Genomic DNA, 288,358 nt, shown 5'->3' with positions numbered 1-288,358 from the left:
CCTAAATATTTTGTGTTTTCCTGAGAGGAAAAACATTTTTTCTAATGATTTGAAATTTTCTGGATTATAAGATCCAGATTGTATGTGTGGAATATGGAGAATTTTATATTGGGGAGACAGGGAGACTCCTGATAAAAAGGAATAAATTGCATTTAGCAGATATTCAAAGTAATAAGACCATTTGAAACCCTGGGCTAAACTTCTGAAAGAGAAACGTGAAGGAAGAGCTGGACAAACAAAGATGTTTATTCTGACTAATGAAGGAAATGTAGTGAAGCGCAAGATTAGGGAAGCTATTGAACAGTTACAGCTAACTATTAATGTAAAGGAGGAAATGAGAGAGGCAGTGAGATTTATTGGCCTATAAAAGGGTTAATTTTGTTAAGAGCTACTCGTCCTCCTCTGCCCCCACCCATCCCACCCCAGCACTGCCTTTCTCCTGCCCATGGATTGATTTTTTCGTTTCAATCACTGTACTTAATCTTGAGTGTTTCCAGTTACCTGAAATAGAGCATTGATAATGATGTATGGACATTGAAACATGTTGGTTAAGGTTGGAAGATCTTTTATTTGTTTTGATATGCATTAAAGAGGTCTAAAATTTTCACCTGGAGTACATGTGTATGTGTATATAGTTACCGTTATATCAACTTAATTGCAATTTCTGGCAATTTTTACATCTCTACCTCAGACACTCAATCTTCATATTGTTATTCATGTTGAAATCATTGCTGTAAAATGAGCCTTTCTATTTCTAGAAAAGGACTTTCAGATACTTCCTTATCAGAGCCAGATCACCCTCTTTCAAGAGTTTCTGTTAAGAGCAAACAAATATACCAAGCTTCAGATGGTTGGAGAATCCATGGAAACTGACAAGAGACTTATTCTTGTGGAAGTAAGTAGAAATAGCTGGCTACTTTGGTCACAAACACTTTTTTAAAAAAATGAACTACTTAAAATTAAACTCTATTCCCTGATTTTTTAATAAAGTGAATAAACTGATGAACTATGCTGCTGCCTAAAAAAGCTTACATACCTGTATCTGAGTTAGATGCTGGTAAAGTAAATCGACTCCAGGCGATCACAGAGCCCTGTGGTTGTCTTTGTTAGAATACAGGAGGGATTTACCATTGGCATCTCCCATGCAGTTTGAGATGATGCCTTTCAGCATCTTCCTATATCGCTGCTGCCCAATACAGGTGTTTCCCATAGTCTGGGAAACATACCAGTGGGGATTCGAACTGGCAACCTCTGGCTTGCTAGTCATTTCCCCACTGCACCATTAGGTGCTGATAGCTCACTATAAAACAAATACCCCCCCCCCCCGAAAAGAGAATAGACAATAGAAGTCATCCATAAAAATAAAGCACATTCACAGAATGGGAGTGATTATTTGAAATTTTGCTAACTCTTACTTCCTAGTCCTAGTTTTTTCATTGGTTCCTCACCTTTCCATTTTCAAATATTGCCAATCCTGGTTTTAATGGGTTGTGTTAAAAATTGTGTTTATGTTTCTTTGTGCATAAGCTGACTCTGCTACAGGACACTTGAATTATTATGATCAGTGTTATTTGACTGACACTTTCCTACACTATAGGGTGGATTTATCTTTTAGTAACAATGGCTTGGCTAGGGCTAGAGCATCAAACTGCCCACTCGTGAGCCAGATCAGGCCCACTGAGCTCATCTGACCAGTCCACATGAAGCCAGCAGCCCTGGTACAAGCTACTGCCACTTTTCACCCCTGCCCCACCACACACTGAATAGGCAGCACATCTATGATTTGCTGGCTGGCCAGCTTCCTTCTTCATCCTGCTGCCAGCCTCTCACATTCTCTCTCCCCAGAGGAGAAGCTTTGTTTCCTCCCTCCCTTGTGGTTGGCTTTTTAGTGCATGAAGCACTGAAGAGGGGAAATAAAGAGGGAGGAGGAGGAAAGAAGGCAAGTCAGAAGATGTTTTTTCTCTGGAAAGGGAGGAGTGGGGAGAGGAGGGAAGTGAGAGAAAGAGGGAGTAGGAGGAAAAAAGAAATAAGTGGAAGATAAGGGAATCATTTGGACAATGGTTTTTCCTGTGACACTTTATGGATGCGAAAGCTGGACTAGCAAGATAGAAAAAGCATTGATGCTTTTGAACTTTGGTGCTGGAGAAGACTTCTGAGGATACCATGGACATCCAGGAAAACAAACAAATGGATCCTAGAACAAATCAATCCAGAATTTTCACTCGATGCACAAATGACCAGGTTCAAACTATCATACTTTGGACACATTATGCGAAAACCCAGCTCCCTTGAGAAGTCCATAATGCTGGGGAAAGCTGAAGAAAGAGAAGAAGAGGATGACCAGCAGCAAGGTGGATGGACTCAATTACAACAGCAATGAATGCACCACTGATAGACTGTAAAGGCCAAGCTGAAGACAGATCATCCTGGAGAGAATCTATCTATGTGGTCGCTAAGATTCAACACTGACTTGACTGCACTTAATCAATCAGTTAATAAATCAAGGGAAGAGAGGTTCTTCTTTTCTTGGGGCATGATGTTGTTTTGACATTATTGATCATTATATTGAGTGCTATAAAATCTATTGAGATCAATAACATTTAAAATATTATGGTTATGTTCAGAATTTCTTCTAAAAATGCAAACATTTTCCTTGAACACATTCTGGTGTAAAATGTAGTTCCTTCAGCTAAGTTGAGTGGCAGGATTGTATATGCAAAATTTAGTATCTGAATATCATCAGGAAGTATGAGATTCAGAATTTCTTTTAAAAACTACCAAGAATTATTTTAATTTTCCCTGAGCATATTCTGCTGTAAAAGCAGTGCATTCACCTAATTAAAGTGCCAAGGCAAGGGAGGGCAGAAGAAAGTGAGAGAAAGGTGGAGGAAGACAGAAGGCGGCACAAGGCAACAGAAGGCGCAAGGCTATGTGCGGCTCCCCGGAGGTGTATCCGGATCAAATCTGGCCCATCACCCAATTGAGTTTGACACCCCTGGACTAGGGGGGTTGTTACACACATACAGCATTTTTCAGTTAGTCTAGATGCCAGCTGTTAATGTAAAGTAGCATGAGTACATGGCTATGTGTATGTGGTAATTTTACTGGTCCTTGAAGACTGAGGGCCATCTGCAATACTGGTGCAACAAGCATGCTGAAATAATATTGTGTTTGTTTTTTAATAGGATATTCCAAACCATTTTTATCGTGATCCTAGCAGCTTACATGAAATTTTGAGGTGAGTTTAAAGTCTAATCAATGACTAGCTTTGCCAAAGGATCATTTTTAGTGACGGGCCAAGTCACCAATTTCCCATACCCCAAGTGGCCTGCTAACAGATCTCACACAAATGTTACTCTTCCACATTCTTCATTTGCATTTGAACTGGTGGTAACTGAGGGAGGGTGGGTGTATGACTGCCCAGATTGGCAGATTTAGCCCAGGGGCTTCAAGTTGCTGATCCCTAGTATAATGTTTGATGGCTGGTATTAAAATTCTTAGGTTTAAGCTTATGAATCTCCTTCATTTTGCATCCTAGGAGGTTTTTGCGGACAGGCAGATGCCCTCTTGTGTTTATAATATCGGATGGCTTCAGCGGAGCCAGCAACCAGAGGTCCTTATTCCCTAAGGAGATTCAGGAAGAGCTCCATATAGCTACAGTTAGGTAAATAAATCAGTAATTGCATTGGTTATAATACAAAAATTTTCTATGAAACTAACTTTGAAATCTTTTTCTTGTTCTCAGTTTTAACCCAGTGGCTCCAACAATAATGATGAAAGTTCTAAATCGAATAGCTGCAGCAGAGGCTGATACGGTAGGACATATTTGAAAACTGTCCATATTAAAGCAGCCTTTGGGATAAATGTACCATGTTTGTGTTGTATACATTAGGAAAACCTATTTTGAAGGGCGGAAAGTTATGATTCCACTTTTAAAAAAAAGAAGTTAAAATGAGTTGGGTGGTGTATTGGCTGTGATGCTGGATTTAGCTGGGGAGACTTGGGTTCAGATTTCTTTTTGGCCACAAAACCTATTGGGTGATAATGGGCCCAGTCACTATCTTTAAGCATAAGTTGTTCAGAGAATAAAAAAGAGAGACGGATCATATACAAGGCATGGGATACAAATATAATAAGTATGCTATGATGTCTATGCACAGTTTTCATATGTGCAGCCTCCCCTACTTATTTTACCTTAGGTGAGCTCTACATGCTTGATAGAGGTTGTATATTTATTTTTGCAGCCCTTATGTACAATGGATCTCTGTCTGATACCACAGAGTGCTGTGACTTGATCAGTGTGCCATCTGATGCCATAGAGTGGAGTTCTAGATCTGAAGACTAGCAGAAGTCTAATTTTGGGGTCACTTGAGAGAAGCAGTTAGGCTGCAAAACTGCAGGGCAATAAATCACACGAAGGCATGTAGCACAGGTGGCGGCAAAATATTGATTCCCACAATCTAGCAGCAGTCAAACCTGTGCCAGTTGTAATGTCACTTTCACTTTTCCTTCTAGAGTGGAGAAAAGAGTGGTGTCCCTGACAAAGCCTCATTAGAACTGATTTGCAAAGGATGCTCAGGTGACGTTAGGAGTGCAATAAATAGTCTTCAGTTTTCTTCTTGGAAAGGTAAATATAGAACTCTTTCAGTGGCAATATGTCTGGTTCAGACTAATAAAAAAGACTAATAAAAGAGCAATGAGTTTATCACAGCAAAATATATTAATGTGCAAGCGTGTTCAGATTGTCATTCAGACAAGAAAATAGGAGTAACTTGAGCACTTTTATTGCTATAGTTTCAGCACTTAATTTTTGACAAAATACCAATCTAGACAAGTCAGTTGGAATAAACTCATGATGTAGGATTTTTGAATTATCAATAATTTGGAAAAAAATAGCAAATGACTGAACACTTGACATAAACTGTCATAGAAATTATAAGCTATTTGTATATTAAGCTCAGTGTGACTTGCATGTCTGGTTCCCACTCCCAAAGATTTTTATCTTGTCATACTAACTTACCTGCAGATTCTCATAGCAACTAACAATATAAACTGGTTACCATAATAATAAGGCTGTACATTGGGGATGTGGGCATAGCTCAGTGGAAGAGCAGCTGCTTTGGAAGCAGGTTTGGTCTCTGGCATCTGCGGGTAGGGCTGAGAAAGGCCTGAAACATGGAAGAGCTCTTGCTAGTCAGTGTCGGCCATTCTGAGTTATGTGGAGCAATGGTCTCACTCAACGTAAGGCAGCTTCCTATGTTCTGGTGATAACCATCAGACATCAAGTGAATAATTGCACAGTATATTTAAGAATTTATTTAAAAGCTCTTTTTAGATATTGTATATGAAATGAAGAATAATCCAAATGGGAAAAGGACTGTGAAGGTCTGTAAAGTCGGAGCTCTGATTTTACTGACCTGCACAGTCCTAAATGGCAATATTTAATAAATACTCAGGTCTGAGTTAGTTCACCTTTCTGGAGATCTTCATATCAACACTTAACCCAATATTATTCCAAGTAATTTCCAGTGACTTGCGACTCTTATATCATTATGGGCTCATGTTTAATATGGGGAGAAATGGGTATAATAGAATATAAAACTTAAACACAAATTAGAGGATTCATATTCTTTGTAGATAGATAGTTCTTGGCTTAATAAAGTGTCATATTTTTCTATTTAAGTTCTGGAGCTTGTGTTTCTAATTCTACCACTTTGCTGATGCTCTTGGTTTTGATTTCCAGAGTATTCGTCAGAGAACAACTTGTGGTCACACAGAAAGGGGAATTCTACATTAAAATGTGATACATTATCTAAAGTGAAAAAGAAAAAGAAATATGGTATTCCTTTGGAAAGCCAGGCAGTACAAGCTGTTGGTGGCAAAGATGCTTCTATCTTTCTTTTCCATGCTTTGGGGAAAATACTTTACTGCAAAAGTAAGAAAACTTTTGATTTATTTTTAGATGTCAGGGGAAAAAATAACCTCACATAATCCTATATTTGCTTCCAATGTAATTAACTTGTTTGTCTGATTTGTTTTAAGAAAATATGCAGTTAGTAGGGATTGTTTCTACCCACTTGGACTATCACTCCTTTTTTCATATGATAAGGATGCATATGAAAAGATTTTGTTTCTCTGAAGTTGTAGTGAGCCATTTCATTTCCTCTAATCTCAGACCAGCTTATAACATAAGGTACATTCCACTCATTTCCGCCATTAAGAGGTTATCTCTGCCCTTTCCATATATATTTATTTTTAAAGGAAGGAAATTCTTGGTCTGTTTTTCTGCTTACACTTGAACTGCCATCATGTAGCCCAAGAACTCTTTGCTCTCTTTTTACCAACTGAGAATAATTATACTAGCTAGCAGGAAATCCATCCTATTTCCACTACTATATGAAGTCTTACTGTACATGCAGTTCATTTTACTAATCTATGCATGGCTAAACCAGATGTGAAACAATTTCATTTCTCATACTCTGGAATTGCAACCCTTCTAGGCACCTGTTCTCCACCTGTTTGAAGACAGTATTCATGGAATGAGGAGTGTTTGATGAGGGGACTGCAAACCAATTTTATCTAGGAGGGGTTATGTTAACATCAATGAATAGGCTTCAGCTGCATTAAGCAATGCATGATCTACTGTTGACAAGCACTTAACACTAAATCCTCTTTGAGTGGCCTTGGGCTTGTCTAATGTATTAATAGATCATAGGATACTATTGAGTCAGTCTTACTAGTAGCAGACATGAAACACCTACTAAAAATCTCTTGGAATCCATATTAGTACCACTAGATATGTGAAGACAGAAAGCTTTAGCCTAATTTTCTGCTTCACCCTTGTGCTAGTCTTTAGTGCCTCCTTTGCCTCCCACAAAAAGTAGCTGTTATCTAATGGATTTTATTGGGTTTCCATTTTGTTTGTGTGGAAAATACAGTAAAGCGACAGCATTTACATGCTTTTCCACAGAAATATCAGAATATGCAATGGCTCATTTCTCTGAAGTTAAATATATATAAAATAATCTTCTACAAAGTCGATGGAAAAGCAAAACTTCTGCATATTGTATTGCTGAAAAACTCACTAATAAAAATTGGAAACTTCCTATTTGACATCGGCCATCCCACTGTTATGTGAACACAATATTATTTACTAGCTTAACCCGTGCAGAACATCTGCATGCTAGTACTTGATTGTCCCTTACCCCCTGCCACAGCCCCCCTCACCTTAGAGATCTCTCCACCCTCCCCTGAGCTGCACTCCTGTGTCTCCTCCATCAGGTTGTTTCCATTCCCCTCACCCCTCTTAGTCACTCCTCCATCCTTTTACTCCACCCCCCTCACCCCTCTTGGTCACACCAGCATTGCTGGTGCCTATTGGCCAAGCTGCAGCCCCTATCCCCAGAGACCTTCCCACCCTCACCCGAGCCCCACTCCTGCTCCTCTCCGCAGGAGCAGCAGTTAATTGGGCCCTTCCTCGCTGCTGCCACAGCCATGACTGTTCGTTCCCCTCAGGCCACTGACAGTCCCGGTCCCATCCCTTGCCTGCCTGCCTCCCTCTGCCAATGTTCTTGGTAAACCCAAACAGCAGCAGTGGTTGACTGGGCCCTTCCTTGTGGCGGCCGCCGCCACCACCATAGCCACACATTCTCCTCATGTCGCTGACAGGCCTGGGCCCGTGCCTCACCTTTCTCTCTTCTCCTCCTTTCTTTTTCTCTCTTTCTCTCTCCTACACTTGCTCTTTGCCTCTGTCTTTCTTTCCCTCCATTCTCTCTCTCTCTCTCTCTCTCTCTCCCTTCCTGAGTTAACAGATCCTGTTCATCTTGTTTCCTCATCCAATTCACACAACAGCAGTCTCCTTCTCCTGAAGGGGCTCATCCCTCCCTCACGACCCCTCTCTTCGCAGACCCCTGCTGTCTGTCTGTCCCTCTCCTCTACAAACAAGTTGCATTCCAACTGACCTTAACCATCACAGGCTTCTCCTCCTCCCTATCTGGACTGCATATGGAATCCCCACTGCCCAATCACCATGGTGCTTTTGCTATCACAGGCTCCTCCTTTCTATCTGCATATGGAATCCCCACTGCCCAGTCAGGTGCTTCTGCTTGCGAACTCACGCAAGAGCTGCCACACATGGGATTAGCCTTGGGTATGCCTTAGAGAATTAGCAAGATAGATATATACATAGATACATACATACTTCAGGTAGAAAAGATGGCAAAAGAAATCAAGCCATATTCACCAATAGTAGCAAAGTGTGAATGCTAAACAAACCTCTAGTCTCTTGCCCTTCATATGATCATATAAGCCAAGAATCCTAACTAATTTAAACTAATTATTTAGCTCACCTTACATGCCTGCTAACTAAGCAAAGAGGCATCTTTCAAAGTGGTGATTTTCTTTATATTTAGCAGGGGGAGAGCAACTGGCACCATCCAGTCTCAGCACAGCATTCCTCCAGTGGCCATATCTGGAATCTGCCTTATGTTTCTTTCTATATTGTGAGCCCTTTGGGGACAGGGGACCCATCTTCTTGATGTCTTACTAATTTTTCTATGTAAACCGCTTTGAGAACTTTGGTTGACGAGCGGTATATAAATGTAGTAGTAGTAGTAGTAGTAACTAATTAAAATAAGTGTTCAATACAAACTGATCATATATAACTGTAGTGTGTTATAAATTTCTTTATAGGAGAACCAGCAACAGAATTGGACTTTCCTCGCCTACCTGTTCATTTATCAGAATATGAACGAGATCCCTTGCTTGTTCAACCTGAGGTAAACACCTTTACTGCTTGCTATTAATTTAGTAAAAATGTACTTCTAGTGCCATATGCAAGTGCTGGATAAAAACAATGATCTTAATTCAATGCACTTCTAAATGTTGGTTTTTGTGTTGTATAACATTAATTGTATGTATTCTTCTTTATCAGGACGTCATAGAAAAGTCACACATGCTTGGAGACTTATTTAATTTATACCTTCACCAAAACTATGTAGACTTTTTCTCAGATATAGATGATCTTGTGAGAGCCAGTGAATACTTGAGTGCTGCTGATTTCCTTTGCAGTAACTGGGATGTAAGGTTTCATTTTTATTTTTTTATATTTGAATTCTGTATTATACTTTTAAATTGTGAAAGCAATTCAGTAAATATTCTGTGTTTACTCAGAATATAAATATTAAGTAAATATTCTGAGTAAATCTCAGGACAGAAACAAATATTTTGAACCAAATAACGTAGAAAGTGACTGGATTCAGCGCTTGTCAGTGTGTGTCAGCTTTATTGTATATATTTATCCAGTTCAGCTTGTACTTTTTCAGGTTTGCATAGTCTTGTAATTTACATAACTTAGACAGAAGCCCTTTTCAGACATTAGACTCATTCACATGATGAGAAATAGGGCAGGACAAGTATCCTACCCAAGTTTGGCAGATAGCCTTCTGCTGGGGTAGGATTGCTCTGTCCTAGCCAGCTGCTGAATATGGTAGCTGTACCCAGCTGCTGAAAACCCTTAAAACCCAGCAGGAGGCTAGAAGATTATCAGTGCCTGTTCCTCCTACATTTTTCTTTCTTTCTAATTAGCACACAGTCAGAAAATGGGAGTGTGCACAGCTCCCAAACTTGAGCAGGACTATTTTTCATTGCATAAATAATTCTTCTATGTTTTACCTGCATTCAAATATCTGCACACTTGTGTGTTGGTGTTAATGACTGTATCTGCATTCGTTTTAAAAGTGAATCTGGCCTCCTCAAATGCAGGATACATGAACTGCTGTACCTGCATTTAACATAACATGTGAATTGTATCTGAATTCAGATCTGTACCTGTGTATACTGTATACAGATTGTTCAAATACTGAACATAATGTGTGAATAGGGTTTTAATCGATTAAGCACAATAGGGCTATTGATTCAATTTTTTAAAATTTCCTAAATCAACTTAGAGCCTACCTATCTATCGTCTGACTCCCATTTTCATTTATTGACATGAGAATATTGTCCTATATTGAATATTTCTTATGAGTATGTCACATCGGGTAACACTTAGGAAAGTGCTTGAACCAACAGGCTCCCTAGCACAGTATAACAAATCCCACAAATGTGGGAGTACATTTGTTAATATTCCCCACATGAAACTGATGAGGTAAAATTATCTCATGACCATACCATGTCCAGATGAACAGGTGACTGTGATACTACTTACCTCCAAGAAATGCCCAGTTTCTCATTGGTTAAAAGTACACATTTTTAAATTTGCACATAAGATTAAACCTATTTATGGGTCCAGACCTTTCCCTGCTTTTCAGGCTGTAGTACTTCATGCTTTAATAAGCTTTAATAAGACACTGGCCAGTGCTTAAATGAGCTTAAAGCAGCTGCAAGTTTGCATCCCCCACCCCCCCACCCCTCCTCATATACAAGAGAAAGAGAGTGAAAGGTTTTTCTTTCACTTTAAAACAACAAGCCACAGTTTCTCTTTTGTATTGGCTAAGTACTAGGAACGGCTGTAGTCAATAGTTGCTGAGCAGAGGGTCAGAGCTGGACCAAGGACAGGACAGGGTCAAATGCGACAGTCTAGCAGAGGGCCAGCATCTGAAGGTACAGTCAGGGTCAGGCAGGAGTTGAGAACTTAGAGAAATGAGCCAAGGGCCTGAAGCAGGGCCTTTGTGTCGCCACTTGAGTTACACAGATTGCTAGGTTGGCTTGGAAATGAGTAATTTGTAGGGCCTAGTGGTCAACGGAGTGCATTAGTTGTAAATATTTGTTGTATCCATATCTAGCCTGGCAGTACACTTAGAGGTGTCCTTTCTCTGAGGTCTACTTGGCCTAGTATGCTGAAGAGTCAGGGCATGAGTGGCACAGGAAAGAAGGTGACTGACCACTGACATACAGTGTTCAAGACACACACACACCCAGTGCCTTCCAGTTCCACATTTCATGTTAATTCTGGAATAAACCAGGATGTCCTATGTCTGTTTTATAGCCTGGTTTGTTCTAATGTTTATAAACTGAGCTGCATTTCTTTGATTTTGTATATAAAGTGGGTGGGTGGGAAACTTGCATTCTCCTCTTGTGAAAGAGTAATGCAGCTCCCTAATGCTCATTTATAAGCATCTAAACCATGCCACTATGTGGCGCACTTGAATAGTTTAATTTTAATCTTGGTTTCAGGTCCCATAAGTAACTCTACAGCTTCAGTTTTATTACCTTCTGTAGGCACGACCTATACTTCGAGAATATAGCGCGTCTGTGGCCACAAGGGGCATGATGCATTCAAACAGAGCCAGAACCTCTGCACAGAACAAAGGAGGAATGGGCTTTCGGCCCCTCCATAAACCACAGTGGTTCCTAATTAATAAAAAGGTAGTTTATCTATTTTGAGAAAATGTGTGTTAAAAGTCTGTTTACTTTATTCTGTATTCGAGTAATGACCTAAAATAGAATCAAATAAACTCAGTTTGCATAATGTGATTTTCTTCTGACACAGTGCTGGCTATTGCAACATTGCCTTGCCTTGCATATTTGTGATAAACATCTCAATTACAAGATTAGAGCATTAGTAGTAAGATTTAGGTTTCAGTTAGAATGTGTTGCCCCATCTAGCAAAGGAAAATATTCTGGATGAGTCATCGACACAGTGTCATTTAGAGCTAATCTGGCTGCACAAACAACCCAAGAGGCAATATATTTACAGGCTACTTTCAAGTAACCTTTGATCAGGTACATCCCAGCATCCTTTGTGGCTCTGCAAGGAATCTTGATGCATAGAATGAATGGGGTATAACTGCTTGATGTTAAAACTGACTTGGACTACCCTTAGAGCAATCCATTTATATAATCTATAGGAAAACTAAAATGCGGTGGGTGGGGGGACACTTGGATTTAATCCCCTTGAAATTGCTGAGTATATATTTCATAAATCTCAATAGCTATTTTACAGAGCAATTCAATAGGATAGTGTTGAAACCTTATTTAAAAATCAGTTTTCAAAGGACTGGGAAGCTTAGCTAAACTCTTAATTGATGTACAGTAGTTATGTACTAGTAGAGAAGCAGAACAGAGATTCTGCAGTTTTACTGATAAAATTGGTTATAACTACTGTACTTGTCTGTCCTGCCTCCTTTATAGTATCAAGAAAACTGTGCTGCTGCAAAATTCCTCTTTTCAGGGTTCTGTTTACCACCACTCTGTCTTCAGACCCAGCTATTACCTTACCTTGCTATGCTGACAAATCCTATGAGAAACCAAGGTATGTCAAACTTTTTAACGTTTGTCCAGAATATGCATTCACAGTTCTTACAAGCCCAAACCTGTCATGCCATACTAATCTCATATCCTCTTTCAGCCAAGATACTAGTTTTGTAGAGCTAGGCAATGCTGTGGGCATAGTGTATCTTGATTTCAGCAAAGCATCTGAGGAAGTCTCACATAATATATTTGTTGAGAAGTTAGTAAAATGTAAAATTTGTTGAGAATTTAGTAAAATGCCAAAACAATTACACACAGGCCATCACCAACGTTGCTTTGCCATTGGAAACTAGAATAGGTTCATAGGAGAGGAGAGAAACAAAGATGTCTGACAGACTCCTACGAGGAATGTTTGAAAGATCTGGGTAGGTTTAGCCTGGAGAAGGGAAGTCCAAGAGGGGATAGGATAGCAGTCTTCAAATATCTGAAGGGCTGTCACAGAGCAGACTTGTTTTCTGTTGATCCTGAGGGTAGAACTAGAATGAATGTGTTGAAATGACAAGGAAGCAGCTTTAGATTTAAGCTAGAAGTTAGGAAGAATTTCCTACCTGTGAAAGCTGTTCAACAGTGTAGCAGTCTGCCAGTGCAGTGACGCTAATTATGCTTTTGTGATTTAAACCGTGTGCTACCCTAAGTCAGTCTTTTATTGTTTTCAAAATGAAATTTTAGATCTTAAATTATAAACCAGTTCCTATAATTTATGGATACTTGTACAGTTGTACTTCTGGCTTTGTTATATACAGTTTCCAGATTGAATTGGGCAGGTGGTAGGTAAGAAAATGCCCAATAAATAAATAAAATGGGTGTAAGGTGCATTTTGGATATACAGTTTTGAGTGCAATCTAAGAAATATTTTCATGTATATCTCTTCAGCTCAGATTACTTTTATTCAAGATGTTGGAAGGCTTCCTTTAAAGAAACACTTTCGAAGGTACACTTCTTAATACTGTTTCCTAAAAAGCTTTTATAAAAGGCAAGGGTCTGCTATGTTTATTTTGTATGTTGAAAAGCTGAATACTCTTTCATGCAATCATCATCGCTTTTCCCACCTCACTGACTATACTGAAGGTTGTACAGTGGGTATTGAAAATAATCACCCCCTTCGATAGACCTTAAATTCTGGTTCCCTTACATCCTTAAATGAAAACACAAAGAAAATTCCCTTCACCAGCTGTACTTATCCAATGCAACCTATAATATCCAACTGAAAAACATCACAATTACAGTCCAGAAAAAGTGTCAGAAATAAAAAACAAGAATTACTGAGATTGAAAAAGGATCACCCCCCCAATGTCAATATTTTGTTGAACCACCTTTTGCTTTAATAACAGCCTTGAGTCTGTTGGGATACTTCTCTATCAACCTTGCACATCTAGACGGAGCAATATTTGCCCACTCCTCCATACAGAACTGTTCAAGTTTGGTCACATTGGATGGTAGGTGTTGGTGGACTGCTATCTTCAATTCTCCCCACAGATTTTCTATGGGATTTAGGTCTGGGCTCTGACTGGGCCACATGAGGACGTTCACTTTTTTTACAGTGAAGCATGGAGGTGGCAGCATCCTGTTGTGGGGGTGTTTCTCTGCCTCAGGGACTGGGGCTCTCGTTAGGGTAGAAGGAAAAATTGATGGGGCAAAATACCGTCAGATTCTGGAAGAAAACCTGCTACCCTCTGCCAGACAGTTGAGGATGGGCAGAAGATTCACCTTTCAATATGACAACGATCCGAAGCACACAGCAAAATTGACCACACAGTGGCTGAAGGAGAAAAAAGTGAACTTCCTCATGTGGCCCAGTCAGAGCCCAGACCTAAATCCCATAGAAAATCTGTGGGGAGATTTGAAGATAGCAGTCCACCAACACCTACCATCCAATGTGACCAAACTTGAACAGTTCTGTATGGAGGACTGGGCAAATATTGCTCCGTCTAGATGTGCAAGGTTGATAGAGAAGTATCCCAACAGACTCAAGGCTGTTATTAAAGCAAAAGGTGGTTCAACAAAATATTGACATTGGGGGGTGATCCTTTTTCAATCTCAGTAATTCTTGTTTTTTATTTCTGACACTTTTTCTGGACTGTAATTGTGATGTTTTTCAGTTGGGTGTTATAGGTTGCATTGGATAAGTACAGCTGGTGAAAGGAATTTTCTTTGTGTTTTCATTTCAGGATGTAAGGGAACCAGAATTTAAGGTCTATCAAAGGGGGTGATTCTTTTCAATACCCACTGTATGTAGGCTAAATCTATATGGAATCACTGAACAAATGCAAGATCTTATTTTAGTTTTTATTTACATTGTCACATTTTGAAGGCTTGAGGCATTCAATTGCATTTAAATGTAAATATAAAATACTCTTATTTTGTCAAACTGCAATTCAGCATAAGATATTTCAACGCTCCACCATATTCAGAGTTTAAGAAATTGCATGTACCCTTTGTCCACTCCAGATCCTCAACCTAGAAACATCATTGGGAACATGATGCTTGTTGCATCATTGCACACATCCCACACTCTGTGCTGTGTACACCACTTTCCTTCATGCTGCCTATCTCCTGTTATCTCCAGCTGCCCGCAGCTGGTTTTGCAATTAAACTCAGCAGTTCTAGAGGATCACAATCAGTGGTGAAATTGGGCAGGAACACACCAGTACAGATTTAAGCAAAACATCCACTGAGCAGTAGGGATGTGCATGAACCGTCGGTCAGATGGTTTAGTGGTGGCGGGGGGTGCCCACACACACACACACACACACCGCATTTCCCCTGCCAGCACTGCCACCAAAACCACTGGCACAGGGCTGTTGCGTATCTCCTTGCAGCCCCGGACAGTGTTTGTTGTAAACTGCCCAGAGACTTGCGATCTAGGCAGTATACACATGTATAGAATAAAATAAACAAATAAATAAAATCCAGAAGTGCCCCGACGTGCGTGTGCATGCCTAACTGCTGGACCTCTGAACTGGTTTAGTGGTCTGGAAAAGGACTGCCAAACTTGTTCATGCACATCCCTACTGAGCAGGGGGTTTGAGTGGAGGACTCCAGTGTACCTTCCAACTCTAAATTATTTGTAATCCACTTTAATCACCAACAATGGCTCTCACTAGGCCTATTTAAAAACTAGGCAAACAAAATGCTTTCCTTTCACTGTAGTGACTTTTGCTCATCTACAAAGAGTCTGCTTGATCCGTGTTTGAGAAATTCTGCTCAATTAGCTTAACTCCAGAAGTCAATGAGACAGAAGAGGAGAGTTTTATGAATGACCAACTTGATCTCAGTCTTAAATGGGGAAAGAGAGTGGATGTTTATTCTTCCCCTTCAAATTAAAAAAATAAAAAAGAACAGGCATATCTAAACCATGTCTTGGGTGTCCCGTCCCCGTCAGTACCTCCATCTTATTTGGATTCAACCTCAGGTTGTTATTCCTCATCCAGCCCATTACTGCCTCCAGGCAGGCATTTAGGGAAGATATGCCATTTCCTGATTAGGTCTGCATGCAGAAGTAGCTCTGGGTGTTATCAGCATATTGATAACACCCAGCACCAAACCTCCTGATGATCTCTCTCCCAGTGGTTTCATGTAGATGTTAAAAAGCATTGGAGACATTATGGAGCCTTGTGGAATTTATTATGCTTTTGAAATCTTACAACTGCTAATGTTTTCATAGGTTGAAGCTTGAAACTCTTACTGATAAAGATTCTGCAATACAAGTTCTGGATAGTGATGATGAAAGGGATTTTGCTGACATGCAACCCACAGATGTGTTCATCCAAATGAAGAAAAACAAAACTGGTGAAGATAATGAACTAGATGAATTCCCTCTTTCCTCCAGTCAGTCTAATGCAAATGAACTGCCCAGCAGCCAACCTCAGCCAATAGCAGCCCAAGCAATCATGGAGGAAGACGAGCTAAACATTGAGGAATATTATAGTGACTGAATGTTGGAAAATGGCAACCCCAAAGCTGTGATAGTTCTTAACATTATTATTTTTGTTCTAATATTTTTATAAGAATGCTTTTCAAAACAGACTACAAATGCTGTTGATAATGTCACTTATCACAACTTCACACCGTTACTGATTTGTCATGAGTTCACATTAATTATTTCACAGGGTTACAACTAATATGGAGGATAACAGGATGTTGGGCTTCTCCAGTTCTCTTTAATTTTACATCATAGAACCATAACTTATGTATAATTCAAAATTTTTCCTCCCTGCCCATAAAGTGGTGTGGAAATAAATATTATGGGCAAATGCATTTATTTAGGGTTTGTATACCACTTATTTTATCATATACAATGTCAAAAGTTAGCATTTCACATGTTAAGTCCAAACCTGAGACTTTCACATGTTAAGACAAAACATCTAAGTTGTGAATTGTGTACTATTTAATATGTAAATAAACCTATGAATGCCGTGTTATTAAATAGTATTCTTAGATGTGTTTAAACAAAGCCATGTACAGTATATTTTAATTTGACTGAGATATATTTTGTTAATTTATCCAAGAGAATTAAAGTATTTTAGTCTTTGTACAATATCAATGAATTGAACTGTTTAAGAACTTTCTTATGTAAAATTCAAACTATCAGTGCTGCTGTTGCTTCTAACTTGTTAGATTGATTGGTTCTATATTTTTACTAGCTTTAATATCAGCTTGGTATGATCAAGTATTTAGCAGGAAAATAGGCACTTCAGAGTTCCATGTCTTTGCTAAACATTGTAGCAAGCTATTCATACTCAAACACTTGTTTTCATCCTCTTGCTAAGATCACCTCACTCAAGCAAGGCATGACCCAGTGCAGTTCTTGTAAGTACGCACAGTGTAATAGTCTCTTCCGATGCAACGCAGGTTGGGTGAGTCTTGCTATTACTAATACTACGAATATTTATGTATGTAATAACCGGCTGGCTGGCTGCCCAGCAGTGGAGAACCACTCTCTTCAGAGGGGACGGGAGAGTTGCCAGACGCAGTCCGACAGTAATGGAGACAGAGTGTAGTCCCAAAATGTTGCCAGAAATCTGCACTGGGAGTTCCACAGACATCAAGATCAGGGGTGAACACAATCGTCATCGGTCTCTATTCCGAGGTCAAGGTTGCTCACGGTCAGGGCTGGTCACCACGGACGTTGTTTCCAGCACAGATCCAGCTCTCAAGCCCCTCTAAATAGGCTGTGACCTGAGAGTCCCACCCATCACTGCAGCTGTGCCTGTCAGGGAGATGCAGCCGGGTCAGAGCTGGAACACCTGTTCCTTCTGGCCAGCCTTTCCGACCTGCGGTGTCCCTCCCTTTGAGCCTGTACTCTAGCCAAACGTTGCTTCCAGAGGTCTGGGACAGACACTTCGGAGGCTTTATCAGGAGGAGAAAGGGAAGGAAGTGGAGGAGCCTGCAAGTCTGTCAGCTCCGGCTCTACTATGTTAACCGAAGTCTCGACCTGCTTCCCCTGCTCTGAGTCTTCATCAGGAATCCTCCTCCATGATCCTCGTGGGTGTCCTCACTATATACCGCTTTTCAACCAAGGTTCCCAAAGCAGTCTACATAGAGAATTATAAATACAAAGATAGATTCCTATCCTCCATGGGCTCACAATCTAAAAAGAAACATAAGGTAGACACCAGCAACAGGATGGAGGGATGCTGTGCTGGGGTTGGAGAGGGCCAGTTGCTCTGCCTACTGCTCAGTAAATAAAATCATCACTTTAAAAAGGTGCCTCTTGGTTCAGTTAGCAGAGGAACTACCTATGTATTCAAGGACCTTTGGTGATGAGTATATGTTGTTGAGGGTTGCATAATGTGTGCTCCTGGTACAGGAAGGGAAAAGCTGTCTCTTCACACTTGGAAGTCTGTGGTAGGCGAGCTAAAATTTGAGAGCCTTTCCTTAAGATTTCCCTAATCTTATCTGGAAGCAAGTTTCAAGAAGCTTGGTAGCTTCAGCTGAATGAGCCTGTCACTTTCGCCACTGCAATGTATGCAACCTTCAACTTTTTAAAATATGTTTTAAGTATAACTTACAAATTACTTTTAAAAGTCTACATGGAAATGGCACAGGTAGGCACCAGCAGCCATATCATCTGTTGTGTGTGTCCTCCCTCCCCCCGCACCCACATGGTATTAGTGATTTGTAACACTTCCACGGTCAATTTACAACAATCTGGGACCAATTCACTTCTTTTCCAGTGAAGAACATATTGCAGTGCCCGTGGAACAGGTGAAGATTGGTTTCTCCTTTTGTTGAACACAGTGTGCTTTGCATTACAGATTGGTTGTACTGAAGGTCTGTTATTTTATTTGACTTGCACAGCACAATTACTTGATATTTCTGTATGACAAATTTGATGGGCAGCACCCTGACTAATTCAGTTATGACTAAGTTCCTTGGAAGTTAATGACTAATATTAGTCATGAAAAACTTCTATATTTCAATGGTGCTTAGCTTTCGATTCCAAATTTGTTACACTTCATAATACTTTGTAGAATCTACATAATAATGTTTGTAAGCTAAAGTTCCATCTGAACAAAATCAATTCATCCTTTATTACTGCAAAAAAATACAGGCTTGGCTCTATTAAAGCTAGTTTGCTGGTAGCATAGTTAGGCTTCTGAATGAATCAATTAAATTATTCAGTGTGCATGCGCGCAAGCTACTTCCACCTACTTCCCTTCCGAAGAAAGGACGGGGCAGCAGGGAGGTACGCTGCCACCCTGCCAGACCGGTTTTGAAGCATGCGCCGGTGGGGGAAAAGTGGAGGGAAGGGTAAGTGCACTCTTCCCTGCCCTTAAAGTTGTCCCACCCCTGCTGGTTCCGTGTACGTCCCTACCCACTGGCTGGCCATGGCACACACTTTAAAAATAATTTACTATTGTTGAATCATTTGGCATCAAAAGTCATTGCTGATCTACTGCAAATCACTCAGATATATGCCCATCAGTGTCACAGAACACTCAAAATGACTGAAACACTCCCTTTGGTGTCTACTGGCTTCATTTATTCTGTTCTGTAGAAGCAGTGGCTGACATCCTGACTAAATTACTCATTAATCGTCTTTTGAAATTAATGGGACAAGTTAGTTATGACTAGTCCCATGAATTTCAATGGGCTTACTCATTAGTAACTTGAGATGCCAGCCAGTATGGTTTGGCCTATGTAGATGGCAGCAGGTGTTACGTAATGTATAGCTGATGTTTTGGGGTCTCATTATTTATTTGAGTAACATCTTAGCCCGATTCAGACATTATGCTGTATAAATGTTCAGATGTCTATACACTCTTTTGTGTGTGTGTTTGTGTGAATGACTGTACCTGTATTCATTTTAAAAGTGAACCTGGATACAGGCCCTTCAAATGCATGATACAGATAGGAAGTGTAATTCTGTACCTGTGTTCAACATAATCTGTGAATGACCATATCTGTGTACAGATCTGTACCTGTATATTCTGTACATGTGTATGTGTGTTGAACGTAATGTATGAATGGGCCTTATATGGATCCAGCATTAGCACCGTGGTATTTACATTTTTTGTTTATATATTACATTTATATCTCATCTTTTTCCCACCATCTCAATGCAACTTACATTCCAAGCAGATCAATGTGGACTCTTCCTCTGCATGTGGAATGTAACTAGTTGGGCTTGCAAATCTAAATATCTCTTTTACAGAATACCTGTCTAAATTCGATATTCTTTTCCTGCAGGAGACTAGGACCATGGTTAAGATTGAGGTGGATGGTTTCTTTATACAATATGTCAACACCCTGCCCAGTGTAAAGGGGGGTAGATCCAAAGGAGGATTGGCCTTATTAATAGCAAGAGGACTTCATGTGAAGATTACCCCCATGTCTTTTCATACCCAGTGGGTGACTGCAGTTTTACTGCAATTTAATCATGTTCAATTGGTTCTGATTAACATATACTTAACCTCTCTATCTAAGCATTCCCAGGCAGGGAAGCAATGGCAAAGCCTAGGTAGATATCTAGAGGAAAGCATTGAAGCCAACCCCCTAGCTTACATCCTAGTGGGAGGTGTCTTGCAAGGATGGGGCAGGATGACACAGCTTTATATACCTACTACCATGCTGTCTCACCAGAAGATATGGGAGAGTCTCTTCTCCCCGACCCCCTGATGCCAAGGATCAGAGATACAATTTTGCAGGCCTGTGTTTGGCCCAGTTGGCCAATCTATTTGATTTGTGTATTCTGAATGGAACAGTGAATGGCGGCCGCCCAGCAGAATTTACTTGCTGGTCTGAGAACACAATGTCAACTGTGGATTACTGGCTTGCATCTTGTAACCTGGTTAGTAGTGTTGTTCAAATGCAGGTTGACTCTCGCCCTGATAGCAACCATCTCCCTTTGATTCTAAGGACAAACCTGCCAGCATTCTAAGGATAAATTCAATTTTGCTTTTGAAGTGGGGGCTGGGGAAGTACGGATTAAATGGGATGAGAGATGGGCTCAAGTTATGGAGATTTTGTTAAATTCAGACGACAATGGGACTTCGTGATGAGTTAATAAGGGGAGAGATTGGGCTCGCATATGATCATTATGGGACACTCATGATTCATATGACATGAGATCATCATGTAGACGAACGAACTAATTATAACTGTTGGCCAACAGGTAGGGCTAGAGGTTGGTACAACCAAGAGTGTGTAACTGCCAAGAAGGAACTAGTGGCAAACTATAAATTGTACCGACAAGACCCTCAGCGTGCAACTCCTTCAACCCTACTAGTCTTGAAAAGACAATATACATCCTTGATCAAAGTGAAGAAAAGAGAGGCTCAAAGGTTGGCCTTGCAGCGGCTGATTGCTTCAGTTAGAGAGAAGAACTCCTCTCTCTTCTGGCATATTACAGCTGGTTGCTTGGAGCATTATTCTTCCCATTTGACAAGTCAAGTCCCTATGAAGACATGGAAATTACATTTTAGAGCTCTCCATTCGGCCCAGGAGGCGTAGCTCCAGTAGATTTAAAAAATGATCCGCTCTCTGAATGGCCACCTGTTACAGTAACTGAAGTTAAGAAGCTTACTGATTCCTTTAAAGGTGGCAAGGCCTCGGGCTATGACTGTATCTCTTCTGAAATTATTAAGTTTAACATGAATTGGTAGGCTCCTTTACTGGCAGCCCTCTTTACATGCATAGATCGATCTGGGCTCATACCTGAAGAGTGGGGCATAGCCATGATAGAACCCATATGTAAAAAGGGGATAGACGTGATCCTACCAGCTACCACCCAATTAGCCTGCTGAGTATTGTGAGTAAGCTTTACGTGAGGCATTTAGATTGGCAGTTGCAAGACTGAATGGAGACTGAAGGTATACTGGGTGATGAAAAGGCTGGTTTTAGAACAGGGCGGTCAACCATGGACCATGCCCTGGTATTATGCCATCTGATTGAGAAATGCAGCAACAAACCTAATTCCTCCTTGTATGTGGCCTTTGTAGATTTCAAAGCAGCCTTTTATTCAATCTCGAGGATAAGCCTCAGGGGAAAACTAAGAGACACTGATATTGATAGGTGCTTACTCTTTCTTATTCAGAAGCTCTACAATAACACCAGTGTGAGAGTGAGATGTAACCCTCAAGGCTCACTTTCACATTTAATAACCACTAGTAAAGGAGTTAAACAAGGGTGCATTTTGGCACCCTCCCTGTTCAATCTTTACATAAATGCCCTAGCGAATAATCTCCGGTCCAGCGCTACATTCCCCAACTATTGTGGGTGCAGCTATCCCAATCCTGCTGTATGCAGATGTCGCTGCTATCTTTTCACAAACTCCTGTGGGGCTTAGGAGAGCGCTTAGGCTCTTGACCACTTATTGCAAGGACAACCACTTGGTAATTAACTTCCAGAAATCCAAAGTGATGGTCATTGCCAAGAGGCCTAAAATAGTTTAAAATATCTGGGTGTGGTTTTTCATGCCACTGGGTCATGGAAGGCCCATGTGGACGACATTGCCCAACAGGCACAAAGATGTGCTTCACCAATGTTAAGATTCTTTCGCTCCAAAGGTGGAGAGGTTATCACTGCAGTGTTAAAGTTATTTGTTGCTAAATCATTGGCCCAACTTTTGTATGGTGCACAACTGGGCCCCTACCCTAACTATAGGTCGCTGGAGATAATCCAATCCAAGTTTATTAGAGCAGTATTCAGGGCCCCTCTATGTATCTCCAACACAGCATTGAGGTTAGAAACAGGCCTCCAGAGGGTGGAAACAAAAGCATGGATTTTAATCCTGTTATTGGCTTAGGATACATTTCTTCCCTCTGAGACTGATCCCTCTTATGTTGGCCAATAGGTTTCAATCCACCTGGACACAAGCACTGATGGGTAAATTGTCATCACTCGGCCTCTCTGCTGAACATCTGTCAGTGGAGTTCCTTTGCTGATGGAGCTTCACTGGCTGCCAGTTGGTTTCCAGGCAAAATACAAAGTGCTAGTTATGACTTATAAAGCCCTAAACAGCTTCGGACCTGGGTATTTAAGAAAGCGTCTTCTTCACTATGAGCCCATTGAGGTCATCTGAGGAGGTCTGTCTCCAGTTACCGCCAACTTGTTTGGTGGCTACACAGAGACAGGCCTTCTCTATTACTGCCCCGAGATTGTGGAATGTGCTCCCTGTTGAGATACGATACTCCCCATCTCTTGAATTTTTTTACAAAAATCTGAAAACCAATTTTTTCACCCAAGCTTTCCCAGCTTTTTAAAATTGTCTGTTTTAATTTTATGGTTGATTTTAAACTGTTGAATTATAAACTTTTTATATATGTTTTATGTTAACCGCCCAGAGACGAAGGTTTGGCCAGTATAGAAGTTTGATAGATAAATAAATAAAATAAATACAATATTAGATTATAGTCAAGCCAAGGAGATCCTCAAACGGAGGGTCTTGGACACTGAAGATCAGAATGATTTAAACTCCATCCTGGAGACCATAAGAGGGTGCCTTAGTGACTTCAACCAGGAATAAATAATAATAATAATAATAATAATAATAATAATAATAATTCAATTTCTATACCGCCCTTCCAAAAATGGTTCAGGGTGGTTTACAAAGAGAAATAACAAATAAGATGGCTCCCTGTCCCCAAAGGGCTCACATTCTAAAAAGAAACATAAGACACACACCAGCAACAGTCACTGGAAGTACTGTGCTGGGGGGTGGATAGGGCCAGTTACTCTCCCCCTGCTAAATAAAGAGAATCACCACGGTAAAAGGTGCCTCTTTGCCATCTAAAGGAACTTGCTATCTATCATCCCTCTCTTTACCAAGCCATCACAGGGTTTTCCTCAGAGCAAGATATGATGGCTTACCATCAGTGGTTTTATCTGGAAGGTCTCTGAAAACCCGTCTGGCCAGTCGGTTATGCCCCTGTTGCTCAAGTGAGGTCGAACCTATCCACCATATACTGCTGTTTTGTCCTTTTTATAATGATAGCCAGTGCAGTCTTATTTCTCCCTTGCTATCACACTTTCCCAGCTGGACTGCTGAATTTTATGCCACACTCCTCCTTGCAGACAAGAAACCTTCTACTCCCTACAAGGTTGCCAAATTTTGTGCAGGTGCTCTTAAGATCTGTCAACAGCTAACCTCCAGCCCTTCTTTTTAGATGTTGTTACATGAGGCTTCTATGTTTGTGTATTCTCTATGATTTACTTCTTATCTGAATGTAGTATCTGTGTATGTGTGTGTGTGTGTGTGTGTGTGTATATAAACAAACAGATTCTGTTATACACAGATCACTGATCATAACAAAGCTGTTCATTCATACATTCCAAGCAGCTGCCCATCCAGGCACTGACCAGCCTTAAACCAGCTTAGCTTCAGAAAGGTAGCTGTATCATACACCCCCAAACCAAAAGAGTTTGATAGCACTTTATTCGAAGCAACTTAGAAAGCACAATGTCACATTATAGATTACTAGATAAGAATAGCCCTGCTGGATCAGGCCCAAGGCCTATCTAGTCCAGCATCTTGTTTCACCCAATGGCCCACCAGATGCCTCTGGGAAGCCCACAGAGTTCAGGGCATGCCCTCTCTCCTGCTGTTATTCTCCTGCAACTGTTATTTAGAGGCATCTCTTGCCTCAGAGGTTGGAGGTGGCCTATAGCCCTCAGACTAGTAGTCATTGATAGACCTCTTCTCCATGAATTCATCTAAACCTCTCTTAAAGCCATTCAGGCCATTGGTTGTCACCACATCTTGTGGCAGAGAATTCCATAGGTTGATTATATATTGTATGAAAAAGTACTTTTCTCAGTCCTAAATTTCTTGGAAATGTTTCATGGGATGACCCCTGGTTCTAGTGTTATGCGAGAGGGATTTCTCATATTTTCCCATTCTTGCGTTTTGTGCCATTTCAGCTCTAAGCACTAAATTATTCACTTTGTCATTTGTGTATACCTGTTTCTCCAATCAAAGTCAAATTGATACATCTGACAAACTAGATTGAGAAATATCTGAAATGTTCAATAGACTGATCAGTTAGAAACAGATTAAAACAGTGCCCTGATCAGACAGAATATTTAAGCAGTGATATTTTTAATGCAAGTACAGTACTTACAAAAATTGCAGCTGGCAAAACAATCTTAGAAGTGGCATTTCCCTTTCCTTTCCCACATAAGAAAATAACTTTTCTAAGAGACCTGTAACCATAGTAGGGGCATAACTACCATTAGGCAAGGGGAGGCAGTTGTCTTGGGGCCCCACTGCCTCAAGGGGCCCCCCAGAGGCACATCACATGACTCCCCACCCGCCCATGTTGCACCCCCTATGAATTATGTTGAGTCTCTTGGAGAATGGCAGGAGCAGAGAGTAAAAAAACTAGATTCAATGTGAACTAGATATTCACCGTATTCATAATGGGGATGTGAGTGTGAGTGCACTATATATTGTGAAGTGTGTTTGTGTGTGTATATCAGCGAGGGGCCCATTCTAAAATCTTATCTCTGGGCCCCCTCCAACCTTGCTATGCCCCTGAACCATAGACTAGTACATTGTTTAAAAACAAAGTATGTTTTGCATCCAAACTATTTTATTTATGGATATGGAAATTTAATCAATTAATTAATGAGTCTTGTGGCACATAAAAAACTAACAAGGTTGCTTTAAGTTTAGCATAAGCTTTGGTGGACTGGGGCAACGTCATCAGACATAAATTTACAAAAGCATATGCTCTATGAGTTAGTCCAGGAAACTGCTACAACCAGGAGTGTAGCTATAACTGAGCAGATGGGTTCAAAGAACCCACGCCCCTCAGCTCCACCTCTTCCTATTTTCTTCATTATCTCCGGACCCTCACTCCAAGGGGCCACTGGGAAGAGGCGCAAACACAGGGGCCCTCCTCGGCTAGTTACAATACACGCCAGGGCGGCCGCGGGAGGTATTAAGGGGGCAATTGTTCTCCTGATTGCATGGCCTTTTATGCCTTTAGATTTCTCGTACATGTACGTACTTGCCCACTCGCCCGGAAAAATCCTTGCAAAAGCCCATTCTCAGACAGCTACACCTAAGGTGAGCAAACTAGGCTAGAGTGGAGCTAAAGGCGAATAATCGACTAAGGTTTACTAAATCAGCCTCAAGCCAGCTACTTGTCACCACACCAGCAGGGGAGGCCACATACACCCCATGGAGGCGAGACGAAACTCCAAGCGGAGAAAGTCCCTTTCAAGCGGAAGCAACAGACCCATCAGCAAAGAGGGGCGGTCCGACAGGTGAGTCTCTCTCCCTGGGGCGGGTTGCGCCTAGCTCGGGAGAACAACCAAGCGCATAAGGGTGGGAGGGAACATTTGCCTTCGGCCGAGCCGAACCATTCAGGAAACAAAGCCCGCCGGGAAGGGGAGACGGAAGCGGCTGCCTGTAGCCGATCTCCTCCTGCAGTTCCAAGATAGTTTTGTCCGCCGCTGGGAAGTTACCGCCGCCGGCACCAGAAGGCTCGTCCGGAGGGCGGCTGCTCCGCTGGGCAAGGAAAGGAAAAAACAGGCAGGCGTCTCTTTGTCTTTCCCGAGTGTTGCAAGCGGGGGCGGCAGGGCTGATCGGCATGTGTACTCCTGAGTCCTCGCGTGAGGTGTGGTTGTGCGTACTGAGGTGGCGACATTGCTTGCGCTTTACGAGGGGAGGGAAGGAGAAGCGGGAAGTAAGTCAGAGTTGGAAACAGGATGGGTTGAGCGGACGGGCTCAAAGAACCCGGGCCCCCAAACTCCTGAGGGTCCTCCTCCCTCACCCTGCTGCATTCCTCCCTATTTTCATTATTGGCTCCCTGTCCCCTAGCCACGTGAAATTACGGTCCCGAGAGTACAGTTTCTACTAGGCAGTGAGTGGCTCCAATAAGTATTTCACGATGTCATATTCCTTGGGTGACCTGCTCCACAGCGACGTTCGTCTGTTCCAGAGCTAAACTCCTGCGTGAATGGAATGCAGGGCAAGGGGCGGGGAATGAGGGTGAGGCGAGCATTGATTTTCCTTCCTTCCTATGTTTTGTGGTTTAAGTGCTGCTGTTTTGGTTAGCTCTGCTCCCACCTTATTTTTGCATCTGTGTCGAAAGGTGGCTAAGAGACGACAATTAAGATTTTGAGCCTTGCTGCAAGAAAGACACGGCCTCTGCTTTGGAAACCCCAACTCCTTAATCCTACATGTGGGATTAGCTGCATGTCTGAGGTGGTGAGGGAAAGACATTCTTCACATGCTCCAAGGTACCCCTCTTATCTCTGTTACAGTTCCACCTGCCCTAGCATTGATTTAGGAGTTAAGGCATGGTTCATCTATTCTTAAACTCAAAGCAATCAAAACTGCTTGAGAGTATTGTAGTTCTTTGTTTTAAATCTGGAATGGCGAAACACCCACTTGTTTTTTGTTAAAGTTGTTAAAACTTTGAGTTCTGAGAATAGGAAATGATGTTTTTTTTCCTATTGTGTGTAAAGCACAGCACCCCAACTCCACCATCTTACAGAAACCAGGAAAGGAATTATAATTTTTAACTCTTATTTTCTTTTGGTTCTAGAAACGGGGAGAAAGGTCACAAATGTCTTCAAAGAACACATTGTCAGAGCGTAGGCCGGGGCACCATGGTCGATCTGTCCATTATGATGAAGTGTACCTAGATTCTCCTTCACAAGATACTGAAAGGGATTTTCAAGATGCTGAACAGATACTGAATGCAGATCCCTTGCCGCCACCACCTCTTCCTTTGCAACCACCCTTTGGGCCTGAATTTTATCCAAGTGACAGTGAAGAACCAGCTGGAATCTCTGATCTCAAGCCGGTAAGAAAATTCATTCCTGATTCATGGAAGAACTTCTTCAAAGGGAAAACAGAATGGAGTAAGCCAGTGTCGGCAATTTCTGATGGAACGGAATGTTCTCCACCATCATCTCCAACACTTACCCCAGTGCAAGCAGAACATACTTCAGCTCAAAGTTCTTATCAGGATCCGTATGGAGGGTCGGGAGGAACCTACAATTCACGCAAAGAAGCTGAAGCCATGCTTCCTCAGGATCCCTACAGCTCTCTGGAACGGCATACTCAAATAGCTCTGACTTACAGTGAGAAAGTAGAAGCTTTTAATCTGAGATACTCTTACATGAAATCGTGGGCAGGGCTGCTCAGGATTCTGGGTGTTGCTGAACTTCTCTTGGGTGCCGCTGTGTTTGCCTGTGTCACAGCTTACATTCACAAGGACAATGAATGGTATAACACATATGGCTACTCACAGCCATATAGTTATGGGGCAAGCAGCATGTATGGAGGCTATTACTACAGTGGGCCTAAAACCCCATTTGTTCTCGTTGTAGCGGCACTTGCTTGGATAGTGACTATTATACTTCTTGCACTTGGCATGTCAATGTATTACAGGACTATTCTCCTCGATTCTAACTGGTGGCCTTTAACTGAATTTGGAATCAATGTTGCATTGTTTATTCTATACATGTCAGCTGCTATAGTCTACGTAAATGATGCTAACAAAGGAGGACTCTGCTACTACCGGTTATTTAATACACCATTGAATGCATCATTTTGTCGTATAGAAGGGGGACAGACAGCTGCAATGATCTTCTTGTTTGTCACAATGATTATATATCTAATTGGTGCAATGGTATGTCTAAAATTGTGGAGGCATGAAAGTGCACGAAGGATGAGAGAATTCATGGAACAGGAGGTAAGGGTTTTTTTGGTGGATGGGGGAGAATCAATATATTGGTTACTTATATATATTTTTGTAAAGTCTTCAGTGTCATTCATCCATTCAGCTTTAGGACTTTCCCCCAGTTTGACTTGGACCAGGTCCTTATTGGAGTAATCTGACCATTACAGAAGAAGATGCTCCCAGGAGCACCTTCTTCTGTAACGGTCAGATCACTCAAAGGTCAGATCACTGGTCCAAGTCCCCTGGAGCTGAATAATTTTTTAAAATGTTAAGTGTCCTCTTGCCTCAAGCTCTGAAGTGAAAAAAGTGCTTATGCAAGTATGCCTTTCGTTCTCAATTGATAGGCTGATTGCTTCTACTTATACATAGAAATTCGTTTGGTATATGGGACCTAGATTACTAGCATATATCTTCCCAATTAACACTGGTGTAACTGGTGCTGTTTGCTTGTAATTGTGTATATATACTGTAGTGGTTAGAGTGCTGGACTAGGACTGGGGAGACCCAAGTTCAAATCCCCATTCAGCCATGAAACTAGTTGGGTGACTCTGGGCCAGTCACTTCTCTCTCAGCCTAACCTACTTCACAGGGTTGTTGTGAAAGAGAAACTCAAGTATGTAGTACACTGCTCTGGGCTCCTTGGAGGAAGAGCGGGATATAAATGTAATAATAATAATAATACCTGCAGCATTAGGTAATGACATACTTCCATTAGGTAAGCAGTATTAACTGTACCCATACTCCTCCTTTCTATAGGTATATCCCTGTGCTGTCTGAATGTGTTCCTTTCTAGCATTCTAGGATCAGAGATTTCATCTTTGGTTATCTCTGCCTCCTATGTTCAGTAGGAAGGCAGGATATACTCCTCCTTTTTTCTGATATCTTAGGACACATGGCATCTCTTGGTGCTTTTCTTGTCTCTTGTTTTCTCAAGGAAGGAAAATAATCAGTTTCCATCCCTTCATCTTCCCTGAAGATCCAGAAAGTGCTAAGTCTCTTTCCAAGGGGAGAAACGAAGAAGTCTCTCATCTTTTCAAAAGCTTCATCCACCTACACCACCAGTGGAGCTTAAGGAAAGTAATAGAAAAATATCTGTACTACTTAGGGGCGTAGCCACCATCGAGCGAACAGGTTCGAAGAACCTGGGCCACCACCAATCAGGGGCCGCAAGCATGGCCCCAGACATGCCCCCTGTGTCTGACATCAGATGCGGGGGCGTTATTTCAGTCCCAAACGGGGCCGTGCAGCCCTGTTTGGAGCCGAAATTGGCCTGGACTGCATTGGCCTGGACTGCATTGGCAGTGTGCTCAGAGTGACTCTCTCTGCCTTAAAGGTAGGGAGAGCTGCCCCTGGTCTCGCTGCCAATGCAGCGGGGCCAGAACAGCTCACCCTGCCTTTAAGGCAGGGAGAGTTGTTTCGGCCCACATTGCCCAACACAGCACAGGCTGATCTCACTTCCGAACGGGGCCGCAGAGACCATGTCCCATGTGTTTGATGTCAGACGCGGGGGCGTGGCTAGCCGGGCCCTTGTGTCTGATGTCAGATGCAGGGGGCGGGGCCAGGGGGCCACAATGGCAGCCACACACAGGCCGCTGCAAGCCTCCTTATGCTCCTGGTACTACTCACTGGTGGGCTTGCTTTCTCCTCCTTTGGTCTTTGCCCAAAACCTGTTCCATAAGAAACTGCAAAGAGGGAGGAAGTTGCTGTACTACTTTCCTCTCTTGGCTGACTAGAGGACAGCAAAGCATATAGGGATGTGTCAAAACTCCATAGGAGTCAGAAGCTGTCACAGAAACTAGTCTTCAGATACAAACTTTACAAGTACAAACTGTTCCCAAACGCTGAGATAATAAATCATCATCGTCCCCAGTACATCTGAGCTTGCTTCCTCTTTTTCTTTTCTTTTCTTTTTTGGAGAATTAGTTACCTAGGTAAATGGTGATATGTGGTGACTCACCATGCAACAACTTTGGTCCACTAAACGCTACCATCTCCATGTAGGGAATTTTAAATGTTTTATGTTTTCATGTTACCAAGCACTTACCTTATGGATAAAGAGCTGCTGAACTTACTAAATTCTACTACATAAAGAAAAAGAGGGATCCAAATTCCTTAGCGTCCTGTAGACCAAGGTATAAGTCACCCAATCATACATTTATATTCCACTCTTCCTCCAAGGAGCCCAGAACGGTGTACTACATACTTAAGTATCACTTTTACAACAACCCTGTGAAGTAGGCTAGGCTGAGAGAGAAGTGACTGGCCCAGAGTCACCCAGCAAGTCTCATGGCTGAATGGGGATTTGAACTCGGGTCTCCCCAGTCCTAGTCCAGCACTCTAACCACTACACCACACTGGCTCTAGTTCCCTTCCTTGCCACTTTCCCCCCTGCCAGTGCTTTGCCCAAAACTGCTGCGGTGGGGGTGCAGCATAGCTTTCTTCAGCCCCGGTCAGCATCATACTGGAAGTGGCCAACGCACCTGTGTGCCGTGTAAGATAAGGGCACCCTCCCTGCCCCTGAAAGGCCTCCCTCCCCCACCTCCCAGGAGTGCCTGAAGCCAGTCATGCATATCCCTACACTACACCACACTGCTATAGGTTATGACATTTGACTGGTCAGCAGTTGTGGCTTACTATTCTAAATATTTCTAGAGCACAACAGATGAACTGTTGCCAATGCCATGGTGTTGGAATATGCACATTTTGTAGTTTTGCTGAAGCACCCTATATGTAAGAGCTAAGGAATCCTTTTAGGGGAGGTAAAGTGAATGTTGATAGTCAGGGTTTTGAAAGATGTTAAACTCTTTTGCAATACCAAATTCCACGCTTGTGTGGTGTGATCATAAAATCACAGTGACAACGTGCTGATTTACACTAACTCATGCATGAGTACTTCCTACTGCCATTTTATACGAACACTGCAATTTAACATTTTTTGCTTTTGCAGTTTAGATTTGTACACTTAATGTGGATATGTTCCTCTTTCTATTTACTAGATGAAGACACAATCTTTTCCATCAAAAAGAACGGTAAGAACCACAAGTATTTCTGCTTCTAGTCAGGATCTGGGCTGCTTTAATTTCAAAATTGAAACTTGGGGAAACAGAGAAGATTGACATCTTGTAGGATTAAAATCTTCTTCAGCAAGGTCACATCAGTTTTGACTTGGCTTATTAACCAGCCATGGTTTGTGGTGGTCATCGACCCTTCTGTCTGGATAGTTTCTCTCACTATTGTTGGACTTTGGTAGGGGGTGCCTCCTGCAAAAACCCAAAGGGAAGAGGATTTCTGTGCTGGCATTTAGGATAAAAGCAGGGGTATTCTCCTGAGGAGGAAGCGATGCTTGCTACTGGCAAGTGGATTTATGGAATTCTGCCTCGCAGTGTATTGGTGGGCTGATTGCTGTTAATGTTAATTAATGGCAATTCTCTTTATATAGTTTTACATGTGCATGTGTCACAGTGATGTACATGTGCAATGTGTCACAGTGATGAGCAGTGTTTGTGGAAGGTTGTAAAATAACTTGTGCCATTATTCAGGTTAGTGTTCATGAATCCTTTTGTTGTAACTAGAAGAGTGATTCTTTTCTGAAGGGGGAGTGTTTTCAGTTTTAATTCTGAGCATTGGACTTTGTCATTTTTGCAGCTGTTAGTGATTCAGTTGTAGCACTACAAATGTTGTTCAGAATCTGACAGCAGTTTGGAGTATTGCCTGATAATGTCCTTTTGATGACTGTATGAATCGGGTTCTGTATTTTTGTGGGACTAGCATCATGGTATTCATAGCTTTTGACATTTGGAAATATCCCAGGGTGCATCTGCATGATCTATTAACTATGTCCCTTCCTTGTGCTATCCTTGCATTTTTCAATATGCCTGTTACTTGTAAAGCCCTCTGTGTAGGGGCTATATCATTTCTGTGTCCTGCATGAGATAAAGGACATGTTTAAACATGCCAATAAGATTCTCATTGTGATTGGTCTGGCATGCTTTATTAGTCTTTATTAGTATGTAATTAGCAATCTTGGCTTAACTATGGAACTCTGATAATATGATACTGTACAAACTAATCAGAGTTCTATAGTCTTTAATCAGAGTGTTCTGTAGTCTTGTATGTGTTAGCCATATAGATGAAAACAATAAGGGACATCTGAAATGCCTCATATAAACCATGCAAGGTAAATATTCTTATTCTGCAAGGAGCTGATATTCTTGTCTTCATGGAAAAGAGAAAAGAAATTACGTTGCTTAATTTCTTAATCCTAAAATAGGATTTTTAATGTATTTGGAGAGTGAGTCATTGTTTGGCAACTTAGAAGATGCACTTATTTCTGGATACTTCATTCTACATCAAACAAAAAACTTCTCTTGTTTTAAAATAGATTGTGTTAAGATTTACTGTTCTATCCTTTGCTATTAGTATGAAAATGAAGATGACAGTCCCCAAATAGCAATAAATACAAAGAAACTCAAGCCTGTGGAAATGAAACCTGAACTACTCAATGGCTATATACCAGCAGGTCATATTCCTAAGCCTATAGTAATGCCAGACTACTTAGCGTGAGTATCTCCACAGTGTTCCTTATGAAGCTTGCTCTTAGAATGATCTAGTCCTTCATTGTCTCTCCAGTTTAGTATATATTAAGGCTGCAGTCTTTTCTACACTTCCCAGAGTTAAAACCTAACTCTGCACACTGGGAATTCTTCTGAATAAATATGCATAGAATTGTGCTGAAAGATACTATTGTCTTACACAGTAGGAATTCCATTAACTGTCCGGGAATCATGTTCATTCACATAGCCCACAGTGAAATATTATTTTGAGTCACAGTCGGCTTCAGAGTGAAGGGGAGATTGCTGAAATCATTCCTCCCCTGAAGTGTGTGCTGCTTGTTTGCTGCATAGGCACTTAATCTGGATGTCAGTCATTATTTTTAATTTTGCAAGTGTTTGTTTTTAGCATGTATGTTCAATATAATTTATCAAGGTGGCAAAGCTTAAGTTTTGTATCTGCACTTTTTGGAGAGTTTTATATAATTCGATGCTAAAAGGTGTGCAAGGTAACTTCTGCACGTGCTTCCTAGCATCCAACCCATAACCTGTTAAAACAAACAAACCTCAAATTACATCATACAAAGGACTTCCTATGTGATGGAAGTGTGTGTTGTTTAAATAAATAAAATAAACTCATTTTTAGACTCTAATCAGTGGCATCAAGCACATAGGAAATTTCAAATTCCTAGGGATAAACTGCAGTCAAATGGCATCTGTTCTTCCATTTTAAGGCAGAGTCCTGTGTGCCATAGCCCACAACTGAAGTTATAACAAGTGCACAAAACAATTGCTTTGAAAACAGTCCAGGTGACTCAATGAAATGAGCCCAGTTGTGCTCTACTGCTGCTGGCAAAAATAGCCCAGGACCCCAACTGATGAAGTTTCTGTGTATTTTTTCTTAATACAGTACCATATGTAAACTTACTTTCAAAAACTTATTTTCTAGAATAGTATACCCTGGCAGCGTGCTAAGACACTTGATACTGTAGCACTGATTATAGTCTTTTTTTGCAGAAAATACCCCGTAATTCAGACAGACGAGGCAAGAGACCGCTATAAAGCTGTATTTAATGATCAGTTTGCTGAATATAAAGAGCTCTCTGCTGAGGTACAGGCAGTCTTAAAGAAATTTGATGAGCTAGATGCACTGATGAGGAAGCTTCCTCAGCATCCTGGAAACAATCTTGTAAGTATCTAACTGAGCATGGATTTAAGAACTTGCATTTATTAGCAGATTTGGCTATAGGTATAGGGGAACTTGGGCAGTGGCCTACCATTTCTGACTTCTCATTGAAGTCATTTACTACTTGAGAGCTACTGAGATTCATTTTGGCAAATCATAACTTGCTTGGGGAGGGACAAAAATGTGTGGCCATTTACCTAGCAGCTGCTTAATACAGAAGATGTTGGAGCTAGGAACCTCCACTTGCTTCCTCTCCTACTTCTCATGCTTTCAGAAACAGGACAACCAGTTGGTATTAAAATGCAATTGGGCTCTGTTAGTGCTCAGTCCTTGCCATATTCAGTTTGGCAACCAGGTGATCTCTCTGGCTCTTATTCCAAAATTTTGTACTTATTGTCAAACTAAAAAATTTAGAAGCAACAAATTGTACCCACCCACCTTTTACAACATGGCATATAAACATGAAATTTGAAAATTCATTTTTTTTGGGTTTTTTTTAATAGGAACATGACAGAATCGCAAATGTTTTGCAAGAATATAAAAAGAAAAAGAATGTGAGTAATGTTGGATTTCTTCTTGATTTATTGTACTGCACATTATTAACATGCCTGATAATTTACAAAACAAAAGCAGAAAGATTCCTGACCAGGTAGCTTTCAGTCTTAAGCTTTGATACAATGGAAACAAGAATAAATGGGGAGAATATGCATTTAGTTCAGCTACGTGTTCTGAGATTTAGCTTAGTTTTGATGATGGCTGTTAAATCAAGACTTGATAGAAAAGGAAGGTTTTGCAGAAGGATTTGAAGCCAGAGAGAGGAAGGTGGTATTGCAGGAGGTTTTTTAACCAGAGGTTTCAGGTATAAAGGTGGCAAGGATTGAAGTGTGAATTTCCCTTTTCATTCACAATGTGAAGTTACACAGAAGGATATAAATCAAATCTATTGGAATGTGGTATACCAAATCCAGTTGGCACACAAATTGCTTTTGATCATGTCAAGAATATTGAATGTGTTGTACCTCATGGTGTGACCTAAGCTACTATTTATTTCTATACTGCCCCAAACACACATTACAATTTACACAGTAAAATATAACATACAAGCTAAAGGAAAAATTAAAACATTTAAAAAGAGTTTGAGTCTAATTAAAAGCTTGGTTGAAGTGTGTCTTTCATTTTGAAAGCTATCAGAGTTGGGGGGGCTCTTATAGCGTTCACTACAATGGAATTCTTGTAGAGTAATTTTTATCTGAAGCACCTAGTCTGTATTCTGTAGACACCATTTTGGGTGTATGTAATTTGATCTTGGTTTTTCATCTATTTGCCTCTTGAAGTGGTCATTCTATAGTACAATTTGGAGTGTTCAGTAATAGTCCAATGCCATACAACAGGGCCAGCCCAAGTCTCCCCTGCCTGACCCCCGCCAGCTCCAGTGGACTGCAAAGTGTGTTGCCTCCCTAGCAGGTCTCCTTCCTTCCCTTCCCCTACTTCACTTGGTGGCATACCAGTTCTGCCACTCTCCTCCTCCCACTTCTGGCATCTTCAGATCCACAGGGCAAGAGAGCAAAAGGAAGTGTGGTGGGAGGAGTGTAGAGTGCTGTGCCGGGCTAAAGGCTCTCCACTTTAGCTCAGCAGTCTACTCTCCTCCATATTCTTTCTACTCCTTCTCCTCTGGCTTTGGGAAATGCTAGAGGCAGCAGGAGAGAAGTGGTTGATGCACCATTGGCAGACAAGATTAGGAGAGAAGGCAAGGTGGGCAGAGGGCAATTAGCAGCCTGAGGCAGCTGCCCCACCTGGTCTCATTAGCAGGCTGGCCCTACCATGTAGCTGTCAATAATATTTTTTTTATAAAGCTCTAATTTTTAGATCTCTCAAGTGAATATGTTCCTACCTCTTAGAGAGTTTTACTCATATGTATTTCACATATTATGTGTTTGCATTAATGAACTTCTTATAGTTAACACAAAGGATAGTGCATAATCTTGAAAATGTAAAACCGTCTAACTTTTCCTGGTGACTAAATAGTTAAAAGGAGAACGATATAGGAATAAACATAAGAAATGTGTCATTTCAGGGAAAGGATTTGCCTAGATCTTATCAAAGATGCAGTTTGGAAATTTTTCTGGGAAAATTTCCCATACTTTCTCTTTCATTGGAAAATTTTCAAGGTCTAAAATGTAATTGGTTGATAGCCAGACTAGCCTTGCTCATGTGCAGCAATGTGACTACTGCTGCGGTGTCACTTGAGCAGAGGAAGGGGCAAATTTAATCAATCTCCCCTTTTCTCTTAGCAAGTGTGTAGTGTGTGTGGGGGGGGTGCACAGGGGCGGAGCGCGGGTACTTCTCTGGCTGTTGGGATGGGCATGGCCATTGGGGCTGTCACAGAGAGTGCCTGCACTTCTGAATTTGCAACTACATCACTGCCTCTCAGACTATCTGTGTATCACCAAAATGTGTGTATCAAGGTCCTGTACCTGAAAAAGGATGTGGATGAGGTAACTGCTATTCTGAGGAAGTACAGAACAAAACCGTGCTATTGTGCCAAATTTGCATGACTTCAGAATTTGGCTTTGACCGCATTCTGGGGTTGTTTGCCCAGCTTCTTGGTGTCTCTTTAACCTTAAAGACTCCCTTGGTTGGTTTGGAACTCTGGCTTCACTAAGAATGCATGGAATTCAGGGTGAGTATGTGTTCACCATCTTCTAGGCATCTTTTGCACTAGTTCAGTATTGGTATGATACTGCTGTTTGAGTCAAATGAGAGGCCAGGTTTTCCCTCCTGACACCAAATGTTTGTCAATGCTCTTCTTCCTTGCTTCTGTAGGAAGCCAAAGTTTCCCAAAAAGCAGTGAGGGAAACTACGCTTCCCCATATAAGCTTGAGCTACAGAGGCTAGCAGAAAAGTAGATTGACTTATTTGAGTTTTTGTTCTACAGGATCCTTCATTTCTAGAGAAAAAAGAACGATGTGAATACCTAAAGAACAAACTTTCTCACATAAAACAAAGAATTCAAGAATATGACAAAATCATGAATTGGAAGACTTAAGATAACCTTAACTGTCTGCTGTGGGTTTTGTCCATCTTTAAAATTTATTTATTGCCATTACTGTATAAACATTCTTCTGTGAAATCGGTTACTTATTGATTTGATGTCTTCTAAAACCTTGTGAACTTTCAAAAGCCTTACATATTGACTGATTCTGAACACAATATAAAGGGTGGGTTTTAGGGTTTTTTCTATTTTATTTCACTCCTGTACATTTTATAATTATTTGACTCTTAGTCTTTCATCATGTATAGATAACATTTAATGTGTGTGCCTTCAGTCTGTTTAAATTGTCATTTTTATCATTTAGATGTAGTATTGTGTTTTTGGGGGCGTATGTGTAAATATTATTATAAAAATGACTTTGATGTGAAAGGACTATCATGTGAACCCACTGGCCCAAGGACTCCTTCAGAGGTATAGAAGTGCAATGGTGGACTGTTATACACACAACACACTTAGCCATCCAAGAGATGTTCAATACTGTCAGCTTTGATAAGGCTCCTTGGAGGGGTGGTGAGCCAAAATCAACCACCATTTCCTCCTCTGGAAATGCGGGTCCTCAGTTCAGGCTTATCATCCCCCAAATCAGATAATCAAACTCAAGTGACAGAGAAATCAAACTTTGTTGCTTTTCTGGTTCTCTGTGAATAGGGTTTCCAGTTAAATTCAAGCAAATGAATGTTCAACATCAGATAATGGACACAGATATCCCACACCTGGAATCTTGTGTACAGCACTGTTTTGCACAAGAGGGATCAAAATGGAAACCTGCTTCTACACACAAGATGACCCTTGGTGTGTCAGACACTAGGGAATTATATACAAGTTTTCAGTTCAATAATATATTTCACCAGGTTCAGCACTTTAGCAACTTAACCTTTTTTCCTGCCAATTTATATCCTGCATCATGTGAGAACCATTAAATTGCTGATTGGTGCTGTTACTGCTGATAGGACCAAAAATGTCTGATAGGAAAGAGGGCTGAATCCATGCTTTCTTCCCCCATGTAACAGATTGCTGCCAGCCTTAATAGATTCATGTGCAGAAGATAGTTTCTGTGTGTGTGTTGCAATTGCTGGATGAGGGTGACCAAACAACTTTCTGTTTCTACTGGAAATAAGTTTTTGTCTGTTAGAAAATCTTGGTGATTAATAGTATTTGCCTGACTATATTCTGTCGTACTTTTATAAATGAAAATGTTTATCATATTGTGCCCCACTTTTTCTAAAAGAAAATGATAATGTGCCTATGACAAACTTGTACCATTTGTAGTGCTTTTAAAATGCAGGAAACTCGACTGCATAAATGCACTGGAACTGCTTGTCTTTTGTTAATTACATTGGAGAAATCATGAATGCTGTACTCTGAAATATGCTTTTAGATTTCATAAAATGGCCTGTAATGGAACATTTTAAATAATATATACTTCAGAATATTTATGGGGCAATTATTTAGAAATGAACTGAAGCCTCTTCTTTTTCACGTTTCAATTTAACTTTTCATCAAAACATTTATAGTCTCTAGAATTCAGAGCTGTTAGATCACTTATATTCTGTAATTAAAAGGATTGAAGCTGCCAAGACTAAAGGACAATGATTGTTCCATAAATTAAATGTAAATTGCTGAGAGAAAACAAGTATGTAGCCAATTGACCTTATTCCTGCACTGATATGGCAATAAGATTGGATGAGATTTCTAGTAAATAATTTCAGAAACATTAATATTAAATCCTCTTCTCTGTCTCTCATTTTATTTATTCATGGTTAAATTTGTATACTGCCTTTCATTAAAACAGTCTCTTATGAGTGAAGACAGATAAAATGGGGGAGGGAGATTTGTGGGGGGCACTTCTTATCCTGTCAGCTATCTAGAGATTTCCACCCTTTAACTTTTGAGACACAACTGTCTTCCCTGTTGCCAATCCTCTCCCTAAGCCAGTGGTGATAACTATTTTTCAAGCTGGGATAAAAATATATTTAAAAAATGAAATCCTTTCCCCCTGTGCTGACTTCTACACAGTACTACAGTTTTCTCAGTGCTAGGAGGGCCCTTTAAGAGAGATGACTGAGTCCTACGGGGAAAGCACTGGGGAAGGCTACACTTCCTAGCACGCTGTGTAGATCTTCCAAGATGGTGTAGAGGCTCAAGAGGGCTCAGCGAGTCAATTTCCCTTAAAGGATGCAGCAGCACTGGGCAAAGTGCAGCACGGCACAGTGAGAATGGTTGTCTGTGCAGAACATTGAGCTTTGACCAAAGCTTTGCACAGGCCCAACAAATAATTAGTCATGGAGCCACACTTAAGACTGATGGGAGTTGCCAGTCCTAAGTAATCCATGTCACACCGAGTTGACTCTTCCTGTTTTTAAGATTTGTGACTTATGAACTGTACATCACTTTGCTGATCTAAGAGCAGGGCCTGTGTATTGGTTCCATGCATCTTCAAGTCCTGCCCATGCTGCTACCAAGCACAGAGGTGTTATGTGGTAATCAGGAATTGCAGCACTGTAAGAACATCTAGAAATGTTGCTAGAGTGCTAAAACAATTGGCTGCCACAGAGCCTCTCTGCATTTGGTAACAGTGTAGAATTGAGCTTGGAGATGCACAGAACCAGCACATGTGCCTGGTTCTTGGATCAGCAGGTTGCTGAGCAGTATTATAAGCTAGTGTCAACATGCAAATACTCTCTGATCAATATGCCTCATTGGTACAAATTCTGGAATGATGTTGGCTCCCCTGTATTTCTTCCTTGCTTCTCTATTGCAGGGTTGCAAATAGGCTAAAGATTCTATTGCCCTGAGTAGTTCCTGATGAACAGAAGTGAAGCAGGGGCTAGAACTACTGCCTTGGGTTACTCTTACATAAGGAGTATGTGCCAATTAGGTTTACTCGAGTGTGTCACTGGGGAAAACAAATGCAAACACTTATGCAGAACCAGAGTGGTGAAGTGATAATAGTGCAGCCTGAGCCCTGGACTACAGCGACTTTGGAGAAGTTATACATTAAGGGAAATAAAATGAGATTTCTATGCTATTTGTGTATATATTTATATATTTAACACATTTGTATACTGCCCAAAACACAAGTCTCTGGATGGTTTACAATATAACAATAAAAACAGATAAAAATATTAAAACATTACAACAATTAAAATTTAAAAAGTTAAAACTATTACAAACACAATTAATAACTAATTAAAAGCCTGGGTGAACATATGTGTCTTGACTGCCTTTTTAGAACTTGCAAGAGATGGGGAGGCTCTTATTTCAGCAGGACGTGTGTTCCAAAGCCTTGGGGCAGCAATGGAGAAGGCCCGTCCCTGAGTAGCCAGCCGATGAGCCGGTAGCAACTGCAGACGAACCTTTCCAAGTGATCTCAACAGGCAGTGTGGTTCATAGCGAAGAAGATGTTTTCTTAAATACCCAGGGTTCAAGCTGTTAGGGCTTTATAGGTTATAACCAAAACCTTGTATTTTGCCTGTAAACAAAACTTAAATGAAATATGTCTAAAAACTTGCCATATTTTGTAATTGGTATCTAATTTAAATTGCAGAATGTTGGTAGAAAATAAACTTGGAGCAACAAGTGACTCAGAATTCATAACTACTCTCTATTGCATCTGAATTTAATCTACTTTGGTCTGGCTCACATTTCTTATCGGCTTTACAAGTTAAATATAAGAAGCAAGTGATCTTGTTATATGAACATAAACAAATTATTAACTGCCAGTTTTATGAAAGAGTGAATTGGTATGTGTGCTATAAAATTGCCAAGCCATTTTTATTGTTACAGTTGATCAAAGTATTAGTCTGCTCACCCTATTATCTTTATGGCATGCATAACAATTGGCCACATAGTAGTATGGAGCAACAAAGTCACAACAGGACCCCACACAAGTAAATAGGGCAGGTCTCGCTTATTGTGTATCAGCTGCAGTTGCATGCTTAAATGCTTTCTTTCAAATGTTAGAAATTCAGGCTTGTACTGTTTAAACTGGTTGAATTGTATACAAAATGCCTTTAGAATATATGTATGTATGTATGTAAGCTGAATGCTACTGCTGGCCATTTAGAAAATTCTGATTGAAAAAGGTTTTTCCTACCTCTTTGGAATCTGAGGCTAAGAGTTTTGCTTCAGTCTAGGCATGTGGAACAATTTTTTAAAAATGAAGTTTGGAAGAGTCCCTTCATAATTGCTAAACCAAGTCTTGAGATCAGACTACAATTGCCCCTCAAGAAATTCTAGAATGTTTTAATTGTTGTAAGCTGGGTTTAAAACAAAGCATAGTTCTCCATTCTTATAATGCCTGAAAATAAAAACTTCTGAGTGCAATCTGAATAAAGGGACAGATGCACTGATTATCTTTTATTTTAAAGTGTTTATGAGCAGGAAAATTATGAAAGGTCAATCTAAAAGATTGTGCTGTAAGAAACCTAAAGGGAGTTAGATTTAGTAACCTGACTCCCATGGCTGTATGGAGTTATGTTTTGAATACAGGATACAAATGTTTTCCAATATTTACAGAGGTCTTTGCCTCAAGCAGCAAATAACTGGAGTAGCAAGATGGCACCCTGCAGCTCCCTAGTGCCTCAAACCAAAAAAGGAGAGGCAGGATTTGCTGCCCTGCCTCCGGCATGGTGAGGTTTCGGGCTGCTACTGAATACTAATTTACAGTAGGAAAAAATAGCAGTAAGCAGAACAACAAACTGCAAGGTGGCAAATGCTGTAGATTCAATTGCCAAAGAAGAGGTACCATGTGGTGGCTCTGCCAAGTGATGAATCATCTTTTTAAAATGTTAAGCTAGAGCAGTGTTTCTCAACCTTTTTGGAGTTAAGGACTACTAAATTCTTCGTGCAGAGTTTCAAGGACCGCTACATTCTTCATGTGCAGTTTCCCAGACCAGCAGTTAGTAAAGGGGTTTCAAGTCTATCTGTCTGTCTGTCTGTCTGTCTGTCTAACTAACAGACTTCTATACTGCCCAAAACTTGCATCTCTGGGCAGTTTACAATTAAAATAATATAAGCATTAAAATAATTAAATTTGGAATCCTTTGCAAACATGGAATATTAGGGGTTCTCAACCTTGGGTCCCTAATGGCATTTGGCCATTATGGCTGGGGATTATGGGAGTTGAAGTCCACCAGCATCTGGGTACCCAAGGTTGAGAACCCCTGAATCTAAAAGCCTGGGTGAACAAATTTGTCTCCAGTATGCCTTCAGTATGTGCGGGGTGGTGGGGGTGCTTGTGATTACTCAGTGGAGATGGATGGATAGCCCAATGGATGTTGGGCCATTAGAAAAATTCAAAAGATTGGAGGTGGAGATTTAGCAGGAGTTGTGTAGTCACAGGGCCGGATCCAGACGACGTTAGTCAGGACCACCCACGGAAATTAATTTAGTTATCTCTCATTTCTGTCAATGCTGCTTGGTCATGATCACCTGGCTTGATCTGGATCCTGCTCTTAGATGTGCACTTTGTGAGGTGGACCTAATGAAGCCCGTGCAGCTCCTCCAAAACTCCCTAAAAACGGTTACATGGCAGGTGCTGGCAGTGGGTTTTTTTTAACGGTAAAAGAAAATGTGAAGAAGAGCGGTGGGGACCTGGCATTAAAGGGAAGAGGGTGATTCTGAGATGGAGGATGGCGTGGGGCATTGTAGTGGTGGATGCCTCATCTTCCTCGCTGGAGAGATAAGGCACTGTTCAGGGTGGGTGAGGCAATGGTACACCGGACTGCGCTCGGTAGGTTGCCTGGGTCCAAGAGCTGCCGCCACTGTGCTTGCGCACCAGAGTGTAGCAGGTGTTGCCCCACCCTCTCTCTCACAACACGCGCTTCTGTGCCCCCCTCCCAACTCCCCTACATGTGCCAATCACACCAGCCTGCCTTTGGGGCCACGCAGCTCACATGGTCCCACATGCTGCCCGTGCATACCTGCGAGGTGAGCCAAGGCAGTCCTCCTCCCTCCCTCCCTCTTCTGCTTAGCCCTCACCGCGGCATGATCCCGGCCAGAGGTTGTCCCCCACACCCGGCGAGGTCATAAAGGGGACTGCTGTCTTCCACCGGCGGTGCAGACCAGGGGGTTATAGGGGGCCGAGGGACCACAACACCCCACCAATGCAAGAGGGAAACAGCGTTTCCTCTCAAGGTGCATTGGCCACAACAGGCAGCTGGTTTTAAATTGGTTTGGATCAGACACGAACCGTGCTGGGCATCAAATACCCAGGATCACTTCATTCCAGTGCCATTCATCCAATGACCCTTTTGCATGAACGCACAAAATGGTATCTTGCCTCTTCCCCGTACCACACCGCCTCCCTCCTCCACTTAGCCCTCCTTGGTACGCGTGCTTGCTCCTTCTCCCCTGAGGAAGGTCCACCTGCACTCCCTTTCTGCAAAGCCCGAGCCAAGGCGGCCCTCCTCCCTCCCTCCACCACTTAGCCCTCACTGCGGCATGATCCCGGCCAGAGGTTCCACCCCCTGGCGAGGTCACAAAGGGGACCGCCGTCTTCCACCAGCAGTACAGACCAGGGGGCTACAGGGCACCGAGGGACCACAACACCCCACCGATGCAAGAGGGAAACAGCGTTCCCTCTCAAGACGCCTTGGCCGCAACAGGCAGCTGGGTTTCAATCAATCAACCTTTGGCTGCAAACAATGAGCATGCAAGAACCAGCAGCCCTTCAAGTGGCACCCAATGCCATACCTTTTCCTTGATGCCCCCATGCTGCATACAGTTTGAAGCTGTAAAGATAGGGAATAAGATAGCTGTAGGAAGATCTCAGTAGCAGGTGGAGGCAAGGCACAAGAAGGGTCCCACACCTCCGTGATACTCTTCCTCTTCCGTGCCATGTGCAAAATTGAGGAAGTGAGTGCCTTGATTGCAGTTGTGGGGGGGGGGGTTGACTCCCAGCCAGGGACGGGCACTCAACCCTTCGGGGACCGGCAGCAGTCCAGGGACCGGTGGTTGAGAAACTGTGAGCTAGAGGACTGGTATGGTGTAGTGACTAAGAGAGTGAGGTATGAATCAGGACTTCTCTGGTTTGAACTTTTTCTCTACTCTGAACTCATTAGGTTGCCTTAGGCAATCTCTCAGCCTCACCTGCAATATGGCGATAATTCTTCCATGCCTTACAGTGTTGTTGTATGGGCTTTGGATCAAGATACTGAGGCTGTTCTCACAAGCAGCCAGGACAAGGCTTCGGCACGTGGCTGACGGTGATGCCACAGTGCCAAACCCAGTGCCGAAACCTGGCTTAGGATGCAAGCACACCCTTAACCCAGCTGCCAAGATTGTGTGTCAGTGTGGGCTGCTTGCAGCTCATGCTGACACAGAGATGAGGGCCTAGAACGTCTGATCCCTGGGGAAACCCCCCCTTGTACTGCACTCAGTGCATGGTGCACTGTGGGATACCCGGAGGCTGGGACAATCAATCCTAGCTTCAGAGTGATCCACGTTGCACAGAGCAGCACTAACTATGTGGAAGCGTGCTGCGCACTCCCACCAAGCACAGCATAATTGTCAGGGGCGCAGAGGCACACTTACCATGGACCCATGGCCAAAGTCCAGGGCCTCCACAGCCCCTAGGGCCCCCCCAAATCCTCTTTAGTCTGTCTCAGGTGGTGTGGTCACCTGGCTGAGCATGATGATGCTGAATTTGCAGGGGGGGCCCTCCAAAGACCTTTAGGTCCAGGCTCCAAAATTACCTAGATGTACCTCTGCTGGGTAGGAAGGCAAGGTTTGCGAAGCCTCCCCCTGCCCGCTCGCTCTGTAGGTCGTGTGAATGGCCCCATTACGTATGAAACTTTTTAAACACTCAAAAATTGCATACAATGTTAACTATTATTAATAGTAAAGATATATTGCAAACTCTATCACCTCATGACTTCATAACAGTTATTTCAGAAAACTGATAGTGTTGTTTAGAAATATTGAATTGATTTGTTTATCTGTCTGCAGGAAAAATACAGGTGAAACTCGGAAAATTAGAATATCGTGCAAAAGTCCATTAATTTCAGTAACGCAAATTAAAAGGTGAAACTGATATATGAGACAGACGCATTACATGCAAAGCGAGATAAGTCAAGCCTTAATTTGTTATAATTGTGATGATCATGGCGTACAGCTCATGAAAACCCCAAATCCACAATCCCAGAAAATTAGAATATTACATGGAACCAAGAAGACAAGGATTGTAGAATAGAACAATATCGGACCTCTGAAAAGTATAAGCATGCATATGTATTCAGTACTTGGTTTGGGCCCCTTTTGCAGCAATTACTGCCTCAATGCGGCGTGGCATGGATGCTATCAGCCTGTGGCACTGCTGAGGTGTTATGGAAGACCAGGATGCTTCATTAGCGGCCTTCAGCTCTTCTGCATTGTTTGGTCTCATGTCTCTCATCCTTCTCTTGGCAATGCCCCATAGATCCTCTATGGGGTCAGGTCAGGCGAGTTTGCTGGCCAATCAAGCACAGTACACTGTATACTTTTCGGAGGTCCGATATTGTTCTATTCTACAATCCTTGTCTTCTTGGTTCCATGTAATATTCTAATTTTCTGGGATTGTGGATTTGGGGTTTTCATGAGCTGTACACCATGATCATCACAATTATAACAAATTAACGCTTGACTTATCTCACTTTGCATGTAATGCGTCTGTCTCATATATCAGTTTCACCTTTTAATTTGCATTACTGAAATTAATGGACTTTTGCACGATATTCTAATTTTCCGAGTTTCACCTGTACATACAGCTAAATAAGGTATAGGAGATTCTAATTATTTTGAAACTAATGTTTATATTGCTTTTAACTATTTTGTTTTAATCTTCGTGTTTTTTATTTTAAATAATGTGAACTGCTTTGACACAGGTTTGTCAGGAGATGGCTGTTTGTTTTAGCTGAAATTAAGCTGCAGGCTTTTTCACATTTGTTTGTAACCTTGACTTTAAATAAATCTTTGTAGTTCTTCAATACTAAAGAACTGTCTCAAGACTTCTTGCTTTGCTGCTTTCTCACCAAACTGGTTTTGCTTTCCTACTTGGGGATTGAACTGCCATTCTTCCCCTACAGGCAAAGCGGGGCCCTTGGGGATGAAAAGAAAGGTAGAAATGTGTTCTAAATAAAATGTTTTAAAAGCTTTAAAAACACTGCAGAGTTTCAAAATCAGTTTTGAATGGTGGGGTCTAGTAGTAATCAAAGAAAAACAGTCAAAGATTCCACTGGACATGTGGAGTTCTTTGGTAATTCTAAAATAGCCCTTTAGATTCTGCTCAATAATTGGGGCCATGATTTCATAATGTTAATTGTTTGTTATGCAAGGAAGTATTTAATGTGCTGCCTTTCATTCATATAATATGAGCAGTATCTGTTTAGGGGACTGATCCTTTGCTGCTTTTAAAGTTGAGAAGCTTCAGATATTTAGAAATTATTTCCTAACCATTCCTGCTTATTTCAGTATTATTTCATTTCTAATTCCACCGCTTGTTGTGAATGCTTGAGGTTTGTATCCTGCAGCAGCAAGTAATTTTGTTTGGGTTCCACATCTGCCAAATACGAATATTGGTTTAGCAGCTCACTTACATGCTTTTTTAAGGTAATTATTTTGGTGAAGGATGTCAGGGAAATTGTCATGATTCAAAAGATTATGAGAAAAAGAAGGAGAAGACCCTGGGGTACAGTGAAAAAGAGTGATCCAATCCATGCACAATCACTAGGATGCATCATCTTTTTTAATTGCTTGTTTTTAAACATATCATGAGACCGATGAAAGAGCAATGTAATTGCTGAATGTACACAACTGTTACGCATTTGTGTAGGAAGACTGCTCATTCATAAGCCAATGGGAGTTTGTAAAACATTTTAAACAGGTAATCTTTTGGCATGTATTGCAGGTCAGGGTAGTAGTTGAGTAATCCCTTATCCAATATTAGAGGACAAAATTCTTGAGTTGAGTCACAGCATGACTACCCAATTTTAGTCTAAAACAGACAGAAGTGTATTGATTGATTCCCTAGTACAAAACAAATCAATCTCTGTTTCCATTATCTTTTTAATCCCACTGGTGCAACTTGCGAAGGCAAGGAGGCTCTTTTAATAACAATTAAAAACTAAGGAGTGCATTCTCACACTCACACTACTATTTTCATTGGGAGTAATGGAAGTAGCAGCAGGAGTGTAAGGATGTCCTCCTTAGTAGCCATGGGGATTTCCTGCCTTCTCAAGCCACACCAGTGGAGTTTAAAGGGGCGCGGAAGCAGCACACTCACTTGTTGCTTAGATAGGTGGCTCACTGCACTGTATGTAAGCCACTAATTCAGTTTATTAGGTGTGACTTTAAATATTCATGAAAGAATTCTCCTGGCAGGTTGTGGAAATGTAAGGGTAGGAATGCATGTGAATATAGCTATCTTTATATGGGGGCCATGTTTGACTGGGGATATTTGTTTGTTTTAAAAATGTATACCCTGCCTCCAGAAGGGATCTGAGATGGATTACAGCACAAAAATTAAAAACAACCATAAAATAAGAACAATCAAGCATTGCCCAGGCCGGGGTGGGCGGGGGACCCACCACACAATAACAAGGAAAAGCATTAAAACCAGATTACTTTAAGATCAAAGAGAAATCTAGTCAATGGTGGTTGGAGAAGACATGCTGAAAACAACCACAACCACCACAACTACAACTACAACCACCACAACAGATAGGAAGCCAATTCTACTTTACATAGCAGGGAGTTCCACAGAGTGAAGGCCACCACAAAGAATTCCCTCTGTCTGCCATGTCACCACCAACCCACTGCAACATTGGCAGGTGATGGCACAAGCATCCCTACAGGGTCTTATGGGAGTGCACACACCTGTGGGGGGAGGAAGCATTAAGGTACCCCAGTCCCAAGTCATTGAGGGCTTTAAACGTAATTGCACAAACACCTTTTATTGCTCCCAGAAACAAGATGGCAACGAGTGCAACTGATGTAGTAAGGCTTCTTGTATAATTTAGCACCCATAAAGACGTTAGTAGCTATTCTAAATTCACTGGAGTAACATTGCTCTAGTATAACTTTGGAGATACTGGAGTATCTCAGTACATATTGGTGCAGGGAACTTATACTAAACTATCTACTGTTCCAGATTAGCTTTTTAAAGCATGAGACTGCATCCTATGTCTTCCAAAAACTTTTGATTTAAATCACTGTTGAAAGTGTGATCCTGTTAATTCCTATATACTGTTCCATATATACTGAAGCTGCTGTTAAAGAGAGTTAAACATGTGCATAAGGCTCTGCAAAGCTAGTTAGTCTTAAGGAAATAATAAGAAATGTACATGTGTGATCTTTAAAACATGAGAAATTGAAAATGCCACACCTTAAAAAATTTAGTTTGACCAATAGTTACACGTAAAGCCTATACTGTATGTACCAAGGACTGTTTGTTTTTTTGCAGTATTAATTCAGCTTCAGGCTCTTATTTGCTGAGCTGATGTGATTTCTTAGAATGTTAATATAAGAACTAGGTGTATGAAACAGGCAGCATGCCTTTTCAGACATTCTTCTATGTCAGAGGTCATGTCAGGCATTAGAAATTAGAAAATATCTGTGATGACAGTTTCATGAAAGCAGTTGGATATTGCAATAACTGAGTGTCAAGCACTAATTAGAGGATTTGATTCTTCTGATTTTGTGGAAGAATTATCACTTGACATTATTTTTCAACATAATGCTTATGTTGGAGAATACTTTCTGGACTGAAAAAGATACTGATGGCATAATCTGATATAGAACTAAGATCTGGAAGTAAGTCCTTGAGTTTGGGGCCTATGTGTTATACTCCTGCATGGAGCCCCACAGTTATAATATTGGTTCTTGTTATATTCTGTATTAAAAGAAGAAGATACAATGTGCTGTGAAGCTACTTGCTTCGTAAGAACTACTTGGCTCACAACTTCAGATTTAAGAGAAGCATGAAGCACACTTACCTATATTGAATTATTAGCTATTTTTTTAATACATTCTAGATTTACCATATATAACATCTATCCTTGAATCCACTGTTTGTTTGGATTGCTAATCAGAATACTTTGAGCACTGTGTGTTCACACACACCCCGGTAAATATTAGAGTTTTTTGGATATGTAACACATTCCACTGGCAGATGGGATATTTCCTAACTGGTTATTATCTAGTGTTTAGAGGTGATAAAGAGTTATGATACCCATGCACTTCCTCACCTTGATCTTATTTAATCTTCCTCTCAAATTGAAGTCATGAATTATCTTGTCAGAATTATTCCATGATGTCCCCAATTCCATATTTTATCTTCTACACCCATGGGTGCCTAGTATAATATTGGAAGCTCACCAAATGCAAACTGATTCTGTAGCAATCCCTGTCAGCCTTCTGTGACACCAATACAGGCAAGTAAGTGGTATTTCCACTCACTATTGGGCAGCAGCGATAGGAAGATGCTGAAAGGCATCATCTCATACTGCAGGGGAGATGGCAATGGTAAACCCCTCCTGTATTCTACCAAAGAAAACCACATGGCTCTGTGGTCACCAAGAATCGACATTGACTCTATGGCACAACTTTATCTTTGCTGGGAAACTGAGGAAGAGAGGCTTATCAAAGGCCCCTTCTTTCATACCTGTAGCTGAGCAGAGATTTGAACTCTATATAGAATCTATGGTGGTGAGGCAGTGCTCAAATTACAGGGAAGCCAACTCCCTGCTTTGCAGCACACCCTGCTCTTCGCTATTGTTTTCAGAATATGATAGAGGGCCCACGATTTGCCTAAAAATGGAGGTGTGGTTTGTGTATTTCATTAAAAACTACCTCCCGTCTTTTCTCACACACTTATTGCTCCCAGGTCTGACACCGTCGTTGTGTCAACTGATTTGTAAATAATCAATTAATGTAAACATTTTGATAAAAAATACCTACCATTTCCCCCCTGCTGAATTAATTTAAAAAACACATAATTTTTGCCGCAAGAATGGTAGCATGCAAAAAAACACCTTCTAGTCATGGTATGTGTGTCAGGTAAGTCGAGCAGAGGGCAGCTGCCACAGGGATAAGAAAAGCAGCAGCTTTTAAGTGCGTGGTGATTCTGTATCCTGCCCCTGTACTGAGCCAACTGGTTTTCCATTGCCTCCTCCCACGCAGTATGAGATGATGCCTTTCAGCATCTTCCTATATCACTGCTGCCTGATATAGGTGTTTCCCATAGTCTGGGAAACCATTCCTTCAGCTTAACCTAACTGGGTAGTGTCTGGTAGGGTTGTTGTGAGGATCAAAGAGAGGGAAAGAAGATGATGCTCCACCTAATGGCGCAGTGGGGAAATGACTTGATTAGAAAGCGGGGATTCGAACCAAGGTTGCCAGTTTGAATCCCCGCTGGTATGGAAACATACCAGCGGGGATTCAAACCAGCAACCTTGGTTCGAATCCCCGCTTTCTAATCAAGTCATTTCCCCGCTGCGCCATTAGGTGGAGGGGCCATGAATTGTCTAGAACAGGGGGTGTGGCTTGTGGATTTCATTGTATGTGGAATGACTCCACATCTGTTTGTGGGGAGTCGTTTATTTGCTCTTTGGGTGTTTTCTCATCCCTTCTCTAAGGAGCTCAGGGTGGCATCTATGATTCCCTTCTTTCCCTCTCTTTGATCCTCACAACAACCCTACCAGACACTACCCAGTTAGGTTAAGCTGAAGGAATGGTGACTGGAAACGGCCACAGGTAGCAAGCTTTAAGCCTACCTGAGGATTTGAACCGCCTCTCTATCCTAGTCAGACCCACACAACCCTTGGCTAATGGAACAAAGTTCAATTTCAGAAAATTTATCATCAAAGACTCTTGAGAAAACTTATCAGTCATGGGATAAGGGGACAGGTTCATGTTTGGACTGGTAAGGTTGAAGGACGGGAAACAGGAGGTTGGTATAAATGGACAGTTCTCTAAATGGAGGAGAATAAGAAGTCGGGTCCCCCAGGGATCTGTACTGAGACCAATGTGTTTTAATTTATTCATAAATTATTTAAAAGTTGAGGTAAGCAATGAGGTGGCCAAATTTTCAGATGATACCAAACTATTTAGGGTAGTGAAATCCAAAACAGATTGTATGGAGCTCCAAAAGGATGCCTCCAAACTGGGGGAGTGGGCAACAAAAGGGCAAATGCAGTTCAGTGTTAGCAAGTGTACAGTGATGCATATAGGGGCAAAAAAAAAAACAAACCAATTTCACATATGCACCGATGGGAAGAGGGATCTCAGGGTCTTTGTGGATAGCTTGTTGAAAGTGTTGATTCAATGTGCAGCAGCTGTGAAAAGGACCAATTCCATCTTGGAAGGGGACTGAAAAAAGTAAAACTGCTAATATTATAATGCCCTTATACAAATCTATGGTGTGGCCATATTTGGAGTACTGCGTACAGTTCTGTTCACCACACCTCAAAAAGGAAATTATAGAACTGGAGGAGGTGCAGAATTGGGCAACCAAGTTTATCAGGCCAGAGGCCTATAGCACCTTCCTTATGAGGCAAGGCTACAATACCTGGGGCTTTTTTGTTTAGAAAAGAGATGACTAAGGGGAGACATGATAGAGGTCTATAAAATCATGCATGGTGTAGAGAGAGAAATTTTTCTCCCTCTCACATAACACTAGAATGAGAGGTCATCCCATTAAATTGATTGCCAAGAAATTTAGGACCGACAAAAGAAAGTACTTTTTCACACAGTGCATAATTAACCTATGGAATTCTCTGCCACAAGATGTGGTGTCAGCCACCAGACTGGATGGCTTTAAGAAGGGTTTAGATAAATTTATGGAGGACAGGTCTATCAATGGCTACTAGTCTGAGGGCTATAGGCCGCCTCCAGCCTCAAAGGCAGGATGCCTCTGAGTACCAGTTGCAGGGGAGTAACAGCAGGAGAGAGGGCATGCCCTCAGCTCCTGCTTGTGGCTTCCAGTGGCATCTGGTGGGCCACTGTGTGAAACAGGATGCTGGACTAGATGGGCCTTGAGCCTGATCAAGAAGGGCTGTTCTTATGTTTAACATTAAAAAGATGTGGGTCATAATAAATAATGGTTGACATTTAGATTAAATTACTCAGATTAGTTCTACTGAAAGTAATGGGACAAGTTAAGAATGATCTAGAAGCTGGGCTAAGCAGCGAGGTAGCCAGATTTGCAGATAATACAAAACTATTCAAGGTAATGAAATACTAAACAGATTCGGAACTCCAAAAGGATCTCTCCCAAGTGGGCAAATGGGCAACAAAATGTCAAATCTCCTTATGACTAGCTTGTCCCATTAACTTGAATTGGACTACTCATGAGTAACTTAATCTGTATGTCAGCTGATATATTCAACAAAACACCTGATGGGCACTTTCAGAGGCAACCCTAGGCTGTGTGGTGATGAAAAGACACCTTGCCCATGCTCAGAGATGGTTATGGCTTCATGCAGAGGTGCACCTAGTTAATTTTGGAGCCTGGACCTAAGGGCTTTTGGAGGCCCCCACCCATCCACCCACACTAATGTTTAATGTGACCACACCACCCGGGACAGACTAAAAAGGATTTCGGGGTCCCCAGGGGGTGTGGAGGCTCTGGACTTTGGCCCGGAAGTCCAGGGGTAAGGGTATTTCTGGCTTCACGTACTGTAGAGCCGAACACTGCTTTTGTGTGTGACTGTGGAAGGGTTACGTTGTGGGTGCTCCCCTTTGAATCCTGCTTGCTTCCTTCCAAACGAAGTGTTTAGAATCGAGCTATTACTGAAAAAATGATTTTGCTGAAACAAACATTAAGATATTTAATAAGCCTACTCGAGAAATTAAGCCATTAAAAATGTAAGGACATATATGAAACCTGGGGTTGGGGAGAGGCTGAGGGCCCACCCAGCGCCTTTCAGTTGTTGAGATTCTTGAGACTGTTTTCGTTTTGTTTTTTGGTCGAATCGAACCAAGGAGACGAGGGCCCAGCGGGACACCCGTGCTGCTTCCCTGCAAACAAGTCCTTGTAACTTTAAAGGCGCGCTCTCGCCCTGGAGAAACTGCCGGAACAACCTGTTTGTTTCCTCCGGGCGAGTTTCAGGTGAATGGGTGGTCACACGCGCACAAGCTCTCGCTCGCGGCTTGGGCTGGGCACTCTGCCAATGGAGCAGCAGCAGCAGCCGCCTCAGTGTGCCTCCCGTTGCGCGCTTCCGAAAAGAGGCGCTCGCTTGTTCGCGCCAAGCTCGGGCTGGTTTCGAGCAGAGGCAGGGAGAGGCTGGCTCAGCTCTTAACTCCACTCTCGTTCCCCTCCTTCTTCCCAGGTATGCAGCTAGTGCGCATGCCCCGTATTTGGGTGTGGTGAGTGTGTGGGCTCCTTGACTGCGGGAGGAGGAAAGAGAGAGATAATTCTTTAGGAGCGAGAAGAGAGAGAGAGAAACTCATCAGGTGCGTTGTTTGGTGAGCCAAGGTAAGCTGGATGAAGCTGGTTTGGGAAATTCTAGTCTCTATAAACTGTTAAGAAAAGTGTGTTTTTAGTTGGACATCTTAACTAGAGGGTGGGAAGAGAAGGTATTCTTCCTATTGGCTTCCTTAGTCCTCTTTCTCGGTTTAGCCGTAGTTCTTCTAGGCGAGGTGGTCTTCTTTATGATCCTCAAGCCACTTGTTGGGTTAGAGCTGGTATTTGAGTAAATCATTTCTGTCCCGTTGCTTAGGTGGTTAACACTAACCTTGCCTGGTGGAAACTGGTTTGTTCAGGCTTCCCCTCTTATCTGAGGTTGGCTGTGATTGACCACTGGCTCTGCATGGTTGCGAGGCGGAGGGGAGGAAGAAGGAAAAGAGGCCGCCGTTTGGGTCTCCCCTTCCCATTTCACTTAAACTCGGTAGCAGCTTATTCTCGTTAAATTTCTATTTCTCATGTCTGATGCTTAATCTGTCGCTATATATGTTTGTTAATAGCTTTCTTACACAAATGTCCTCTGATATATCTTGATGATATCTTGAAGTAAACAGGTTGATATGGAAAAATTGTCTTTGGTGTTGGTCCATCTTCCTGTGGTTTTAAAGTCATTTAACTGGTTAAGTCCAGTTCAAGTAGAGTTTTTTTTTCTCTACTAGCTGTTCTCTCCTATCTTTTAAGGAGCAGTTTTCTCCTTTCTGGATGCTGATCTCTGAGTGTGGTTGTCAGCAAGGCTGCTCACTCTCTTCAGTGGAATCTGGCAGATAATTAGAATTCTTAGTACTCTGATATCTTGACAGTTTCATTCTTAACTTAAAAATCTCACTCTCCCCCCCCCATTCAGGAGTGAGATTCCTTTAACAAGCTTACACCCCAGTGCCACTTGCAAAAGACTACAACTGTTTACATTGGGTCATATTGAATAACCACTTTCTTGACTCATTGTTTAGTAACTGCTAAAATTGATTCTGTGATGAGATTTTTGTTGTGTTTGTCTGTAATGCAGTATTATCTCAAGCGTGAAAGAGGATAATCTTAATGAAAGGTGTCCTCTGGACAGTTTATGAAGGACTTTGCTTTAGTGCATTAAGTTACTTTTCTCCTGCCCCGCCCCACATTTCCTAAGGCAGTGATCTTCATTATTTTTAAAGTGAGGGCCACTTTGGCAAAAACAAAACACAGCAAAACAAACAAACAAACAGACAGACAAAAACCCCTTCAATGTGAGAGCCATTTCTTCTGGGAGAACCTTTAAGAGAGAGAGAGAGAGAGAGAGAGAGAGAGAGAGCCCTTTCTTATAGCTCTTGGAGGAAAGCACTGGGAAAGGCTACACTTCCCAGCACACTGTGCGCAGGGGTTCGAGGGCTCCGTTTCCTTTAAAGGAGCCTCCTTATGCTGGGGGCAGTGCATGGTGAGAATGGTTGCCTCGGCATGGTTCTGGGGAGGGGTTTTTGCGGAGTATTCTCCTTTGGCCGAAGCTTCACACAGGCCCAATAAACAATTAGGCAGGATGGAAGGCACTCTTAGGGTGGATGGAGGGCTGTCGCTGCCTTCCCTTACAATGAAGAATACTGTCTTAAGACAATTACAAATTACTTATAGTAAAGCCTATTGACTCTATTTAAGCAGCAAGTTGAAACACACTAGTGAGTTGGAAGAAAATAGATATGTTATAAAGCACAGCATATTGTGAAAAATGTGGTAGAAGGAACTTTCCCATTTTGACCCTTGGCCCAGAAGTAAAGTATATCAAAAACAAACAACATGGTATATTTTAAAATGTTTAGGGACTAGTTCCACAGGTGTAGATAAGCTACAGAATTTACAAGTATGTTTAAGTGCAACCTGGTAGAATGGATTAAAACTGCAAGCAGTATCAGTGGTATCGCCTACTTTTTCCTTTGTACTTGAGTGTTTTATTTGCAAGAACATATGTTCTAAAGGGGAATTATTTTTTGCTCTACTTGTGTGTGAATGTCCAGCAAACTGGTAAGTTTTGGGATGGTAATTAGTTCAGAATGTAGGGCTGTAATTAGTCTATGTATTTTAGTTACATCTACATAGGAAGATGGCTTATACCAAGTCAGACCAATGGTCCATCTAGCTCGGTATTGTCCACACAGACTGGCAGCGGCTTCACCAAGGTTGCAGGCAGGAATCTCTCTCAGCTCTATCTTGGAGAAGCCAGGGAGGGAACTTGGAACCTTTTGCTCTTCCAAGAGCGGGTCCATCCCCTGAGGGGAATATTTAACTCACAAATGTCTCCCATTCAAATGCAAACTGGGGTGGACCTTGCTTTGCAAAGGGAGCAATTCATGCTTACGGGGGGGGGGGGGGGGGGAGAGGGGAGGGGGGGAGAGATGACTAGCAAGCTAGAGGTTGCCAGTTCGAATCCCCACTGATATGTTTCCCAGACTATGGGAAACACCTATATCAGGCAACAGCGATATAGGAAGATGCTGGAATGCATCACCTCAGACTGTGCGGGAGGAGGCAATGGCAAACCTCTCCTGTATTCTACCAAAGACAACCACAAGGCTCTGTGGTTGCCAGGAGTCGACACTGACTCACAAGATGAGCTCTCCTCGCTCAATGGGGAGGAGATTGTTTTTTGCCATTGGCAAAAAATGATGGATCTTTTTGCAAGTGGCCTTAATATAATAGTTGCCAAAACATATAACTGGTTGACGTACTGCCAGTCCATGCAGACAATACTGAACTAGATGGACCAATGATCTGACTCGGTATAAGGTATCTTCCTACTCAGTGATATTTTGGCACTGTTAAACCAAATGTGAAAAGTTGTTAGTCCATCAGAACTCCTAAAGCAGGCCTATAAATGATGAAATGTAGGGTGTGTTTGTGTTGTCACTACATTTTTCAACTCTACATCTTAATTCCAAAGGTTATAAACATATACTTAAAGATGTGGGAGCGCCGAGTCCTGAATTTTAATATATTGACGTAGAGGGCTGTGTGTATGTGTAGAGGACCTTTTTTTAATACAAAAGAGAATGCATGTGGTGTTGCGTCTAGCAGTATTTGGAGAGCTCAAGGGCCCCTTGATGAAATATTTGTGTACACACAAATGAACACATGTGACAGGAACAGAGTGCTCATACAGCTGAAGGAGGCAGCTGTGTTTTGTCCACAGCAGGATTCTAAAAATGGGAACATTAGAAAACAAAAGGTGGTCCAAGGGACTGGTTTTGGACAGGGGTGTGGCTGTAACCATTCAGTGGCAGCACCGAACATAAGGGACACTTGTGCTTAATCTACATAACTGGTTTGGGATCCTGCCCTTGATTACATTCAGGGGTGTCTGAATAGCTTAGGCTACTCCAGCTTCACATGCTTTTCAGCATTTCTTTAGTTGTGCATCCTTGAGTGGACATGATTTGGTGGGGTGCCTCCCAGTTTGTAAGGTGGCTTTTCCACTGGTCCAGCTTTGGTTTTCATGACACTGCTGCTAGGATCCCATGGATCCTAGCTGGAGGCCAGCTTCCTCCATGACATTGAATGCCAGTTTCTGTATAGAGTCCTGTGTCTGGGTAAAGCTGGAGTTTCCAACAAGATTGGGATGGGGTGGAGGGCAAGGTTCGTGTGCTAACAATATGGAATATGAATGATTCAGTCTCTTCTGTTAATGTCTTCTCTCAGGCAACAAGAATTTACAGTGTTGTGCATGAGCAGTACAGGGGACCCTTGAATATTGCAGGGGTAACATTCAAGGAAGCACTACAAACATTAAATGTGTAATATTAAGGGCTTAAAACTGAGTAGCAGTGTGGGCTCAAAGAGTTTTAAATTTAACCCCCCCCCTTAAGCACATTTCTGGGGATCCCTGGCCATGGCTCAAGGCTCCCCTCCCAGCATCTTGGGCAGCACCATATTGTGCAGTTCCAGATTCTTGCCTTCAGGGTGTGGGCTAAAGGCAAGAGGAAGTGGCTGGCCCAGTAGAATCCGGATCTGCGCTATGCTGTGTAAGGGGAGCCAGAAGGGCAACTTGCCTGTAAAGTAATTTAGTTTTATAGGGAAATGTTTGTCATTTCCAGGGATGGGAATTGGAAAGTTAAAGCAGAAAGTCCCGTGAAAGACCAAAACTACCTCCATAATAACTAAATTGATATACAAGGAAGCTGCCCATGAAAGGACAAAATCTGAGAAGATAAACATGCAAAATTCATGGGTCACCTGTATCTAGAGAGCTACCATTTCATATCTGTATATAAACATTGATGTTCAGTTTCTGTTTCTTTCCTGATGGAATATCTTCCTGTTTTTCTTTCTTTGTAGGTATAAAGGCTTTCAGTCGAGCAGTCCGGAGCTTCCACCATGTCAGCCAGACCTTTTGAAAGTCCTCCGCCTTATCGACCTGACGAATTGTAAATATCTCCTTTCCTGTTTGTTTTTTCTTGCCAACTCAAATTATTGCAGATAAGCAGTGTACACTGCTGAAGATATCAATTCTACTACTTCCTAACATTAGTTGTATAAACTGTAGGTGCAGCTACTGTTAATATGCTAGATACTGGATCACTAAAGCAGGACACTTCCGCAGCCCCCCCGTACCCCAAAACAGGCTTTTCTGCCGATCCTAAACAGATTAATAAGATACAATCTTACAGATGTGGATGTAAGATGTTTACTGTGCGGGAGAAAGCCTATAATTTGGTCTCTGAGATCCAAAGGTGTTGGGGAGTGGGCTGTTCTGCTCCAGTGACTCACTGCCCTATTTTAGCTGTTGAGTCCATGTTCCCAATGCTGTTTTAAACCTACTGTCTATATCAGGGATGCACAACTTTGGTCTTCCAGCTGTTGTTGTTGGACTAAAACTCGCATCACCCTGACTATTGGCCACTGTGGCTGGAGTGGATGGGAATTGTATTCCAGCAGCTGGAGGACCACGGCATCTGTATGTAGTGATGGCAGGAGTGCAGGCTAGCCACTTTGGGAGGGAATTTGAATTTGCTTAGTGAGAAAGTTTGGGGATTTGTATTTGAGCCCAGACTAAAGTCGGATCAGAAACAGAGTTGAAAGCACAAATATTTCCACCCTTATTTAGGATGATCCTGGCAGAGGCAGGATTCCCCTGCTAATTTGGCAAAGAGGCACCTTTTAATGTGGTGATTCTCTTTATTTAGCAGGGGGAGAGTAACTGGCCCTATCCACCCACAGCACAGTACTTCCAGTTACTGTTGCTGGTGTCTCTCTTATTTTTCTTTTTAGATTGTGAGCCCTTTGGGGACAGGTATCCATTTTGTTTCTTATTTATTTGCTTATAATTTTTCTGTGTAAACCGCCCTGAGCCATTTTTGGAAGGGCGGCATAGAAATTGAATGAATACATGCATGAATGTGCAGCAGGGTGACTTTTTGAAAACAAACACTAACTCCAGAATCGACATCCACATGCACAACATAATTTTGCCCTGCTTTGTAGTTTGGTAAAATCCTCCTGGGGTGAAAGTGTAACTCTTGGAGTCTGTGCTTATATTGCTGTTGGCTGCAGTACCCTAGCAAGTTGGGGGTATTTCTAAATAAGGCACAGATTCCATTTTAGAATAAAGACTCCCATGTAATGTGCTTAGGATCCTGGTGCGGAGGCTTAATGTAATAAGCCAGTTGTTAATCTTTACTATTCATATGGGCTGTGAATAGGGAAGATTAACATCCCTCTACTTGGATTAGAATTCCTGCTCTCTTCACAGTTAAAACTTGTATTTTAACCATGAAGACAAGGTGGTATTTGCTGAGTAACCAAATATTTAATAATGCATAGCAATTGCCTGGTTTCCAAGCTGCTGAGCTGAAGGCTTGAGTTGAGATGCATCCAGACTGCTTCCCCAGGAAGTTGAATGCCACACTGGAAGTGGCTAGTGGCTTGTTAACATGGGCAGATGGGGGGTTGCTGCTGTGGTGGTTGGATGGTCGTCTTCCACTGATTCTGCTAGTCCTCGTGTGGATTCCAGGTGTCTTTGTGCAGGGTTCCCATTGTGCACAAAGTACTTCCTCTCAAGGTAGATTCTCTTCATCCATAAAGGTACCTTGCATCTCGTGGAACTAATTCCATATAGGAGTGTAAGTAGGCTGGGAAATGATTTGTGCCTGATCCTGGTGGTTGTGGACTGAGGAGGTTCACAATGAGGGGCTGCTTTCTCAAGGCAGTGCAGGGTGCTCATTAGGCAAGGCAATAATTCAGACTAGCTCCACGTTGACTGGCATGGGAAGAAATGACCAATTGTCCTATGGCTAGCATGGCCAATCTCAGGCTCTATAGCTGCTGTTGGACTACAGCTCCCTTTATCTCCAGCTACAGTAACCGACAGGACTATGGAATCAACAATAGCTGAAAGGCCTCTTGTTGAGCAATCCTGTCCTATGGGCTTGCTTTCTGGACAGAACAGTCCAAAATGGAAACTTCTGGTGTCATTTCTGTAAAAGTAAATGTAGTTCAAGCTGGGTGTTGGGCACTGATCTGGCGGGTCACTTGATTTCTACATCTTCTGGGATGCATGCAGCCTCGCAACTCCTCTACCTCCAAGACTGCTTTATAGTTGTGAGAATATATGGGCTGAGATTTATAAGGGTTTATGTGATCGTGATAGGTTGCAGTGTTTTTCATGCACTTCTTACAAGTTTATAGTATTTTAATAAATAACCCACACAGAGCATCTGTGCGCTAGTACTTGATTGCCCCCCCTCACTTCCTGCCACAGCCCCCATCACCTGCACTCCTGCTGCTCCTCGTCCATCTAGTTGCTTGCATCCCCTTCACCCCTCTTGGTCATGGCTGCAGCGTCGCTGGCGCCTATTGGCCAAGCTGCAGACCCCTATCCTCAGATACCTCTCCACCTTCACCTGAGCCCCTCTCCTGCTCCTCCCCACAGGAGCAGCAGAAGTGGTTGACAGGGCCCTTTCTCATGCCACCTCCATGGGCACTCATTCCCCTCAGGCTGCTGACAGGTCCGGGCCTGTCCCTTGCTTGCCTCCCTTCGCCAGTGTCCTTGGTAGCCCCAAACAGCAGAAGTGGTTGACTGGGCCGTTCCTTGCTGCCAATAGGCACTGCCATGGCCACTTGTTCTCCTCAGGCCACTGACAGGCTTGGGCCCCTCCCTCCCTCCCTCCCTCCCTCTTTCTTTCTTTCTTTCTTTCTTTCTTTCTTTCTTTCTTTCTTCCCCTCCCTTCTCTCCCTCCCTTCCTGAGTTAACAGATCTTGTTCATCTTGTTTTGTCATCTAATTAACACAACTAGCCGACCCGCATAGAGCATCTGTGCGCTTTGGGGCCGGCTGTTTTCCACTCCCTCTCCCTCTTGCCCCGGTCTCTCCCCCGCTCCTTCCAGGCCTGCACTCTCTTGCCCTCCCTCCCTTCCGTTCCTCCCCCCTCCCCCCACACAGAGCCTCACCGGGCTGCAGGCGGCCAAAAATGGCCCCGCCCCCGTTCCTCCTCTCTGGCGAACAGGGAAGCCCCGCTGCCCGATTCCTTCATGCCGCAGGCTGCAACAGGTGAGGAGGCTGCGCCCCACCTCCCGTTCCCTACTCACCCCTGCAGGCGCCGCCAGGGCCAGTCTGTCCTACTGCCTCCCGCCTCCTTCCAGCCCAGGCCGCGGCTGCGATGGTTGGGCTAGGGCTGTGGCCGCTGCCACCTCACGGCGGCCTGCGGTGGCCACCACCACCTCACCACAGCCTCCTCACTGAGGCTGCCACTATTTCCCCCCACAGCTGCAGCTCAACTCAATGGCCTCCTGCCGCTCACTCAGCCAGTCCCAATGGCTCCCGCCACCCAGCCAATCTGCTGGGTTGCCGGAATGCATCCCCACAGAGGCACGTCTACAGGGATTAAATATATGGATGGCAGCCTCCTCCTAAAGGGGCTCTTTCCTCTCTCATGACCCCTCTCTTCGCAGACCCCTGCCCACTATCCTTTATAGATACATTCTTTTCCTCTGCAATCAAGAACGTCTTCTGACCAGTAACAGTTGCATTCAAACTGCATTGCATTCAAACTGCAGTTGCATTCCTTAACCATCACAGGATCCTCCTCCCTATTTGCATATGGAATCCCCACTGCCCAGTCACCAAGGTGCCATAGGCTCTGCCCCCATCTCTATATGGAATCCCCATTGCCCAATCACCCTGGTGCTTCTGCTGTCATAGGCTCATCCTCCCTATCTGCATATGGAATCACCATGCCTGCTTCTGCTCGTGAACTCTTGTGAGAGCTGTCATGCACAGGATTAGCCATGGGGTGTGCCTTGGGAAATTATATATAGAGATACTATACCCCACCATTCCTCTTCAAAATGGAGGCATCCAAGGCAGCTACCAATAAAATGACAAATAAGACATAAACCTGCAGCCAAAATCTAATCAAAAGCCAGGAATCACAGAATAAATGCTTTAAAAACTTAGTGGAAAAGCTATGTTTTTAACCATCAGTGGAATACTGGCAGTGAGGGACCTATTCTTGCTTTCGGTTTGAGGGAGTTACACATTCTGGGTGCCACCACACACAAGGCCTCTTTGTGTGTTGCTGCCAGATGAACTTCTGAGGTGGCATATAAAAAGACCTCACCAGCTGATACTGGGTGGGAAACTTCACATTCTTCTTGTTGCTATTATTTATATACCATTTCCCAGCAAAAGAGTTCTCAAAGTGGTTTACACAGAAAAGGACTAATGCGGAGAAGGTGGTTCCTGTCCACAAAGGGCTTAGTCTAAAAAGAAACATAAAGGAGATACCAGCAGCTACCAGAAGGTTGCTGTGCTGGAGTTAAATAGGGCCAACTGCTCTCCCCCTGCTTAATAAAAAGAGAACTGCCACTTTGAAAGGTACCTCTTTGCCATCTTAAAAGCATTTTATCAGTGATATCTTCATTTGCTGCAGTAACAACAATTTAAGGGCTTTTGCAGTTATATATGTATATTCAGGGGCATAATTATAATAGGGCAAGGGGAGACAGTTGTCTGGGGGCCCACTGCCTTGCCCCCCCCCCAGAGGCAAGTCAAATGACTGACTCCCCCAGCTGCGCACCCGCCTGGGCTTCCTTCAGTTGTATTCGTCCTCCGAAATTGATGTGAGTGTTAAGAACTGGAGCTACCAGAACAGCATGTCTTTCTCTAGTACCATTCAATGACTTGCATCGTCCACAATTTACAAAACCTTAAAAAAAAAAAATTTAGGATGATGTTCTATTGTGGCACATACTATTCAGCCTCATTTAAGATTTCTTTGCTTCATGAGCTGAGGTTCAGTGAGGCGGGGGGCATTTTAAAATCTTATCTCTGGGTCCACTCCAACCTTGCTACACCCCTGTGTATATTTTGTATATTTCTTAAGAATGCTGTTTTGTGTTCTTCAAAGGGCCACCTATCATGCAAGTTAGAAATACTAAAAAAAAATGACTTGCCAGAACTTTTTGGAACTAGTGTGGTCTTAGGGCCATTTATGAGATAGGGGGAAACAAAACAAAACCATGCTTAGTATATCATTGTTGAATGTGCAGATGTACATGAAAGTGATGAACGGGAAAAGGTTGTGCATCTTCGATGTATATTAAAGTGCTAAGCCACACTTCCAGTTTTTTCCTAAAGGACTCTAATATGAAAGCAAGCTACAATGAGGAAGTAGTGTTCTTCTGCTTTAACTTGTGGTGTTATAGTGATGAAAGTTTCTTCTTTCGGAGTTCCCTTGCTTGTAGTCATCTTATAGGCAATAATAACCACGTTTCATGTTTTCTCTTTAAGTTTGGAAAAGACATATGTACCATATTTTGTATTGCAAATGTAGCAGATTATTTGGGTGCATATTATAGCTGATAAAGTGTGGGTTTCGGAGGAATCCTAGGAAACGAACAAAACATTGATGTATTTCTCTGTGTGTGTGTGTGTTTGTGTGTTTAGTTGCTGTACCCAACTGATGGAATCTTTTTTTTCTTTGTAGCAAACCTTCACACTATGCACCAAGCAATAATACATATGGTGGTGAATTCCATTCTCCACCAATGTTCTCTCAGCCAGCATATTCCTACTATCCAGAAGATGAAGTGCAACACTTCTACAAATGGACCTCCCCTCCAGGAATAATCAAGATCATGTCCATTCTCATCATAGTGATGTGCGTTGGCATCTTTGCATGTGTTGCTTCCACATTGGCTTGGGACCTAGAGATGTATGGAGGCACCCTGGGAACTGGTATGGGATATCCTGGCTATGGAGGAAGTGGTTTTAATGGCGGCTATGGTTATGGCTATGGTTCCAACTCTGGTGCCTACGGAGGTTATGGCTATGGTAGTGGTTATGGCGGGGCTTATATTGATCAACGGGCAGGAAAAGGCTTCTTACTTGCAATGGCAGCTATTTGCTTTATTGCTGCATTGGTAATTTTTGTAACAAGTGTTACCAGGACTGGCATGTCAAGGACAAGAAGGTATTACCTACTTCTGATAATAGGAAGTTCCATCTTGCTTTTCTTGGTGTTCATTGCTACCATAGTATACGTACTTGCAGTCAACCCAACTGCACAAGCTTCAGGATCGGTGTTCTACAATCAGATTTATTTGATGTGCAGCCAATTCTATTCACCTACAAGCACTGGACTCTTTGTGAATCAGTACTTGTATCACTACTGTGTGGTAGAACCACAGGAGGTATGTATACACAGTAACAGCTGTATTTTGCATTTTGAATATTATTAGCTGTGTTTGAACCTGATTGAAAGCACTATTAGGTTGCAATCCTGTGCACACTTACCTGAGAGTAAGCACCATTGAACACAGTGGAACTCTCTTCTGAATAAACATGCACCAAATTGTGCATGTTTTGTCTAATTGTGTAAAAAGCCATGCAAAAACAACTCAAGTTAGTATTGCAACTAAACATTTAATGGGCTTCTATCAAGTGCTGGATGTTTACCAGCTTTTGCAACAATGTGATTATTCTTTTTATATTGTGGTATAAAGGCCTTGAATCTTCCACAAATTATGTTCCCAAACAAATTGCCACAACTGTATTGCTTTCGAGATAGATAAATCTAAATGGGTGAGCTCAGACTTGATCAACATAATAACTTCTGTACACTCCAAGAGTCCAGCATTTAAGACAGCATCTATTCACCTTGAATTGGTGTGTGACCACAAATTTTTTCAGTCCATGCCAGTTTTCTCTGGTTAAAGCTCTATTTGAACTCCTTGCTAGGAAGCACCTGGAGCCAACAAACCTGCTAATTCTCTTAGTGGCTTGCCTGTATTAGTCCTTTAATTGTATAAACCATGTTAGCTGTCTTGGACAATTATGTGTTGGACAATAACTCTAGACATGTTGAATGGTCTTGGGCAAGCTTAAATTCTCCATCTGTATGTAAAAGGCATGTTAATAATTAATCTCCTAGAATTGTTATGAGGATCAAGGAGAGAGGACTTATAAAATCCTCTGGAAAAGCTATGGGAATGCTAAGAAATGACCATATTTTTATGGCTGCAAGAATATGCGCTGCTGCCCAAAGGAGGAGCCAAGCATGAAAAATTATGCTTAAATTAGACTTTTTTAAAAATAGAAAGCGTAATCAAACATCTTGATCTTAAACATGTTTACCGTCCCAGAAGAAGGTTCCACTCTGTCTATTGAGATGTGCTTCCTGGTTAAATGTTTGAAATTGCTACCGTAGTTGCCTTTCAGTAAAATACAAAAATGACTTTTGAAGCCTGAGGTTTATTGAGCAAGATCTGCAAAGGTGAGTGAGGTAAATGGCTCTTTTTTTATTGGCTGCTTTTCTGCCTTCTCTATTATGTGCAAAGGTTGTCTGAAAGTTAGAGGTGCAGTCTCTCAGGAGAATTATTCCATTGGTGATATCGCCTAGTGGCTATGAGCAAGCTATGAATGAGATTAACTTGGGCTCCCTGGAGCAAGCAGATTAGGATATGCCAAGATAGGTGGGTTCTGATATCGTGACCAATCTCGGCATATCCTAACATACAAAGGAAGTAGGCTTTTGACCAGGATTGAGAGGGGGAGCATGAGTTCATGTAGCTGAGCGAAGTCATGCGTCTCTTGTGTTCTTGTTTAAGTGTAAACTTTGCCTCGGCCCTGCTTCTACGATACGGGAATAATACCTTACAGAGTGTTAAGAATCACAGCAAGATAATACATTTGAACAGGGCCAGTTCTGCTGCTTCAGCTAGTAGATTATTGGAGCTCCAGCAGGTAGCAAGATAGCCCCACCACTGTTCCCTCTAAGGTGTGTGCAAATGAGCACGCTCACAAGTGTTTTGATGTCCGCTCAGTTAATTTTAGATCCTGCTCAGGTTGAATCAGGAAGGCCCCACTCCGAATATACGTGCACACACACAGCACTCAGAACAAAACTCATTCTTTACCCAGATAAGAGAAATTAGAACCATGAGCCCTGCTGCCACTACTATTGGAGAAGCTCTTCAAGGCTAATCTGAGTCGTGTAAGCTTTGCAAAGAGCCCCTCTCCTTGAAACATAAGGAGAAGCTGCTGACAACCTTCCTTCCTCCACACACTTTCAGAGCTCTCAAGGGTTGGTTTTGACATGAGGCTGGACCCAGCATTGCTATACGTTAGGCCACTCCCTGCATGTGCAGTGCTTTGAATGTTTGGAGGTGCAATACAAATACTAAGTATTGCTAGATTTGAGGATGGAGCTGAGCAAGCAAAAATTAAGTGAAGTGCTAACCTTCCCTCAAACATCCAATAACTTTCTGGTGTTGCTGTTGGTCCTTGAAAACCTATTCTTGACTACAAAGTGTACCAAAACATCATCACTTTTAATACGCACTCATGTACAAATTGTTACTCTTGCTAGTGAAAACATCTGCTGAGTCAGAAAGTTCCCAAGTCCATAAAATGGCCCTGGGACACCTTTATTTTTAAGCACTTGTTTGAATTTATGGCTAATTGATACAAAGGATTAAACAAACGTTTGTTAATTGTAGGCACAATGCCTCTGTTTCAGCCTTTCACATTATTTCTCCTTCAACATTATTTCAGCTTGAACTTCTGAAAATTCCAACTGATCAGTTTGAAGGATATGACTGAATATGTATTAAAAAGTGCTACTTGCATTGCGATGCCAATTGATTTGTATAGCACTTTGTGTACAAAGTGCACTATTAGTTTATTAATCCTTACAACAGTTCGGTGAGGCAGGACACCTTTAGTGCTGTTGGTTAATAGACATTTGTAGTGCTAAGAGTAGGTTGCTCAGGCTTTGCCATTACTAGTGAACTGCCCAGGGACTTGTTTGTATAGGGCAGTATATAAATGTACTAAATAAATGTGCATCGAATGGGATTTGCTTTCCATTCCGAGTGCAGAACGGAATGCAAATGCCTGCAATGTTTTGTTGGAACGGTCGGCTGAGCTGGTGGTTCCAACGGAACAAGCTCTGAATGTTTTGAGTGTTCCAAGCACCATTTTGGAGCCCCTGCGGGCAGCAGTGCCCCACCAGGCACCTCACACAGATGCTACATGTGCACAGAAGCCAGAAGAGTGCTATAAGGTGGGCAGCCTTGGTGTGGCATGCCTGGTGGAACACCACTGCTCACAGGGGGCTTGCAGGTGCGAGCAGTAAATAGGTAATGATTTTTAATCTCCTGCCACCCCTCACTGGGAGTCCAAAATGGTGCTCAGAACACTTAAAACATTCTGACTAGAAATGGGTTGTTTTGTTCTGAGTTTGAAACAGGACCTTCATTTGAAGGGCATTCTGTTTCGAGCTTGAAACACTGCAAACAGCCCGTTTTGAGTTGGGACATTCTGAGTTGGAAAGGTTCTGCATATCCCTAGCCATTGGGCCTGTGTGTGTTTTTAAAATTAGAATTCCGATGTCAGAATTCCCTGTCCCCACCCCACCAGGAGGCATTAGACTGTGAGGCAAGTGCCCTGAGTAGCATCCTGGTGGGGGCCCCCTTTAATTCACCACCCAGCACTGGTGCAGGGGTGGTTGGGTTGTGCAGAGTTACTTGGGAGTCAGTGGGGTGGACAGGGAGTGTGGAATTGCTCCCTGGAAAGTCTGTGCTGAACTCCCATCCCCCAAAGCCTGTGTGTTTGTCCCAGCAGTGTGCAGACTTCTCAGGGAGCAGTTCTATGCTCCCTGCCCCCCCACAAACTCAGAGTAACTCTGTATCACCCAGGCCTCTCCCCCACCATTGCTAGGCAGTGAATTGAAGGGCCCCCTCCACCAGGCCACTGCCTAATGGTTTAAAGCCTCCTTGTGGTGGGGACAAGGAATTCTGATACTGGAATTCCAGTTTAACCGCCACACACAGGCCTAATTGCCGTAACTGATGTTTAACATACCCTTTACTGGTTCTCTCCGTTATCCATATTTAGGGAGGAGGGGCTTTCTGTCCCAGAATCTTGTTTGTATATTCTGATCTATGGCTGTAAGAAAGACTAACTGATTTGTGTACATCGATTTTTCCCCCCTTTTCTAGGCTATTGCCATTGTATTAGGTTTCCTGGTGATTATAGCTCTTGCCATAATAATATTCTTTGCGGTAAAGACCCGAAGTAAAATGAATCACTATGGTAAAATGAATATCCTGTGGGATAAGACAAAAGATTATGAAGAAGCTCCCAATGTAGAAGAATGGGTAAGTTAACTATGTAACTTTTTTTTAAACTCTATCTTTAATTATCATGTAGCTTGTTTTTGTTTGTGGTGACTGCAATGCTCAAGGATCATTATGGTTTGTGATCTTGTGCAGGCAGAGCTGTTGCTTAAACCTCTGCTAAGCAATACTTGTGCAGCAAGTTTTAGGATTAATTGGTGATATGAAGTCAGGGCAGGTACACTCTTCCCTGCCTGATTGCACCATGCTTGTGGTACATAGGTTGTGTGAGTGCAGTGGAATGTAGACTACAACCTTATATGCAAACTGAATATGTAAGGTGAAATACTCTGTATAGACAATGAGGAAACATGCCTCAGGCTATATACAGAGCAGCTGAGTAAATTGGCGCTTGAATTATGTCACCACCGACAAAGATTAGAATCCTTCGGACAATGGTTTTTTCCATGACGTGCTATGGATGTGAAAGCTGGACTTTGAAGACAGAAAAAGCATTGACGTTTTTGAATTTGGTGCTGGATAAGACTTCTGGGGATACCATGGACAGCCAGGAAAACAAACAAATGGATCATAGAACAAATCAATCCAGAATTTTCACTTGAGGCACAAATGTCCAGGCTCAAACTATCCTACTTTGGACACATTATGTGAAGATCCAGCTCCCTTGAGAAGTCCATAATGCTGGGGAAAGTGGAAGGAAAGAGAAGAAGAGGACGACAAGCAGCAAGGTGGATGGACTCAATTACGTCAGCAGTGAATGCACCACTTAAAGGCCAAGTTGAAGACAGATCATCATGGAGAGAATCTATCTATGTGGTCGCTAAGATTCGACACTGACTTGATGGCACTTAATCAATCAATCAATCAATCAATCACTCAGTCACAAAGCCTAAGAGCCCCCTAATGGCGCAGCAGGGAAGTAACTTGCCTAGGGAACAAGTGGTTGATGGTTTGAATCCCCACTAGTATGTTTCCCAGACTATGGGAAACACTGTATGGGGCAGCAGTGATATAGGAAGATGCTAAAAGGCATAATCTCATAGTGCGCAGGAGATGGCAATGGTAAACTCCTCCTATGTTCTACCAAAGTCAACCACAGGGCTCTGTGATCGCCAGGAGTCGAAACCGACTCGACGGCACAACTTTACCTTTACAAAGCCTAAATGCTATCTTGAACATTCTTTTCAAATAATAATAGTACATCATCTGAAATGCAATGTAGACATGCGGGGCAGATCCGGGGGGTGGTGGTGCAAGGGTACGGTTGCACCCCCTGTGAATTTGGATCCAGATCGCCAGCTTGGCGGCAGCAGCAGCTTCATATAAAAAGGTTAGCTTCACTTTCTGGTGCGATTCCTGCTCTTTCCCAGCACGGTGAGCAGCAGCAAGCAGCAGCCTGATTTGTTCTGTGGTCTTGTGCTTCTTTCCTATTCTGACCCGCCTCTGAATGTACTGCAATTTGTCATGAGGACAATGGAGTTGCTGGCTGTTGGGCTTGTCTCCCCTCAGGAAAGTAAAACATTCAAAAATCCAACTGTTATCTGTTTGTTTTGTGTGTGAGAGAGAGATTAAGCAACCAATCCCTTGCATAAGCCTGTCGAGAGTGCGCACACACACACGGGGGGGGGGCAGAGAAGTAATCTCAATTTGTAGGCATGTGTTTCTTTTGTGTGAGAGTTTTACACTTTAAAAAAATCATTTTCGGTTCTAATGCAAACTTGTAAGAACAACCCTCTCCACCCCAACAATATATCTTCTTGTGGGAAATTAGTCAGTTCAAATGTATTAAAAACTTGTAAAAGAATGAGAAGAAATGCCCTTAACAAAATGGATCTTTTGTTCCTGAAGGGATGCTAAACTCTGGCCTCTGTATGTGGGTTTCTCCCTCTTTCCACACACACACTATATTTATATGCTGCTTTCTCAACACGTTTCCCCTTATAATCATTACTATTTCGTTTTGTGTTAGAAACAGTAGCACATATACAAATAACACATATGGTCGTAATGGACTAAAATACCCCAACTTTTTGAAAGTAACTTCACAAATTACTAAAATGAACTTTAAGCCTCCTCCACCACCAAAAGTCCATTTTATACACTTTCTTCAAAATAAGGCTTTGCAAATCAGATCACAAGAAACTCATTTTAAAAACTGTCTTGCCAATGAAATGCTTGGTTGTCTTTAAATCCTAAGAAACTGGGGTAACCATATATGACATTCTGTTGTCCTGTTTGAAATCAAATTCCTATGCCTTTCCTTCTGTAGTGCATAGACAAATGCTATACATGCTATATATATACTGTAGTGTATATAAATACTGTAGTTTATGCTTTTTGCTTAAACAAAATGCAAACTGGGCTGCTTGCTGCTGTGATAGGTGTAAAAGAGCTGTTTGAGTTTGCGTCTGAGTTCACATGTTGAGGACTGGAGTGCATGTGGCTAAAAGTTAATATAAATATGTATATGTTATAGACATATATATTTTATTATGTCACATCCTGTTCTTCCTCCAAAGAGTTCAGGGTAGTGTATATGATCTTCCTCCCCACTTTTACCTCACAACAATCCTGTGAGGCAGGTTTGGAGAAGAGAGAGAGAGTGTGTGTCTCTAAAGTCCTGCAGAGGGTTTCCTGACTAATTTGGGAATGCCCAGACCCCCAGTCCTAGTCTTAACACTCAAATCACTACACTACACTGGTTGTAAACAGTGTGTGGGTATTGACTGCAGGAGAAAAATTAGATTAATTCTTAGCGGTGAAGTAAACTAGTGGGGAGGAGAATGCTGGATACCTTTAGAGAGCATGAAAGGGTTTAATTATCAAAAAGTGGGGAGGTTGTGGGCCCCAGGTAGGCCCTGTCAGCCCAAGCCCTGGATCTTCTAAGTACCTAGCAACACCTCTGTAAGGGAGAGGGGAAGAGGAGAGAGTGGCAGGATTATGCATGCAAAATCTGGTATCGGCAGGTTTGTTCAGAATTTCTTCTAAAAATACTTTTTTTAAAGATTCAATATTCCTCTGAGTGTGTTTGGGTGTAAAAAGTTGTGCATTCAGCGAATTTATGTTGGGGGTTGTAATTTTTACCTTGATTAATTAGCATTGCACTAAAGAAGCTATCCACTCCAGTTACAGAGTAGAATGCAGAGTTCAGCTGTTGCAGATATTTAGAGAAGATTCTTGTAGAACTAAATATTAAGTAGATTTATTGGTGAAGTACACTTTGGATAGGAAAGACCTAACCCTAATCTATAGAACTACATAATGAATAGGTAGGGGGCGAGAGAGATGTTTTCATCTGCTCTCTAAGAGGAAAGAAAGGGAATCTGACTCTCACAAGAAATGCCTGAGGAGTCCTATCAAGGGTCACAGAGTAGAGATAAGGCAGGGACTGCTTTCCACCATGTCCATATAGTTCTTCACTTGCAAATGGGGATGGGGCAAGAGGGGAGGAGGCGAGAAGTCCAGGGGCCCATCTTCACCTCTTGCTACGCCCTAGTGTTACGCCAAAGTAAAAATCCCATTTGCCTGCCTTAACCTGGGGTGTGTTGTTCACTGGCCGAGTTGAAAATTGAACCCCTACTTAACTGCTATATCAGGTATAGTATTCACACTTGGCTATTTTATGACTCGTATGTGACATTGCCTGGCTTTGCCCTTTGCAATGGCTTAGACGTAAAGAGGCTGGCCAGCTACTTCTTAACAGTGCTCTGCATGATACGAGGTGAATGTTTCGGTGAGACAGTTTCGGGGCGTGTTCTTTACTAGCTAATGAACTTGTTTACTCATGTTTCACTCTGGTAAGGAGGGAACAAGCAGGAAACTCACGGTCAAACAGTGAATCCCAGTGAATAACTATACCTGTTGCTTTTTGGGTTGTCATGGATCAGCAGTCTCAATTACGCACCTTGTGTAGAAAATTGCACTTGACTTCTGATAGCTGGACTGGCTTTGTGTGAAGAAATGTGTGTTTAATGCTTTGGAAGAGAACTCTGCTATTAAAGTGAAGAGGGAGTTTGGTAGCTTGCTTCTGAGTGATTATGTTGCTTTTCATCTTTATGTCTTGGATGCATCTAAAAGTATCCCAGCAAGCCCAGAGCTATCCTGGATGGAGCCCTGTGTGGTGAGGGAGCCATTTAGAGTTCATATCCCCATTCAGCCATGAAACTAGCTGGGTGATGCTGGGCCAGTCACTTCTCTCTCAGCCTAACCTACTTCACAGGGTTGTTGTGAAAAAGAAACTCAACAACAACAACAACAACAACAACAACAATAATAATAATAATAATTCAATTTCTATACTGCCCTTCCAAAAATGGCTCAGGGCGGTTTACAAAGAGAAATAACAAATAAGATGGCTCTCTGTCCCCAAAGGGCTCACATTCTAAAAAGAAACATAAGACACACACCAGCAACAGTCACTGGAAGTACTGTGCTGGGGGTGGATAGGGCCAGTTACTCTCCCCCTGCTAAATAAAGAGAATCACCACGGTAAAAGGTGCCTCTTTGCCCAGTTAGCAGGGGTAACTCAAGTATGTAGTACACCGCTCTGGGCTCCTTGGAAGAAGAGCGGGATATAAATGTAATAATAATAATAATAACAACAGCAGCAGCAGCAGCAGCAACAACAACAACAGTGACAATAAAATTCAGCCATCCCAGGTCCTTGGGAAGGACTCGATGTCTGGATAAAAACAAACCAGTCAATAACACCTGTCTGACTGTGTAAACAAGAGATAAATAATAATAATAGAGTCTACCAGGCTCATCTGCTTGTTGCAGCCCATGGCTGACCAGAGCAATTTGAGGATAAAGTAGAAGGGTTGTAGGGCAAGACGACTCTTGCCTTCAGGATGCCTGGGTGACCCAGAATGACTGAGTCATTCATGACCATAGAGCAATGCACAGTTGTGGTATGAGCAGTGTATTGGGGATGATGGCAGTTGTAGTCCAATGTCATCCAGGGATCTAATGTTGAGAATCCCTGACTTAAGGGTTGGTATGCCCTCAGTCACCACAAATTGTACAAGTGCAGAAATACATGGTAACTCAGACTCCATGGACTTGCATCTGCATTTTTCATGACCTGGTTGTATCTGGTTCTAAGGCTGGTGGAATAGTGGGCCAATTGCCTGAAGGAGGCATTTCTGATTGATTCCTCTTTGCCATGCATAATTTAAAAAACTGTTTTTTAAATGATGCATGGCAAAGAGGAATCAATCAAATGTCTCCTTCCCACCCCCACCCCTGGCTTGCAGGAAAATAGAAATATTTTTTAAAGTTCTTATTCAAAGTGGAAATCTTGATCTGCTTCATTTGCTGCTGCTGCTACCTCCAGGCTGGCCTAAAACAATCACAAGCAGTTGGAATATTTTGCACTCTGCTCTCAAGCAGAGTGCAGAAGTATGTGCCTCTGAGAGCTCTCGCTGGTTTTGAACAATACAGTGAAGATGTGCCAAGATCTCCTAGTTCGTTGGGAATTCATCTTGGGACTTCTGATACCGCAAGCTTATTCTCGCATACTGCACGATCAGACTCCCCTGGTCAATGCACAAAGCATGTTCTTGGGGAATCCTAAATTCACACACTCTGTGCAACTGCCATGTGCTTTCCTTGAGTCTATTGAGCATTCTGGGCTACTCTTCCTAGAACAAGCCTTGGATCCAATATGGTAGGGTGACCAGTGTTTGGTCTATATAGGGCATATTGGGTTTCACTTCCCAATTCCCAGTGTGCTCCAGAGATCCTATAGAACAATAGCCAGAGTTTCTCACTCAGTAAAAACATTAAAGAAATATACCTTTTGTCTCTCCCTCCCCAAACTGTGAGGATTTGCTCTTCAAACTACAGCTTTGTTGTGTTTTGCATCCACCATGATGGCTTAATTTTTCAAGAGACCGTTCTGACCATCTTGGAATACATAGTTATGCTCTGGTACTCAGTTCAGAATCTGCTACACTAAGACTTGAAACATCTGTATGAGCAGTGTTGTGGAATTTTCATTCCACAGAAAAATTCAGGCTGGAGCTCTGAATAAGGATCTCCTCCTCCCTTGAGTATCTTTATCTCTTGCTGTGTTCTTGGAAACTAAACTGATAAGCTGTACTATACCTGCAGAAAGCTGCAGGCTATAAATATCTGTTTATCAGACTTGAACCTCTGAGGGACTTTGTCCTCAAGACTTTGTCTTTTTAAGGCATAGTGCTGCATGGAATAAACTGCAGAAGAATTGCAACTTTTTTTTTAACCTTTGTCCCTTTTTCCTCTCCTTGGAAAACACTTCTGCAAATTTACAAAAGCTTGAAAAACCAGTTAAGCTGCCCTGTATCCCCTCCTCCCCTCCTCTGTGAAAGAAATCCCAAGGTGAAGACACACAGGTATGAAGTCAAGTGCTAAGACCATAACACTGGAGATTGCATCTGATCTTAGAATAAAGCCGTCCTTTGTGGTGATAGTTATACCAAATTCTTGGCCAGTGTATCCATCATAAAAATGTATTATATATTACAAAACTTATAATGCTTCAGTCTGATAACCATACTGTTCTAAGAAGGTATTCATGCTAGTCAAATTACTGAGCAGTCTACCATGAAAACTATCACTGCCAGATAAGGCTTTGCTTCATGCTCAGTGTTGGGACACAGTGAAAACTGTGATTAACTACCATGGGGAAATCAGTGCTAATTCAAAGCCAGCACCGAGATTTCTTTTATTGATTTAATATATTTATACCCCGCTCCTCCAGTACAATACTGTGCAGGATGGCTCACAACTTTAATAAAACAGATACAATGTAAAATAATAGACCAATAAAATTAAACAAGTTAAACAGCTTAAAAGCTCAGGCTAAAACAATTAAAATTAGATTTTATTTTAAGTTTCAAATTAAAAGTTATAAATCAGATCTAATAGTTGAGACAGTCTTATAAATAAATGCTTATTTCTCTTTGGAAAGAACTTTCCTATTTATACCCCATTACCTGCAGGGGTTCTGTTCCACAGGTAACGAAAACTCAGATCATGAGGGAATGGGAGCGGGGGGGGGGGGGAGTCAGAAAAACTGAGAAAATAATGGTAAGAAACTGCTGTACCATGCTCCATGGATCTCCATTCTCCAGCAATGGCCCCCCAAACAGTAAGTTGGGCCGATTTTCCATGAAAAATATTGGGGGGGAAATCCTTTTTTCCCAACAGAAGAACTACAAAATGGCTCCTTTAAACAAAATGGTGGCCAGAAAGGTCCTCGGAGGTCACTTCCGACTGCCTAGGAACTGTGGATATGTGGGTATTAACTGTTTCTCTACCTGCGTGTGCTGAGGATGGGTTCCTGTTTATGGACCTCAGAGATGCGGTACTGTGAATAGCAAGGTCCACCTGTACAAACAGGATTCTGCCTGTGGAGTGTCTTTTAAATTGTATGGGAGTGTCTTTTAGAAGTGTGTTCTACTGAAGTATTCTGTGGTAGAGGAGAGAAACCTATGGTCTGCAACCTTAAACCATAGGTTCTAAGGTCTCTTAATACAATTCTTGGTCCAGACTCTGCTTCACCCCCAAATTTGCCGCTTTACTAGAGGACACAGGAAGAGAATGGCCCCCTTATATGCCATTCTTATGACATCTTGCAGTGTCAACCTTTCCATGATTCTGACACCTTAGACTGAGGCATGTGAATGGATTGCTTCTTCATCTGCTTGCGACAGCCCTGGCAAGCTGTGGAATATGGTATGCTTGCCATCTGCCTGTGTTGTTTCCTCTTAGAGACTCTTCTGAGAGCTAACCTGATGTGGAAGTTGTTGCTCAACTGAGAGATGCCTAATCATGCTCCGGTCAGGCTGTCTCATCAGTATGGTAGGTGGCTGGGAGACCAACAGGTGCACAAGTATCTGGCAGATCATGGCAGCCACTTCTGGTGTGTGGATCCTCTTTTGTAGGGGTGTGGAAAATGTGCTTGCATTTATTTACTGCACTTGTGTGCAGGGCTGCAGATATGTTTGTCACCACATGACTACTTGTACTCGAACAGCTTGAATCTATGTACTAGTGGCAAAAGTAGTTGGGCTAGATTATATTTTCTACGGTTCTGGTAATCAGTCAAGTGGGTACTATTTTGTACAGCTGGCAATCTTATATTTGTGAAGCACTTCAACTAGGCAGTGGCTGACTCATGTTGCATGCTGAAAAACATTTTGTACATGCAGCAGGGAAGATATGTTTCCCCATCTTTCTTGCCTTTCCTCTGCAGCCCAAAAACTGTGCTTCCCAAAAAACATGTCCTTAACTATGTGTGTTCTACTTTTTTTCATCCCTGTGTGAAGTGAGTTTTGTTCTGGGTGGGAGTATCAAGGTAGTGTGTGCGCATATGCATTCAGAGTGGGAGCTTCTTTATTAAACTTGAGCGGGCTCTAAAATTAACTGAGCAGACATTAAAAATACTTGTGTGCGCAGGCATATGCACACGCCTTAGAGGGAACACTGGTCCATGAGGATCTTTTTGACAGGCCCAATGAGCTTATGATCCAATTCAGAATTCTTTACCCAGTCGAAATAAAATGCTAAAAAACAGAGGAGAAGGCAACTAAAAACCATTATACATGGGCAAACTGAAATAAATGAGTCTTTTTCTTAGGGAGAGGGAGAGAAAATCAGCTGGTAGTGTTGCATAAATAAGGAGCAATAAAAGCTTAAAAACATGAAGATATGAAATGGAGATACAGAATTAACAGGCAATAACAAACAAAACAAATCAGAACAATAAAGAGAAAGATGAAAGAGAAGCGCGAGAGAATGAATCCACTTGAAAGTTACAAATGAAAAAAGCTGACAAATGAGATCTCAAAAGCAAAGAAATAGTCAACTTTGAGTGCAGGAACAAATGCAAATAAGGCTATAGATGGGGAAAGGAAAGACTGAAAGCTTATTCAAACAGCACCAAACATGAGGCTGAACCAAATATGGACAAAAAAGATTCTATATCACAATGCCTACCATTATTGGACAAGGCTGTTTATTGGTAGCAACATATTGCATTTTAGTGTAGGATGGTAGGGCTACCAAAAAAGATCCCTGAATTACAGCCAGCATAGTTTGGATTTCAAATATAAGGGTACCCCCCCACAACCAAATCTCTTTTGTATTTTAATGCATTTAATTCCTTCTCCAGTTTACCATGGTTGGGCAAGGTGATTGAGTGGGTTGTGGCATCTCCATTCCAGGCAGGTTTGGATGATACAGGTTATCTGTATCTACCACTTGCAGGGGAGTAACAGCAGGAGAGAGGGCATGCCCTCAACTCCTGCCTGTGGCTTCCAGTGGCACCTGGTGGGCCATTGTGCGAAACAGGATGCTGGACTAGATAGGCCTTGGGCCAGATCCAGCAGGGCTGTTCTTATGTTCTTATGCTTAGAGATGCACATATCAGGCAGCATATAAAAACGATAAACAAATATTTACTGAAGATAAACAGCAGTGCACATGTCTGGTTTGAAGCACGGCTTAGAAACTCTGGTTGCTTTTAAAGTGCATGTATGATACATATTGGTCTGAATTGGCACTCGTGTACGTTTTCAGTCATTTACATGCTTTGGTACACTAACATTTTAAAGTTGGAAAGTTACTTTTAGATACGGAAAGCTAATGCAAAGTTGTGGTACTTCCATGAAGCAGCAGTTCTCAGTCTGTAGGTTCATGCTGTGTTGCTCTTAACATGGGAATCCATTCTCCTGCAGCTTCCTGAGTAGGATGCTCTGCAATGGATGCCAATCAAGTGTGCCTCCTTAAATCAATGCTGCTCCACACATAAGAGCATCTGTAAGTGAATGCTCCTCTCTACTGCTTTCTATGCAAAGCTGAGGCACTGATCTGATTGATTGGTGTTGGCCCACGTTTGCATGTGTGTTTGTCGCATCATCTTTCTCAGCTGCAGAATTGTTGATCTGAAGTCCAGAGATGTTGACTGTCTTGTCAAACATGTCAGTCACCTCCCATTTAGACGACTACAATGCACTCTTTGTGGAACTGCCTTTGGAAGGCTTTTTGAGAGCTCCAAGCAGGACATGCAATGCTGTGTCGCATCTCCTCATGTCAAGAAATGCATAGTTTCTATCTTGGCTCAACTGCATTGGTTGCCTCTGTGCTTTTAAGCTCACTAGAAAGTGCTGGCACTGACATTTAAAGCCTTAAATGTTCTGGGCCCTGCATACCTTAGAGCTGTGGTTCCCAACCTGGGTTCCTCCAGATGTTGAACTAGATTTCCCATCATCCCCTGCTACAGTTTATTGTAGCAACATCTGGAGGAACCCAGGTTGGGAGCCACTGCTTTGGAGAGAGATTTCACCTATATATTCCTTGTCGTCCTTTTTTCAGTCGGTTGAAGTAGCTGAAGATGAGAAGCTGAGCCACTTTGTCAAGCACCTGCTATGGAATGCACTTCCAGGTGACCTGCTTGGCTTTTCCTGTGATTGTTTTTTACTAAAACATAGTGGCTCTTGAAGGAATTTTCTTCTGGCTAAGATGGCCTGTGTGTTTGAGTTTGCTTAAGTAGGGCTGGTTGACTTATGTGACTGGGTGAAACAGCTGCCATCAGATTGATGGATTGTCCATCAAGCAGTGGAGCATTGCCCACTGGCGTGCTGCCTCCCAGTGTCCTCAAACTAGGCCCAGTGGCAGTGCACCAGCCATTACTGCTCTCCTGGTTGTTCGCATTTTCAAAAGCAGATGGAAACGGAGCAATAGGAAATCCAGAGGAGGAGGGTAGAGTGCCGGGCTAGAGCGTCTTCGGTCCAGCACTCTGCTCTCTTGCTCCACTCTCCTTCCCCTCTGACTTTTGAAAATGCCAGAGGCAGAAGCAAACAGCAGAACTGCCCTTGGTTCTTCTGAGTAAGGTGGAGGGATAATCCATGGATGGAGGAGAAAGGAAAAAGAACCTTGGGTGTGGGGCAAAAGTGGTATGTTTGGAGCATTGTTAGGGCAATGGGAGGAAAGACTGAGAGCAATGCAGTGTGCCTCCACTGGGGAGAAGGGTCTAAAGATGGTTTCCCTTTAGACCACGGCTGCGCAACTTCGGCCTCCTGCAGATGTTGGCCTACAACTCCCATAGTTCCTGACTATTGGCCACTGTGTCTGGAGATTATGGGTGTTGTAGTCTAAAAACAGCTGGGGGGCCTGTTGAGCAATCCTGCTTTAGATCCTCACCCCATTGGGGAGGGTGATTTGGACCAGCTCTGTCCCAGAGCTTTTAAGTGATTCTTGTGTAATAATTTAGACTGATGAGATAGATAGATCTATCTATCTATCTATCTATCTATCTATCTATCTATCTATCTATCTATCTATCTATCTATCTATCTATCTATCTATCTATGTTGCTTCATATGCCCTCTTATGACAGTGTACATAACTAAACAAATAAATACAATCCTGTTGCTCCTGTCAACAGAACAGGTCAAAAAGGAAATTTCCTTGTGGGAGCCTTCTCCTAGGTATGAGGCACTAGAATTCCTAGGTCATCAAAATAAATGCAAGAATGACTGTGATATGGCTTTCTTGTGGGGTAGCATTTTTCTGGTTATGTCCTCATGAAAAGCTCTGAAGTAACCGCAGGAAAATGTTGTCCCTTCTCCTCTCTTCACATGGGGTTGGACCAAGAAGAATGGCTTGCAGTACAGAAGTAGTAAGATAACAGTTGCATTGTACTGTGGCTATACCAAAACGTGCATGGAGAATAGGACTGACTTAGGTGCAAAATACTTGTAGCTGAAACAGTTCATCCAGGGCACAGTTGCATATTATGCTTCCTCTGGGCAGGTAGCTGGCAGGTGACCTGTTTGTCAGTGTTGTGCTTTTAGCCATCTACTGCAGAGATTAATACTTCCTCAAAATAGTGACAGGGATAATCTTTTTCTGGCAGTGTTTTTGTGGGATTTAAGAATCTGAAATCCCTTCAAGTTAAATGCTGAAGGAAGTGTTCAGTCCTGGAATGGTGATATCCTGTTCAGTGTTATGCATTTTAACTTGGCACATGTATGTTCTTCCAGGTGAAAAATGTAAATGCAGAGCCAGCAGCACCCACACCAGTAATGGACTATCCAGATCGAGTTGCCAGTCCTATGAATTATTCTGTTTCGGATGCTACAACACGCCAGAACTATAATAATAGCTACAGAGCTACTCCGTAAGTATGCTGTTCCTGTTCTCCAGTTGGGTGGACACAATGCATTAGAGGGCTAGCTCAGTATCATCATTAAACAATTTGGAGGAAGCTATGAAATTGTGTTCTTCCTCTCTCTCAAAATATGAATTCTCCTCTCCTTTGCTAAGCATTACCCTTATTAAGACTGCTGTTGACTTAAGTGTGTTCTTCCATCCCATCAAGGTTCTGCTTAACCCAGCATCTGTACTGAAGTTGGCTTCAAATACTGGTTTTATCTGGGAACCTCAGGCCTTTTAAGTCTGAAGCTTCATTAACTGTGATCAGGCCTGCCAGTGAAGCCTGGCAGTGAAGCTAGAGTTTGCATTCCAGAAAGGGAGGGTGGATTTGGCTGCATTGTGTGTGCACCAGCCCAGAGAGTAAGCACAGTAACACTCTTGAAATGTTGATGTTAACACAGGTTATAGTTAGCTGCTCATGTTTTTCCTCATGTGTTAGTGCAGGAATTTTTCCCATTCTGACAGTTTATCTTCATCAGATATGTGGCTGGTCCTGTTTTGATATTTATCCTTGGGTGGGGAAATCATGAACTATCTGCTGTGTGCTTTCTAAGGTATTGTGTAATCACATAAGTGTTAAAAATGTAGAACAATCTTGGTGACAAACACAGACACTGTGGCCCTGTTCAGATGTAATGCTATATTATACTTTAGTGCTTTTATGAAAGAAGCATAAGGAAGTTATGAGTTCGTACACACAATCCTCGTCTGGCATGCAAGAGAGAAGGGCAAAAGCTCTTTATTCAACTTTGAGCCAGTTCAAACAAACTCCAGCCCCAACACACAATCATGTTGGGGCTGCTGCGAGAACACACCCACTCGGACATCATTAAAGGACATGTTGATGCATTCTTGATGTGTCCTTTATTCTCTTTTAAGGGGTGACAATCCAAATCACATCTCAATATGCACCGTAAAACACTGTTGGTCTAATGTTTTCCAGCATGAGTAGAGAGGCGATTTGGATGATCGCCTCTTACATGCGAGTAAAGGGTATGTTGTGAATGCATCAGCATGTCTTTTAATGATGTCAGAGTAGGCAAGTTCTCACAGCAGCCCCAACCTGATCATGTGTTGGGGCTGCTGTTGGTTTGAACCAGCTCTTTGAGAACAACGTAGTATTCATTTAGTTACATACTCAGGGAACTATGGTTTGTTAACTAAAATAGAGTTGGAACAAGCCAGGATATCAAACAAGACAGGTTAGTTAACCACAGCTGTCCAAGTTCATACATAATGGGAGTTGCAGTTAATTAAAGTGAAAGCAAAAGTGTGTGTGTGTGCGTGCGTATGCCTTCTCTCCTGTTCTAGAGAAGGGGGTGGGGAGTGCGAGAATCCCATAGCTCTTTTAGGCTGAGCATGATATCTGAACCACGCTGTGGCTTCCAGGTTACGTTATTGTTTTCTATTGATGTAATGTTACCCAGTATTTGAATAAGGATAGCCAATCAGCATTTTGATAACCTAAGTGGGCCGCTTGATAACATAATAGCCTCTCGATTGTATTGTTCTTTACCTGTGGCTGTTTGACTAAGCTGGTCAACAGCACCTTGTGTTTCATAGACAGGATAGTGAAAACTGTGGTGGTGTGTTGTGGTGCCTTAGACTGAGCTGCAAACCGGGACTTCCTGGTTCAAATCTAGCCTCCCCTCTCCTTAGCTCAGCTCTCAAGCTGCAATTTTGGGGTAATAATGTTTTACTTACCCTACAAGGTGGTTGCAAGCAATGTTACCTCTAAGGCGTGCATGTGCGTGATCACATGTTTTTTGATGTCGGCTCAGTTAACTTTAGATCCTCCTCAGGTTAAATCAGGAAGGTCCCACTCTGAATCACATGTGCACACACATTGCCTTGATACTGCCACTCAGAACAAAACTCATCCCACACACAAATTAAAAAAATTAGAGGGAACACTGGTTGCAAGCTAAACACAATAATTCATATGAAGCATTTTAACACTTGAATGTGCTGTAAAACTGCCCTGTTTGGGATTGACTGTTGTGAAATTTGAGATGGAACTAAAAGTCCAAACAGTAAGTATTTTTAAAGGATGGGCAGTAATGGAACTTTGTCTCCCATTATGCATTCTGTATATACTGAGCTACTTGAGATTTTGCTCAGTTTCCCCCCAGGTTCTTGGGTGTGTATTAGAATTCTTGAAGGAGCTTTAAAATGAGAGCCAAAATCAGCTTAGGTGTGTTGGGGATTTTATACGTAGTGATCTAGTTAACTAGCATTATGTTATGCTTCAGGCATGCATTTCAAACAGGCCTCTCTTGTGATGAAAGGGGCTAAATGTGAAGGATCCCAATTGAAAATCAGGTCTGCTATTTGCCCCAGTGGACTACCAGTGAGAGAACTTGTGGCTGGAAAGGCACACATACTAATTCACAGAACACTAACTCCCTGGCTTAACTGAAATGAATTCAAGTGGTTTATTCAGGCATTAAATGTTTTGCAGAGAAAATAAGGAAAATTAAACTAAGTAACTTAAAGGCATGCATGGAAAAGAAACATTTTCAGTGCAATATAAGCTTGATGCAACTATGCCATTAAATCAGACTCCTTTTTTCCTCCTGCTCAGATCACTTAAAACCTCTTTGTTCCCAGCAATACTCAGTACTGAAGAAAATTCATGGTCAAAATACAAAGAAATTTTGATATCGACCAATCTTCAAGTTGAAGAGTCTTTGGAAGCCTCAGAAGTTAGAGGCACTCAAATAATTACAGCAAAAATAAGTTTGGCTACAAAGGGAAAAGCAAGGAAAGGTGGGAGGAAAGCCTCTTGAAGAAGCTTTCCTTTATATTGAAAACTACTAGTCAAATAAAAGCCCCCCAAAAGCCCAGAGGGGCCTTTTATCAGCTTGGACTGATACAACAGCTGTGTCCATTTCTTGAGATGAACGACCACAAAACAGTGGTACATGTGCTGGTAACCTCTAGACTTGACTTATGTAGTGCACTCTATGTGGGGCTACCTTTTTACGTAGTCTGGAAACTCCAGTTGGTCAGAATGCAGTGGCCTGGTTTGTCTCTGGGTCATCTCAGAGAGACCACATTATTCCTTTGCTGATAGAGCTACACTGGCTGCCAATAGGTTTCCGGGCAAAATACGAAGTGCTGGTTATAACCTATAAAGCCCTAAACGGCTTGGGCCCTGGGTATTTAAGAGAACATCTTCTTCACTGTCAGCCCCACCATCCATTAAGGTCATCTGAAGAGGTCCGTCTCCAGTTGCTGCCAGCTCAGCTCATGGCCACTCAGAGGTGGGACTTCTTGGTTGCTGCCCCTAGATTGTGGAATGAACTCCCTACTGAAATACGATCCTCTCCATCTCTGGCAATTTTGAAAAAGCATTTGAAAACCCACCTCTTCACCAAAGCTTTTTCAGCTTTTTAAATTTTTAGGTTTTAATCTGCTTTGACTTTTAAATTGTTTAAATTGTTTTTTGGTTTTATGTACGTGTTAACTTGTTTTATGCTATTGCTAACTGCCCGGAGAGGAAAGTTTGGGGCGGTGTACACATTTGATAGATCGATAAATAAAAGGGCCCTAAAAGGAATCTCTACCCAAACCAGGCCTCCAGCCTTTATACCTCAGCCAAATTACCCCAACTCTTCAAGCTTTCCATTGTTTGCCTTCTCTTGGCAACCTAGCAGTATTCATATTAATTAATAAAATAAGTTCTGTATTGAGGAATGAAGACTCAGGACATTTTCAAATTCTGTGCTTTTTTGTTGTGGTTATATGAACACGCTCAGACTGATACAAATGTATCAAGGTTTGTTATCTAGACCCTGTAATCCTCGGATTGTAGCTTATGTTCAGGCATTAATGAGACAGTCAAGGTCTTCCCACTGGATTCCACTGAAACTTCCATACACAAGTGTTAACCAATCCAAAGGGCAGCCTTGTTCTCACTCCATCAAACTACTGACTTAGCTTAAAAGCAAATAATGGCTCAGAATTGTCAAGCTACCTAAGATGGATCCTTGAAGGTCAAGTCTTCTTTCAGTTCATGACATCTTGGTAAAATTGTCACCTTAACCTGGCCCATTTCTTCTCAAGGCACCCTTTGTCAGTTAGTTTTATTTAAACCCAGTTGGAGTACTTGTCAGTTGATTTGGCCACCTTCATGTGTGAGGCCCAGGTAATCCATCCCCCCTGCAAAGAGTCCAGATTTTGAGTACTTCTCTTTGTAAAGCTGGCCTGCCTTCCATTATTGGATTTCTAGTGTAGTCCTTGGGTATGTTATGTATATCCACCTTGTAATAAAACCTTAATTTACCTCCGTGCAAAATGTGTTACTCATTTGATTATAGTTGGAAGGAATTTATTATTATTACTTGATTACACAGTCAGACAGGTGTTATTGACTGGTTTGTTTTATCCAGACATCGAGTCCTTCCCAAGGACCTGGGATGCCAGAATGTAATTGTCAATGGTTATAGATATCGTCGCAGAATATAGGCTGTTCCCAGTAAAGCTGCTTTTTGTAATTGGCTGATGGCGATTTCTGTGGCCCCTATGGTGTTGAGGTGCTCTTCAGGGTCTTTTGGAACTGCACCCAGGGCGCCAATTACCACTGGGATTACTTTGGTCTTTTTCTGCCACAGCCTTTCAATTTCAATTTGTAGATCTTTGTATTTGGTGATTTTTTCTGTTTCTATTTTTCTTCTATTCTGCTATCCCCTGGTATTGCTATGTCGATTATTTTCACTTGTTTTTCTTTCTTCTCGACTACAGTGATATCTGGTGTATTGTGTGGCAGATGTTTGTCTGTTTGTAGTCGGAAGTCCCATAATATTTTTACATCTTCATTTTCTTCAACTTTTTAAATTTTATGGTCTCACCAATTCTTGGCTACAGGTAGCTTGTATTTTTTGCAGATGTTCCAGTGTATCATCCCTGCTACCTTGTCATGTCTTTGTTTGTAGTCAGTCTGTGCGATCTTCTTACAACAGCTGATCAGGCGGTCCACTGTTTCATCTGCTTCTTTACAAATCTGCTTCTTTACAAAGGCAGCACTTGCTGTTTGTTGTGGATTTTTCTACTTTTGCTCTTATTGCATTTGTTCTTGTGCAGCCAGTATTAAACCCTCTGTTTCTTTCTTCAAGTTGCCATTCTTAAGCCATTGCCAGGTCTTGGTGATGTCTGATTTTCCACTTATATTGTGTAAATATTGACCATGCAGGGGCTTATTTCTCCATTTTTCTGCTCGGTTCTTGACTTGTTCGTTCTTGTAGGCCTGCTTTGTTTCATTGGTGTTGAATAGTTTTGTGTTCTTGACCATTTGAAGTGCATCTTCTTCACTGTCAAGGGACAGTGAAGAAGATGCACTTCAAATGGTCAAGAACGCGAAACTATTCAACACCAATGAATATATTTTTCAAGGCCTCTTTTCTCCTCCTCTACTGTTTGATGGACTTGCAGCATTCCTCTTCCACCTGAGCTGCGAGGGAGGTAGAGCCTATCTACATCACTGCGGGGGTGCAGAGCATGATTGATGATCATGATTTTCCTGGTCTTACGATCTAGCGTCTCTAGCTCTGCCTGGGTCCAGTCTATTATTCCTGCAGTGTATCTAATAACGGGTATAGCCCAGGTGTTTATGGCTTGTATGGTGTTCCCGCCATTGAGTTTGGACTTGAGGATTTTTCTGACTCTCCTGATGTATTCACTTCCAATTTTTCTTTTAACTTCAGTGTGTGCGATTTTATCAGCCTGGAGAATGCCCAAGTATTTGTGAGGTTCTTTCTCTTCCAGGTTCTTGATCTTGCTTCCATTGGGCAGTTCTATTCCTTCTGTTTTTGTTATTTCCCCTCTGTTCATTATTAATGCAGCACACTTGTCTAGTCCAAACTCCATTGCTATATCGCTACTGAATATACGGACAGTGTGTAGCAGTGATTCGATTTCTGACTGGGACTTTCCATACAACTTCAGATCGTCCATGTACAGCAGATGGTTGATTTTACTGGATGTTTTAGATGTTTGTAATCGCCATGACCCCACTTTCACAAATACTAAACAAAACAAGCCTCGGATACCAAACAATAGAAGGGACAGTGAGTCCCCTTGGAAAATGCCTCTTCTAATGCTAACCTGTTCAAGTGCCTCGCCATTGATTGTTAACTGTGTACTCCACATGCTCATTGCTTTTTAAATAAATATCTGAATGTTTTTGCTGATACCAGTTATTTCTAAACATTTTAGTATCCATGTGTGAGGCAATGAATCGAAGGCTTTCTTGTAGTCTATCCATGCAACGCTTAATTGGTTTTTCTTCTCTTGCAATTTTCTAAAATCATTTTGTCAATCAGCAGCTGGTCTTTTGTGCTTCTGGTGTTCGGGCAATTTCCTTTCTGTTCAACTGGAAGCTGTTTGTTAGTTAATAAGTGTTGCATTACTTCATCTGCTATTATTCCAGTTAATAATTTGAACATGGTTGGCAGGCAGGTTATTGGTCTATAATTACTTGGAACTGCACCTTTTGCTGGGTCTTTCATTATGAGATGAGTTTTGCCAGTTGTTAGCCATTGTTCAATATCACCTCCTTGCAAAATGTGATTAAGCTGTTTTGATAGTTGTTTATGAAGGCTTGTTAGGTGTTTAAGCCAGAAGCCATGCAGTTCATCATCGCCTGGCGCAGTCCAATTTTTAATTTTCTTTGCTCTTTCACTTATTAATTCTGGTGTTATTATTAGATCTTACATTGGTTGGTTACATTTTTTGACCTCTTTCATCCAGCCTGCTTTTTTATTATAATCTATTGGATTGTCCCATAATTTCCCCCAGAATTGCACTGTTTCTTCTTTATTTGGTGTTTCTACATTTCTTGCAGTTTCTCCTTCTATGCTTTGGTAGAAACGTCTCTGATTCGACTGGAATTGGAGATTCTGCCTGTGTTGAGTAATTCTGGCTTCATATCTGCTAATCTTCTTTGACACTGCTGTTATTTGCTGCTTTATTATTTCCAGGACTTCTCTAATTTTCCTTGAATCTAGGTGGTATTTTTGGATCAGATACTGTTTGGTGTTTTCATTCTTCAGCTTCTTGTCTTTCATATCTTTCAATTTACTAGCATCTGATCTAAGCCTGGAGATCTTATTTTCTAATCGAATCTTCCATTTAGGTGATGCACTGCTTTCTTTTTTTACAGGTCCACTGATCTTATATCCGAGCTCTTGTGTTGTTGTTGTTGCTGCACTGTACATTAGTTGGTTTGTATCTTGCAAATTCTTGTTCGTTATTTCTGCAAGTGCAGCATTGACATCTTTTAATGCCTGAGCAAGTTGTTTTTTGGCAACTGTTTTTAGAGCGGGAAGTCGAACCCTGGTGGTTGTTTGGTTCATGTGCTCAGTTATTTTTTGCTTTAGTTCTTGTTGCTCTTCTGTTAAACGGCATTTGGGTTTTTGAGATGAAGGCAAAGGGGAGGTTGCCTGGTTTTGATTTTGAAACAGTTCAGCAACGGTGGTATTCTCTATTTCCAACACCTCCTCTATCTGCGCCTGAGCAACTGCTTCAGTTGGTGGTAATTCTTCTTCCATATCTTGAGCCTGTGTTGCTCTTTGCAGTTCTTCCAGCTCAACTCCTGTGAATACTTGATTTCTTATTATGACTCTTCTCTGGTCTGCTAGCCTTTGTTCTGTTATTTCTGTATCTGGATGCTTCTCTTTCAAAATTTGGTACATTCTTTTAAAATAACCTCTTCTAGTTGGACTAGACTTGTAATAGCAGATCATTATTTCCTTGTTGGCATTTTTTGTATATTTTTTTCGGTTAAGCGACATTTCTTCCAGTAGCTTTGCTGTCTCCAGCCCTGGTTGCTCAACTGAAGATCCTGAGTCCTATAGCCCACTTGCCACCAGATGTCCAGGGACTATAGCACCTGGCGCGGTCCTTGTTGAGCCGGGCGACGACCGATCCAGTATAGATTTATTAAAGTTACGTCTCACCATATTGTTGATGGGAGAGGCACTCTTTGTCTGGCTCCTCTGGTGAGACCTGTCCAGTATGGTTGGACCTCTGGCATAGCTCTCACCTTCATCAGAGCACACAAGCCCCACAACCACGTCAAGGTAGTGCCTCACTGGGGGTATTATTATTATTATTATTATTATTATTATTATTATTATTTGCTGCACCTCTGTGGGTAGCAGTGGCTTCAGCCACACTCTATGCTTTAATAGCATTTCTGGCAGCTTGCTTGTGCTCATCACCACTTGTTTTCTCTAGAATGCACAAAGAAACGAACCTACAATGTGACACAGGGTCATTGGATCACTTCCTGGTGCATTTTAGAGAAGAACAAGGCAAACTGGCTTTTGGAAACGTTATCACAAATTATTGCTAAATATGCCGCTGCCCATATGGGCACAGATAATTAAAAAAAAAAAAAAAGAATTAACCTTATTCCATGCCACTTGTCCCAACAAATTTCAGGTCACCAATGCAACCAGGTGAGTGGTTAAAGACAAGATAGACTGTTGTGTTTCATTAGACTGTTCTCTTAACCCTATACAGAATTTGTTATCGTCTGAGTTAAAGATGAGTTCTGTAAAGTCTTGGCAAAGTTGGAGATGCATGTGTATGTTCATACAGAAAGTATGTGGATCTTCCATTGCGTAGCTTTGATACTTCTCTATGGTTGAATTCCATACAAAACTAAACTTGACACATGCTAATTATGTTATAAATAAAAATAGAACAGGTGAGCTCCTGAAATGCACATTATATAAAATTGACGAGGGAGGGGAAAATTGGGGGTGGAGTAGCATTGTATGTTAAAGAAGAGATAGAACCTAACAAGCTAGAAAAACCTAGGAAGACCAGAGTCCTCCAAACAAACACTGTGGGTGACAATGCAAGGCCTGAAAGGAAATGTGTTACTAGGAATCTGCTATCACGCCCCCCCCCAATCAAAATGCTGCCAGTGACTGGGAGTTGCAGAAGGAAATTAGGGAGGCGCCAGAGATAGAGCTGTAGTAATGGGTGACTTCAATTACCCACACGGAGACTAAGTAAATTAACATTCAGCTAATGAGAGGCCAGATTTTTAGATACACTGAATGATTGTACCCTAGAACAGTTGGTCATGGAACCAACCAGAGAGAAAGTGCCCTTGGTCTCAATCCTTAGTTGTGCACAGGATCTGGTATGAGATGTCAGTGTTGTGGAACCTTTAGGGAACAGTGATCATAGTATGATCAAATTCAGCATATATGCAAGTAGAGAATCGCCAAGGAAGTCTAACACAGACACTTTGAATTTCAGAAGAGGAAACTTCTCCAAAACGAGAAGTTAGTTGAAAAGAAAACGGAAAGGGAAAATCAAGAGAGTTACTTCATTCTAGAATGCATGGAGTTTATTTGAAACCACAATATTAGAAGCCCAGTTAGAAAATATACCAAAAAGGAGGAAAGGTATCACCAAGTCCGTGGGATGCCAGCATGGCTAACAAGGAAAATCAAGAAAGGTATAAAGGGGAAGAAGACTTCCTTTAGAAATTGAAAGTCCTGCCCAAATGAAGAGAACAGAAAGGAACACACAGGCTGGCAAAATAAATGCAGGGAGACAACAAGGGAAGAGAAAAGAGAGTTTGAGGAACATTTAGCTAAAAGCATAAAGGGGAATAACAAAACTTGTTTAAATACATCAGAAGCAGGAAACTTACTAGGGAGGCAGTTGGACTGTTGGATGAAGAGGGAGTGAAAGTGATTATTAAGGAGGATATGGAGATTGTAGAGAAGCTGAACAAGTTCTTTGCATTTGTCTTCATGGCAGAGGATACTGAGCATATACCTGCACCTGAACTGAACTGTTCAGGGACAGAGGCTAAAAAACTGAGTCAGAGGTGACAAGTGGTGGTGTTCTAAACTGTCTGGAAAAATTAACAAATTGCCAGGGCCAGATGGCATCGACCCAAGAGCTCTTAAAAGACTCAAATGTGAAATTGTGGGCCTCTTGCAAAAATACCTAACTTATCCCTACATTCAGTACCAGAGGACTGAAAGGTAGCCAATTGAACACCAATTTTCAAAATGGAATCCAGGGGGATGTGGGAAACTAGACAGGTTAGCTTAATGTCTCTTCTGGGCAGATTGATAGAAAGCATTCTCAAGGATAAAATTGTTAAGGATATAGAAGAATAGGCTCTGCTGAAAAAGAACCAGCATGGCTTCTGCAAAGGTAAATCTTGGCTCACCAACCTTTTGTAGCTCTTTGAGTGGCACGTGGATAAAGGTGATCCAGTTGACATAGTATACTTGGACGTTAGTATGGAGCCATTTTTGGAAGGGCGGTCTATAAATCAAATAAATAAATTACATACAAAAGATTTCAACCAAGTTCCTCATTAAAGACTCTTGAGAAAACTTAGCAGTCATGGGATAAAGGGACAGGTTCAAGTGTGGATTGGTAACCAGTTGAAGGACAGGAAACAGAGGGTAGTAATAAATTGATACTTCTCACATTGGAGGGGAGTAAGAAGTGGAGTCCCCCAGGAATAAGCAAAAAGGTGGCCAAATTTGCAGGTGACACAAAACTACTTAGGGTAGTGAAATCCAGAACAGACTGTGAGGAGCTCCAGAAGGATCTCTCCAAATTGGGGGAGTGGGCAACAAAATGGTAAATGCGGTTCAGTGTTAGCAAGTGTACAGTGATGCATATTGGGGCAAAAGACTCCCAACTTCATATATGCTCTGATGAAGTCTGAGCTGTCGGTGACGAACCAGGAGAGGGATCTTGGGGTCATGGTGGACAGCTTGTTGAAAGTGTCGACTCAGTGTGCAGCCGCAGGAATATTCTGCTGATGGAACGTTAGTATGGATGTTGGCCAGTGTGCAGAAGTGATGCATTTTTATTTGTGAATGTCCTTTTAGCCACCTGAAAGTGTCCTCAGTCACCTGAGTGTGTGCCCAGTTTGAGAAAGATTTGCCACTCTTAACTCGAGCTTGCAAGAAAAAACAACTTTTAATAGTGGCCACTCCTTGTCTTGGAAGTGGGGGAGGGATGGGGATAGCAGGTGCAAGTGGTGCTAATCAACTTCATTTGTAAACATTATTCTCAACAACTGAATAAAGGCGTTGTACATAGTTCAAATAGTTTTGGCTTCACTGGAGGTTTTAGGAGTGCCAGACCAATTCGCTTGACAAAATGCTGGAATCCTATACTCATTTATGCTGCTTTCTTCTCAAGACAGTGCTAGTGTGGGGGAGTGAGCACCTCCCCCCCCAAAATAACGTGTCCCCCTGCTGCCTCACCACCTCTGTGGTAATTTGGAGAGGCAGTTCTTATGTGCCTGGAGTGCTTTTCTTTGTTGATGATGATGATGATAAAAATAAAGAGCAATTCTGCAAGTGCTCACTTCCATTTAAGTTTAATTTGGGAGCATTTGAAATGAAATACATCATTTTTCTTTCAGAAATTAAAAATGAGGCAGTTTGCACATGCACACACCAAAATGCACTGTGCCCCTTCTCTGACATCCTGGTTTTGTGTTTTTCTTGTGTTGCTACTATAGACACCAATTAAAGATAAAGTAATCATTTAGTTTGTTCACAGTGCACACTTAACTTTCTAAATCTTAAATTGCCAGATTCTGGAATAAAATGTGTGTTGTGTTTACATGTCAGAAGTATTGAACTTGTAGATGCTACTAGGCATCTGGGATTTTTCTGCTCCTAATTGGTGGCTGATTGCCTTCTCCAGTGAGTTTAGTATATGTGCAACAATCCTTTTAAATCCTTATTTAATTCATCACAACCATTTTAGCAGATGGTGTTGATTCAATTTTATCAGTAGGAAACCAGGGCTGAGGAATTATTTTCTAAAGGAGGCTATTGACTGAAGTAGTAGTGAAATTCCAGAATACTAGGTATGAATTTAGGAATCTGTTTATAGGCCTCTCTGTGTAACTTCTGAGTGATATGGGGAAATCTGTTAGACTACATGTGGTAAAGTTGCAAGAGAAAAGCAAGCACTGACAAATCAAGATGCTTTATGTTGTCTGTTTTAGTAAATTGCTCCACATATTGCCAATGCTTTGGTTTGAAATTGGGAACTAATGGTTCTTATTTTTGTAACAGGGTGCCTGAAACGGTTCCCTTGACCAGTGAGCCAAATCAGTATGCCAACACCAGCAGTTACAACGGATCAGCAAAGGAACCGTCACAAAAGAAAAGAGCCGGGAGACAAAAAAGAGTCAACACGGACAACTATGATGCAGATTATACCACTGGAGGGGAATCTTGTGATGAACTAGAGGAGGACTGGGACAGGTGAGGGCAACTCCATGGACTTGAACTGGTGTAGCATTAATGGGCAACCTGATTTATAAAATTAGTGCAGAGCCCTGCTGTTTACTCCGATTGATGCCTAGGTTTTGAAGAGAGGAAGGAGTAGGGAAGAAACCAGCAGCACACAGACATTGGGGTCCATTCCCTGGCCTGGAGCACCTTCCTTATGAGGCAAGGCTACAACATCTGTGGCTTTTTAGTTTGGAAAAGAGGTGACTATGGGGAGATGTGATAGAGGTGTATCAAATTATGCATGGAATATAGAAAGAGTGGACAGAGAAATTTTTTACCCACCCTCACAACACTAGAACAAGGGTCAGCCCATGAAACTGAAGGTAGAGAAATTTAGGACCAACGAAAGGAACTACTTTTTCACACAGCGCTTAATTAACCTATGAGATTCTCCACCATAGGATGTAGTGATGGCCACTAGCTTGGATGGCTTAAAAAGGGGCGTAGACAAAGTCATGGAGAACAGGTCGATCAATGGCTACTAGTCTGGTGGCTATAGGCCACCTCCAGCCTCAGAGGCAAGATGCCACTAAATACCAGTTGCAGGGGAGCAGGCAAGCCCTTATCCCTTGCCTGTGGGCTCCTTGGAGGCATCTGATGGGCCACTGAGTGAAACCGCCCTGAGCCATTTTGGAAGGGTGGTATACAAATCAAATAAATAAATAAATAAATAAATAAACAGTGCCTTTGGCCTGATCCCGCAGGGCTGCTGTTAAGTTCTAAACCAATTTCCTTAGCTTTTTACTGGCATAATTATGGCTGGAGATCAGCTTTAGAAACATATGCTTAGTGAAAAGCTAGCATTTTGGCAGGGGAACTGGATGCAATGCTTCCCTAATACTGAGAGATGCACCAGTGCCTCTTGACAGCACTAGAGTATGAGTCTTTGCATTGGCTTGTACATATCACAAAAATATAGGTAATTTAGGTGCAGTGGAGATGAAAAATTAGTTGCTGTACTTCATGTGCTACCTGGCTGCTAATGTGTCACTGCAAGAACATTTCTTTTTTTAGACAGAACAGGGGAGTAGAGGTAGGTGCTAGCAATTGTTCTGTTTGGGAGCACAACCTACAAATACTATTTGCAGAAGCATCTTATTCAACATCTTGAGATGCTGCTGACTTGCATATTTTTGAAGGTCGTAAACATACTAAAGATTGCAGAAATGACACAACCTATGTTTCAGATATATGATCCAATTGGTTAGAAATTTGTGGATCAGTGTTTAAATAGGTTTAACTGAGCAACGATGAAGGTAAATATATGCATACTAATCATAATTAGAATAAATCTATGATTTCTCCTTTGCAGCATGGTAGTCAAATACACAACTTCTTTGTCTGTCCCTTATTCACATACTTTGTGAGCCACACTCCTAGAATTTTATGATGTGCAAATAAAACACACTTCAGGTATCCTTTCCATAAGTTGAGGGAGAAGTTCAATTAAGTGTGTTAGATTGCTAAGGTAACGTGGTGCAGCGAGCCAAGCTACAGCAGTTTGAATTTTGCATTGCTTATTAACTAAACAGTGGCAGTCTCAATGCAATGTCTGACTAACCTTGTGAAATGCAGAACAAGGTACTTTTTCCACAAGGTACCTTTTTGAGCAGCCATCCACTCAGCTACACAACTGCGTGTGCGTGTGCGTGTGTGTATGTAGCAACCATGTTGTGCTAGCAGAAGGTAGTCTGGGGCAGTTTGGGGGTTTATTTCCCCCCCACACACACACTTGATTTTTGTGTGAAACTAACCCTCAGTCTGCCAGTAACTCCCTCTCACCTAAAAGTGTTTCGGTTACGTGTTCATAAGGATCATAACATTTCTAGGTCTTTTGGAAATGGTTATATTTAGATTACCCATACAAGTGTTTCCAACTATGTGACTGTGCAAAAGAGAACTAGTATTAGTGAAGTACTTGTTCAATCCATTTGGCCAAGTCAGCTTATGCAAACAATCAGCATTAATTTCAAATGTATACTATAATATAGTATAGACAGTCTTGGAGGAAACTGATTATCTTGACCCATTTCAAACTGGCTTTCAGGGTGGCTATGGGATGGAGACTGCCTTGGTCAGCCTGATGGATGATCTCCAGTTGGGAATTGACAGAGGACGTGTGACTCTGTTGGTCTTTTTGGACCTCTTGGTGGCTTTCAATATGATCAACCATAGCATCCTTCTGGAGCATCTGAGGGGGTTGGGAGTTGGAGGCACTGCTTTGCGGTGGTTCTGCTCCTACCTCTCAGGCAGGTTCCAGATGGTGTCCCTTGGAGACGGCTGTTCTTCAAGATCTGAACTTTTGTATGGTGTCCCTCAGGGCTCTCTCCAATGTTGTTTAACATCTACATGAAACCTCTGGGAGAGATCATCAGGAGATTTGGTGCAGGGTGCTATCAATATGCTGATGACACCCAAATCTATTTCTCTATGTCGGCATCATCAGGAGAGGGCATAACCTCCCTAAATGTCTGCCTGGAGTTGGGGATGGGCTGGATGAGGGATAACAAACTGAGACTGAATCCAGATAAGACGGAGGTACTCATTGTGTGGGGTCGGAACTCAAGAGACTATTTTGATCTGCCTGTTCTGGATGGGGTCACACTTACCCAGAAGGAACAGGTACAGAGTCTAGGGGTGCTTCTGAATCCGAGCCTCTCCCTGGTCTCCCAGGTTGAGGCGTTGACCAGAAGTGCCTTCTATCAGCTTCGGCTAATACGCCAGCTGCGTCCGTTTCTTGAGATGAACGACCTCAAAACAGCGGTAACCTCTGGTTATCTGCTAGTAACCTCCAGACTGGATTACTGTAATGCGCTCTATGTGGGGCTGCCCTTGTATTTAGTCTGAAAACTACAGTTGGTCCAGAACGCGGCAGCCAGGTTGGTCTCTGGGTCATGTTGGAGAGACCATATAACTCCTGTATTGAAGGAACTACACTGGCTGCCGATATGTTTCTGGGCAAAATACAAGGTGTTGGTTATAAACTATAAAGCTCTAAACAGCTTGGGCCCTGGGTATTTAAGAGAACATCTTCTTCGTCATGAACCCCACCGCCCACTGAGATCATCTGGAGAGGTCTGTCTGCATTTGCCACCGGTTTGTCCAGGGATGGGCCTTCTCTGCTGCTGCCCCAAGGCTTTAGAGTGCACTCCGTAGTGAAATAAGAGCCTCCCCATCTCTGAGAGCTTTTTAAAAGTCTTTAAGGACACATCTGTTCACCCAGGCTTTTAATTAATATTGTTTTAATGATTTTAATGCTGTTTTAAAATATTGTTTAAAAATTTTTAAATTGTTGTAATAAACTTTGTTTTTCAACTAAAGTTTTACTTTCTGTTTTTATTTTGTTGTAAACCACCCAGAGACGTAAGTTTTGGGTGGAATAAAAATGTTTGATAGATAGATAGAATAATGCCTCTTAGAAAGCACAGCTGGAGAGTAAAGCAGTGTGATACTATTTTACTGAGACTACTGTTGGCATCAAATACATTCTAGAAATAAAGAATGTGTTCCTAAAGACATCCAAAATACATATTGATATTTGGGCTGGGTATTGCTATTTGAACAGTAAGTTGCTTCAGTTGCAGTGAAGGTATATCACACGACCTCAATAATTATTGTTAATACTACTTGATCTTTGCACAAGATTACTCAAAGGCCGCAAGTTTTGGGTGATATAGAAATGTAATAAATAAATTCTGGTGAAAAGTGTTTATTTAGATACTACATAGATTAGAGAAAAGTGAATTTGGTTCCCAGTTTGATAGATACAATTTCTCTATAAACAAGTGCTAAATCACCAAGCTATATTAAAGCTGAACCTCTCTGGTATTATGAATCTCCCATGACTTTTATATAAAATGACACTCTAAATTATCTTCATCCAGGGAATATCCACCTGTATCATCAGACCAGCAAAGACAAGCATACAAGCGAGACTTTGATGCAGGACTACAAGAATACAAGAGGTTACAAGCAGAGATCGATGAGATCAGCAAAGAACTTGCTCACCTTGATAAAGAACTGGATGACTATGTTGAAGATAGCGAAGAATATAAGGTAATTGCATTGATTTAAACATTCTGCGCAGGAAGTATAGGAATATCATTTACTAAACACTACCTGAATCTCTGTTAGATGCTATATTTTGGTTTTTAAAGGCTGTCTTGTTTGTCTCAAGGTTTGCCTTATTGAATATTTGGCAAGTGAAAATTTGGCAGCTATAAACAATTATACCCATGCCAAATGAATCTGAAGAGCAGGCTCAGTGGTAGAGCACATGCTTTTCAAGTAGAAGGTCCCATGTTTGATTCTCCACTTAAAAAGCTTCAAGATGTCGGGCAGGAAATGATCTCTGCCTTGGAGAACCATTAATAGAGCAGAAAATGCTGTATGGCTTGATATGAGGCAGCTTCATATTTTTGAGGACTCAATTGGACTTTTGAGGTAAGGAGGGAAATATTGCAGAGTACTGACTCCATACAAGTACATAATCAATTGCAGCAGGAGGGAAGATGATTATGAATAGCATAACACATATACACTGATGGCGTCTGAGCTGTTGGTGACTGACCAGGAGAGAGATGGGGTTGTAGTGGACAGCTCATTCAAAGTATTGACTTGGTGTGTGGCATCTGTGAAAATAGTCATCGTACTTCAAAAGGACATTATAGAACTGGAGAAGGTGCAGAGGAGGGCAACCAAGATGATAAGGTACCTGGAGCACCTTGCTTTCAAGGCAAGGTTACAGCATCTGGGGCTTTTTAGTTTGGAAAAGAGGCGACTATGGGGAGACATGATTGAGCTGTATTAAAATTATGCATGTGATAGAGAGAATAGACAGAGAAATTTTTCTCCCTTACAACAGTAGAGCCAAGAGTCATCTCATGAAACCGAAGGCCAGGAAACTTAGGACTGACAAAAGGAAGTATTTTTTCACATAGTGCAGAATTAATCTGTGAAATTCTCTGCCAAGGGATGTGGTGATGGCCACTCACATGTATGGCTTTAAAAAGAGCTTTGGCAAGTTAATGGAGGACAGGTCTATCAATGGCTATTTGTTTAGGGGCTATAGGCCACCAGCCTCAGAGGCAAGATGCCTCTAAATACAAGTTGCATGGGATCAACAGCAAGAAAGAGGACGTTCTTGCTTGTAGGCTTCTCAGAGACATCTGGTGGACCACTGTGTGAAACAGGATGTTGGACTAGATAGGTCTTAGGCCTATCTAGCAGGGCTGTTCTTGTGTTCATGTACAGATCTGGAGACATGTACAGTTGTTTACATTATGTTCAACGCTTCCTAGCTATGTAGTACATTTCTTTACTATATAGCCTGCATTTGAAGGTTCACTTTCAAAGTGAGTCCATGTACTTTACACAAATATGTACAATTCTACAGATACCTGTATCCACATACAATGTAATATTGGAATAGTGCTATACTCTGGCCTTGCCAGGCAGAAGCAGTCGAGACACTGGCAAGTCGTCACTGCATTTTTATTCCTTCAAAATGCCAATTTCCCTTAGGCTGCCTACCAGCTAATCCAATGTTGCTTGTTTTCCATGGCTGCCAGTGGGTAACATATGGTTGGCCACATCTCTTCAAGATCTCAGGCAGTGTCTTTTTCTATCCCCGTTACCTCGAGCATCTTTTACTTGGAGGAGGTTGAACCCAGCTGTGCTTTACTACTGAGCTGTGTCCCCCCACAACAGTGTGTGGATTCAAATCCATGTTTGTGAGAAGTCCAGGCTGATAGGGCTTCTTTTACATTGGTCCTTGTTTATAAACAATGCATTCTTTATAGTAAGTGTAATAGAACGAAAATACACATTTTTAAAATTTTAGCTGATGTATGTGGTCTAATTTGAGCATTTGTCCTTTGTAGGCTGCTGCTGAAGAATATAACAGACTGAAGGATCTAAAAGCAGTAAGTTTCTGCTTTACAAATGAAGATCTCTCCTTCTATTCAGTCATGTGCTGAGCAACCCACCCTGGAAGGAGCATGAATTCCTGATATCCATGCATTTCCCCCTTGTATTATTTTAAACTGCTGTCCTTTACTACTTGAAAAAATGAAACCCTGAGAAATACCCTTTGTAACTTGTAATTCCCCTTTGTTCTGACTTCCTAACATCTAACAATTGTATTCTTAGGTGATCTTTGTTCATCAGGCCAAACGTTTGCAATGTAGATGCATTGGATAGGTATATTAATCAGGAATACACATATGCAGTGGAATGAGGCTATAGTGCCTCGGACACTGTACATAGACCATTATACAACAATGTTAACATTAGGCCTTAACATGGATTAACTCATTCAGCTAGAACTAATCTTGTCTAGACAAGCTGGTAATGTCTTTGAAGTCTTTTGTTAATTGGTGTTACTTAGACCTGCACATGGCCCAAACTATTGGGTTCTGCTCAGAGTGGACAGTGAGACTGTCAGAGGGGACATATTGCCCTTCCCAACTAATGTGTCATTTTGTTGCAAATGTACATAAAGCCACACCATTGAGTTGGTTTGACAGCTCTCCACAAGCTTGCTTGCTTATTTTATTTTACTTTACCTTTACCTTTACTTTTCATACATACATACATACATACATACATACCCCATGCTTCCAGTACACTACTGCTCGGGATGGTTCACAACATGAATAAAATAGATACAATGTAAAATAAGACTAATAAAGTTAAATAAGTTAAGTTAAAATACCAGGCTATTATTAAGGTAAGATGCCACTGAGTTAAAATACTACTATTAAATTAAAATATCAGGCTTTTCAGTCAGAGCATTTTAAGGGGGAGTCGCTGGAAGACACACCACCACTACTACTCCCCCTTATGTTGCAATTTTTCTTCCAGTTAGTTTTGAGATCTTAAGGGTTGCTTGCTGTGTCAGTTGCTTAGTGATAGGGTGGTGGTGCACTGCAGATACTGAACTCCTCTGTACACTACCTTAAGCCCGAGTTGATGCACCTTCTTTATTGCTGGCATCACTACAATATGTGCACAATGTGCAACAAAGAATTTTCATCCATGTTTGGGATCATGGTCATTGTACCTGGCTCAGCTTCATCTCCAGCAGGGTGCACGGCTGGGGGTGAATCAGCATGTGCAGTGCGCAGCAGGGGGCCGTAACATTTCATATGATTACAAATTCATACTGACTGATGACATACTGTGTAAATAGTGTTAGTGATGTTTTTGGTCATGTCCAACCAGCTTGGACATATAGTATAATTTGTAAGGAAAAAGTTAAAAGAACATGCCCCTTTCTTCAGTTATTACTCAAACATTTTGGATTGCAAATGAACTTGAGCATAGTGCATTTACAAAAAATAAAGTAGATAAATATAGTCCATATGTTTACAGTTAACCACACTTTCACTAGGTATGAAATACTGTATAGATAGAGCAAACTCTTTCTGGCAGCTTTACTGCAATAGGGGAAAAATTATTTTAAAAATCAACCATTTCTCCAATCCATTTCAAATTGAATTTCCAGACCCTCCCACCCTGCCCTACATCTGTGCCCGATATCAAAGCCCTATAGCAAGCCATTCCATAAACATACAAGTTGGGGAGGGGGGATAATAAAAAAGGGAAACCCCATAAATTCCATTGCTGACTTTGAGGAGAAGGAAAGCACAGGCTCTCGACACAACCCAGGCCTGCAGGGCAGGGAGGCTGAGGGTGTGCACAGGGCTGTGGTGGGCAGCCACAGCTGGCCACTCTGCCTCCCGTCCAGGCTAGAGGCTTCAGGCAGGGTGCTGCTGAAGAGGCAAACTGCCTTTCAGACAGTACTGCAGTTTGTCTCTTTGGCAATGAGAATTCCTCTAACATAAAGTCTGGTTGTTCCTGTAGGTTGTGTGTGTGTCTGTGTCCCCTTGCTTAGTTCATGGCCCTTGAGTGAGGGTGTGTGTGTGCTCTACATATTCACCCTTTAAGTACTTTTAAATTATAAATAGGTTCAGAAAGTCTGGTTCCGTAAATTTCACACTAGAACTCACCTATCTTTACGAATATGGATCAGTTGGGCTAATATAATGTCTAATGTAGTGTTTATTTGGTATTTAGTTTTTCTTTCCCTTGTGTACTAACATGGTTGTGTCTTGTGTTTAGTCAGCAGACTACAAGAACCGAAAAGCACACTGCAAGATGCTAAAGAGCAAACTGTCACACATCAAAAGGATGGTCAGCTATTATGACAGTCGGAAGTCATAACAAGAGAGAAGAAAATTGGTCTGTTTGAATACATTCACTTAAATATGGGACAGTTGTGTTGGACCACAGGTAATACAACAGATGGTATTCGTTTTACTTCATTATAATTGTGCCATGTTTACTATGACATGAACTTTGGCACTCGGTTTGGAGCTTCTTATAGTTTCATTTAGTCAGTAAATTTCATCATGCCTTGTCTGTGGTGACTCACACTCGGTTTCCTTCAATAGGGGAATTGCAATCTTATTCTTAAAAGGAGTTGGCGTGTCATCTTCAGGCACCCAGATCTATCTAGTCCCTTTCTAAAGTTTTCTTGAACATATTGTATCTGTTCAATGCCATTCATAGTGTGGGCTGAGTGGTGGTTTTTTTTTAAATGTTCATTTTCTTCCTTCCTATGTTTGTAAAACATAAACAGCTTTCTGTAACTAGGCAATTTGTAAATGTCAAAGGACCGTAATTTGGGGTAGAAACGCCATGATGCATACGTTTAAAAAAGTTGTTGAAAGGTACCTGCGGTGTTTAGGCCGATGTGGCATTTACTTGCAAACGGAGGCAAATGAGGCTGCCGAAGAAAAAGAGAAGGTGGTGGCCACCGACTACACTTCGGCAGGCCGGGCTTAGCTGTCTGTTTTAGGGTTGCACCTCAGGCCATGGAGGAGGAGGGGTGGAAGGGGGAGCAAGCTGGGGGAGGAGGAAGGGGTGGCAGCAGCAGCAAACTAGCCGGCCTGGCCTTCCCCACTGAGGAGGAGGTGTGGCGGCAGCACAGTAGGGTCCTCCGATGAGAGGGCTTGAAGCAACAGAGTTCCTCCCCTGCTTTTTGGGCTGTATTTAATTGGTTTAGTTGCGGCATTTATGGTGATGTGGCACTTCTGATGTGTGTTTGAAAAATTCTGTCTTTTCCCCTCAGTGCAACGTATATGCTAATGTGGCGTTTCTACCCAAAATTATAGTAATAGGGATTCTGTTTTTAAGCTGCATAAAGTACGTAAATGTAGCGCATGTTGATTGTCCAGTATGATGGAACACCAATGACAATGTGAAACTAAATGTAAATATATCTACTCTTTAAAAAATACTTTGTATATTTAGATAATATTTTTATTGTACAAATGTAGCTTTCAAGTAGCCGACTTTTATGACTTGACTGTCATATGTGGATTGAATCTGGATGTTCCTCTGAAATGTTTGTGTGTGTAAATGATCAAACACAGTTAGCTTGATTATTCTAAATGGCCAAAGAATTCCAAACCACCTCAAGTGAAACAGATTCGCCATGGCCAAAGAAGAATGGAACCAAAGCAGAAACATGTTTTTGGGTTTTTCGGGTGGGGCAGGGAACTCCAGTGCTCCTTCTCAATTTTGTGATTGCTAACAAAAGCACAAAATGTCTTTGCTAAAAAAGAAAAATCAAAAACTTGCTTATACTCATTAAGACTGTACTCTGCTCATGCTTAGAATTGACTTAACACCAGCTCCAGTGCTAATGCAGTAGTCATCAATGCTGCTAGGCTGGGTGTTGTCCTCTTCCACCAATGTATGAAATGCTGTCTCCTGTACCATGTGCCTGGAGGTGGAACAACTCTTGACTGACTTGTGTGTAATCCCGGTTCTGCACTGCAGAGGTCTTCCAGTCTACCATACCTGGTTTGCCAGGGCATACAGTGCTGTGCTATCTTCTTGAGCCATTGTGTATGGGATCTGTCTTTAAAGCAATATGAAAGTCAGGATTCAAACATCTGATTGCATTAGGCATCATGCTGTTGGAAATTATTTCTGTCAAGTTATCATAATTTACCTTTGAATTGTTACACTGTCACTATACCTCATGTTCTTTAAATTTGTATTCTTTGATTTTCAATCTTGGAGATATTTATTGTTGTGTACAAGCCACAGCTGTGGCTCTTTTTATGACATAGGCTGTGTTGTAGTTAAGCAGCCCCATGGGTGCAAGCAATGTTTAGCTTATTGCAGTTGGAAGAGCATGGTAACAGGGCACTCCATCCACACTTGGGGCTCTGGATTTTCACTATGTTCGTAAGGATTTCAATAGACTGTGTTTTTTAAAAAGCTCATATTTACTAAATGTAACCTACTAGAATCCCAGATGGGTGGAACTTGTGCTTTTAATATATCTTAACCTGAACATAACTGTGTATTTTTTCCCCATTTTTATATGGTATCAATAAAGTATTTCAGTTTTGCATATGCTTAAGGGAACATTAAAATGAATTCAAATTATATATGATAGGAGTGTTTGGATTTATCTACATTTTCAGCTTGCTCTATTTAAGTCGTGGAATAGGTGATCAATCTTCCTGTACTTTAAAAACTTGGATCCAAAAGTGGCATTGTGTGAGCAGGAAGCACTTTATGCTCATGCGAAATCAAATTGGTGGCTTACATACTGTGCAGCACCCCACTGCTGGAAGAGTGAGGTGCTCCTAAGAGTTGCCACCATTGTAGCCAGGCTGCTCCAATTCCCCATGGGAGCAGTGTCACTGCAGTGAGGAGGCAATTCTTGGGAGCCATGGATGCGCTAAGCTGTGAGGACATGGTTTGGAACTGCATGGAGCCAGCATGCACGTCCTGGTCTTCCATTGGTGAGGTATTGCACGGTAGGTAAGCTGGTAACATCTTGCAGGCTGACAACTGTGCAATTTAGTTGACAGCTCTTGAGGGTTAGAAGGCCGTTGAACAGCATGGAATGTGCAGGAGGCTGTAGCAAGTAGGTGGAGCTGGCAAAAATTGGGATCCCTTTCTTGCATGAGCATAAGTGCTTTTTGCTTCCGTGGTGCCACATTTGGATCCAGCCCAAAGTATTGCATTGATGTCCTTAATGCAATAAGCCTGTGCTTGGATGCAGTCCGGAAACAGATCATGAGCTTACTCATTGGGCTTCCGGGATAAAAGTCCATGATCTTTTTGCTCAGCTGTGTGCTAGAAGGAGCAGCAGGCCTTGGTGTTGCAAGAAGCGCCTCTGGTTACTGTGCTTCTCTGGTCACCGGATGTGGTACCATACTAGTCATCTTCAGGCTAGGGAATGAGCAAGGCCACGTATAACACAGTATCTCATCGCTCTGGGAGCTGCCTCATCCCCCTGCCACAGCCAGGATATGTAGCAATGCTTAAAGTACATATTTATAAAGAACTATAACTGCATATTCCTGGTGAACCTTATCGTAATCTAGATGTCAACAGGGGAATGTGGGTACTGGGACTTAAATTGTCATTTTTGGAATGTCAGTGTTTGGCTAAAATAAATTTTAAGAGACTATACAAATCCCTGGGGCATAACCACTGATCTGTGAGCTGTGATAGCTCAATGGAACTTCTCAGATTCAGGGCAGTATACCTCTGCATGCTGCCTTTCTCTGCTTGTGGGATTCTAGAAGTTCCTGTCTGACACTGCTGACTGATCTAATACAAGAAGATGGCTCTTACTTTTTTTAAAAAAGCAGCTTCACACCTTCATTGTTGCTGGTTCCAGCCCACATGGCATCCTGATAACTTACCCCAACCAGAAGCAAGTGAGTTTCCCCCTAGATAGGTAAAGGAGCTAAGGATAAGTGCTCTTGTAGAAGTAAAAAAAAAAAATGGACTGTGGAAAGGTGAACTTGAAACCCATCTTTAAGCCAGTTACATCATAATGTGCAGGTTACATGGATATACTGGCTATATTTCCTACTTGGGCACAAACCTTAAATCTGATTTCTCTCTCTCTCTCTCTCTCTCTCTCTCTCTCTCTCTCTCTTCAGCAGGGAGAGGTTGGGTGTCGGGGAGGATAAATGGATGATGCTAAAATACTTGTGGAAGTTGAGTTTTAAAAATCTTGATTATAATCTCCCTGGAAAGGATACACGAGATAGGTATTCTATACCCACATAAAACACTTTCTGTCTCTACTGCCATGAAGGTGTATGAAAATTTAGTTTGTGTTTGGTCACATATAGCATATATTGTAGGTAGATATATGTATAGGTTTACTTTAAAGGATGTGTCTTAGTAACATAAACAAGTTATGTGTAAGCAAAATCAAGCAGGACACTAGGGTGTGTCCTGCAGTCATCAGCATTTGAATGATAGGAGTTTTCCAAGCCCTGACCTTAGGTCTAATAATAATTTTTAAAAATCCAGTGCATAGAATGTTTTGTCAAGAGTGATAAGTACACTGGAAGATTCTAATAACTTCTGTAACCACTTGAATTTGTCTTTCTTTTGAGCAACGTTTTGTTATGATCACATATTAGGAACATGTAAACATTCAGTGTGCCCTACCCTGTGGGGAAAGCATTTCAGTAACAGAAAATAGGCAATGCAAACAGATCTTGCTCAGTTTCAAACAGAGTTCAGAAAAGGGGGCAATAGATGTTGAGGCATGCGCCTACGCTCAAAGATTTTATACGTTATGGTCAGCATCCACTAGATCCTGTTTTCTCTAATTATCCAAAAATGTTTCTCCTTTTTGCTGGGAGGAATATGGTCTCTGAAAGACTGCAGCAAGAGCTAGGCAAATAAACTGCAGGGTGCAGATCTTAAAAGCTATCTTGAATACACATACTTGTAGCATAGGGATATGTCATACCTGCAAATATACTGATTTACAGAACTGTTGCTTCTGTGTGAATTGGCTAATATAGGTAACAGAAACACTTCAGTCATAACATGTTCACTTGGGGTCCTGTTAAAATGAAAACATTGTTTGAGATAATTTAAATGGTCCCAACATTTTATGATGTGTACTTAGGATTGATTACTCTCTACTTTTTATAGAACAGTTACTTTATACCTGGAAGTCCTTAAGGAAATGTAGGGAATTTTTATTTTAAAAACAATGTTGATTAATGGGGGTCTGGCAGCAATTGCTTGACTGGTTCCACAAACCTCCAGTATTCAAACCAATTTCTTATGCAGTCATCCCCCTGATTTCCTTGGGATAAATGGTTCAAAGCTGGCATGCTTTAGGGATGTACACAGAATGAGGGTGGGTGGGTGATACAAATGTGGGGGGACACCTTTTAAGGATAGGGAGGGTTCCCCCGCCCAGGCGTGGGCCCCCCCGCCCAGGCGTGGGCCCCCCCGCCCAGGCGTGGGCCCCCCCGCCCAGGCGTGGGCCCCCCCGCCCAGGCGTGGGCCCCCCCGCCCAGGCGTGGGCCGTGAACGTTCCTCCGGGGGGGCGGGCAGCAGGCGGCTTCTTTAAGTGTAAACGGAGCTGCTACTCCATGCCGCCCAGCAGCCCTCACGGCAGGGAATCATCTCCGCCACTCACCTGGCCGCTGGTGGGGGCTCTACTCCGTAGGAGCCAGGTAAGTGGCGGAAGTGATTCCCCACCGCGGGGGCTGCTGGGTGGCACAGAGCACTGGCTCAGTTTACACTTAAAGAAGCCCCCCACCGCCCCCCGGAGGCGCATTCATGGCCCACGCCTGCCCCCAGCCCCCCAAACAGTGGCACACCTAGACAATCTGGGTGCCCAGACCACCTTGTGAGTCCAAACTGCCAATATTCTAGCCATGTGCATGGCCAGTGGGTAGGGGGTGAGGGGTGAGACACAAAGGTCTCCCTCTCCCGTGGCGGTGGGTAGAGCAGAAGCGGTCACTGAGCCTGACTGCCCAACTCAGCAGACCTCTGAGAACTCTGAGGTGCACCTGCGCCGTTCTCTGGTGCGCCTGAGCAGTTCTCAGAGGCTGCTGAGCCAGATAGTCATGCTCAGCAGCCACTCCCACTGGGGGAAAGTTGTGTTCCCCGCACCCACCTACCCCATCCATGCACATGTTGGCTAGAATATTGGTGGTTTGGCCTTGCGCTAGCAGGGGGGAAATTGCAGTGGCAGCAGGAGGGCCCCCATGGACCTTGGAGGCCACGTGCCGAGGCCCCAAGGCCCAGGAGTAAAATTGCCTCTGAATGGGAGGCCAACAGTGGGTGGGCAGTAAGGGAAAAGCTGACTGCAGTGGTGACTGAGGGTGCCACAGATGTGTGCGGTTCTTTCACCCTATATAGGTCCTCTGCAGAGAACATGGTCACTCAAACATAGATCTGCCCCTTTGGGGGGCTCATTTATCTGCCCATTCTTCAGTGTGATATTTTTATTTACTCTATTTACCTGAATCCAAGACTAGCTGTTTTTCCAAGACATTTGATGTTAAAAATTGGGGGTTGGGTTTTTTTTTGTTTTTTGTTTTGTCAAATTCATAGTGTTGTTTCTTTTGGGTAAATACAGGTATGACTTGTCTCTTTAAAGGGGAAGTCCTTAAGTCTTTAAAGGGTTTTTTTCTTAAATTCAGGGTCATCTTGTATTCAGGTAATTTGTGTATTTATATACTGCTCCAAATCTGTGTTTCTGGGCAGTTTACAACAAATACAACATAATAAAGCAAACATGAAAACAATTTTAAAAACACAATTTTTATTTTTATTTTTTTATTTAAAACATTTCTATGCTGCCCAAAACTTGCCTTTCTGCGTGGTTTACAATTAAAAACATTTAAAACATCAAATCAGTTTACAATTAAAAACATTTAAAACCCAATATTAAAAATTTTAAAACTATAAATTTAATCTAAAGCCTGGGTGAATAAATGTGCCTTCAGGACCTTTTAAAAAGTTGCCAGAGATGGAGAGGCTCTTATTTCAACAGGGAGTACATTCCAGGGTCCAGGGGCAGCAATGGAGAAGGCCCGTTCCAGAGTAGCCACCAGATGAGCTGGCAGCAACCACAGACGAACCTCTTCAGATGATCTTTAAAAGCTTGATGGCAGTGGGGCTCATGCCGAAGAAGACGTTCTCTTAAATACCCAAGGCCTAAGTTGTTTAGGGCTTTATAGGTAATAACCAGCACCTTGTATTTTGCCCAGAAACGTATTGGCAGCCAGTGTAGTTCATTCAACACAGGAGTAACATGGTCTCTTCTAGATGACCCAGAGACCAACCTGGCCATCGCATTCTGGACCAACTGTAGTTTCTGGACTATGTACAAAGGCAGCCCCACATAGAGTGAAACTGCAGTAATCTAGCTTAGAGGTTACCAGCATATGTACCACTGTTTTGAAGTCATTCATCTTAAGAAACGGATGCAGCTGGCATATCGGCCAAAACTGATAAAAAGCACCTCTGGCCACTGCCTCAACCTGGGACACCAGGGAGAGGTTTGAATCCAGACACACCCCAATCTGCGCACAATTAACATCTGATTAAAAGCTTGGGTGAATAGATGAGTTTGAAGCAACTTCTTTAAAACAGCCAGAGATGGGGAAACTCTTACTTCAACAGGGAGTGCATATAACCTGCCAACAATGCCCTTCTGCTGCCTACATAGGACAAACAAGTTAGTGTCAATGCAAAATAATGAATAGATACACATCCGACACAAAAAAGGACTATGTTCAGAAACCAGCAGGGGGACATTCCAGTCTCCCAAGACAATTTGCTGCTGAACTGCAGGCTGTTATTCCAGAAAGCATCTTCAAAGGGACACCAATATTTCCTGTTAAATTATATCTGTTTTGGTTTAGCTTTGCTGCAAAAGACAAACACAGCTACCCTGTGCTTGATTTTGATATGGAAACCATTTTTATGCATGCAGGACCTGTGGCGGGGGTGGGGGGGAGAATGGGAGAGTAGGCGGCAGGGGAAGAAGGTATCAAATAGGGGAAATGGGCTGAATGGAACTGAATGGAATGCAGAATATGCATTTAACAAAATGCCCGCAGAACAGCATGGTATGTGAGTCATGGAAAAGTAAAGTTGTGCTATCGAGTCGGTGTCAACTCCTGGAGACCACAAAGACGTGCAGTTTTCTTTGGTAGAATACAGGAGGAGTTTACCATTGCCTTTCTCCCACGCAGTATGAGATGATGCCTTTCAGCATCTTCCTATCTCTCTGCTGCCCAATATAGGTGCTTCCCATAGTCTGGGAAACATACCAGTGGGGATTTGAACCAGCAACCAATTGCTGATACTTTTTTTTTTAAAACAACTTCAAAAAAGCAAGCAATTTTTACTTCTCCCTTCCTTACATTGTCTAGAGTAGGTACAGTAGGCATTTTGCTCTTCGTCTTTGATAAATAAAATGGTGATATCAGTGTTATGACCATGGATTTCTTTCATGCAGTTAGAGAATGTTTTTGTTGGGACATGCAAGTTGATGGACACTGTTAGAAGTGATTGTTCGGCAATCAAATTTATCAATAAATTGTTTATAGTTGCTATGCAAGATTCTACTTGAAAGTTATATTCATATGCCTCAAGTGCCACCTTCGGGTGTGGTGAGTTTGGGAAAGGCAAGTTTTGAATGTTTGTTGCTTAAAGCCAGTAGGCATGGGAAAGGGAATCCAGTGGAGGCTTCTAGGGCCTACAGTTCAGTATCTCATAGGAACATAGAAACCTGCCTTATACCGAGTCAGATCCAGTGGTGAAGCCAGGGAGTGGAGGCCTGGGTTTTTTCCCATCCCCGGCGGCCCCGCTATTGTGTGTGCTGCACGCACCAATGATACCCTTTGTGCATGACTTCATGCACATGCGGGTGTAGTCAGATCGTTTGCTGGCTGGGTGCATTTATTTCCCTTTCTCTTTCTCCAGCGAAGGAGAGAAAGGGAAATAAATGCATCCAGCCAGCAAACACTGGCTGGGAACGAACTCTGAAGGGCTCACATGGCCCTTCCGTGGCTCTTTGAACCCATCCACTCAATGGTGGCTCCGCCCCTGGTCAGACCATTGGTCCATCTAGCTCAGTCTATCCAGACAGGCAGTGGCTTCTTCAAGGTTGCAGTCAGGAGTCTCTCTCAGCCCTATCTTGGAGATGCCAGGGAGGGAACTTGGAACCTTCTGCATGCAAGCATGCAGATGCTCTTCCCAGAGTGGCCCCATCCCCTAAGGGGAGTATCTTATTGTGCTCACACATGTAGTCTCCCATTCCAATGCAAAACAGGGCAGAGGCTGCTTAGCAAAGGGCACAATTCACGCTTGCTACCACAAGACCAGATCTCCTCCCTCTTTAGCCATATCTGCTCAGTCAGCATATAAATAAGGAAAGACACTACAAAGGAAACTGTAGTGCCTCTCCTGCAAAGGAAATTTAGTGCCAGTGGGGGCTTCTGTGTGTATGTGTGTGTTGGGGGGGGGATGTGGGGAAGAAAGAATTAAGTTGCCTCTCCCCCACACAAAGGTCCCAGTTCCCGATTAATGCCGCATCCTTTGGATACTATTTAAGGTTGAAAGATGCAGGGCCAAACTACACATGTTTTTCTTATACGTGACTAAAATTGCATTTAACAACTACATGTTTAATGCAATATGTAATTTGGCCTTGACTCTGCAAAAGCTACACTGAATTTCCTTCTGCTCAGCAACGGGGGGGGGGGAGGTATAACAAGGCCAAACTTTTTTTCTCAATCAGGAGACCTAAAAAGACCAAAAACCAGAAGAGAAGTTCTCACTTGGGATTTCCTTGCATGCAGTGGCCATCTGAGATATTTACACCAAAACTGGGTGTTCCGAAACCCAAATTAAAACTAATAATTACTACTGTTGCCTAGCATTGATATTTTTTTTTGTATAACATATACTTGTGCAATGTTGGTTACACCCAGCAGAGGGAAGTGCTGCTTAATAAATTACCCTATAAATCAACTGAAGACAGGAAGTAAAAATACAAACAAAATCCACCCTGCTTCTAGGAATGTTTAGGCAAGTTAGGGTCAGGGAGATTGTCTAGTATGCTGGAAAATGGAGAGGATTCCTTTGGCATATCCCTCCAGGAGATCCAGGTTGTCTGTGTGCGATAGCTTTCTTCCTCTGTCTCCAAGTGCAGCAAATGTGTGTTCGAACCATTTCTACTACACTTTAGAATGTTTGTCTTCAGCCTTACATTGTTTCTGAAAAGGCTGTGTCTTGAAGTTTTGCAGAGCCACAAGATGGGATGAGCTTAGGACCAAATTAGATGAGACACTACTTTTTAAAAAATTGCAAAGCAGTCATGGAGTTTGTGAGGTGGGGGGATACAATGGATCAGAGGAGCAAACCTGAGGAGTTAGCAGCTTTGGGAGGGTGATTTAGATTAGGAAAATGTGAGGGGACCAAAGCTATTTGCCCTGTAGGGAAAACATACACATATCTGTTTGATGCTTGTATCTTTCCCCCTGCAGGGCAAAGATCTGCTTTAAAAGGGCTAGTTAGATTAGGGAAATGGTTGATGATGGGGGGTCTTAAACATACCCTCCCAGCATTGCTTCCTTGATCTCAAGCTCCCTCTTGAACTACCAAAACAAAACAAAACCCCAGAAGGTGGGGAATCCATCTAATCGAGTTTTACATAATACTAGCTGGGCCAGGCACAGGGCATCTGCACCTTTGGCTGGCCTACCCACCACCGCTGTTTTCCCCCTCACTACCACACCGGTGATGTGTTTTAGAAAACCAAAATAACTCCATTTTACTTAGAAATCCTCAGTTTGACTTAAAGTAACCCCAGCTCAGCTTAGAGCCATCACGGCCTCACATGATCAACGTCATTATCGCTCTCCACTAAAATGTATCTAAGGAAACTTGGTTCTCACAGGATTCTCACTGTTCTTTGCTGACAGTTAAGAAAACAGGATGTAACCAAATAAGGAGTGATCACCAGATGAACAAGGAATCATTCGCATGCGTACTAGATACTTAGTCCACCATTTTGTTGCCACGTATACTATGTCTAGGGTATCAGCATAATTCAGATTGTTTGTATAAATGTAAGATGCACCTATAACCAATTTGTATTCAGTTTGAGAGCGTAAAGCCCTCTGATTACCTGTTGCAACTGCAGTGCAATAAATTGCCTCTAATTGATTCCCATTGAGTCTGTTTGATTGGCTAAAAAGCGGACCCAATGACGAACCGGAATTCACATCACTGGCATGCCGAGCTTTCTGGCTGGTTGGATGGCCGCCCACTCCCCCCCGCTTCTCACCCCCCCGCACTTTCTGGCGGGCCAGCTGGCCGGCCCGCTTCCACTTCTCCCCACCCCACACTTTCTGGCTTGTGAGCCGGCCGGTAAGCCGGCCCACCACCTCCTCCCATTTCTCCTCCTGGTGGCGAGGCCAGGCCGGCACGCCACCTCCTCCCGCTTCCTTCTTCCAGCACGTGGCCGGGTCCAGCTGACCTGACACCGCTTTCTCCAGCTGACCAATGGCCGGGCCAGGGCCAGGCCGACCCGCCACCTCCTCCTCTAGATGTGTGGCCGGCCTGCACTGGCCCACCGCCTCCTGCAGCTGACCGGACCAGGACCAGGCTGGTCCACCTCCTCCTCCTGGCGGGCAGCCGGGCCACGCTGGCCCGCCGCTGCCTCCTTTGGCCGACCAACGGCTGGGTCAGGCTGGCCCACCGCCGCCATTGTCTCCTGTCCCCGTCGCTATCTCTGCTCTCGCGAGAGCTGCCACACATGAGATTAGTGCCGGGTACGATGGCTTTAAAGGAAGATTCACTAAATGAATGGAGGATAGGTCTATCAATTACTATCAATGGCAGTTAGCTATGGTAGTAAAAGTGAATGTCTCTGGGAGGTTTCCAACAAAACAATAAAAAGTTTAAAATATTACAACAATTTAAAATGTAAAAGGTTAAAACTATTCAAAATTAAACAATTAAAACAGTATCTAATTAAAAGCCTGGGTGAAGAAACAAGTCTTGACTGCCTTTTAAAAATTTGTACGATATAGGGAGGCTCTTATTTCAGCAGGAAGCGTGTTCCAAAGCCTTGGTGGTAACTGCAGACGAACCTCTTCTGATGATCTCAACAGGCGGTGTGCTTCATAGCAAAAAAGCTGTTTAGGGCTTTATAGGTTATAACCAAGACCTTGTATTTTGCCCAGAAACCAATTGGCAGACAGTGTAGATCTTTTAAGATAGGAGTGATACGGTCTCTCCGAGATGACCCAGAGACCAACCTGGCTGCCGCATTCTGGACCAACTGCAGTTTCCAGACCACATACAAAGGCAGCCCCACATAGAGCACATTGTAGTAATCAAGTCTATATACTAGTTTTTGGAGGGCAAACTGGTGAAGGCAATTTTAGATTTTCTTGGTCTGGTTTCTGGTTCATGGATGCTGGATTTGATGGACCTTTGATCTAATCCAGAGATTCCCAACTGTGGGATACCAGCTGTTAAGACTACAGTCCCCATCACCCACTGGCCACAATAACCTTTGGCCATTGTGACTGGGAATGATGAGACCTGTAGCCAGGGGCGTAACTAGTGGAGAGGGGGCCCGTGTTTGCCCCTCTCCCCAGCGGTCCCTCAGAGTGAAGGAGCTAATGAAGAAAATAGTGAGGAGGGGAGCAGGAGGGCCCTCAGGAGCTCGGGGAGGGGGAGTTCTTTGAACCCATCCACTCAATTATAGCTACGTCCCTGCCTGTAGCCCAGCAACACCTGAGGAATGAAGGTTGGGAACTCCTGGTCTAATCAAACAATGCTTTTGTCATGTTCGTAGTCTTCATGCAGAGAGCTTGACAATTATGGGTAGCTACCATAAATGCTTCTTAATATGGCTTTCCTCGATTAATTTGGCATATAGATGGTTTAGAGGACTGCAGTTGCAAAACAACTCAGCAGAATGTTTCTTCTCTGTAAATTTGTTTGTGAATGGGTTGATCTAAGAGATTATGATGAGACACAAGGAAGAAGGTGGTCTCTGCATTGTGAAAGATAACTGCCTAAAGGCTTCATAGGTACATAAAACTTGAATTTTGGTGGGGACATAAATCAAAATGTTGGAGTCTGAGTCATTTGCTAAGGGGCTTACACTCAAACGGATGAATCTAGCAACTGCAAGATTACTCTGTCCCTTTCTTATAAGCATCCAACCATCACAACTATGCAGTCGGATAAAGCAACGTTTAATTTGAGTCAGATCTTATCTTATTAGGGCTTGCCAGGCCAGATTATGATATGCTGAGGCCCTAAACTATACCAAGATTAAAAGATCCCTTAGCATTACAAAAAGAAAAGAAAAGAAAAACAAAAGGATACTAACAAAAATGAAAATGAAAACAAGAAATAAAGCTTTATTTTTATTTTGCAACAATGCAATGAAAAACTAATAATCTAACAAAAACAGTTGCTTTGCAATAAATCTCTTTGCGTTAGAATTCTACGTTTCTTAAGAAAGGTGGGGGGACAAAACTAATGGAGACAAATAGGAACAACAAGGCCCCAAAGGACCTTAGAAATGCCTAAAGGCTTAAAACATTAATGAGGAGGAGAGCTGGTCTTGTGGTAGCAAGCATGATTTGTCCCCTTAGCTAAGCAGGGTCTGCTCTGGTTGTATATGAATGGGAGACTAGAAGTGTGAGCACTGTCAGATATTCCCCTCAGGGGATGGAGCCACTCTGGGAAGAGCAGGAGGTTCCAAGTTCCCTCCCTGGCTTCTCCAAGATAGGGCGGAGAGAGATTCCTGCCTGCAACCTTGGAGAAGCCGCTGCCTGTCTGTGTAGACAATACTGAGCTAGATGGACCAATGGTCTGACTTGGTATATGGCAGCTTCCTATGTTCCTATGAAATTTTAGTATGATAGAGTGCATCTTACATTTATACAAACAATTCTAAAAAGAAACATCAGAAACACCAGAAACCTGTTGCTGGCGTCTATCTTGACACCAGCAACAGTCACTGGAGGTACTGTGCTGGGGGTGAATAGGGCCAGTTACTCTCCCTCTGCTAAATAAAGAGAATCACCATGTTAAAAGTTGCCTCTTTGCCCAGTTAGCAGGGGTTAGGGTTAGGATTCACTCTTTAGAGGGAAGGGAGGCTGGTCACTATAGTCAGCTACGTCCATTTCTGGAGGTAAATGACCTTAAAACAGTGGGACATATGCTGGTAACCTCCAGGCTTGACTACTGTAATGCACTCTACGTGGGGCTGCCTTTATACGTACTCAGGAAACTACAATTGGTACAGAATGTGGCAGCCATTGGTCTCCGGGACAACATGAAGGGACCATATAACCCCGATTTTAAAAGAGCTGCATTGGTTGCTGATATGGCTGCAGGCAAAATGCAAAGTGTTGGTTATTACCGAAAAAGCCTTTAACTGCTTGGGTCCAGGGTTTTTAAGAGAGCGCCTTCTTTGTCATGAACCCTGCTGCCTGTTACGATCTTCTGGAGAGGTCCGGTAACTGTCCCCGCTGGCTTGTCTGGTGGCAACCTGGGACCGGGCTCTCTGTGTGGCTGCCCCGGAGATTTGGAATATGCTCCCCACTGAAATAAGAGCATCTTCTTCTCTATTTGTTTTCAGGAAGACCCTCAAGACGCATCTGTTCTCACAGGCTTTTAATGTTAATAATTAATTTTAATAATTTGTTTCAATAAAGGTTTTAATAATTTGTTTTTATGCTATTGTTTTTATTGTGTTTCGTGGATTTTAATCTGTGACTTTTATATTGTTTTAAATTTTGTGCACCACCTAGAGATGTATATGGAGTCAAGACCATTGCATGCGGCAGCTGTGAGCCCACCATGGTTCAGCCTGAAATGCGGATGGTACACAGCGGGATCATGCCAAAGGCTGACAAGGACTAGCAAAAGCCCCTCCCTGTATTTACCAACGGGGATATGCAAATTTGATCTATGACGAACATCCCCCCCCCTTCTATAAAATGTATGTACTATGGGGATTAAAATCCCATAGGATAATTTTTAAAAGAGCCAGAGATTACACCTAGTTTCTTGCTTAAGTCAGTGTTCTTCACTGTAAGCCCTGGGAACCAGTGGCCATTCCCACTGACCATAAATAAGGATCCTTGACTAATTGTTTATTAAAACTAAAGGTAAAGTGTGCCGTCAAGTCGATTTTGACTTCTGGTGCCCACAGAGCCCTGTAGTTTTCTTTGGTAGAATACAGAAGGGGTTTACCATTGCCTCCTCCCACACAGTATGAGATGAAGCTTTCAGCATCTTCCTATATCGCTGCTGCCCGATATAGGGATTTTCCACAGTCTGGGAAACATACCAGCGGGAATTCAAACTGGCAACCTTCTGCTTGTTAGTCAAGCATTTCCCCGCTGCATCACTTAGGGCTGTACAAATCTTATGCTAAAGCCTCTTGCCTGGCACCATGCAGAAGTGACCATGCCCACTGCACAGTGCTGCGTGTTTCCCAGCACTGGTAGGACTCTTTAGAGAGAAACAGAGCCCTCTTGAGCCCCAGTACCCTCTTGGAAGTTATGCATGGAGCACTGGGAAGTGTAGTCCTTCCCAGAGCTTTCCCCATAGAGCTCTGTGGAGAAAACACTGTGTTGTGAACCAAGCCTGATTTGTATACTAGGTATGCTCCAGAGCTAGCATATGAGATTAGGCTGGCTTCACCAGTGTCACAGAGTGACCAGTTCTTTTATACGGTGACCATGTATAGTCTGGGTGCAAAGGTAGAAAGAAGATTTTAAAAAAACACTCCTAAATGATTCAATGGGCTTTATTATAGAAAGTTGCTCATCAGGATAAAATTCAAAACAGGTCATCTAAGTTAAACATGCCTCTGATTCAGGGTGCCTAACTGTCATATGTGTGTGCAATCAATAATTGCAGCTGTCTAATAAATCCTAATAAAGCATTTAGAGAGAAACAGAGAGAGAAGGAGGAGGAGGAAGGGAGGGCTCAGGAAGGGAATGGCTATGATTAGTAGGGAAGAGGGAAAGGGGAAGCCGGCTGGGCTGTGTGTTGGATAGGCATCTCACCAGGTTCACGAAGAAGGCTTCAAGGGATTTGTTCACTGCTGGAGTTTGAGAGCAATGCAGGCTTCAGCTGCAAGAAGGCTGGTGCTGGATTTCAGGAGCTTGGAAGAGATGCAGTCTTCAAGTGGTCAAGCAGGCTAGTGGTAGATTGCTCAGAGCAAGGTAGAGAGTGAGAGCACCCTGGCTGGGGAAATCTTGACCTCTCTACGCAGCAGAGGTTACCGACAGTTCCTGTCCATTTAAAGTTCCTGCTTTTAGCCCCGCGGCTTTAGCAGCAAACTCTGGGATAGCTCTTGAGCACAGATCTACTTGTTAGGCAAAGCTTGCCGGGAGTATCATGGCTGGGGAGTCTTGACTTCTCACTGTGCAGCAGAGGTCAACAGACAGTCCCTTCTCCCTGGAAAGAGTTCCTGCTTTTAGCCCTGTGGCTTGGGCAGCAAACTCTGGGATGGCTCTTGAGCACAGATCTGCTGGTTAGGCAAAGCTTGCTGATTTGCCATGTCCAGAGACTCCCTCCTTATAGTGGTTTCATCCTTTGATGTCCATTGAGTCTCCTGGATCACAAAAGGTGTCCATTCCTGATATCCTCTGGATCAGGGATTCTCAAACTTGGGTCCTCAGGTGTTATTGGACTTCAACTCCCATAATCCCCAGCCTCAGTGGCCTTTGGTTGGGGATTATGGGAGTTGAAGTCCAATAACAGCTGAGGACCCAAGTTTGAGAATCACTGCTCTGGATATTGTCTTTTAATTATCAATATTAGTTCAGAATATTTGGTCAGTCAAGAGAACACAGGATCTGAGTTCTATCTTCTGTTGGCTGTTTGTTTGGGAAGGATAAAACAACAGAACAACATTGTTCTGTTGACATTCTGCAAAACAAATCTGCATCTTCTGCCGCCTTGTCCCCAAGAATGTTACAAGTCAAAGATGTTAGGAAAGAAGGAAGAAGCCAAACTATATGTGGTAGAGAGCAATTACATTACTTCTTGTGTACATCTATGTGATTCTAAGAATAATAATGTTAAAGTCACAGCAAAAGGGGTGCATGTTTGAGGCTAGTTAATCAATACATTTGACTAAGGCAGAACAATAGGTGACATCATGATGAGCATCCTGTCAGGTAAGGGATTACCTGAGAGCAAGTTAATTGTATCTTCACAAAACACTGAGAGACAATGCTACCTTAACAATTCAATTAACAGAGGCAGACAAAAGAGTTAATCATTTCACTCAGGGTTGGGTGAGGCCTCGCATCAGTGTTTCTCTGAGCTGAAAATTGCTATTGGAAATAGGCCTGAGTTGTGAACCAAATTCTGGGTCCAATCCATTAACTTTGGCCATGCTGGCTATAACATCTGGGAAAGACTACGCTTTCCAGCATTCCATGCACACAGTAGTGTAGTCGCAAATTTAGAAGTGCAGGTGCTCTCTATGACAGCCTCCATAGCCACATCTACCCCGACAGCTGTGCCCCATGGTCATGCCTATCCGGCAGCCATACTCCTAAATTGGAACTTTAATGCCAAATCTTATATCCAGAGACTTCATGCAAAGTACTTCAAAATCATTTACAACCAAAACAACTAGTTCTGTATTCAGAATCACTAATGTGGACTGGAATTCCCCTCATGAGCATCCACTGAAGACATGGGTAGAAGAAACCCTCTTTATTTATGTTTATTAGCCTACTTTCCAGTAGGCTTATGAGATCACCTGGCATTCCGAGTATGTCTGTGTGTCCATCCATGTGTGTGTCCCCCCCTGTCAGTTTCACAATGCCTGAATCAATATGAACCAAATCGGGTACAGTGGTAGGGACACCTCAATGGCATTATTTGTGATGATGTCATCTACCCCAATTCAAGATGGCAAATGCGTAAACATTTGAGGCACAAGTGGGTTAACTTGTGGATCATCTAACTCATGTGAAACAAATTTGGTACAGTTGTAGTGAGTGACAAAAAGGGACACCTCAGTGGTGTAGTTTGCAATGACGTCATCCACTCTGATCAAGATGGTGGATGCGTGAATGTTTGAAGCGCAAGGGGGCTAATTGCCTAACCGATTTGGACTAAATTTGGTACAGTTGTAGGGACACCTCAAATGCATAGCTTGTGATGATGTCATCCACCACAATTTAAGATGGCAGATGAATGAATGTTTGAGGTGCAAGTGGGCTAACTTGTGAACTGTCTAACCAATTTGGACCAAATTTAGTCTAGTTGTAGGGATAGTGAAAGGAAAGTAGACTGATTAGTCTTACTAGAACAACATTTAATTTTATTTATTAATATCTATGTAAACCACTCAGGGAACTTTTATTTATTTATTTATTTGTGTGTTTATTTATGTTTTTATTAAACTTCTATACTGCCCAAACCTTCGTCTCTGGGCGGTTAACATAAAACAATTAAAACACATATAAAAAGTTAAAACAATGCAACAATTTAAAATCAACAATAAATATTAAAAACAGACAGTTATAAAAAGCTGGGAAAGCTTGGGTGAAAAGATGGGTTTTTAGATGTTTTTAGATGGGGAGGATCATATCTCAGCAGGGAGCGCATTCCACAATCTCGGGGCAGCAACCGAGAAGCCCCGTCTCTGTGTAGCCACCAGACGAGTTGGCGGTAACTGGAGACGGACTTCCTCAGATGACCTCAATGAGCGGTGTGGCTCATAGTGAAGAAGACGCTCTCTTAAATAGCCAGGGCCTAAGCCGTTTAGGGCTTTATAAGTTATAACTAGCACTTTGTATTTTGCCCGGAAACCCATTGGCAGCCAGTGACGCTCTATCAGCAAAGGAATAATGTGGTCTCTCCGAGATGACCCAGAGACCAGCCTGGCTGCCGCATTCTGAACCAAATGAAGTTTACAGACTACATACAAAGGCAACCCTACGTAGAACGCATTACAAAAGTCAAGTCCGGAGGTTACCAACAAATGTACCACTGTTTTGAGGTCACTGATCTCGAGAAACAGGCGCAGCTGGCGTATCAGCTGAAGCTGATAGAAAGCACCTCTGGCCACCACCTCAACCTGAGAAACCAAGGAGAGGTGTGGATCCAGAAGTACTCCCAGACTGTGAACCTGTTCCTTTTGGGGAAGTGTGACCCCATCTAGAACAGGCAGATCAAGATCGTCTCTGGAGTTCTGACCCCACACAATAAGTACCTCTGTCTTATCTGGATTCAGCTTCAGTTTATTCTCTCTCATTCAGCCCATTACTGCTTCCAGGCAGGCATTTAGAAAGGATATACCAGATCCTGAAGAAGTTGACATGGAGAAGTAGATTTGGTTGTCATCAGCGTACTGGTAACACCCAGCTCCAAATCCCCTGATGATCTCTCCCAGCAGTTTCATGTAGATGTTAAAAAGCATTGGAGAAAGTATGGAGCCTTAAGGAAAACCATACTTAAGAAACAGCATGATGTAGTGGTTAGAGTGCTGGACTAGGACGGGGGAAACCTGAGTTCAAATCCCCATTCAGCCATGCTACTTGCTGGGTGACTCTTGGCCAGTCACTTCTCTCTCAGCCTAACCTACTTCACAGGGTTGTTGTGAGGAGAAACTTCAGTGTGTAGTACATCGCTCTGGGCTCCTTGGAGGAAAAGCAGGATATTAAATGTAGAAAATAAATAATAAATAAATAGTTAAGCTCAGATCTTGAAGAGCGACAGTCTCCAATTGACACCATCTGGAATCTGTCTGAGAGGCAGGAGCGGAACCACTGTAATATAACTGGTAATTAACAGTTGTAATATACTGTTGAAAAGCAGTATATAACTATTAGTTGTATTAATATTCATATTTCTAATGATAATAGAGTGGTTAACTAATCACATGAACTGCAAGATTATGCACTGCAGTTTTATCAAGCTGAAGTGGAGTATGAAAGAAGAGACGAGTATCAGGAAGGGAAGAAAGGACCAGGTGGCTCTCTTACTAGAAAACAAGTTCCATTGAACTAACTTTGCCAACCTCTGATTGTACCTCAGAAGCACACTGGGCGAACCGCAACAGACAATGGGAGTGATCAGAGGAGGGAGGGGACAGGGCAGGATTAAGACTTTGGGGATCTTGGGGTATTTAAGGCAAGAGGGCCCTGGTGCATGGCCAGCTGCTAAGGTCATATATACGAGACACAGAAAACATAGAAACACACACACAGAGACCCTTCTCATTCACACACTCCCCCATTTTCACTCGCTGACAGGGCATAGCCACCCTGCCACCCTGTTTAGGAAAGAAGGGGACCTATGAAGGTATGAGAGATTGATCCCACTCACTCCCTGCCCCCCTTGGGAAGAGATACAAGATTTACTAAGTTGAGGAAGAAAGGGAAGGGGGGAAAGGGACACACAGAAACTGTCCCCCCACCAGTCTTTGCTTATTTCCCCTCCCCTATTGCTCACCATTTCTACTCCAATTACAGGCAGAGCAGAAATGGCAGGTGCAAGTTTAAAAGTCAAAACTTGCTATTTGAAGGAGTTTGAAAAGTGCCCCAGTACATTGTAGCAGATTTATTTTACCTGTTCCACCATCTCCGAAGGACAACAAAATCTTGTCAGGAATGGTGAGGAGACAGACATGGGGGCAAGATACCTAGTTTCTTTTGTCCCCCTGGTGTGTTTAGAAAACCAAAGAAACTCAATTTTTGCCTAGAAAACCTCATTTTAACTTAAAGTAACCTAGCCCAAACTCAGGGACATTACTGCCTCTCATGATTAACGTCATTATCTCTCTCTAGCTAAATTGTATCCATGAAACTTGCTAACACAGATAACATTCCCACTGCTAGAAAACAGGATCTAACCAAATAAGGAGTAATCACCCGATGAACAATGAATCAGGCATTCGCATGTGTACTAGATACTTGGACCACCATACTGTGTCTAGGGTGTCAGCACCTGTTTGTATAAATGTAAGGTGTGCCTGTTACCAAACTGAAATCGGTTTGAGAGCATGAGCCTACTGATTTCCTATTGCTATCTGCAGAAGTAATAAAACCTCAATAATTCCCAATCTTTGTGTCTGACTGATTGGTTAAGCGGACTCAGGAACGAGCCCCATCTACATCAACCCCGCCCGCCTCTCTTGGTTGTGCTGCTTGGACTAGCTGCTGCTGTCATGCTACTGCTTCCTCATGCACCACATTATTAAAATATATAAAAATAAATGATTTATTGAAATTTTCAACATGGCGATGCAGCATGCAGTGTGGAAGGGAGAGAGGCAGTGGGCAGAGCAGAATGGGCCTTGGGATTTGGAAGATGAACAGCAGCGTGGTGCAAGCAAGCATGCTCCTCAGTTTCCCCTTCCTTCAGAGTGGTGGCTGCCGAACAATTGAGCAGCTCCACCAGACTCAGAGAAGAGCTGGTATATTGGGCTCTGGTTGACTTCAGGCTCAGGAAAAGATTTGAATCACAGAAATGTAGAGTTGGAAGGGACCTTGGAGCTCTTCTCTAGTCTAGTCCCTGCCCAGTGACAGATGACTGGCCGACATCTGTTTGAAAACCTATGAAATGTAGTACTGAAGTTGTGATGTTGCCTGCTTGACTCTGTTCCATGAGAGCCAAGGCACAGGCCAAGGGGATCTTGAACCCCAGTAACTGTTGGGAATTCTCTGTGGTAAGAGAATTCCTTTCTCATTATAGCAGAGAGCACAGAGGCACAACACAGCGGAATTTACTTAGGCATGTGTGTATGCTGAGAGTAAAGTAACTTGGAGCCAATTCATAGTTTCAAATCAATATATAAGGCATTTATTAAGGAACTCCATTCTAGATAGGAAAGTGAGGAGTTAGGATCTCTAATCTATCTATCTAGCTGGATGCAGATGGATTCTGCATCTTCTCTGCACACATGGTGCAGGGAGAGGAGCTTGCCATGTTGCAAGGTAGAAGGACAGGAAGAGAAGAGAGGGAGGAAGTTAATCCCTAAGAGTACCAATCTACATTTCAAAAGGATAGTGTCAGAGCAGTAGAGAAGGGATGACCAATGTCTTGACCCTCTAGCCCTCTGACTCACTTGTCTGTCCTCCACTGTCTGAGACAAGAGACAGCGCAAAGTCCTTAACTTCCAACAGTAACTACCCCCGGTATAAACAGAAGCTGTGGCAGAACCCGCCTCTCTTCTGCACCTCAGCTGCCCAATTATTATCAGTCTCATGTACAACAAAATAGCCTTGGTGGGTCAGAGCAAAACTGTCAGTCTAATCTGCATCTTCCTTCCATCCATGGACAGGGATTCCTCAGTGGGAATCCACAAACAAAGGGTGAAGGCAGCAGCCCTTTCTTGTCTCTCTTTCCTTCCCTCAGCAACATGAACTCATCAGGGCTGCATCTGAACATGTAGGTTCCATTTTGCTATCAGTTACTGTGCTGGTGTGCTTCCCAGACTGTGCCTAGTAAATATATATTTGTAGTCACCTATATTGGGCAGCAGCGATACAGGAAGGAGCTGGAGGTGGATGGTCACTTCAGTGACAACGGCAAAGGCATCATCTCAGACTGCACAGGAGGAAGGCAATGGTAAACCACTTCTGTATTCTACCAAGAAAACCACATGGCTCTGTGGTCGCCAGGAATCGACACCGACAGGACAGCACAATCTTTCCTTTCCTTTCCTTACTGTGACTAATAGCCATTTGAGAACCCCCTATTCCCCCATGAGTTTCCACAATCCTTTACAAAGCCATTTAAGCAAATGCTACAACTTACAGCAGTGCACTCACAGCCAAGTTGCTGAAGGGAAGAATTCTGCTGCTCACACTGAGCAGGTGTAGGGTGTGTATTTATTTTTTCTGCAGTTATGGGGGTACAGGGAGAGCAAGCACACACACACACACACACACACGTGTCTTTGGATCAAGTACTGTTCTGTAGGCAGAGAGGAACATGCTGCTCTCTCCCCTATGGCCAGACTCTCAGTCCCCTTTGCTAGTTTCAAACACATTTGAGAGCATCCAATTCTGAATTTTATGCAATTACTAAAAAGAGAGACAGACAGACTACAAAATCATGTATTTTTGGTGGGGGGGTGGGTGGGCAGGGAGGAAATGTTTAAGTCTCGGTTTTGCACTTTGTACCTCCTTCCAAAGAGTAAAGCTGCTTCCAAGAACTTGGGGCGATATTATTCCACTGCAAGTTTCTAAAAACACATACAATATGTAAATGATTTATGTATGAGCTATTATTATAATAAGCACTGAGCAAAATTTAAAAAGCCAATTAACTCTTGTGAGGGAAATGTAGGGTGTATATCAAGCATAGAGTTTGGCAATTTTTTCTACCGTGGGCCCTTTTTCAATGCGGAACTTTTATTGTATGTTCTAGTGCCGTGATCGGAGAGGGTTAAAGCGCAGAACCTAACCAGAGAGGCTGACTTCCTAGCGGGGTTCGGAAGCTTCTGTTGGTTAGTTTTCAGCTCTATGGGAACGTGTGTGTGGTGCTTCTTATTTTTCTTCCCCGCCTCGCTCTTCACCATTCTGAAAATATTAGAAGGAGTGACAATCTTCCTCTATCTGGCCTGAGTCCTGTGTACCAGCAACCAACCCTGCCCCTCGACGAGCCCTGCCCGGTGCATCTGAGCATGCTCATAAGCCTAGGAGCATGCTCAGTACGGTCAAACGAGGCTCCATTTTTTTCAGTTGAAGCCAGTGCCCTTACCCTTAAGGTCAATCTGTTGACAGGGGCAGGGAAAACTGACTGCCTCGTGCATCAGAAATACACACCCCTTTAAAAAGCACTTCAGGGTGGTACTATCTAACAGGGACAGGGGTAGTGGGATCTGCTGGGGCTGGGTCCCAGCCCAGGAGTAGAAGCATGGTCCCTGCAAACTGATTGGAGCCTTGTTGAGGACTGGAACTCAGGACAGCCTTGTGCGTTCGAGATGAGGACCCCTTTAAAAAGCCCACCTGGTTGGTCCAATCAGACAGGGACATGGATGAGAGGGACAGGGAAAACATACAGCCTAGTGCATCAGAGATGCGGACCCATCAGAGAAGCGTACACGGTTAGGGCAATCTGACAAGGACAGGGAAAACTGACAGCCTAGTGCATCAGAGATGCAGACCCATCAGAAAAGCCTTCCTGGTTGAATTCTGTGGGGTAGGTGGAACCACACCTTTAATAGCTAAACCTGTGTCCCCGAAAAATATGTTGGGACCAGTACAATCTGTACTCCTGTCCAGGACTGGAACTCAGGACCTGTTCGTGAAAAAACAGTGGCCCTGCTGCAACCCAACGCAGTGAGAGCTTCTGACCTGCTCATAGAGGATGTGGCAGATGCAGCTAGCAAAACTGCAAAATTGATTAGGCTTGCCCATGCTCCCAAAGCACAAGACGATTTTAATATTTTGAAGATAACGAATGACCTTGTACCAAAAAAAATTGCAAATATCTTGTACATAATTTTTAAAAATGTAGTTTAATTTCTCATTTAATAACCAAACCTCTAACAGCTGAATCTGTATCCAGGATAAAACATCTTAAACATAATTTTCAAAAAAGTAATTTTTAATGATTTGAAGAAAAAATAAAATTAAAACATCATAAACATTTTCAACAATCTTAAACATCAGTTTTGAAAAACTGAGTGGTAAAACATGTTCAACATTATTTTTAATAATCTTAAACATTTAAAAAATAATAAACATTAAACATCACATTGCTGCAAAAGTCTCTTCAAGGTATGGGCAACTGAGTGGCTACAAATGGGGACTGAGCATGAGCAACGACACGGAAGCAGTAGCAAGATCTGCCGGAAATCCTGCTGAGCAGGGCTCGTCGAGGGGCAGGGTTGGTTGCCTGCTACACCTGATCCTTAAACCGTTAACAGCCAGGGGACGCTCTAGGACTAAGACGCTTTCCTTCCAGCCCGTTCCGGGTTCCTGGGAAAGAACCTTACGCTGCTTAGCGTGGTCATCTGCAGGTGACTTCAGCGCTCTCAGATTGAGAGGTTCTGAAATTGTGACGCTTGCTTTTAATCTCAGTTTTCGATATTGCAAGTATCAAATTTTAAATCTCCGTGTCTTCACAAAGCCTCATCGCAACTTAATGTTTAGCGCTTAGTATGCCAAGTTACAAAGACCCTACTTAAGCATTCATTTAGGTTCATTTTAAAAAGTTTTATGGGTGAGGGGATGTGTTGAGAAGTGCTGGATATACATTTGTGTTGTTCTTTTAATTGAGTTTAATTGCAGGAAGATGTTTGGGCGGGGTGGGGAATGCAGCCTCCTAAATTGCACAGTTTGAGTGGGGGAAGTGGAAGCTGAGGATGAAAAATCACTTGGATTTCTTTGTATCCAGGAATTTCTACACCCCAACCCTGCAGGTTACCTTAAGCTGCTGTAGTGGAAGTAGTGACTATGCAGCTGAAACAGGATAATCCAATCCACTTTCCATCAAATATATTTGTATTTGTTTACTTCTGAAGTTCAATCATAAGCAGTCACAAAACCCCACTGAATGTAATATAAGTAGACTTGTGTGTTTAGGATTGTAGCCAGTATCTCTTAGTTCTGGCCAGTGCAATTTTATGGCCACTGTGGCACCTACAAGTCACAAAGCTCTTTTGGCCTTTGTAAAAAGTGCTACTCCTGCCAGATAAGTTTGATTAATGGTTTTACTGAATCTAGTGACTAGTGATATGCAGCAATTTGTAGGATCTGGCTTTAAGTAACAAAACTGTGTTTCAGTTAGATATCTTTTGTGGCATAGTATACTTCAAGGTGTAGTGTCTTGAAATGTTTTTAATTAAAATGTAATTGTTGTGTATCAGTGACTTAACAAGGAAAACTTGGACACGCAGAAATGGATGATGAACCAGAAAGAACCAAACGGTGGGAAGGGGGCTATGAAAGAACATGGTAAGCTTGCCTGTACAAATCTGTGTTTTTAAGGTATGTAAGAACTGCAGTTTCTTTGCTGAGTGTGTTATTTAATGTGTATTTCTCTCTCTTTATTGTTTCTAGGGAGGTTCTTAAAGAAGATGAGTCTGGATCATTGAAAGCCAGTATTGAGGATATTCTTTTTAAGGCCAAGAGAAAACGGTGAGCACTAAGCTGTACAATATAGCTAAGAGTACACTAAGTAGCTAAATGCAACAAAAATGACACTTTGGGATAAACTGTGTTTTGGTATAATTTTACAAGGGATCATTGAAAACTTCTCAGCCTAAATAAACTTTGGCCTTCCTGCAGATGTTGGACTACAACTCGCATCACCCCTGACTTGTGGCCACTTTGACTGGGGATATTGAGAGCTGTAGGTCAGCAACAGCTGGGGGACCAAAGTTGTGCAGCCATGGCCTATATCCAAACCCAACTTCACTCTGTTTAATTTGATAATGTTCTTAGCCCTTCCCTTGTATAGTCAATCAGATGATTGCAATGGCTGGTTTGGATAATACTTCATCTGCTGGCTAACCACATATGGTAAGGATGTGTGCATAAGAATATAGGAAGCTGCCATACTGAGTCTATCTAGCTCAGTATTGTCTACTCTACACAGACTGGCAGCGGCTTCTCCAAGGTTGCAGGCAGGAGTCTCTCTCAACCCTGTCTTGGAGTATCCAAGGAGGGAACTTGAAACCTTCTGCTCTTCCCAGATTGGCTCTATCCCCTAAGGGGAATATCTTACAGTGCTCACATGTGGTCTCCCATTCAAATGCAACCAGGGCAGACCCCGCTTAGCTAAGGGCAAAAGTCATGCTTGCTACCACAAGACCAGCTCTCCTCTCCAGAAAAACCTGACATAGGAAACTGCCACATACTGAGTCAGACCATAGGTCCATCTAGCTCAGTATCATCTACACAGACTGACAGTGGCTTGTTCAAGGTTGCAGGCAGGAATCTCTCTCAGCCCTATCTTGGAGATGCTAGGGAGGAACTTGCAACCTTCTGCTGTTCCCAGAGCAGCTCCATCCCCTAAGAGGAATGTCTTGCAGTGCTCACACATCAAGTCTCCCATTCATATGCAACCAGGGTGGACCCTGCTTAGCTAAGGGGACAAGCCATTCTTACTGCCACAAGACCAGCTCTCCCTCCTGCTATGTTATGAATGTTATGCACATGCACATTCTTACCCAGTGTATTGGGGCTTCTTTCTGTAATAACATGGGGATGGTTCATCTACACCAGTCCCCACATACTAGTTTGAATTAGTATTGTGCTGCATGTAGTGAAGTAGTTTGGATGAACCACGCAATTGGAGAAAGTCGTTCTGGGTCAGGGCAGGAAGGACACACAGATTCGCTGTGCATACATCCTTATTGCATATCGTTGCTTGGCAGACAAGAATATTGTCCAAATTTGCCCAGTATGTCTGTGAAGTCCAGTTTTACAGCATCATTTTAAAGCTCTGTATAAAGTATATCCTATGGTAGTATGTGGGAAATAGCAAATAATGCCAGTGGCCTAAGGATATGTAATGCAAAAAGTAAAAGTTTTAGGTGTGTATTTATGTATTGCGTCACCTTGGAGAAGCATGTAGGTGTTGTTTCTAAATTGTGTTTTTCCCCTCCCCACACAGAACAGTCATTTGTATATCTATGTATGTTTGTATCTATTTGCTTTGATCAGAAAAACAATTTGTAAACGTCATTGTTTGAATTTCTGATGTTGCAGGTTGATAGTTTAATCTTTATTACATGACCATTGGTTGTTACACAAAAACAGGTTTACAGTAACTAAAACAGGAAATGTATAGTAAATTTAATTCAATTAAATCCAAATACTTATTTTTAACTCATTTGTAAAATCCTATCAGTTGACTTTATCTGAAACCTAGTTTTACTTTTCAAATCTTTGCCTAATATGCTTCCATGTTAAACTTGTTTCTCATATTTAAAAAATGTAGGTAATGTAAGTAGATTATAACTTTGTATATGCTAAAGCAAATGACATTGTCTTATAACTTCCACTTCTTTTTTTGCAGCATCTTTGAACATCATGGGCAAGTTAGACTTGGGATGGTAGGCTTGCATTTTCTATATGGCTCTGCATTTGATTTTGCTTAGGCTGAAACTGCTTGCATTGGAGTGATTTGTCAAATAGGACAGGTTCAGATGACTTTTAAGGGCATGATCAGCCACTTGTATTTATTTGGTTGCCTGGGTTGTAGTTTGCTTTTGTCAGTTGGTTGTGTAAGGGGTCACCTTTAGAGATGTGCATGAACCGATTTGGCGCTCCTTTTATGGAGTGGCAAACCGGTTCGAAAGTCCGGCATTTGAGCCGGTTCTCAAGCAGGGGGTGGTTTCCTTTAAGGGGCAGGGAGGGTGCCCTTACCTGACCTGGTGCTTTCCCCCCACGAGCGTTCTCCCCAAAACTGCTGGTGCAGGGCTGCAGTGTATCTCCTTGCAGCCCCAATCAGCATCTTACCATAAGTGTCCAACGCACTTGTGCACAGTACAGACGCGCTTTGGCCACTTCTGGTATGACACTGATCGGGGCTACAAGGAGGTGTGCTGCAGCTCTGCGCCAGTGGTTTTAGGAAGAGCACTGGTGGGGGAAAAGCGGTGGTGCAGGTAAGTGTACCCTCCCTGCCTCTTAAAGGAAAACACACAAACACCCCGCCTCCCAGGAGTGCATGAAGCAGTTCGTTAACATCCCTTAGTCACTGTCACTTAACAGGGCTATTCACACGACGGTGGGAGGAAGGCTGCACAAAACCTACCTCCCCTCCACCCCCGATGACCCTGTGGCAGTGGTAGGAAGTGTGAACGGTGCTCCCACATGATCTCTAGAGGCTGGGACGATGAGTCCTGAGTGCAGTGCATTGAGGGATACCCCCATGCTATGGGTGCTCTAGGTGCCCGTTTCTGTGTCTGCTTGGGCTACACGATACTGACGCTGGTGCACTCGCACCCTTAACCTCAGCTGCAGGCCACAGTAAAAAACTGGGTCAGGTGGGCTTGACATGCGCAGCCTATCCCAGGCTGGGCTGCTCTCACCTGGGTTAGGCTGCACATGTGAATACCCTTTTCATGTTCATTAAAGAACTGCAGTGCAGTGTTCCCTCTAACAGGAATTACCAGATGTTGTTGACTACACCTCCCAGAATCCCCAGCTACAGTGGTTTTAGCTTGGGGATTATGGGAGTTGTTCATCAGGGAATCCCTGTTAGAGGGATCACTGCTGCAGTGGTACATCCAGTTATGCTCTGTTTAGGTCCAGATTATCTCTATGAGTCTTTGGTGAATAGATTTTTGAGGACTTCCATATGGGGAGTCCTCACACACAGACTTGTTGGCCATGAGCAAATTGCACTTATGCATAGCAAAAAAACCCTAGCCAGCCAGTTGCATAGTGGTGGTTTGAACTGGCCCTAAGCAGAAGGCGACCATTGCCTTTCATAATTTGATAGTGACCAGAAGTTAAAGTAATTTCCCTTCTCTGCTTTCAGGAAGTACTATGTGGTAGTGACTGCAATTGATGGCCTTTCAGAGTAAATGAATGAGTTTCTGTGTTAGTCTATTATACTAAAATGCTTTATGCCACTACCAAAGACCATAATGAAAGGGTCAATTCTCCTCTGATGTTTAAGGCTGTGTGTAGATCTTTACATCAGCTGGGCCTTGTGTGTTTACTCAGAAGTTAGTCCCACTAATTTCAGTGGGTGTGAATAGGTTGTGAATAGGTCTTCAGTTGTAGTTTCAGAAAGAAATTTGAAACCATGAAAGGAGGAATGATGGCAAAAGAAAGAGGCCCAAATATCCTACCATTCCTGAAACCTGTATGTTTATATGAGTTTGTGGCTCCTAGCTTAAACTTTAGACGCTGTGTTGAATACTGACTTAATATTTACTATAGTTTGCTAGTATAATTATATAACTATTGAAGTTAACTTTAATTCCATCATTTTAAAAACCTTATACAGATGCGCCACTTGTATGTAGTGGTTGATGGATCAAGAACAATGGAAGACCAAGACTTAAAGCCTAACAGACTGACTTGTACCTTAAAGGTATTCATTTTTTGTTGAAAAATTTATTTCCTATAGGGTAGCTCCAAATTGGTGCCAGCATAGCAGACAGTATCGGACTTTTGAGAAACCCAGATTCAGTTCCCTCTTAAACTATTAAGCTCACCAGGTGACCTTGATTCAGTCAGTGAGCCCTTTCTCATGATCAGTGAGAAGGGCTTGAGGGCATGCAGGCAGGAAGGCTAGAAAAGCTTCCTTCCCCCTCTGTTGCTGGGTGCGCAAATTACTTCCCCAGATGTTCTGTTGGTGGCTCTGGCACTGTGGAGGGTTGGGGGCCAGGAAACATTGTCCCGGCTCCTGGAAATCCTATAATTTCTGCAGGATCCCTGCAGCGACGGGTGGGTGCCTGGCATTGCCGCAGCAATGGGTGGAGTGCTTGCTCCCTTAACCCCGTTTAAGAGGCTGGCTCCACAGGTGGGTTTGCCACCAAAGCGCTGCTGGGATCGGGTGCGATCCAGGTGGTTCTTATTTGCTTGGCTGGTTTAGCCTAATCTTGGCTGTACGTGAGAACAGCCTCACTGTGTCTTATTCTAAAAACACATGATCCTGGAGCCAGGATTAGGGGTGCATTTGCTCCCTTAACCTTGGCTAAGAGTTGAGTTGTGGCACTGGGTTTGCTGCCACAGCACCAGTGGGGTCCACGTGGATCCTGGCTGTTCTCACGGGGAGCCAAGCCCAGGCTTGACTGCTCATGAGAACAGCCTCAGTAAATACTTTATTTCCACTGACTTCCTTCTGTGAAAGCAGAAGCCATCGAGGTTATTTTATGTGAAGGTGTATCGTATTATTTCAGTTTTCCATTATATCATTTGTCAGTGTGTCTTTATCTGCTTTGAACCAACATGCAGCCTGATCCTAGGCATATTTATGCAGTTCTACTGAGCAGTGGGACTTGCTTCTCACAAAGGGTGCATTGAAAGATGCCAAGGATCGAACCTGGGACCCCCTGCATGTTGGTGGAATTATTTATTCCCAATATTCCCTATTAGCCTTGCCTGGCTAGAGCTTTGCTATGGGGCTCAGGTTTGTGTTCAGCTATTTGCCAACGGCTTAGAAAATCAAGCACACACTCAAATAACAAAAGATAAAAATTGTTATTTAAGTTAAAAGTTTTAACTTAAAAAATTTAAAACAAAGAGTTCAATAGAGATCTTGCCAGTCCAATTAATCTTTGATCAATGTCCAGCCACACAGGAAAACACACACACACACACACACAATTGCGTGGTCAGTCCCTGAACTGTAAACTCGATGTGATGTCCAAGTGTAATGATGAAATATAATGATAGCTCTTAATGACAATGATAGTTTCCAATGATAGTTCTCAGCTCAATTCAGACTTTTATTGTCTTTTTTTTCTCCAAGGGAGTCTTGATGTACTTCTTGTTTTTTTAATTGACTATTACAGATTGGTTACCACCCATCTAAGTTTCAAATATGTCATTTCTTCTAACTGCTGAAATGATGCTTATATTTCGAGTTCTGAGGTATTGCTGAGAAAAAGGTTACCTCAGAGTTTTAATAATAAACTTCCAGTAAATCTTACTGGAAACTAATAAACAAAGACTTTTAAATATTAAGTTGTCTGTTCCCTTTAGCTATTTTAGATTGTTAGGAAGAAAGTGGAAATTCCCCACTATATCTGTTTCCTAACCATCTTGTAAGAGTTGGACTGCACTCCACCCCCCACCCAGTGCCTGGAGATGTTCTGATGGCAGTTGGTTTCACTTTTCCTTTCTTCCTAGCTACAGTACAAGATTAAAATAACTGATGCTGGATGTAAACTTCTGAAGAGACTTTTGTGAATAGATTTGAAACAGTATCTGGGCATAGATCCTTGGAATAAAAGTATAGGAATCTTTTATGTGATTATGTGATTGAAAAAAAGAGAGCCCCTTTCTCCTACAATGGAAAGCATGTGCCCTGCCTCTGAGCTATGGTATGGCCCTGACCCCTCCTCAAATTAATTTTTTGAAATAAGCTTCCTGATCACCTGGTTTCATTTGTAGGTTAGACGCAACTATTCCTGGTTTAGATTAATGAGAATTAGCTTGCATTAACTTTTGCTCCTGAAATAATGCTAACTACCAATACCTTGTGGTGGTTTTGCTAATAGTTCCCAGATGCATTTTTTAGACAGTAATAGCTAAGCTTTTAAAATCCGTTTTTGAAGAATGGTTCTAAGAAGTGGTTATGAAGATACTTTATATTGCATAGATTTATTAATAACACTACTGTAAACACTTTTCTTTTCATAGCTGTTGGAACATTTTGTTGAAGAATATTTTGACCAAAATCCTATCAGTCAGGTATGTATACTATGCTGGGGAAAAAGGAAACTCAAAGAAGCTGTTGCATCTGAAGATAATGAATTTTCATCTGCTTAAACCTGAAATTTCCATGAAATACGACAAGAATGGAGACTTATCAAAAATATGTTGTCATAACAGTGACTACCAAAGCCTGATGGCTTGGAAAAAGATTCTAGAGACAAAAAATAGATGGAATGTGTACTTTTTTGAAAATTATTCAACATGTTGCATTTCATTTCTGTGTCAAGAAAAGACAAATTCTGCAACCTGTGTAAATGGGCATATGTTTGCTAATCATGTGTCATTTATTCTGTTTCTGCTAGCCACAGGGAGGGCAACGAGGTATGCAGTGCACTGAAGCCCTGAGAATGGAAAACCCTGTTGTTCCCTCTCTTCCTTCATTGGGCTTCTAGTTTCATCAGACATAGCTCGTTTTATACCCATCTTTGCAGCCATGATTGGGGATAGAAACATTCTCTTTACGAAATGAAAGTAAACAGGATGCTGGAACTTGCAAAATTGATTTCAAACTCCATGGTTGGACAGCTTCATTGTAAAATGAGTACAGCCCTGACTATAAAGGAGCTATTTTTCATAGTTATTGCTCAGGATACCAGCAACAGTGGCCTTGGTATGCAAGGCAGGTGGGATAGAGCTCTCTAGATCAGACACATCTGCTTCTCAGAATCCCCTGCAGTATATCTTTTACTATACCTTTTGCTGGCACAATGTTTTGAGGACCACTACTCAGTGGCCCTTAGTAAGCCTCAATAGAGCCTGCTGGTGGCCCTAGCCCTTCTCACCCTGAAGAATGCCTGTACATGGCATGGCAGTCAAACATCAGGACAAGATCTACTGGTGCTAGAAGCCATGCACATGTGCCTTCTGTTTGCTGTCACCCGTGTTGTTTGACTTCAGATCTTATGAGACTGTTGTTCTGTGAATCCTAATGGCAGACATCTTTCTTGCAGATTGGCATTATTGTAACTAAGGGTAAAAGAGCTGAGAAACTGACTGAGCTTTCGGGTATGAAAACTTTATTTCTTTTTTACGGAGTTACTCTTATATGAATAACCCTGATTTGTTAAAGCGGTGGTCTGTCTTTAATCTCACACACTCAGGTTTGAGTCCCTGTCCTGAAGGAAAGTTCTGTGTTCAATTAAAAATATCAGTGTGTCGGTGGTGATCAGTTTGGGGATGCCTTGGAGATGAGCTCAGTAGTAGAGCTTGCCTGCAGAAGGTCTCTGGTTCAGTCCCTGAAGTCTCCAGGTAAGCCTGGGAAAGAGTCCTGCCTGAAGTCTTGGAGAGCTGCTGCCAGTCGGTGTAGGCCATACTGAGTTAGGTGGACCGATGATCTGACATGTGTGTTCCTATGCCTTACACCAAGATAGATCATTGGTCCCTCTAGCTCTTTATGTTGAGTGGCATGGGGCTCTCTAGAATTTCAAAATGGCATCTTTCCCTCTCTTATCTGCAGGTGCTAGGAGCTGAACCTGGGACTACTTGCATACCAGCAGGTGTTCTACCACTGAGCTGTGGTCTCTTCCTTTTGCATCGGGACTACTAATGGGATGTTGGGCAGAGGAAGGAGAGATCACAAGCTGGGAAGAGAGTAGGACTGAATTTAGAGGGGAGAGTTCGTATCGAGAGCAAGGAGTGACATTGGATATGTGGATGTGAAATACATTGAAACTCCTTTTAAATTTTGAATCTTGGACATGGATCTGATCCTTCTCCCTCCTCTGTTCATGTAAAACAAAACTCATAATTAAATCACCCGGTCTTTGAAATGGAATAGGTCATAAAGGTAAAATAACTGTGTTCAGCATTATTTTTATTTTGGGATTGATGTTAATGTCCAGTTTCTTGTGCTCCGAAACCATTCCACTGAATCTTGTATATGCATGGCTTCTTGCTTATTTTTACAACTCTCTTCCTCCTTTAAACATTAAACTTTAAATTTGAGAGGGAAGCTGAAGTAGCCATGATGCTAAAACCATTAACAACATATGTTTGATTCTGGTTTAATGTCTTTATTTCATGTTTAATTTCGAAGCTTTTGGTGTATAAATTATCCTTCTAGGAAATCCAAGAAAACACACAGCAGCTCTGAAGAAAGCTATTGATATGACCTGCCTTGGGGAGCCATCGCTATATAATGCCTTAAATTTGGCCACACAGACATTAAAGTGAGTATTTCTAGGGTGCTTTAATTCTTTACAACAGTAGAAAGAGGAAGAGTCCATTCCAATTATAATCATTCTAAAGCAAGGGTTTTCACTCCCCCGCCCCCAAACCTCTTCTCAGGTACCCTGTATAAGCATGCAGGAGTTGTGCCCTTCAGAAGTAAAGCTGGTGGGAAATAAAATACAGGCTAAGCAAATTTGCCTTGGTTACAGGCAAAAAACTAAACCAAGAAACCCTTGCTGCTGAGCCTGTCAGTTAAGTTGAACGAGGAGTAGGCTGAACCTGAGCCAGACAGTCAAATGGAAAGGAGAAGGGAGGGATGCTTCTTGGCACTCCTCTCCCTACCTTCATGGAGGAGGAGCCAATGGTGTAGTAGGTAGAGCTTGGAGGTTCTGTGTACTCCATCTACCACCTTCAAGGCCTTAAATTCTCCCCAGGGGTTCAGGTACCCCTGGCTGAAAATCCCTGTTGTATAGAAAAGTCAAACATGGCAGGGTGATTCATTTATTAGCAATAGCAATAGCACTTACATTTCTCTACCGCTCTATAGCCGGAGCTCTCTAAGCGGTTTACAATGATTTAGCATATTGCCCCCAACATTCTGGGTACTCATTTTACCGACCTCGGAAGGATGGAAGGCTGAGTCAACCTTGAGCCCCTGGTCAGGATTGAACTTGTAACCTTCTGGTTACAGGGCGGCAGTTTTACCACTGCGTCACCAGGGGCTCATTATTAAGTGTTACTTTTGATCATTAGTATTTCACTAGCTGAACCCGCACAGAGCATCAGTGCGGTAGTTCACTTCCTTTTTTGGGGTTAGTTGGGAGAATTTGTTTGGCTGGTCCTCCCACAGCTCTCTCACTCGCTCTGTCCCCCCCACAACAGCTCTCTCGCTCGCTCTGTCTCTCCCCCCACCGTGCCTCTCTCGCTCTGTCTCTCCCCCTGCCTCTCTCGCTCTCTCTCTCCCCCCTGCGCCTGTCTCGCTCGCCCTCTCTCTCTCTCCCCCCTGCGCCTCTCTCGCTCGCCCTCTCTCCCTCTCCCCCCTGCGCCTCTCTCGCTCGCCCTCTCTCCCTCCCCCTGCGCCTCTCTCGCTCGCCCTCTCTCCCTCCCCCTGCGCCTCTCTCGCTCGCCCTCTCTCCCTCCCCCTGCGCCTCTCTCGCTCGCCCTCTCTCCCTCCCCCTGCGCCTCTCTCGCTCGCCCTCTCTCCCTCCCCCTGCGCCTCTCTCGCTCGCCCTCTCTCCCTCCCCCTGCGCCTCTCTCGCTCGCCCTCTCTCCCTCCCCCTGCGCCTCTCTCGCTCGCCCTCTCTCCCTCCCCCTGCGCCTCTCTCGCTCGCCCTCTCTCTCTCCCCCCTGCGCCTCTCTCGCTCGCCCTCTCTCTCTCCCCCCTGCGCCTCTCTCGCTCGCCCTCTCTCTCTCCCCCCTGCGCCTCTCTCGCTCGCCCTCTCTCTCTCCCCCCTGCGCCTCTCTCGCTCGCCCTCTCTCCCTCCCCCCTGCGCCTCTCTCGCTCGCCCTCTCTCTCTCCCCCCTGCGCCTCTCTCGCTCGCCCTCTCTCTCTCCCCCCTGCGCCTCTCTCGCTCGCCCTCTCTCTCTCCCCCCTGCGCCTCTCTCGCTCGCCCTCTCTCTCTCCCCCCTGCGCCTCTCTCGCTCGCCCTCTCTCTCTCCCCCCGCGCCTCTCTCGCTCGCCCTCTCTCTCTCCCCCCGCGCCTCTCTCGCTCGCCCTCTCTCTCTCCCCCCGCGCCTCTCTCGCTCGCCCTCTCTCTCTCCCCCCGCGCCTCTCTCGCTCGCCCTCTCTCTCTCCCCCCGCGCCTCTCTCGCTCGCCCTCTCTCTCTCCCCCCGCGCCTCTCTCGCTCGCCCTCTCTCTCTCCCCCCGCGCCTCTCTCGCTCGCCCTCTCTCTCTCCCCCCGCGCCTCTCTCGCTCGCCCTCTCTCTCTCCCCCCGCGCCTCTCTCGCTCGCCCTCTCTCTCTCCCCCCGCGCCTCTCTCGCTCGCCCTCTCTCTCTCCCCCCGCGCCTCTCTCGCTCGCCCTCTCTCTCTCCCCCCGCGCCTCTCTCGCTCGCCCTCTCTCTCTCCCCCCGCGCCTCTCTCGCTCGCCCTCTCTCTCTCCCCCCGCGCCTCTCTCGCTCGCCCTCTCTCTCTCCCCCCGCGCCTCTCTCGCTCGCCCTCTCTCTCTCCCCCCGCGCCTCTCTCGCTCGCCCTCTCTCTCTCCCCCCGCGCCTCTCTCGCTCGCCCTCTCTCTCTCCCCCGCGCCTCTCTCGCTCGCCCTCTCTCTCTCCCCCGCGCCTCTCTCGCTCGCCCTCTCTCTCTCCCCCGCGCCTCTCTCGCTCGCCCTCTCTCTCTCCCCCGCGCCTCTCTCGCTCGCCCTCTCTCTCTCCCCCGCGCCTCTCTCGCTCGCCCTCTCTCTCCCCCCCGCGCCTCTCTCGCTCGCCCTCTCTCTCCCCCCCCCGCGCCTCTCTCGCTCGCCCTCTCTCTCTCTCCCCCCGCGCCTCTCTCGCTCGCCCTCTCTCTCTCTCCCCCCGCGCCTCTCTCGCTCGCCCTCTCTCTCTCTCCCCCCGCGCCTCTCTCGCTCGCCCTCTCTCTCTCTCCCCCCGCGCCTCTCTCGCTCGCTGCGGCCACCACCAGGCCCGCCAGCGTGGGTCAGCCAATTCTCCTTCTCCTGGGTGTGCCTGCCAATCAGGCGCCTCTGCTGTCCAGCCAATCAGCTGGGCTGCCGGGACGCATTTTCCCCAGGCCCACCTAGGAGCAATATATATATAGATTCTCTTGTGCAAGAGATGTTCCTGGTGGGTTACAAACTTAAAAGATGCTAGAACAATCCAAAACCAAGCTGCAGATATATTCTGTTTGCTAACATGTACTGTGTGAATACTCCAGGTTTAGCACTCATAAATGCAGGGTGATTTATTTCTTTTCTTTTTCTTTTTCTTTTAGCAGCCTTGGACTGTGCTTTAAGCTTCTCTGAGGTTAATTAGTGCTTTGGAGGCCCTATTCAAGTGACATGAAAATGATTTCACACACACACACACACATGTGAATGTGTTACTTTGAAGAGTTTGGGTCTGCTTCTTCTATCTAAGAAGGAAACTTAAATAATCGTGTGTAGTCCATGTGTAAAAAGTAGATTTCTCACTTCTTTTTAGTTTTAAAAAAAGGCTTTGCCTTGAGTTCATATATATGTATGTATGTATTTATTTATTGTTAAATTTATATACCGCCTTTCATTAAAGCAATCCCAAGGTGGTATTAGTGCCAGTTATTGTTTTTGTAACAAGCATAAATTAATACTTTTTATCCTCTGTAGGCATATGCCAGGACATACAAGCAGAGAGGTTTTAGTAATATTCAGCAGCCTGACAACATGTGATCCTTCCAATATATATGATCTAATTAAGGTAGGGAAATTATTATTATTTTTAAAATGCTAAATGAATGTAGACGTTTCTTAACAATGAGATCAATCCAGAAAGACCAGCTTGCTTGGGGTGAATATTTGTCCCAAAGCATTGCACCTTTTACAATATTCTGTTCTCTTAATATATTTATTTCTCTCTTTTGTGTAAAGTGTTTAAAAGCACTCAAGATCAGAGTGTCTATTATTGGCCTTTCTGCTGAAGTTCGTGTTTGCACTGTACTTGCCCGGGAAACTGGAGGTATATATATGTGTGTCTGTGTGTATGAATGAGAATGAGTTTGTACATAATACTTACATGTGAAAAACATGGGATGATCATATAGAAGGAGCAGTTTTTCATATTTGCAATTGTTCTATTTCTCTTGTCACATGATTTTTCAAATTCTGATTAGCAGCCATATTATAATGAAATTTATTTTAGTGGTCTGCATCAAATAATATGCCACTTGTCTGGAAATCAAGTAATCAGAAATTCATATGGTTATTCTTGTTATGTTTAGTAACACTAAATAGATCTAATACATTTTGACAATAAAAAATACTACTTGAAGGCTACCACTTGAAATGGTAACAAATCTGTAGAAGTTAAAGAGAAGCAGAAGATAAATTGCATCGGTTGTTAACATCTTAAGAAATGTAGGCAATCTGTAGCTTATACATTTCATAGTCTGGATTTATCCAAATGTGTATTTTATTTCAAAACAATTTCTCTCTTCTGGGTTGTGATGGAGTTTGTGTAAACCCTTCATACTTCAAACAAAGATTGCACCTCGAATACTGACATCTTCTCATCAGACTTGCAAACAGGACCACAAGTTGCTAGTTGGTGTTTTATTCCCTTTTTATCAGCCCATTACCACAGAGTAGTATATACATTTTCACTGTAGTACTTGCCACAGTCAACCATGTGAATGGCTGTTGGCAAGCTTGTTTTCAATACAATTCTATGCTGATTAATTTTCCTTTTCTTTCTTGTGCGGCAGGAACCTATCATGTCATTTTGGATGAAGCCCATTATAGAGAGCTCCTGAGGCATCATGTTAGTCCACCACCAGCCAGTTCAGGTTCTGAAAGTTCTCTTATTCGAATGGGTAAGAAATAAGTATACATGACCTGCAACAAAATGTTGTGGTATATCCCTGCATGTGTTACTTGAGGCTATGCCTGAGCATGGTGAAAGTTTTAGGCACCCTTCCCCCCTCAGAAGCAGAAGGGGTTGAGACTGTCTTGAGGACATATTCTTCAAGCTTAGAAATTTCCCACTCTTCTTGTTCAAGCCCTCCTCCCCCATCTTGTCCAATGAGTGCCATTAGCTCCGTCCACCTGATTGTCTAACTACCTTTTAAGTCCATGAACATTCTGCTCCACTGAGTTACAGGGGGGTGTTTTGGTCCCCTTAGGTTTTTTATCCTTCAGTTTTTGTGAAACCAACGCATCTGTGGGTTACTCAGAGTCTGCAGGTACTCTGCTTATGTGTCCATAAGGATAATAACATTTCCAGCTCTTTCAGAAATATATATATATAAGATGTGCCTACAGCATCTTTTTTAAATAAATGATTCATATAGCATTGTAAAATCTGTCTTTTTAAGATCCAGGAGATGGGCAACTTGCATAATGCTAAAGATCAGAGTGGAAAATTGGTCTCGAGCTAGAGGATTGCAGTTGCGTGTTATGCTTGCAAAAATGGACATAATGTGTCTATTGCAGTACTCAGTGAACAAATGGAGTTAGCATTAGATGTTACTTTGCCAGAGTGCAGCTCATCACACAGGAGGGAGAGGGGGAGAGAGCGAGAGCATACTTGCCCTTCCCATCTACTTAGTTTGCCAAACCTGCTGCCTATATCCTTGGCATGTTCACACAGGGGTGTCTCATTTCAATATGGTCTAAGTCCCTAGGCCAGAACTGATTATTGGAGGGTTTTCTGGGTGTCAACCACACAATTATGGCATATGTGCATTGGCTGTATTTTAATGTTCCATCTCCACAAGGATGCTTGATATGAAGCTGGCATGCCGTGCCTCTCTCCCCAATACTTTCCCCCTCCAAACTGGCCTGTTGTGTGAAGAAGAGTGGGAGTGTACCTATGTTTACCTCCATGTGGGTGGCAAAGGTAGATACACTCTCGCTCCCCTCTGTGTGATGGGCCAGTTTGTAGGGGAAGGTATTGAGGAGAGCGGCATTATGCTTGGCATACTCTGGACAACTATTGTGTATCTGCAGAATACGTTTACTACAAATCAGCCCTGATAGCTGTTATCTGTGAAGTGCATCCTTACAGATGCACTTAGTAAAGGACTTCTGCTTAGAATGGTCCATACGGATAATATGGAAGAATTGGTGCAGGCATGGTAAAGGGCAGGGTTATGGTGCTTTCTCGTACGTCGAGCTAAAGAGGGATGTGAGGAGTTCTGTTTCCTGCTCCAAGTCATGATCTTTGCCTGGCTCTATGCTTAATAGGGAATGAACTAGTAAAGAGCAGAGACACGGGTGGATGCCCAAGCCCCAAAGTTGTGGGTACAAAAACAAGAGGCAGGTCAAGCAGCAGACTATATTAAAATTAGCCACATAGTTCTGATCATTACAGGTTCTCAGACTATGAATTATCATGTAGGTTTTTAAGCACAGGATTATTGCACTCCCAAATAGTAATATAAGAATGCAGACTCAAAGGTGCTATTGAAACTCAATCTTTTTAAGTAATTCAAAATAATGCTTAGGTGTCTGTCTTCTTTTCTAGGCTTTCCTCAGCACACAATCGCATCCTTGGCTGATCAGGATGCAAAGCCATCTTTTAGCATGGCGTAAGTAATGTGTGACTGTGTTAGACCTTGCATGGACCACAACTGAAAAATGCTTTGTGAGCCCATTGGGCAGCCAGAGTTTTGTTTGAAGTCTTAGCTTCAGCTGCTCCAGGAGCATAAGAAGCTTGCTTTTTTAACCTGGACAGCTGCTTATCTTTGCATTAGTCAGAACTGCTATGGTACAAAACTTCAGACACCTTTTACTGGGTGGAAGTTCTCTACCCCCACATGTCTACAGCTTTATTAGATTTTGGTCTTGGATTCTGTCTAATTGAAGTGAGGTTTTGCTCCTTGTAAAGTAATGCATTTTAGAATTTCAGTTCAAATTTTTACATATTACAAAGAGCTCTAAGGACATGGTAACTGACTGCAAGGGCCTTTGTAGATGGTTTTATTGCACAGTACATGCACAGTTATCAATGTTTTACCATTGAAGGTGATTGAGATACATTTCCAGTAAGATTATCATCTTTTGCAGGGAAATTACATTTCCCCAGGAAACTAATAATTTGTAGCTGGGAAAATGCAATTCTCCTTGTTGCTTGACCAAAGTATTGTAACTTCCTTAACTTAGTAGTTTCTCCAAAAACATTACCATTATCATGCTTGGGGAGGTCTAGCCCTATCTAACCATTACAAACAACCCTGTGCAAACTATTTGAAATGTTCCTGTGTAAGTTTTTCATGAAAAAAAATGTGTTCTTTATAGACACCTGGAAAATAGCAATGATCCGGGTCTTACACTGGGAGGATATTTCTGCCCCCAGTGTAGAGCCAAATACTGTGAGCTTCCTGTGGAATGCAAAGTTTGTGGTGAGTAATGTTTTATCTTTGTCGACTAGAATTGGGAGTACCAAAAAGCCCCCTTAATTGTTGGTGCAGAAAGGTCATCCATAGAACTGGAGTGTACCTCCATTTGTTGCCACACCTTCCAGAATCAGATAGTTGGAGCTTGCCTATGAGAACAAGCCCTCGGACTTTGCTACAGATGTACATGTCTAGAATATCTTGGAACACTTGTCCTGATATTAGCACTTCCTAGGAGGCAAGATGTCGCTGAGTCCTAGTTTCAGGGCAGCAATGGCAGGAGAGGGGGCAAGCCCTCTTCCCCTGCCTGTGAGCTTCTTGAAGGCATCTGGTGGGCCACTGTGTGAAACAGGATGCTGGACAAGATGGGCCTTGAGTCTGTTCTTATGTCCTCTGTCCCTCACAAATGAGTGGAATCTAGATCTAAAGTGTATGATCTTTACAAGAGTACATTCAAATCTCGGATTGTTCCAGAGATTCTCCAGTACATGCATGTGGCTAGTCTTCTGTTCTCTCCACCTTCTACTTAGCTGATACTTCCTTGCTTGTCATAATAAAATCCCATTCAGATGGAGCTAATGTGCTAGAATATGGATTGAGGTCAGAGTACTGGTCTGTTACACATAAGGATCTTGTTTACCCAGTGAATGCAGGATAGCGTTGAGTGTGTGTTACCTGGAAGGAATAGTTAACAAAATATCAAAGCATTGCCAGCATGAGTCTGGTACAAAACTTAGTATTCAGAGCTCTGTGAAGTTTGTTGGAGGTTGAGATCGAGGCCTGTGATAGGTTTAGAGTGCCTTATGCACAGGGCAGTGTGAAATTCAGCTGAACAGAGCAGGTCTTCAAGCTCACTGTTGTTTTGACGGTCATTGATTTGGGAGATCTGAGTACAAATGAGAGCTGTTTGGGATGTTTTTGGGCAAGTCACTATAATGTATTGGGTTTTTGTTGGTTTTTAAAATTACACTTGTAATTATTGTGTAGTGTGCTTTGTGGAGAGCTGGTCTTGAGATAGTGAGCATGAATTTTCCTTTTGGCTAAGTATAGTCTGCCCCGGTTTGCATTTGGGTGGGTCTACATGTGAGTGCTGTCTTCTATAAGATATTCTCCTTAGGGGATGGGGTTCTGGCATAGTGGTAGAGCATCTGCTTGGCATGCAGAAGGTCCCAGGTTCAATCCCTAGCATCTCCAGGTAGGGTTGGGAGAGTCAGTGAAAACAATAATGAGCTAGATGTACCAATGGCCTGACTCCTATATTCCCATGAGGATGAGATGGTACCAATTTGAATGAATTAAGGCATGTTTAAAATGAGAAACTTGAGTGAGGATATCTCAAAGTCTGCAGATCTCACTTTTCTGTTGGAATGAAAGTCTAACCACTGTTATGATGCAGCAATGCATATCAATAACCCAACATACTAGTCCCCATCATCAGTGTTCAGAGCAAGCCTGCCTAGCAGTTGCACTGAGACCTAGAAGCCCAGTATGTTAGCCGCTGATAATGGGGTAGGCTGTGGTACTCAGTTACTTAATCAGTAAGTGGAGTGTACTCTGCACATGCTCTGAAACACACACCTATTCAGTGCGTCCATGCCTTCCTATAATTCAGAATATGATCCAAAGAGAGCAGTCCACAATTGTTGACTGGCTTTGGTCACCAAGCCACAATTGTGGTTGCCTGCCCACTGCTGGCAGGATACCTCCTCCAAGCACAGCCATGCCCCTCCATCCCCTAGTTCCTCCTCCTGTTTCAGAGAAGGAGTATAAAGCACAGGACTTGACTGTACAGCTACTTGCTTGGCAGAGGCATCCTGGACGTCCGGCCAGATCGGGGCCACAGAAGTCCCCCCCCTCCCCCCCCCCCGCTGCCTTTTCCTGCTTCAAAGCAGGAAAAGGTGATGCAGGGTTGCTGGTTTGGCACTATGTGGCCATCCTTGGAGCTGGGAAGAAGATGGGGATTGCTGTGCAATTGCTTGCACAATCCCCATCTGAAGTTGGAAAGAAGGCTGGACTCGCTGACCACCAGGGTGGATTTGATTTAAATCAAACTGATTTAAATCACGATTTAAATCAAACTGATTTAAATCACGATTTAAATCACTAGCAGGGTGGATAAAAATCAATGATTTTAAAAAAAAAATCGAATTTTTTTGATTTAAATCGGATTTTTTTTATTTAAATCGGATTTTTTTGATTTTTTAAAAAAAATCATTGATCTTTATCCACCCTGCTAGTGATTTAAATCAAATCCACCCTGCTGACCACCCTCGCTAGAGGGCAGCATTCCACTCACCATGACAAAGGTGGTGAGGAAATTGAAACTGAGGAAGCCTGTCTGGGGCTGAGCCCTCCAGTGTTCCCTCTTAACAGGGATTCCCGGATGTTGTTGACTACAACTCCCAGAATCACTAGCTGCAGTGGCTTTTGCTTGGGGATTCTGGGAGTTGTAGTTAACAACATCTGGGAATCCCTGTTAGAGGGAACACTGGAGGCCTAGTAAGCCGTGGTAATTTCTAAAGTTACATGGAGAAGAATAGAGTGTTTACTATCTTTATAAGTTTGTGAGCTAGCTGCTGGGAGCGGGAGAGGAAAGCAGCAGAAGTAGCACTGGCCAGCCAGCCAGTGGGCAGACGAGCAGGGAGAAAACGGCAGCAGCTGGGGGAAGAAAGTGGTGGGCAGAAGAAAGCAGCGGTAGATGGGTCTGTGGGCGGCAGGTGGGGCTATCCGGGGGAAAGCTGGGAGGGAGGGAGAACTAGAGGCGCAGATGCTCTGCGCCTGGCCCAGCTAGTTTTGGTACTATTAACATATCAAATTTTGTGAAGGCTTTTATGGAGGATAGCAAACCTGAGTACTAGGTCTGAATAGGTAAAAGCTGTTTCAGAGACAGCTAATACATAAGAGCATTCTGAATTATCTCCAGGTGTCCTTTATAATACCTTGTTACATTCTGTAGGTCTTACGCTTGTGTCTGCACCTCATCTGGCTCGATCTTATCATCACTTGTTTCCTTTGGATGCCTTTCAGGAAGTCTCACTACAACAGTACAGAGGAGAACGGTAATTCTGCACATTCCCATTTTCTAGTGTGCCCTTATGATCCTTTTGCACTAGTGCAACTTTGCTCATTATGCAAGTGCTTCATTAGTCAGAATGTCAGCCAATGTTTCCACCTTGTAACTCAATAACTATATACTGACTGCAACCTTTGGTCAGCATATAGCAGATAAGTGTACGTGTGCAGATTTCTCTCTCTTGGTATCAACAGTCATAACCCCAGATTGCAACAATTCTTTTGATAATTCCAGAGTGTCTGTTTAGAAGAGGCTAATGCAGCGCTGGCACTCTGGTTTTTCCCTGCTCTCCCCTTCTCTCTGAGGTCCACTGTGCTTCCTAAAAATATGTCCCTGAGGGTCATACAACCCTCAGAAATCTATTTTGAGGAGAGACAGTAGGCTTCAGAGGGGAATGGAGAATGATGACAATCACGACTCCCCCATATCGCCACTGCTGCGTTAGTCTGAATGTCAGTCATGATACACTAGGTTTTCCTGGTTGGAATAAAGAATTGTAATTTAAAAGTATTTTTATCAAGTTTTCTTTCTGTCAAAAATCAGCCCTTTTGAAAACAGGAATCTTACAGAGTTAAGTATCCATTTTGGTGAGCAAATTGGGGACTGTTGTACTGTTCTGATCATTTATCTTCAAGAAAGATAAATGATGCTGATTTTTTCCCCTGAAAGCAATCTGTGTTTACTAGCATTTGCAATATTTACAATCCTTTACCATTACAGTGGCTGGCATTCTGCACGGTGCAATGTCAGCATTAAAGAGTCACTGGGCCTGCTGCAGAATTGAAAGGCAGCCCTGACAGTGTAGTGTGGTAGGGTAGCTGCAGAATGACTTAGAACCTTTTCCTGGCAGGAGTGCAGCAGAAATGGTTTTAAACTGCAGTTGCCCTGTCACACTACAATGTTGGGGCTGCCTTTCTGTTCTACCGTGGCCCTGGTGGGTCCCTAGTGTTGACATTCCACCATGTAGAATGCCAGTCAGTTTCTGTTACCACAAAGATCTTGGATATTTTGTGAGATGGAATCACTACATAATGCAATATTTTATATTAGCACAAGTGGGAAGAACTGTGGGAACCTGTAAACAACCTATTGATGGGTATGGGTTGCTCATACCTATTGGCTGGACTGTTCATTTAAACAGTCTGTACAATAGGTATGGACTGTTTGGGCATACCTATTGGCTGGACTGTTGAATCTTTCTCTGTGCATGGTGAAAAACTTTTTATCCAAAAGGTTGATAATTGCATTTGAAACATATATTTCATTTTTGAGTAACTTGTTCTGATTATCCTGTGATTAAAGTAGTTACTTCTATAATATAGTGGTGTGCACGTCAAATGGCACGTGCGTCACGTCCGTGCGTCGCACACGTGCACGCCCGTGACGCAGGATGTGACGTGCATGCGCAGTAAGGCTTTTGAAGCGATTTGACAAGGAATGGGGGTAGGGGCAGCAGGAAGGTACCCTGCCACCCCAAATGCTTACAAAACAGGGAGCGCTGGAGGGAGAAAAGCAGCAGAAGTGGCAAGTACACCCTCCCCCGCCTTTAAAGATCCACCCTCCTATAATATCTATGTTGAAAAAACATAATGTTATGTATTTAAAATCAGCCTGTCAACATTTATTTTTAAACAGTTATTGTCAAGGATGCCAAGGAGAAATCGAAGATCAGCATGTAAGTTCTGAGTATTCAAGGTATTGCATTTTAGATGAGGCTTTATTGCAGCTTTTATGTGCCAGTCAAAGACACTTCTGTTCCATAAAACATTTCAGTTTGTTTTCAACACTGAAACAATGTCTCTGTTTACCTTTTAATATTCATATGTTTTCATATTCTTAGCAGCTTTGTGCTGGTTTCAGTTGGGAAAGGTGGGGTATACGTCCTTATAACAGATTAACAATTTATATAAAGAGAGACTCACACAGGTTTCGAAAGGTACTTCCACAACAGAGAGCAAGCTGACATTTGGTATATTTGTATACCAACGCAACCTGATGACTAGAAGAGTCTGAAAGTGGGAAACCTTTGCATCTGATTGACACATGCAATGTAGAGTTGACCTCAAAATAGCTGCTAGACCTTCATCAGTGAGCAAGCCAAGCCACATGTCACGGCTTCACGGGCTTGCGACATTCTATTCCAACTGCGCAGGTGTACTGGAGCATCTCACAGTTCTCAACGGATGTTTGGCCGAATGATCAGGCCCAGCGGCCACTCCTGCTCTACCCGTTGCCACCACCACGGGGGTGGGGGAGGTCTGCTTGGCTCACCCACACACACATGGCGGCTAGAGTTATTGAAGTTTTTGGCATGGTGGGGCGAGCACAGGGTGGGCACAGACCTTTGGAGGCCGCGGACTGGGGCCCCAAGGTTCGGGGGTAAGATCACCTCTGAATGTGATCTTTTCGCTCACAATATGCTGCTCTGCTGTCCAGGCTGCATTCATAAGCATCTTACTCCTCTCTGAGTATAATCCAATCAGTGATCAGCAATACTCTCTGAATAGATTTCAAACATTTGTTTCCCCATAGGTCTATATTTGTAAAGTCTGCCAGAGTGTGTTTTGTGTGGAATGTGATCTTTTCGCTCATGATACTCTGCACTGCTGTCCAGGCTGCATTCACAAGCATCCTACTCCTCTCTGAGTATAATCCAATCAGTGATCAGCAATACTTACTACATTCCTGTCCATAGAATGAAGGTATTTGGCAAAAGAGTTTCAACTTGAAGACCAACATCTAGTTCTACTTGTGTAAGACCTGCGTGCTTATGCAAACAGACTTTTTATTTTACACCAACACGGTAATATAGAAGTTTGTATGTATACATTTATATGTACCTGAAAATTGTAACACTTGTACCTGAAATTTGTCCTTGAAGTGTCTTTTAATTTTCTTTTAATTAGTCTAAATTATATGCCAGTTTGTATCCCTGAAAGGGAATGTATACTAGAATTATGTGTTTTTTAAAATCCAGATTTGTGCAAGGGAAACTACACGTGCACCGGGGATCTTTCCTGCTGCTCCTCTGTGTCAGGGAGCAAACATGAATGGTGTGAGATGTGGTGCAGGCTGCAGTGTCAGCACCTTCTGTGAACAGACTTCTTTTTTAAAAAGAGAGAGTTCTAGGAAGAGCAAGTCTCTAATGTGTTTTTTACAAGCAGAAATAAAAGTTGACTTTAAAAGCAGACTTTTTTTGGTCACTAGGCAGCATTCCATCCCTCCCATCTTGATCTGTGTCTCAATGACCAAGGGAAAGTGTGTGTGCATGGAGGGTCAGGTGGAAGTGAGCACAGTTTGTGACATAACACAACATCATTACTGATCATGTGGCCCTCTGTTGAGGCATTGGCCTTAGGTTCTAATTTCCCAGCTTTGTGGAGCCGGAGCTGGATTGAGACACAACACACAAATGTACAAATGCAACACCTGCTAACTTGGCAAAGAGGCACCTTTTTAACATGGTGATTCTCTTTATTTAGCAGGGGGAGAGTAACTGCCCTATCCACCCCCAGCACAGTACCTCCACTTACTGTTGCTGGTGTCTATCTTATGTTTCTTTTTAGATTGTGAGCCCTTTGGGGACAGGGAGCCATTTTATTTATTTGTTATTTCTCTGTGTAAACCGCCCTGAGCCATTTTTGGAAGGGCGGTATAGAAATAGAATTATTATTATTAATAATAATAACAACAACACAGACACAGCACACAAACACAGTGCCTAATGCAAAACACACAGCAGATGCACACATACTTTTAAATGGTGGGACTTTTTTTTTTTTTTTTTGCTGCTCACCTTAACTAAAGGAGGCACCTTTTAAAGTGACTAATATTTTATATTTTGCAGGAGGAGATTAACAGTCCTTATCCAGTCTCAGCCCAGCATTTTCACATGCATAGATTCTTCCCATAACAAGAATGCCAGTGCAATGTGGAAGAATATGTCCAGAAGTTCAGTGCCTATGCAAACACTGTAACCATGGACAGAGGGAAGTGGAGCTTCAGAGCACATCAGTGCAAGGAAGAAGCTTCAAGGGATGTTGAAGTGTTGCTACTTTTTACTTAAACTAGAACGGGGTTAATGTATGACTGGTCATCTGAGTTTCAGATATCAGAAAGAAAGGTTGTTAACATGACTGTGCAAAACTGGGTAGAAGCAGGAAGCTCAGGCTAGAGAAGCTTGTGTGGAGCCTCAGGACCTGTTCCTACCCAGCTGCTCTGAAGCAGGGCTACCCTATATGTTTACTATGCTTTTAACCAAGGTAAAAGGTGAACACCCCCTTCCTACCTCAACAGCCCTGATTGTGTGTGTGATCAGGGCTGTTTACAGCAGCTCCCGAAAGCCTGGTTGGCTCTCCACCAGTGCCGCCTATAGAGTGGGCAGGGAGCCAGAAGCTGCTGCATTAATGCAGGCAGCCTCTGCACTGCTTGCACAATACATTGTGGGATACTGGAGGACTTCCTCCTCCAGATTCCTTCTGAAGATCTATCTGCTGCACTGATCATGTGGGCATACAGTGCAGTTGCCACCGACTCGTTTGGTGGCTACTCAGGGATGGGCCTTTGTTACTGCTCCAGAGCTTTGGAACGTGCTCCCTGCTGAAATAAGAGCCTCCCCATCTCTGACAACTTTTAAAAAATCTTTAAAGATGCACCTTTTCACCCAAGCTTTTAATTAAATATTTTTTAACAGTTTTAGCATTGTTTTAAAATGTTTTTAAAATTTAAATTGTAATGTGTTAACTTTACTATGTAATGTGTTAACTTACTATGTCATTTATTTTGTTTTAACTACTGTTTTTGTTTGTTGTTTTTTGTTTAAGTTTTTTGTTATTGTTTTTGTTTTTGTTTAAGTTGTTGTTGTTATTGTTTTTGTTTAAGTTTTTTGTTATTGTTTTTTGTTTAAGTTTTTTGTTTATTTTAACTAATGTTTTATCTTTTTGTTTGTTATTGTTAACTGCCCAGAGATGTGATTTTGGTGCGGTATAGAAGTATATTAAATAAATAAGAGAGAGCTGGAGAGGCTTTACTCCCTCTAGCCAAGGGAAGGTAGGTATACTCCTGCCTTCTCCCCAGCCCTCCCTAACCCCAGGGATTTCGGTTGTGTGAATGACCTTAGAATCTAATAGCAGCTCTAGTTGTCAGGTGGTATGGCTGGTGTGCCCTGGCTTCTGCTCTTCCACCTTTCAATCCATGGTTTCAATCTTCCTTCCCTCATCTTTGACATACCAGTTGCTATTCTGAGAATAGTACTATGCACATTACAATGCATATTTATATACCATTTTCCGACAAAAAGTTCTCAAAGCAGTTTTCAGAGAAAATAAGATGATACAATCTAAAGAAAGAAGGTTCACAATCATGGATTGGTGGTGGGAATTTCTGAGTATCAGGGCTTGAGGATACAGTGTGTGAGTTCAGTGTCCCCACTTTTTGTAACAAATCAAACACGGCTATTGTGTAAGAAGACTAGAGACTTGCACTTTTTCTACAATGAAAAATGTGGGGCAGATTCACACAATCATTTTAATTTCAGTTAAATTCAGGGGGAAATAGGATCTTCAAAAACTACAAATCTAAAAACATCCTCCTGATAATATTTTATTATGTTTATTTACTACATTTATAAACTGCCCTATCCAAAGGCTCTGGGCAGTGTACAACAAATTAAAAGACACAAAAACACACACCATTTAAGACATAGTGCTAAAAACCAATTAAAATACTTTTTAAAAAACCAGTTAAAAACCTTGGAAGGCCAGGCCAAACAAGTAAGTTTTTTAGGGCTCTTAAAGGCCAACAGCGAGCCTAAACTGCACTCATCTGCTGTGAGTGCATTCCATAGGCCCGGAGTAGCTACAGCAAAGGCCCTTTTCAAGTCGCCACCAGATGTACCGGTGGTAACTGGAGACAGACCTCTCCAGATGACCTCAATGTGGGATGGAGATCATACAGAAGAAGGTGCTCTCTAAGGTAGCCCAAGCCTTTCAGGGCTTTAAAGGTAATAACCAGCACTTTGTATTTTGCCTGGAAACATATCGGCAGCTAGTGCAACTGTTTCAAAACAGGCATAATATGGTCTCTCTGGGTTACCCGAGAGACCAGTCTGGCTTCCACATTTTGAACTATATATCTGCATGACTTCTTGAGAGTCTTAAGGGCAAGCTCACACAATCATTGCAACATCAGTTGAGAGGTTCTAGGGCTTACTGATGTGCGCATGTGCCTGCCAAGCATGTCATATGCAACATCTACTTCACAGCACACAAAACCAACATAGAGCTGAGATTGGTAATCTTGACAGAAGTTGATTTGCCAGTCTCAGCTCCATGTTTTTTGTGTTTTACGAAGCCAACAGCATTCCTGTCCCCCCCGCCTCAGAGATCACATGACACACTTCAGTAAGCCTTAGATCCCCTTTCTGCTGACATTAAAATGATCATGTAAACCTGACCTTAGACTCTTTAAAAGCCATGCAGACAAAATCAGGATGTTTTTTGACTTGGAGTTCTCAGAGTTCATGCTCTTCCCCCCCGCCCCCACCCAGGGATGCTTTGTGGTAAAGTGTGCCGTTGAATTGGTGTTGACTCCTGGCAACCACAGAGCCCTGTGGTTGTCTTTGGTAGATTACAGGAGTGGTTTACCACTGCAATCTCCCGCGCAGTTTGAGATGATGCCTTTCAGCATCTTCCTATATTGCTGCTGCTCAGTATAGGTGTTTCCCATAGTCTGGGAAACATACCAGCGGGGTTTCGAACCGGCAATCTCTGGCTTGCTAGTCAAGTCATTTCCCTGCTGTGCCCTTGGGTGGCTATATCGATGCTTTGTGGCTTTTGTGCAAATTGATGTGAAACGGATTAAATGACAATTGTGTGATACCAAAGCTAGCGTGACTGGTGAAAACATACCCTAACGGTTGGCTACTTCTATTAATAGGCAAACCAATCCTTTTCAAAACAGGACCACCCGGGATCAGAAGCAGAACTGGAAAGTCAAGTTAGATGCAGAGATGCCATTACCAACGGACTTTGGGGCAAAAAGCTGGGCTGTGAGCATGACTTTCCAAAAGCCATTGTAGATGGCTTGCCAGCTGCAGCCCTAGCAGATGCACCCAGTCTCCCTACAGAGGCCAAGCTGAACACCATGTGACCCTATCCTCCCAGCATGCTGTCCAGCTCTCCCCAACACACCTGTGTGTGCCTCATATTGTTGTTGCCCCTTCCTGTTTGCTGCTGCTTCCTGTTCAGCCTCCGGTGACCTTAGCAACAGCAGTGATGAGGGCGTGATGCATGCCTCGCTCCCTGTTGCCCCCACTGGGGCCTCCCCAGCCTTTCCCAATCAGCAGCAGCACTCTGGACTCCACAGGCATAATATAGGAGGATCTTCTCCAAGGCCAAGCATGCAACCCATGTGAGTGAACGACTCTCATGGAGATCAGAGGCATTGACTTTTCAGTTTTCAAAACAACTCAGAAACGAAGTGGAAAGGCGCCCACAATTGCAGTGTCCCCCTCCCCACTGTAAATTCTAACCCTTGTTTCCCAACAAAAACAGCCCGTAGCAGCAGAATCTTAGTCCTTGCACTGTTATGACAATTTCATTAAGTGCTTCTGATACAACAGTTTGTCAAAGGTATTGTGCAGCCATTCATCATAAACAAAAACCTTTTTTTATTAAAAAAATTGCTTTTATTTTGTATGATATGAAACAGGATCTAACGCTTTTTTCTAATATCCCCATCTGGTAGCCATGTAATTTTACAAATGCTGCACTTACTGTACCCATTAATATAGTACACCTAAGAGGTTTTAGAGCTGTTAACCCTGTGCTTACCATTCAAATGGATTGAATTAGTGGCACATGTTCTGAACACCAGACAATTTCATGCAGTATTACTCAAACAAGATCATATCCAAGAAGGTTAAATTATTTTTATTGTCTAACATGCAAAGTATTACTCATATATGATGCTGTTTCCTCACTTTGTTGGTGAGATCATTCAGATTGATGATGCTTGTACATTAAAACCATTGTACATTAAAACCATTAATTTTCAGCTAGGTTCAGGTGAAGATCAAAGGTCTCTTTCCCAGAGAGGGTATTCTCCTTGCTGCTAGTAGGATCAGGAGACAGAACAGAAGGCAAAAGACAAAGGCAAAAGAGGAGCCAGTGCTTTCATTGGCTTTCAGACTGAGTCAGCCTTACTAAGCTTTTCCCTATACATTGATTCTAAATAGGTTGTACTAGTTGTTCGCTGCTTACATGAGCAGCATGGCTTCTAGTTCATCTAATAACATGGACTAAGCCATTCTTCTAGACTCTGTAGAGTGACATTCACTAGCAGGAAATCTGGCTTGCCACTTGCTTGCATAGTAAACCCGTGATGTTGTTGAGGCAGCACAGCACAGGTTAACTATATTGTTTCCCCTTTTGTCTACTGTGCTTTGTACAAAACCATCTATTGTGGTTTTTCAGTTTGCAACTTAACATTTATTGTCTGTTTTCTGGGCTTTTTTTTTTTTTTTTGGCGGGGTGGTGGTGTGGGGGCTTTTCAAACCCATTCCCCTTCAAAAACACAAAGCTGTGAAATGGCTGGTGAGGAAACAAAATAATTTTACATGTCTGGACATGTTTTGTGCAATAATAGGAAAAGATTTTGTGCAGAACAAGGTTTTTGTGCATTTTGAAATATGAGAATTTAATAAAGAGCAGAATTGTAAAAATAAATGAGAGAAGAAAATGTCTCAGCTATAGTTTGGGAAGGAAAATAATCTCACTCATTATTTGCAAGCCACCTTTTTCTTCCTTCACTGATTTTCGTATGCTCTTTTTAAAAAAAATGTATCGTTAAATTTCTATAACACCTTTCATTAAAACAATCTCAAAGCAGTTCACACAAAACTTAAAACAGGACTACAAAAAATACACAATTAAAATATTAGCTAGAATATAAAAATGTAGATCTAATTAAAAGATTAAAAAACAGCACAATGTAACCACAAAAGAAACAAAGCAGCAGCCATAGAAACAATCATGTAAAGCCTGGGTAAAAAGCCAAGATTTCACATGCTTTCTAAAAACTGTGATGGAGACTGAGGAGCAGATGGACACCAGGGCGCTTTCCAGACTAGACCCTGCAACGGGGTCGCGTCAGATCTTGGAAGTGTGCTTCCACACTTCCTGCGTTGTGACATCACAGTCCCTATGTGGACAGCAGGGTGCCATTCTCATTGCCAATGCCTTGTTTTGAATTTAATCACTGCGATATAGATCTAGGACACCATATATAAGGAAGTTATATACATAAGGAAGTTGCTGTTTTTTCGGTTTGTTAGTTGCTACAAGACAGCTCCCCCATTGTCTACATTTTCAGTGTGACTTGCCTGAACGGAGGCATTTTGTTGCTGTTGAGCAGCTAGTCTGGAAAGCGCTGAGGAGAGCATTCCAGAGTCTGGAGGCAACAACTGGGGGTATCCTTCCTTCCCTCCTCCCTCCCTCTTTGTTTCTTTCTCTTACATTTTCTATTCAATCACATTTTCTCCTCCCTCTTACATTTTTGTCTTTCTTTTTCAATTAGAAATAATTTGAGAGGTGCTCACAGATTGGAAATGGGGGTGGGGTCAGAGGCATCTTAAGCTTTTTGCTGTCCATAGGCAAAAAGGCTTTTGCCACCCTTTTACCTTAAAAAAAACACCTGCTTCTGTGTGATAGCATGGGGCGTGGCAGTGGCTTCAGGGAGGGGGGAGAGAAAGGTTTCCCCTTTTGTCTTCTAAAAATGTCACTGGGATGGGGGGGGCTACTGCATGGAAGGTTGGGGGGTGAGGGGAAAGTTCCCTCTTTTACCTTTTTAAATGCCACTGCACTGCAGGATGTGGGCAGTGAGCTCCTTCCAGCTCCCCTCCTCCCAAATGATTGCACGGGCTTCTCTGCGGCCCATTTTTGGCCTTCCTCCACATGCGTGTGGACTTTCCCGCTGCTCAAATTTGTCACCATAGGCAAGTGTCTCCTATGCCTATGTGTTACTCTGCTCCTGATTGGGGGTGGGGCTGCACTTCTGTGTTTTGATGAAGGTTCAGAATAAACCCTGCTGGGTACTCTGTGTTGGATTGTGCTGCTGCCTGGGTGCCCTTGGAAAAATAAGTTTCTTGGTATCACTAGACTCTCTTATGTGTTATGCAAACATTCAATAACGCATGATGCTGAGATGCATTTGTGGTGGTAGTTTAGTGAGTCTTCAACATCCCATGTGCCACCTGATTACTTCAGTGCTGGTTTGGCAGTATTGTTACTTTCAGGGTTCCTGTATCTTTCATAGGTAGAAACTGATGAACATTTTCCTGCTGAAGAGCTTAAATAATGGGAATTACTCCACTTGTTGAATTTCTGTCTTCTAACCACCTAATGACTTGACTAGCGAGCCAGAGGTTGCCGGTTCGAATCCCCGCTGGTATGTTTTCCAGACTATGGGAAACAGCTTTATCGGACAGCAGCGATACAGGAAGATGCTGAAAGGCATCATCTCATACAGCATGGGAGATGGCAATTGTAAATCCCTCTGGTATTCTACCAAAGACAACCACAGGGCTCTGTGGTCACCAACATGATAGCACACTTTACCTTTTAAGCAGTTGCTGAAAGCAGAGAAGACTTGCCACAAATGCAGGTGTCTTACATGACAAATAAGGTTGCAAATAAGGGATTTTCTATACTCGGTTCAGAAAGGTGTGTCTCTTGGTTGATTCTGTATTTCGGAGGTTTTCTGTTTCAGTCCATTTCCCATTACTGAGCCAAGAGAACGTTTTGTGAAAACTGCAGTGATGCCAGTGGCAGGAGGATTGTTCATGCAGATGTTACCTGCAGGTGGTGTGGGTTAGAGTTATGTACCTTTTTAGATGGGATCAGTGGTTTTAAAACATGACTTGGAAGAGTTCTATCTGTTTGAACTAATTCTGCTTAGTCAAAGAGAAGGTGCCCATTGCTTAGTTTTCATCATAGGGGAAGTGCATTTGTGTTTGTCACTGCTATTTAAACATTGGCAAGGTGAATACCTCTGTGTTCTCTGTAAATCCACGGGAATCCTATTCCTCCTTTGAGATCTTGCTTGCTACTTCTTGTTTGTTCTGCGAGTGCTTTCATAATATCTAAACATGCATATCCAAGCAGGTCTTCAAAAAGAAATTAACCAGATTCTGGGGCAGGGGTGGGGAAGAATGTTTCTCTTGGAAGCCTGCAAATATGTGAGAGTAGAAGAAAAGCATGTTGACACAGGGTGGGTCAGCGTTTAGTGTGCAAAGAAATATCACAGACAGACAAGGCAGTGAAATGGCAGTGAAACAATATTTCCACAATGCTTAGTGGATACCGTGTTTCCCCGAAAATAAGACAGTGTTTTATATTAATTTTAGCCCCAAAAAATGCACTAAGGCAATTAGCGGTACATCTGAAATTACTGCTAGGTCTTACTTTCGGGGAAACAGGGTAGCAAAGGTTGGTAAATGTATCATACAAAGTGTAAAAAGCTGTTAGTGCTGCACATATGAGTGCGCGCACACACACACACGCACGCACACACACACACACACGTCAGCAGGTTCCGTTTTCTTCACTTCCCGTTTTCTTCCACTTTCTGGAAATGGTTAGACTCTCCTCTTCTGTGTTCTTGCCAAGAAAACTGGCTTGTTTCTTATACAACTCATTTTGCTAAGATGCTGTCATTGAATTAGAAAAAAAATCTGGAAATAGGTAAGACCTATTCCTAAATGGAATATATTTAACTAACTATTTTATAACTCTATATTTAGCTCCTAGTCTGAATAACTTCTGCATTCTCAGTCAGTTGCATGGGTTCTCAGTTACTGTCTATAACTAATAGTATTTCTGCAGCTTTGCATTCTTAGATTTCTTCCATTCTGAAAGCTATTTATGGACCAAACAAATGTGTCATAGATCTTTTTGCTGCTTGTTTAAAGTTCCCTAATTGTCACATTCCCAATCAGTTCAAAGTTACAGTAAACATAATAGTAGACGAATGGGAGTTCACAATGTTTAAAATCCTCTCTCTCTCAGCCCCAGCCACTGTATGCTATCCGTTTATTCCTCTCTCAATCTTTCTTGGGACCAAATTACGTTAAATGTATAGTTCTGGCCTCGTGTTCGTGATTTTAATAATTAAAATAGTAGCTGCTAGGCTGCAAAAGAGAATCAGAATTGGGACCATATTTTAGAGCAACGTATATTAAGCGGAATTACTGTCCTCCTAGAGTTCACCCAGTGAGTTTCAACTTTCAGGGCTGAATGGGGATTTGAACTCTGGTATCCCTGGTCCTAGTCCCACTCTAACTACAACACCACGCTGGCAAGCACATGGATCAGTCCAATGGATTAAATATGTTATTGCTTGTGGGGGATGGATCAGACTAGAAAATGAAAGCAATGCTGGAGGGAGGTGTTTGGTTTTTAAACCTGTTCCCATGTGCCATCTGCTCACTGAAGTCTGCCCTCCACTGCCAAAACAGCCATTTGCCCTGCTATTTGCAGAACCAGAGTAATGAAGGGGGACAGGGGAAGCTGTCCCTTGGGTTCCTTTTAGACCTACCCCATTTCAGGATCAGGATAGCCAATTGGATTTCTACCTGATTTGGAGCAAGTGGGATGAAAATGCTCTGCAAATTTGCCCCACACCATATTTGATATGGCCACTTCACCTTGATTAAGCAAAAATGTTTGGTGGTGGACAAAAAGCCATCTGACAAGGATAGGAGTGTGTTGGGTCTTTCTCACTGCTTTGCATGGGTCTGTAAGCCTGGTGGCATCCATGGTTACAGTGAACCAATCCCCAAGATCCTTTGCTCACCTTAATATACATATCCCTTCTAGGAAGTCAATAAGATCTGTTCCTAGTGCACGGTGTAGCAGTATTTTATCATGCCCCTCAATGAGCCCTGCCCGGCAGGGTTTTATGACATGCTAGTGCGTCCTTATCCCCTGCCACTCAGATTTTGCTACTACTTCCATGCCGTTGCTCATGCTCAGTCCCCATTTGTAGCCACTCAGTGGCCCACACCTTGAAGAGACTTTTGCAGCAATGTAATGTTTAATGTTTAAGATGTTTTAAATGTTTTTTTCTGAACAAAACATTAAAATATTTTGGTGCTTTGGGACAATGCATTATCTTTTAAAAACCAGATGTTTAAGATTGTTACAAATTATGTTTAAGATAGAAAATGAAATGGAGCTTCATTTGAGCTTTGTTTGACCATACTGAGCATGCACGCATGCTTGTGAGCATGCTCAGATGCACCGGGCAGGACTCGTTGAGGGTCAGGGGAAAGTACTGCTACACCCTGTTGCTGTCTGTGCTGCTCCTGCTGCCGTGGCAATAGGGGTGGGGTCTGAGGGAGGCCTCGCCAGCCAGTGTGTGCGTGGCCTGCTGCCAAGCTACCTGTCAGCAAGGAGGGAAACTTGGTCCTGGAAATTTTATTCGCCAGCCAGCAGGCAAGACAAATGAGCCCGCCTTCTTGGTTTCAGGATTCACAGATAAATAGCATAGCACAGAAGGAAAGACAAAAGCAAGGTGGAAATATCAGAGATTTGACAGAATTTGAAATATTAATAACAAAAAATGATGAACACTTCCTGGGTTTGCTATACAAGTTGTCAGTGAAATCATGACTCAGAAAGACTGTGATTCAATGGTAGGGATGTGCACGGAAGCACGGCTGAGCGGTTCGAAGGCGGCAGCAGCAGTTGCTATATGAAACCGCTGGGAGAGATCATCAGGGGACTTGGCGCAGAGTGTTATCAGTACATTGATGACACCCAAATCTATTTCTCCATGCCAGCTTCATCAGGCAGTGGCATAACTTCTCTAAATGCCTGCCTCGAGGCAGCAATGGGCTGGATGAGAGATAACAAACAGACTGAATCCAATAAGATGGAAGTGCTCATTGTAGGAAACCGTAGTTCAGGAAATGGGATAGATCTGCCGGTTCTCGATGGGATTAGGCCCGCCCCCAGAAGGAACAGGTCCACAGTTTGGGAGTACTTCTGGACCCAACCCTCTCTCAGTTACCTCAGCTGGAGGAGGAGGCCAGGAGTGCTTTCTATCAGCTTCAGCTGGTTCGCCAACTGTGCCCTTTCCTGGAAGTGAGTGACCTTAAGTGGTGTACATGCTGGTACTGTAACTTCCAGGTTTGACTACTACAATGCACTCTACATGGGACTGCCTTTGTACGTAGTCCTGAAACGGCAGTTGGTGCAGAATGCTGCTGCGAGATTGGTCTTCATGACGCCCTGAAGAGACCATATTACTCTGGTTTTAAAAAATACACTGGCTACCAGTAGGTTTCTGGGCAATATAAAAAGTGCTGGTTATCCTCTCTAATAAAACGCTTGGTGTCCGTCCGTGGACGGACACCAAGCGTGCGTTCATGCCTGGCCTGTTCTGGGCATGCCCAGAACAGGGCAAGGGAGGCACGAACGGCAGGACCTGGCGGCCATGTTGGGGCCGGGAGAAGGAGAAGTGGCCGCCGCCTACGCCAGGAGGAGAGTGCGGGAGAGGCGGCGGCGCAACCGTGGCCACGTCCAGAGGTGGCGGTGGCCGCGACGGGGCAACTGGTGGCGGGAGTGCGGGTGAGGCGGCGGCGGGGCCAGAAGCGGCCGCCGCAAATAAAGGAGAGAGGCGCCGGGGGAAGAGGCGGCGGGGAAGCTGGCCGAGGTGGTGGCGGAGCCGCCGCCGAGGCCTGGCGCCGCCAGTAAAGCCGGGCGGGGGGGGGGAAACCTTGGGGCCCGATCCCACCATTTCCATCCCCCCGCCAAATTACTAAGGGCCAAATTGGCCCTGAAAAATGCCGCCGCCGAACCGCCCTCCCAGCTGCCCGATCCCACCATTTGTACAGGAAAGAGGAACTCGCTAGCAGAGCTCCTCTTTCTGCAAAGGCTCTTCTCAAACTGGCGCTTTGAGCGGAAAGGGCGTCCTTTCCGCTCAAAGCGCCAGTTTGAGAAGAGCCTTTGCAGAAAGAGGGGCTCTGCTGGCGAGCTCCTCTTTCCTGTACAAATGGTGGGATCGGGCAGCTGGGAGGGCGGTTCGGCGGCGGGGGCCGAAAGCATTACTAGCGCCCGTTTTTCAACGGGCTAAAATTCACTTGTTACCTATAAAGCCCTTAATGGCTTGGACCCAGGGTATTTAAGGGAACATTATGAATTTTGCCACCTATTAATATCTTCAGGGGAGGTTCCTCTGAGAGTGCTGCCAGCTCATCTCATGACAACTCAAAAGGCGAGCATTCTCTGCAGTTGCATCAGAGCTGTGGAAAGCACATGCTGCTGACATTAGAGCTGCTCCATCCTTGTTGGCTTTTAGGGAACAATTAAAGACACATCTCTTCAGCCAAGCTTTTGAGCTAGTTAGTAGTTTTTATGGATAGTTATTTTAATTTGAACATTATGTGTTGTAATTGTTTTTAAAATCTCTTGGTTTGTTTTATTGTTGTAAACCACCTAGGGACTTCAGTAGTGGGCAGTATACAAATATGTCAAATAAAAAATAATACCAATACCAATGGAGTGTGGTTTCTTTGGCCTTAGTTTTCACAAAGGTGTGAAGGGAACTAGACTAAGGGACAGGGCCATCCTTAGGGCAGGGCAACCAGGGCGATCACCTTGGGCCTCGCACTGGGGCAGGACCCATTCTGGACTGCCCTCCAAAATTTAGATTCCTCCCCCCAGCTGGCTGACCCATAGCTGCAGGAGTAACACACAGGCTTGCCTGCTAGGAAAGGCTCCCTGCACTATGCTACTTCAGTTCCCTCTCCGCTGACCCTCAGCTGTTTGCTGGGTGGGTGGGGCCTCTGGAGGCCTCTTTGCCAGTGCAGGCCTCCTCATGGCCCAGTCCCTGAACCTGTCTGAAGCTCTCTGAATGGGAGGCAGAGTGGCCAGTGCTGGCTGCCTACCAGAGCACTGTGCACACCCTCTGCCCTCCCTGCCCTGCAGCCCTAGGCTGTGCTGAGAGTCTGTTCCTTCCTCCTCCTCTGAGCCAGCAATGGAAGGTATGAGATTTCCCTTTTTTCATCACCCCCCACCCCTTGTATATTTATGGAATGAGTTGTTATAAGGCTTTGATATTGGGCACAAATGTAGGGCAGGGTGGGAGGGTTCTGAATATTGAATTTGAAACTGATTAGACAAATTGTTGATTTTTAATAATTTTTTGAATTTTGTCTAAAAACATCAACAACAACAAAAGTCCTATAAGTGGCTTGTTTCGTGGCAGAAAATTTACAAAAACTTCTGGAACTTAAGCCCCCAGTTGGAACATCATTCCAGCCCCATGTGGAGGAATCTGCCCTTTGGCTTCATGAAAAAGGGTGAAGCACCCAACTTTGCCCCACCCTTTAGATCACCTGGAATGACTGGGCATAAGGCTTTGATATTGAGTCTAGATGTAGGGAAAAGTGGGAAGGCTCTGAATATTGAATGTAAAATGGATTGGACAAATTATTGATTTTTAATAATTTCCCCTACTGTAATAAAGCTGAAGAAAGAGTTCTCTCTATTCATAGAGTGCTCGACACCTAGTGAAAGTGGGGATAACTGTAAACAGCTGAATAAACTATATCTTTATTTATTTTATTTGTAAATGCACTATGCTCAAGTTGGTTTGCAATCCAGAATGTCGGGGTGAGAACTGTGAAGCTAGGGGCATGCGTTGAGCTTTTAACTTTTTCTCATAAATGCGTTATATGTCGAAGCTGGTTGGACATGTCCAAAACCCTCACTCACTCACACTATTTACACAGTATGACACCAGCCAGTATGATTTTGTAATCATATGAAATGTTAAGGTGGCCCCACACATGCTGATTCACTCCCAGCCCTGCACGCCCCCCCCCCCCCCGCCAAGGGACAGCCCTGCTGAGGGACATGCCTGAGCATCCCGGGGGAAGACACCAGTTGCTGGACCACAGAAGGGCCGGGGCCACTTGTCCGTTGTAGCAGTACTTTCCTCTGCCCCTCAACGAGTCCTGCCCGGTGCATCTGAGCATGCTCATAAGCATGTGTGCATGCTCAGTATGGTCAAATGAAGCTCCAATGAAGCTCCATTTCATTTTCTGCCCAAAGCCCCTCTCAGATTTTCAATCCTGCTTAAAATATCAAAGAAAGGGAACCCAGGTTCTGCAGAAAACATCAGATGTGGTTGTGTGTGTAATTTTGTAACAAATTATTCTGAAACATTAAAAAAGAATGACTCTAATAGTGCATCCAAAGGACAAATGTGAATTTCTGTGAAATTCCTGGGGAACTGGCAAGAAGAGAGCATGCTCAGTCTCTCCAGTTGAAACCAGTGGCCTTACCCTGAAGGTCAATCTAATAGAAACTCTTACATCTTGAGTGCTGGCAAGAATGCTCATTCTCTCTAAAACCTGTCAGAAGCTCTTACCCTTGTTCAGAACTTCAGAACTAGTAAAGAGACTTGTGTGCTCCACAGTCTTGCAACTAGTTAACATCAGCATTATTAAATAGACTTGTGTATTCCACAAGCTTGCAAGTGATTGCTTGTGAACCAAGCAGAACTTATTGGACACATTTTCAGCAATTGGAGGTTTTGTTATTAACACTGGTAACATTTAGTAATCTGGACATTATCTGAGAATGTTTTGTGCTGCAGGAACATGGGCAAAGTTAATCAATTGTGCAGCTTTGCTAATGCACCAATCAGTTTCCAGGGATCATGCTTCCACTCCTAGGCTGAGACCAGCGTATCTCACTCCCCCCGTCCCTTTACATCTCCAGTGGGTGCTATTTTCTGGAGGACTGTCTGTGTTCCACCAACCCCACAGATTGCAACAGATTGCACTGCCCCAAACATATTTTTTGGACACAGGTCCAGCTATTAGAGGTGTAGTTCCAACTACCCCACAGTTTTCAACCAGGCAGGCTTTTCTGATGGGTCTGCATCTCTGACGCAATAGGCTGTCAGTTTTCCCTGTCCCTGTCGGATTGTTCCACCCAGGCAGGCTTTTTGAAGGGTTCCTCATCTTGGATGCACAAAGCTATCCTGCGTTCAAGTCCTCCACTAGGCTCCAATCAGTTTCCAGGGACCATGCTTCCACTCCTGGGCTGCGACCCAGCAGATCCCACTAAACCTCCCTTCCCTGTCAGATTGTGCCACCTAGGCGGGCTTTTCGGATGGGTTGACATCTCTGATGGACTAGGCTGTCAGTTTTCCCTGTCCCTGTCAGATTGCACCAACCAGGTGGGCTCTTCTTATGCGTCCGCATCTCTGATGCGGTAGGCTGTCCTGAGTTCCAGTCCTGCACTGGGATCAAGTTAGTTTCCAGGGATCATACTTCCACTCCTGGGCTGGGACCAAGCAGATCCCACTACCCCTGTCCCTGTCAGATTGTACCACCCAGGCGGCCTTTTTGAAGGGGTCCTCATCTCGGATGCACTAGGATGTCAGTTTTCCCTGTCCCTGTCAGATTGCACCAACCAGGTGGGCTCTTCTGATACGTCTGCATCTCTGATGTGGTAATGACAGGGAAAACTTACAGCCTAGTGCAGGCATCCCCAAACTGCGGCCCTCCAGATGTTGCTGAACTACAACTTCCAGCATTCCCAGCCACAAAAAATTGTGTCTAGGGATGCTGGGAGTTGTAGTTCAGCAACATCTGGAGGGCCGCAGTTTGGGGATCCCTGGCCTAGTGCATCAATGATGTTGACCCATCAGAAAAGCCCGCCGGGGTGGCACAATCTGCCAGGGAAGATTTGGTGGGTAGTGGGATCTGCTGGGTCCCAGCTCAGGAGTGTCAGATTGTGCCACCCAGGTGGCCTTTTCTGATGGGTCTACATCTCTGATGCACTAGGCTGTCAGTTTTCCCTGTCCCTGTCAGATTGCACCAACCAGGCAGGCTTTTCTGATGGGTTCACATTTCTGATGCACTAGGCTGTCAGTTTTCCCTGTCCCTGTCAGATTGCACCAACCGGGCACGCTTTTCTGTTGGGTCCACATCTCTGATGCACTAGACTGTCAGTTTTCCCTGTCCCTGGGAAACTCAGCCTAACGCTTCTAAATCACTTTTCATCTGCAGCCCTTCCACCCAACACTTCTTTACCCTAGAAGCTTATCAAATGCTGCACACATCCCCCCAAACTGCATGTTATTTATTGATTTATTTAGCATATCTTTATACTACCACAGACTTACATCTCTGGGAGGTTGTATTCTGAATCACAGGTTGCATCTTTCCTTCCAGACCCAATACTGCATCCTAGCTACGTGCAAGTAACTGACAAAGGCCAAATTGAAATACTGCATCCTAGCTATGTGCAAGGAACTGGCCTGGCCAGATGTTTTCAAATCAAAACAAGATCCGAACCAACATATCCTGGTTAGGGGCCAAGCACAGCACTCTGCTGAAGATTCAGGAATGGTTTGAACACTTGGTTGCTCTTTGTTTTTAATCTCCTATCGATCTCACAATAATTCCAGCTACAAATAGAAAAATGAAGCGATGGGTGGGTTTGCTGAAATATGTTGACCTCCACCCGAATGATCACCTGACAGTGCAAACTCATAATTAGCAATGACAGGGGTGGGGTGCCTTCAAAATCAGATTTGCAGGAATGGTAGCAATATCTCTAGACTTCTGTATTTGCAGAATCATCCTGAGGGCTGAGCAGATTGAAGAAACGATAGGGTGGCAGACCCATTATTTGAGTGACAGTGTTCATTCAGAAGGATGATCACAACTGTGGTCCCCGGATTCTAAAGGTAAACAAAACATGGCAGGAGAAATAGTATCAAGAGGACCCATAATGTGGGCACAACACGGTAACCTTTCCTCTGTCTGAAATATTTGCTTAGTTTGCAGAAACTTACCTTCAGAGTGAGGAAAGAGGACGCTTAGGAGCAATTGAGTCTTCCACCCTAGTGAACCCATTATTCTAAGTTTCCACCAGGATGTCAATAGTATCACTTACTTTTTGATGTTGCTCTACTGTACTGCCTTATGCTGGTCTTGGACTGTAATAAAGTTGATTTGATTTGATATATGAATGGAGAAATATCTAGGGTGAAAAAAAAGCTAAAAACAAACTTCAAACACACTGGTCTCAGCTCCCAATCGTCACACCCTGTAACTGATGATACTCTTGCAATTCTTGTTCTGGACAGAAACACTAGGCAACCAATGTAGCACATAAAAAGGATATGATACAGAGAAAGCTGAGTTCAGCTCGCTCTTTGGTCATCAGGGGCGTAACGATTGGGGGGGCAGGCAGGGCACGTGCCCTGGGCACCACTTTGTTGAGTCACGTGGGGGGGTGACGGCCACGGCCCCCCCATCCCCCCCTGGATCGCGTGGCGGTGGTGGGCGGCGGCGGATCACGCAGCGGTGGCGGGCAGTGGCGGATCGTGTGCCCCATGGCTTGTGGCGCACAGTGGCGGTGTGGGAGTGACTGAGTGAGCGCGGCGGTGGCAGGTGGTGGCGGATCGCGCAGCGGTGGCGGGCGGCGGTGGGAGTGAGCGCGGCGGTGGCAGGCGGGGCGGCGGCGGTTCATAGAATGAACTGCACAGGCACGCCTCGCAGTTGGGAAGCGACGCCGGGCCAGACGGCAGGCCTCGGTGTCACTCTGCGCACTCGGCGATCCGCCGCCACCCACCACCGCCACGTTCACTCGGTCACTCCCACACCGCCACTGTGTTCCACAAGCCATGGGGCACACGATCCACCGCCGCCCGCCACCGCCCACCACCGCCGCGCTCACTCGGTCACTCCCACACCGCCACTGTGCTCCACAAGCCATGGGGCACACGATCCGCCACCACCCGCCACCGCCCACCACCGCCGCGCTCACTCAGTCACTCCCATGCCACCACTGTGCGCCACAAGCCATGGGGCACACGATCCGCCACCGCCCGCCACCGCCCACCACCGCCACGCTCACTCGGTCACTCCCACACCACCACTGTGCTCCACAAGCCATGGGGCACACGATCTGCCGCCGCCCACCACCGCCACACGATCTGCCGCCACCCGCCACCGCCGTGGAGTCTGGCCAGGTCGCAGGTATGTGGGGGGGCGGGGGGCGCAATTTCAGAGGCAGAGCTTGCCCTGGGCGCCGTTTCTCCCCGTTATGCCTCTGTTGGTCATGAACTTCATTTGATGATCTTGATCAATGACTGTCAATCAGACATATACCTCATAGAGTGGTTGGGAGGACAAAATGAATGAAACCCATATAATAGCCCTTGGCCGGTCTCCAAGGAAGGCTGGAACTAGGGCCCAATTATGGAGCAGTCAGATGAGGTAAGAAACAGCAATGTGGTCAAGTCAGGCTGGGATCCAGTGGTGGATCAGAAAGACTAGATGAAGAAGATGTAGTTGGGGGTGGGTTTTGCTGCTCAGACTAAGGAACCAAGCCTGGAGGAACACTTATATGAGCCCAGTTAGGTGGCCCCCCCATTGGTTCTTCAGATAACCTGGGCAGAAGATATGCAGCACCAGTTCCAGCATTACATAATGCAGCAGAGAAGAGGCCAACAACTCCCTCTACCATGGAGCTTCGGTGGTGGTTCAGAGAGTAAGCGTTTCATCCCTGCTGTCATGGTCCCTGACTCAGTACTTCCAGAGCTTTAAATATACGTTGTCTTCCGTTTTTGGAGAAAGACTGGAAATAAATGTAGTAAATAGTAACACTGTTGGATATTCTCTGTGGTGAGAGAATTCCTTTCTCATTATAGCAGAGTGCACAGAGGCACGACACAGTGGTTTAGTTTAGTTAAGCATGCGTGTATCCTGAGAGTAAAGTAACTTGGAGCCAATTCATAGTTTCAAATCAATATAAAAGGCATTTATTAAGGAACTCCATTCTAGATAGGAAAGTGAGGATTTAGGATCTCTAATCTATCTATCTATCTGGATGCAGATGGATTCTGCATCCTCTCTGCACATATGGTGCAGGGAGAGAAACCTGCCATGTTGCAAGGTAGACGGCCAGGTAGGAAGAGAGAGAGGAAGGAGGAAGTTTGAATCCCCTAAGAGTAGCAATTTACATTTCAAAGGGATAGCATCAGAGCAGTGGAGAAGGGATGACCAATGTCTTGACCCTCTAGCCCTCTGACTCACTAGTCTGTCTTCCACTGTCTGAGGCAAAGAGACAGCGCAAAGTCCTTTAACGTCCAACAAACACTACATGCAGGTGTGTAAACTGAGAGTGCAGATTGTCTGTTATTGATGTATGATCACACTCCTTTGCTTCAGTTTTGAACGGAATGGCTACCCAGGAGACTTCTGCAGAAGACTGTTCTGTTTCGGAGCTGGACCTTTCTTACCTAGAAGCTCGCTACCCTAATTGGAATTATGATTTTAAAAAGCATGCAGAAGAACTAGAAGAGGAATTTCAGCAAATTCGTAAACAACTGCAAAGAGGGTTTAATCCTACAATGAGAAGTGAAACCCAAAGGTTAAAAACCTTCCTGAACCAACCTGGTAATTTTCGGTCAGCATGGTGTCCCTCAGAGATGGCTGCAGCTGGCTTCTCTCATACAGGGGTCAAGTCAGCAATACAGTGTTTTTGCTGTGGGCTGGTGTTGCTTGCAAGAGGTATCAAAACGCCCCCTTCTGTGGAACATAAGAAACATCGGCCTGAATGCGAATTCATTTTAGGAAAAGAGGTTGGAAATATCTCCATGTATGAAGTGCGTGTTCAGAATCCAGAGACAAGCTCGGCAGAAATACGGAGAGGAGCTCTGCAGAAACCACTAAACTACGCAGAGGTGGAAGCAAGACTGGAGTCCTTCGGTGGCTGGCCATTCTATGCCAGTGAGACAATGCCTGCTCTTCTAGCTAGTGCTGGATTTTTCTTCACAGGTAAATTCAAAGTATGTTTTCCTAAACTGATAGAATTGCCTGTAGGAGCTCTTGAGACCCACATTTCAATTGGTATAGTCTTTTTGAATGTTAATTTCCCTTTGCTGTATTAGGCTATATCTGCTTGACAAGTAAAAAGCTTCTGGGGTGGTACCAGTTCACTACATATGGTTCAATGTGGGCGTTACATGTGCTGGATAATCAGCTCTATCCTGTGTATCCACCGGTGAGCCAAGCCATTTTGGTACCATATGCTGATTCACAGGATGTGGCCGCATTTGGAATACTGACAACACAATGCTACCACAGTTATTCCCATTGTGGCAAATGGGAATAACTGCAGTAACACTGTGTGTGCAACCCCACATTCTCAGCTCTATTGGGACGACTGCCAGTGCCTTATGAGTCCATAGCAGCCTCATCATCCAGAATGCTGCGCCTCATGTCAGCCACTGTGTACAGTTCTGGTTGTCTCATCTCAGAAATGATATTGTATAGATGGCAACAATGTAAACAAACAAGTGTGGGGGGGGCACTCCAAATGATCAGGTGAGATAGCTTTCCTATGAGCTTAGTTCATAGCAAATAAAATAAAATCAATAAAATAAATAGCTAAAGCTACAATGTTTGAGGCTTTGTTACTCAGGGGAAAAAACAGTGAACGAGGGGTTTATAAAAATTACGCATGATGTGGAGAAAATGGAGAGTGAGATGTTTTTAATGTCACTGTCTCAGCACTTGGGACAGAAGTCACCCAATGAAACTGATTCCCAGGAGATTTAGGATGGACAAACGGAAGTACTTCCCACACAGCATAATTAATTTATGAAATGTACTGCCACAAGATGTGGTGATGGCCATAGCTGATGGCTTTCAAAGGGGATTAGACAAATTCAGGGAGGATAAGTCTACTGATATCTATCTTTTAATCATCATTAATATGATGATATTCTTCCTCCAGATTAAGAGTCATTAATGCAATTTTCTTATTTTAGTGTGGAGAATGAAGTGTGTTCTTTTTTATAGTCGTGAGAGTGGCTCTTGCAGTAGTGAGCACTAATTGTCCCCTTTGCTAAGCAGGGTTTGACTTGGTTTACATTTAAATGGGAAACTACATGTGAGCACTATCTACTGCAAGACATTTCCCCTAGGGGATGGACTGTTGTTCAGTGGTGGAGCATCTGCTTGCATGAAGAAGGTCCCAGGTTCTATCTGTGGCATCTCCAGGTAGGGCTGGGGAAATTCCTGCATGCAACTCCAGTCAGTGTAAAACTGAGCTAGATGTGCCAATGGTCTGATTCAGGATAATGCAGCTTCCTATGTTCCTATGCTTCTTATGGTCCAAGTGTTATCTGGGAAGATGCCATATACATAAAATAACTTTGGGTTGTATCCAGACTTCTAGCACCACGATGCACTGGTGGTGGAAGTTCCTGCCACTGGTGTAAGTACAACCCGCCTTCCAGTCACAGAAGAAGCTTTTGCCACAAGTGCAGTGCTATAAGTCTGGATGCTATTCAATACGTTCTTCTTATATGATAAATATTGTGACTTATATTCATATAGGTTGCTGAAGTGACATCCCTCCCCCACATTCCTATTGTATAGCTTTGCCTGGAAAACTAGGTGTAAACCATGCCAAGTACGGAGGCACATTGGAGAATATAATTGTTTACATACAGGTATAAAGGATACAGTTCGATGCTTTGCCTGTGATGGATGTTTGGGAAATTGGGAAGAAGGAGATGATCCTTGGAAAGAGCATGCAAAGTGGTTTCCTGAGTAAGTAACTTACAGGGCAATTCTATGGTTCCATTATGATGACAGCCGGTACTGGCTAATGCCAGCATTATGTGGTCACAATCCTATCCACTCACAGCTGCAGAGGCAACACCATTAAGGACAAAGCCAAATGTAGCAGCACTAACCAACATGCCCATGGCGTTCCTGTTAACCCCAATACCACCACTACCCACACAAATGCTCCTTCAATAACTATGCATGGACCAAGTGCCCCACCAGTAACTATGGATGGGGCCATAGAATAACTATGGATGGCCATAGCTCAGTGGTAGTGCATCGGCTTTGCATGCAGAAGATCACAGGTTCAATCCCTGGCATCTCCAGGCAGGGCTGGGAAAGACTCTTGCCTGAAACACAACGTACTTCCTGTGTTCCTATAGAACTATGCACTGACTGGACTGATTGGCATTCAGCAACAGCCAATGGATGCTACGACCTCACTCTACACATGGAACACACAATCCAGACAGGCAGAAAGACACAGACCACCATGGTGCAATTATGAGGCTAATAATCAAGTCCTATTGATTCCAGAGCTTTCTGTAGACAGTGGTTCAAATCCCTTGGCAGCACAAACACAGGCAGCTATCAAACAGCCACCCTTTGGCCAAATACAGGGAAGGAAGGAGTGTCATTTGCATCTCAGTGCGTGGATAGCTCCAGAATCCATTGGGGTAGGAATCATGTATTAACTATCTTTCCCTTTTTAAAAGCCATGCCTATCTTGAGTAAAATTGCATCTATTTCTCCTCAAGGCTACGGATCTTATGAGATATGAATTAATATTCCTGCAGGCCAACAGTGATTTAAAGTCACTCTTTATAAGCACTTCATTAATTAAGACTCATATTGAAATATAATAAATTTTTAACATTAAAAATGAACTGGATGTCAGTCTGTGGATTTTTTAAATTTCAGATTGAGACCCAGTTAATTTTTAATGTTAGAAATCTTCATAACTGTTTAAAAATATATGAAGCCATTGATTATAATTGTCTATTATTTTTTAGATGTGAGTTTCTTCAAAAGGAGAAGTCCAGAGAGGAAATTAAGGAGTATATTCAAAATTATTATAGATTTTTTGGCATTATGGTATGCTTCTTTTGTCTTTATATGAAATGTTAGCCTCTGCAAATCACAGTTAGACTTCTAAAATTACCCGATAGTGCTCTTATTCTGCAAATGCTGCCAAATGAATATTTGGTTGTGGAATTCTCTGCCACAAGGTGTGGTGATAGCCAACAACCTGGATGGCTTTAAGAAGGGTTTGGATAACTTCATGGAGGAGAGGTCTATCAACGGCTACTAGTCAGAGGGCTTTGGGTCACCTCCAGCCTCAAAGGCAGGATGCCTCTGAGTACCAGTTGCACGAGAGTAACAGCAGGAGTGAGGGCATGCCCTCAACTCCTGCCTGTGGCTTCCAGCGGCATCTGGTTGGCCACTGTGCAAAACAGGATGCTTCATCTGTTCCGATGAAACTAGATGGGCCTTGGGCTTGATTCAGCAAGGCTGTTCTTATGTTCTTATGGTTGTAAAATTAAATATGTTCATTTCAGGAATCGCCCTACCACCTCTGAAATTTGAATGTGGATGTGGTACTGAATATTCAAAGCAGACATCCCTTCTAGAAGGAGAATGCTCTGAATTTAAGTCTTTAAAAAGACTTAAAAATGCTGCCAATTGAATGTATAAAACTACTTTATTGGAATAAGATTTGTCAACATGAATGCATGAATATCACTGCCATCCATGAAGCTGCCCACTGTAGACAGAGATTAGAGATTTATAGACCCATTTTCATACATGAACTATATTTTCTTAATCTGTAATTGAACTATAAAACCTACATTTGAATTAAATTGAATGTATGTTCAATTCAATTTAAATGGACTGTTCTGTTTTCTATCCCACCCACACAAACAGTATAAAAGCAAGGCAAGTGTTACGTATGAAAATCCTTTGAAATCTAGTTGTGGTTAAACTAAAACATTGGCCACTGTTTTCTACTTAAACAGTCTGGGACAAATTGTTCTCACTATGCAGACCTGTGGAAGGTTAAGCAATGGTAACTTCGATCAAACCTTTTCAGAGCAGTCTTCATTGCCATTTCTGCATCTGTAGATTTAATTTCATACATGCAGTGGGATTGCTGCATGGGCTTGCAGTTCATAGAGACTGCTGAAAAAGTAAAGACATGGAACAAACAGAGACATAAACAGAAAACTATGCTAATTTTAGCTTTATATTTTGTTTAGGGAAAGCATTTTGAAGCATCATTTGGGACATTATTACCTTCAAATACAGGTACATCATGGCCATTTCTGTTTATTTGTTTGCTTTAAAGATGTCTATCCAGGCTTTCAGGACCAAATTCTTTCAATAGCAATAGCACTTAGCACTTACATTTATATACCGCTCTATAGCTGGAAGCTCAAGGCAGCTAATAACAATAATAAAACTTAGAAAATGCAGAGCATATTTTGTATCCACTGTGATGATCATGGCATGAATTTCAGTGGTGGCCATGCTCTGTAATGTTGTGCAACACTAGAGGAAGAAGAACAGCTTGTGAAAGAGGTAATGCAAGGTTGTAAATCCTGCTCTAGTGCAAGAAATACTCTGAAACGAGGTTACTTTTTTCTTTGACCTTGCACAATGTGCTTCTGTGTGTGCAAGAGTGTGTTGCTAGACACTGGGCCTGTGCATTTTCGGATATCACATTTCAGTAGTGGTCCAGTATTGGCCATTTTGGAAGGTATCAGATATTATTTATTTATCACATTTATATACCGCCTGATATGTGCATCGCGAGGAAGTGTACTTAACTTATAACACAACAAATGTGAAACTGAGGAAAAGCAGTTAAAACAAATCTCATGAGATAAATACAAATTAAACAATTTAAAATTAATTTCAGTTAAAAGCTTGAGGAAAAAATATGTGTCTTGAGGGTCTTCCTAAAAACAAACAGAGCAGGAGATACAGGGAACACAGTGCAAGCCTGGTCCCAAGTTAGCACCAAATGAGCCAGTGGCCACCATAACTGGACCTCTCCGGATGAGCTTCATGGGTGGCAGGATTTATGACAGAGAAGGTGCTTTCTTAAGTACCCTGGACCCAATCCATTGAGGGCTTTATAGGTATTAGCCAGCACTTTCAGACGGAAACGCATTGGCAGACAGTACAGTTCTTTTAAAATCAATTTTATATGGTCGCTTCGGGTTGTCCCAGAGACCAGTCTGGCTGCTGCATTCTGTACCAGTTGTAGTTTCTGGACTACATACAAAGTGCACAGAGTGCATTACAGTAGTTGAATTTGGAGGTACCAGCATACATACCATTGTTTTAAAGTCATGTACCTCCAGAAATGGGCGTAGCTGAGGTATCAGCCGAAGATGATAAAAAACGTTCCTGGCCACTGCCTGAACCTGAGAAATCAGAGTGAGTTTTAGATCCAGGAGCACTCCCAAATTACATTCCTGATCTTTTGGGGGAGTGTAACCTTATCTAGAACAGGCAGATCTAAAGCATCTCTCGGGTCCCGACTCCCACAGTCAGTACCTCTGTCTTATTTCAATTCAACTCCAGTTTGTTCTCCCTCATCCAGCCCATTACCACCACCAGGCAGGTGTTTAGAGAAATTATGCCATTTTCTGATGAGGTCAATATGGAGAAATAGATCTGGGTGTCATCAGCATATTGATAACACCCTGCACCAAACCCCCTGATGATCTTTCCTAGCAGTTTCATGTAGATGTTAAAGAGCCTTGGAGCCTTGTGTTTCTCCACACTTCAGTTCTTGCTTTGTAGAACAACAATCTCCAAGTGACACCTCTCCCAGCAGTTTCATGTAGATGTTAAAGAGCATTGGAGCCTTCTGGAACTCCATATTTTAGTTCTTGCTTTGCAGAGCAGCAGTCTACAAGAGACACCATCTGGAATCTACCAGAGAGGTAGGAAAACAGTGCCACCCAATCCCACCTGTCTCAGGCAACTCAGAACGATATCATGGTAAATGCTATTGAAAACCGCCGAGAGATACAAAAGGATCAGCAGAGTCACACTCCCTTTGCCGATAGCCAATTGGAGATCATCCATCAGGCAGACCAAGAAAATCTCAACCCCATAACCTATTCAAAAGTTGGTTTGAAATGGGTCTAGAATAATCTATATTATCCAAAACTGCTTGGAGCTGAGAGGCCAGCACTCTCTCAATCACTTTGCCCAACCATGGAAGATTGGAAACTGGTCTGTAATTAGCTAACTCTGAGAGATCAAATGCAGGTTTCTTCAAATAAGGTCTAATAATAATCTCCTTAAGACAAGGAGGCATCCTGCCCTCCCTTGAGAAGCATTTATAGTATTTACCAGACCCTCTCTAATAATACGGTTACCAGTTGAGATAAGCCAAGTAATCTGCCCTGAGCGATTTCGGAAGGGCGGTATATAAATCAAATAAATAAATAAATAAATAAATAAATAAATAAATAAATAAATAATAAGTTGGGCAAGGGTCAAGCGATCCGAACCGAAGTAGGGTAGCCTATTGGATTGGAATTTCAGGAAAGTTTTTGATTGCCTGCCTGCCCACCTGGTATTTATTTCTTTATTTAGGTGATTATTTACTTACAAATTTAAAAATAAAGTGCTAGACTTTCAGATATTACATCACTTTGCCTGTGATTAAGGCTGTAACTAGCACAAGAACTAGTTCGGAAAGGAAGTTCCCTCATTTGTGCATGCCTGATTGTGTTACATGGTGTTAGCATATCATTAGTCTGGATGTAGCTCATCATCATTATTATTATCTGTTTCTAGATGGAAAAATCAGCTGCCCTGCCATGCACTTAGAAGCACTTTGTATAGCTCACAGATGTCTTTAAATTTTTATCATTATCGTTGTTCTTGTTGATATTATTATTAGAATGATTATTCATAGCTTGATTTCACCCTACAAAGATTTGAAAACTTTAAAAGGCTGCCCTGTTCCAGGATGTGGGAGTTAAGTAGTGTCAACAGAAATAAACATTATTTTCTTCTGGTACTTGATCCAATGCAGATGCGGATGCGGATTTGCAAATTGCCGTTTGGGCTGAAAATTGCCCTTTTGGAAATGAATTGATACTTTTTTCTTCTTTTTTTAGCCTTTGGGGACAGGGATCCATTTTTAAAATTTATGTATGTATGTATGTATGTATGTATGTAAACCGCTTGGGGAATTTTTGTTGAAAAGCGGTATATAAATATTCGCTGTCATATTGGTAGTATTTGCGGAGTGTGATTTGGGGGGCAAAAATGGCAGAGGGGGGAAAGGATCACCCATCCCATCAGTTTGCATCACATTCCTGACCCTGTTGAGACCATGCTGGGGACCCTGTTCAGCTTATTTTAAAAGATAAAATGATCATTTCTGTTCCACTTCTGAGTTAAGCAGATTTCCCAAAGACACATTTAGTACCTGGTATACTTAAGCACACTGAATTAATGACCCTAAGCAAATCTAACTTTGCCTAAGCTTACACTGTTAGGTAATATTCATTTTAAAAGCCTTTTGTAGGCATATGATTAAAAGGACATTTTTGTAATACTTTACAACTTTTACCTATGAAAATATGACATTTTCCCCTGTATAAAAGAAATGAAAATAGTGATTATTTACCATTGCTTGCACTAGACCACTTATCTCTTATAAAGCTGGAGAGACTTGAATATGCCATTGTTTTGCTTAACATTGTGGCTAATTGACAATGTTCAGATAACATGTGGAGTGCAAGTTGGCTCTGCCCATATGAGGTCAGGGATGTGCATGACCATGTGCCACACACCCCTCCCAGCATGCTGTGCCTCTTCTCCTAATCACGTGGGAAGTGATACTTCTTCCTAAATGCAATTAAAGGTTGTTGCGCTGGAGGGGAAGGGGGATGTTCCCAATTAAATGTGGGAGGGATTGGCTTGTATTTATCATCCAAACCAGCCCGATATCTCAGGTCTTTCTAACTTTTGTGATTTTTTTTTAAATTGCAAAAGGAGATTCAGAACCTAATATCAATATCTATGAGGATGAAGATGTTCGGCTGGATTCATTTAAAACTTGGCCACAAGATGCACTTGCTGATGCTACAGCTCTGGCCAAAGTAGGATTTTTCTTCACAGGTTAGTCGCCTGTCCCTCTTGTTGGAACTGTAGTCTTCATAGATCAGTGGATTCCAGTGGGTCTTAAACATGCTCATGACCAGTGGCCCTGGCTAGAACTCAGCTGACTTCTCCATTGACCTCAGTGGTGTAGGCAGTTCAGTACACACATGTTTTTGTGCATGAAGAACTGGCCCTTTGATTGAGATGATTGGGGAAGTGTTTGTGGGTGGAGGAACTTGGTAAGACTCTGAGTCCGGCAGCACATTGCTTGATTTCGATGAATGTTTTGTCATGTACATTCAAACTTTGCTTTGGATGTAATAAGAAATTAGTCTTTTAACTTATTAGAATAATCAGATACGTATCCTTGGAGAAGATGCATATTCTATTTTCCATTATATGTTTACAACTGATGGTTATATTTAGTTTCATTTATGTGTGCATACATTTAAGGCAGGGATCACCAAATCTGGGTCCCCAAATGTCATTGGATTTATTATTATTATTTTTTATTTAACACATTTGTATACCGCCCAAAACACACATCTCTGGGTGGTTTATGGCAAAACAATAAAAACAACGAATAAAATGTTAATACATTGCAACAATTTAAAATGTTAAAGCTATTAAAAACACAATTAAAACAATATCTAATTAAAAGCCTGGGTGAACAAATGCGTCCTGACTGCCTTTTTAAATGTTGTCAGAGATGGGGAGGCTCTTATTTCAGCAGGAAGTGTGTTCCAAAGCCTCGGGGCAGCAACGGAGAAGGCCCGTCCCTGAGTAGCCACCAGACAAGCCAGTGACAACTGCAGATGAAATTCCATCATCCCCTGCCACAATGATCCTTGGTGGATCTAGGTCTGTGTGTCTGTTTAAGGAAACGGTTTGCTTTTACTGTGCTGTGCTTGTACAAAACAGATATTTATAATAAAGACATGAGTCTCCTGTGCAGGTTTGTCCGAAGGAAGCTAAATCTTGTAGCAAATCCACGAGCCTCTCACTATATGTAAGGTTGGGAAGCACTTAATAAAAAGCTGAAGCCATCATTTTGGGGTTCACCTATAGCATTCTGGTAAGAAAATGCAGATATGCAAGAGAATAACAATTAGTGTTGTTTTATTGTTTTCCTGCAGGGAGCAAGGACATTGTGCAGTGTTTTGCCTGTGGTGGCCGCCTGGTAGAATGGAAGGAAGATGACGATCCTTGGAAAGAACACGCCAGATGTTTTCCTGAGTAAGCAACTACTTTGTTCAAAGTTGCTGACAACAATATAAAATGTAGCAATGCCACAATAAATCAATACATCTATAAATATGCCAGGAACCCATGAAAACCAACTCTAGTAAAAACTATATAGGACTGTGTCATGGAGGCTGAACATCTGTTTTGCATGCAGAAGGTCTTGGGTTCAATCTCTGGCATCTCCAGGGAAAGACTCCTGCCTGAAATCTCGGAGACCCACTGCCAGTCAGCATAGAAAACATTGAGCTAGATGGACCAAGGCTGACTTGGTATAAGGCAGCTTCCTGTGTTCCTATGACCAGCAATGGAATCATGGTAATGAGATGAAATTAATCCACCTCTCTTGCTCAGCAGAGAGCAGCTTCATGCAGCTGTGGTCAAGGTGGACCTTCTGCTCACAGCTATTCTCTTCTCCCCAATGGAAGGGGGTTTGAACAGGGTTTCTCCCATAAAACCTTGCAGGGGATGGTAGCAGCTTGTATGGAGAGAGATGTCCTGGGCTTGTTCACATGACTTCTGGCAGGGCAGGAAAAGCACCCAGCCTGTGTAGGAGAGCTGGACACAGTCCTGATTTGTGTGTGCTTGCAAACATTAAGATAGGAGGTGAGGAGGTTGCACCTGGGTAGGATGAGTGCCCCCTATCCAGATTCCACCCATAGCATTTTACCAAGGTAGGAGGAAAAGCTGTCCTCCTCAGCTACTGCCTCATACGTGATCATCCTGCCTGCCTTCTACCTTAATGTTTGCAAGCAAACCACCAAAGATTAGGGGTATGTGCTGCTCTCCTGCCCAGGCTGGGTGCTTCCCCTACCCAGGCAACAATGATGTGAACAGGCCTTCTCTGAGAGATGAAGGCCATGAAAGGTTTTAAAGGGCAACATCAGCACCTTGATGAGGATCCAGAAACTGATGCAGTAGCACAGCCCCAGTCTTGCTAGCACCTGTGGTGGTCTGGTGAGCAGCCACCTCCATCCAGATATCCATAGTGTGCAAAGTACGCCATGGAAGAATTTCCCTCCCTCTACTCACTCCATCACCCCCTCCAGGCTTCCCACAACCTGGACCTTTGTCATCGTCCCCCGCCCCACACACAACCCCTTCCCTCTGCCCCTTCTCCTGAGGCTGCTGCCTCACCATGACTCACTGGTGGGCCAACCCTGACTGTCATTATTGTATATGCTCCAGTCTCCCTGCAACAGGGGTGGTCCAAGTAATTTTACTTCATGAAGCAAAGGACAATATGACACCTCCTCCATCTGCAGGTGGATGTTCAGTGCCAAGAGAGTGACATGAAAACACTCCCAGACTATGCCACAAACTAGGCAGTGGTGGTAGAGGTAGTTCTAACTCAAGTTGGGCAGTGGGGGATAGAAGAGGAGGGGGAAGGAGGGGAACAGCAGGACAAGGAGGGGGGGATGAAGAGTGGGGTGGCTCCCATGCTGGCAGGGCCCAGCACTTGCCACACGCTGTGTCCCTCCTTGTACCTGCTCCTGAAGTGACCGCCTCACCCTGCCTCACGGAGGGGCTGCCCTTGCCCCAAAATCCACCTCCACGAGGAACTGACTTGTCATGCTTCTCTGTATCACCTGTTGTTTCTGAACTGTCTTTAGGACAGCTCCTATAAAGCACATTATAGTAATCATTATTCAGGGTTTGAATGGATGATGGTAGCAAGACCCCTCTTCAAAAAACAGCAACATAGGAACTGATACAAAGCATTCATAGCCACAACTTCAACTTGTCCCTAAGAAGCCAAGGCTCTGTTCTGAAGCATCCTTCAGCTGTGATCCTGCTTTGATTAGAAAAACACAACCTATCCATCCCAGGCAAACTCACATCCCTAAGAGCACTTGGGTTCCCTGCTATTATTATACCACCTTCCTCCTCCTCCTCCTCCTCCTCCTCCTCCTCCTCCTTCTTCTTCTTCTTCTTCTTCTTCTTCTTCTTCTTCTTCTTCTCCTCCTCCTCCTCCTCCTCCTCCTCCTCCTCCTCCTCCTCCTCCTCCTCCTCCTCCTCGTTCATGGCCTACTGATTTGAGTCATACTCCTGGATGCTTCCTTAATGCAATCTAGAGCTGGGTGTCATGGGTACCTCACTCCAAAGCTCCCAGAAATCTCCTTCAGTGGCTTCAAATAAATGTTAAATAACACAGGTATTAAAAGTGAACTGCATGCCAACACTGTATTGCATGCCACAACCAACTGGCTTCTAAGTGCCATAGCAGTTGTGGAGATCCTGTAGAGAATATGAGGGGTGGAGTGGAGTCAGAAAGAAAAAGGAGGGGAAGGAGAAAATGGAGTTGGTCCTGCAATAAAGTTTTAGTTAAACTTTATTATTTAAATAAGATTATTTTGTACTTATGAGGGAAGCAGCTATAAACCCAGTTCCAACAAAAATCATTGCCCCTGCCCCCCAACAGATGCTGTTTGCCTTGAAAGGGAAGCTGCCAACACAAGACACAAAATTCACTTCCCTGTTCTTCTGTCTGCCCCTGTCTCCCCACAAATCAACATGGAGTGCCAGATTATGCACTTAACATATCATATAGTTTGGCCCAAAGAGCCATCCACTGGGTCTGACCTGCAAGGGAAAAAAGAACCAACTGATGGCAAACCCATTGATGCCTGCCAAATGCTACAGGCCATATGGTAGGATATTGTAGTCCAGTGCCATGCCATGTGAGCAGCATTTATATTGTTGTTGTTTGTTTTAAATATTTGTTTAGGGTGGCTTTCGGCCAAGGCTCCCCAAGCAGTTTATCAAAGGATTTAATACAATTAATATGTCTACTTTCCTGGAATTTATTACAGCTGTAAGCAATCAGATATGGGAAGGAATGTATCACTAGAACAACCTCTGAGGCAGTCACTGCATGACCAGGTAAATAATGTAGAGCTGGAGCATCTTACATTACTTTGCTCATGAGGCAAAATAACTTCCGTTTGAGGTGGGAGGAGAGAAACACCTTTGTATACCCCAGCAGATACCATTTTCCAGATTCTGCATTCCCAATCCTACAAAGAAGTGACCCTAATTCTGTGACCAAATTTTGTTTGTTTATTGATTGATTGTTGAATTTGTATATTCAACTCCCTATTCCCTGGTGGCGCAGTGGTAAAACTGCTGCCCTGTAACAAGAAGGTTACAAGTTCGATCCTGACCAGGGGCTCAAGGTTGACTCAGCCTTCCATCCTTCCGAGGTTGGTAAAATGAGTACCCAGAATGTTGGGGGCAATATGCTAAATCATTGTAAACCGCTTAGAGAGCTCCGGCTATAGAGCGGTATATAAATGTAAGTGCTATTGCTATTGCTATTGCTATATCACCTTTCATTAAAACAATCTCAAGGCGGTTCACACCAAAACATTAAACAGACTATAAAAATTACAGAAAGCAAAATTCATTAGGAAAATGATAGAATTGTGATAGTTGCCTCGTAAAGGAATCTGGAAGAGTAGTGACTAGCACAAATCAACTTCAGATGTCTCAGAAAATGGCACCCAAAGAAACAGATCTAATGAAAGATACTGCCTTTCCTATGTATTCATTATAATTAATTGACATGTCACTTGTTTTTCTAGCAAACTGACTGTAAAGACAATTTGGAACAGACAGAAGCTCTCTGTTCAGCAGTGACTAGTAAGTATTTTGCCAAACAGGCCTCACTGGAAAAATATACTTAAATCTTATTTCAAAGGTCAAATCCAGCTTTTCCCTGAACTGACTTTTAAAAGCCAATAGATGTAAAGCCTGGATTTGGCTAGATTAATATCTGTTGGAAATTCTCTGTGGTGAGAGAATCCATTTCTCATTATAGCAGAGTGCACAGAGGCACAACACAGTGGAAATTTAGTTAGGCATGCGTGTATGCTGAGAGTAAAGTAACTTGGAGCCAATTCATAGTTTCAAATCAATATATAAGGCATTTATTAAGGAACGCCATTCTAGATAGGAAAGTGAGGAGTTAGGATCTCTAATCTATCTATCTAGCTGGATGCAGATGAATTCTGCATCTTCTCTGCACACATGGTGCAGGGAGAGGAGCTTGCCATGTTGCAAGGTAGAAGGACAGGAAGAGAAGAGAGGGAGGAAATTAATCCCTAAGAGTACCAATCTACATTTCAAAAGGATAGTGTCAGAGCAGTAGAGAAGGGATGACCAATGTCTTGACCCTCTAGCCCTCTGACTTACTAGTCTGTCCTCCACTGTCTGAGACAAGAGACAGCGCAAAGTCCTTTAACTTCCAACAATATCTAGGTTTTACCAATGCAGGCAAAACCGAGATATTTCACGCAACAGATTTGAGCCAGATGTGCAAAATATCTGCTACACACAGTCTTGCATTGCACCCTAAACTGACTTAAATGTGTGTTCTGTAGAGATGAGCAAAACAAATCAGTTTCACATTTAATCGTTTCACAGATCTGGCTCTGCAGAGGAGGAGCCAAGAACAGAACCATGTTATGTTTATTTGATGTACTCTTTGAGAGTTAGATAATGTTATAAACCCAGAAAGAAGGATCCAAAATTATTGGCCGGGAAGCATGTGCTGAATAGGTAATAAGGTGTGAGACCAAATCCATGATGTGTGATTTTTTCCCCAAAGTTGTAGAAATGTGCGTTGTTCAGACTTTCATTTCACTGATGACCTCACTCTAAAGGCTCAATCAGCAACAGTAGTTTCCTGCATATTAATGTCAGTTTTGTGAATTTGACTAGCAATGTCTGAAAATGTCCAGGCCATTATGTTTCCCCCTCCCTTGTGTCCAAAACCAATATTTCGCACTTATGCCTCTTTCGAGTTCCCTTCCTGTCTATGCTCCTCTTACTCAGTGATGTGCTTATTTTACTGAGTTTTTTCTAATTTTATTATTTTTCTTCCTTTATTTCAACTAAGCAAACAAAAATGATGATGATCTGTATACATAATTATGTAATCAAATAATCATTTACATAGTATGTCTATAACCCCTGCTAGCAAAGAGTCACCTTTTAAAGTGGTGATTCTCTTTATTTAGCAGGGGGAGAGTAACTGGCCCTATCCACTCCCAGCACAGTAGCTCCAGTGACTGTTGCTGGTGTCTATCATATGTTTCTTTTTGGATTGTGAGCCCTTTGGGGACAGGGTTCCATCTTATTTATTATTTCTCTGTGTAAACCGCCCTGAGCCATTTTTGGAAGGGCGGTATAGAAATCATATTATTATTATTATTATTATTATTATTATTATTAATAATAATTGAAAAAGTTGTAGAAAATGAAGATGCAAAAATATTATGGGACTTCCGACTACAAACAGGTAAACATCTGCCACACAATACACCAGATATAACTGTAGTCGAGAAGAAAGAAAAACAAGTTAAAATAATCGACATAGCCATACCAGGGGATAGCAGAATAGAAGAGAAAGAAATAGAAAAAATAACAAAATACAAAGATCTACAAATTGAAATTGAAAGGTTGTGGCAGAAGAAGACCAAAATAATCCCAGTGGTAATTGGCACCCTAGGTGCAATTCCAAAAGACCTTGAAGAGCACCTCAACACCATAAGGGCCACAGAAATCACCATCAGCCAGTTACAAAAAGCAACATTACTGGGAACAGCCTATATTCTGCGACAATATCTATAATAATAACAGCAACAACACTGATAATAAAATCCAGCCATCCCAGGTCCTTGGGAAGGACTCGATGTCTTGATAAAACAAAGCAGTCAATAACAACAGTCTGACTGTGTAAATAATAATAATAATAATATTTGCGGAGGGAGAAAACCTTACATTTCTCATTAAACTGCAAGCAACTTATTAAATTAGACCAGATGGTTAGAAACTCCTCTTCTTTGCTATTAAGTTCAAATGTCATCAAGGTAAGTATCAGATATCCACAACTGAAGGTCAAGGGTGGCCTCCCATTGTTGAATAACAATCCTCTTTGCAACTCCCCATGCTAGAAGGATCCATAATTCTTAATTTAGGGATAAATTCCATACACTAGGAATGTACCCCAATAGCACATATAGATAACTGCAAAATCATATTAACAGTCTTATGCCTATCCAACCAAAATGAAGCAATAATAGGACAAAATGTATATATTCTGTATTCAAGTCCAAAATTGAAGACAAAATAAATGCTTGGAAAAGTGGAAGGTTAAGCTTACATTCTTTATAGGTAGTTGAAGTTGTTGAAGAAATAATTTAGATGCATCATTTCTCCATAATAATGCATTGATTATTTTATGCACCTGCTTAAAATATGATGGGTATAAAAACAAGCAAACTCCTTGGAATATATATAGGTCTTGATGTTAAATTCATATATATATATATATATATATATATATATATATATATATATATATATATAGTCCCAAAGACTTAAGGGAATGTTATTAAGTTAATTTGAAGTCTGAGTAGAGGAAAGTGTGCATTTATTTGTATTATTCCTTATCCAGCTGTAGATATATTCAAGATAGATTTGGACTACAGGCCAAACTACACAATACCTTAACAATGTGCTTGATCGTGACATGCCCTAATTTTCCTTGATAAACAGTAATTTCTGGGAGGGGAGCGGTTCTGATCATGACCACAGCATGGTGGTTTTAAGCCTTTGTCCGGTCACAGTCCTGCCCTGGATTACCCAGCGCATGATTCCTTTTTGCCCTGGAAGAGAGATTCCAGTTGTTGCCAATAGAAGACTCCAATTGAGGCCAATAAGCGTTTTCCTCATAAGGAAAATAGAAGCCATGGGGTATGTGTGTCCAATCTGGATTGTGACCATGGCATTGACAAAGGGTTAGCCTTCCACTGACCTGGATCTGGTCTGCCTGCAGCTGATATAAAGCACTAAGTGAACTGTTGCCTTAGTATGCAAGACTTAAAATGGGTGTACCAAACTCTACATCTATTAAGATATTGCAGCCCTATTCAGACATTACATTGCACATATACAGACATCTGTAACACCTACATGTTTTTGTGTGAATGGCTATACATGTGTTCATTTTAAAACCTGGGTACAACTTAACCCCCTCAAATTCAGGCAACAGACGGGTACTGCTGCACAATCACTGAATATAATCTGTGAATAACTGTATATGTGTACAGATATGTACATACATACACTACACATAGATTGTGCAGCGTATACAGGTGCAGTGTTCTGAACACAGATTCAGCATACTGTGTAAGAACATAACATAAGGACAGCCCTGATGGATCAAGCCCAAGGCCTATCTAGTCCAGAATGTGGCCCTATTCACCATCCTAGTAGCACAGTGCTAAGAGGGCTCCTGAAATGATGTCCACCTAGCAAGTCTGCATAGGGATCTGGCACTTATTTCTCCTTTCTGTTTCCACAGATGTGGCCTTTGATGAACACAAATGGCTTCGAGAACAGCTCTCAAGTGCATACAATGATATGAATTTCAGGAAAATGTTTTCTTTTGGGGAGTCTTCACATTTTGCTATTGATTTGAAATTGCTGCATGGAGACCTCTCCATTGTCTCCAAGGACATCAGTAACCAGCCGTTGCAGCAGCTCTTACTGCCCGAGGTCCTTGAAAGCTTTCATTCAGTCACAGTCCTAGAAGGGGAAGCTGGAAGCGGGAAGACGGCATTGCTCCGGAAGATAGCGATCCTGTGGGCATCTGGATGCTGTCCCATACTCAGCAGATTCAAGTTTGTTTTCTATCTCTCCTTGAGTTCTGCAGGACGGGACCAGAGCCTGGCGGGTATTATTGGCAACCAGCTGGTAAAGTGTAAAGGGCCATTTACAGAAGATTCTCTGAAGAATATATGCCAGCTTTTCAAAAACCAAGTCCTGTTCCTTTTGGATGACTATGACGAAGAAAATACAGTCCCCCAAGTGATCGGAGACCTGATTCAAAAGAACCATTTCAGCAAACACTGTCTGGTAATTGCAGTTCGCACCAACAGGATTAGTGGAATCCGCCATTATGCAAACATGATTCTCAGTATTGCGGAGTTTCCACTATCCAGCACCCTCTATCTGTTAAGGAAGCTGTTTTCACATAACATTGAGCTTGTAGAAAAGTTTTTCATTCAGATGGTACAAGAGGAAGCAATGCAGTCCATGTTCAAGACTCCCCTTTTTGTTGTGGCTCTTGGCACATATTGGGTTCAATATCCCAGTGGCAACATGTTCACAGATATGGTCATTTTAAAAGCCTACCTGCTGTACAGCTCATTGAAATATCCACGGGAGAGTGATCGTCTGAAAGCCATGGTGTCCGCCTGTGGTGAACTTGCCTTGCGAGGTCTCTTCAATTCCCACTTTGATTTCAATGACGAAGACCTTTGTGAATCTGGGGTTAACGGAGATGATGCTGTCTGGTTTGGCCTGCTGAGCAAGTTCACTGCCCAAAGGCTTCGACCACTCTACAAATTCTTCCACCTTTCCTTCCAAGAATTTCTTGCAGGTCTGAGACTGAGTGAGCTGCTGGGTTCAGATGTGCAAGAAGATGTGGAGAAAGGGCTACAGTACTTGCAGCAAATTGACACCTTTGTGAAAATCAGTGGCCGATACCAGTACATTTTGAGATATGCCTGCAGTGAAACTTTCAAAGCAGTGCCAAAAATAATTTCCCACCTACTCAATTTACTCAGTTGTGAAAGGTCATTTGAAAGCTCATCAGAAAATGATGTTTATCTACAGCAAACTCCAAAGCTTCAACTAATGCAGCTGCAGCTTTTCATTATTGCTGTTCGATTATGTCCAGAGTCACAACATTCAGAATGCATCAGAATTGTATTGGATCTTACGACAGAGCTGGCCTACCAAAGCAATATGGTTCCTGCGTGTGCCCCTCTGATCTTTCAGTTCCTTACTGGAAAAGAGTTTCCCTTAAGTCTGTTTGCTTCAGAAAGTGGGTTCATAACTCGTTTCTTTCTGGATTATCCAGAAAGTTTATTCTTACCAAGCAAATTCAAGGCATGTCTTACTGGAAAACAGGAAAACATTGATTTGTCTCTAGCTGAAAGTTGTTATGCCAAAATGGGGACTCCAGTTGTTAACCAGGAATATGCTCCTGCTTTTACACTCTTCAGTGATATGACACGGCAGTTAAAGGAAGATGAAGACCTTGTCAATAACTTTAGGATGCTTATCCCCAGACATGTTCCAGACTCCAAAATAGTTCCATTTCTTCATATCAAAGGCAATGAGAAGATCCCACATTTGAAATTTGAAGTCAGCAATATAAATTCACTCCAAGCTCCCGACCTTCAGAATGTAGTGAAACTCTTTTCAGTTTTTGATCATATCGAACTCAACCTGCGGAATTGCCATGGCCTGATTGAAAGTATCAAACCAGCTATAGAACAGAATGTGGAGTCATTCAAAATTTGCAGCATACATAATGGTGACTTGAATGTAGTAGAAGAAAACCTGCTTCTTTCAATGTCTTCACTGCAGTCTCTTGAAATTAAGGGGAAAACCTTGAGACCAGGTAGAGTTCCATCACCCTGAACTTGCTATTCTACTCTCTGTGTTTTCATCAGGGCAGTATGCTAAAGAAAAGAGTTATTTAAGGGTATATACAGTAAAAGCAAACAATGAAATGGCTACCATATTTTTATTGTAACCATAAAAATATTTTATTTATTTATTTATTTATTTATTTATTTTTACATTTATATACCGCCTTTCGTTAAAAAGATAACCCCAAGGCGGTTTACAAAAGTTAAAAACATACAATAAAAACACAATAAAAACATCATGTTAAAAGTACAAAAACATATAAAAACAGGCATAAAAACAATACAACAAAATACAACAAATAAAAACACAGAGAAGCCGCAGTAGAAAACAATCATGTAAAAGCCTGGGTAAAAAGCCAAGTCTTTAAAAGCTTTCTAAAAGCCGTGATGGAGTCCGAGGAACGAATGGCCACTGGGAGAGCATTCCAGAGTCTGGGGGCAGCAACAGAGAAGGCCCTGTCCCGAGTGCACGACAGCCGGGCCTCCCTCATTGTCGGCACCCGGAGCAGGCCCCCCTCAGATGTCCTCGTCAAGCGGGCAGCAACCCTTGGGAGCAGGCAGTCCCTCAAATACCCTGGGCCCAAACCGTTTAGGGCTTTAAAGGTCAAAACCAGCACCTTGAATTGGACCCGGAAACGAACCGGCAGCCAGTGCAGCTCTTTCAAAATGGGGGTGATATGTTCCCAACGGGCAGCTCTGGATAAAACCCTCGCTGCCACGTTTTGCACTAGCTGCAGTTTCCGGATATTCTTCAAGGGCAGCCCCTCGTAGAGCGCGTTACAGTAATCCAGCCGCGACGTGACTAAGGCGTGGGTAACCGTGGCCAGATCTGCCTTCTCGAGAAAGGGACGCAGCTGGCACACCAGCCGAAGCCGTGCAAAGGCACCCCTGGCCACCGCCTCTACCTGAGCCTCCAAAAGCAGAGCCGGGTCCAGTAGTACCCCCAAGCTGCGTACTTGCTCTGCGTACTTGGTAGCAGCTCTATGATTTAGTTTCATAGCCTACTCTTTTATTCTAAGCCCTCATTCTAGCTGAATTTGTGGTCTTTTAATTGGAGTAAATACATGTAGGGCCGGGCTGAGGCCCTTAATTATGACATGCTGAGGCCCTTAATTATGTTATCCTCAAAAGTGGGTTCATAACATCACAAAAAAGTAGTATTCTAATAAAAAACAATGGAAATAGAAATAGTAATAAAGCTTTATTTTTACTTGGCAAAGATGCAACAAAAACGAATATGTCAAAAACATTTATCTTGCAATAAGCCTATTTGCATTAGAAGTACCTTTAAATGAAAATACATGACGTGAAATTTAGTCTTTTTAAAGTTCAGAGGCCTGTTATAATGTGAGGCCCTAAATTGTAGCTTACTTCACTTGTGCCTAAATCTGGCACTGAATACATATTTCAATTGCTATATTTACAGCCCAATTCTATCTGTGCTTATCCAAAGAAAGTCCCAGAGTATTTACCCAAAGGAAGAAGATTGAGTGGAATTTATGCCCAGTTAAGAATAGATGGAATTACAGCCTTAAACTTGAGGTAGAATTGTTTTTGAGGCTTATGAAGTCAAAAATGAAGAAAGGTTTTTATTTAAGTAATACACTTTTGCTTTACATAACAGTATACATTTGTATTTGTTTTATAGCTCTTTATCTGTCATGGTTTCAACCAAAAACACTGTAGCTTGACAATGTGCCAGTCTTTTAGAGATCCTTCTCCCGCTCCCATGTTCTTTTGGAACATGTATATATTGTACTAGGTTTCTCTTGGATATATAGTTCAGCTGGCTCTAAATGTCTAGCCTTTTATGAATTATGCTCTGGTATTTGAAATGTAAGGGGTTGAGAAATCATGAACAATTAATATAGAAATATGATGAGAACTTTTAAGTGAAGGGCCATTAGCTAGAAAAGATATAGACTCTTCACTTACACTGGATCACAAAGAAGAGGGTTGATTCCCTGTTTGTCTTGCATGTCTTTCAGAAACTCTCCTTGTAAATTTGGATAAATATGCCTGCTTGAAGGAATTATCAGTGGATCTACCTGATAGTCAAAATATTTTTGATATAATCCCAGAAGGCTTCAAAAATCTTCAGAACATGGAGAAACTGTTAATTGACGATGTTCAGTTTGAAAGCAGTTCTTCCAGACTAGGTAAGATAGATATGTGTGTACGCACACACACACACACACACACACACCCTTTGTTAGGGATGTACACAAAACTGGTTTGTCCTGTTTGGTTCAAATCTGAACTGGATTTGGACTGGATAGGGCATGTTCAATTTTGCCCCTTCAAATGCCTCCCCCCGCCCCAGGCTTGGCTCAAATTTGAGCTGGTTTTGGCCCGGATCAAGTGTGGTGGTGGGGCATTTAAATACTGGAAAATAATGAATTACTCACTGCCAGTGGTGGCTGTGGAAGCTGCAGGGGGGTCTTGGTGGCTCCCCTCTCCTGCTGGCCTTACCCCGTCTCCCAGGGCCAGTTCGGCTTATTTTGGGGCCATTTCAGCCCTCTCTGTACATGGCAGCCATTTCTTTGGCTGTCGCACATGCACATGGACCATTTGCATGACAAGTGGTCCCCACCACCCTTGAACTGGGTGAAAACAGGCCCGAGAGGTTCGGTTTGACCTTGAACCGGTTTTGGTTCAAGGCTAAGCATCCGACCCTGCCTGGTTCGAGTGTGAACTGGTTCTACATCAAACCGGTTTGTACATCCCTACTTTGTGTATGTATTCAGCATATAGGATACAATCCTGAGAAATTTAAGTGTTTAATGCATGCTTAAGTCCCACTGATTTTAATAGGCTCTAAAACATCCTTAATTTTTTCAGGTTTACACCCTTGGCCACAACCCAGCCAAATGTACCTAAATTCAAGTGAAAGCAAAGGTAGCTAAATCCCAGTGAAAACAACTGGACGTAAGACAGTCATGACAAACATGTCCCACTGCATTTTATGGATTTAGTTGTGATGATCAAAGCTCCTGTCTTTAATCTGAATTCCCATGCAAACTGCCCCCTTGCAACCGCTTTTTGCTAGGGATGTGCACTAACTGAGATTTGTGCACTGGTTCGGTGCTGTGGGAAAAGGAGTGGAGAGTGGGAGTGGGCTCTTTAAAAAAGAGGAGAGCAGGTCCTTACCTGCTCTCTGCCACCACATGCAGCTTCCTGCCGTGACAGCAGCACCCCAAAGAACCTGAGCATGCCAGAGGAGATGGAGACTGAAGCTTCCCCTTGATAGATCTCTGTTCAAAACAATTCATGACTGAATTTTCACACAATCACTTTCTGAGGCTTCATTTAGAAAAAAAAGGTTACTGACACCTGTAATGTATCGTGTTTTACACAGTATTATTTGAGAGAGCATTAAGGTAATCCATTCTGCTTCACTTTACAATCCTGTTCTGCCACCACTATGTAGTTTAGATTTCCACTTTACTAGTGAGGCCAGGGAGCTGCCAGAAGTTGAAGAGCACAGGTTTCAGAACTGCAGAGGAGGTGCCCACCAATGGAGCCACCTGGAACTGCAGATGTTGCACCAGCAGATGTTACATCAGCAACTGCTAGGCACCAACTGAGCAGTTTTTATACCCTGCTTAGATATTCCACCCATTACTGAAGCATCAGCAGAGCACTGATGTGGAACATATATATTGGTTCTGGCATTCTCCTCCTGAGTTGGGCTCAGGAATGGGAGGCCTTGTGCTGCCAGATGCCTTTGGGTCTGGCCTTCTGCTTGGACTCACTGCTGCCTTTGCTTCTGGGGAGTATTTTGAAGGGTCTGGAAATGGAGATTGGAAACAGCCAGGGTGTGTCAAGTCCCCTGAATCTGCAGCCTCTCCAAATGGAGCACCCTCCTAAGCTGAGATTCTGGAGATGTTGCCCATGCCTGTCGACTTCCCCCAATCTCCATATGTGATAGGGCTGTGTTCTCTTCCTCCAATGAGGTCTTGTCCAGTTTTGGGCTGGCCCTCCAGGAAAGTGCCATATTTTTACATGTATATCCCACTCTTCCTCTATGGAGCCCTGAATGGTGTATATGGTTATGTACCTGGTGTACCATGGTTATGTTTATCCTCACAAAAACCCTGTGAAGTAGATTAGGCTGAGAGAGAAGTAACTGACCCAGAGTCTGACTCAAAGTGACTCCAGAGTGAGTTTCATGACTAAATAGGGATTTGAACTCGGATCTCCCCAGCCCTAGTCCAACATTCCACTCCACTCACATGATGTTTATGCATCCCTTTAATCTGTTACAACCATTAAAGTTCATTTGTGAGAATCAAGGAGTGATCAAGATAATTATTAGTTGTGCAATGATTTTTTTTTTAATGATTCTGTCCCTGCAGTTATTGGTCAGGTATGACCTCAGGCTTGCTGGTTGGAAAGATGAATCCTTCTGAGTTAGCTTCAGTAGAATTTGCTTGCTGGGTTGGAAGTTGGGAGAGAGGAGGCAGGCATAAAAAAAATTTCTTAAAGCTACATGCAGGCGTTCAATTTGTTACTTTAATCCAGGCATCCCAAAACTGCGGCCCTCCAGATGTTGCTGAACTACAACTCCCAACATCTCTAGCCAAAATTTATTGTGGCTGGGTGTGCTGGGAGTTGTAGTTCAGCAACATCTGGAGGGCCGCTGTTTGGGGATGCCTGCTTTAAATGTTGACATTAGTCTACTATGTTTGGCAATTAATTTGCTGTGATTCATGAAGCTAGGCTACTTTTCTGGACAGACAGGTGGGATACCAACAGAGGTCATAGAAAATCCTTTTAGAGATCTGGCTGTTACCTCTTGCTGCTGCTGCCCACTGAAGTAATCGTTGCACACAGTAGATCTTTCTCTGTACATTTAATCAAGGCAAATCCCTGAAGACAAATTCTGTTCAAATTCTGTTCAGAAGCTGAAGCCTCTGTATGTTTCATTTCTTCACTCACTATGTTCAGAGGAAGTGATGGGGCAATTCTCTGATTGCATTAAAAAGAAGGCCCTTCTCACTATCATGCCAATGACTGACACATACACATTCAAAGTTCGTGGAAATTTCAGTATTTGGTCAGAATACAATCTATAAAGCAGCTTATTGTTCAAAATGCATGCAAGCGAATCAGATTTATATAATTTGCTCTGTAAGCAAAATTAAGGTTTTAGTACAGAATCTAGATTTCTTTTCAGGAAAGGGATGCAGAATATTTATGGCCAGGCTTACACGACATGGACCCTTTCTTCACTTTCTTTGAAGTTAATTTCCAAGTGGTATCACTAAATTTTATATTATCTTAACTTTCTTTACATTACAAATAAACTTTTCCCCCTTACAGTTGAATGTATACGGAACTTTCCCAAGCTCTCCGTTTTTCATCTGAAACATTCAGACTTTTCTGATTTGGGGGCTCTCGTGGATGCAATGTCTTCCTGCAAGATCTTAACAGAAATACAGTTAACAGAATTGCCCTTTAGAGATACAGACCTGATCTCTCTTGGTAAGGACATTTTACTGAGTAACTGTTGCAAATTCAATCATAGTTATATTCTTATTAAATGTTTCCTGTCTGCATTAAATATGCTTTATAACAGGATAGTATGTTAAATCAGAATTGTAAGGTATACCACAGTAATAAGAAGTTTCTCTTGAAGTGAAACACCTCTAGATGTTTTACACATTTATTCTTCTTCTTTACTTACAATTGCACTTTAGAAAAGACCAGGATGTTAGGAGTTATAAGGCCATTCACACAACCATAAACTGGGTAGGAAACAAGTCTTACTCAGTTGTAGGAGATGGGTGCACTCCCATTTGTAATAATGTGTTAGAGAAAAACCAGTTAGGAGGCAGGAAGCTTGAATATTTGTCAAACCCCAGCGGGGTAGAATGAGTACACCCTAGCTAGATCCCACCCCCAGCTTCTGAACAAGAGTGGTGGAAAACTGTCCAACCCAAAAGGGGCTTGACAGATGATCAGGCTTCCTGCCTCTGACCTTTGTTTTTATCTCACACACAATCGCAAAACGAGTGCGTCCAGCCCCCTCAAATGGGTAGGACTCATCTCCTATCAGTTTATGCTTGTGTGAACCGCCTACTGTATATGCTTTGATTTTGCTGCAGGATTTTAGACTAGATCAGTGGCATAGGGAGGGCATAGGCGGCCCATGTTCATAAGGGCAGAGGCCTCTCCCCTGTGGCGGCGGCTGTAGAGCTGTGCTCTCTGTCTCTTACTGGTGGTGGTGGCAGCAGCGGGGACTTCTCCCCATGGCTCCCCCAAGTGAAGGAGGCCTCCATGCAGCATGCCACTGGGGATGAGCAGCTCGTGGGAACCTTGTGGGGGAACCTTGTGGCGCTGCTGGAAACTTCAGTGCTCCTGCCATTTACTTCAGGTCATGAGGGCTCCCTCTCTCTCTCTGCCTCCCCATGCCACACATATGGGGCAGCCCCAGTGCTGGCTAGCTAGTGGGGTGGGGGAAAGGAGTGAGGAAGCCCTGGAGGCAGGAGCCCATGGGTTCTTGGAACCCGTGGGCTCAATTATAGCCCCGCCCCTGGACTAGAAAATCTCCAGGCATACTCCGATCATTGGTGGTGGGAGAGCTCTGGCCTCACACTTATGATGTTCTTTATCAGACTCAAGATGATCTCAGACTGATAACACGGCATGTATATTAAACAATGAGCACTTCCAGTGACCATGATTTGGTGTCAAAAATTAGAAACCTAAAACAGACTTCTAAATAAGCAACTGATCATGCAAAATATGTGGAACTGCCATTAACATTAAGGGGATTTTCAGAGAGCTCATGTTCCTAATTTCCCTCCCAGAAATATTATTATTTATTATTTAAAATATTTATACCCCGCCCATCCAGTTCACTACTGCTCGGGGCGGCTCACAACAAGAAGATAGACACAAGATACAATAAAAGTAATAAAATTAACTAAATTAAACAAGAAAAAAGAAGAAGAAAAAAGTTGTCAGATTAAAAACCACAATCATTAGGTTCAAATTAAAACTGAAAATTATAAAAAGCTAAAGAACCTACCAGATATAACAAAATAATAATGGAGCATTAAAAAGCCTCCTTAAAAAGGTGCATTTTAAGATGTTTTTTAAAAAACACTGAGGGAGGGAGCATGGCAAAGCTCTTTAGGGAGGGTGTTCCAAAGCCGAGGGGCCACAACCGAAAAGGCCCTGTCTCTAGTCTCCAGCTTTCTTTGGATTTTGTTTTGGACTTGAGACTCCACAGAAACAAAGTGGATGACTATGAGGAGGAGACAGAGCAGGGAAAAAACCACTTGGATCCAGCCTAGCATGTAGTTCTGTCTTGGAGGACTCCCCCCCACCCGATCTCATGTGCTTCACATACTGAAGATTAGTATGTGATTTCCAAACTGGGGCAAGTTATGGGGGGATATGTTGTTCCCAGTAATATCTGTTCTCCCACTGCCATACGCAAAGGGTGGCTTGGGATAGGCAGGCAAGCAGGGGCAGAGGAAGCAGAGGGGAGTTCTTCTTCAAAGGCCCCCTAATTTGCACATTGCACTTTCAGGCGTCCATCTAAACAAACATGTAAAATGTGTGAATGCGGCAAACATGAAGCATGTGTGTCAAAAGGGTACATTTTGACACATATGGACGCTGGAGGACGAGTCATGCCGAATCCGATCGAACACGGGCTAGAGCCCATTTTAGGGACTACTCCGTGGCAGTGGGGGCGGCAAAGAAATCTTTTTTCTCCGCCTGCATTACATCTGCTCAGTGCAGACAAACAGAGCTGTTTTGTATGGCAAAAACATTGCTCCACACATCCCCCCAGGTAATGGGGGAGGAATCATCTACAGCCCATTGTGATCAGTTTGCTTGCCACTTTGCAGATAAAGTAGCTCGCATCCGTGTTGACCTGGACTCCAGAGTTTTGGCAGTTCTGGCAGACATGCCTTTGGTCCCATCTGGTCCCATTGTGTTGGATTCTTTTCAGTTGGTGCAGCCTGAGGATGTGGACAAGATCCTATGCTCTTGACCCTTGCCCTTCATGGCTAATAAAAGCTGCCAGGGAGGGTTCAGGCAGATGGCTGGAGGTGATCATTAATGCTTCATTAAGGGAGGGCAGGATGCCATCGTCCCTCAAGGAGGCGGTGGTAAGACCACTATTTAAAAAGCCCTCCCTTGATCCCTCCAACCTGGACAACTATAGACCTGTATCTAACCTGCCCTTTTTGGGTAAGGTGATAGAGCGTGTGATGGCGTCCCAGACGCAGAGGGTCTTGGATGATACAGATTATCTGGACCCTTTCCAATCTGGCTTCTGCCCTGGATATGTGACTGAAACTGCCCTGGTCTCTCTAGTGGATGACCTTTGCCGAGAGCTAGACAGGGGGAGTGCATCCCTGTTGGTTCTGCTGGACCTCTAGGCAGCATTCGATACCATCAACCATGGTATCCTTCTGGACCGCCTCTTGAGTATGGGAATTGGAGGTACTGTGTTGGAGTGGCTCCGTTCCTTTCTTGGGGGGAGGGTCCAGAAGGTGGTGCTGGGGGACTACTGCTCAGCCCCATGGCCATTGGCCTGTGGAGTCCCGCAGGGTTCGATTTTGTCCCCCATGCTGTTTAACATCTACATGAAGCCACTGGGAGAGGTCATCTGGAGACTTGGACTGAGTTGTCAGCAATATGCAGATGACACTCAGCTCTATTTCTCCTTGTCACCTGATCCTAAGGAGGAGGTGGCTGTCCTGAATCGGGGATTGGAGGTCATGATGGGCTGGATGTGGGCTAATAAACTGAGACTGAATCCAGACAAGACGGAGGTACTGTTGGTCAGTAGGAGAGCCAATCGGGATGAGGAGATTTTACTGGTTCTGGATGGGGTTACACTCCCCTTGAAGGAGCAAGTACGCACCTTGGGGGTACTACTGGACCCGGCTCTGCTTTTGGAAGCTCAGGTGGAGGCAGTGGCCAGGGGTGCCTTTGCACTGCTTTGGCTAGTGTGCCAGCTGCGTCCCTTTCCGAGAAGGCAGATCTGGCCACAGTTACCCATGCCTTAGTCACGTCACGGCTGGATTACTGCAATGCTCTCTTTGTGGGGCTGCCCTTGAAGAATATCCGGAAACTGCAGCTTGTACAAAATGCGGCAGCGAGGGTTCTGTCTGGAGCTGCCCGGTGTGATCACATCACACCTATTTTGAAAGAGCTGCACTGGTTACCAGTGTGTTTCCGGGTCCAATTCAAGGTTCTGGTTTTGACCCTTAAAGCCCTTAACAGTTTGGGCCCGGGATACCTGAGGGACCACCTGCTCCCAAGGGTTGCTGCCCACTTGACGAGATCATCTGAGGGGGCTCTGCTCCAGGTGCCGACAATGAGGAAGGCTTGGTTGTTGTGCACGCAGGACATGGCCTTCTTTCTTGCTGCCCCCAGGCTTTGGAATGCTCTCCCAGTGGCCATTCGCTCCTCGGATTCCATCACAGTTTTTAGAAAGCTGGTTAAATCTTGGCTTTTTATCCAGGCCTTTACATGATTGTTTTATTGCTGCTTCTGTGTGTTTTTATCCATGTATAGTTTTATGTGTTTGTATATTATATTTTTTAATATCAGATTTGTTTTTATACTTTTAGTTAAATACTTTTAACTCATTTTTATTATATGTTTTTTAACTTTTGCAAACCACCTTGGGATTGTTTTTAATGAAAGGCAGTATATAAATCTAACAATAAAATAAATTCATTCATTCATTCATTCATTCATTCATCCCGGAGCTGAGCCTGGCTGCCTAGAGATTGCCACATGTTGCATGCAAGAATGCAGAGTGCTTTTTCCTCTGTGATGAACAAAGTGGGGTCTTGGGTATCTCCCCCAAAGAGCAGAGCTTGTGAGTTCCTGATGAATTTGGAGCACACAGTATATGGAGCACAAGTCTCTCTTTGGTATGTTACCCCGTACGGCGTAGGCACAGATATAGCTGTTGCTGCTAATCTGCAACCCCAGCCCCTCTGTGCGAGAGTCCCGGTTGCCAGTGTGGTCGTTTTCTTGGCTTTATGCTCCTCAATGCATTTGACTCTTGTATTTGGTAGGGGCCATACACAAAGGGTAGCTTGGGATAGGCAGGCTGAGGGGGCAGCAGTTGAGGCGGCTGAGGCCCGGGCAAAGAGGAAGATGCTGCAGCAGGAGGAGGCAGTGATGTCTGGATGAGCAAGGGAGGCTGATAATCTTCCAAGCTGCCACCACCTCCAAAGCTGCTTCCTTCCAGAGCTGGCACCCCAAGCACCCTCCTTCCTCCCTCCCCTCCCGAGATGTGACACTCAAGCCCTGGCCATTCACTTTCTTCTTCTCCCAGTCGAACTCCCTCCCCACTTGCAATGCGGAGGGAGGGAACTAATAACTCTTGCTGTTGCTGCTGTTGCTGCTGTTGCCACCGCCCCCCCCGACTAAACCAGAATGTTTCCTACAGCCCATACCGAAAGCCGAATTATTGGCACTGGCCCCTCGGCACATTACAGATAAACTTTTGGGGCATAACAGAAGCCTTGGACCCACCCACCCCCAAGCTGCTGGAAATAGAGGATTTTTAAAAGCCAGACATAATTCAGGCTAAGCCAGAATGTGCATCCATGATTTGGGGGGAAATACAGTCTGTACTGGTCCCTGATAGCCCGCATGTAGTTCAGGGTAAATGCAGCTAATATTTGGAATGGCACACTCCATTTTGGAGGAGATTCAAACTAAAAGCCCTGACTATAAAGCCTCCAGGGGGAGAGCAACTGGCCCTATCCATCCCCAGCAAAGCATCCCTCCAGTGGCTGTTGCTGGAGTCCACCTTATGTTTCTTTTTTGGATTGTGAACCCTTGAGGGACAGGAAGCCTGCCTGCCTGCCTGCCTGCCTTCCTTAACCACTTTGGGAACTTTTGTTGAAAAGTGGCATATACAGTAAGTATTTGTCATAGTATTTGTATTCTCTTCTTTAAAGCTTATTTATATTTATCTCTTTTGTAGCTGCTGCTTTGCCAAATTTTACAGGGCTAAAGGTACTGAATCTCACACGGCTAAAGTTCACTGACAAGGAAGCCTGCACATCACTGAGTATGTTTTACCTTTCCATTCTCTAAAAATTTCATCTAAAGTAATTGGCGCACTGTATGTGCAATCTATTAACAGGATCAGTGTCCAGTTATCCAAGAACAGAACTGCTTGTTCTTATACCATCAGAGTTATACGACTAGTGTCTCTTGAGATTTTAATGTTAATCTGACTGTGTATCATGTATTATGGTCTTTTGGGGTATCCATTTGATGGCATCCTAATAACCTAGAAAGTAAGACCTGTAATAAGTGCATTTAAATACCAGTTCACGAGTTGGTTGTACAGCAAATGAGTGCCAAGGTATAACTGAGTGATATGCACTGTGCCAGAGTTCAATCACATGTTTGATGTGCAGTTAGTTGACCCATATTATCAGCATTGTGGCCAGGCTTTATCCTTTCCCCTTTCACTCTTTGTAAATCCCCTCAGTCCCCTCTCACTTTTCTCCTCAAACCTCCATGCTGATTCCTTTAAAATAATTTTTTAAAATCTCCATGGACAGGAGTTACATTTGTAAGACTGTTGTTGCTGTTGTTTTTAATTACAGGTTGGCTAGAAATGTAGTGCACTGATTTTAGCACTTGTGATTTTTCAGCTATTTTAATGAGTGTGTATAGGACATTTTAAATGCAACTTTTAATTATCTATCCTACGCTTTCAGGAATCAGGATGAGCTAGGCTTTTATATTTAAGTCTATATTATGAACAATAAATTAATGATAAAATTAAATAGATTTATGTAATCCTCTTGTTTTTGTTTTGCAGCAAAAGCATTGAGTCATCTTGTGCATTTGGAGGAGCTTGTTCTACCTATTGGAGAAGGAATACGTTATGCAGCTAAACGGATTGTTCAGCAATGCATTCATTTTCCAAATCTCCGACAGTTGGAGTTTAATGAGTGTTTGAGCAGTGAAGGCTTGTTGGAGATACGTGAGTTAATTTTTAAATCCTGAGATCACCTTCCCTCAACCCTTAGGTCAGGCCTGTACAACATAAGGCCCGGAAGCCAAATCTGGCCTGCAGAGACCTTTGTGTTGGCCCACATGTAGGAATATTGTACAGCAACAGCGGGAGCCATGAAGAGTTCTTAGCCTGTCCTCCTCACAAGCAGCAGTGCTCAATGCAGCTGGCCCCTTAAGAAGAGATGCCACCTGTCCACTTTGCTATCTCCCTGGGCTGAAGGCTACTGACACCATGCCTCATCCCTCTTTCTCTTCCCCTTACCACCAGAGGGCATCTGCTCTCAAGTGGCCCTCTGCCCTTGTTGGCCTCTCTGTGCTCTGCCCACTTGCTGCTGCTGTGACTGTAGCAGTGACTTTCTCACCCACCCCTCTCTGTCACTCACTACCACAATTTTCCTCCAGGAACACATTTGTACAGCTTAATTTTAATTCAGGCCACCCACAAAGGCCTTTTCTGTGGGATGCTTGAATAGAAGAGATGATGCCAGAAAGATGCACTGCTGTGGAGGCAGCAATGGTATCAGCAACAGAGCAGAGTTTATCAAGGCCTTTGTTTGAGGCCGGAATGCACTCCAGGTACCCCACTGGGTCTATTTTCTAACCACTATCCTTGGTTAAAATTGTGGGTCCCTTGACAGGGGGAAAAGATCCACCAGTAACGAATAACTGCGTTCATTAATATTTTAAATAATTAATTTTAATGTAAGAGGCTTAAAATTGACCTCAGCCTCTGAACATCAAGTCATGGTTGGTTCTGACCCACTGGGGCGTTTCAGGTGTGCACTCTTGCCTTAGGTGCTAGTCACTGCTGTCTCCGGTACATGAGAAAACTTTCCAAAATCCAGCAACTATCTATTAAATATTTTGAAGAGTTTGTGGGTTTGTTTGTGTAACCGGAAGTCATACTTTCTGATTACCTACAGATGCTAAATTTTGCATACACAGTCCTGCCACTAAAATTAGCTAAATGAACTACTTTTTACACCCGAATATGCTGGGAGAAATGTTTAATTTTTGGGGTATTTTTAAAAAGAAATGCTGAATATAATCATCAGCTTTTATCTTTAATTGCTCTAAACAGATGTTTAACACTCATTGATCAGATCAGTCATTCAAAAATGACATAATGCCCCAAAGAAGTCAAAGACCTTTTTCAGATTCAAATTTACTGTGATTAAAATTTACCATATATGGTAATTTTTCACTAAAATGAATAATGTTTGACGCTGACATGGTACACATTTCAGACTATTATATATTTTGAAGAATGTCTTTTGTACGAACAAATCCACAAAGTCACACTTCTCAATTACCTATAGATACCAAATTTTGCATAAACAATCCTGCCACTTAAACACAGCTGAATGCACTACTTTTTACACTGGAATATGCTGGGGGAAAGCTGTAAATACGTTTTAAAAATGTGAAATTACTTTGCTGGTCAACAACAAACCCCACCTACTAGTGTCTTATATCTGGCCTGACCCTGTCATTTCGCCATAATAAATAACATTCTGGTGTATTAGCTCAGATGAAGTTGTATAATGGTTAATCCCATAAAATTGTTAGGTTACTCTTAAGTAGCTATGGAAGTTGGCTTTACGTCTGCTTTGGCACATGAGAAGGACTTTAAGGATCAGATCCTTGGAGAATTTTAAACTTTTTTATTTCACTTCCGTAACGAATGTTCAGGAAAAAAAAATCTTTAACAGTTCAGTTATTTCCCCACTGTCTTTCTTTGCAAAATGGTTTAACTATTCCATTTTTAGTTATCTTGAATGTATTTGTCCATAATCTAGTTATAGTTAATCAAAGATGCCTCACTGTCTAGCCATCACAATATTATTTGGACCGCACTGGTGGCATGTGTATAAAACGACTACTAAAGTGCTAACCTTGATCAGGGCATTGCAAATTAAGAATATAAGAAGAGCCCTGGTTGATCAGCTCAAAAGCCTACCTTCTCCAAAATCCTGTTTCCTACAGTGGCCAACCCAGGGGTGGCCCAAGATATTTGGTCAAATCCTTTGAAAGGGTCACTTTCGGAGTGACCTAGTCTGATCCTTGCAAACCCTGAAACATTTTTACAGGGAGCAGGGATTGAGGAGAGGAGGCTGCTTGCTTGGACTTTTGCTTACAAATGCCACAAATCAGTCTTTTCTGTTTTTCATATTCACAGGAACTAAACAGGAACTCACATTTTCCTCAAAGAAACACTGACAGGCAAGAGAGGCACCCATACTGCTGCAAGGCTTTCTAAAGCACATCAGCCAGCACTGCTGCAGAGGCAGGCTGCTTTGTGCCTATTAAGCACAGTTGCAACATTACTTCCATTATAATTGCATAGTGTCCCAACAGTGATTGCACAATTCCCAGTATTACGCAATGCTGACGTGCTTTGGAGAGCCTTGCAACATTGCAGGCACCTCTCTTACCCATCAGTGTTTCTCTGTGGAGTATGTGAGCCGGTGCCTGGTACCTTTTGTTAAGAGGATGAGTTCCACACTAATTGTGGAACTCATCTAACTAGTCAGATTTCATCATCTGACATGATGATGTCTCCTCTAACTACAGGTGAAACTCGGAAAATTAGAATATCGTGTAAAAGTCCATTAATTTCAGTAATGCAAATTAAAAGGTGAAACTGATATATGAGACAGACGCATTACATGCAAAGCGAGATAAGTCAAGCCTTAATTTGTTATAATTATGATGATCATGGCGTACAGCTCATGAAAACCCCAAATCCACAATCTCAGAAAATTAGAATATTACATGGAACCAGGAAGACAAGGATTGAAGAATAGAACAATATCGGACCTCTGAAAAGTATAAGCATGCATATGTATTCAGTACTTGGTTTGGGCCCCTTTTGCAGCAATTACTGCCTCAATGCGGCGTGGCATGGATGCTATCAGCCTGTGGCACTGATGAGGTGTTATGGAAGACCAGGATGCTTCATTAGCGGCCTTCAGCAATTCTGCATTGTTTGGTCTCATGTCTCTCATCCTTCTCTTGGCAATGCCCCATAGATTCTCTATGGGGTCAGGTCAGGCGAGTTTGCTGGCCAATCAAGCACAGTACACTGTATACTTTTCAGAGGTCCGATATTCTATTCTTCAATCCTTGTCTTCTTGGTTCCATGTAATATTCTAATTTTCTGGGATTGTGGATTTGGGGTTTTCATGGGCTGTACGCCATGATCATCACAATTATAACAAATTAAGGCTTGACTTATCTCGCTTTGCATGTAATGCGTCTGTCTCATATATCAGTTTCACCTTTTAATTTGCATTACTGAAATTAATGGACTTTTGCACGATATTCTAATTTTCCGAGTTTCACCTGTAGTTGGACATCTAACTAGTTCAGATGTCACACAGAACCATGATTAAAGCTCAGATTGCGCCATGTCCATGAGCTTTGGAAATGCACACTCCCCATCTTCTGCCTGTGCAAGCCTTTAAAAGAGTCTGCTTCTGATTTTGGTTAGAAATAAACTAAGATCAGTCATGACACCCAAATTGACCAGTCTTGGTTTAGTGTAACCAACTTCCCTAAAGTTGGTGTAGGGAAAGTTATATCTGACATAAACTGAGGTATGAGACAAGGTTTGAAGTGCATATAATATCTTAGTTTATTTTAGGGAAGTTGGTCAGAAGAAACCAAGATCAGTTCAAATGTTTGTTTCAAACCTAAACAAACCTTGGTTTGTTTTGAAGCTAAATTGGAAGTACAATTCCTTGGACGCTCATGAAGACAGGGGAGGGGGGATGTGCACTCCTGAGGTTCAGGAATGTCAAGCAGAATTAAGCATTTAACTGTGGTTCTATGTGATGTCTGAACCAGGTCATTAGGTACAGAAGTTGCACAAGAAACATCCTATTCTTTCAAGTCATGTGAAGACATTTCAGTAAGAGAAGGAGGAGGAGTGGATTAGGGGCTAGATTTAGCTCTGCCCCCGACAAGTTTTTGATGCCTTCTCTGCTATCCATTTGTTTCATGCAGTGTATACCCTTCACGATTCAGCATACAGAAATAGCCCCTGAGTGATAGAGTCTGGAATTCAGTGATGGAAACCACACTTGCAATACCACATCCCTGCGTAGTTCCAAGCATTGATGTATGGGCAATGCATGCTTCCACACATTCATTTCACCTTTGCTGAATCAAAGTGGATAGAAACACTATGGGAAAGCATGGTGTGAGATCTGCTAACAATCACATGAGCAAACTAGGGGTACATATTATGTTACTCTTAAATACTCCTGCTCTGTCCTCTCTTTTAACTCCTCTCTGAGGATCCATACAGAGAAAATGGATCTATGTGGTGACTGGCAGTAATGCCAAGCTTTCAGTGAATTCTTAATGGGCTGTAGATGTCATAAGGAGAATCGGACTGCTTACATGCTGCTATAAACTCACCCTAACCCTGCATGTAAACTACTCAGCACAAGCTGGAAATTGCCACGTGCGTCTATTTTTAAGAACTGCCATATGCTCCCAGTTCATATGCATCAGTGAGAGCAAAAGTTAAAGAATCTGTCAAATTGAAGTGACCATTCATGGGAACTTGACCTTAGAGGAGTTATTCCAAATTTACAATAGCATAATATTTGACCACCTGTGTTTGAGGAGTGCACATATACCTGAGGTAACATACAAATATCTGTAATTATACGACAGCAGCTCATGCTACTTTTACAAGCTGTGTGTGTGTGTGTGTTGTTAATGTAGGTTATCTTAACCCACAATAAAGCTTATTAAATAATGCATATCTATATTGTATTTTGGTTTTCTAGCAAAGGTAGCAGCTGATGGAGGTTTTCAAAAGCTTGAAGTCCTGCGTCTCAAAGTAAATCACAGCATTACAGAAGAAGCTTGGAGGAATTTTTTCCAAACTTTGTCCATTATGCCAAAGTTATACATGATGGACTTTGATCGCCTCTTTGAGCATCAGATCAAATGCCAGGCAGCAACGGTGAAGTCCTTTGCTCAGTGTGTCTCCAGGCTGCCCAGCCTCACGACAATTAACATGTTAGGATGGCTGTTTGATAAGGAGGACCTCAAAATGTTTGATGTCATGAAAGAACAACATCCTCAGTCAAAAAGTTTAAGTTTATTTTGGAGATGGGTGTTACCAGTTTCCCCAGTTATACAAGAATAGAGAAACAGAAATGGATTTAATGGTGTAAATGTTGGCTAATTAATTTGGTAACAAAAATTAAATGGTTGATAGTTATGTAAATAGCCTGGTGCTTTTGTAATTCCTGCACTAGGTTGCTATAGCTCTCTAGGATTGAGTTAGGGGATTCTGCTGAGAGCAGGGAAAAGCAGATACACTGAAAGTGTTCTGAGGCAAGTTGTTCTGTTACTGCTTTGTCCAATTGGGATCTCCTTAAGCAGAAGAGACAATACAAACAATTACTCAAACATAAGAAAAGAGATACTCTGAAAGCCACCCGGTCATATCTCATCCAAAGCAGACAGAATCAGTGACTTGGCCCTATTTTTGGTGTATTACGAAAAGTAATGGCCTGGAGCATTTCCAGACAGCAGGCTTTACTGTGGGTTTATGGCAATTTTGAATTTGCCCACCAAAAATGATGCAAAAAGGTGATTTTTTTAAAACCCCGGACATAAATCGTGCTATGTTCTAACGCACAATGAAAAACCCGAATTGTGTCTGGAGTGCTCCCCAGAGTGAGGGCATTTCAGTGTAAATCTGGCCGATGTGTGAACACACACTGTTCTGGAGGAGAAGCGAGCTGGAAATGCTGGAAATGCTCCTGATGCACTTGGATAGATTTACTGTTTTTAATGTCATCGTTGTTAACTTTATAATTTCCTTACGTTCCTTCTATCTTATGCTGGTCAACGACTGAAATAAAGGTATTGAAATAGAAATATGTGTAGGTTTAATCTGTATATAGTGTTATTTCACTGGTCGGAAGTAGTAATGTGAACATGAAAAAATAAATGCATATCTCATTGTACAAGTAGGTGGAAATATTAACTGATTAAAGCTGTCATTGCTTCTACCTGTAGATCTCAGAACCTGAGGCCCTGATAGACATATGGGCATATGAACCTTCTGACATATTTCCAGGTGTGCAGATATCTTTCTGGGGAATGGGGTGTCAAAAATTGCTGCTTCCCCACTACACATGTGCAGTTAGCTGAGAAGTTCTGTTAGGCTGCTCTCTTGCTGCTAGGGATGTGTACCGAGTTGCTACGGTGCACATCCAAGGGCGGTGAGGGGTTCCCTCAAGGAGAGGTGGGCAGGTCCTACCTGCCTATCCTCCAAGCCCCTGCCGGCCTGCCACGGCACTGTTGAAGCAGCTTGTGCTGCTTGCCCCTTTAAAATGCTGTGCCGTGGCAATGGGATGCGTCCCCTGGCATCCCTTGTGTGGTGTCGGCATGTAAATGGCATCGGCGCATGCGTCGACACCATTTGCAGGGCCAGCAACAGCATGCTGGCCCTGCAAATGGCATCAACACATGTGCCGGTGCCATTTACATGCCGACGTCTCATGAAGGATGCTGGGGGATACATCCCACAGCATCCCTGAGAGTTGCACAGCATTTTAAAGGGGCAGGCGACACAAGCTGCCACTTGCACAGAAGTATTTCTGCTTCAACAGCATCTCTGCGGGCCGGAGGGGGCTTGGAGGATGGGCAGGTGGGACCTGCCCTGCCTCCCCTTAAGGGAACCGCTTCCCAAAACGTTTCAGCAACAGGGAGCCAAAGCGTTTCAGCACCTCTCCGAAGAGGTGCCGAAATGCTTCGGATTCATCCCTACTTGCTGCATCATTAAATCCTTGCTCTGTATGCTGCATGGCAGATTCCCACTATACTCTGCACAGTTGCAAAGTATGCTTGGCATACATTCTTGACCCTGCAAAGAACAAGTGTGATGTCTTGAATGTAATGTGCCACATTTTTTACCAGGGAGTCTCTTGTCCAGGGCACCATGTCCTCTCCGGGCACTTTCCCAGGGGCCAAGACTGATCAGCTGCTTACACTCTAGTCCCATAACAGCTGGCCACTCTGGTAGTATATCCATATCTATATGTGCTATTGTTGGCTCACTCTGAGGACAGCTACAAATAGCAGAAAAGTGTTGAAATCGGTTCTCTGCTGAAATACATGCATCAGGTGTGGTGGTGTGTGTGTGTGCATGTTTGTGTATGTATATGTTTCTGTGTACACACACACACACACACACACACACACACACACACACACACACACAGAGTTTGCCATCAGTTCCCAGAATTTCCTCTCTCTCTTTTATTATACTGAGATCAAGCTTTCTCCATTGATCATTATAATAGACTAGTATTTTTAAGCTCGTTATGATAACGGGCGCTAGCTTTCTCTCACGCCTTTAAGTGTTTTTTTTGTTTTTAAACCTTTCTGAGGCCGGGACCGGGGGCGGAGCGGAGGCCGTAGAAATCATTTTGAAAAATGCTGCCACCGCCGCCGACCTACCACCCTCCCTCCCAACTGCCAAGTCCACCTTACCCCGGCCCGTGTCAGTCGGGCAAAGATAGTCCTTAATTTCAGAGGCAGAGAGGAGCTTGCAAATAGAGCTCCTCTCTGTGCAAAGGCTTTGCCGGAACTGGCAGTATGGACGTAAAGGACGCAGTAGGCGTCCTTTGCACCCAAAACGCCATTTCGGGAAGAGGCTTTGCAGAGAGAGGAGCTCTGCTTGCGAGCTCCTCTCTGCCTCTGAAATTAAGGACTATCTTCGCCCGACTGACACGGGCCGGGGTAAGGTGGACTCGGCAGTTGGGAGGGAGGGTGGTAGGTCGGTGGCGTCGGCCGCGGCAGCATTTTTTTCTCCCTTCCGCCCGGCTCTGGCGGCAGCGCCAGGCCTCGGCAGCGGCTCTGCCACCACCTCGGCTGGCTTCCCCCGTGGCCTCTTCCCCCCGCCTGGCTTCGGCGGCGCGGCCAGGCCTCGGCCGCGCCGCGTCATCTGGCCGAGGCGGCAGCATCGCCGCCGCCTCGGCCAGTTTCCCCCGCCGCCGCATACCCAGCTTTTCCAGGACGGCCGCTTCTGGCCGCCCAAGATGGCCACCGGGTGCTGGCGGTCGTGTCTCCCTTGCTCTGTTCTGGGCATGCGCTTTGCGCATGCCCAGAACAGCCCAGGGAGGCATGAACACACGCCTTGGTGTCCGTCCATGGATTAATTACTGAAATTAATGGACTTTTGCACGATATTCTAATTTTCCGAGTTTCACCTGTATATTCCAAGCAGTGACACAGTTTACTCTGCATATCCTTTATTTTCAGAGTATCTGGGAAAAGTCAAATTCTCCATTTATTTTTAAAATTTATGTAATAGTGATGCTACAATGCATAGTAGAGAATTAGAAAGACACTTCTCTTTAGTTTTCCAAGTACACCTCCATGTAGTATTTGGTTATTTAATGAGCCCCAGCATACTGAAATTTGTAGTTTTCTAGCATTTTTTGGTCTGGCTACATCCACTGCTAAATAGTTTTTGAAATATTAAAAGATTAATTAGCTTGACCTGTATTTTTCAGCTGATATTATGGTAAAGTTATCTGAAAGTTGGGTGTCAGATGTTTGGACAGGGGGCACAATTTCAGTGCTTGCCCTAGGTGCTATTTTCCCTAGATATGCCTCTGGATACACCTGAAAGCATCTCCCTCTGTCCCACTGCCAAGGTGGTTAGATGTGTGGTGGTGGAAGGGTGTGCCATCCTTCAAACCAGTGATGGTAGCACAAGATCATCGCCTACACCTGCATCAGCAGCGGGATCAGAGATTGCAAACATCTGTCCCCTCCTTGCTAATGAAAGGGCTGCCAGTGTATTAATGCCTAATAAAGTTAAAGCATCTTTATTACACTGTTGTGTTTCTTTCCAAATGCAAGTGCAGAGCTCCCTCCTCACACCTGGACAGTGGTGGGGAGGGTGACGAGACATTTGGGGGTTTAGATGGGGAAGGTAAGGACATTTGATCTTACTTGCAAGTGGCTGGGAGTACCAATGAGCAGTTTGGTGGGTTGGGTGTGGCAGAGAACTATATGGCATCCCCCTTGCCACTGGTGGGTAGGGCAACAGGCATTTTGGGGGGTTGGATGAGGCTGGGAAGGAGATGGGATCCCCCACACCCCACCCCACCCCACCCCAAGACTCATCATGTACAAAACAGACTGTGCTCAGGATACATAGTGCATGGGAGGCTTGCATTTACTCAGGCTGGATATGTATGGGTCCATAGGCTCCCAGGTGCAGAAGGTGCAGAGGGAGGGAAAACAGAGTTATTTGGCAACTGTTATGGGGAGATGGCAAGTGGCCATACCCAGGGACCCCCACCCCAACACTGCTCACATGCCATGCAATATAATGTATGGAGCTTTAATCCTTAATCCACAATAATGCTTATTAAATAATTCATATCTATATTGTATTTTGGTTTTCTAGCAAAGGTAGCAGCTGACAAAGGTGCTTGAAGTCCTGAGGCTCAGGGTAAATAAAATTATTGAAGATGCTTGGAGAAACTTCTTCCAAATGTTGTTCAATGTGCCAAAGTTACATACAGTGAACTTTTGTCGCCATTTTGAGCAACAGATCAAATGCCAGGGAGCAACTGTGAGGTCCTCTGTTCACTGTGTATCCAGGTTGCCCAGCCTCAAGGCTATTGACATGACAGGATGGCTATTTGATAAGAAGGACCTCAACATGTTTGATGTAATGAAAGAACAACATCCTCAGTCAAAAAGTTTAAATTTAACTTGGAAATGGGTGTTGTCAGTTTCATCAGTTATACAAGAACAGACTCAACTGTGTAAATGGCTAATTAGTTTGGTAACAAAAATGAAATGGTTGATACTACTACTACTACTACTACTACTACAGATTTGTATATACCAGTCTTCAACCAAAGTTCTCAAAGTGGTTTACACAGAAAACAAACAATACATCAATAAGATGATCCCCTGTCCCCAAAGGGCTCACAAATATAAGGTTGAAGAAATACCAGAAACAGCCACCGAAGGGATGCTGTGCTGGGGTTGGATAGGGCTAGTTGCTCTCCCTCTGCTAAATATAAGAGCATCACCACTTTAAAAGGTGCCTCCTTGCTCAGTTGGCAGGGTTTATATATTATCATATGTTATATGATAGGTAATCATATAACAGCAGCCCTATACAATTAAAATAATTAAACTCTGACAATCAGTTAAAATGTTGGATGTATAGTATATTGTGTAATTAATTATCTTTCTGCCTCTGTTATCTGGCTGTAATACTGGAATAATTTAGTGGGAACAATAAAACTGTTGTGTGTCTTACCAAAGCTGTTCAAGCAATATAAGACTGTACCAGGGAGAAAGTCCCATTGAATTCCACAGAACTGCATCAAAGTAAATGTGTAGGTTAATCTGTATGTAGTGTTATATACTGTAGGTGTTTCATTTGTATATAGTGTTATTGTACTGGTCAGAAGTAATAATGTGAACGTGCAAAAAATGCATATCTCATTGTACAAGTAGGAAGGCTAAAGGAATTGATGGAACAGCTACAGAAATATGGCAAGCAACAGAAGAAGAATCAGTCAAGGCTCTAACCAAACTATGCCAGCAAATTTGGAGAACGACACAGTGGCCAACAGATTGGAAGCGGTCAGTCTACATACCCATACCAAAGAAAGGAGGATTAACAGATTGCGCAAACCACTGAACAATATCCTTAATTTCACATGCTAGCAAAATAATGCTCAGAATCATCCAATACAGATTAGAGCCCTATGTGGAAAGGAAAATGCCGGATGTTCAAGCTGGTTTCAGAAGAGGCCGAGGAACAAGAGACCTGAAATCCCATCTTTTCACCCAAGCTTTCTCAGCTTCCTAAATTTGGGGTTTTTTAATATCTGGTCTATTTTGAAATTAGAAATCACTGTAATTGTTTAATTGTTGTTTTAAAATGTTTTAAAATTGTTAATTGTTATGTTGTTTTTAATTTGTTTTATCTCTTTACTGTTTTACTGGTTTGTTTTAATTGTAAACTGCTCTGAGCCATTTTGGAAGGGTGGTATACAAATCAAATTAATTTAATAATAATAATAATAATAATAATTATTATTATTAATAATAATAATCCTAAACAAAAGGTACTTTTCACGTGTTCTATGAAAGAGGAAGACTGATAAAGAAATAGCATGAAAAGGATATGTTTCTCTGGCATGACTCATCTGATAACTGGTGGATGGGAGGAAATGTTTCTTAACTGGTTGGTTTATTGAGGGAAGAGGAAGTTTGCATTCCATGGTTTATTGTCTCTTTTAAAAGACAAAAGCTGATGTCTGCTCTGGACAGCTAGAGGCAGTCAGAGGGAAGGGTTGCCTTAGCTCCTTAAAGCTTTACTAATGACTTGGGGATACTTGAAGGGCACCCAGTCAGAACATTGTGTTCCATGTCTGGAATCCAAAGTATGTATTGCTTATAAGGCTTCTCTCCTTGTATGCTCAGAGTAGCCAAACTTTCACATGGGGTACACCTGGAGTGCACATACATAAATGACAGCTGGGTAACAATGTCCAGAAGTACAGTGTCTCTGTACCTCTGTACATTGTACATGTACTTCTATTAAGACTGTAACCATCAACAGAGGGGAGTGGGGCTTCTGTGCACATGAACACATGAATGGGGCCTCAGAATGCACTCTCGGGGGATGCTGAAACATCCTTGCTTTTTACTTGAACTTGGGCTAATGTGCGGCTTGAACTTGAGCTAATGTCTGACCTTCAGAAGTTTATTTTATTTTAATTTTATTTATTTATTTACTTACTTACTTACCGAATTTCTATACTGCCCAGAACTTACGTCTCCTGGCAGTTCTGTTAGAAAGAATATAGTAGCATTGCTAGTTGTCAGGTAGTATGGCTGGGATGCCTTGTCTCCTGCCCTTCCACTTTTATTTCAGTTTCCCTGCTTCCCTATGGTTACTGGTTTCAATCTTCCTTTCCTTGTCTTTGACATACCAGGTGCTATTCTGAGAATATTACTATGGATATATACTGCTTTTCAACAAAAAGATCTTGAAGTAGTTTTCAGAGGAAAAATAAGATGATACCCTGACCCCCAAAGGGCAGGGGCACCATTAAGCACAGACCTGGGGGCCCAGGTCTGTGTGCCCTCTCTCCTAGAGGGCCCCATGATTTTCTCCAAGGGAAAATAAGGCCCCTTTTATATTTCCAGAATGGCTTGGCTAGAGTTCTGAAACTCGGCACAGTTTGAAACGGATAAATCACATTCATGATTTTTTTAATTAAAAAAACTTTTAAAAGTCCTATAAGTGGCTTGTTTCATGGCAGAAAATTACAAAACTTCTGGAACTAGTGCCCCTCCACCTCTTGGACCATCATTCCACTCCCCTCCCCATGTGAAGGAATCTTCCCTTTGCCTTCATAAAAAAGTGCAACATGGCCCCTCTTTTTGTCCAACCCTTTATATTTCCAGAATGGCTGGGCTTAGAGTTCTGAAACTGGGCACACATGTAGTCCAAGATGGCAGGACTATTTTTATTTTTTTTAAATTGGTCAATCCTGTGATTTTTAATATTTTTCCCCTACTACAGTAAAGAAAGAGTTACCTCTATCCATAGAGTACTTCACATCTAGAGAAAGTAGAACTGTTACATTTGAATAAACAAACTTTTTTTTTTTTACAAATTCACTATGCTCAAGTTGGTTTGTGATCTACAGTTCTGCATGAGAACTGTGAAGCAAGGGGAACGTGTTGTGTTTTCAGTTTTACCCCTTTATGAATGCACTATATGTCCAAGTTGGTTTTGTACTTGAACTGTGGAGCAAGAGACATGTGTTGTGTCCTAGTTAGTTTGTGAATGCTCAAGAAATTATGTGAATCCATTGGGGCTAGCATAGTCTTTTTTTTTTTTTTTTGCAAATGGAAGCTGACCCAGATGTATGGGTTTGTGGTGAATGACCAAGAAGATGTATTGAAATGTACTCTGGCCCAGATCTGTGCGTTTTTGGAGAAGTGTGTGTGTGTATGTGTGTGTGTAGGATGCTTATTTTGCAGTCAATTGAATTCAGGGGGGAAATATGATCTTTGAGAACTCCAAGCCTAAAAACATCCTGATCATTGCATAATAACTACTTGAGAGTAAGGTCAAGATCATATGATCATTTTAACGTCAGTTGAAAGAGGTTCTAGGGCTTACTGATGTGCACTTGCTCCCAACTAATGTGTCATCAGCACTTGGGAATATCTTGGCAATCTCTGCTTCGTAACACACAACACCAACATGGAGCTGAGATTGGTAATCTGACATTTGAAGTTGACCTTCCAGTCTCAGTTCCATGTTGGTTTTGTGTTCTACGAAGCCAACTACATCCCTGGTTTTTCAGAGATCACATGACACACTCCACAGGAGCATGCACACTTCAGTAAGGCTTAGATCCTCTTTCTACTGACATTAAAGTGGTCGTGGTCATGGCTCTGAAGCCACTCCAGCTTCCGAGGCAAGAGGCCTCTACATTTATTTTATTTTATTTAAAGTATTTATACCCTGCCACTCCAGTACACTACTGCTCAGGGTGGATCACAACAATAAAATAGATACAATGTAAAATAAAACTAATAAAATTAACCAAATGAAATAAACAAGTTAAAAGTCCAGGCTGAAACCACAATCAGAATTAAGTTTCAAATTAAAAGTTATTCAAAAAACTAAATATTGAGAATTATAAAAACTAAATACTAAAGAACCTACCAGATATAACCAAAGATGGAGCATTAAAATGCTTTTAAAAAAAGATTTGTTAAAAGTACAGAGGAAGTGAGCATGGTGTAGCTCTTCAGGGAGGGTGTTCCAAAGCCGAGGGGCCACAACCAAAAAGGTTCTGTCTTTAGTCCCCACTGACCAGACCTCTGTTTGTGGTGGGGCCATGATCAGGGCCTGAGATGATGAGCAGAGGGCCCTGGCAGGTTCATATAGGAGAATGTGGTCTGACAGGTACCTTGGTCCCAAGCCATGCAGAGCTTTAAAGGTCAAGACCAGCACTTTGAATCCAGCCTGGAAGAGGACCAGTAACCAATGAAACTACCACAGGATGGTTGTGACACATGTGAAGTGATTTGTGCCCAGGAGCATGCTTGCAGAAGCATTCTAGACCAGCTGAAGCTTCCAAATTGTCTTCAAGGGCAGCCCCACATAGAGTGTATTGCAGCAGTCCAATTTGGATGTTGCCAAATACCAGTTGCAGGGGAGCAACAGCAAGATAGTGGGCATGTCCTCTCCTCTTGCCTGTAGGCTTCTCAGGGGCATCTGGTGGGCCACTGTGGGAAACAGGATGCTGGATTAGATAAACCTTGGGCCTGATCCATCAGGGCTGTGCTTATGTTCTTATGACAGGCTGTAAAAAGGGGTGTGTGCATGGCCCTGAGGGGCAGAGGGACCCTTTTTCTGGGGACATACTGGAACACCAGTAGCTCTGCACCTGGCCTATACCTTGCCATGCCTGCTATTTAAGTTAAACACACACAGACACAGATACACCTCCCCCACAAGATAGGCCTTGGGCCTGATCCAGCAGGGCTGTTCTTATGTTCTCATGTGAACCTGCCCTTAGATTCTCAAGAAGCCATGCAGACATAATCAGGATGTTTTTAGACTTGGAGTTTTCAAACATCATGCTTTCTTCCTGGATGCTTTGTGGCCTTTGTGCAAATTGATGTGAAACGGAGTGTATGGCAATTGTATGACACTAACGCTGAAAACAGACCCTAAAGGTTGGTTAGCCCTATTCTTGGGCAAGCAAATCCCTTTTCAAACAGAACCACTCAGGATTAGAAGCGGAACTGGAAAGTCAATTTAGAAGGCAGCCTGCAAATGTGTGAGAGTAGAAGAAAAGTGTGTTGACAAAGGGAGGGTCAGCATTTGTCTGCAAATAAATATCACCATTTCCTTATGGGAAATTTTAGAAATGGCAGTGTAACAACATTTTTACAATGCTGAGTGGATAACAAAGGTTGGTAGATGTATCATACAAAGTGTAAAAAAGAGCTGTTAGTGCTGCACGTACACACACTATCCAGCTAGTCAGCAGGTTCTGTTTTCCTCACTTCCTCCTTTCTGTAAGTGGTTAGACTGTCCCTTTCTGTGTTCTTGCTGAGAAGACCGGTTTGTTTCTTGGCCGACTCATTTTGTTAAGAAGTTGTGCTTGAATTTAAAAAACACACAAACTGGAAATAGGTAAGCTTTACTTCTAAATGGAATATACTATATTTAACCATATAGTTGTGGAAGCATTCCTGCTTTTTACTTGAACTTGAAGAGGGTTAATGTGTGGCTTGAACTTGGGCTTCCCACGCACCCAGTTGTGTGAAATACAGAGACCACATAGAACAGTAGACTGTTTACCTGTAACTGCTGTTCTTCACACGCCCACTCTCCCCACTGCAGTCAAATTATATAATTGGTCCCTGTGGTGGGCGCTCAGACGGAGGGGATACAATCTCTGTGCAGGCTATTATCCAGCGAGGGAGTGGAAATACTTCCCCTGTGGGGCAGGGTGGCGAGGGAGAGCTCCTTCCAGCTCCCCTCCTCCCTCCCACTACATGCCCCCATCTGCAGCCCATTTTGGACCTTTCTTCACACATGCAGAGAAAGATCCATAACGGAATTCAGACGGGGGTGGGGGGGCAGCAGTCATTGGGAAGGGAGGAGGGAAGCTGGAAAGAGTTCTCCTCAGTCGCGCAGCAGCATTGCTTTAAAGGTGAGGGGGGGAACTTTCCCCTAACCCCACCACCTCCCTGCTGCAGCTGCTGTAGCCCCATCCTGCCACACAGTGGTGGATTTTCCTCCACCCGCTTCCTGCAGCTACTGCTGTGTGGCCTTCACTGCCCCCATCCTGCTACACAGTGGCAGTTTCTAGAAGAAAAAAGGGGGGACTTTCTCCTCGCCACCCCTACCCTTGCTGTGGTGGTGGGGGCGGCAAATCATTAGCCGCCTATTGGTGGCAAAAGGCTTAATCTGTCCCTGCCGCCATCTTATTTGGATTCAGCCTGAGTTTGTTATCCCTCCTCCAGCCCATCACTGCCTCCAGGCAGGCATTTAGGGAGGATATGCCTTCTCCTGATGGTACTGACATGGAGAAATAGATTTGGGTGTCATCAGCATATTGATTACACCCTGCGCCAAATCTCCTGATATTGTTCTCCATATCTGGAGAAAGGCTGTGAAATTAACATCTTAAGTATTGACACTACATACAAATGAATACATTTCAAATGTCTCAGTGCCGACACTGAGATAAGCTAAATTGTTGTGCGAGCGGGACAGGGCCTTCTCCATTGCTGCCCCCAGGATCCGGAATGCTCTCCCAATGAATGTCCACTCTGTGACATCTGTGACTGCTTTTAAAAAAACAACTAAAGCCCTTTTAATTTGCTCAGGCTTTTACCCCTTAGGGGCTGCCGGGATCTCTCAACTTTCTTGCTTCTGTTTGTCTTTTTTAATGGGTTTTGTGTGTGTGTGTGTGTGTGTTTTATGTTTTTTATTTTAAGTTTTTAAATTGTATTTTTCTGGAGTTTTATTGTATTTTAACTTTTGTAAACCAACTTGGGGTGTTTTATGAAAGGTGGTATAAAAATTGAACAATAAATGAATGAATAAACAAATGTATGATCATTCTGCTTTGCTTTTGGTTTTGAACAGAATAGCTATCCCAGAGACTGCTGCAGAGGACACTAACGCTCCTATTTCAGAGATGGACACCTCCTCCCTAGAAGCTCGGTACTCTTATGAGAATTTTGAGGAAGAGGAATACCCACAAATCTGTCAACGACTCCAAAGAGGGTTCAATTCCACAATGAGAAGTGAAATGAAAAGGTTAAAAACTTTCCTGAACCAGTCTAAAAAAACATGGGCTTCCTCAGAGATGGCTGCAGCTGGCTTCTCTCACACTGGGGTCAAGTCAGCAATACAGTGTTTTTGCTGTGGGCTGGTGTTGTTCAAAACAAGTATTCGAAGACCCCCTTCTGTGGAACATAAAAAATATCAGCCTGAATGTGAATTTGTGTTAGGAAAAGAGGTTGGAAATATCTCCATGTATGAGGTGCGTGTTCAGAATCCAGAGACAAGCTCGGCAGAAATACAGAGAGGAGCTCTGCAGAAACCACTAAACTATGAAGAGGTGGAAGCAAGACTGGAATCCTTTGGTGGCTGGCCATTCTATGCCAGTGAGACAATGCCTGCTCTTCTAGCTAGTGCTGGATTTTTCTTCACAGGTAATTCAAAGGACGTTTCCCTAAACTATTAGAATTACTATTAGAAAATATTAGAAAGCAGCTCTTTCTAAACTATTAGAAAGCAGCTCTTGAGATGTTCACTTCAATTGGTATAGTCTTTTTGAACATTCATTTCTCTCTAATGTATTAGGCTATTGCCCTCTTTGGTATATATTAGGCTATAGCCCCTCTTCTGGCACTCATGGTTACAGCAGGCAAAAGCAGGGAGAAAGTCCTTCCACCATGTCATCAATAACCCCACTCATGCCAACGGTTACCATTACAGTGCCATTAGTCTGAAGGAGGCGTTGCCATAACTGTGATCATGGTGGACCCCTGAGCTGCAACCTGGATCTGATCTGGCTCCCCTCTTTAGACAAATGGCACCATGACCGTGAGTGTTGGCACGAGGGGGGTGATTGACAGTGGGGCGGAAGGACTTACTCCTCATTTTTGCCCACTGTAACTGTGAGTGCCTGTCACTTTCTTAACTTCAGAAAGAGGCTAGTATCTGCTTGATAAGTGAAAGACTTCAGGATGCTACTAGTTCACTACATATGGTTCTGCATGGACATTACATGTATTTGATAATCAGCAGTATCGTTTGAATCCACCTGTGGGCCAAGACATCCTGGTACCTAAGCAGAAATCCATATGGTGATTCATAGGATGTGGTTGCACTTGGAATCTTGGCCTTCATGATGCTATCACAGTTACTCCCATTGCAGCAAATGGGAATAATGACAGTGGTGCTGCTTGCACAACCATGCTTTCTCAACAGCCTTGGGGCTGCCCTATGAGTCTGCAGCAGCCCCGGTACATATTGGCCACTGTGCACAGTTCTGGTTACCACATCTAAACAATGATATTGCACAGATGGGAAAGGTATTAAAGGGGAGAAGGCACTCAAATAATCAGGGAGAGAGCTTTCCTATGAGCTAAGGCTGCAACACTTGAGGCTTTGTCATTCAGAAAAAAATGGTGACTAAGGAGTTTATAAAATTATGCATGATGTGGAGAAAATGGAGACAGAAAATCTTTGGTGTCTCAGGGGCAGGGGTCATCCAATGAAACTGATTCACAGGAGATTTAGAATGGACAAAAGGAAGTACTTCACACACAGCATAGTCAGTTTATGTACATTACTGCCACAAGATGTGGTGATGGCCACTAGCTTAGATGGCCTTAAAAAAGAATTAGACAAATTCATGGACAAGTCTACTGATACCTGTTAATAATGATGGCTATATTTTACCTCCAGATTCAGTGTCAGTCATTCAATCTTCTTATTTTATATTAGTGTAGAAAATGAGATGCGGCTTTTGTTCTGTTTTGTAAAGTAGTCCAAGTGCCTTCTGTGAAGGTACCATATAAATTTATTTATTTATTTATTTAAACTTCTTCTATACTGCCTCCTCCAAAGACTCTAGGCAGTGAACAACAGAGATACCAACAGCAATCAATTAAAAAATAAGGGCAAACGCCTGGTGAAACAGGTGAGTCAGGGCTGAACGAATCTGGGGAGGAAGAATGTTCCAAAGAAGATGGATGGCCACAGAGAAGGCCCAGGCACCACACACTACACCAGGGCCCAGGACACTAAGGAGGGCCAACTGAGACGACCTCACAGGATGGGATACAACTGGCCAAGAGAGGCAATCCCGGAGATATACAGGTGCTAAGCCCATAAGGGGTTTGTAGGTGAGAACCAGCACCTAGAATTGGACCTGGAAGTGAATGGGCAACCAGTGCAATGACCATAAAAGAGGTGTGATGCTATCAAATCTATGGCCACTCATAAAGAAGTGGGCTGCTGCATTCTGGATTAACTGAAGCTTCGAATCGTTTTCAAAGGCAAACCTAGGTAGAGCGCATTACAGTAATCCAAACGAGAGGCAAAAAAGGCATGAGTGACTGTTGACAGGGCCTGCCAGTCGAGGAAAAACTGTACCTGGAGAACCAGCCGAAGCTAGGCAAAGGCACTCCTGGCCACGGCCTCCACCTGCTGTTCAAGCAGGAGCCGTGAGTCCGGAAGGACCCCCAGATCATGAACCGTCTCTCTCAAGGGAAGTGCAAGCCCGTCAAGAAATAAACTCACATACGGCAATTGGCCAGATCGCAAACTGAACAAGAGCAACTCAGTCTTGGAGGGATTGAGCCTGAGCTTGTTTTGGCCCATCCAGGTCCTGACAGCCTCCAGACACTGAGCCAGCACATGAACGGCATCACCTGTTTGGCCAGGGGTAGAGATATAAAGCTGAGTATCATCAGCATATTGATGAAAACTTACCCCAAACTGATGTATGACCAAGTCCAGCAGCTTCATGAAGTTATAAATGAAGTTATAATATTGGGTAGCATCCAGACTTTCAGCACAGTAGTGCTCTGTTGGTAGATGCTCCTTCCACTTGCATGAGTACAACTCCCACTCACAGAAGATTTCACCCAAAGTGCGCTGTGTGCTGTAAGTCTGGATGCTGCGCAATAAATTCTTATTATATGATAAATATTGTGACATTTATTTATTTAGCACATTTATATACCACCAATAACTCACAGCTCTGGGCGGTTTACAATAAATATATAGGTTGCTGAAGCACAGTTTTGCCTTCTGGCAAACTAGAAGGTCGTTCACATGACCATAATGGGCATGGAGGGTGGGTGGGGGGAAGGCAGGGTTGAACCTACTCCCCCCCCCCGATGAACAAGGAGCTCCTCTTCAGCATGCTGTTGTGTGCTCACACAATCCACACTGTTCCCAGCCTCCAGGAATTCCATAATACACCGCATGACAAGCATGGTGCATTGATGGAATCCCCTTTGAGTCGGGCACTCTAGTCATCTGACTCTGTCTGCACCCAGGCTGCATGCAGCCCAAGCACACACATGATCCTGCACCTCACATCCTCTAACCCAAGTTAAGGGCCAGGGCTAAAAGTCAGGCTAGTGGGGGCGGAAGCGCCAGGATCAGGAGCGATCCTGGCACTGCGCATGAGCAGCCCAACCCAAGCTGGGCTGCCCTAGCCTGGGCTAGGCTGCTTGTGTGAGTAGCCTCTAGGCACATTGGAATATCTCAAATGAATATTATTGTTTACATACAGGTATAAAGGACACAGTGCGATGCTTTGCCTGTGGTGGATGTTTGGGAAATTGGGAAGAAGGAGATGATCCTTGGAAAGAGCATGCAAAGTGGTTTCCTGAGTAAGTAATGCAAGTCAGAGACACAGTTTTGGGCGGTATAGAAATATTTTAAATAAAATTAGTAAGTAAGTAATAAATAAATAACGTACAAGGCCATCTTATAGTTGCAGTATGATGACAGCAGGTACTGGCTAATGCCAGCATAATGAAGTCACAATCATATCCACTCACAGCAGCAGACTGGAGGTAGGCACTGGGATAAGAAGCAAAGATGGGTACCCAAGTCCCTCACCTTCTCCACCCCTCCCCCATGCTTTTGCTGCAGAACTGTAAGGACATGGTGCTAAACAAAACATTCTCAGCACATCCTTTCTCTCACTCATATGCAATTAATATCACACATTCCTCACTCATGCAGACACTTTCACTCACACACACATTTTTGTTAACATATATACCTACTATTGATTGATTGATTAAGTGCCATTAAGTCGGTGTCGACTCTTAGTGATCACATGAATAGATTCTCTCCAGGATGGTCTATCTTCAACTTGGCCTTTAAGGTATATCAGTGGTTCATTCATTGCTGTTGTAATTGAGTCCATCCACCTTGCTGTTGGTCGTCCGCTTCTCCTCTTTCCTTCTACTTTTCACAGCATTATGGACTTCTCAAGGGAGTTGGGTTTTCGCATAATGTGTCCAAAGTATGATACTTTGAGCCTAGTCATTTGTGCCTCAAGTGAAAATTCTGGATTGATTTGTTCTATGATCCATTTGTTTGTTTTCCTGGCTGTCCACAGTATCCTCAAAAGTCTTCTCCAGCACAAAGTTCAAAAGCAGGGATCCCCAAACTGCGGCCCTCCAGATGTTGCTGAACTACAACTCCCAGCTTCCCTAGACACAATTTTTTGTGGCTGGGTATGCTGGAAGTTGTAGTTCAGCAACATCTGGAGGGCCGCAGTTTGGGGATGCCTGTTCAAAAGCATCAATACTTTTTCTATCTTGCTTCTTCAAAGTCCAGTTTTCGCATCCATAATTTCACAGGAGAAACCATTGTCTGAATGATTCTAATCTTTGTAGGTATAGTCAAGTCAAGTCAAGTTTTATTTACGGTCCTAGACCAAACAATCCATGCATACAAATAGCAGAACAATTTATTAAAAAAACCTCTATAGGTTCTCATTATACATCTTAAAAGCAATATAACAAAATTTGGCTACAGAGTTAAAATTAAAAACATTTTCATCAGAGAGTAAGAATTTAACAAGTTGTTCAGCAGATTGATCTGTCTGTTTACAGACCAGAGGTAAAATTAAGTGCTCCCTTGGTTGCCTATGTAATTTACAGGATAATAGAATATGCTCAATAGATTCTATTTCCCCACTGCTGCATCTGCAGTAGCGTTCTTCCAAGGGAACACCACTCTATCTCCCGGCTAATAATGCAGAGGGAAAAGAATTTGTTCTTGCCCTTGTAAATGCGCACTGGAATTTTCTGAGTGTAATATGGGACAAATAATTTGCTGGTGAAAGATCCCATCTAGTTCTTACTCCTTTATAGAATTCTGTCAAAGAGGCCCAGTTATTTTGCAATTCAATATCAGTCAAACGCTGTTTTACTATTCTTTTAGCATTTGACAAGTCTAACTCTAGCAGTTGTTCAGGGTCTATTCCTAGAGCAGCAAGCTTTTTACTAACTACAGTGCACCACTGCGGTTGTGGGTTTAACGATAGAAACTGAGGAATTAGGCCCACCGGGCGTAGGTGGACTCTCAACCAAAAGTAAATGATTAATAGCCAGGCACGAGATTCAATCTTTATGAGGCCGGCCTCCATACGCAGTATTACATTTGCGGTGCATCTTGTAGTCCCAAAGATAGCTCTCAAGAAACCGGATTGAATTCTTTCAAGCATATCAAAGTTTGCATAAGGTCCCAATTGGACATATAGACATATCACATATCAATTATCCTTTCCATATCAAATATCCTTTCCAAGGTTTTCATTGCAACCTACCAAGTGCTAGTCTACAGCATATTTAGTGACAGCTGGATCCTTTACTGTTGATGGTCGATCCTAAAAGGCAGAAGCTATCCACCACTTCAGTGACTTCATTATCAATTCTGAGACTGGTTGCTGTACCGGTTGTTATTAGTTTAGTCTTCTTTATATTTAGTCGTAGTCCCATTTTTCATGGTGCTCCTTGACTTTCATGACTAGAGCTTGCAGATCATCCACATTCTCAGTTATCAGAGTGGTGTCATCAGCCTAGTGCAGGTTATTGATGTTTCTTCCTCCAACTTTAAAACCACACTCATTTCCTTCCAATCCAGCTTCTCTCAGTATATGTTCAGCATATAATTTGAATAAATAAGGAGAAAGTAGACAGCCTTGTCTTACTTCTTTGCCGATCTGGAACCAGTCTGTTTCACCATGTTCCGTCTGGACTGTGGCTTCCTGTCCTGTGTATAGGTTTCTCACGAGAACAATGAGATGTTCTGGGATGCCCATTTTCTTAAGTATATTCCACAATTTGACATTATCAATGTAATCAAAGGCTTTTCTGTAGTCAATAAAGCACATATTGACCTTTCTGGTATTCTTTGGCTTTCTCAATTATCCAGCGTGCATCAGCAATGATGTCTCTTATTCTGCGGCCTTTTCTGAAACCAGCTTAAACATCCATCATTTCCCATTCCACGTAGAGCTCTAATCTGCATTGGATGATTCTGAGCATTATTTTTCTAGCATGTGAAAGTAAGGGTATTGTGCAATGGTTTGCACAATCTGTTAAGTCTCCTTTCTTTGGTATGGGTATGTAGACTGACCTCTTCCAATCTGTTGGGCACTGTGTCATTCTCCAAATTTGCTGGCATAGTTTGGTTAGAGCCTTGACTGATTCTTCTGCTGCTGCCTGCCATATTTCTGTAGCTATTCCATCAAGAGCCAGCATGGTGTAGTGGTTAGAGTGCTGGACTAGGACCGGGGAGAGCCGAGTTCAAATCCCCATTCAGCCATGAAACTAGCTGGGTGACTCTGGGCCAGTCACTTCTCTCTCAGCCTAACCTTCTTCACAGGGTTGTTGTGAAAGAGAAACTCAAGTATGTAGTACACCGATCTGGGCTCCTTGGAGGAAGAGCGGGCTATAAATGTAATAATAATAATAATAATAATAATAATAATAATAATAATTCCTATAGCCTTCTGACTTAGTAATGACTAGAGGGCTGATCTAACTTCATCTTCCCGTACTAGAGGTTCTTGCAAGTAGGAAATATCTTCTAGAGTATCTTGGATGCTGATGTTCCTGCTGTACAGATTTTTAGTATACTCCTTTCATCTCTGTTTGATCTTCTCTGAATCAGTTACTATCTGTTGTTTGGCATCCCTTAACATACCAATTCAAAGTTGGAACCTCCATCTGAGTTCAGAAATCTTTTGGAAAACCTTTCTTCTTTTTCCACATCTGTTTCCATCCTCAGTGTCTTTACAGATGTTATTGTAGTACTGCTCCTTGTCTCTTCTAACAGCTTTCTGAAATTCCCTATTAAGTTCCTTCCTGAGGTCTTTATCTTTCGTGACTTTGGCTTCTCTCCTTGGCAATCTGACTGCTTATAAGAAACATGTCTGTAAGCTTTACTGGGCATTTCTGAGTGCTCTAACACAAGTGTATCCTTTCTATCCAAGGTCAGCTTTCCTGGTACCTTAATTTGTAATTTGGTTGTATGCAGGTTTGAACTAAATTGAGTTACATTCCCCACATTAAGCCAAAGCATAGTCACAAAGGGTTGTAGCTACCATGCAAATCTGGTAACAAGCCACTGCCAGTCAGTGTGGAGTAGACAATACTGAGATAGATTGGCCAGGGTCTGATTCGACATAAGGCTGTATAACTATGCACTGATTGCATTAATTGACATGCAGTGACAGCCAATTGACCCATAACCTCACCCTATAGATGTAATACACAATCAGACAGATAGGAAGATGCTCTTCAAAAAGACACAGATCACCAATGTACCACAATGAAGAGACTAATAATTAGGGGTGTGCAATTTGATTAGCCTTCAAATCAATTCAGGTCTAATTGGGGATGATTTGCAGCCTCTCCCCTCTCTACTGAGAGTTTTCTTTTGTGTAGGTTCACACAAAGCTCAATTCTATGTTTTCCTTGTAGCCAATGGCTTCCTAGAGGAAGCGGGACACCATACTTCCCTTTCCCCCAAAGGTTTAGTAATTAAAGCACCCTCTGTGATATTGCTCTGTTGAAGTCCATACACACACACACACACACTTCTGCTTAATTGGTTTGTGGATCAATCGGCCTGTTAGCCAGCAGCCTTGGCTTTCTATCTCCTCACCGCTGCCCTGCCACAACCCCATCACACACACACACACACACACACACACACACACAGACACACACACCCAGCATGTGTCAGCCAGCCCTCCTGCAGCATCACCTCTGCTTTTGTAGCCCCATCCCAGCTTGGATGGCATGCAAGGAAACGCTCATTTTCTAAAAAGACTGAAGAAACTCTTCCCAGATCTCTCCCCTACAAAAGCATTCAAAGACAGAAAGCCTGAAAACAGGGTTTTCAACTCTTTCCCTCAGGTCCAAGGCAAGGCAGCTTTGCTTTTGCATTCCATAGGTGTGACTTGCTCTTATCATGTAAATGTAAAGACTGATGTCAGCACTTTGCAGTGGATTTTCCAAGAAACATCACTGAAAACCAGCATTTTAAAAACACAGATATAAACCAGTATGAGGTGAAATCCAGCAGGAAACGCACAGTTTGTGTGTGGGGAGCTTCCAAAGACATCAAACTGACCTCGGTGGGAAATTGGCTGTAGTGAGAACACACCTGGAAGCATCAGCCAACATGCTTATGGGGTTGGAAGCAGGTCAGAAGACCCACTCGCAACCCATTGCTCACTCTTCCAACCTGCCCTTTGTGCTCAGAGCTGCGTTTGTTTGAAGAGACAACTACTGTAAGTGTGAGTTCCTCTCTTTTCGTGGTCAGGAGCCTGGGACCAGTGTTCCCTCTAACAGGGATTTCCAGATGTTGTTGACTACAACTCCCAGAATCCCCAGCTGCAATGGCTTTTGCTTGAAGATTATGGTTCTAGTCAACAACATCTGGGAATCCCTGTTAGAGGGAACACTGCCTGGGATGCCCCAGACTTCTGATCATGGAAACAGCATTCATCTCTTCAGATAAAGGCTGCTCTGAGAGTGAAGGGTGGGATGGGAGAGAGTGATGGGCTGGTGTGGGACTTCCTACACATGTCCAGCCCTGTAAGTGTATTTGATGGCATTCTCTTTGAATAGCTGGACAGGGCTGCAGCAGGCAGCTGTCAAACAGCCACCTTTGGCCAGATACAGGGAAGGAAAGAGTATCATTTGAATCTCAGTGCCTGGATAGCTCCAGAGTCTGTTGGGTAGGAGACATGCATGAACTATCTCTCCTTGTTTAAAAGCCATGCCTATCTTGAGTAAAATAATGCAATAAATTGCATCTATTTCTTCTCAAGGCTACTGATCTTATGAGCTATGAATTAATATTTCTGCAGGTCAACAATGATTTATAGTCACTCGTTATAAGCACTTCATTGATTAATACTATTATTGAAATAAAATAAACTAGCTTAACCCGCGCAGAGTATCTGTGCTCTAGTACTTGATTGCTCCCCTCACTTACAGCCCCCCTCACCTTAGATATCTCTCCACCCTCACCTGAGCCACACTCCTGCTCCTCCTGCTTCCATCCCCCTCACTTCTCTTGGTCACTCCTCCATCCCTTTCCTCCATCCCCCTCACTTTTCTTGGTCATGGCTGCAGCCTTGCTGGTGCTTATTGGCCACATTGCAGCCCCCTATCCCCAGAGACCTCCCCACACTGACCCAAGCCCCACTCCTGCTCCTCCCCACAGGAGCAGCTGCAGCAGCAGTGGTTGACTGGGCCCTTTCTTGCTGCTGCCACCACCACAATGGCCGCTTGTTCCCCTCAGGCCACTGAGAAGTCCGGGCCTAGGCCCATCCCTTACCTGCCTGTTGCCCTCCACTGCCTGCCTGCCTCCGCCAAGGGCCTTGGTAGCCCCAAACAGCAGCAGTCGTTGACTGGGCCCTTACTTGCTGCCGCCGCCGCCATGGCCACTTGTTCCCCTCAGCCTGCTGTCAGGCTCAGGCCCATCCCTTGCCCTTCCTTCTTTCTCTCTTCCCCTCCCTTCTTTTTCTCTCCTCTGTCCTCCACCCGCTCTTCCCCTCTGTGTTTCTTCCTCTCCCTTTTTAAAAGTTTCTTTCTCTCTTTCTCTCCCTCTCTCTCCCTTCCTGAGTTAACAGATCTTGTTCATCTTGTTTCCTCATCCACACAACGGCAGCCTCCTTCTCCTGAAGGGGGTCTTTTCTCCCTCACAGCCCCTCTCTTTGCAAACCCCTGCCCACTCCCCTTTTATATATATTCCTTTCCTCTACAATCAAGAACATCTTCTGACCAGTAACAGTTGCATTCCAACTGGCCTTAACCATCACAGGCTCCTCCTCCCTATCTGCATATGAGAGCTGGTCTTGTGGTAGCAAGCATGACTTGTCCCCCTAGCTAAGCCAGGTCTGCCTTAGTTGCATTTGAAGGGGAGACCACATGTGAGCACTGCAAGATATTCCCCTCAGAGGATGGAGCCGCTCTGGGAAGAGCAGAAGGTTTCAAGTTCCCTCTCTGCCTTCTCCAGGATAGGGCTGAGAGAGATTTCTGCCTGCAACTTTGCAGAAACTGCTGCTAGTCTGTGTAGACAATACTGAGCTAGGCTGACCAATGGTCTGACCCAGTATACGGCAGCTTCCTGTGTTCCTATGGAATCCCCACTGCCCAATCACCACAGTGCCACAGGCTCCTCTTCACTATCTGCATATGGAATCCTCACTGCCCAATTACCATGGTGCATCTGCTCTCACAGGCTCCTCGTCCCTATCTGCATATGGAGTCCCCACTGCCCAATCAGGTGCTTCTGCTTGTGAACTCTCGTGCCACGCACAGGATTAGCCATGGGTATGCCTTAGAGAATTATATATGAAGATGATAAATTGTCATTAATAATGACTAATACCTATAAAGATTTCAAGCATTTTTCTATCCTAGACTGAGACCCAGTTCATTTTTAATGCTTGAAATCTTCATAATTGTTAAAAAATATATATGAAGCTGTTGACCATAACCATTCCTTTATTATTTTATAGATGTGAGTTTCTTCAAAAGGAGAAGTCCAGAGAGGAAATTAAGGAGTATATTCAAAATTATTCTGGATTTGTTGGCATTACGGTATTCTTCTTTTGTCTTTATGTTATTGAAATATTAGCTTCTATATATCATAGTTAGATTTCTAAAATTACCTGATTGCACATTTATTCTGCAAATTCTGCCAAATGAACTTTGGTTGTAAAATTAAATATGTTTATTTTGTGCAGCAATTCAGGAATCACACTATCATCTCTGAAATTTGAATGTGGCCATGGTATCTTTGTAACTGCATTTGAAATATAAAACCTATGTTGGTTAGAATGTGTGTTCAGTTTAGTATTAAATTGTGCCTTTTGTACCCCATCCAAAGAAATATTGTAAAAGCAAGTCAAAGGCATTTTAAAGCATTATGTATGAAAATTCTTTTAATTCTAGTCATGATTAAACTGAAATATTGGCCAATAAAGCCAATAAATACTTGGGATGTGTATGAATCACGATTTGTGCACTGATTTGCAGGGCAGCTGGGGCACCTTTAAGAGTGAGGAGAGCAGGTCCATTCCTGCTCTTCTGCCGCTTGCTGCAGCTTCCTGCTGTGGCACTGTGCTCCCCAGCACTCCTCGCACAGTGGGAGAGCAGACATGGCCTCCCTGAATGTGTGGAGGCCATGTGCATGGTCAGCATGGTTGCTGACCACACAAATGATCAGGATGCATGCACAGAGGCCATATGTGTGCTGCCGCTGCACGTGTGATGTGGTGAGCGGCAGAGGAGCAGATATGGACCTGCTCTCCTTGCTCTTAAAGGTGTCTCAACTGCTCTGCAAATTGGTGCACAAATCGTGATTCGTGCACATCTCTACAGAATACATCTGACCGTCCGAGAGTTATCCATTTTCAATTTTGTACTGTAGAAATGATGAGTAATTTATTTATTGTAAATTATTGTATTGTAAGACAGCCCAATCAGCAGTGTGATGGAGGGCCAGGATATAGAGATCTAGTATGTATTTTGAAGATATTGTTTGTGAATTTGTGAGTGAGTGTGTTTGTGCGACAGAAAGTCATACTTTCCGATTACCTATACATACCACATTTTGCATACACAATTCTGCCAATGAAATTAGCTGAATGAACTACTTTTTCCCACCACAATGTGCTGGGGGAAAGTTTTTTTCGGTGGGAGGGATATTTTTTTTGAGTCAAGTCTGAATATAATTATCAGATTTTAATTATTATTCTGAACATATTTTTAACACTCAATAATCAGATCAATAATTCAAAAACAATGTCATGCCCAAGAGAAGCAGCAGATTTCTCAGATTCAAATTTACTATATATGGTCATTATTCATTAAAATGAATAATGTTTGAAGTTGACATCCTACAAATTTCAAACTCCTCTTTTACTACCTTTTAGCAAGCACATTAATAAAAGAATTTCTTACATATATAAAACACTGCCTCTATTATATGTCTGAAGACTTTATTTTGTACAAACAAATCCACAAAATCACACTTCCCTATTCTCTACAGGTATCAAATTTTGCATAAATAAAGTAGTTGAATGTTCTACTTTTTACACCAGAATATGCTGAGAGAAAGCTGTAAATAACTTTTCTAATGCACAGTGACTTTGCCCCGTCAACAATGGGACTCTCCTACTGCTTTTAAATAAACAAATACACACAGTAAATAAATAACATTTCAATTGTCAGTAATGTGAGCGGCTCAAGTTGTGTTATCTAAGAGTGTAGTTATGACGTGAGATGTCACACCAGCCCTGTTTTCTGTTTATACAATTTGGATAAGTATTTCTTACTGTGCAAAGCTGTAGCAGGATAAGAAATGGTTACTTAGATCAAGCCATCCTCATTGCCATTTCTGCATCTGTAGATTTAATTCCACACATGCAGTGGGATTCCTGCATGGGCTTGCAGTTCATGGAGACAGCTGAAGAAGTAAAGAAATGGAAAAACACAGATAGAAAGTATCTATTTAAGTGTCTTAAATAGCATAATTAACTGTGCTAATTTTAGCTTTATATTTTGTTTAGGGAAAGCATTTTGCAGCATCATTTGGAACATTATTACCTTCCAATACAGGTATATCATGAAACTAATTATTTGTGTTCAAGATGTATATCCAGGCTTTCAGGACCAAATTCTTACAAGGCAACTAAAAACAATAAAAAATTAGAAATCGCAAACTATGTTTAGAATTCACTGTGATGTTCATGGAAGGCATTTCAGTGGTGGCTGTGTGCTGTAATGATCTACAACACTAAAGGAAGAAGAACCCCCAGTGGTTGAATAGCTTCTGAAAGAGATAATAGTCCAGTCCTTTTAGGTTAAAATTCCAAAAGTTTTGAAAATTGATATAGATGTTGAGAACAGTGTTTACATAACATACTAAAAGTATTGTTGTTATTGTTTGGCATTCAGACTAGTTTGTGCTGATGCAACGAGAGAAGTTATGTGCACCTAAGTTTGTGGAGCTGCATGAAGTTGTGGCACTCTGCAATGTTCTCTGGAAGATCTTCACCAAGGTACATTCAAGGCTGGAACTGGTGAACATCTTCTGCTTGCACTAGTCTGGAATGGAAGTTCTATGTCCCTGTGTTACATTGTTGTGCTAGCACAACAGCATAACACAACACTAGTCTGGATGTAGGCCATTATTATTACTCTTGGCCGACATGATACTCAGTCTTCTGCCAATGTAAGGAACTGTGTCTGGATGGGAAAAGCAGCTGCCTTCCCATGCACTTAGGAGCATTTGCATATGCTCACAGATGTCTTTAGTTCTTATCATTATTCTTGTCGTGTTTTCACAAATATTTGAAAACTTTAGAAGTCTGCCCTGTTCCAGGATGATGGCAGTTAACTAGTATAACTCTCAACAGAAATAAAAATTATGTTATTCTGATATCTGATTCAGTGCAGATGAGGGTGTGGATTGCAATTTGGCTGAAAATTGCCATTTTGGGAGTGAATTTATACTTGCAGGGTGCGAATTTTGGGACAAAAATGGCAGGGAGGAAAGTACTAGCCCTCCTGATCCCTTTCTTCACTACACACCATATTCCCAGCCTAGACTGAGGCACCATGCATCTTATTTTCAAAAATGAAATGATAGCTTCTGGTCTACTTCTGGGTTAAGTGCATCTTCCAAAGGCAGATTCAGTGCCTGGTATACTTAAGCCCACTGATTTAATGTGTACAAATGTAGAGTGTAGCATTTGGCACCCTTTTCTCTAGCCACCTCTAAATGAGATCAGAGTTGGATTGCTTGGGAATGGAGGTTGCATTAGCTTAAGGCTCCCAGCGCAACTGAAACGGAAGCAACCCTGTGCTGCTTTAGGAAGTCATTAGGCAGCTTCTACGAGGTATGCCCTCCTCCTCTGCCAGCCCCTCATAATTGGTCGGCTCTTCCTTCTAGTGGGCAACAGACTCCCAGCATTCCCCTGGGAGGCATGCCCAGCATTGGGTGGGAGTGGGCGCTCTCAGGAATGAGGCGGGGCATCACACCTCAGTCCTCCCCATACCTCTTGCAATGCATACAATTGCTTGCACTAGATCACTTATCTTATAAAGCTGGAGAGACAGGCCTGTGCCATCTTTTTGCCTATCATTGTGGCTAATTGACAATGTTCAGACAGCATGCGCATTGGCTCTGCCCCCACACAATCAGGGATGTGCACGAGCATGTTCCCTTCCAAGTATGCTGTTCCCCTTTTCCTAATCGTGTGGGAAGTTGTACTGCCTCCTAAATGCAATTAAGAGATGGTGTGCTGTAGGAAAGGGGGATTTATTTATTTAACATTATTTATTTTATTTTATTTTATTTATATGTCCCTAATTAAGTGTGGGAGGGATTGGTTCAGATTTATCCTCCAAACTGGCCCAATGTCTCAGGTCTTGCTAACCTTTGTGATGTTTTTTGTTGCAAAAGAAGATTCAGAACCTAATATAAATATCTATGAGGATGAAGATGTTCGGCTGGATTCATTTAAAACTTGGCCACAAGATTCACATGCTGACGCAACAGCTCTGGCCAAAGCAGGATTTTTTTACACAGGTTAGTCACCAGTCCACTCACTGATATATGAAGGTTGGAATTCGATATATTAGTGAGTACTAGTAGGTCTTAAACATGCTCATGTCTTTGCTAGAACCCAGGTGACTTCCCCAGTCACTTCAGTGGTGGAGGCAGTTCTGCGCACATATCTTTTTCTGCTTGCACAACTGGCCCTCTGATTGAAATGAAAGTGGAAAAGTTTGTGGTTGGAGGAGCTCTGCTCCATAAGACTCTGAATCCTACAGCACATTGCTTGATTTTTTATGAATCTTTTGTCATTTACATTCAATGTGAATGAGATGAATGTGAATGAGAAATTAGTCTTTTAGATCATTAGAATAATTAGATGTATATTGTAGAAGTTGCATACCATATTTTATTTATTTATTTTATTTAACATATTTCTATACCGCCCAAAACTTGCATGTAGGTGTAAAAGCCAAAAGTTTTCATCAGTAACAGCGGTCGAATCGGCTGTTTCAACTAAACTAAAAATTTTAACCTTTCCCCCAAACCCCCATAGGATCTAATGGGGGCATAGTTGCTCATGACAATGTTGGAGTTTGTAATTATTTTTCAAAGCACCAACAAAGGAAGCTACCCACTCCAGTTACAGAGTAGAGTGCAGAGTTTTGTTGCTGTAATTATCTAAAGAACACTCATAGAGATTGTTGTAAACCTAAACTAAATAGGCTTATTGGTGAAGTACATTTTGGATAGGAAAGGCCTAGCCCTGTCTAAAGGCTACATAATAAATAGGTGAAGAGAGGGAGATGTTTCCATCTACTCTCTAAGAGGAAAGGAAGAAGACTGACTCCTCACAGGAAATACCTACGGAGTCAAGGCAGGGGTCATAGAGTAGAGGTAAAACAGGGAGAGGTAAGGAGCCCCTCACTAACTACCTCTACTCCCAATGCCCCAATGCTCCATTAGGATAGTTGGTGCAAAAGGTCGATGCACTGGAACTCCATCTCCAACAGACAACACAAGGCAACTAAGAAGCAAGAGGATCACAAGCCAATTGGAAACCAGTGCCAGAAAGTCAACCCCCAAATGTCTGTTTGGCATGCCAAAATGGCACTCAAAACGGTGAGATGTTTCGATTGAAATGGGACTATTCTGCTCTGTGCTCAAAACAGGCCCTTTATATAAAGGGTGTTCTGTCTCAAGCTCGAAACACTTGAAATGGCCGATTCTGAGTCGAAACATTTCACCGTCGAAACGTTCTACACATCCCTAGTTTTTACTATGTTGGGTTTATGCAAAACAGATATTTATCATAAAGACACCATGAGTCTCTTGTGCTGGCTTGTCCTAAGGAAACTACATCCAGTAGCATATCTGTGAACTTATCACTGCTTGTAGGTGGGGCAGCATTTCACACAAAACTGAAGTAATCATTTTGCAGTCCACCTATAGCATTCTGGTAAGAAAATGTAGATATACATGAGAATAACTATTAGAGTTGTTTCATTGTTTTCTTACAGGGAGCAAGGACATTGTGCAGTGCTTTGCCTGTGCTGGACGTTTAGGGAACTGGAAGGAAGATGATGATCCGTGGGAAGGACATGCCAGATGGTTTCCTGAGTAAGTGACTGCTCTGGTCAGGGTGACTGACAACAATATAAAATGTACTAATGCCATAATAAATCAATACATCTATAAGTATGCCATGGAAACCATCAAAAACCAACACCAGTAAAAACCATATGGGGCTGTAGCTCAGTGGTTGAACGACTGCTTTGCCTGCATAAGGACTTGGGTTCAAGTCCTGACAGCTCCAGGTAGGGCTGGGAAAGACTCCTGCCTGGAACCTTGGGGAGTTGTTGACAATCAGTGTAGACAGTACTGAGCTAGATGGATCAATGTTCTGACTTGGTATAAGGCAGCTTCCTGTGTTCCTCTGACTCATGGTAATGAGAATCATGGTAATGAGATGAATCCACCTCTCGCTCCATGCAGTCAAGGTCAGAGTGGACCTGCTTCTTACAGCAGTTCTCTTCTCTCTAATGGAAGGAGGTCTAATCAGTGTTTCTGCCATAAAGTGTAGCAGGTGAAGGGAAGTGGGGTTGTGTGGGGAGGGACACTCTAGGCTTGTTCATATGACTGCCGGTCAGGCCCATATTCTACACCACTTAGTCGAGAAATATACCCATGGCCCAAGGTCTGCTTTATATGCAGCCTTTATTGATCTCAGAGCAGCCTTTGACCTTATCTTTGACCTTATCGTAACAAACATCTCTCGATTCTGCTTTACGCAGATGATATGGTCTTACTATCACAGACACCAATTGGACTGAAGCAGGTGCTTGCTTCATTAAGTGCTTACTGTGTAGAAGAGGCGTTAAAAGTCAACTATCCGAAAATGAAGGTGATGGTCTTCGCTAAGCTACCCAAGTCCAACTTTTGGCATATGAACGGCCATACAATTGAGCAAGTGAGAACTTTTAAATATCTTGGAGTCATTTTTCATTCTGGTGGAGGCCAATGAGCACACTTCAATTATGTAATCCAAAACGCCCAACAATCTAGTGCTATCAGGTCCTTCTTTTTTACCCAGCTGCTATAAAACTCTTCACAGCTAAAGTTTATCCACAGCATATGGTGCCCAACTAGGCCCATTTGAGAATTCACCCCTCTGGAAGTAGTATAAACCAAATTCTTAAGATCAATTTTCCAGGTTCCTTGTAGTGTTTCCAATACCGTTCTTAGATGTGAGGCAGGAGTTGACAGACTAGAAACAAGATTCTGGCTGAGCATTTTTAGGTTCTGGCTGAAGCTGATTTTTCCCCCAAGTGGGCTTGGCTTCCCTAATATTTGTAGATAGCTATGCCTTGAAATGGAAGGCAGTGCTTAAATTTAAGTTACAATCTTATGGTCTGCCCCAGGAAGAGCTCATCAGGATGGGGTATGATCAGGCCACGTGGGTTATTAAACACCGTGTCTTGGATATAGAACTTCAAGTTGAACTAGCAAAGCTGCCGAGAGGGAGCTATATAGGCAATCAGTCTTCAGATGCAAAGCCTGCAGAATATCTAAACGGCCTAATAGCAGCAAAATTCAGGAAAGCATTGACTCTCGCTCACCTAAATGCACTCCCCACTACAGTTCTAGAGGGGAAGTTTAAAAAATTAACATATTCAGCCCGCCTTTGTCCCTGCGGCTCAGGAGATATAGAAACTACTGCTCATGTCATCCTTTATTGCACATTTTACAAGGATATTTGTATAAATTTTATTGCCCCGCTATTAATGGAGTTTCCTGGTCATACTGACGAGTTTTATTTAGATTATCTGCTGTCCAATTTTAATGATATGGTTTCTGGTAAAGTGGCCAAGTTTTGTTACATAGCTTGTAAAACTCGTAAAGAACTCACCAGCTAATTGGTTGCTACTGTTACTATTATTATTTATATATTATGTTGGGGCCCAGAAGAGGGGCCCAGCAGGAAAAGGAGAGGAAAATGAACATAGTTCCCTAGTGGTATGTCTGGGGCCCAGCACTTGCCACCCGCTGTGTCCCTCCCTCCCTGCACCTGTTCCTGAGGTGACTCCTGCCTTATGGAGTGGCTGCCCTTGCCCCATAATCTACCCCTATGAGGAACTGACTCATCATGGCTCTCTGCATCAGCTATTGTTTCTGATCTACCTTTAAGGATACCCCCCCATAAAGCACATTATAGTAATCAATACTGAAGGTGTTGTGATATGTGGGGCCAAACTGCATGTCCTTCTAAGGGATCCAAGGGCTAACTTGTGCATAGGTGTGGAAGTGCTACAAATGAGGGATGCAGGCTTCTAATGAAAAACGTTCAACATTTATTAAGGAGTAATCAAACATGCAATCTGATTAGGGAACTCGCAAAGTGAATCATTTCCGTGGGGAACTTGGAGAAACAGACTTGTTTGCAAGATTGTCATCACAGAAAAATAATGTATTGGCAACTGAAATGAATAAGGAAACCATAGAATTCTGGGAGGCACAACTCCTAGAGAGTCTACTTATCGTTAAAACTAGCTGCTATCATGTAAGACTACTTGGGCATGGTTCACAAGACAGGTTAATTGGTGGGGAAAACAGCAAATCAAGGGAGTGGATTGGTCAGAGTAAAAGGGGATAAACAAAACATGTTAATGCACAACAGCCAAGGTTTGGGTAGACCAGGTGGCTTTGACCTGCAGTGGCCAGTTACACACTGAAAGTGGGTTAGAGCTCAAGAAAGGACAACACAAGAGTGAAATTTTCCCAGGCTGGTCACTATGATACAGAGGGTTAGCGAAATGTAAAAAATAAGTTTCTTATACCCCAAAATTGATTGGATTGGACAAAAGAATTGAATGGAGTCCATGTTGCCTCCCATTCAGAGGTGCAGGGAAGCCGGGCGGGGTGGGGGTGGTTAATTCTAGGGAAGAGTTTATATTCTGTTGTTACCAAGGGATAAGGAAAAGTCTTGTTCCTTGGTGGATCTGAAATGTATAAATTACTATTATCTTGGAGATTCAGGCTGGCTGAATCACCCAGAATCATTGTAGCTGCAGGGGCAATTAAGTGTTTGATTCAATCATTGGTAATCAGGTAGAGGGTAAATCACATGTGCAGGGGCATAACTATAATAGGGCAAGGGGAGACAGTTGTCTGGGGGCCTTGTGGGGGGGCCCAGAGGCAAGTCACATGACTGACTCCCCCAGCCACACACTCGCCCAGGCTTCCTTAAGTTGTATTCATCCTCTGAAATTGATGTGTGTTAAGACCTTGAACTACCAGAACAGCATGTCTTTCTCTAGTACCATTAAATGACTTGCATCGTCCACAATTTACAAAACCTTTTAAAAAATAATTTAGGATGATGTTCTATTGTGGCACACACACACACACATATATATGTGTGTGTGTGTAAAATTTTACTATGCTTTTTGTTACCACTATTCAGCCTCATTTAAGATTTCTTTACTCCATGAGCTGAGCTTCAGTGAGGCGGGGGCATTTTAAAATCTTGTCTCTGGGCCCACTCCAACCTTGCTATTCCCCTGCACATGTGAGTAGCATTCGAAAAACAACCTGTATCTAAAAAGAGATAGCACCTTTTTTACTTCTATTGTTAACAATATTTTTTTGGTCTTTCAGCCAAAGCTTCCCAGGCAGTTTAAGAAAGGATTTAATAACATTAACATGACTACTGTTCTGGAATTTATTACAGCTGTAAGAAATCAGACATGAGAAGGAACGCATCATTAGAACAACCTCTGAGGCTGTCACTGCATGACCAGGTAAAATAATGTAGAACTGGAGATGGTTGCCCAGGGTTTATTCTAAGCTTTTGTCCCCAACTGCACAAAAAACCAGTACACCTCCCCACCCTGATCCCCAATCTGTGAGCACTTCTCAAATGTTTTCAAATGAAACAGAACAAGAGAATAACAGGGAAGGGAAAATGAGAATGAATGCAGAACTTAAAAGAAAGAGTCAGAGAAGGAGGCAAGGAAGAAAAGGAAAACAAGAGAGAGAGAGAGAGAGATGTCTAGCAAAGAATAGATGAGATTAACTTCCTTCCCAAACTATAGGTGAGAACGGAGACTTTTTTCCTCACCTATTTCAACAACTCTGTTCCTTATTAAACCCCCATATTTCCAACTGCACAAAAACCTAGTTTCTGCTGTACATTTTTCACCACTGCAAAAATTGTATCCAGCTGCACATTAGAATAAACTCTATTGCTTCGTAAAGGAATCTGGAATTGTGACTAGCATGAATCAGCTTTAGATGTCTCAGAAATTGGCACCCAAAGAAACAGATCTAATGAAAGATACTGCCTTTCCTATGTATTCATTATAATTAATTGACATGTCACTTGTTTTTCTAGCAAAATGACTGCAAAGACAATTTGGAAGAGACAGAAGCTCTCTGTACGGCAGTTACTAGTAAGTATTTTGCCAAACATGCCTCCCTGGAAAAGTTACTTAAATCTAGTTTCAAAGATCAAATCAGGTTTTCCCTGAACTGACCTTTAAGAGCCAGTGCACGTAAAGCCTAGATTTTTCTAGGTCAATATCTAGGTTTTACCAGTGCAGTCAAAACCTAGATATTTCATACAACAGGTTTGAGCCAGATGTGCTAAATATCTGCTGCACACATAGTCTTGCATGCCACCCTAAACTGACCTAAATGTGTGTTCTGTAGAGATGTGCAAAACAAACCAGCTGCACATTGAATTTGTTTCACAGAACTGACTCCACAAACAGCCAAGAACAAAATCATGTAGGGATGCAGCTGTAATTTTGACCCTGGGCCTAATGGGGTTATGCTCTCTGCTCCCACTCCCACCCCCCATCCCCCACCCATGCTGCAAGATAAGCATCCTCTCCCTACACCTACACACACACACACACACACACACACACACACACACACTGGCTAATTCCTTTTTTGAAGTCCCACTTGGATATGCATATTTAGACATGAAAACACCTGTAAAATAAACTAAGTGTAGCAAGCAAAATCTCAAAGGTGGAATAGGATTGTCTTGAATTAATTTGGGCATTTGTTTACTGCTTCCCCACCAGCTAGTGTTTATAACACCTTCCAATAGGTCACTAAATAAGCACATAATGATAAAAAACTTTTTATTCCCTCCTGTCTGTCTGTATCCCAGACTTAAATTTCTACTTGAAACTTACCATATCATACCATACCATTATATCATTGTATGATACCACTGTATCATACCACAGACACTATTAAAACTGCAATCCCCAAGTTTTTGTGAAAAGTGAACAGAGCCACTTACCCAGATACATGGGAAGTTGCCAACTAGAACAGGTTAAGACCTTTAAATATCTAGGGGTTGTTTTCCAGGCCTCTACAAAACGCCAAGCACATCTGCAATATGTTACCCAAAATGCACATAAATCGGCATTGGCCATCCAATCATATTTCCATCAAGATGGAGCTCAGTTTGTACCAGCTGCCCTTAAGCTATTTACAGCTAAAGCCTGCTCTCAGTTGCTCTATGGGTCGCAGTTGGGTCCGTATGCTAACTGCACACCTCTAGAGGTAGTTCAGACAAAGTTCTTGAGATCTATTTTACAGATCCCTAGATGTGTTCCCAATGTAATATTGAGGGTTGAAACTGGTATGCCTAAGATGGAAGCCCGGATGTGGTTTTCCATTCTCAGCTTCTGGTTCAGATTGTCTTTCTTGTCTACAGGCCTTGCTCACCTAATTTTTATTGATAAATTTAATTCTAGTTGGAAGCAGTCAATATCTCGCCAGATAAGTTTATATGGCTTTAGTCTGGATGGTTTATTAGAAATGGGTGTTTTTCGCGCAAGACTGATATTAAAGCAGCGGATCTATGACATGGAAATGCAGACTGATCGATCTTTAATCTCTAAAGAAGTTTTCCTAGGTCTACAAATGTATAATACCAAACCTGCTAATTACTTGGGTAAGATCACCATTACTAAGTATCGCAGGATGTTCACACTGGCCAGATTTAATGTGCTACCTTCAGCTGAACTAGAAGGTAAATTCAGAGGGATACCAAAAGAGCAGAGACTATGCCCTTGTGGCTCTGGAGAACAGGAGTCTATCTTTCATATTTTACTCCGCTGTCTCTTTTATAGGGACTTTCGAACTTGTTATATTTCCTCATTACTGACTGATTTCCCAGGACATACAGATGCATTTTACGTCAACTATCTGCTCTCAGATCAGAAGGAGGAAGTAACATTTAAAGTTGCTAAGTTCTGTGAGGCAGCTAAGAATGCTAGACGACAGATGGTAAACCAGATTATGCAAACGGGAAACTGCTGATTAGGATGAGTCCATGTTCCTGATTATATTATGTATATATTATTACTATATCATGTGCATTATTATGTATTTTTTAAATTTTGTTCTATGACCGTAAATAAACATGATTGATTGATTGATTGATTGGGAACTTGCCAGTGATGGGGGTTCAAATTCCTGCCAGTGGCTGCTGCCTTGTTTTAAGTATATGCACAAACGTTAGTGTACGTGCTTCACAACACAACCTGTGTCTGACGTTGACCCAGGGGGCATGGCCAGAATCAGCAACATGGCCACTCAGCTTCATTCCTGATTCTCTCCATTCCTGATTCTTCCTGCTTGGAAGCAAATGCTGACTGGGGAATAACATACTTCTCGATGATCTGCACATACCAGATTTTGCATGGACAATCCTGCCACCTAAATTAGCCAAATGCACTACTTTTTACAGTAAAATGTGCTCAAGGAAAAGTTGATTTATTTTTTAGAATAAATTCTGAATATTTTCACTGTTATTGTTCTCAAAATATTTTTAACACTCACTAAAAGTGTTTTTAAAAGATCAATAATTCTAAAACAGCATCATGCCCAAGAAAAGCAGAACCCCTCTTCCCCTTGTCTTACTCTCCTCTCATTCAGGGAAAAGGTACTTCTCGCCTTCCTTCCTCCTCCTTCTCCTCCCTTGCTGAGTCGCTTCAGCTTTGGATTGTGGGGTAGGGAGGAGAGAAATACTAGTGATGGTTGTAGTGATGGAAGGAGGCAATGAACCATGGTAGCAATAATGAGGTCAGGAGCAACTTTGCCAGTTCAGTGCCCCAGAAAGTAGCGAGCCGAGCCACAATGGGGCCAGGGGGTGTGACATAATAAATCTATGGAATTCTTCCGCCATGGGATATGGTGATGGCCACTAGCTTGGATGGCTTTAAAAGGGCTTCAGACAAATTCACTGAGGACAGATCTATCAATTGTTATTGTCTGGTGGCTATAGTTGCAGGAGAGCAACAGCAACAGAGAGGGCATACCCTCACCTCTTGCCTGTGGTCTTCTAGAGGCATCTCATGGGCCACTGTGTGAAATAGGATACTGGACTAGATAGGCCTTGGGCCTGATCCAGCAGGGCTGCTCTTATGTTATTAGACAGGACCATCCTATTCACACAGTGTGAATAGGGTTCCTGTCACATCTTAAAGAATGACATGATGTCCACCTAGCAGTTGTTCCAAACCAATCTGCATGGGGATCTGGCACTTATTTATCCTTTCTGTTTCCACAGATGTGGCCTTTGACGAACACAAATGGCTTCGAGAACAGCTCTCAAGTGCATATAATGATATGAATTTCAGGAAAATGTTTTCTTTTGGGGAGTCTTCACATTTTGCTATTGATTTGAAATTGCTGCATGGAGACCTCTCCATTGTCTCCAAAGACATCAAAAACCAGCCATTGCAGCAGCTCCTACTGCCCGAGGTCCTTGAAAGCTTTCATTCAGTCACAGTCCTAGAAGGGGAAGCTGGAAGCGGGAAGACGGCATTGCTCCGGAAGATAGCGATCCTGTGGGCATCTGGATGCTGTCCCATACTCAGCAGATTCAAGTTTGTTTTCTATCTCTCCTTGAGTTCTGCAGGACGGGACCAGAGCCTGGCGGGTATTATTGGCAACCAGCTGGTAAAGTGTAAAGGGCCATTTACAGAAGATTCTCTGAAGAATATATGCCAGCTTTTCAAAAACCAAGTCCTGTTCCTTTTGGATGATTATGATGAAGAAAATACAGTCCCCCATGTGATCAGAGACCTGATTCAAAAGAACTACTTCAGCAAATACTGTCTGGTAATTGCAGTTCGTACCAACAGGATTGGTGGAATCCGCCATTATGCAAACATGATTCTCAGTATTGCAGAGTTTCCACTATCCAGTACCCTCTATCTGTTAAGGAAGCTGTTTTCACATAACATTGAGCTTGTAGAAAAGTTTTTCATTCAGATGGTACAAGAGGAAGCAATGCAGTCCATGTTCAAGACTCCCCTTTTTGTTGTGGCTCTTGGCACGTATTGGGTTCAATATCCCAGTGGCAACATGTTCACAGATATGGTCATTTTAAAAGCCTACCTGCTGTACAGCTCATTGAAATATCCACAGGAGAGTGATCGTCTGAAAGCCATGGTGTCCGCCTGTGGTGAACTTGCCTTGCGAGGTCTCTTCAATTCCCACTTTGATTTCAATGAAGAAGACCTTTGTGAAGCTGGGGTTAATGGAGATGATGCTGTCTGGTTTGGCCTGCTGAGCAAGTTCACTGCCCAAAGGCTTCGACCACTCTACAAATTCTTCCACCTTTCCTTCCAAGAATTTCTTGCAGGTCTGAGACTGAGTGAGCTGCTGGGTTCAGATGTGCAAGAAGATGTGGAGAAAGGGCTACAGTACTTGCAGCAAATTGACACCTTTGTGAAAATCATTGGCCGTTACCAGTACATTTTGAGATATGCCTGCAGCGAGCCTTTCAAAGCAGTGCCAATAATAATTTCCCATCTACTCAATTTATTCAGTTCTGAAAGGTCATTTGAAAGCTCATCTGAAAACAATGTTTATCTACAGCAAACTCCAGAGCATCAGCTGTGTCTACAAAAGTTTTTTATTACTGTCTCTCAAATATCTCCAGAGTTGCAACATTCAGCAGCTTTCATAATTGTACCGGATCTTCCAATAAGGTTGGCCTACCAAAGCAATATGGTTCCTGCTTGTGCTCCTCTGATCTTTCAGTTCCTTACTGGAAAAGAGTTTCCCTTAAGTCTGTTTGCTTCAGAAAGTGGGTTCATAACTCGTTTCTTTCTGGATTATCCAGAAAGTTTATTCTTACCAAGCAGATTTGTGGCAGGTCTTACTGCAAAGCAGGAAAACATTGACTTGTCCATATTTGAAAAATCATTTGCCATGCTGGGGACTCCAGTTGTTAACCAGGAATATGCTCCTGCTTTTACACTCTTTAGTGAAATGACAAAGCAGATAAAAGAAAAAGAAGATTCTATGAATCGGTTTAGCACATTTATCCCCAGACATCTTCCAGACTCCAAAATAGCTCCATTTCTTCATATCAAAGACAATGAGAAGATCCCACATTTGAAATTTGAAGTCAGCAATATAAATTCATTCCAAGCTCCCGACCTTCAGAATGTAGTGAAACTCTTTTCAGTTTTTGATCATATCGAACTCAACCTGCGGAATTGCCATGGCCTGATTGAAAGTATCAAACCAGCTATAGAACAGAATGTGGAGTCATTCAAAATTTGCAGCATACATAATGGTGACTTGAATGTAGTAGAAGAAAACCTGCTTCTTTCAATGTCTTCACTGCAGTCTCTTGAAATTCAGGGGGAAACCTTGAGACCAGGTAGAGTTCCATCACCTTGAATGTGCTGTTCTTCTCTCTGTGTTTTCATCAGGGCAGTATGCTAAAGAAAAGAGTTATTTAAGGGTGTATCAAAACAAACAATGGAATGACTACCATATTTTTATTGTAACCATAAAAATATGGTAGCAGCTCTGTGATTTAATTCCAAAGCCTAGTCTTATTCTAAGCCCTCATTCTAGCTGAATTTATGGTCTTTTAATTGGAGTGAATACATGCAGGGCCAGATTATTATATTCTGAAGCCCTAAGTTATTTCACCCTTAAAGGGCCCCATAACATCACAAAAAAGTATTATTCTAATAAAAATAACAATGGAAATAGAAATAATAAAGCTTTGTTTTTACTTGGCAATGATGCAGCAAAACGAATTTTTCTTTTGGTAAAAAGAAAACGGATAAAAACAGTTATCTTGCAATAAGCCTGTTTGCATTAGAGAAATACCTTTACATGGAAATACATTGTGTAAAACTTGAAATTTAGTCATTTTTTTGGTTCAGAGACCTCCCATAATGTGAAGCCCTAAACAGTAGTTTACTTAACTTGTGCCTAAATCTGGCACTGAATACATGTTTCCATTGCTATGTGAGCAGCTGAATCATATCTGTGTTTACCCCAAAGAACTCGCACTAGATTAAGTGGAATTTGCTCTCAGGTAAGTGTACATGCAATTACAACCTTAAATGAGGTAGAAATGTATTTGAGGCTGATGGAGTCTGAAATGAAGAGTGGTTTTGTAGTAAGTAATACATTTTCTGTCTACCTAACAGTATACATGCATATTTATTTTATAACTCTTTATCTGTCATGGTTTCAGTCAAAGAACATTGTAGAGACAATGTGCCAGCAGAGATCTTTCCCCCAGGTTTCTCTTGGAGTGTGTGTGTGTGTCTACCTACCTACCTATCGGGGGTGGAGAGATTTGTAAAGCTGCAAACAGTATTTTCTGGATCCCAGAAGGATAGTGTTATTCAAAGAGAATAGTATAAATTTTTGATTAATTAACAGAAATATAATGTGCAGGATGTTTTAGTTTTTGCCTTCTTCCATTGCTCTGATGTTATGTGAAAGATACAGCAGCTGCAGTAACAGTTATAGAATGTCTGTTCATGATGGAGTGTTCAGCAGTCTAGGATTGGCTGCTGCTGACATGTCATGTCATGTGTTGTCCTCGAGGTTGAGACCTCCTGGGACTAGCATCCAGAGGGCATGGATCCAAAAGTTCTTTCTTGCCTCCAATTTCACTACATACAATGGAACCTCTATTGCAGTTATTGACCTGGATCCTTGTTGTGATCCAGTTGGTATCCACACTAATGGGCAATACGAATGTCCAGCAGCTGCTTTGGTAGGATTTTCAAAGCTCCACATGTAACTCTAGCTCTGCCCAGCACTCACACACTTCCACTGAACAGGGTGGTTAGAGCATCTCTCTCCTCAGTTTTTTTTTTTGACCACATCCTCAGTAGCAGTGGGAAGGGAAAGCTCCAATTGCTTGAGGGTTCATCCCTCAAGTACCTAAGCGAGAAAGAAGTTTGAGAAAGGTCTATTAGTGTAGATGTTCTATCACCAGAGCTTTTTCTCAAAATGTAATGTCAGAGAAGACATTTAATGTCAGAGAAGTCATTTAAGTCATTTAAATCTAATGCCAGATTACCAACATCTGGCATAACTTATGGCTCCTATGCTTAAGAGAAGAGCAGAAGAGAAACGCTTGCAAAATCTGCTTGTCATTTTCAAAACAAACACAAAAAATCTGGGAGCTGTGTTTGAAAGATGCAGTATACAAATTAGTCCTGAGACCTATGATGTCAGCTTTGACACCGACATTGACAAAGGCCCCACCACTGGAAAAACACCAAGTCTAAGTACAGAGGTTCCTACATTGTCAGCAGAGTCCATATCAACTGCAATCAGTGTGTTGATGCCAAGCCTGCAACTATCCATTCCTAACTCCACTCTGAACAGAGTAAAATGCCTAAAATGGCTAAGAGGAGACCACATGGTGAAAAAACTCTGACCAAACATAAGAAAAAGAAGCACCACTCAACACTGAAGGCAATGGAGAATTACAGTACAGACAAAAGTCAGATGGCATTGAAAATACCATCAGTGGAGAGAATCTTTGACATCAGCAGCACCTTCAATGCAAAAAAGCAAGGAGTCAAAGGGGAAAGGGAAAGATCAGTCTATACTAAAAGAGACCTAGGCATCGAAGGATACTGTGACTTCACAACCAGCATCCACAACCCTTTCGATACTGACCCAAATGCCATTGACAGCCACAATATTCACCTTAGATGCCTTGACCTCAGATACAATTATTAGAACACAGAGAACGGAAATTCCAGTTGAAGAGCCTCCCCATCACAATCTGAAGTAGGCTTGTGCATGTTTGCAAATGTCAGGATTGGACTGGGCCCGCTCTGATACAAACACCCAAATGTTGGTTCAAGTTCCATTGGACCTTTCAGAATGTCAAGTTTCAGATCGAGTTGGGGGCCAGGATCGGAGTTGGGATCAGGCTTGGGTTCATAACTGGGTCACGGCCCCTGTAGTAGTCTATGGGGAAAGTTTAAAAAAACAAAAATGCCCCCCACCCAAATCTACCTCACAAATAGGTAAAGATGATTGGAATCTGTGTATTTAATTACAAGTGGTTCCAATTATCCTTTGATTTTAAATTGAATTTTAAGAGTAACCAGGAAATCATACTCACTGTGAAACTTGGAAGAAAAGTTTAGAGACATCCGAGAATCTCATTTTCAAAATGTAAATTAAAGTTGAGTAGGGCAGTATAACAGCAAGGAAATACACATCCTCCAAAATTCACAAGCTTTCCCCCAAGACCTCTTTAATACGCAAATAAAATAAAACCTAAAAACAGATGTTCAAAGTAGCAAACATTGCGATGTAACACATCAGCTTCAGTGCTATATAGTAGTGGCTGAAACATGCTCTTAAATACAATAACTCAACATCATGACACAGCAAAACTGACAGTAATTAGCCAATCCTGTTAGTGTCAAGTAGTCCTGTTACAACCCCCATCCCCATGTCTGATAATCAGAGGGAGATTAATAATGGGAGGGAGAGAGTAAAAATTAACACCCTCACTCAATAGCCAATGAATTTCATTGTTGGGTAATTAAAACTGCCTGGCAAAGTGTATATAAAAGAAGGAATATAAGTACAAGGTTGTTCCAGCAGTTAGATAATAGGGATGTGCACGAGCTGTTTGTGCACTCAAAGGCAGGGTGGGACGGGGTACCTTTACAGCACAGGTAAAGAGCACCTTACTTGCTCACCCATGTCCTGCCACTTCCCCCCTCCAAGCACTCACTTTTCAAATGCCTCACTTTTCAAACTGCAGCAATGCTTCCTGCAGCTGCCATGCAGAAAAAGTTTGACAAAAGAACTTGTCAAACCCAAAAGACACAAATCACTACTACAGTCTCCACTACCTCAAATTCCCCTCTACAGGATCAACCAGTTTCCCAATGTAGCCAAGTGTGCTGCACAGAATGGACCTGAATGCAGGTTAAAGCTGTATGCTGGAGGCGAAGGGGGTGCAAGAGCCAACTACAGTCAGATGGAAAGACTGAAGCCAAGACCCACACACATGCAGCTGGTGGTTCCAAAGAGGAGCACACACACAGGCTTGGGGAACCGGGGCAGAAATAGACAGATTTCTGCCCTGAGGGGGATCAATGACCACTCCTTCATGCAGAGAGAAGGAGGTTCTGTGGTTGACAAAGGACTGCATTTTGCTTAATTCAGTTGGTGTGAAGTGTGGTCACGGTGCAAGATGAAATGTAATGGTTTGAATAACTGTATGGACTAGAATAATGAACTGACTCAAAGTTTATCTGGTGGTCCACAAGGAAGATCTTCCTATGTGCAAGATAATGTTTTCTGTAGCTCTGAGAATCTTTTCCTGCCAACCTTACATCAGACCATTAGCGCTATTCCTTGCAGGGTGGGAGAGACCACTTAATCTGTGCATTTGCAGGAGCCCTTAGTGCAGCTAATGTCAACAATGGGAATTCCAACGATTCCTTGAGAATTAGTTACCTTGAGTCACGTCTGCTCAACCAGGCAACCTCTCTTGTGTTTTTCACATGAGGAGGACCTGGGAGTGCCATCCTTTCAGTCGCATGCCTATACTTTGACCTGTTTTGCCTATGACTAGTGACTGTTGTGAGTTACTGCCAAATATGGATAGGTGTAGAGAAATCACACTCCCGTTACTCTCATCCAAAACAGAGTCTGCAAGCCTGCAGGTCCAAAGGACATGATGAGGTGCCTTGAGGAGCCCTCAAACAAGCATGTCTTGTAACAAGCTCTATATGTTTTTGTGTCAATACATTGTTGGTGGCCTTCTGTTATGTAATCTGTTGTGATGAATACAATGACAGTGCCACCTTTATCAGCAGGCTCTCTCTCTTCTGGAGATTCTTTAAAGTCATTCTTTCTTCTCATGAAAGGTTTTCATAAATTGGTTTAAGCTGGTTTGGGTGCATGGTTGTTGATTCTGGATCCAGAAATACCTTTCTGCACTGTATCTTTCATGTAATATCAGAGTAACTGCAGAAGGTGGAAGCCAGACAGTCTTGCACATTATATTTAGGTTTGTGAACTCTCTCTCCTAAGTAGGTTCTAAATCTTACATTTTAAGGATTATGCTCAAATATTTGAAATCTAAGGGGCTGAAAAATCCTGCTCAATTAATACAGAAATGTGATGAGAAATTTTACATGAAGAGCCATTGGCTGGAATGATATAGACTCTTCACTTACACTGGATCACTGATTGTTATATGTTTTTTCAGAAACTCTCCTTTTAAATTTGGACGAATATACCTGCTTGAAGGAATTCACAGTGGATCTACCTAATAGTCAAAATATATTTGATATAATCCCAGAAGGGTTCAAAAATCTTCAGAACATGGAGAAACTGATAATTGACCATGTTCAGTTTGAAAGCAGTTCTTCCAGACTAGGTAAGGGGTTTGTGCGTGTGCGTGTACATGCATTATATATTTCAGCATATAGGACATAATCCAGATAAAATTAAGCACAATGTATATTTAAGTCCCACTGGTTTCAATGGGATCTAAACATTCTTAATTTTATCAGGTTTACACCCTTTGGCCACAGCCTAGCCATAGCTAGCTATTGCTAAGTCCCATTGAAAGCAACAGGACTTAAAACAGTTATGCCAAACTTGTCCCATTGTTTTTATGGGATTTAGTTGCGATTAAATTTATCTGGACCTGTTTGGTTTAAATTCCCATGTAATTTCTCCCCCTATGCCACTTTTTACCTTATTGTAAAACTTGAAGTAATTAATACCTTTGCTTATCAGAGAAGATTGGGACTTGTTGGGACTCTTTCTTTGATATATCTCTGCAGCTCAAAACAATTAGTGACTGAGTTTTCACATAATCTCTTTCTGAAGCTTCCTTCACTAAATAAGGTTTTTGATTGATTGATTAAGTGCCATCAAGTCGGTGTCAACTCTTAGCGACCACATAGATAGATTCTCTCCAGGATGATCTGTCTTCAGCTTGGCCTTTAAGGTCTCTCAGTGGTGCATTCATTGCTGTCGTAATCAAGTCCATCCACCTTGCTGCTGGCCATCTTCGTCTTCTCTTTCTGTCAACCTTTCCCAGCATTATGGACTTCTCAAGGGAGCTGGGTTCTGACACCTTTATTATACTATATTCTACACACTATTGTCTGAAAGGGAAAGTCATGGAGAAATCGAGTAATCAGTTCCAGCTTTTGGTCCTATTTCTGCCACCCCTGCTATGTAGTTCAGATTTCCACCTTACTGGTGAAGCTAGAGGGCTGTCTGGAAGCTGAAAGGCATGGTTTTCAATACTGCAGGGCGAGGCAGGGGGAGCTGTCCGCCAGTGGAGCCATCTGGAACTACAGACAAATCCAGATGTTGCATCAGCGACTGCTAAACACTAACTGAGCAGTTTTTATAGTTGGTCCAGATGCTTCACCTTTTTCTTAAGCATTAGTAAGCCACTGATGTGAATGTTGCTTCTCCTGAATTGGGCTCAGGAATTGGAGGCCTTGTGCTGCCAGTCGCCTTTGGGTTTGGGCTTCTGCTTGGACTCGCCACTGCCATTTATTTGTTTATTTATTTGATTTATATACCGCCCTTCCAAAAATGGCTCAGGGCGGTTTACATTAAAATAAAACTAAAACCAATCAACTGTCAAAATTGAAAACTGTAGAAACAGCATAAACCATTATTAAAACATTTAAAACAGTTTTTAAACCCTGGAAAACTAGGCCACACCTTTGCAGTTTAAAAACTGTTTAAAAACCCTGGAAGGCCAGGGCAAACAGATAGGTTTTAAGGGCTCTCCTGAAGGCCAATAATGAACTCAGATTATGGATTTCTGTCAGGAGTGTATTCCACAACCCAGCAGCAGCTACAGAGAAGGCCCACCTCTGAGTCGCCACCAGATGTGCTGGTGGTAACTGAAGACGGACCTCCTCAGATGACTTTAATGTGCGGTGGGGATCATGCAGAAGAAGGCGCTCTCTAAGATAATCCTCTCTAAGCCATTGCTTCTGGGAAGGATTTTGCAGGATTTGAAGCTGGAGGCTGGGATCAGTCAAGGTGTGTCAGGTACCCTGAATAAGCAGACCTTTACAGTGTTCCCTGTAACAGGGATTTCCAGATGTTGTTGACTACAACTCCCATCATCCCCAGCCTCAATGGCCTTTAGCTAGGGATAATGGGAACTGTAGTCAGCAACATCCAGCAGTCAAGAAATACGCTGCAGACTAGCACTTGGTAGGGTTGCAATGAAGGCCTTGGAAAGGATATTTCGATGCCATGACGTGTCTATACCTACAAAGATTAGAATCATTCAGGCGATGGTTTTTCCTGTGACACTATGGATGTGAAAGCAGGACTTGGAAGACGCAAGATAGAAAAAGCATTGATACTTTTGGTGCAGGAGAAAACTTTTGAGGATACCATGGAGAGCCAAGAAAACAAACAAATGGATCATAGAACAAATCAATCCAGAATTTTCTCTTGAGGCACAAATGACCAGGCTCAAACTATCATACTTTGAACACATTATGCAAAGATCCAGCTCCCTTGAGAAGTCCATAATGCTAGGAAAAGTTGAAGGAAAGAGAAGAAGAGGGCGACCAGCAGCAAGGTAGATGGACTCAGTTACAACAGCAGTGAATGCACCACTGAGAGAACCTTAAAGGCCAAGTTGAAGACAGATCATCCTGGAGAGAAGGTGGTCTATCTATGTGGTTGCTAAGAGTTGACACTGACTTGATGGCACTTAATCAATTAATCAATCAATCTAGCAATCAATCAATCAACTTAACAATCGATCAGTCAACAACATCAGGAAATCCCTGTGACAGGGAACACTGCTTCCCAAATGGGACATTTTCCTAAACTGTGGTTTTGGAGACATTGTCAGTGCTTATCAGCTCCCCCTGATCTCCATATGTGCTAATGTCCTCTTCGTCCAGGAAGGTATTGTCCAGTGCTGGGCTGGTCAACAGGAAGGTGGTTGGCGATTTAAAAATTATTTATTTATTATTTTAACACTGATACCCTGTTCTTCCTCCAGGAAGCCCAAAGCACAATACTGTACATGGTTATGCTAATCCTCATCACACTCTATGAGGTAGGTTAGGCTGGCCCAGTCACCCAGTGAGTTTCATGCAGGGGCGTATCTAGGGTGGGGCAGGCAGGGTATGTGCCCCGGGCACCACTCTAAGGGGGCGCGCACCATTTAAATTTTTTGTTTTAAAAAAATGGCCGCCAAAAACAAAATGGCCACCGTGCATGCTCAAATGGCCTCTGTGAGGCTTGGCGTGGCCTAGGGCCTCACAGAGGTCATTTGAGCATGCACGGTGGCCATTTTGTTTTCAGCTGCCATTAAAAAAAAAAAATGGCCACTGCACATGCTCAAATGGTCCCTGCAAGGCTCTAGAGGCTAGCGGGGGGAGGGGGAACCTTTGCAGACACCCCCTCCCACAGCCTTTAGGAAGCCCCCCGAAAGGGCTACAGGTAATTTTTTTTTTAAAAATAAAATAATATAAGTCAGTGTACACATATTTAGTTTGGCACTATGTACAGAGAATCAGGGCTTGTGAATACTGAGGTGAAGCTTATGAGCTAGGATTGTATTCATTTACTCTTACTTTGCTTCTTGTGAGAAGTGAGTTAAATGTGATGTCTTAATAATATGGCTATTAATGGTGTTTGTCTTTGAATCAGTGTGAAATCCTTAGTATTAAGGCCCACTGGGAGTTTCTTGCTCTCTTTCTCTCATTTTAACTCTCTTTCTGAAATACTAGAATATATTCCAAGCAGTGACACATTTTACCCTGCATATCATTTAATTATTTTTGGAGTATCTGGGAAAAGTCAAATTCTCCATTTATTTTTAAAACTTGTGTAATAGTGATGCTACAATGCATAGTAGAGAATTAGACAGGCACTTCTGTTTAGTTTTCCAAGTACACATCCACATAGTATTTGGGTATTTCATGAGCCCCAGCATACTGAAATTTGTAGTTTTCCAGCACTTTTTGGTCTGGCTACATCCACTGCTAAATAGTTTTTGAAATATTAAAAGATTAACGAGCTTGAATTGCATTTTTCAGCTGATATTATGTTAAAGTTATCTGAAAGATGGGTGTCAGATGTTTGGACAGGGGGCGCAATTTCAGTGTTTGCCCTAGGCACTATTTTCCCAAGATACGCCTCTGATTTCATGGCTGAATGGGGATTTGATCTTGGGTCTACCTGGTCCTAGTTCAACACTCTGACCACTACACTGTTACCATACTCACTCACTACACCATTTTGTGTATTTCAGTGCACCCCCAAACATGAGAAATATAGCCATTTAGCCATTTTCGTTCTTAGCCTGTTTTGGAGGAGACGCTTTAACTGGCTGCATTCTGGAACTGACAGGTCACTCTGATATGGCATTTAAGAACATGAGAACAGCCCTGCTGGATCAGGCCCAAGGCCCATCTAGTCCAGCATCCTGTTTCACACAGTGGCCCACTAGATGCTGCTGGAAGCCTACAGGCAGGAGCTGAGGGCATGCCCTCTCTCCCTGCAACTGGTATTCATAGGCATCCTGTCTCAAGGGTGGAGGTGGCTTATAGCCCTCCAGCTAGTAGCTGTTGATAGACCTTTTCTCCATGGTTATCCAAACCCCTCTTAAAGCCATCCAGGTTGTGGCAGAGAATTCCACAAGTTGATTATGTGTTGTGTGAAAAAGTACCTCCATTTCCTGGTCCTAAATTTCCTGGCAATCAATTTCATAGGATGACCCCTGGTTCTAGTGTTAATGAGAGGGAGAAAAATTTCTCTCTTTCTACTTTCTCCACACCATGCATGATTTTATAGACCTCTATCATGTCTCCCCACAGTCTTTTTTGTAAACAAAAAAGCCCCAGGTTTTATAGTCCTGCCTCATAAGGAAGGTGCTCTAGGCCCCTGATCATCTTTTGAGGTTGCCCTCTTCTGCACCTTTTCCAGTTCTACAATGTCCTTTGTTAGATGTGGTGACTAGAATTGTACACAGTACTCCCAAGTGTGATCGCACCATAGTTTTGTATAATGGCATTACAATATTAGTAGCTTTATTTTCAATCCCCTTCCTAATGATCCCTAGCATGGAATTGGATTTTTTCACAGTTGCCACAATATGCTGTCCACCCTGACCCCAAGATCCCTCTCTTGGTCAGTCACTGACAGCTCAGATCCCATCAGTGTATAAGTTGGGGTTTTTCGTCCCAATGTGCATCACTTTACACTTGCCAACATTGAACTTCATTTGCCATTTTGTCGCCCACTCACCCAGTTTGGAGAGATTCTTTTGGAGCTCCTCACCATCTGTTTTGGATTTCACTACCCGAAAGAGTTTGGTATCATCTGCAAATCTGGCCACCTCGCTGATTACCCCTACTTCTAGATCAGGCCTGCTCAACTTCGGCACTCCTGCAGATGTTGACCTACAACTCCCATAATCCCTTGCTATTGGCTACTATGGCTGGGGATTATGGGAGTTGTAGTCCAAAAACAGCTGGGGGGCCTAAGTTGAGCAGGCCTGTTCTAGATCATTTATGAATAAATTAAAAAGCACCGGTCCCAGTACAAATCCCTGGGGGACTCCACTTCTTACTTCCCTCCATTGTGAAAACTCTCCATTTATACCTACCCTCTGTTTTCTGTCCTTCAACCAGTTAGCAATCCACACATGTATTTGTCCCTTTATCCCATGACAGCTAAGTTTCCTCAGGAGTCTTTGATGAGGAACTTTGTCAAAAGCTTTTTGGAAGTCCAGGTATACTGTGTCAACTGGATCAACTGGATCCACACACTTGTTGACACTCTCAAAGAACTCCAAAAGGTTTGTGACGCAAGATTTACCTTTGCAGAAACCATGCTGGTTCTCTTCCAGCAAGGCCTGTTCTGTGCTTTACAGTTTTATCCTTGAGAATGTTTTCCATCTGTTTGTCTGGAACAGACGTTATGGTAACTGGCTTATAATTTCCCGGGTGACCCCTGGATCCCTTTTTGAAAATTGGTGTTACATTTGCTACTTTCCAGTCCTCTGGTAGAGAGTCTGATTGTAGGGATAAGTTAAGTTATACATAGAAGTGACAAGAGATGATGTTCTAAACTGTCTGGAAAATTGCCAGGGCCAGATGGCATCCATCCAAGAACCCTCAAAGAACCCAAATGTCAAATTGCCTATCTCCTTGCTATCTCTTTTAGCAAGGAGATAGCAACAATTCTAGAATGGTTCATTTGGGAGAGCAAAGGGCTGGTAAAGATAATTAGTAGTGGGTGCAAAGATTTATTTATTTTTTAATGAACTTGGCCCTCCAGTTATTGGTGGGTTTGGCCTCAGGCTTGCTGGCTGGAAAGATGCATTCATCCCAATTTGTTTCAATAGAATATGTTTGCTGGGGTGGAAATTGGAAGAGGGAGGCATTTTTTAAAATTGAAAGCTACATGCAGATTTTAAATTTGTTATTTAAAACTTTGACATTTATCTATTATGTCTGGCAATTAATTTGCTTTGATTCCCAAAGCTATGCTACTTTTATGGACAAATGGGTGGGGTAACGAAAGAGGTCATGGGGAATCTTTTTAGAAGTCTGGCTTCTACCTCTTACTGCTGCTCACTGAAGTAATCCCTGCACAAAGTAGGGATATGCACAAAACCGGCTTGGCCTATTTGGTTCGAATTTGAACCAGCATCAAACCAGGGTGGGTAGGTTCAGTTTTGGCTTTGCTTGAAACACCCCGCCCCATTCAGTTCAAATTTTAATGACATTCAAACTGGTTCTAAAAGGTTCTACATAGGGTATAACGGGGACTCAAACTGGCCCATTATTCTCTTTGTGAAGCATTAAACCGGGGTGGGTGTTAGGCACCCAGGGTGCCTACCACCCACCGAACCCCTAAGCAATCAGACACTCCTGTGATTATTCATGAATTTTTGAAGATTTTTCCATTTTTTGCATTTCTCCCATAGGGAATAATGGGGATTTGAGGCAGCCCCATCCCCCCCTTTGGGTTTGAACTGGTTCGAATAGAACCAGACTCTGTTTGGTTTGAATTCAGACTGGCATTGCCAATTCAATGCCCTATTTGGTTCGAATTCGAACCTTCAAACCAAACCAGTTCGAATTCGAACCTGTTTGCACATCCTTAGCACACACTGACTGTGTCACTGCACATGATTGCTCTCATTTGATCAAGGTAAATTTCTGCAGATGAATTATATTGAGAGTCCAAAGCCATTTCCCCACTCACCATGTTCAGAGGAGGTGATGGGGCAACTCTCTGATTGCATAGCACAGATGTTTTCTACTAGTACTACATCATTTATATACCGCTCTTCAACCAAAGTTCACGAAGCGGTTTACAGAGAAAAATACATAAATAAAATGGTCTCCTGCCCCCAAAGGGCTCACAATAAAAAAAGAAACATAAGGCAGATACCAGGAACAGCCACTGGAGGGATGCTGTGCTGGGGCTGGATAGGGCCAGTTCTCTCACTATCATGCCAATGACTGATACAATAAATAAATAATAAATAAATAATATTAATAATAAAAAATTCAAATTCTATAGAAATTTCAGTATCAGGTCAGAACACAATCCAGTGGTGTAATGTTGTTGGTAGCATGGGTTCAAAATTTGGTGGCCACCACCATAGCCATGCCCCCTGTTCACCTGCTGCCTTTATCCCCCTGCCCTGGGTTCTGTGGTCACCTCCTCACCTCTGCCTGTATGGTGACTCACCTACTGCCTCTCTCCTCTACCACCAGGCCTTTGCCCCCATGATGTCATGGGAGTTCCATGGAGGCTTGCTTCTTAAGGTACAAGGAGCTGCAGCAGCTTCCTAACCTATGCCTGGCCACTGCATACTATAAAAACATCAAGGCCCAGTGTCTGTCACTGTGCTATGATGTCTTTATAACACACAGAAGCCAGGCAAAGCTTAGGGGCCACTGCAGAGGTTGAGGAGGCAGCAGCCCAGAGGACCGGAGCAGGAGAGATAGCATATCTGCTCAAGGGTAGGTCCATGTTCATGGAACATGTCTGCTCCATTGTAGTTCTGCCAGTGATACGATTTGAAAACCAGCTAATTGTTCAAAATGCATGTCTGAAATGTTGATTGGTTCATTTGTTCTGTGAGCAAAATAAAGATATTTATTTCTTTTCAGGATAGCGATGCAGAATGTGTGGCCAGGCTTAAGTAACATGGACTTTTCTTCATTTTCTTTTAAGTAAACCTACAAGTGGTATAAGAAAATTTGATATGACCATAACCTGCTTCACATTATAATTTATTTTTTTTTAACAGTTGGATGTATACAGAACTTTCCAAATCTCTCTGTTTTTCATCTGAAACATTCAGACTTTTCTGATTTGGGGGCTCTCATAGATGCAATGTCTTCTTGCAAGATGCTAACAGAAATACAATTCACACAATTGCCTTTCAGAAATAGAGACCTGCTCTCTCTTGGTAAGGATGTTTTGCTAACTGTTGCAAAATCAACCATAGTTATATTCTTATTAAATGTTTCCCATCAGCATAAAAGCTGCTGTATAACTGGATCATTACTGAAATCAGAATTTTCAAGTGTATGTTAGCAATAAGAAGAACTGAAACAGCTTTACATAGTGTATTCTTCCTCTTTACTTACATGTGCACTCTAGATTCAGGATATTAATAGTTATTAGGAAGTTCACCCAACCAGAAACTGGGCAGGAGACAAGTCTTACTCGGTTGCGGGAGTTGGATGCACTCCCATTTTGTGATCGTGTGTGAGAGAAAAACAAGGGAGGAGGCGGGGAGCTTGATGGTCTGTCAAGCCCCAGTTGGGTAGAATAAACATCCTTTACCCAGATTCCACCTCCAGCTTCTGAATGAGGTAGGTGGGGAAATTGTCTAACCCAGCTAGAATGATCAAGCTCCTGCTCCAGCCTCTAGAATGACTTCAATGTACCGCACAAGCAGCTTTCCCAAGATTCTTTAAACCATCTAAACGCCTGTTTGTATAACATAGGCACTATAGGGATTTTAAAAATAAAGGCTGACCACAAGAAAAAGCCCTGAGAAATGGGAGTATCTCCTCTCCACTGAGAGAGGAGAGCTGGTCTTGTGGTAGCAAGCATGACTTGTCTCCTTAGCTAAGCAGGGTCCACTGTGGTTGCATATGAAAGGGAGACTAGAAGTGTCAGCACTGTAAGATATTCCCCTCAGGGGATGGAGCCGCTCTGTGAAGAGCAGAAGGTTTCAAGTTCCCTCCCTGGCTTCTTCAAGATAGGGCTGAGAGAGATTCCTGCCTGCAACCTTGGAAAAGCCACTGCCTGTCTGTGAAGACAATACTGAGCTAGATAGACCAATGGTCTGACTCAGTATATGGCAGCTTCCTATGTTCCTATGGGAGTAGCAGGGGAATTTTAAAAATGTTTACTTTCAACACTGTAAATATAATCAATGATAACTCTCTCCTATAATACTTTATACAAAATTTATCTCTTCTGTAGCTGCGGCTTTGCCAAATTTTACAAGGCTAAAAGTACTGGATCTTACACATCTGTATTTCACTGACAAGGAAGCCTGTACAGCACTGGGTATGATTTATGTTTTCATTCTCAAAAAATATCATCTAAAGTAATTGGCTCACTGTATATGGAAACTATTAATGCTGTTACCCAAGAACAGAACTTGCTGTTTCATATACTACCAGAATAACATATCTTGAGATATTAATTTTAGTCTGATTGTGTATTTTGTATTGCGGGGGAGGGAGGGAGGTATCCATTGGATGACGTTCAAGAAACCTTAAAAGTGAGACTGGAAATAAGTGCATTTAAATACCAGTTCACAAGTTGGATGTATATCAAATGAGGTTCAAGGTGTAACTGTACTGTGCCAAAGCCCAGTTGCATGTCTAATGTACAGTTAGTTGCCCTGTACCATCAGCACAGCAGCTAGGCTTTATCCTCTCAGTTTCCACTCTTGCAATTTCCCCTCAGTCCTCATCTTTCTCCTCAACTCCTATGCTATTCCCTTACAAAACAAATTGTTCTAGTAAGAACTATTCTGCCTACTTTTCTTCACTAGAATTGATAATTGCCATCCTCACAAGTTAGCCCACTTGTGCCCCAAATGTTCACGCATCTGCCATCCTGAATTGGGATGGATGACAAACTATGCCATTGAAGCATATGTGTTCCTACAGCTGTAGAAAATTGGTTCAAATCGGTTAGGCACAAGTTAGCCCACTTGCACCTCAAATGTTCATGCCTCGGCCATCCTGAATGGGGGAGATGACATCATCACAAACTACACCGTTGAGGTGTCCCTATGTGTCCCTACAGCTGAAGCAAATTTTGTTCAAATCGATTAGGCGGTTCACAAGTTAGTTCATTTGTATCTCAAATATTTACGTGTCCACCATCTTGAACTGGGGTGGGTGACATCATCACAAACTATGCCATTGAAGTGTCCCTATAAGTGTACCAAATTTGGTTCATATTGGTCCAGGCATTGCAAAGTTGAAGAGACGGGGAAAGATACACGGAGACACACAGACACTCTCACTCTCTCCCAGATGATTTTATAAGCTTACTTTCCTTAAAGAAAGAAGGCTAAAAAAGATCCTCCAGGAGCAAGAGTTACATTTGTAAGACTTTTTTTTTTTTTTAAACAGGTTGGCTAGAAATTTAGTACATTGGTTTTAGCACTTGTGATGTTTGAACTATAGTGTTTAAAGAGCATTTTAAATGAAAGTTTTAATTATCTATCCTGGGATGGCTTTCAGAAATCAGGATGAGCCAGAGTTTTACATCTAAATAATATGGACTATTAATTATTTAATATAATAAAATTAACGATAAAATCAAATAATTTATTTATTTAATCCAACTGTTTTTGTTTTACAGCAGAAGCATTGGGTCATCTTGAGCATTTGCAGGAGCTTGTTCTACCTACTGGAGAAGGAATATGTTATTCAGCTAAACAGATTATTCAGCAATGCATTCATTTTCCAAATCTCCGACAGCTGGAGTTCAATGTTTCTTTGAGTAGTGAAGGCCTTTTGGAAATACGTGAGTTTGTTTTTAAGTCCCTGAGATCACCTTCCCTCACACCCTAGGAGGCAGTCACTGCTGTCTCGGGTACATGAAAAAATACAGCAGCCATGCCTTATATTAGGCCTGATCCTGTCGTTTCTCCATGATAAATAACATTGTGGTGTAAACTCAGGGAAAGCTGTATAATGTGCAATCCCATAAAATGGTTAGGTAATCTAAATAGCTGTGAAAGTTGACTTTCTATCAGCTTTGGTGCACCAGAAGGACTGTAAGGATCAGATCCTTGGAGAACTTTAAACTTTTTAAAAATTTCACTTCCATAACAAATTATGGAAAATTATTTTTTAACAAATTATTTTTAACATAACACATACTTAAGGCACTGTTCAGATCAGTTATTTCCCCACTGTCTTTCTTTGCAAAATGTTCTCACTATTCCCTTTTTAGAGATCCTGAATGTGTTTGTCTTAGTTTAGTTTAGAATGTCCATAATCTAGTTATAGTTAACATCTCAGATGCCACCATGTCTAGCTATCACAGTATAATCTGGACTCCACTGGTGGCACAGAGTTAGAGTACTGCAAGAATGGGCCTCAAAATATTTGTCTGTATGGTCTCCAAGAAACAAAAATTCTGACCGAGTACCATATGACAGTGGGGCAATTGTCTTTGCTTCAAATACCCTAATGACTGCTGAAGCATAATATCCTCCAGCAATCCTGGCAGCTCCCAATTCCCCTTGCCTTGAACCCTCCACTCCCTGAAGCATTTTTAGAGGGGTTGGGGGTTGACAAAGGGAGGCTGCTTGCTTGGGCCTCTGCCTACAAATGCCACAGATACATCTTTTCTGTTCTCCATGGGGTACATTCACATGAATTAAACGGGCTCACATTCTCCTCAGAGAAATGCTGACAGTGAAGAGGCACCCGTGCTGCTATTAAGCATTGTACAATCACAGTTTCAAATGTTACTCCTATTATTACCAGTGCAAGTAGCATCCCAACTGCAATTGTGCAACACTTAGTTGGCATGCTTTGGAGAGCCTTGCAGTGTCACAGGCACCTTTCTTGCCCAACAGAATTTCTCTGCAGAGTATATGAGCCAGTGTCTGCTACTTTTTGTTAAAAGAGGATGAGTTCCTTACCTCCATACTAATTGGGCTAGTTCAGATGTCACACAGAACTATTATTAATGCTTGGGTTTGTGTGACGTCCATAAACCTTGCAAGTGCATACTCCCCATCCTCTGCCTCTGCAAGCCTTTAAGAAATTCTGCTTCTGATTTGGGTTAGAAATAAGCCAAGAACAGTCATGCTGTCTGAATTGAACAGTCTTGGTTGAGTTTAACTAATTTCCCTAAAATAAACTGAGACATGAGCCCAAGGTGGAGAGTGGGTTTCATATCTGAGTTTATTTTACGGAAGTTGGAATCTGAACCAACTGATCTTGGTTTATGTTTGGCTTGCTTTGAACCTAATTTGGAAGCAGAATTGACTGAAATGACTTGGAGATTCATATTGGTGGGGCGGGGGGGATGTGCCCTCCTGAGGCTGAGGAACATCACACAGAATGAAGCTTTAACTGTGGTTCTGTGTGACATCTGAACCAGTCCATTACATACCAGAACTACATGTTGCACAAGAGAGATCCTATTTGTTCCAGTCATGTGAAGACATTTCAATAAGGAGCGGGTTACAACCTGGATTCAATCCTGCTCCCAACAGGTGATTGGTGCCGATGCGGCCATCCATTTATTTGGTGCAGTGTTTACCATTCACAATTCAGCAAACAGAAACAGTCCCTGAGTGATAGATACCAGAATTCAGTAGTGGAAACCACACTTGCAATACCAGTTCCCTGCAAAGTTCCCACAACATTTGTGGATGTATGTTCCACATGTTCATTTCACCTTTGTTGAATCCAGAATGACAGTGAATAGAAGCACAGGTGTGAGTTCTGCTATAGTAGAATCACGTGAGCAAAGAAAGGGTACATATTTCCCTGCAAAATGACATGCCAGCTCTATCCTCTATTTTAACTCCTCTCTGAGGATCAATACAGACAAAACAGAGCCATGTGGAGACTGACAGGAAAGCCAAGCATTTGATGAATTATTACAAATTCATCTGAATTAAGAATTCAGTTGTAGATGCCATGAGGAGAATCGGACAGTTTACATGCTGTTACAACCTCAACCTAATCCCTGTATGTAAGTAAACAGCTCACCACAAGCAGTAAAACTAGTCAGCTTAAAACATTCTCCATGTGCTCCCTGTTCATATGCATCAGTGAGATCAGAGCAAAAGTTAAGAATTTGTCAAACTGAAATGACTGTTCAGGGGAATATGACCTCAGAGAACATAGGGATATTTAATTATACCAAACAACTCATGCTACTATTATAAACTGTGTGTGTGTTCTTAATGTAGGCTATCCGAATCCATAATTATGCTTATTAAGAGCTGGTCTTGTGGTAGCGAGCATGAATTGTCCCATTTACTAAGCAGGGGCCACCTTGATTTGCATTTGAATGGGAACATGTGAACACTGTGAGATATTTCGCCTAGGGGATGGGACTGCTCTCAGAAGAGCATCTGCATGCAGAATGTACCAGGTTCCTTTCTGGCATGTCCAAGGTAGGGCTGAGAGAAATTCCTGCCCGTAATCTTGAATAAGCTGCTGCCAATCTATGTAGACAATATAGAGCTAGATGGACCAATAGTTTGATTTGGTATAAGGCAGCTTATGTTCCTAAATAATTCATATCTATCATATTTTGCTTTTTTTTAGCAAAGGTAGCAGCTGACGGCGGTTTTCAAAAGCTTGAAATCCTGACGCTCAAGTTAAATAACAGCATAATAGAAGAGGAGTGGAGAAACTTCTTCCAAATCTTGTCCAATATGCCAAAGTTACACACAGTGGACTTTAGCTGCCATTTTGAGCATTCGATCAAATGCCAGGCAGCAACGGTGAAGTCCTTTGTTCAATGTGTCTCCAGGCTGCCTAGCCTCAAGATAATTGGCATGTTAGGATGGCTGTTTGATAAGGAGGACCTCAAAATGTTTGATGTCATGAAAGAACAACATCCTCAGTCAAAAAGTTTAAGTTTAAATTGGAAATATGTGATGCTGTTTCCACCAATTATACAAGAATAGAGAAACTGAGCTAATTAATTTGGTAACAAAATTAAATGGTTGATAGGTATGTAAATAGAACAATCATAACAGTGACCCTCTACAATTAAATGAAATCCTGGCAATCAATTAAAATGTCAGATGTATAGTATATTGGGTAATTAATTCTTTTTCAGCCTGTTATCTGCCTGTAATACTGGAATAATTTAGTGGCAACAAGAAAGCTGCTATGTGCAGTTGTAGGGATACAAGACGACACTACGGAGAAAGTCTCATTAATTCTGCAGAACTACATCCAATTAAATGTATGTTTAAGCTGTATATAATTATATTGTGCTGTTCACAGCAGTAGTAATTGAACATGCAAAAATAAATGCATACCACCCCATTGTACAAGTAGGTGGAAATTTTAACTGATGAAAAAGCTGTCATAGCTTCTGTCTGTGATCTCAGAGTCTGGGGCCCTGGCAATCAATATGGTGTGTGTGTGTGTGTGTGTGGAGTTTATCAATCACCAATAAAAATTGGGTCATTGCATCTATCTTCTTAGGTTGTACCAGTGAAAAAATAGGCATATATATTTGTTATAAAGTGTATATGTTTATGCTTGGTATAAAATGCAATCTGTAAATCCTGGCTCTTACTAAAATGAGAAGAAAAGTCAATGGAAATATGCACCACCAAGCTCATCCAGATTTACTTGTGTAGAATCATGCACAGGATCAGGCTGCACGCCTGGGAGCAGTGCAGAAACAGCAGTGAAGAACCTTTTTACAGGATGGATAGTGGCCTCTACTGGCAAACTGTTGAATAGTAAAGTTTTTTAAATTAGTAAAATACCTTCAGATTACCATAAAGACTCTTTCCTCCACACCCCACAAAAATTGTAGGATGAAATACAGTACTACCACTGAATGATGAGCTTTAAGCTACCATTATTTTTTTCAGGGAAATGTTATGTTTAGAATGATGTAAAATAACTGTTTTCTCTTGATTTACCTTATTGTGGGATGGATGATGCTGATGTGTTTAGAATACTGACTGACATGAGGAAAATTACTCAGAGTAGTCCTACTGAAACCAATAGTCCCACTTAATTTCAGTGGGACTATTTAGGGTGATTTCTCTCATTCTATCAGCCACTGTTCATACACCGAGAAAGCAGCTTGTCACGTTACTATTTTCAATAAATGTGAAAATACTACACCTTTAATTTGGCTCCATACATATTATTATTCCTACAGAAAAGCAAACCAGCTTCTCTTTTAGCCTCATGGCAGCTGTTTGATCCAGTATCCTTCTGGAATGTCTGAGAGTGTTGGTGGGTGGGAGGCACTGCTTTACAATGGTTCCGCTCCTACCTTTTGGGCAGTATTTCAGATGGTATCGCTTGAAGACTGTTGCTCCTCGAAACGTGAGCTTTTGTATGGTGCCCCCCAGGGCTCCATACTGTCTCCAATGCTTTTTAACATCTACAGGACACTGCTGTGAGAGAGCATCTGGAGATTTGGTGCAGGGTGTTATCAGTATGCTAATGACACCCACATCTATTTCTCTGTGTCAACATTATCAGGAGAAGGCATAACCTCCCTAAATGCCTGCCTTGAGGTGAAAAGGGGCTGGATGAGGGATAATGCTACATTGTCACTTACCTGAAAGGTCATTCTCCTCAGGAGGATGGAGTGTATCCAAGGATGGGTTATGCCTCCCGCTTGCTCAGAGACAGGGCCAATCAAAAGAAGGCATATCAAGCCAGTGGGGAGGGAGGGATCAAACTCTCAGGCTCCAGGATTCAAAGCTCTGAAAATAAGAGTGCTCTGGTGCAAACAGATTCAAACTCAACATAGTAAACAAGAATAAAAACCACACGAACACCAATGCCAGAACGAGGGGAAGGAAAGATCCCTAGGAATATGCCTTATCACTAGCACAAAACCCCAGGGAGATGGGCCACCCTGAAAGAACTGCGCAACAGAACAGAATAGCTGAAATAAATGACCGGACAAACATGGGTGGGGCGGATACACTCCTGAGAATGACTTTTCAGGTAAGTGACAACATATCATTCTCCCTCAGTTTGGAGGAGTGTATCCAAGGATGGGACCTATCAGAGCCCCTTGAACCTCCTGGGCGGGAGATGAGGCTGGTCTTAAGAGGGCACTCCTGCTGCAGCACGCTGCGTCCAAACAAAGCATCGGCACAGACTAAGGTTTGGAACCTGTAGTGTTTGAAAAAGGTAGAAATGGATAACCAGGTCACTACTCTACAGATATCTGCCAAAGGCGCTAAGGTGGAAAAAGCTACTGTGGCTGCCGCACTCCTGGCAGAATAGGCTAGGCTCCCTTCAGGAGGAGTCTGACTCCGAGATGTATAGGCCAAATGAATGCACTGGCAGATTCACCTAGACAAGGTGGAGTTTGACACCTTCTGTCCCAGGGTACACTCGCAAAATGGAAGAAATGATTCAGAATGTCAGAAGGCTTTGGTATGTTTCAAGTAAATTCTAATTGCCCTGCACCAAGGAGTGCCACACCCTCTCCTTTGGAGAAGCAGGATGAGGACAAAATGAAGGCAACATAAGTTCCTGGGCTTTATAAAAAAGGAGTTTACCTTTGGAACAAAGGTGGGATTGGTCCTCAGGAGCACATAGTCTGGAAAAACTAAACAGAGATCCTTACGCACAGAAAGGGCTCCCAATTCAGACACCCTGCATGCTGAGGTTACCGCAATAAAAACACCACTTTGTAAAATAGAAACCTCAAAGAAACCAACCTCATTGTTTCAAAGTAATCCTTTGTTAAGGCTGTGAGCACCACATTAAGGTCCAATGTAGAGAACCGGTGGACTGTAGGAGGTCAGAGATTAACAGCACCCTTCAGAAAATTGGGGATGAGAAGCAAGGCTATAGATCCCCCCCCCATGCAGAATGGACGCTATAGCAGCAACCTGTCATTTCAGGGTATTGGGACGTAGGCCCCTTTTGAGGCCAGACTGTAGGAAGGCCAATACATTAGCCACAGATGCCTTCAAGGGTGGGGAAGGGACTGAGACATACACCACTGAACAAAAACCTTTCAAGTGGCCTGATAAATTATTTTGGTAGAAGGCTCGTGAGATGCTAGCATAGTATCCAACACTGCTGGATAATACCCTTCCTTAATCAAAGAGCCCTGTTCAACCTCCAGGCGAACAGATTCATCCACCCTGGGTCTGAGTGGAAGACTGGCCCCTGACTGAGGAGATGAGGGTCTGCCCCCAATCTCTCTCTCTCTTTTTAGATTTTAAAAATGCTTTTATTAGTAATATAAGTAAAAAACAGAAAAGTTATATCTCTGAGATTTCGACAAAAATACAAGTTTACAAACAAGATCTTATCCATCCAAGAAACAAAAAAACCCCAATCATAAGAAAGATACAAAGGTAATGATATTTTATATAAGTAAAATAAATGTAATTAACTAGCCACACAGTGTCTAAATCTAGGCATCTGTATAGAGTTTTTGGCCTCCCAGGGAGCCAGACAGAGAGAGGCGAATCAACCTTGACCTAGGTGAACACCCGTTGTGTTCTGCAGTAAAAATTCCTATCACAAAAATTATACTATATTCTTTATTCTTTAGAAAGAATTGGTTAGAGTGCTGGAATAGGACCGGGGAGACCCGAGTTCAAATCCCCATTCAGCCATAAAACTAGCTGGGTGACTCTGGGCCAGTCACTTCTCTCTCAGCCTAACCTACTTCACAGGGTTGTTGTGAAAGAGAAACTCAAGTATGTAGTACACCGCTCTGGGCTCCTTGGAGGAAGAGCGGGATATAAATGTAATAATAATAATAATAAAAAATTTCCCCACTGCCAATTCGTCCTTCATCTGATTTAAATCCTATATGAAAGAAAAGAAAGAAAAAGAAAAAGAAAAAGGAGGGAAATCTAAAAGCTATTCAAAAACTTTCAAAATCCTAAATCTAATGAATCTGATGAAAAAAAGGTAAATTTTAAAAGTTTTACCATACTAAATAATAATTTTCTAAATAAACCAAGAAATTTTTAAAAGGTCAAAGATCTTTTCCATCCCAACTCTCTCTGGGTCTGCCCCCAATCTCATGGGAGGTTCCACTGAAATCTTCAGCAGGTCTGAAAACCAGGGACGATGAGTCCTATGGGGAGTTGTCAGAATGAGGTCCATACATAGGGCACGAACTCGGTGGACAGTTTGTGGGATAATGGCTATCGGGGGTGGGGGAGTGTTAACCAGCCCCTTTGGCCAATCTGCTGCGAGAGCATCTATGTCCTCCGCACCCTGGGAGTGGAACCAGGACATGAAGTGTGGAAGCATCACACTTACTGGAGAGGCAAATAGATCCATGACTGGTATTCCAAAGCCCTCCATAATATGACTGAATGTCTGAGGGTTCAGAAACCACTCTGCCTGGTCCACCTGTGCCCGACTGAGCCAGTTGGCCACAGAGTTTAACGCCCCCTTCATATGTTCTGCGGTCAAAGACAGTAGATTGTTGGTATCTGCCCAGTGGAAGAGTAGAGTCGCCTCCTCCATCAGGGAGCGGGGGCCACATGCCCCCTTGTCGGTTGACATGGGCTTTCGCGGTCGTATTGTCCTTCCTGACCAGGATATGATGGTTCCTAATCTGGGAGAGGAACTCCTGGAGAGCCAGGCGAATTGACATGCGCTCCAGCCAGTTTATGTGTGATCGCTTTCTTCCCTTGACCAGGTTCCACGTACCCAGGAGAGCTGGCAATGGGCCTCCCACCCTGTTAAGCTGGAGTGTGTCGTAACTTAAATTCGAACTACCAGGAGAGAGTACACCCCCTTGATCTCTGAGCTATTTTGTCCTGCCAAGGAAGCAGAGCCCATTAAAAAGGGTGAGAATGAAACTGTGCCCAGGCAGTCAGCCCTATGGTAGATAACATGGTCCCCTGTAACTGACTGAGCGAAAAAATGCTGGCCCTTGGGCGACGTTGTAGAGCCGGCAAGGCCTATCTTTTGTCGGCATGCTGGAGGCAGAAAGACCTCCCCCTTCGTGCTGTCTATAAAAGCCCCAAGGTGCAGAATGCTGGTTTGGGGTGATAAGGAACTCTTTTGAAGGTAAATCTCCTTGGTCTTCAAGTGCACTATGAGTGCCACCACGAGCTTGGTGAACACCCTTGGTGCAGTCGAGAGACAAAAGGGGAGAGCCTGGTACTGGAAACGAAAACCACTGTAAGCAAATTGGAGGTACTTGTGGCCCTGAGGGTGGATTGGAACATGAAGATAGGCCTCCTTCAGGTCGACTGAAGTTAGGTGGTCTCCCTTCGGTGGAGAGTCTCATTTCTGAATCTCTTTATTATTTCTCTGTGTAAACTGCTTTGGAAACGTGTTGAAAAGCAGTATATAAATATTTGTTGTTGTTTCCCCTGCAGAGGAAACGGTTGACAAATTTCAGATCCAGGATGGACCTCCACTCCCCATTTTCCTGTGGGACAAGAAAAAGGATTGTGCATAGCCTTTGATGATATTCAGGGGGAAGACACCGGCTCTATTGCTTGAACCTGCAAAAGATGCTGGATTGCATTTAGTAAGTTCTTGCCCATTTCCCCTGACTTAGGAGAAGGCAGGAACCTGTTTGGGGTTGTGATACAAATTCTAAAGAATATCCTTGAGATATAGTTTGCGATATCCAGGTGTCCTTGACTGTCTGAGCCTAAACTTGAGTGAACTCTTGTAAGCGTCCACCATTGGGGAGGTCCGAGTCATTGATTGAAATTACATCTAAACCCAGGCTTGAGAGTTCTTATCATTGTCACGAAAGGAGTTACGTGGCTTGGACCATGTGAAATGGTCCTGCTGTGGTTGCCTGAAAAGGAGAGAGGACTTGGGAGCCTTGAATTGAGACGTGGTTGCTTTGACAGGTCTGCATTCCTCCTTAAAGGAGGAGGAAGGCATGGAGTTCTTTTTGTCTTTAGTCTCCACAAGGACAGGCTCTAATACTTCTCTAAACAACTTTCCCCCCTTGAAAGTTGAATTGGCCAAGTTCACACGAGATTTTTGATCCATCTGCCAGTTCTTGAGCCATAACAACTTACGTGCAGAAATATCAGATGCTAGGGCTCGAGTGGTTAGTTGAGTAGCATCTAGTAATGAATCAGCCATGAAGGCCACAGTCTTGCTAAGCTTATTAAGCCCTTGCCGGAGATTGACAGATTCAGGGGGAACCAGGGGTAAAAGGTCTCTGACCCAGAGCACAGAAGCTCAGGCAAATATAGTTTGCCATAGATGCACGTATGGAGTGCATTTGCCCCATGCAATCTGCAGAGGGCAGTGTCACATTTATGTCCTGATTTTTTAAAGTGTTTCCCCCATCCGTGGAGCAGGATAGCACTGCACACCAGGGAGACGACTTCTGCATCCACTATAGGTACTTTAAGCTTGCCCATCACAGTCTTGGGCATGGTATAACAACTCCTGATAGAAGGGGCAGGATCCCTGCCCTCAGCGGGCTTGTCTCATTCGGCCTGAATGGTATTAAAAAATAAGTAAATTGAGGGCATAGAACTACTACCTCCTGTGCATGCCCTACCGGAAAAACTTCTGGATCCCCTTCAGCCTGATCAGGGACCGAAGAGATGGTGCCTTCCAATTTTAAAACCCTTTTAGCTTTGTGTAGCAAAACTGAAAAATCCTGCAGAGTGAACAGCCTGTGGGATACAGACAGAGCAAGCTCTGTCTCATCCTCTGAGAGCTTCCTCTCTTCCTTGTCAGAGACATCTGTGTCATCCGATGCCATGGGCGGACCTGAGTTATCGGGTACCACAGGGGCAGCAGGCCCATGAGGAGACAAACTAGGTGGATGGCATACAGGACATGCATTACTGGCATGTGGGGAGAATCCTGGCCTGATGTACTGGAGGAATGCCTGGATTTAAGACTTCTTGTTTTTGCCCTTAGAGCACGCACTAGGTGCATTGTGCCCAAGCACAGGCCCTGCTAGAGGCAAAGAACCATCAGTGCCGTTGGCAGGAACTTTTGGTGGAAGCCATTTGCCTAGCTTCTCTGCCACAATATGCCTGAACACACTTGCAGGCACTCTGGAACCTCCTCCTCCCCGTCAGCAGCTGTGCCCGCACCGGACCAGCTGCAAGAACCAGTCTCCCTCAAACGCTCCCCGGAAGGCAGTGACCTTTGATTCCTGGGGTGTTCTAATGCAGGTGGGGAGAAAGGCTGCGAGGGCTGCACTGGGAGAGGAGCGGCTGAACTGCCACCCTCCATAATCCACAGTTGCCCTGCTTGGACGGTGCTAAGGCGAGGCCGCTTCTTGGGTGGATTGCTCTTCCTGACACTTTTTGCGCCTTGCTGAAGGATTGACCCCCTGCCAGGCATTCAGTGTGGGTGGCCACAGCAAACGCTACCGCCCTTGCCCACGCCTCGTCAAATGCCGAGCCAGCCACCGAATCCTCGGAGGAAACACCTCTCTCTCCACACTGCTGGCCCACACAGCCAGGATAGAGGCACGTGTGGTAGACGTCCCAACAGGTTGCAAAAACAGCCGGCACCCATCTCTTCCCTCCCTGACTCACAGCTGTGAAGGGCAAAAAGACAGCTGAGAAAGGAACAGACTCTCTGGCCTACAAGTTGAAAGCACCAACTGAGCACAAAAAGAAAAACAGCTCCTGCTAAAAGCGAAATGGGGCAAAGCCTGGAGCCTGCGCCTCCCACTGGTCAATGTGTCTTCTTTTGATTGGCCCTGTCTCTGAGCAAGTGGGAGGCGTAACCCATCCTTGGATACACTCCTCTAAACTGAAGGAGAACAAACGGAGACTTAATCCAATTTATCCAGATAAGACAATAGGTACTTGTTGTACGGGGTCAGAACTCTGGAGAAGATTTTGATCTGCTGGGTCCTAATGGGGTCACACGTCCCCAGGAGGAAAAGGTATGCAGTCTGTGAGTGCTTCTAGATCCACACCTCTCCCTGGTAGCTCAGGCTGAGGCAGTGGCCAGAGGTGCTTTGTATCGATCGGCTTCAGCAGATATGCCAGCTGCGTCCATTTCTCGAGATGAACGAACTCAGGACAGTGTTACATATGCTAGTAGCCTCCAGACTTGACTACTGAAGTACACTCTATGTGGGGCTGCCTTTGTATATAGTCTGGAAACTGCAGTTAGTACAGTGTGTGGCAGCAGGTTGGTCTCTGGATCAGCTCGCAGAGACCATATTACTTCTATACTAAAATAACCGCACTGGCTACCAATATGTTTCTGGGCAAAATTCAAAGTGCTTGTTATAACCTATAAAGCCCTAAATAGGTTAGGCCCTGGGGTATTTAGAGAACGTCGTCTTCACCATAAGCCCCATCACTCATTGAGATCATCTGGAGAGGGTTGTCTACAATTGCTACCGGCTCATCTGGTGATGGGATGGGCCTTCTTCATTGCTGCCCCGAGACTAGGGAATGTGCTCCCTGAGTCTGAGAAGATGAGTCTTCCCATCTCTGACAACTTTTTAAAAGCTTGGCTGAAGAGACTGTGATTTTAAGGTTTTTATTTCCTGTGTTTAATTTGTGCTGTGTTATGTTGTAGTAAACTGACCAGAGACAAAAGTTTGGGGCACTATACAAATTTGATAAATAAAATAAAATAAAGTCTAGTGGATGTTATTTCAGTGCCAGGAGAAGCTCTTTTTATTCTCCCAGGCTTTTTAATCTCCTTTACCTGCTGCAATGTATGAACTTTTCCCCTTGTGTTTAACTTGTAAACCATCATTGAAGAACAGTATATAACTTATTCTACTAAACAGAATTCTTAACTATATGAATAGTCTTAAGAACATAAGAGTCCTGTTGGCTTGGAGTAAAGCTTCACCCAGTCCAGCATATTGCTCGCCACAATGACCACCTCCATCCCTCCAGTAGGGCCAAGATGTTCAGTTCCCTTGAAGAGAGGGAAATATCAACCAAACTGTGAGATATTTTCCAACTTCCAGAACAATGTTTTCAAAAAATAAAATGTCAAGTTGGAAAAAATTATTTTATTGACCACCATTTGAAACAAGTTGAGTGACAAAGTAATATTTTCCTTTTCACTGGCATAGGGATTTGTTCTAACCCTATTTGGAAAGCTGGAAACCCCAAACACCTGTTTAGTGGTGGTTCAGATCACTAACTGTCTTCCGTAACTAGAAAGTTATGTACACCAGTGCTGTAAGAGGCACCTGGAAGAAATATTTAATTCCTTATCTACAAGAGAGTTATATGAAATTATAGTATCTATGGAATCTCAAAAGTATGGTTAAGATCCATAAAATCAGCTTCACTTTGTCAAAATGCAACGGTCAGCATATTAACATTGCAGAGTTTAGAAGCAAAAATATTTTACAACTTGGAGGACTGACTTAGTCATTGAAACCCTAGATCATTCACATGAAGTTGATAATTCAGTCAGTAATTAGGTGCCTGTTCTAGACTTACAAGATACAGACAATCGATGATAAAAGCAATGTTATCCAGTCAGTAATCTTGCTAGTAGTCAAAATATCATTGCTGGCCAGTGCATAAGTGATACACCACTCTTGGGGGTGGGGTGGGTTATCCAGTCAGTCATCTTGGTACCAGTGAAAGCTTCATTTTTTGCTAATCATTGTACAGGTGGAGTGTCCCTCTCCGTGGGAGAGATGTTTTAAAATCTAGTTTTAAGAAGATCGTATAGGCCATGAATTGTTTCAGAATTGTTGCCAATGCTAAGTTCATGTTCCATCCAAGATTATCTATATCAGAAATAGACATAAATTATAATCCAATATTAACAGCCATCCTTTTCTCTTATGCATTTACTCTCAAAAAAATATGCATATTAATAAAAAGGTACATTCTAGTATCCAGATCCTCACTCCACAACAAGCCTGGACTATTTCAGTTATGTGAACCTGTTATCTTCCAGGGGCTTCTGTGAAAGCACCATGAGGCATAATTTCTACCCTCTCTCAATCAGCAAATCCATGTGAAAAGTCCAAGGCTTATGTTATGTCGTCAAGACAAGGTGGAGCCTGATCTCTACAGTTAAGTTAAAGCTTAAACAAAAATGCAGTACTTACTATAGCTACTTAGAGTGGGTGTGCCTCCCCAAGGCAGTTTCCATTCGACTCTGCTTTAGACCCTATTAAATACAAAATTGTTTTGTTAATTATAGGCCCATTTTATTTGTACTGCGGCCCTGTAAGTTCTATGGTAGGGGGTTGGATTGAATTACACTAAATTATGCAAGCATTCATAGCAGTTTGTAGTCAGAGCTCTCCCCGGTTCTGCATGCAAAGTTTGCCAGCTACAGCCTTCTAAGTCACATAAAAAGGGATAAGAGAGAGATCTCCCCCGCAACACCACATCAGAGTCAGGTGTTGGCTAGTCAAAGTGTTCTTGTTTCTTCTCCTTTCCATATATATCATGGCCACAGATGAAGAACAAAGACTGGTTTGACTTGAAGTTCATCTTATCCAATGAGAAAGTGGCAATCAGTTCAGTTTTAATAGTGTTTCCACACTGCCCATTCCAAGCACTTCTTTTTGTTCCCCAGCAGAAACCACCACACATTGTCCTTAGGAACGGGTCTCCTATTTACTAACACAGGGAGTACACTATGCATCCTGGACAATCTGCAAATATGTGCAGAGCAAAACAGAAACTAAAGTTGCACACCCAGGCCCCAATAAAGACAGGACAAATAAGACTGGAAGAACTGCTACCCCTGCTAACTTGGCAAAGAGGCACCTTTTAACGTGGTGATTCTCTTTACTTAGCAGGGGGAGAGTAACTGGCCCTATCAACCCCCAGCACAGTACCTGCAGTGACTGTTGCTTGTGTCTATCTGATGTTTCTTTTTAGACTGTGAGCCCTTTGGGGACAGGGAGCCATCTTTCTTACTTACTTACTCATTCATTCATTTATTCAGTGTAAACTGCCTTGAGCCATTTTTGGAAGGGCATTATAGAAATCAAATAAATAAACTAGGCCACTTTAATTACAATTAACCTGCAATGAGGATCATAGCAAATAGAGTGTGGGTACTACCCATGCAGGGTGAAGGACTGGGTGTTGATTCAGCCCGGCTCCAGATCCGGACATCCTCACCACCACAAGGTTTTAATCCTACTGAGGGGAGGCCAGCCAGCCCCACCCCACCCAGGCTGCAAAACACTGAGTGGTGGGCCCAACCAGCCTCCGAGTAGGGGCAGATCCCAGCCCAAGGGCCACAAAACCTGCAAGAGCTGTTCCTCGGTTTCCCACTCACCTTAATTGGTTCTCCAGTCAACCACCAATACAAGACAACCTACTCCAACCTGCACTCACCTGCCACAGAAGCAGGGCAAATCCCAGTTTAGCCCCGCTTACCCCACCCATCTAAAACTTTAGAGATATCTTGTTGCAGGTCCGGGAAGAACCAGTCATTCTCCCAATCAGATAATTGGACTCCATTGCCCTGTTATGAAGTACTGCCATGGGCCCACATGTCGAGGTAGACTCATCCAGCCACCTGGCCTCACTACCCAACCAATCTCCTGGCTAACCTTCCACTGGGCATTATTGAACCACCAATTCCCCCACCGCCCCCAACTGTACAAATGAGGAAATCCCGGCCACCAAAATATGCAGAGAACCAAGCTCAGTAAACTACCCATTGAGAAGGGGCATGTCTTTCTATGATGCCCCACACAATCTACTTCAGCGTCAGCAGGACACACCTGTGAGTTCATGCTGGTCTGGCAAGCATAATGACTGGCCCTAGATAAACACAAGAAGGAGATGACTAATGCTTAGATGTTCCCACAGTGTTAGTTTGGCCTTAGGCATAACTCCTTTAAATGTCTCAGCACTACTGCTGACAGGCACAGGTGTAGTGCCCATCCAAGCAGCTGGAGAGAGACAAGCACACCACCTCAAACCTGAGGTAAATGACCAGCCCAGGGAGGATAAGCTCCACTTATATCACATGAGCCGAAGGAACCAACATCAGCATCAAAAGTGTTATGGCTAGAGGACCCTGCTATGTCCTCACTGGAACCCTTCTTCAAGGCACCAAGCCTGGTCTCGATGGACTTGCAAAACTTGCAGCTGCTTATCAGCCTGACCAGCAGATTTAGAAATCTTTTAGACTGAAGTCTGAAGTCTCCCAACTAGAAAGCTTTTTACTAGCCTCCGAGGCATCTAATCGAGACAGAATACGAGCCATGACTATTTGCCTTTCATCCTCAGAGGAGGAAGCTGGAGGCTCAGCAGTTCAGCAAACCAGACATTTAGAAGCAGGTGTCTGAGGTTCCCTCTTGCTTTTAGATTTACTTGGGCCTTTTCTAGGAGCCATATCCCAAATCACCTACTTATTATTCAATTATATAGTTACTAATTAAGTACCTGGATCACCAATTATGAATGAAGTGTAAAGTCAATTGAAGTGCAAAGTCACTAAATTAAATATTACTTTAAAGAAAGTTCAAAATGATCTCCTTTTCTTTTCTTCTTTTTATAATTACTAAGTTTTTATGTTACTGATAGGTCTATGTCTTTATCAATATATAAAAATCCCCAATATATATCCACATATATGCAAATTTTATATCAAATATACAACCTTACCATGTGACCACTTTTAATCAATTAATAACCAAATATACCCCTTCTCTAAACCACTTTTTTTTGGCAATACTAAAAAAAGTCGGTTGTCTTTGGTAGAATATAGGAGGGGTTTTCCATTGCTGTCTCCCACACAGTATGAGGATGCCTTTCAGCATCTTCCTATATCGCTGCTGCCTGATATAGGTGTTTCCGATAGTCTGGGAAACGTATCAGTGGGGATTTGAACTGGCAACCTCTGGCTTGCTAGTCAAGTCATTTCCCTGCTGCACCATTAGGTGGAGATAAATACCTAGATAATGTATATAATTTTGAAAAGTAAGGTTTAATAAAATTAGTGTCCAATTACTTGAATTAATCAACTATAAAAGGATGAACATCACAATGAATCAAGGTTATATAATTTTAAGAACTGGGACCAAGTGAAAACAAGAAACAACTCAGAAGAGGAAGAAGCTAGGAATTAATGTCAGAATGGTTAAGTGAGAACACCCAGTTAATTACAACTAAAAAGTCTTAAAGGGACCAACTCAGCCAATTAATGTTAATATTAGGATCAAGTGAAAATAAGAAATATGGAATCAATGTAAATTGTAAAGTAACACACCCAGTTAATTAGTTTTCAAGGGACCAGCTCAATGAAGGGAAGCATGATATTTATTTAAATGGTTAAATAAGAACACCCAATTAATTACAACTAAACAGTTTAAGGGAACCAGCTCAAGTAAGTAATGTTAATGAAGGAAAGAAAGAGAATAATTATATCAATAAATAAATGACCCACCACACCATATGGCAAACAGCCCAGTAATAAGAGAAACAGCCACTGTGGCTGCAGACAAAAAAGCCAAGTCACTAGTGGTCCCTCTAATTTTTTTGCATCTCTGTGCAGAATGAATTTTGTTCTGGGTGGCAGTATCAAGGCAGTCTGTGCGCACATGCATTCAGAATGGGGGCTTCCAGATTCGACTTGAGCGGGATCGAAAATCGAATGAGTGGACATTCAAAAACTGCCAATCCGTAAAAGCACAAAATATCCCAGTAAAGAGAAACAGCCGGACTGCTGCTGTAGACAAAAGAAAGTGAAGTTACCACTGCAGCCCAGGCTTGTGTAATCCACCCGCTGCCCGAAGCTCAGCAACTAACAAGACAGCAGAACTACAGCAGTCAGAGACAACAGCTGAGATACCCAGGGGCCCGAGTAGGGGCTTTGTGTCTGCCCACCTACCACAGCAGCCCACCAATCACTGGAGCTACTGCTCCTGACGAAAGCTCTGCTCAGGAGACCCTCTTTGCCTGTAACAGCAGTGAACTGCTAGCTGCCTTGCCACAGAGCAACTGAGCCAGAACAAAGGGAGCCAGCTGCTTATGCAGCCTCTGCCCCACTCCCATTGGCTGGCTACCATCATGTGCCAGGGAAAACAAAATGGCAGCCCCTGTGCCTGTTGATGGGGCCAGGTGCACAACTTAACCCCCTGCTTTACCGCAAAGTGTGGCAGTAGGGAGCGGTCTTGTGGACTAAGCCTGGTCTGCCCATTGGATGGGGGAGTCCAGTTTAGTGTGTCACATTTTGGAGACCACAGCAAGATCATGGGCTTCAAAAATGGGGTTGAAATTGATTTTTTAAAAAGCCGCCTTATGCATAGGATCCATCCCCCCCCCCAAAAGATCCTCCCCTTGCCAGGAAGAGAAACCCATCCATGCCAGGAAGGGAGCTCGGCTTGCACCTGCAGTGCTGATCTCCTTAGGCCCACTGACCAGCCCAACACAGAAGCCCTCTCCACTACATACTCTGCCTCTGGTAAACAGCAGAAAATAGGGCTGGCAGACAGCCTCTCCCTTACTGGGAAGGACACGGAGCCTAAACTGGACACTACCTTGCATGTGTAGTATATCTAAGGTGGCTGGGCACCATCGGAACTACAATTTCTACAATGCCCCACCGCCCTTGTGCAATGTTAGCCAAAGATTCCTTCGGCCTAGTACAGGTGAAACTCGGAAAATTAGAATATCGTGCAAAAGTCCATTAATTTCAGTAATGCAAATTAAAAGGTGAAACTAATATATGAGACAGACGCATTACATGCAAAGCGAGATAAGTCAAGCCTTAATTTGTTATAATTGTGATGATCATGGCGTACAGCTCATGAAAACCCCAAATCCACAATCTCAGAAAATTAGAATATTACATGGAACCAAGAAGACAAGGATTGAAGAATAGAACAATATCGGACCTCTGAAAAGTATAAGCATGCATATGTATTCAGTACTTGGTTTGGGCCCCTTTTGCAGCAATTACTGCCTCAATGCGGCGTGGCATGGATGCTATCAGCCTGTGGCACTGATGAAGTATTATGGAAGACCAGGATGCTTCATTAGCGGCCTTCAGCAATTCTGCATTGTTTGGTCTCATGTCTCTCATCCTTCTCTTGGCAATGCCCCATAGATTCTCTATGGGGTCAGGTCAGGCGAGTTTGCTGGCCAATCAAGCACAGTACACTGTATACTTTTCAGAGGTCTGATATTGTTCTATTCTTCAATCCTTGTCTTCTTGGTTCCATGTAATATTCTAATTTTCTGGGATTGTGGATTTGGGGTTTTCATGAGCTGTATGCCATGAACATCACAATTATAACAAATTAAGGCTTGACTTATCTCGCTTTGCGTGTAATGCGTCTGTCTCATATATCAGTTTCACCTTCTAATTTGCATTACTGAAATTAATGGACTTTTGCACGATATTCTAATTTTCCGAGTTTCACCTGTATATTTCCTGCCTCCCTGCATTTCCAGCAAGTAGTGTGCAACTGGGAGGAGTGCTGGGTATTAAGAACTACCACTCACAATCCTGACAAAGTCATCAGGAGTGTGACAGGGCCTAGAAGGCCTCTCCAATTAAGAATGGGTTATCTTACAAAATCAATTCAAAGTGAAGGCATCTAGCACACAATTGTTTTTTGCATTTAAAGACTCTTCCTTAATTCAATGTGGGGATACAGAAGCAAAGTTCACCCATCACTAGTGGAAAACACTGCAGATGCATGGTTTCAGAGTCTTCGCAATATCTGCCATACAGCAACAAAGAACGTGATACAGAACACAGAATACAAGGAAGTATGAATAACTAGCCGACCCGCACAGAGCATCTGTGTGCTCTTTGGGGCCGGCTGTTCCCCCTCCCTCCCTCTCTACTCTCTTGCCCCCTCCCACCCAAATCTCTCTTGCCCTCCCTCCCTCTCCCACCCAATTATCTTGCCCGCCCTCCCCCTCTCTCCTGCCTTCCCTCCCCCCTCTCTTCACACAGACCATCTGTGTGCTCTTTGGGGCCGGTTACCTCTCCTCCCCCGTACTTGCCCCAGTCTTCCGCAGGGCCGAGTGCCGCCTCCACATCTCGCCTCCGCAGCCGCTCGGCCGCCCAATTCTCCTGGGTGCACCCCAACCAATCAGGCGCCTCCGCTGCCCAGCCAATCAGCTGGGCACCGGGACACACATTCCAATGAAGAGTAAACGCTTCAGAAAAATAAAGCCCATGTTTCATAAGCCACACAAAACAATATTAACTCATCCAAGCAATATCAGCACCATAATGAGTGAAAAGGCTACATTTCAGCAAGTGAAAACAAAGTACGGTTCTTACCAGATAATAGCCAGTGTGATAGCCACTCATATACCAGGCTATTAGCATACTTCCCAATGCTTCGTCATCATCAGAGTCTGGGCTTAAAGGTGGTGGTGGTGGAATCAACTACAAAAACAAATGAAAGACTGCTAAGCTAGCGACCTTTTATTCTTAGACTGTTTAGAAAGAATAAAGACTCTAGAATGAATCCATTTTAAGAAGACCTTGTTTGCATTCTACTGTAGTATCACATAATATTTGTAGCAGTATGTAGTAAACATTATCTTGCACTTAGAGATAGCATGTGTTTTTAAATGAACAAGTTTCAAGGCTAAGACTATGCATCCTTTTGTCAGGTGGTAATATGTTATGCAGCTTAAGGATTTTCCAACAATGTTCCCTACGAACAAAGATTTAAAGCAATCTTTAATGCAAAGTTCATTCAATTAGGAGAAATAGTAGTTGTAGGAGAACATTCCATAATGTAAACCTGCAGCTGCAATCTGAAGTGGCATGGCCCAGATACAGATTTACCACCACAGCTGTCTGCAAAAGTAGATCTAAGACTGTGCCTTCTATTGCCACATTTTTACCCATCACTCACCGGTGGTCCTGATGGAAAGGGTGGAGGCCAGCCAGATAAGAAAGGCGGGGGTCCACTGAATTTCGATCCAGCCTACATTGATGTGGTTTAAACATGAAAGTCTTCATTATATCAACAATTGCAAAATGGATAGAAAAGGCGATAGACCTCCACTGGAGGAATTTGTCACAGCCATTTCACAAGAACATTCTGTGACCCAAGCAAATATTAAGGTTCAAAAGCCACCAGGCTCTTTGTTTAGTTTTCCCCATATACACTACCAAACAGAAACAGATTCAGGGCCAGGGGAGGAGCCACAGCCTGGTGGCAGAGCACGTAATTTGCAAGCAAGTGGTCCCAGGTTAAATTTATGGTGTCTCTAGGTATGGTGTTTGTGGTTATGTTTATTGTTCCAACAATCCTGTGAGGTAAGTACGGTTGAGAAATAATGGACTGGCTCAGAGTCCCCCAGTGAGTTTCATGGTTGAATGGGGATTTGAACTCTGGTCTCCCTGGTGTTAGTTTAATGCTCTAACCACTACACCACACAGATAGGGCTGGGAAAGACCCATAACTCAAACCCTGGGCATCTGTTGCCTATCAGAGTAGACAGTATTGAGCCAGATGAATTAATGATCTGACTCAATATAAGGCAGCTTCATATTTTCAGGTCTTACTACACAGGGAAGTGAGGGTCGATGAGTAAATTTTCATTTTCTTAGCCATGACTATGATCACAGCTACAGCCCCAAATACAGTAACAGAAGGACACCTGCAATTCAGCTTACTAGAAAGAAGAAAAGAAAGAATCTGATTATCTTAGAAGAGCAGTAACATTGCCATGCAGCAGACTGATGGTTTCCAGGCCTGCTCTCATGCTTACCCTTCCCAGGCCAGGTATAGGTGGTAGTGGTGGAGGAAAGTGAGAGTTCCACTGTGCTGATTTTGGATGATTGTGTTTGCTTCCAGGCGACTGGAAGGAGAGATCACTTTCATCTGTTGAATACTGAGTCTCATATTCATTCTAGAAAATATAATTTTGATTAGGCACAGATCTCTTCCAGCCATATTCATAATCTATAACTAATGAAACCATAAATAATACATGCACTCCTTTTCCTCCATTTGCAATTTCCCCAAATACTATTTTTAAATGTAGTCAATATTCTCTCTAATTTTCACCCTCTGTGTGCAGAATGAATTTTGTTCTGGGCGGCAGTATCAAAGCAGTGTGCGCACACATGGATTCAGAGTGGACCTTCCTGATTCAACCTGAGTGGGATCTAAAATTAACTGGGCGGACATCAAAAAAAACTTGTGAGCGTACACACATGCCTTATAGGGAACACTGAATGTAGTTACTCAAGAACTTATTACTCCACTCTTCAAGCTGTTCTTGTTCAGTAGTAACCCCAAAACAGAGAGTTTTAGCAAAGCAAATTTAACAGAAGATACCAATTTTTGCTGCACATGCAGATATTAATGAGTATCTATATAAGCCAGATCATTTTGCTTCTGTTTTAAACCCCACCCCCCACCCACACATTTTATACTGCAACCTAGATTAGAATGAATGGGGATCCACTTATATCTAGATAGAAATCCATTTAAATTATGCTTCACTTCACAGCTACCCTTCATAATCAGCCTTTGTGCCAAATTTTGCTTGGAATGAAAATAATAGCACAAGATAATCCTGTCATCTTTATTTGTACTTCTCTTCTATGAAATGTAACTGACTTGCTGTTAAGTCATTGTAGAAACCCTTTTCTTGGTCTGGTAATTTGATTATTTTGTGTTAACACGTACCAATTTATTGTATTTGCCATAGAAAATTGCCACAATGAAAACTGAGGCCAGACATGGGTGCTTGACACAAAAGCAGTTAGGTTTTCAGGAACACATAGCTCTGTGTCCACCTTCATTTTAAAGGAGTGGAAATCCTGTGATAAGCACCTGAACATCTCTATTTTAAGATCTGCCTAGCAGCTTCAGAAAGTAACTGGTTCATGTAAGCATGTCTGCTCTAATCTGCTTGCAGTCACTATCTTTCAATACTGTATTTCTACATAGGAGCTTGACTGTCTTCACAAAATGCAGTCTATTCATTTTTAAAAGTCTTATTCATTTTAAAAAATGGGATATTCTATTCATTAAAAAGGCTTTCCCATTGAACATACTTGTATCTTTTACATGTGCAGTTGATTTTGTTGCTTATATCTACTCTTCTAGCGTTGATTTTGGGGTGGGTGGGGTGGGAATTCAGAATGTGACTTAGAAGCATTTTAAAATTAAGGCTCTCTAAGTGAAACTTCCATTTTGCATAGAAAAAGACCTGGAAATACACATACTAGTCAACCACTTAAAATACTATGGTGAGAGGTAAGCAAAATGCTTAATGTTTCCTGTAAAGCAATCCAAGGATTTCAGAAAAGATGATCTAATTGAAGACCTCATAATAGCTATTCTTACATGATTTAAGCTGCTTGTCAGCACTTTGGATATACTTGGTGAAACAGTAGTTGCTCAAGTGTGAACAAAATCACCACCAGACCAAGTGATTAATAGATAGAATTAAGATTAAAGAATTAGGCACACAGGATTCTCCACCTACCCATTTTATCTTTACAACAATCATGTAAGGTAGGTTAGGATGAGAGATTATGGGGCTATTCTGACGATCGGCAAAAATTGGGCTAGGAGAGCCTAGCCTGATTTTTGCAGATCGCCAGAACCACCGGGCTCGGCTGTGAGCCTGGTGGTTCTGACGAGCAGGTAACCCGTTCAAGAACCCCTGCCCCAAAACCAGGTTTGCAGAGCGAGCAGTCAGCAAACCTGGTTTTCTAGATTGTGAGTAGCCGCTGCACCTACTCATGAGGACACACAACCCCACCGGAGGGGAGGCGAAAAGCCGCCTCCCAGCTCCGAAGATCTCACCAGCATGCCCTGCGCACTTGCGCAGGGCATGCTGGAGCTTGCGGGGGCCAACCAGCCCCTGCCCCCCCCCCCCCCGGCTCCGTCTCGGAGCCGGCAATCGTGTGGGTGGCCGATCCGGCTGCCCAGGGCTCTCTCCCCGCTCACCCTGCAAAACCGGTCTCACAGATCGTGAGACCCGGCTCAGTGACTAGGTCATGGTCACTCAGTGATCTTCACAGGCAACTGGGGATCTGAATCTGGATCCCCACAGTCCTTGTCTGACACTCTAACCACCACATCACATTGGCTCTTTGCAGAAAAGTCCTACGGAGCTGGATTAGCACTTGATTCAACTGAAGCATGTGAAGAAGGCCAAATTCAGCTCTGCACACAAGTTGGTAAAATTCTGTATTTCATATGTACTAGTTTTAATTCACACACCATCTGCAAGAACTGTAGCAAAAAGAGTAGCCCCCCCCCCTGCATTTCAGTAAAATGGGAGGGTTTTTTTTTTTTTTTAAATTACCCTCACCTCTGCAGCACTTCTCTCGTCAGTTGTTCCTTCAGCATCCACTGGTGGTAGCAGATCAGACAGATATTGCTCTTCCTTATTTCCATATCCAGTATAAACAACTATACAAGTCCCTTTCTTCCAGTTAATTGAGGTAATAGTTGCTTGGTACACATTGCCATCTTCAGACCAAACTGCACTACATGCATCATTCACTCTCCACTGCATTGAGAAAGAAAGAAGTTAAACTTGTGGCATTTAGAAATAAGTTTCTCTCTCAGTTTGTGACACTAGCTCTATTTTCCTCCTGCACAGAACCTTCTTTCTGATCATATATACAGCAGATCATATAAACATTTTTACTTTGTAAACATGTTGAATGATTTATCATAGGAAAGTGTTTATCATAAACAACATTTATCAGCCAATAAACACTAAGAATTTTTCTACACTGAACGTTATGTTATATTGCACCAGTGACTTGTCATTTTTCAGGGTGTGTACAAATAGATGCTTTTTAAAGTATTTAAATCAGATTTTTAAAAAAGTTTCAGCTATAATAACTTGGTTTAAAATGCAATTTGAACTTAATGCAAACATATGCTCTCTTATGAAAGGCTGCTTTCCTTTGTAAAGAACAAACTCTGGGGAAGAATCTTTATTGATAATCAAATGGCATAACAGTTAATGTACTTGTGGTTTGATCTGAAGCAAGGGACTGACAACTGGGTGAGAAGTAATCTAATTTATAAATGTGTATAAATGCAACTGGGTGAGAAGTAATCTAATTTATAAATGTGTATAAATGCAACTGGGTGAGAAGTAATCTAATATGTATTACTTTACCCATCAATTAAAGAACATGGATATTTGTCTCACTGCATGGAAGATCCTGACCTGCCTAGAATCCATGCTTTTTTGTGGGGGGATGGTGTTAGGGCAGGGCATTTATATGACAAAGCAAAAAAGGTAGGCTAAAACCAAAAGGAACTCTGGAAAGAAAACATATCTCCTAGTGTTGATTCTAACCAGCAGCTGTCTACAAAAACCTGTCATGGCTGCAGACTGTAAACCTCTATTTCAACTAGTTCTTCAAAACACAGCACCTGAAATCACTGGATCAATACGTGCATCTCTCCATCATCTTGCAGTAACCCCTGCTAACTTGGCAAAGAGGCACCTTTTAACGTGGTGATTCTCTTTATTTAGCAGGGGGAGAGTAACTGGCCTATCCACCCTCAGCACAGTACCTCCAGTGACTGTTGCTGGTGTCTATCTTATGTTTCTTTTTAGATTGTGAGCCCTTTGGGGACAGGGAGCCAGCTTGTTTATTTATTATTTCTCTGTGTAAACTGCCCTGAGCCATTTTTGGAAGTGCAGTAGAGAAATCAAATCAATCAATCAATCAATCAAAATCTTACACAAATAACTATGGTAACAAGTATCACTCCCATTAAAAAATACCTGGGAAATAGAACACTAGAAATGAGCCACTGACAAACATAGACCTTTTCAAGTATCAGGCTTTCTATTTTTCTGCAAGATTTTATGACACGATCGTTGAGAACAGACCAATGCCAAATAGGAACATGCTTTAACAATACACTTTAGAACAGTGATCAAGCAGGGGCTAGTTTGACAAAACAAAGAACAAAAGCACTTTAATGAAAGAACCATTTCTCACCACACTCACCTACATGCAGTGCTGCACTGTTCCCAGCACTTGGGGGGAGGAGACTTTTAGTGAAACGGACCCCTCTTGAGACCCAGCATCATTTGGGAAGGTATGCACAATGCACTGGGAAGTACAGTCCTTCCCAGCGCTCCATGCACACCTTCCTAGATGGTGCAAAAGCTTAAGAGGGTTTTGTTTTTTGTAAAGAAACCCTACCAGCACTGGACAAAGCACAGCACGGCATGAATGGTTGTCTCTGGACACTGCCAGGAGCCTTGTGCAAAGTATTCAGCTTCAGCTAAAGCATTGTGTAAACATAAAAAACAATTAGTTGGAGAGCCACATTTAGGGTGAAGGGGAGCCACCACTGGCTCTTAGCCTTTGCAATGAAGAACACATGCGGGTATTTTGTTTTGCCACACAAAAGGACCTGTTTCTGTGGTGCAGCATTACTCTTCTTCCTGCTCTTATTCTTTTTGTTGTTTTTTCTTTTTGTCCCAGCATTTTGCTCATTTTTATCCAAAGGCTCTGAACAGTCTCCATTCTTCAAAGCATTCTGTTAAAGCAAAAGTATTAGTGAATTATTTTTCAGGTTTTCAACTCTCTCTGCATCTTCAACTCTTATTACAGTAACCACTCAAACAAATGAGTTCTGCCATCTTTGATAGTGCATGGAAGGTAGAAATGATGCATTTTCTAAACACTACTGGAAGGCAATCACCCAGGTTTTTCCATGTCTTTGAACTGTATCTACACTATTTGTAGTTTAAAAATATAAACAGATACAGCACATTTGCACTTTGTGATCCTCACCTACACAAAATCAAAGATTGCTCGACAATCTTTGCGCCAAAATTTCAACATTTTACAAGATTTTGTTAAGAGTCCATGGAAACAAAATCCTCAGAAATAAGCATATGAAATAGGAAAAATAAAATCTCTCACTTGCCAATGTAGATAAATGAGCTGTGCTCTTGAAAGAGCACTGTTCCCAAGAACCTGCTTGTCTGGTGGATGAAAAGGAACCAAAGAGTCGACTCTCCAACTGTTCCTTCCCAATAGTCACATCAGAGTATCATGAGGAGCTTTAGAAGTTTCTCGATGGATAGACTGTGCAGATGCACTCCCACTAGTGGGAATGCATGGAGGACTGTAACAAAGATCTAGAGATGCTTCTCAATTATGCCTCATGTCCTTTAAAATGAGACACATCTAATAAATTAAATGCTGCTTCAAGCAAATATAGTACTAAAAATGTTGGGTGGTATGTAAAACAAGTCCCTGCTCCTAAGTTCATTTTCTAAATCTTCTGCAGGGAGCAGAAGGCATCTCCACTCGGTTTCTATAAGTTCCCCTGATTCAGCCACCCACACTCTTTATGAGGGTCCCTTGACCTTCAAGAATGGTTTTGGAGGGTTTCAGGAGGCTACAGCAAGGAGGGAAAAAAATGTCTTGTCTATGCATGAGGAGACGAATACACATTTTGAAAAATCATGTACATGCAGCAGGGAACTGGTGCCTTGTTAAGACTCTCCATGCCAACAGACAATTGACAGACATCAAGTTGCCATAGTTGATCTGAAAGTTCCAGCAATTTGCATTGCTCTGGTAGCAGGTTCTCATGCCTTTTTTGGGTATGTGTCTAACAGGTATAGGACAGATTTAAATTCAATAGATGACAGTTGTCACCAATTTCTACACTAGGAAAAGCTACACTTCTGGGTTTCCTTTCTGGTGTTGGGCTGTTAAAAGCACAGATGTTCTTGAAGAAGAAAAAGAGGACACTATTAGCTCAAACCTTTCCTCCCTGCAACCAATAGCCCAAATTCTAGTATTACATTCCAGGATTAGAGAATGTGATTTCTATACAGACTCACTCTTTTGCAGTAGGGATGTGCATGAACCACGGTTTGAACTGCAGTTCGAGTACATTTTGGAAAAATTCAACTGGGAACTTTAAGAAATAGGAGAGCAGGTCTCCACCGCCCTATCCAGCTTCCTGCTCTCCGCCACCCTATTCAGCTTCCTGCTGGGGCAGCGCACATCCCAAAAACCCTCCACGTGGCATCAGCATGCAGATGGTGTCCACACATGTGTGGGCACCATTTGTATGCTCAGCATGATGTTGCTGACCATGCAAATGGCATCTGTGCATAAGTATTGTACATGCTGATGCCACACTGGGGGTTATTGGGATGCACACTGCCCCAGCAAGAAGCTGAATGGAATGGCAGACAACAGGTAAGGGCTTGCTCTCCTTTTTCTTAGTTCCCCATTGAATTTCCCAAAATGTGCTCAAATCACAGTTCGTGGACATCCCTATTTTGCAGCTCTCATAGTAGATGGGGAACTCCAGGGTGTGCTTTACCTTGAAAGATGCAACTGCTTTATCATAAGCCTTTATCAGGGCAGTATCATCCCATATATCAGAATCATCACTCTGCAGAAAGGAAAGAAAACAAGGTAGAGGTTGTTGTTTTTTAACACTTATTTTGAGTGTTGAAAGTTATATCCAATAATTCAGACAGTTCTCATAAGGTTGGCTACTTCAGTACATTAATTTTATATTACACTATATCATAGCCAGAATCCTGAATACACACACACACACATATATAAAGCTTGGGTGTGCCCAGTTATTTTTTTTGGGGGGGGGGGCATTTTTCTTTGAACAGATCCCCTTATGGCAAACTTTCCCCAGTCCCCTCACTTTCAAGGACAGTCAGATATGTGAAAGCTACTGGTCCTGAAACATTGCGGTGCTTTTTACACAAGGCCCTTGAATTCCTTGCTTAACCGGGGAAAAGAAAACCCTCTCCGCCGTCAATTCCATTTTCTTTCCCGTCCCCATTTGCTTTCTAAACTCCGTTGCTAAGGGAGACCCGCTCCACTTAACCAGGACACGGCGGGACTTGCTTCGGAGTAAACACGCCCAGGGCAGCGGCAGGGGAGACTGCACGGCAGGCGCGTGGAAGCGACGCGGACCTTCGCGGCCAGGACCACTCGCCCTCCACAAGCCGAAACCCGTCAAGGACCCACAGACGTCCCCGCCTACCCCAGTACCTGCCCGGCCCCGCGTCTGAACAACACCGTCTCTTCCTCACCGCGGGAAGCCATGAGGGCTCCCGGGCCGAGCCGAAGCAGCGAGGAAGGGAAGGAGGCGCTTTTCACGCCCGCCGCCGCCGAAGTGGTCGCAGCCACTACCTCATCCGCTGAGGACCAGCGGGAGGAGGAGCTCAGACGGTCTCTTCTGCGAGCGCGCCTGGCTCTCTGGCGCCGCCTCGGGCGAGTTGCCTTTTCCGGTGCGGCCTGGTTTTTCTCCCCCCCCCCCCCGCCGCGCCCCAAGAGGGTCTCTTACTCTAGCAACTGGGCATGCTCAGATGCCGTGGGGCGCCCTGCTGCTGCTGCGTACGATCATCAAAGGGAACAACTGCTTTCTGGATTTGGTGTCTCTCCACCCCGCGCAAGAACTCCTGTGAGGTTGATCTGATACTTCCTTCGAAAGCGGAAGCAAGCAAATCCAAGTTTTGCAGAGAAGCCTCGGGATTTGTCGCTCTGAAATGCGAAGAGGGGAAGGCTACAATGGCGTGTACTAAGGCAAAATAATAATAAGGGAAAAATCACGCCAACAGGAAGGCCACCGCCGCCCCTTCCCCGCAAGCACCTCTCCTTTTTGTGAGAGGGCAAACAGTTTATTATGATTGCTCTGTTACCAGACTGACAGCTCCTAGTGCATCAGAACATAAGACAAGTTGTTCTAGTAAAAACTAATAACCAGCCCTCTTTCCTTTCACTGTCTCTACATCTGGACTAAATTTGGTGCAAATTGAGGTCCACAAGTTAGATCTGTTGCGCCTCAAATGTTCAGATGTCTGCCATCTTGGACCGGGGTGGATGTCGTCGTCATTACAAACTTCACCACTGAGGTGTCCCTGTGTGTCATTCACTACAGCTGTTCCAAATTTGATTCAAATCAGTTAGACTGTCTTCATATTAATGCACTTGTGCCTCAAAAGTTTATGCATCTGCCATTTTGGATCAGGTTGGGTGATACCATCACAAACGACACTATTGGGGCATCACTATGTGTCCATTCAACTGTAGCAAATTTGGTTCAAATCGGTTAGGCAGTTCACAAGTTAGCCCACTTGCGCCTCCAAAGTTTATGGGTCCGTTGTCTCGAATCAGCATGGATGTGTCCATATGTGTCACTGCAACTCTACCCAATTTGGTTCAAATAGCTTAGGCACTCCACAAATTAGCCCACTTGCACCTCAGATGTTCATGCGGTCACCATCTTGAATTGGAATGAATGACATCATCATACACCATGTCATTTGGGCATTCCTATGTGTCCCTACATCTGTAGCAAATTTGGTTCAAATAGGTTAGGTGGTTCACAAGTTAGCCTACTTGTGCCTCAAAAGTTTACATGTCCACCATCTTGGATCAGGGTGGATGACATCATCACAAACTATACCGTTGAGGTGCCCTTATGTGTCATTCACTGAAACTGTACCTAATTTGGTTTAAACTGGTTAGATGGTCTACAAATTATCCTGCTTGTGCCTCAGATGTTCACGTGGCCACCATCTTGAATTGCAGTGGATTACTTCATCATACACCACACTCTTTGGGCATCCCTATGTGTCCCTACATCTGTAGCAAATTTGGTTCAAATTGGTTAGGCAGTTCACAAGTTAGCCCACTTGCACCTCAAAAGTTTACGTGTCCACCATCTTGGATCGGGTGGATGACATCACAAATTACATTGTTGAGGTGTTCCTACAACTGTACCCGATTTGAGTCATATGATAAAAATATTGGAAGCATGTAACAGCTGTAGATGCATGGGACAAGCAGCTTTGGTTTATTGCTACAGTGGAAAAATTAACCCATTTGTTGCATCTCAGGACAGGACAATCAAAAACCATATTCTTTCTTTGAGATCTGGCAAGATTTAACACTTTTTTTTAACCAGTCAAAAGAATTATGGTGAAGTAGTATTACCTGCTTGTTACTTTTTTAAAAAAAATATGTGTTATTCACAAAGTGCTCAGATTTGGTTGGGTTATTGTTTTGGATTGGTAGCATCTTTAATAATTGAGAACTGATCCCTAGGAAGCTTCTTTAATAATTGAGAACTGATCCCTAGGAAGCTGAAGTGTAAGTTTTTAAAAATGTATTCTGTGATCTGTAAGATTAGATAACATAGTAAAAGTAAGATCAGATACTCACATTTTGAGGTTCCAGGGCAAGAATCATTCTTGATGGGTGGCAAGCAACTTCCCTTATCTCAGTCATCTACAATTCTTTCCTTGATGTTGTATGCTGCTTCTTCTCATTCCTTGCCTTTAGTTTGTGTTCCTGTGTCTACTCTTACAACACACTCCTTGCACTACTCTTTTAATCACAAAGTCCTTACCAGCAGATGCAAAATTTATGTGAAATTTCAAACTATTTTCTATTAATTCCATAATGGCTGTACCTACTACTACTTGTAATTTATCTGAGTTTGGTTCTCTTGATTACTGTAACTGAGCAACTAATGGATGGCAAGGGCTTTAATAATAAAAAAAGGAGTGGCCTTCAGTCTTGAAATCTTTCTCCCTTGCCTTTGAATAATGACACTGCTCAACTAGCACAGAGTTTATAACCAATTTGAATACACAACTCTACCTCATCCATAGGAAACTAAACTGTGTACTATTGCCCCAATATTTAATGTCACTCCACAGTATGTCTTTTGTACTCTGAATCTATATCAGTTTATTCAGAAGTCCCTCCAAGTGCAGTGATGCCTTTCCAAGTTAAGATTACAGCCTGAGCATACCTATTATTCTTCTACTTCAAATAGTTAGGATTTAAAATTGTTAGCACATATCAGACCAGCACTTCTGTCATATATA

General features: G+C 42.9%; 7 protein-coding genes and 1 long non-coding RNA gene across 18 annotated transcripts in view; 7 read left to right on the top strand and 1 right to left on the bottom strand.

Annotated features, from left to right (window-relative positions):
* RAD17 (RAD17 checkpoint clamp loader component) overlaps positions 1–16,799 on the top strand; it is a 22,193-nt gene extending 5,394 nt beyond the window's left edge. Inside the window, 12 exon segments of the mRNA XM_053300674.1 lie at positions 759–895; positions 3,186–3,238; positions 3,539–3,664; positions 3,746–3,815; positions 4,516–4,627; positions 5,744–5,935; positions 8,692–8,777; positions 8,933–9,079; positions 11,221–11,367; positions 12,133–12,253; positions 13,126–13,183; positions 15,917–16,799. Of these exon segments, the coding sequence (XP_053156649.1) occupies positions 759–895; positions 3,186–3,238; positions 3,539–3,664; positions 3,746–3,815; positions 4,516–4,627; positions 5,744–5,935; positions 8,692–8,777; positions 8,933–9,079; positions 11,221–11,367; positions 12,133–12,253; positions 13,126–13,183; positions 15,917–16,187 (1,520 nt within the window). The 3' untranslated portion in view covers positions 16,188–16,799.
* Positions 16,800–25,584: 8,785 nt separating this feature from the next.
* Positions 25,585–38,926, top strand: MARVELD2 (MARVEL domain containing 2). 6 transcript variants are annotated; one of them, XM_053303045.1, is made up of 9 exons: positions 26,372–26,387; positions 26,522–26,692; positions 26,796–26,943; positions 27,252–28,406; positions 31,391–31,423; positions 32,814–32,953; positions 33,962–34,133; positions 34,634–34,684; positions 37,066–38,926. In XM_053303045.1, exons 4-9 carry the CDS (start codon positions 27,273–27,275, stop codon positions 37,174–37,176), a joined length of 1,641 nt encoding a protein of 546 aa, XP_053159020.1. In that variant the 5' UTR covers positions 26,372–26,387; positions 26,522–26,692; positions 26,796–26,943; positions 27,252–27,272; the 3' UTR covers positions 37,177–38,926. The 6 variants fall into 6 exon arrangements, with proteins under 6 accessions (XP_053159022.1, XP_053159016.1, XP_053159021.1 ...); XM_053303041.1 differs by lacking the exons at positions 26,372–26,387; positions 26,522–26,692 and adding an exon at positions 25,586–25,965; XM_053303044.1 differs by lacking the exons at positions 26,372–26,387; positions 26,522–26,692 and adding an exon at positions 26,218–26,318.
* Positions 38,927–53,181: 14,255 nt separating this feature from the next.
* OCLN (occludin) lies at positions 53,182–103,201 on the top strand. 4 transcript variants are annotated; one of them, XM_053301761.1, is made up of 10 exons: positions 53,182–53,269; positions 53,490–53,635; positions 57,920–58,008; positions 63,567–64,272; positions 68,083–68,241; positions 80,250–80,386; positions 92,511–92,702; positions 96,617–96,788; positions 98,615–98,656; positions 100,857–103,201. In XM_053301761.1, exons 3-10 carry the CDS (start codon positions 57,959–57,961, stop codon positions 100,956–100,958), a joined length of 1,560 nt encoding a protein of 519 aa, XP_053157736.1. In that variant the 5' UTR covers positions 53,182–53,269; positions 53,490–53,635; positions 57,920–57,958; the 3' UTR covers positions 100,959–103,201. The 4 variants fall into 4 exon arrangements, with proteins under 4 accessions (XP_053157736.1, XP_053157738.1, XP_053157739.1 ...); XM_053301763.1 differs by lacking the exon at positions 53,490–53,635 and having other exon boundaries at positions 53,253–53,489; XM_053301764.1 differs by lacking the exon at positions 53,182–53,269 and having other exon boundaries at positions 53,490–53,613.
* A 22,254-nt stretch (positions 103,202–125,455) lies between these two features.
* LOC128346399 (general transcription factor IIH subunit 2) lies at positions 125,456–148,431 on the top strand. Of its 2 annotated transcripts, none has more exons than XM_053299664.1 (16): positions 125,456–125,595; positions 126,445–126,532; positions 126,638–126,715; positions 128,601–128,637; positions 130,542–130,628; positions 132,905–132,955; positions 133,930–133,984; positions 135,042–135,147; positions 138,444–138,534; positions 138,705–138,792; positions 139,538–139,645; positions 141,298–141,361; positions 142,071–142,174; positions 145,125–145,227; positions 146,877–146,916; positions 147,774–148,431. In XM_053299664.1, exons 2-16 carry the CDS (start codon positions 126,477–126,479, stop codon positions 147,885–147,887), a joined length of 1,182 nt encoding a protein of 393 aa, XP_053155639.1. In that variant the 5' UTR covers positions 125,456–125,595; positions 126,445–126,476; the 3' UTR covers positions 147,888–148,431. The 2 variants fall into 2 exon arrangements, with proteins under 2 accessions (XP_053155639.1, XP_053155637.1); XM_053299662.1 differs by having other exon boundaries at positions 125,469–125,667.
* Positions 148,432–164,798: 16,367 nt separating this feature from the next.
* On the top strand, positions 164,799–204,725 carry NAIP (NLR family apoptosis inhibitory protein). 2 transcript variants are annotated; one of them, XM_053288577.1, is made up of 15 exons: positions 164,799–165,011; positions 167,503–168,111; positions 169,794–169,893; positions 170,925–171,006; positions 172,170–172,218; positions 175,942–176,067; positions 177,186–177,285; positions 180,105–180,174; positions 180,876–180,933; positions 184,661–186,769; positions 188,789–188,959; positions 192,126–192,287; positions 197,782–197,868; positions 198,634–198,798; positions 203,633–204,725. In XM_053288577.1, exons 2-15 carry the CDS (start codon positions 167,514–167,516, stop codon positions 203,995–203,997), a joined length of 4,242 nt encoding a protein of 1,413 aa, XP_053144552.1. In that variant the 5' UTR covers positions 164,799–165,011; positions 167,503–167,513; the 3' UTR covers positions 203,998–204,725. The 2 variants fall into 2 exon arrangements, with proteins under 2 accessions (XP_053144552.1, XP_053144553.1); XM_053288578.1 differs by lacking the exon at positions 192,126–192,287.
* A 10,781-nt stretch (positions 204,726–215,506) lies between these two features.
* Positions 215,507–261,168, top strand: LOC128342160 (baculoviral IAP repeat-containing protein 1-like). The gene is made up of 13 exons (XM_053289109.1): positions 215,507–216,116; positions 219,218–219,317; positions 226,490–226,571; positions 230,406–230,572; positions 232,060–232,155; positions 235,766–235,835; positions 236,429–236,486; positions 239,633–241,741; positions 246,590–246,760; positions 254,663–254,824; positions 255,853–255,939; positions 257,254–257,418; positions 260,193–261,168. The coding sequence occupies exons 1-13, from the start codon at positions 215,507–215,509 to the stop codon at positions 260,555–260,557; spliced, it is 4,242 nt and encodes a 1,413-aa protein (XP_053145084.1). The 3' UTR covers positions 260,558–261,168.
* An 8,373-nt stretch (positions 261,169–269,541) lies between these two features.
* Positions 269,542–285,647, bottom strand: LOC128344546 (survival of motor neuron protein-like). The gene is made up of 9 exons (XM_053294884.1): positions 285,513–285,647; positions 284,818–284,889; positions 282,880–283,005; positions 280,796–280,996; positions 278,231–278,371; positions 277,369–277,440; positions 276,783–276,890; positions 270,619–270,680; positions 269,542–270,291 (listed from the first exon to the last, which is right to left on the bottom strand). The coding sequence occupies exons 1-8, from the start codon at positions 285,564–285,566 to the stop codon at positions 270,624–270,626; spliced, it is 831 nt and encodes a 276-aa protein (XP_053150859.1). The 5' UTR covers positions 285,567–285,647; the 3' UTR covers positions 269,542–270,291; positions 270,619–270,623.
* On the top strand, positions 285,630–288,036 carry LOC128344549 (uncharacterized). Its single transcript, XR_008315909.1, has 2 exons — positions 285,630–287,536; positions 287,571–288,036. It is a non-coding gene; the product is annotated as an uncharacterized LOC128344549 (long non-coding RNA).
* Positions 288,037–288,358: the final 322 nt, after the last annotated feature.

Source organism: Hemicordylus capensis, chromosome 2 (assembly GCF_027244095.1).
Source record: "Hemicordylus capensis ecotype Gifberg chromosome 2, rHemCap1.1.pri, whole genome shotgun sequence".
NCBI lineage: Eukaryota > Metazoa > Chordata > Lepidosauria > Squamata > Cordylidae > Hemicordylus > Hemicordylus capensis.
Note: the sequence above shows the minus strand (reverse complement) of the source record. Positions and strands in the feature narration are given on the sequence as shown.

What these genes read in the sequence shown, in the direction of transcription:
- MARVELD2 (XM_053303047.1), top strand. Translation starts at nt 27,273, where the DNA reads ATGTCTTCAAAGAACACATTGTCAGAGCGTAGGCCGGGGCACCATGGT. An exon ending in GAGAATTCATGGAACAGGAG is followed by an intron (nt 28,407 to 31,390) that starts GTAAGGGTTTTT and finishes TCTATTTACTAG; the next exon opens with ATGAAGACACAATCTTTTCC. An exon ending in CTTTTCCATCAAAAAGAACG is followed by an intron (nt 31,424 to 32,813) that starts GTAAGAACCACA and finishes CTTTGCTATTAG; the next exon opens with TATGAAAATGAAGATGACAG.
- OCLN (XM_053301761.1), top strand. Translation starts at nt 57,959, where the DNA reads ATGTCAGCCAGACCTTTTGAAAGTCCTCCGCCTTATCGACCTGACGAA. An exon ending in GTGTGGTAGAACCACAGGAG is followed by an intron (nt 64,273 to 68,082) that starts GTATGTATACAC and finishes CCCCTTTTCTAG; the next exon opens with GCTATTGCCATTGTATTAGG. An exon ending in AATAGCTACAGAGCTACTCC is followed by an intron (nt 80,387 to 92,510) that starts GTAAGTATGCTG and finishes TTTTTGTAACAG; the next exon opens with GGTGCCTGAAACGGTTCCCT.
- LOC128346399 (XM_053299664.1), top strand. Translation starts at nt 126,477, where the DNA reads ATGGATGATGAACCAGAAAGAACCAAACGGTGGGAAGGGGGCTATGAA. An exon ending in ATATATATGATCTAATTAAG is followed by an intron (nt 138,535 to 138,704) that starts GTAGGGAAATTA and finishes TTTTGTGTAAAG; the next exon opens with TGTTTAAAAGCACTCAAGAT. An exon ending in TGTGGAATGCAAAGTTTGTG is followed by an intron (nt 142,175 to 145,124) that starts GTGAGTAATGTT and finishes TACATTCTGTAG; the next exon opens with GTCTTACGCTTGTGTCTGCA.
- NAIP (XM_053288577.1), top strand. Translation starts at nt 167,514, where the DNA reads ATGGCTACCCAGGAGACTTCTGCAGAAGACTGTTCTGTTTCGGAGCTG. An exon ending in GGGGAAAACCTTGAGACCAG is followed by an intron (nt 186,770 to 188,788) that starts GTAGAGTTCCAT and finishes CATGTCTTTCAG; the next exon opens with AAACTCTCCTTGTAAATTTG. An exon ending in AAGCAGTTCTTCCAGACTAG is followed by an intron (nt 188,960 to 192,125) that starts GTAAGATAGATA and finishes TCCCCCTTACAG; the next exon opens with TTGAATGTATACGGAACTTT.
- LOC128342160 (XM_053289109.1), top strand. Translation starts at nt 215,507, where the DNA reads ATGTATGATCATTCTGCTTTGCTTTTGGTTTTGAACAGAATAGCTATC. An exon ending in CTGGATTTGTTGGCATTACG is followed by an intron (nt 226,572 to 230,405) that starts GTATTCTTCTTT and finishes CCAATGTCTCAG; the next exon opens with GTCTTGCTAACCTTTGTGAT. An exon ending in GGCTGTCACTGCATGACCAG is followed by an intron (nt 235,836 to 236,428) that starts GTAAAATAATGT and finishes TTGTTTTTCTAG; the next exon opens with CAAAATGACTGCAAAGACAA.
- LOC128344546 (XM_053294884.1), bottom strand. Translation starts at nt 285,566, where the DNA reads ATGGCTTCCCGCGGTGAGGAAGAGACGGTGTTGTTCAGACGCGGGGCC. An exon ending in ATGCTGCACCACAGAAACAG is followed by an intron (nt 280,997 to 282,879) that starts GTCCTTTTGTGT and finishes TTCTCAATGCAG; the next exon opens with TGGAGAGTGAATGATGCATG. An exon ending in ATCACACTGGCTATTATCTG is followed by an intron (nt 270,681 to 276,782) that starts GTAAGAACCGTA and finishes TGTATTTAATAG; the next exon opens with GGTCTAAAGCAGAGTCGAAT.